Consider the following 245,557-nt stretch of genomic DNA (forward strand, 5'->3'; position numbering starts at 1 on the left):
TGTATTCGATGACATATTCGAAAATCGAATAAATATTAGTTCGTTACATATTGACATGAAAATCGGATTCGACCGAAATTGGTCATTTTGCATAATTAATGAGCCTGGAATTGTTCCGCATAAACCTGTGCCGACTTTAGCAATGCCAAACGTTGGATCTGATACGTATAGAAAACCTCTGTGCGACGCACATTTACGCGTTGGATATTCATCAATGCTATGCGGTGTTGCTTCTCCACTTTTGAGTAATTTACAATAAATTTGTGTAAATTCGTTTAAATTTATAAATGTTTTATATGAAAGCTCTGGAATGTTATTGTTAACTTTGGTATATAACTCTGAAACACGAGAAAGAATTGCTGCTGAAACTTGAATATGTGGAAGAACTGTCGACATAATTAGAATGTCTTCTGCTTTAGAGCGATGTTCAATAAAATCAAACCAAAACGAAAAAATTGAATCAATTGACGCTGCTGAATCTTTTAAAAAAATTGATGTCTGGAATAACCACTTAGTGATTTTATCTGATATTTCTGGTACATCCCAATTAGTAGAATGGTCATTTTCATGTAAAAAAGAACTTAACTTTGGAATTATATTTACAATTAATTGTGGCGTTTGCTTAAGTGTCGTTTCAATTAAAGGAACAAAAACATCACGCATGATATAAAATGGTGCTTTTAATTGAGGTGTCACAATATCTTCTATTTTAGGAAAAACAACTTCTTTTTGGATTAATGAAAAATGATAATATTCCTTAAGTTGCTCTCGGATTTTATCGAGTTCTTTCATTTCTTCAATGTCTTCATTTCGATCTTCTTCAACTACTCGGTCAACCATTGGAAATTCAGAGAGTAATTTTTCTCTGTCAAGAATATTAAAATCATCAATAAAAGATTGAATTGTGTCTCTTCCATATATCATTCCTGGTCCATATTTTGCATATAATTTTTGGAGAGTTGAATCTTCATTTTCCATGAATTTGTGGTGACCGTTAAAACAGAATCATTTTTTTTGACATTTAAAAAATAAAAATATTTCCAAATAAAATTGTTAAATTACATTATTTTATTCAAACATTAAATGGAGTTTATCATCGTGACGTATTTTTATATTTTGTTTCAAATGTCAATATTTGTTGAAGTACTTCTTCTGGGTTTCCTGTTTCTGCAACTTGAATCATCTCTGATGGAAAACGTTGCGGAATTTTCGGACTTTCTTCATCTTCAACAATTAATTGTGTGAAATCTATCGTACATTTATCTTTATCTAATATTATTAAATGATTTAATTGTGATTCTTCCCCGACTTTTTCTCATCATGTAACCAACCGCTGTTTCAACAACACTTTTTCGCGTTTCGTAATTACTTTGAATCCATTCTGTGGAATCTGTTGAAAATGATTCAAATGATTTTTGGATGACTTGAAGCTCATAACTTAACATTTCTGATATTTGTTCCAGAACTGTTATTAAATATGAATCATCATCTGATAGCGCACTAATAATTTCGTCTGTTCCATTTATTTTTGATAATATAAATGGATTCTTTTCTCTTATAAGTCTGTTTCGTGTGCGCGTTGAAATTGGTGTCGTCGTATGAACATATGTAAGTGATGCATCAGAAATATATTTTTTAATTCCTTCTATTTGCTCATAAAGTGGTGATTCAAATGTTTGCGTTTTGTCTTCTGTTTTAGGTTTGTTCGATCCGCTGATTCGAACTTTTTTGAAACCTTTTCGTTGACTTAAATGTGAAGGATCAACATAAAGATTTAATTTCTTTCGTGGAATTGGTGTAACTAAATCAGTGTTTGTAAGTATTTGATTTAAATCTGAAATTAATGAATTCGTTGATGTCCATCGATCAATTTCAGCTTGTGTTAAATATGTGAAACAGTTGTTTATAATTTCAAAAAGTGCTGTTCGCAATGGTATGTCAAATAGTTCCTTTTGCTTAATTTCTTCTTCTGATTTACGTTCGTTTTCGATTTGAATTAGTGAGTCATGAAGTGCATTTAAACGAATAAAACATTCGTCTTTAACTTTTTGAACTTTTCTCATTCCTCTTTCAACTTGACTACAATGCCATTGCTGAAAATCAAAAACAAGGCTTTGCGATGAACTTGGACGTAAAAGGAATTCGCGCATTTCATTTCGCGCATTTTGAAGATGTTTAATCAGTTTTAAATGTGTTGAGTTAATTACTGTAAATATATTTGAAACAGTGCTTTCATATGTTTGATGAATTGTGTTCCAATGTTCAACAAAAAATGTTTTGATTTCATCTGACAATGATTGAATTGGCTCCAAAAGTGTTTGAAACATTACATCTGTTGGATATGAAGGTTCAGTTGGCGTTTGAATATTTGAAACAAGTTCTTTTATTTTATTTATTAAATCGCCGTTTATTTCTCTTGTGTTTAATTCGATCTTATGATAAATGTTTGAAAATTTTTGTTGAATAATTTGGAAATTTGTTTTCATTGTGGATGTACGTAATGGAAATTGAATTATATCAAATTTTGGATCTGGAACATTTTCAAGTTTTACAATTTCTGATTCTGTGTTCAAATTAATGTTTCGAATATCATATTGTTCATTAGTTTCTGTGTTATATACTTGTGATAACACATCGCGTAAAATTATTTCATTCGAAATATCGAGTTCAATAATCATATCAAATGGATTCATAACTGAAGGATTCGGAAGAGGCAAAAGATTCGTGAGTTTATTCCCATTTGTTGGAACAGGACGAAACTTTTCTGAAAGAGAATTATATTCTTCAATAGTATGTGGAAAACCAAAAACAAAACAATCTTCTTCACATGCAATAAGTTCATTAAATAGCTCATCAATGCGATTTTCAAATTGATTTGCAAAAATGGGTTTAAAACCAACGCACTCGGAAATATGCGCTAAATCTTCATCAGTGAAAAGAAGAGGTTTAAAAAGAATACAAACAGAACGACAGCGACGACGTGCGAGTTCTGGCATTACAGAATTTGGATCACAACAATGTAAAAGCGTTGTGATTAGTTTATATGTGGAAGTGCGAAGTGCCTTAGAATAACTACGAACAGAAAATTCCGGTATAGAAATATGCTCAAAGTCAAATGAAATGCTTTTCTGTGTGAAAAATGTAACAATAGATGTATAAAACCGTGGGATGAATGATAAAATATCTGAGATACCAATGAGTTGAAGAGATGTTGTAGTGATTTGTTCAATTGTTTCTTTAACATATTCTTGTGTTAATGTATTTGATTGATTTTCAATGTTATTTTTCTTTTAATCACAAAGTTTAAGGTGATGTTGAACATTGAATTCATATTCTTCTTTAAGTTTTTGAATAAGTTGTTGAACACGCTTTTGTGAAATAGCAAAATCATATTTTCGTTGAATAATATATTCTTCATTTCTTGAAATTCGATTTTGAATAAAATCTTTTTTATTGGAATAAGATTTCTTAAGTTCTGCTTTTAATTCAATTTCTGGTTTAGATGGTTTGCATATTCGTTTATATAAATAACTTCCTAAAAAATTGTTCATATAATTATCAATTTCATTCGTACATTTAGATTGAAGGATTACTCTGTTTTTACTAAGGAGTTCTAAGCATTGTTCTTCTTCATGTCTTCTTGATTTCAATGAAGAAAGAATTTCATCATCCATTTGTACGTTACAAAATTCAATGTTTAAAAAGTCGGGGAGAACGTTTACTTCGGACCAATGATTATCAAGCAAGTTAAAACTACTGAAGAAATCAATGAACTCGCAAAGTTAGCTGACACAGTATGGCATGAGTATTTTCCTTGCATACTATCAAGTGAACAAATCGATTATATGGTCGAAAAGTTTCAATCTGTTCCTGCACTTACTGACCAATTAAATAACCAAGGTTATAGATACTTCTTCCTAGAACTAGATGGAACTAAAATTGGTTACACTGGTATCAAATCTGAAGACGGTAAGTTATTTTTAAGTAAAATTTATATTTTGAAACCTTATAGAGGCCATGGATATGCAAGCAATACTCTTCAATTTTTGGATGACCTTTGTAAAAAAGAAGGTCTTAAATCTATATGGCTCACTGTCAACAAGAATAACGAACCAACTATTGCTGTTTACAAGAAAAAAGGATTCCAAACAATCCGCACACAAGTGGCTGACATTGGAAATGGTTTTGTGATGGATGATTACATCATGGAAAAAACTGTTGCAGCATAAGTAGTTAAAGGCAAAAAATTAAGCGCACGGATCAACATAAAATAAATTTAAAGAAATGCGCAAAGATAATTTTTTTTTCAAAGTTTTTAATTGAATTTCAAATTTGTTGATTATTTTGATTATAAAATATATATTGATATGCTGTAAAATTTAGTATTCTTTTCATACTAAATAATGATTTTAGTGCTTTGAGAAATGATGAAGAATTTTTGTCTTAATAAAACTGTTTTGTAATAAAATGAACGATTATTTTCAATTCAATGTGAAATAAATTTTTTAATTTTTTGTTTGGAATAAAAAAAATGGAAAACAAGAGCAAAGGCTTTGATTTTCCAGCCAAAAAACATTTACTTCAATCACTAGAACGTATTATTTTTGGTTTAAATGAGACTAATTTTAAAGAGACAATACAATCTGTTATTGATTTGTATGATGATTCTTTTCCATATTCTTTTCAAACAATAATTAACAGACTAATTTACTCGTCCTTTTTATCTCAAAGGAAGGATGCAAAAATGTATTTTCTTTTTTTGAAAGAAATTGAGATGAAATTAAAAAATTTTAACCATGATTTTCCAAAATATTTTGATTCTTTTGTTTATTTTATAATGAATTTAACAACACAAGAATCATATTATCTTCTAGAAAAAATGATTGAAGAAAAATTAATTGAACCAAAATTAATTAAAAAATCAGAAGTTTATTTTTTACATCACATGTCAGAAGAAGAAATAAACAACACAAAAGATTCATGTGTTGCTATTCTTAGACGTAAAGGACAATTTGTACCAAATATTCAAGATCTTTCTAAAGACAATTGGAAAAATCATATAAAATGTATTCAAGAAGGAGTAAATCCAACGAAAATAACAATTGCACTTCGTAATGATGATCTAGAAATGTTACAAGATATTACATCACAAAATAATTTTAATTTTAATCAAAAAATTGAGCCATCATTATATGAAATGTGTTCTTTTGTTAATAATGTCGGTGTTTCACTTATAGATTATTCAGCATTTTTTGGATCAGTTAAATGTTTTAAATTTTTATTATTAAATGGATCTAATTCATTAAACACTGGAAGGTTTGCAGTTGCAGGTGGAAATCTCGAAATTATACATTTATGTGAACAAAATTCTTCATCATTTTCTAAAAGTTATGAAGCAGCAATAGAATTTCATCATAATAATATATTTTATTATCTTTATGATAACAAAATTATAAATATTAATAATAATGAATTAAATGAATTAGGAATAAAATGTATTCAATGTAATAACTTTGAAATACTTTCATTTTTAGAAGAAATCGGAATGAAAATCAATAATTCATTAATTAATGAATCTGCAAGAAATGGAAACATTTATCTTGTTAAACATTTTATAGAAATTGGACAAATTCCAAAGGATATTTTAATTGATTCTGTAAATTCTGGTAATATTGAACTTATTAAATATATTCTTTCACAAAAAGGAATTAATATCAATGCAAAAAATGTTTTATTAATGTTTTTAATATTTGTTTTTAAATTTTCTTGTTTTAATTTTTTATATTTAGTGTTTATTTAATTTGTTTTATACAGCTTTGATGCAAGCATGTAAAATTGGACGAAATGATATAATTAAATTACTTCTCGAACAAAAAGGAATTGATATAAATGCAAAAAATGTTTTTATGTTAAATTTAATATTAAATTCTTTTATTTTGGGTTTATTTTTCATATTTGGAATTTATTTTGATATTATCAAACAGCGCTTATTTGTGCATGTCAAAATAATATTGTGGATAATGTTAAATTACTTTTGTCTCATAAAGAAATTGATATGCATGCAAATGATATAAATTTAATATATTTAATGATTAATTTCTTTATATTGGATTTCAAAAATAAATTTGGCGTTTTTTCTAATGATTTTCTACAGCTTTAATGCACGCAACAAAAAAATCGTATAAAGAAATTGTTGATATTCTTCTTGAACAAGAAGGTATTGAAGTTGATAAATCAATTTCAAGATGTGATTCATAATTCAGTAAATGTAATTATAAACAATAATTATTATTTGATTTGGATATGTGAATTTTTATTAAAAAAAAATGAGTTCTTACAGTATAATTGGCTTTTAACAATTATTAAGCTTAATAAACTGTGGTAAAAATGATATAAGGTTTAAGCAAAAAACACGAATAATTGTTTCAATTATGTCTCAAGTCTCAACTGTTATTAGTGATTGCCATTTAAAGAATGAACGAGTTGTATTGCTGTAACTACAATTCATGTTGACATATTTTTGTGTTGTTGTTATTCAATTTACCATGTCTAAGTTTATGAATTTATATGCAGAAATATTTTAAATATTATTAATCAGATTATCTTCTTTAAAGTCCTTTGCAAAAGGATCTTCTTCAATATTAGTTTGGGTAAATCCGATTGAGAAATTACCACCTGCTTTGATATCATTAGCTTTTTCTTAAATAGCTTCTTCACTACTAATTTTATTATTACGACGATGAAGTCTAACTAATAAAACTATAAGCAATGTAATAATAATGATTACTACAATTACAACGTCAATAACAATATAAATAATCGTGTTATTTATTTCTATTTTTACACCATGTTGGAAAATTGTATAGAAATCTGAATAAAAATTAAAATATGTCAAATAAATAACAACTGTATATTCAAAATGAACAAATTCCGTATAAATATATGCGTTTATCGAATCAATAATTGAAAGCATATACGTATCCATTAAATATGTTCGTAAAAATGAGAATAATTCTATATTTGAAAAAGTATATGTTAAAATCATAGAATATGAAAAAGTTGAATCATAAATAAATGTTTCTTCAAATGCATTTGATTTTATAAATGTATCCAATTGTGTGAATGTATTTGATTTTGTAAACGTGAGTGTTGGTGGAAAGCATTCATCAATTGTTGTATTACTCACATTAAGTGTACCAAATGAGTATTCTAAATATGACGATGTAACCATAATTGTTTGTGTATTAATGTTAGAAAATGCATTCGTTACTAAAGTTGGTGAGTTCTCACAATAATAATTATACATGTTAAATTATAACATCGTAGAAATGCATTATTTCCAATTATTCCAAAATACCTTCAATAGTAATTGTTTCTAAACTTGTACATTCTGGGAATGCATAATTACCAATAGAAAAAACAGATCTGGGAACTGTTATATTTGTTAATGCTCTACAATTAAAAAATGTATAATCATTAATATCCATAAATTTCCACTGTTTCTAAACTTGTACATAACTGAAACACTGTTCTTCCAATTGAAATAGTTGATTTTGGAATTGTGAAATTTTTCAAATTTAAACATTTATTATTTGATCAATTTCCAAGTGTTTTCAATTTATCTCCAATAATTATCGTTTCCAAATTAGAACAATAACCAAATCCATAATAATCAATATTAAGATAAAACCTAATAAAATTGTTCTTGAGATGCTTGAATTTATGGGTTTTTTGTCGAATTCTACTACTGATTCCATCGATGAGAAATTTGGTAATACTTTTCAACAAAACCTCAAATCTCTGATAGTGGATAATTAGCTAGTGATTCAATGAAAAACCTTTTTTTTCCCGAATTTCCCTATTTTATCATGGTGATATGTAAAATTGATCATATCAGTTTCGATGGTTTCCAATTTATCTTTATTTTGCAACAACAAATTATCAACACTTGTGGCACTACTAATTGACACTAAAAGTATAAGACTAACTAATATATGATAAGTCATGACTTTGTAAAAAAAAAATTGGCCAGATATATCAAAAAGTTTTATTGCCAATTCAAAAATTCTATAGCTGCAGTATTAATTCAATGATTTATTTAATTTGTCACAGCATCATGTTAATATGAAAAAATCTTTTTTCTCTATTTTTTTTAAAGATTTGAATTAATTCATATTTTTGGAACTGAATATATGTTCAAATTTCAATTTACTAACAAAATATATAAAATTTTATGATTTATATAAAATTTTGTTGTTGGTCTACAGGTTTTTTTTATCTGTAAGTAATTTCGCTATTTCTATATTATTATTTTTAACTGCTATATGAAGTGCTGTCTCAAATTATTTAAACATATTCCAAATTATTAAAACATATATCAAATTATTAAAATGAATATTTTTTGCATTAACATCAATTCCTTTATCTAAAAGTAATTTTACTATTTCTATATTATTATTTCCAACTGCTATATGAAGTGCTGTCTCAAATTATTAAAACATATTCCAAATTATTAAAACATATTTCAAATTATTAAAACATATTTCAAATTATTAAAACATATCCAAAATTATTAAAACATATATAAAATTATTAAAATGAATATTTTTTGCATTAACATCAATTCCTTTATCTAAAAGTAATTTTACTATTTCTATATTATTATTTCTAACTGCTATATGAAGTGCTGTTTCAAATTATTATAACATATTTCAAATTATTAAAACATATTTCAAATTATTAAAACATATATAAAATTATTAAAACATATTATAAATTATTCAAATGAATATTTTTTGCATTAACATCAATTCCTTTATCTAAAAGTAATTTTACTATTTCTATATTATTATTTCTAACTGCTATATGAAGTGCTGTCTCAAATTATTAAAACATATATAAAATTATTAAAACATATTTCAAATTATTAAAACATATATAAAATTATTAAAATGAATATTTTTTGCATTAACATCAATTCCTTTATCTAAAAGTAATTTTACTATTTCTATATTATTATTTCTAACTGCTATATGAAGTGCTGTCTCAAATTATTAAAACATATTTCAAATTATTAAAACATATTTCAAATTATTAAAACATATATAAAATTATTCAAATGAATATTTTTTGCATTAACATCAATTCCTTCTTTATCTAAAAGTAATTTTACGATTTCTATATTATTATTTCTAACTGCTATATGAAGTGCTGTCTCAAATTATTAAAACATATTTCAAATTATTAAAACATATTTCAAATTATTAAAACATATCCAAAATTATTAAAAAATATATCAAATTATTCAAATGAATAGTTTTTGCATTAACATCAATTCCTTTGTCTAAAAGTAATTTTACTATTTCGATATTTCCTGATTTAACTGAATATGGTAAAATTGTATTTGGAATTTGTTGACTTTCTATATCACTTTCTATTACAAATGTATTTCCTTTTGATGCTATTTCTTCTATAATTTCATTATTCATTTTCATTCCTTCTTTTTCTAAAAACATGAAGATTTCATAATTATTAAACTTTATACATTTTTTCCCAAGATATACCAAATTTTCTTTACTTAAATTACATTTATCTTGATTTTCAATATCATTGGAAATTTTTCCAATTTTATTTTCATAAAGATAAATAAAAATTTCATTTCGATGAAATTCTATTGCTGTTTCATATGCGTTTTCAAATGATGAATTATTTTGTTCACATAAATGAATAATTTCTAAGTTTCCACCTGCAATTGCATATTTAGATGTATTTATGATATCCAAATTATTTAATAACAAATATTTAAAACATTTAATCGAACAAAAAAATGCACAATAATCAATTAATGAAACATTTTCAGTATTAACAAATGAACATCTTTCATAAAGTGATGGCTCAATTATTTGATTAAAGTCAAATTCATTATTTGATGATATTTCTTGAAGCTTTTCTAAATCATCATTTCGAAGTACTTTCGCAATTTCTAATGGATTAACTCATTCTTTTACATATTGCATATGAAATTTCCAATTATCTTTTGATAATTCATCAAGTGCTGAAATAAATTTTTCAAAGAATTGTGGTTTTGGATATTTGTTCTTTAATTCATTTATTTCTTCTTTTGTTTTATATTGAGAAAAATAAAATGTGTTCATGTTCTTTACTGAAGATGGTTCAATTATTTTTTCTTCTATCATCTTTTCAAGAAGAAAATATGATTCTTGCTTTTCTATTCTCAGTAAATGTTTACAAAATATGTTCACAAGATCAGCTTCAGTTTCAATTTTGTTTTTATTTTTTTCATCTTCTTTTTCTTTTAAAGTTAATAAATATTTAATATATATATTTTCATTATTTGTTTGGGAAACAAAAGCTGAATATATCAGTCTGGAAACAATATAGTTAAATGTATATGGCAGCCTACCTACAAATAAATTAATTGTTGCTTGAACTGACTTTTCGAAATTTTTTTCGTTTAGATTAAAGACAATGGATTCTAATGATTTCGAGAGTTCCATCAATAAAAGTGTCCAAAATATTTGTGAGAAAATACAATTGTCAGTACAAAAAAAATGACATCCGATAGGCATTGGAACCGATACCCCATCAACAAAATAATGTTGGTAAAATTTCTTTCAAATTATCATAAATCCATTATATTCATAAAATGATAAATGCAAACATATTTTTTTTTACATATCAAAATCAATTTTTCTCAAAATTATTAAGTAATTTTTGTTTATAACCTGATCTATGATTAATAATGAATTTTTCAATATATAATAAGTAAAATTTTTTTTAATTAAATTTCTGAAAATAAATTATATTTTATCATTGAAATTATGAAATATTATTAATATCTCCAAAAAAGAGGCTGAATCCTAACAAAACCACTAAAAAAGACATATTTAGATGATTCATATCAAACATTTTTTTTTGACACAATTTTTACTGATTGATCAAAATGGGAATTTATACGCAAAATGTTTTACATTTCACAATCTTCGCCAAAACATTCAATTAATTCTTTTTTATTATCACTCTTTATCAGGGAAGAAATATTTTTCATATTCGTCAGGTCCTGCGCTAATGTTTCTTGCCTCCTCATCCAAACCTGGCCATTCCTTAACTCTTGTTTGTGCTATTTCAAGTTTTGGTCGTTTGGTCAATGGGTTATTACACAAGTCGATAGTTTTAGCCTCGTCCATAGTTTCATCGCTGCACCAAGTTTCGCACCATAACCAATTCTGCGGCAGGGTATAAATTGGGATATGGTCTTGTGCATAGTTTGGTAAGTCTTGATCCAAGTTTGCGAGTGAGTTCGGGTCAGCCGACAATTGTTGGTAATGATATCTTAGCCAATCGCCAGCAGCCATTTGTCTAAACCTCGCCAAATCAATAGCGAACAATGCCGAGATATGATACTTCTTACCGTTCAAGTGATTTAGCCAATATCCTTGCTTCCAGAATCGATAAGGTTCAGTTTCCTTTCGACTATCGCACATTGGTGTGAATGCGTAAGGAGCTCCATTAAAGTCCATTCTCATTAATTCGATCAAATCAGTACGAACTATTTGATCAGAATCAATATATATTACACGTTCTAGGTCTAATGGGAATAACACATCTAAGAACAAGATTTTGTTACCCCATATGATTCGTTGCTTTTCGAATTGTGGACGTAACCAATTCGGCCATTTATATGATACTAATTGATATGAGAAGTTATACTTCTTCGCCATTATTGGTAACGTCGCTTTGAATTGTGGTGATAAGAACGCTTTAATGATCCAAAACTTAACATTATATTTCGAGTTTCGACGAATTGCTAACATCATAATCTTTAATAATCGTTCGTATAAATGTCCACTTGCTACAGAGAAGACATCGACATGTGTACTATTACTTGTATCTTTCGATGTAATGTTATATACTTTCATACCTTCCATACCTTCGTTAATGTTTAAGAATATTTTGTTTGACTTTTGTGCAAATGAAGAAACTATAATTTGTTTCGTGATCATTTCATATATCATTTTAGATCGTGAGCCACCTAAATCGATCTTAAAGATACCAGGGTTAGCTGAAAGTTGCCAATAACCTGACATCATTACAATCGTATCACTAATTTTATCATTATGATTATTATATAATGCTAATTCAGCACCGCCTGTATAATCACCATTATTATCTTCACATAAACCATCCGCTTTAATATTTGTTAATATATATTTACCTTCATGAATTGTAGATGTTAATTCTTTTAATAAGATATTATCTAAATCAACACTAGCTTTCATTGATTCATAAATCCATGAGTCTGGCATATCTGGCATTACTGAATATGTAGTCGTATCATTTAACATTGTAAAGATAACATTATTCTCAGTAATCGAATTCCGATAATATGTTAATATTGGTTCATGAATAGTTTGTTGTGGTATAACTATTAATCGAACATCAATGATATTATTCTTAGATACATAATATATTATATCTGAAACACGTTGGAAATCACGTGTAAATGGATCAAGGATTAAATCCCAATGAATTCCTTCATTATTATTATTATTGGTATATACTAATGGCGATTCAATTGTAAAGACTTTCGAATTAACAAATCGTCGATTAACATTATCATTACGCCAATCACAAATGATAAAACTTAAATACATTAATACTTCGTTACGTTTATATTTGATAATGTTTAAATTCTTTGAGATTCGATCATATATAAAATGTTTAATCCAAATTTCTATTAATAAAAGTTGATCATAATTAAATGATGTAAAGATTCGACCATTTGCGATTAATAATGTTTCATTATTATGATAATTGATTAAATTCTTGATTTTGTCAGTGATTTCGGGATTAATAACAAAGTTTGCTGGGACTGAATGGTTTTCTTTAGCAAATTTAATGAAATCATTGATTTCTGTTTCGTTTTCACTAAATAATATATAAAATGAACCAATTCGTCCTTCATCAGTATAATTCCATTCAATGTTCCTTAAATATTCTAATAACATTTGTTGTTGTGATAATGTTTTATGTGTGATATCAATACTTACAGGTTTATCAAATAATATTTTAGTATCAAATGTTGGTACTATAGCAAATTGATATGACATTATATCATAAAAATCAATTCCTTCAAATGTTTGTATATTATTTTGGCGGACAATTTGTTGAAGAAATGTTAATAATCGTTGTAATTCATATAATAATCCTTGAATTCCATAATTTAATAATGAAAATTCTCGGCCATTTATTAAACATGTCTCTGTTTCAATTCCAATTTTAAGTAAATAATTTTGTGTCGCTTCAATTAATTTCGTTTCTTTACTTTCATCATCATAAAGTTCATGTAATTCATCCCAACTTAAACATTTTTCATTTATTCTTTTGATAATATTGATATATGATGTTGCATAATGTTTTTCATTGACTTTGTTTAATAATCCTGTACTTTCATCAATACCACAATACTTAACAGTGTCAACTAAAAATTGAATGGCTAAACGGTCGCTCTTTTGGCTAAGATAATAAAATGCATATGCCACTTTTCGTGATAACCTATTGGATAAAGTGAAATGTGGTATGAAACCTAAGTGAACTGGGAATTTATCTTCAACTAAAAAGGTAAAGGTAAAGATTTGTGATAAACCACGATTAGTAGATGGATCAACAATTAATATTTCATTAAGTAAGTTCTTTCTGACTTCTGGAACTTGACTCTTTGATAAGATAAAATCTTTGACAGAGTTACTCCAACTTGAATATGTTGGATCTGTTTCTAAATCATTGTAATAATGTACATATTTGGAATCTAATCGTAAGACAAAGTTTCCTTTGTTACCTAATTTAATGTTTAAAAGTCGATCAATTTGTTCTGATGAAAGTTTATAACTACCTTCTAATATGTTTCGTATGTTTTTCTCTTCTGTGATAATATTTAATAGTGTAAAAATGTCTAATGTTCCTAACGGTACCGTGCGACCGTTAATAACAGAAATTGTTGTACCCGGCCGAATAAGCTCTGAAACTGGTGTATAACCGTTTCTATCGTCGGATGAATTTATAATTTCTCCCATAAATAATGGAAAGTTATTAGTAACATCACGAAGTGTTTCAATAAGATCATTTCCTTCTTGAAGTTGTTTACGGACAAAGCCAGAAAATCTGTTTCCAAAGTTTTTGATATCGGATGTATTAACATAAGAATTTGGAATGCCTTTAACTTTAGAAACTGTTTTATCATGTAAATCGGTGTTGTTGTTATTATTGACAGCATCTAAAACAATTGAATCTTTAACGCCATATTCCATTGAATACTTGAATGGCCTCATTTCAATTCCAAAACCACGAAGAGGAATTCCAAATTCATTGGTTTTTCCTATTGGTCGTAAGGCAAATGAAATATCTGAATTTATCATTTCAAGAATAAGTTTTGAAACAGTTTCATTGTGTAAGTTAGCGTAAACTGCTGTCTCTGGTTCTCCAAGTATAAGGTCAAAATCATAAAATTCTACCTTTTCATTAACAATTGGAATATTTAACAATTCTTTCCCAACTCCAAAAAGATCTGGATAAGAAGTTCCACACATGTCTTTCGCTGTTGCTATATAAAGTTCTGTTCTTGGTAAATAAAATCCAATGTCCATTTTGCCTTTAAATAATGCAAATTCATCTGGTGAAAGTAAAGATTGAGCTTTCTCCATAATGTATGTTTCATTTTCAATTGCGCCTGCTTCAATAACTTCTTTGATAAGTAATTTAGCAAAATCTTCTGAAACATCAGTAAAATATGATATTACTTGTTCAAAGTATGGAATGCCATACCAAGGAGCAACAACCCCTAAAGAAACTGCGTGATCTGGTCTAAATGTTGATTTTGTTAGAGCTAATAAAACCAGACAAAACATTTATTAAACGGTCGACTCAAAACATTTTTTCACAACCCAAAAAACTGGAATTCCTGAATATGTAACATCAAAAACACAAAACTAAAGTATTTGCTCCACTTATAAAAATTTGTAACACTTTTAAAACAAATGAATTTTTGAAAAATTTATTGAAATACAAATTTTTCCATATTGAAATACAAACCAATTCTTGAAATTACCTTGTCACAAAAATTAGGCTAAAGTAGAATCTTTTTTTTAAATTTATTGTTTCAAATGCTTTTATTGAACGATTGGTACGTAAACGGACATGTCAATTCCACAGTTTCCATCATAATTACGGATCATCTTGATGTATCCATCCAAACCCCAACTTGTTCCATATGAGTTTCTTACAAGCCAATAATCAGTTCCTTCTTCAGTTCCATAACCAACGATATCAATAGCATGATCTAAGCCCCATGGACTGCAATTGTCGTTCTTGTAGATACCACTAGTATAATATTCAAATTCAATATCTCCTGCTTCGATACAAGCTGAAAGAACTCCATATTCAGCGCACTTGACGGCCATATCAGTCTCATTGCACATGACGGCATAAAGAAGTCGTGTTGTTTGCGAAACGGCTTTTGATTCATCGTAATAACATTCTGAGCTATATTTGCCCTTGTATGGATAATCAGAATCAAGCATCCACTTTCCGCCTTGGTCACTGATGACTTGGTTTGTAGCTGCATCTGGCCATCCACCTTCACAATTTTCGCAATTCCACATGCAATCAACAAGATTTTGTTCGGATAAATGAAGGACTTCTCCTTTGACAAGTGCCCATTGGCTTTCTTGAGCAGCAACGGCTGAAAAGGCCCAGCAGCTGCCGCACATTCCTTGATCACGGATTTCTTGAACAATGCCCTTCTCACGCCAGTCAACCGATGCTGGGATTGACTTCAATTTTGGTTGGTAGAAGGTTTCTTCACGAGAATGTTGTTCATAATTTCTGGGCTTAACACCAAGAAGTGCTTGATACTCTTTGCGTGTATATGCTGCAAACTTGTTAACGCCAAGCTTGAATGTAGCATCGTTTTTAGCATTGAATTCTTCGATATAACGAACATTTGTAAGGAATACACTAAATCTAAAGTTATAATCATCACCGGTGTACATTTTGTTGTTTTCACGCATCCATTTGACAAAATGCTTCTCTTCATGTGGTTGATAGAAGAGAGATTGCGCAATTACGAAGAAGCAATACAACATTTGAACCGTTTTAACAGTTTTGTTGTTTCAAAATTTTGTGTTCTTAAAACATGTTTATTGTATTGTATTTAAATAATTTTAGTATTATATTTTGTTATTATATAACCATATTTTTGTGTGGTTTAAATTTATCAAAAATAATTAGTAATCTTTTTATATGGTGAAATATTTATCTTTTTATTTTTTTTAAACGGAATTCGTTCGGCTATTGAAATTTGAATGAAAAAAGTATTCAGACACAACAACAAAATGCAAATATTTCCTCTTATCATTAATTTATTTTAATTTTTCGAAAAAATTGAAGAAAACTTTTTCTAGTCATTGCTTAATTTAAGTTCATATTACTTTTCATGCAGATTTATGGAATTTACGACTAGAGCTTTATATAAAAAATAACGAAACCATTTAACATTTGCCAAGTTTATTTATGAAGATAATTCTAACTTAATGAATAAAATTATAAACGCTTAAACCAAAATATAGATAAATTCTTATATTCAATAATATAAGTGTTTCATCTTATATTTATGATAACAAAATTCATTTGAGAGAGAGGTGTAAAATTATTAACTCAAACTCCGAACGATTTCTTTTATCTGCTAAATTCTTTATCCACGAAAAATGTTCGAATAAACACATAAATTTTTTTTTAAGAAAGGATAAAATTCAAAAAGGGCAAAACATTGAAAGTTAATTGTTTATTTCTTTTCTATGAAAACTTCTAATTTATCTCTAAAAATTAACATCAAAATACGAGTGAATTCCTGCACCTATATGAGCCTACAATAACTTCTTGTGTTTTAGAAAACATTAATTCATAATCAATGTCATCAAAAGGATCATTAAACATAATTTCTGGATCTTTATCTTCCCAAATGTGAGGAACAATAGACATAAATGATTTAGCTTTAGGTGGGAATGATATAGCTAATGTTGATGCTCCTTTATAGAATAAGGAAGTTTTACATTTCCTAATTTCTTGAAAGCATCCATAATTCCCTTTCATAAATAACCTATAACAGACATCATATTCTTCACTGCCGATGTCATAACATCCACTACAAACTCGTTGTATGAGTATCATATGTGGTTTGAAGACTGTTATCGATTTATGGTACATAATGAACAAAGGTTGATTAACATCTAAAAAATTTAAGAAACTTGAGAATGCATGTGGGAGTTGACTAGTACGCTCTCCTTTTATTGTGAATGATTCGTAAGCCTTCAAATACATATGTTTTCGAAAAGTGAAATGATTTTACATAAAAATTTAGACAGATCGTCCATCGTAAATTTGATTCAATATCTTTGATGGGTAAACGGTTATTGCACTGAAAAACTAAATGAATTGTGTGGACGAAAGTTTCCTCAAGCCAACGCGAGGAAGTTCCCTTTTTTCTTGCTATCCAAAAGGAAAAACAACGGCATAAGCAAAATATAGCGGCGCCGCATTGGTCGCTTAATTGTATTCGAATAATAAGAAATTTTTAAATTATGTAATTTTGGAACTAATTTTGGAATCTAAAAATTTTTATATTCAAAAACGAGCGTGTCTACTTGATAAAGAGACTAAATTTAACACTTTGCTGACACAATGAATTTTGGAAAAAGTCAAGATATAACAAAAAAGAAGTAATTGCTCTATTTTACAAAGAAAATGATATCACCAACATATTGCTCGTTGGGATAACATTCGCTCATTTGGAAAAACGATTACTTTGTATGATTTCATTTTCATAAAATTATTATTTCATTTATAATATCATTTTGATAATCTTATAACCGTACTGACTTTGGCACTTATGAAAAGTATAAATAAACTTATCTTCCTTGGTAATTTCGATCGCTTGAAAGTGGATGCAAATATAAAATATTGAGATATTATTTGGCCGGCTGTTTATGCGTTCAAATGCGAATTTAACGTTCAAATTTTCCATGTCACTAAAAACAGTTGATGTTTGTGTTGTCTCTGATTTTTTATGCCCTTGGTGTTATGTTGGAGGAATACGACTTGATCGTGCAATTCAAGCTTTAAAGGAATCCGGTGTTCAAGCAAAAGTTACATGGCATACGTTCCTAATAGAAGATCGTATTCCACAAGGTGGTATGGATTTTGGAACCTACATGGATAAGCGTTGGGGTGCACCACATCCTTATTGGCTTAATGATGTAGAACAATCCGCAAGTGCTGATAACATGCCACTTCTTTGGAATGACATTGCCATTGATACGTTTGAAGCCCATTGTTGTTCTGAATATGTTGGAAAGCATTACCCTGAAAAACAACATGAATTTCACATTGCTCTCCTTCGTGCAAATTATGAACAAAATCTCAATATTTCAAAACGCGAAGTAATTGGTCAAGTAGCATCCAAATGCGGTCTAAATGGTGATGAAGTTGCTAACCAAAAAGAATTTACTCGACAAGATATCCCAAGACTATGCTTTGAATTTCCAAATGTACACGGAGTTCCAGATATAACATTCAGTCAGAACGGAAAGGTTCTTTTCCATTACTCAGGAGCTCAGACAACTCAATGGATATTGAAACAACTGAAGAATTGCAAAGTAATTTAATAAAAATTGACCAAATTATCACTATTACTACGAAAACAAAAAACATAATGAATTCTTTAATTTTTTGTTACACTTATAGTTAATCTATTTAATATGATCCTAAATATATTTAATTGATTTTATATATAACTTTTTTACTCTAAAAGAAATTATAAAACAAAAATACTTTAAAAGGTGAACGTTCAGAACAAGGAATGGTCTAACCAACTTGAAACAAAGTGTTGGAACGTTTCTTCAATTTGTCACTTTTATTTAGATAGCAAACGTCTTCAAAAATACATTTTGACAATGAAAAAAAATGAAACACTCCAAATGATAGAACACGTTTTAGAACAAAAAAGCGAAGAGAAAGTAATGGTTGATGGAACATTATTCCTTACCAAAGAAGGTGAATCTTTTTTTATTGGCTGGTATCCAATTGAGGAAAACCCAGCAAAGCATTTTGATCAAACTAAAATAGAAAGAGAAGAGAAATGGGATGAAGGATTACCTTTTAAATTTGATTGTGCAAAAATAAGGATATTTTCTTTGAAAGAAAAAGATAATGATTTAATATTATCCATTGAAAATGATTCATATGTTTTTGTTCGTCAGTTTTTCCTTCCAAAAGACTCTAATGGCTTTGCAATATCATCTTTAATCCAACAATTATTATCAAATGGAATTGCAGTTTTACACCATGATGATACCACAAATTATGAATTTACATTCTACCAAAACTATCATGGGAATTCAATATCATCAGTTCCATTTCTAGAGTATACCATTGATTCCAAAATAACAAGTTTAGCAGATTATTGGAATTCAATCACCAACTATTCTTATAACCTCATCAAAGAAATGAACGATGATGATTTAATTCCATCTGATATAAATTTCCCCTTTGGAATTGCTTCCCAATCAATTCATTATCTTGTGCTCCAAAAAATAGATACTTTTATTGAAGGCCTTCCTCACTACACCCCAGTTACAAGCTCCGATTTACCATCTCTCTTTGATGCAGACGGTAAAATTCAAAATTCCGAATTATTCAGAAAACGTTTATTCTTTGCTGGATGTGATTCCGATGTTCTCTTGCAACTCCTTCCATTTATTTTCAATGTATATCCTCTTGATAGCACTACAGCTGAGAGGAAATCTATTGATCAAACTCATCAAGCCATATATGACAGACTTGAATCTCAATTAGAATGCATTAGTGATTTACAACTCTCACACAACAAAAAGTTGGTAGTGTCATTTAAGGTCATTGTAAACGATGTAAATCGTACTGATCGTGTACTTCCAGCTTTTGCAGAGTCTGATAGTATTGGTTTACAAATCCTCAAAAAAGTACTTCAACTATACTGCTTATACCGTATGGATATTAGCTATCTTCAAGGCATGAATGACTTGTTTGTTCCTATTGTGTTAACTCATTATCCAAATTGGAATGAGAAAGGATTTCCAGTTGATGCTAATGGTGAAAGGATTGAAGTTGACAAGTCTACAATGTCTAGTATCTTTTGGTGTTTTGTTTCCATGGTTGAAAACATTGGTCACCAAGAGATCCTCGAGAATGTAACCGCCAAATGTTCTGAAATGGCAAAAATTGTCATTGATGTTATTTCAAAAGTGTCACCTATCGTTGCCCTATGGCTGAAAAAATATGTTTTGGAAAATTTAATTTGGATATATTCTGATTTTATTTTATTATATAAAAGAACGTTCCCCGATATATGGGGAATATGGACGCAATTTAATTGCGCACCTGACCCGAAACATTGGTTAATTTACTATGGCGCGGCGTCTTTATTATTATTATTCCCAAAGTTATCGCAAATTAAAGAAGTAAATATAACAGCAGTCATGTCTGTGTTCCCATCAGAAATCGAAAAGATTGATCCAAGAAAAATCGGAATGGTTGCATACTGGATTTATGAAAACGCAAAAATAGAAGTAAATGAGGAAGTAAAAGAAAGAGAAAGCACAAAAAAGAAATTCGAATTTTTTGAAACTGAATAAAGAATTTATGTTACAAAATATTATTTTATTTAACATATTGCATGAAAATTATTGTGGAAGTTTTTTCCAGATTAATAACAATTATTTATGAAGTTCATGGAGATGTGAAGTGATTTTTCAGTCAATTTTTGAATGAAACGATCATTTACGAATCAATTTACTATAGGTATCCCAATGTTGAATTTACTTCGAGAAAACATCAAAGCAAAAATTTAAAATCTATTTGCAAATAGGAGCATGTGTGTCAATTTTAATTTAACAATTTGGATCATTACCAAATGTTTAAATTATTTTTATGAAATTTTGCAAAATTGTATTAGGAATATAGCTTTGGTTGTAAACGTATCATTTGAAAACAATTAAGTTTTTTGTTTTGAATTTGAAGACGATTTTTGGACAGACACATGATGAACATTAACTTTTTTGTATTTAATCGTAGAAACATTTTGAGACTTCTTTTGAATTCTTCTGGGGCATGGTTCTCGTTCATCTTTGGAAGAAGATTTATCAAATTTCCACAAATTGATTTCTTTTTTCTCTGATGATTTTTTTTCAAACACTGCTGCAGATGATGGATACCAGCAGAATAATTCAAATATGCTTTCTTTATTTTCAAATTTAAAAACATAATCATTGCTTAAGATTTGATTGTTGTGTGATATTCGTATTTGGTCTTTTGGGAAGTTATAGTGTTCACATAAAAATTCTCGAATGTCCGCAATTGTTTCACCCTCATATGTTTGAATATAGTGAATGTGTCCTGTGGGTTCTCTGATTCGAAGCATTTTAACGGTTTCTATGGATTAGCCACTTCTGAAAGAAGATTTGCTTTTTATAAGGAGAAATTTGCAACACCATAAATCACAGAAATGACATTTGACAGATGTATTTTATTTTTATTTTAATTTTTTTTTGATCCAAATCATTACATTTGTTAATATGTAATTAATTCATGGAAAAAAATATCGATAGGAGAACTAATATCTTATTTCAACAAAAGCATACAAGAAAAGAAACTAACCATTTCTTGTGAAATAATTATACTATAATTCTTAATCATATTTTTTTGTATTTTAATTTTATACGATATACATTTAATTTGCCAACCAAATACAATGAAAACTCTTTTAAAACGTATTCTATTTATGAAATAATTAAAGTTCGAACATCAACATCTTCGTAGCGATTATTTGGTAGATATCTCCGAATAATAAGCGGACATCTAGACATAACAAGCTCTTTTTCGGCGATTACAAGTGGATCGCTTTCACCTTCTGCATCAACATGTATTGGGGCACCCATTGAAATCTGAATAGCTCTTGAGCCAATCACCCTAGCTTTTTCATATTTTGTAAGGTATGGTGTTGTTTTTATTGGTCTTAGAACTGGAATTTCATCTTCAGAAGTGAGAATTTCTTGGCTCATTTGTGGTCATAAAAAGTGACTGATAAAATAAACGTTTGTTTTTAATGTGGGTTGTTTTATTTTACTTGCATTCATTTATCCAGATATTATTTACTTTACTTTGCGACCTCCTCAAGCCTCTTTTTATGATTCTTAAGGATTTCCAAAACTTGATCAGGAGGAACATAAACCCATGAGAAAAATTGACGCCTCTGACCAACTGGAGGAAGTCCTCTTTGATATATAGGAGTGAATTCCTCACCAATGCCAGGTGGGTAATCAACGGCCGTGAAATATCGATTATATATTGGACCTTCTGCCTTTTTTCGCTTTAGTAGCTTTCTTCTAACTTCATCAGTCATTGGTGGAAGTGAGGCTAATCTCTCTTCACGTTCTGCTTCATATCTTTTTCTTTTTTCAATCATTTCTTCTGGTGTCTTTTCTTTTTCGGTTGCCCACTGGACTTCCATCTTGCGGTTATTTATTACCTTCTCATCTAAGTCTTTTACAGCTCGTTCAGCTGCGTGTATATCATTGTATTTGATATATGCAAAATTTAATCTCTTCTTTGTTTTATGGTCACGAGGAATGTGAATGTCAACAACCTCTCCATATTGAGAGAATAAGTCGCGGATAAAGAATTGACTTATGTGTGAGACAGGCTTAACATAGAGAGTAAATGTCATTTCTCAGCCCCCAACAATTTGTAACTTTTTGAATTCAAAAAATTGAACATATTTTAATCGGCACTCAATCAAAAAATATGTCATGTAATAGGTATTGTTATCAAAGATATCATTGGTTTAATGCTCGCTCTTTTCTCTTTAAGGTTGGTGCAGATTTCATAATGTTTAATACAGACGTCTTTAATAAGACAAATTCCTCATTTTTTGATGCAATTTGGCATACAGCAAACAATTCATTCCTGTTATACTTAGTTTCAGAGCCAAACTCTAGATTTGCCATAAGACAAGCAGCTGCCTCCTTTGTTCATTTTCATAGATTAATGAACAGTTCAACAACATCTTTAATGGATTATGCTTTATCACGTTTAGTCTCAGCAATAATGCCTAACACCAAAATGTTTTCATCTAATTCATCCAAAACACGAGCATTCAAAAGAATAATGCTTGCATTAAAGCGAAATGGAGGAGTCTACGAAGATATGTTTAATATAGCAAGTTCTTTTGCACGTCTTAATTTTAACTATTCAACTTTACTCAAGCAAAAGCCATTCAAAAAAACAAACGTATCTGATATCAGAACTATTTCCTCAGATAATGCCAAGAAGCTTATTTCAAAGGAACTTAATCTTGAAATTCCCGATTTTCCTAAGGAGCCAACAGAAGTTTCTGGACCTTTTTCAATGTATGATGTAAATCTTCCTGGAATTGGTCCAGTTACCATTTCAATTATTCCTGAAAAGGTAGCTCGAATGCGTAGGTTCGACTTGTTCCCATTTAAAGTCATTAGAACCGCACTTTCCCCATTCAGCTTCTTCCGCCCTGAAATGTCACTTTTTGACGCTCTTATTGATCGTCTTGATGTAACCGTCGAGAAGGAAGCCAAAGCGCGCTCTCAGCTTCTCTCTAAGCTCGGTGTTAATATGAGTCTTAAAGGCTCAAGACTTTTCACTCAAGCACGGAGAGCATCTCCTCATTTATATATACCAGCACCATTACCTGATTATGTATCAAAACATGTCATGGTAACTGATGTACAGTATCATAACAAATTACAGAAAACTAGTACCTCAATTACTTCAAATCTAATTCTCTTCACGACAAATTTAGCTCGAAGATTTAATACAATTCTTCCAGATCTATCATTTAGTAATATTCGGAAAGAAAACAACAAAATATCACTTGCTCAGTTCTCTTCGCTCACAGAACTAGAAGACAAACATTGCATATCTAATTTAGGTAAACTTTGCGCTGGAATATTAATGAATTCTGAAAGCGAAGTGATAAATTCCGCAAAAGAATTTGGAATAAAGAAGAAAAACGCAGTGAAAGCAATGAAAGACGCACATCCATTCTTGAATATGACAAGACAAATGATGCCAAAGAATGCCAAATTGGTCATCACAAGCGCAGAAACAATTGGAGCACTTTCGAGTCATGTCGCAGGAAGCACTGAGAAGACTAAAAGAGCTGCAATGAGCTTCGTTGAAAACGTTAACTCACTGTTCAGTAACCCATTGTTTAGATTCTTGAATGAATAAATTTTGCTTATTGTTTTTTCTATTTTAAATTCCACGAGTGAAATGTAGATGATCTAGAAGAAAGGGTTGAAGAAACCCATTTTTCAAAAAAGACGATGTTTACAATTTTTGTCAATGGAAAGGGGGTACAATTAATTGACGTCAAACCAACACACGTTAAAATTGACGCCAATTATTTTATAAATAACATTTTAATGAATATCGAAGGTTCTGAACTTATGAAGAAATCAAGAAATATGAAACACAAGCTCCTGGTGCACTACGATAATGCACCCTGTCATTCGGCGAAGACCGTTAAGGAGCATCTCAGACATTCGGGCCTCATTATTCTGTCTCATCCCCCATATTCACCCGATCTAGCTATATGCGATTTTGGCCTGTTCGGAACTATGAAGAATTCTTTTGCTGGAAATGAATTTGAAACAGAAGATGATCTAACAGAAGCCATTAAAGAATTTTTCGCCTCAAAAAGTGAAGATTTTTATAAATCTTTGTTTTTTGAATGGATACGTCGACTTGAAGCCTGTGTCGCTAATAATGGTAACTACATTCAATAAACAATAATTTTTTATTTATATACTTTTTTCGAAATTCAACACACATCAAAATTCCGGTTACTTATCGGCCACCCCATATAATAATTCCGAATACAGTTACATCAATTGGCTCATATGCATTTTATGAATGTTCTTCTCTTGAAATTATTACAATTGAAGCAAATTTAAACACGATTAACCCATATACATTTTATGGCACTGCATTAAAATATTTTGTAATTTCTTCTTCACTTACTTCTATTAGCACCACATCTGTATTTTCACAATGTAAAAGTCTTCAATTCATCAATGTATCTAATGATAATCCAAATTATGCTAATTTTGAAAACGATGGAATTCTTTATGATAAAGAAATCACAAAAATTATATATTATCCAGCAGCAAATCCAAATAAAATATATATAATACCAAATTCAGTTCAAACAATTGAAAGTTATGCATTTTCTTCAAGCCAAAATTTGGATACAGTTATTATTAATGATAATATAACAGCAATCAAAGGATTTTCAACCAGTTCAATAAAACATATCACAATACCAAATTCAACAACATCAATATCAGGTGGTGCATTTAACTCATGTTTGTCATTAATTAATGTAACAATTTCAAGTTTGGTTACTCGGATTTATTATATGACATTTCAGAATTGTATTTCATTAACTAATATCATATTGCCAAATTCAATTACTTATATTGACTATTATGCATTTTTTCAATGTAAATCATTAGAAAATATAATACTCCCAGAAAAATTAGAAACAATTAATTACAATGTATTTGAAGAATGTATTTCATTGAAAGAAATCAAAATACCAATTTATGTATCTTATATTGGAAGAGAAGCATTTCTTAAATGCACAAGTTTGGAAACGGTAATCATCGAAAGTGATGTTGAGCAGATTATATGTTTTGCATTTAACAACTGTCCCAATCTCAGATGTGTATATTATTATGGTAATTCGCAGCCATCATTTACATCAAATATCTTTTATAATTCTCCAGTGAAAATTGTTATGACAAATGAAACATATGACAGTTCAAGATTTGCAGAATTGGATGTTGTCAAAGGTGAAACCATTGATGAATGTCTTCCTAATTATACACAGACAAGTGTGCAACCAGATACGTATTATTACTCAAATACAAATGATCAAACAATTTCACATTATTTCTCTGATACACATTATCACACAAGTAATGTATACAGTTCATTACCTTCTGATGTAACTTTGTCGCATTCTTTTACATTGACACAACGTTTAATTGAAACAGAAACAATTTCTTTAAGCAGATTTGTTACATTCAGTCCTTTACTTTCCATATCTGAAGATGAATATACTTATATTGACACATCATTTATTTACTATTCATACATTGTGGTTCAATTCTCTTTTTATGAAACTTATTATTATGGATTTTATACACTGATATATCAAAATTATGAAAAGCAAAACAACAAAAATGGAATTATCATTGGTGTTTGTGTTGCTTTGGCTGTTGTTATTGTTATTTTGTTGGTTATTTTGTTAATTCGAATCAAAATACGTAAGCGAACAAACAGTGTAAACATCGAAGAAGCCGAAGAAGTCAAAGAATTTGGTGAAACAACGAACAAATTTTCGGCTGGTTTAAACGTAGCGAATGTTGACGAAGATCCATTTGCAGCAGATTTTAATGAAAGTAATGAATTTGTTAAAATATAAAAATAAATGAATAAATAAATAAATAAATAAATAAAGAAAATGAAAAATTTTTGTTTCTTTAGAAATCTATTTCGCGATCATAGAAAACTGCGAGAAGTAATTTCTCCATTTCTTCTTGTGTTGGTTGGCGTGGGTTAGAGCCTGTGCATGCATCACCGATTGCGTTAGTTGCAACTGCTGAAAGTTTATCAAGAAATTCCTTCTCGTCAATGATTCCGCCTTCGTATTCTTTGATGCACGTAGGAATTTCGAGTTCGACATTCATTTGGCGAATTTCTTTGATAAGTGAGTCGACAAGTTCTTCTGTGGTTGAGCCTGGAAGATGAATGAAGCGCGCAATTTCGGCATAACGTTCTGCGGCTTCTGCGTTCTTAGAGTTGTATTTGATAACTTTAGGAAGATACATAGCGTTAGCGCACCCGTGGATAATGTGACCGCCGCTGTATGCTGCACCTGTTTTATGTGCCATAGAATGAACAATACCAAGAAGTGCATTAGAGAATGCCATACCGGCAAGGCATTGCGCATCATGCATCGTCGCACGGCAATTCATGTCACCATTAAATGACTTAATAAGATTTTCATGAATAAGTTTGATGGCATGAAGTGCAAGACCATCTGTGTAATTGCAATGAAGTGTTGAGACATATGCTTCAATGGCATGTGTAAGTGCATCCATACCTGTGTGTGCTGTGAGTTTCTTGGGCATCGTCTCGGCAAGTTCAGGATCAACAATGGCAACATCGGGTGTGATGTTGAAATCTGCAAGTGGATACTTAATGCCTTTATGATAATCTGTGATAACAGCAAAGGCTGTAACTTCAGTGGCTGTGCCAGATGTGGATGGAATAGCACAGAACTTCGCTTTAGTACGAAGTTCGGGGAAGTTGAAAGGTTGAATAAGTGACTCAAAGGTGGTCTCTGGATATTCATAAAATGCCCACATGGCTTTGGCTGCATCAATTGGTGAACCACCACCAATAGCTACGATCCAATCTGGATTGAACTTGCGCATCGCTTCTGCTCCACGCATAACTGTTTCAACTGATGGATCTGCTTCAACCCCTTCAAAGGTTTCGACTTCCATACCTGCTTCTTTAAGATAATTAATGGTCTTTTGAAGAAAACCAAACTTTTGCATCGAGTGGCCGCCTGTAACAACAATTGCACGCTTACCTTTAAGGTTCTTTAAGTTAGCAAGTGCACCTTTGCCATGATAAAGATCACGTGGAAGTGTAAAACGTCCCATAGGAATGTTTTTTCCAAAGTGAAATGATTGCAGGCGACCAAAAAAGCGCTATCAATTCCTATCGAAGATACTGAAATGGCTATCGTCGTTTATCAAAGCCTATCTACCGGATTCAATTTTGCGTACAATTCAATATTTCACCACTTTTCACGCTTTCTGAAAACTCAAAGAAAAAAATTCAACTTTTTAATAGAAGTAGATTTTAACCTTCAATTTTCAATAAAAAATATTTTTACATACACTTGCAACAATTACCAAAGCGAAGAACCATTTCATAGAAATCCATTATTAATGCAAAGGTTTCTTGAAATTAATGGTTAAATGCAATATTTTGAAAAAATTAAGATAATCTTTTATTTTTGATTTACACTCAAAATTTTGAATTTAAAATTCACACTCACACCTACGTTTGGCTTCATATTCTCAATTTCCTATTTTTTTTTTTTTCTTTGTTGATATTGAAAAATTTGATATTTTTTTTTAATTGTTTTCTGAGTCCAAACTCTTTTGAGACCGGAACTTTGAAGTTCTTAATTTTCTTGCTCAAGTTTCTTTTATATAAATTTAGTTTTTTTTTTAATAAAATGAAAGTATTTAACGTCCTCCTGTCAGTTTTGGTCAAATAAACGCAAAATAAAATGACTATCTTTGTTCGATTTTCAAATGCCAATTTACTTCATTCATGTTGTTAGACTAAGTGATTCCCTCATCTTAACATCAACAATGGACGATGACTCAAATGCTTCATCGCTTAAAACTGAAGCTAAACGATTTTATTCACAAATTAACCAAAACTCACCACCGAAAAACAGTTTTAAAATGACCAATGGAACGATTTATATTTCTGTTTATGGAGAATTTTTCTCATCCTGTGTTACAGATCCTAATTTCCCACCTTCTACAGCTTTTCAAATGCTTGATGACGTTAACGCAAGCTTTAATAATGAATATGGTGAATCTGTTTCAGCAGCAGAACGTGAGTATGTTTTTATGGAATTTCATACAACACTTGATGCTTTACGAGCACAACATCTTAAAATCTCAGCTGACGCATCAATGGGTAAACTTCAAAGTGAACTCAATGATGTTCAAACGGCTATGGCGAACAATGTTAAGACAGCACTTATTCGTGAAGAAATGCTTAGTGACATCGGAGATCTTTCAGAGAAACTTGGGCAAGGCGCGAGCATGTTTGCATCTGACGCGACAAATTTAAACAGATATTACTATTGGAACACGTATGGAAGGCCTGCGACAGTTATTTCTGTTTCAGCGTTGATTTATTTCCTGGTTTCATTAGTGATCTAAACATAATTTATTTTTATATTTTTATAATTTTCTAAATTGTTATATGTTTTTATAATAGTTTTAGGAAAAGTTCTTTAAATATAAAAAATAATGTTTGAAAGTTTCATTAAATGTTCAGTACATTAATTAAATTAAAATATATTACTTAATTGTTTGAATAAATTTGCTGATTAAGTGATGAAAAAATGTTTTTTACATCTTCATGCTATTCAATGGTTTGGCATTTAGCACATCATATTATTATTTTATTTTTTTGATTTTGTCTGTTTTGTTTGGAAAAAATTCTGATATTAATTAATTCATTTTAAAAGGGCTACATGGTTAATGTAAATAATTAAGTACATTTCTTTATTAAAGATCCAATCTTTCAAGTTGTTCACAATTAAATATTATGTTGAACAAAGCCTCAACGATTGCAAATTAAACTCTTTGACAGAAAATTTTATAATCCTGGTTACTTTCTTCACAACTCAATCATTTTGCTAATAAATGTATTCTTAGTGATATTCGTTGTTCCAGTTCCATCATATAATGTAGGTGAATCACAAGGAAAAAAGTTATGTTGAACATGTGCATTAGCCTTTAATTTCCAGCTCAATCCAATCCTTCATCAAATCTATAAGAACCAAAGTCACATGTTAAATGCTGATTCTAGGAAGTATACTTCTATATCCTCATTAACTCAAAACGCTCAAAAATGGTTCATCAAAAGGCATAATTGTGGATAATGGCTCAGGTGTTAAGATGGAAGTAACATTATGTGATAATACGCACAATTTCCCAGAATAGCAAGGAACATGAATTAATTGTTAAATTTGGGTGAATTATTGTTTCCATGGCAAACAAATTATTGGCAATAATACAATTATTAAATATTCAAGTGATAATCTGATGTACTCCAATTGCAACAATGGTAAATTCACAATTCTGATTATATTAAACAATTTACAGTATCAGGCGATAGCGGCTTCTGGGTTCTGGTACAAGAAAAGAGATTGCTCATTTGTATAAAATAAGCAAGTTTAATTTTTTTGAAACAACAGAACCATTAAATAAGAATTGCTTATGATATCTAATAAAATATTATAATATACATAGGCATTTTCAGGAAGCAAATCGATTTGCTGAAGATATTAAGAAGAAAAATTAATAAATAAGATTTAAGGATAAAATAAACAATTTTAATCAGATCTGGTTTATAATAAATAAACATGAAACACAAAAGTGAAATCAAAAAATGGTTTGTGAAGTTAACTGTTAAAATCGTTATCAAAATCATGGTTTCTATGTAACAATAAAAGAATTTTCAATTAAAAGCGAAAAAACTGACATCAGACCTTATTATCATGCTATGTTTGTACTTATAATAACTAATCAAATCGAAATGAGTGCTATTTATTGGCTTAATGGGAAGAAAGTCTATTAGATCATTTATAGTTGTATTGATCTATTACTAATACCACTATAAAAAATGTCATGTAACTAAATTTAACGTTTTTTAACGATTAATAGCTATTCAAAACTTTGGTTCGTCCTTATGAAAATGTCATTTTTTTGGTTTGGCAAATGGATGACATTTGATATGAAAAATAAAAGTGACAACATTAAAAATGAAAATTTCGAAAATGAGCCCAACCCCATCTGCAAGTTATATTGAGGTTTCCATTCTGGATAAACTCATTAACAGTAATAGTAACGATCAACAAAAAATTGCCGACTATATGATTGATCTTCTACAATTATCTAAATTTCAATCATTACCACAAATTATGTCAATAATATTTTCCACCCTACAGGACAAAGAATTACCAGAAGGCAAACGAAAATCCATGGATTTTTATCTTATGTCAATTGTTACCGAATTCCAAGAATCATTTTTGTTTCGCTCAAAGATGATAGAATTTTTTAATTCATTAAAAAACCTTCCCATAGGTATACTTACCAGTGTTTCTTTATCCACAGGTATTATTCTTACTACCTTTGCCTTCTTTTCCAAAACATCACTCATTGCCAAACGATTTCTATCACAAAAGCTTTTACCAAATGTTACTCCCGAGGTTTTGTCGTTAATTAAGCCCAGTATTCTTGATGAAATTTCCACACTTCAATTAGATAATAATAATCCTGATGATAAACTTAAAGCCATTTCTTCATACATTCATAATCAAAAATCTAGTATTATATCCACTACATTGCCATCTTTAAAAACGCCATCGCTTTATGACATCGTGCTCGAAAGCGATTCTTTGACACTAACATCACAACAACGGCTTAAACGTCTTTTTGACTTTTTCCCAAATTTCAATGCGCGTCATGCGGCCTCATTTATTACAGCGATATCATCCAGTCAATGTTGTTTTAAAGATTATTTTGGGAAGAAACTTGAAGATACACAACGGAATCGAATCATTGATGTTTTTCGTAGTACATTTAATCAACTTAAAATTGATTTTTATCAAGTTATAGAGTCACTTGATCAAGAAGAAATAGACATTAATGAACCAGATGATTGTGGCTTTATATTAAACATATTAAATTCATTACAAAATGATAAAAGTATTTCTGTTAAGACATTTTTAACTGATTGGAAGAACCAAAAATTACAAATATATTATTTAATATATATATCACAAAACAAATTAACATATTTAAATTGGAATGATTTAACATTTGCTAAATTAGGCGATTATGAACCATCAGAAACATTAAATTCATGTTGGTTATGTTTAAACTTTGTTGAGCGCTTATTAAATTTATCGGAAACATATTTAACAGAAGTTACATATTTATTTAATCGAGCGTCAGATAATTATTCGATAAGTATATTAATTAGTTTTGGGCAAATTTATAATCAACAAAAATATAAAATACTTTTAGAATCATCAATGAGTTTTTTAACTAATATATTACATACATCACAAGCTCCAAAAGTAATACAAAATTTATGGGATTTAAGTCCGAAGTTTTGTCATTGGTTATTCCAAAATTATTATTCTAAAAACCCAACGAAACGTAATGTTATACTTGAATTAGTTGGTAATCATTTAGATGATTTATTAGATAATGGAGAAATTGATTTAATAATTCAAATTGGTTTTAATGCATCATTTAAAAATATGATTAAAATTGATGAATTTTTAGATAAATTATTAAAGAAATATTCACAAGATATAATTAATAATATATTTAAATATGTTAAATCAATTGTTTTAGATTCGATATATTCTGCTTCGATATTATCAAATATATTAAATTCAATGTTTGAATATTTTTGGAATCAATTTTCAACTTATCCAAATGAAATTAAATTATTAATAAGTACATTATATTCTATTTGTGATAGTTCTATTATAAATATAAAACAATTTTCATTTAATTCTTCTTTACCATCAGTTAAAACACCGAAAATCAAAAAAGTTGCATCGGAATATTTTTCACAATATTTCGAAGATAAAATTAGTTTATCGAAATTTGTTTTATTATTTCATCAAAACCAAATTAATAATTTAGTATTATTTCAATCAATGGAACATTATTTATTATTAGAATTAAAGTTTTTAGATAAACATACTCAAAAAATAGTTGAGAAACTTGGCGAATTAATTGGTACAATGATAAATGAGAATTTATTTAATGAGAAACAACTTAAATATATATTTTCATTCTTTATAAAATCATTTCAATTAAATTCATCATCAAATGAAATATTATTTTCTACAAAATCATTAATCATTTGTTATCAAAAATTAAAAGTATTACCACAATATGCATTTTCATTAATGAAAACGCCATTATTTAAAACAACGCAAACTAAATTATATGAAAAATTAAAAATTTTATGTTCGAAATTATCATCTACAGTACAAGTTACACAAATATCATCATTAACTATTCATCCAACCTTAAAACGATTTGAAGAATTACAATCACCACCACCACGAATATGTAAATATGCACAAACTATTATTAAAGATCCAACTATTTTAGAATCCAATTTTGAAACTTTAGAACCTTATATAGATTGGATAGCATTACATATAGTAACAACGATTCAAGATCATCCTAAACTTCTAAAAATTATTATACCACATTTAACTAAACCTTTAATTAAAGTTATCATTGAAGCATCAATCTTTGAATCGATACAACTAATTTCTAATCCAAAGTTTGTAGTATTTGAAGGAAATTTTATACGAAGAAGATTAATAATATTAGGAAGTTTAATTGGTAAATTAACATTAGGTCGAAATCAATATATTCCAGGTCGATTTTTAGATATAAAACATTTATTATTACATTCATTTTCACAAGGTAAATTATTAGGAGTAATATCATTTGTCCGATCAATATTATGTTGTACAACTCCATATTTATTTCCACCTAATCCATATATTTCAAGTATATTACAAATTTTAGCATCTATTCATTCAGTATCATTATTAAAGATTTATATTAAGAATCAAATCACAACAATTTTCACATATTTTAAAATTAATCCTAATCAATTAATTACAGTCGAATTAATACCTTATGTTAAAGATAATAATAATGATTTTATAGTTAAACCTTGTCCATTAAATTATTCTGTTTCATCAACAGATTTTAATCGATTTATACAATTAGATGAAACTACGATATTAACATATTCAACACAAAATATTATAATTTCAAAGCCCTTAAAAGAATCACAAAATGAATTAAAAGATAAATTACGGAATTTATTAGCTAAAGCAATTTATTTATTTTGTAAAAATGATATTTCTAATAATGCTAAAGTTGCAGCGTCAACAACATTTGAATTAATTACAAATGATTTTGTTTATAGTAATAACATTAAATTAATGCAAGAATCAGCTTCAATATTATCTAAACAATTAGCGTCAGGTTTATTATTATCTACAGTATCACAACGATTAAATCGACATTTATTAAGTAATATCATAAAAGAATTTACACAATCTGATATAGAATGGATTAATCAAACATTAATGTTAAATAATAATTGGATAATCCAATTCTTACAAGATATAATATCATTAATAGCACAAAAAATAGTTCAACAAAAAATTGATGATTATGAAGAAAAGAAAACTTTAAATTCACATTATCATGAATTATTAAAACAACATTCACAAATATTATTACCACAAATATTATCACCTACAGAACAAGGTTATTCCATTGAACATCAAAATATATTTCAAGAATTAAATGAAATACTTTTATCACCAACACAAATTACACATTCTGAAATATATTCAGATAAATCAATAAAAACTAATGAAGATTTCGAACGATATTTACGGAATTTATCGAAAATAATTGCTAATGAAATTCAACAAGAAAACTTAAAAGAAAGTTATCAAGAATATTCAGGCACTAATATGTTATTACAAACTTGTCCTAATATTGGTAATACATTTGAAGATTTTTTATCAATATTAAAATCAACCATAAAATATATGTCTAAAGTTACACATGTATTAAACAATGAAATATATTCAGAATTATTAAAATATATATTACGAATGTTCCCTTCAACATTTCCTACACGTGCACAAAGTCATGTAATTAATTGGTTACATAATAATATACCATCAGTTGAATTATTAATTGAACTTATCAAGAATTCATTAATTACTACGTTACAACTTGATAAATTATTTTTTGAAAGTTTAAATAAGAATCCATTTAATTATCGATTATTTGGATTTGCAATAAAATTCTTAAACACAGCTATATGTAAAGATAAAAGTATTTTACCCAGTGAAATGATTTCGACTTTAACATTTGTAGTTACAACACCACCGAATTTATTAGAACCAAATACAACACAAAGACAAACATTAATGAATGAATTAATTATAGTACATTCAGAAATGGATATCCCATTAACAGTATTAAGTCCTGAATCTAAACTTCAAACTATGTCTACATTTGATCCGATTGATGATATTAAAGAAGAAATTATTAATAACATTAAGAATTGGAAACTTTTAATTAATAATAATTCTAATGATGAAATAATACAACAAAACTTTAATAAGTTATTAAGTTATGGTATTGATACATTTATTAGTATATTTTTTTCGGAAGATTTAATTACTGTTAATGTCTTTTTACAATATTTAAAACATTATAATTTGTTTCATAATTATTGGGATAATATTGAACAAACTATCATTAAATTAATTGAAGGTAATTCATTAGTTATTAAGTTTGATATGCGGAAATATTATTCCATTTTAATCAATATATCAAATCATTGTATTAATGATAATGAATTATTAATAAAATATGGAAATTTATTACATAAAATTCGACCATTAATAATGCCTACATTTACATTTTCATGGATACAACTTATCACAGAGAAACATTTTATTTATTTATTAATTAATGAAAAGATTAATTGGAATTTAATGAAATTATTAATTTGTGATTATATTTCATCATTAGTATTCACAAGTGATTCTAATTTCTTAAATGTCTTTGATTTCATTTATAAATCATTTTTACGATTTCTTTTAATTCTAATTCATGATTTCCCTACATTTATAATATATATCACACCAGAAATTATTACATTTATACCATTTAATTTCACTCAATTACATAACTTATTATTAAGTACAAATCCATTAAATAAAAATATACCAAAACCTTCAATAAGTTTAATACCAAATCTTTTAAACATCGAAGGAATCAAAGATTTTAATCCATTAATTCAACCATTAAAACAATTAACGAAAGAGTTAAAGTTTTCTAATGTTAATTCTTCTACGTTTAAAGAAATTGCATCTAAACTTAATAAACAAAGTTCGAACGGATCAATTTCTGCGTTTATTATCTTTATAACGAATGCATTATTAAATGGCGTTAAAGCTGAGAAAATTATTAATGAACCAATCGAAACTTATTCATCAATACATTTATATTTCATGATCACAAGTTTGATCGATGAATTAAGTTATGATTCATTAATAGTTTTAATTAATGTGCTCATCGATCAGTTACGTTTTCCTTCATTAATTACATTGTTCTTCATGAAGACTTTAATGAATTTGTTTAACTATAAAACAAAAGATAAAATTTGTTTGGACGAAATGATATTGTTGACTGTAATGGAAAGAATAGCAACGTCATTGCCCCATCCGTGGGGACTGGAAATGTTGTTGTGCGGCATTCTGGTCGATAAGGAGATAAATATATGGGAAAGACAGTTCATAAAGGAAAACGAACACGTGAAAAAGATACTAAAAGCTGCGGAAGAAATGTTGTCAAAATAAATTAATCTATAAAATATGTTGAGTTTCAATAAATAAAATAAAATAAATTAATATTTGGAGTATTGGTAAAGGAGTATCGACTGCTCCTGCATTGTGAGCTATTTAATTGTTATCAAGTCAAACAAAATTTCATTTCATTACAAGAAGTTGTTACAATAAATCAAAAATTATAACATGATGTAAAAAAAGTAAGGTCATTGAATGAATGATTATTATAGGATAATAAATTATCTTTTCCTTATTAATAAATGATTTATTATTTAATGATAGATTATTGAATCATTGCTCGAGATGTATTTTTTTTTCTAGATGTTGACAAATTTAGATCAAGATATAATGATTTTTTGAGTTTTGATTTAAAACTCCTTAAATTCACTTGATAAACTTAAGATAAATGGTTTAAGAATTCACAAGTAATACAAAAAAAATTGAAAATGAATTTTGTAGTATATAATTAGTTGAATCTTGAATTTTGTCAAATTGATGATCTTCGAATAGTTCAAAAATGTTACTATCACTTAACATCGCTAACTCATTAGAAATGTGTTTTAATAAAATAACATATAATTAAAAACATAATTTTTATTTCATACATATAATAATTTTTTATTGAAAAATATCTATAAACTGGGCGTATTAGTTATATATTATCTTCGAATTGGGTTTTAAGGAAATTGGATAATTTTGATTTAACTTCATTTGCTATATTTTCTGGAAATGTATCACGTACTTTAGAAGAAATTTTTTGATAAAGAATGTCTGGCGTTACATTTTCAATTCCAATTTCTGTGATTAACTGACTACACATTTGATTAATTTGTTCTTTCCATTCTTGAACTTCTGGAGATTGGTTTAAATATGTCCTTATTCTTTTTGTTTCTCCTTGGCTTTCAAGAACAGCTTCAACCTCTGCTCGAACTTCAGAATCTGGAACATCTTCCCATTGAATTGCCATGATTTTTGCCACTTTTAAAGACATTTGATATGAAATATGAAATGCGTTTCTTTATTCATTAAATCACTTTTTCAACAATCCGAGAATCTCCTGGCTCTATTCCTTGGTCATACTCCCACCACCCGCTGTCATTACGTTGTTCCCATCTCGGTTTTTGCTCGTTAAATATTTCCTGTAATGAACAGTCAGCTGTGAATCCTTGGAAAATTGTGTCTGGATTAATCTTCTGTTGCAACTTGAGTAAGTGTCTTAAGTGTTTTCCGCGTGCCCATCGAGGAATCATTTTTCCATGAATTTCGATTGGGTTATCTTCATATATTTCGTCGTCATCTTGTGGTTCATCATCGTCATCTGACATTTGGTACGACTCTGGAATAGGTTCTTCTCTTTCAAACGCAAATATAGGTCCAGCAGGTTCTGGTATTTTGTCTGAATCTTTCTTATTTTGGAGCATTTCTTGCCATTTTTCTCTAAAGGAGCTTGCTGACTTCGAGAGTTCACTCATCTGATCACTGGGATCCAAGGTAAGTTTGCTTTCTTCTGTTTCGGTTTCTTCTGTATTACTTCCATAACATGAATAAGTTTCAAGTAAACAACAATCATCTACAAATTTGAAATTATCACCATCAGAGTCGAGGTTAGATCTGAGTGATGGATTAGATAAGCTTTTCCGAATACTATTTTGAGAAGATGATCTTCTTTTTTGATTTTCATTAATTCCTCCGAGAGATGACCTCCTTTGTTTATTGTCCTGATCCGTGTCCTGTTTAAGGGTACTAGGTTCATATTCTTTATCTGATGATTTTGGTGGACAGAAATTATCAAGTTGAGCATTAATTGTTTGAAGCCATTCGAAGTTCAATTTTTGTGACAAATCAAAAGTTTTCATTTCATTTGCAAGTGTTTCCAAGAGTTCATTGACCTTTTCGCATATTTTCGACATCTAATTATTCCCTTAACGTACAGTTTTTCTTATTCAATATAAAAATTAAATAACAGCTGAAATTGAGAGTAAATTGGTTATTTTTTTGAATTTCGCCACAACGAAACCAAACAAAGTTTGTTAAAAAAAGGAAATCACCAACTAAGATGTTTTTAATTTTTTTCATTAATTCGTTCGAAATTTTACAACAGAATTATGCTATTGGTTTGGAGCAAACAATAAGTGTTGGTTCATTAAGAAGTTATCATCGACCAATTCCTTATGATTATTCCTATAATGATGTTTTTTGTATGCCACAAGAAATTCAAGCAACAAAGAAAACAATTGGGGAGGTTATTACTGGTGAGAAAATTCAAACAACTCCATATAAATTTATTTTAGGTGAGAAGAAACCATATACCTTAATTTGCACTAAAAAATATGATGAAAATCAAAAAGCTTATTTAACAAAATTGATTGATGATGAGTATTACTTTAATTTTATTTTTGATAACATTTCTTGTTCATCAAAATCAACTCAAAATCAATTGATTCCAGGAATTAGCATTGGATATATTCAAGACAAAAAGCACTACGTTAACTCTGACCTTGCTTTTCTCATACATTTGTCTTCATTAACTGGTGAAACAACAATCAATGGTTTTGACGTTATTTCTGCAAAGCCAACAATAAATTCTAATACACCAGTTGCCCTTGAAGATGATCAAGAAATCAAATACAGATTTTCAATTACATTTGATGATGCCATTCAAACAACAGATATTATTAGAAATCAAAGATTTACACATCAAAGAATTTCACCCCGAATGTTCTTGCTGACACTTCTGTCCGTCATTATTTCCTTTTTTATTCCAGTTATAATAATTTCCTGGGTATCATATAGTGATAATTCTGAAATTGATATTGAATATGATGAGTATGAAGGATATGAGTGGAAACTTATTCATGGCGATGTGTTTCGTTCTCCGAATCGACCATCACGCCTTACAATGTTCTTTGGTTGGGGAATACAAATATTTTTATCAATAATGTTAACCATTATACAAGTTCTAATGAAGGTTGCAACCACACAGCTTGCCTCCATTTTAACAGCTTTTGTGAATTCCATGATTATTTCGGCCTTCTTTGGAGGATTTCTATCAATGAAGATGTTTAAGACAATTGGAACTAGTAAGTGGAAATCAGCTATGTTTAGCTCCTCATTCATCCCTATTGCTATTGCTGCAATTATCTTATTTGTCTTTTCTCTTCGAATGAAAAAACTTTCTTCCGTATCGTTTTCGGTTTCGACGGTTATTTTATATTTTGTACTTGATTCTGTATTATACTTTGCAGGTTCATTAGTTGGCCTTAAATCCAAACCTTTTGAACTTAAGCAGAAAGTGAATCAACTTCCACGTCAAATTCCACCATATAATACTGAAATTGTTCGAAATCTTCTAATGATTATTGGACCTATTTTTGTATTTTCATTAATATATATTTACATCACCATCTTTTTCCAATTAGTGTGGAGTTATAATGGTATTTCGATAAGTGGAACATGTGTTTTTCTCGGATTAATACTTTGTGTTTTGCAATCGGCCGATCTTGGCATAATTGTTACGTTCTTTTTGATCTCTAAAGAGGACTATCGATGGTGGTGGCCATCATTTGTTTGTGGCTCTTCTGTTGGATTATGTTTTATGATATATTCGATTTTATATGGTATTACAAATTATGTTCCAAAGGATGGAGATGCATTCTTTATATACTTTGGAACAAATGCAATTTTTAGTTGTATGTTGTCATTACTTTGCGGAGCATTCTCTTTCAGTGGTGCTTTCTTCTTCGTAAAGAGTATTTATAATTCTTTGAAAATGGAATAATGTAATTGCATATAGTAATCAATAAACATTTATATTTGTGTTAATATATTTTATTGATATTTATACGTAAATACAAATATGTTATGAATTACCTTCATGTCTGGATGGGATTAAAAATCAAAACAAATGAGTAATATTAAGATGATTATAAAAATTTTATGTATGAATTTCAAATTTATTAAAATTTGTTTAATCATATTTATGTATATGTAATAACAAAAAAACTATATGATGAAATAATGCATGTTTTATTCCTTGAAGATCATGTTCAAACAGTAATTTATAAAAAATTATTTTTTAGCTTACTTCAGTTAATAAGTAAACTGTTCATAATCTCCATATGCATCCCTTAATCAAAATTAATTGTAATAGGAAAATATTGGCATAATATCTCAAAGTTGTCTCCAAATCATATAAATGCTTTTTACAACTTCTCTCATTACTTGCGCTTTTGACAAATATATTCATTTTTTTATTAAAAAGACAACTTTCAGTTTAACTTTTGATGTGATTATGTTAGAATATTTTATTCTTTATTAAAACTTTGCTAATGCCTTTATCTTAAACAGTATACTTCTCAACTTCTCTATCGGTATCTGTAACATGTTCATTTCATCTTCTTCGATCATTTCAAACACATCGATACTTGCTGTACATATTTTTCCGTGTTTAATTTTGGGGTGCACCATCATTCTTTCCTGCGCTTCCAAAATTTTTTCTGCTGCAATTTCAGCATCTGCAACAATTGCAAAATCCTCATCTTGTTCAATAGCAGTTAAACACCCAACTTCGCCCATTAAAGTCACGTAATAAACAGATGGACTTAATGGCGAAGGTTTCAAGATTGATGTCACTGCTTCATTAACGTTAAACGAAGCTAATTTTATCATTAATGACGTTGTAGGCATGAACACACCTCTTTCGAGTGGTTGTGACATATTCCAAGGTGTACCAGCGATTACATCGTCAGGTAATTTTAAGAATGTAATCATTCCAAATTTATCCCCAACCACAATTATTTCCTCATTATATATTGCCAACGAAGTTAATTGTCGTTGCTCACAATCAATTGCTATTAAAGCAAGTCTCACAATCATTCCATCTTTTATTTTTGGCTCAAAGCAAAAAACCGATTGTAAACGGTCTCCTATCAAAAAGTACTTTCCCCAAATTTCAATGAAAGCGATTTGAGTGTGGAAAGAAGCTAACGAGTCCTTACCTGCACACCATTTCCCATCGGTATGCTTTAGGATATGTAAGCGCTTACCTACGCCCACTAAAATATAATCGTTATAACGAGCTAAAGAAAATGGAAGTTGAGGAAGTTCGATAGATTGTACACAATGAAGTGCTTCATCCAACAACATCAAAACGCCCAAATTATCATTTCGAATGAAACCTGCAATGATTTCATTCGGATGTATAATTTGCGCGGATAAAATCCCTAAATTTCCTTCGATTTTGTTATTACGAATAAATGATATAAAGTTATTGTTGATATGTGATCTACATAATGTATATATTTCATTATTCGATTTGATGACTTTTCGTGGCGTTGTTGGTAATGGCATCGAATTTATTACCAAATCAATGTCAATTCTTTCTAATGTTATTAACTTTAAATGATTAGTTTCATCAATGAGATAAAATGAATGATCTGAATTAACTGTAATTGCATTTATTTTTGGTATGTTTATTTGTAAAATAGAATTTCGATCAATAATAAATGTTTTATCAGAAGAAATTAATAAATTATCACCTATAGATGTAATAAGTGATGGACTATTATTTGAATAAACTATAACGCGCGTGTTTGGATAATTTGGCTCTGAAATATTCCATTTTAAGACATAACAATTTTGTAATGACGCATAAAGTTCATTTGTGTTTGGTAAAAACACTAACTCATTAATCGTTGATGTTAATTGGACTTCAATATCAGGCGGTATTAAATCAAAAGCATATAATGATAAGGCTGAATTGCCGCCATTAGTATTCTTTGTCGCAATTGCTACAAGATCACTACAAAGTTTAAGTTTATATGCATTCATAATTTCCCGATCAGTTATTACTACAAAGTCATAATTAAGAAGAATTACATGCATGCCCTTAGTGATTATTGCAATGCATTCATCATTAGCATCCGCTGATATGATATCATCATCAATCTTAAATACTTCTGTTGAATTAAGTTTCTTAATACCTCGTCGATGAACTTGAATAACATCATTAGCAAAAACAGTCGGACTTTCAGATAAATTCATATCATTATCATTAAATAGAACAAATGAACCATTTCCATTTGATACAATTAGAGCTTTATCGGTAACCGCAAAAAGCATTGAATTGTTCTCAAAATTTTCAATGCCGTCAAAATTTTCGACAGAATATGGTAACGAGTTTGTAACCCTTATCAAACGAGATAAATCATTAGTTCCACACGCTAAGATTAAATCATTATTATCAAAAATGGCATTTGTGACATGAGAGAAAAGGGGAAATGAAGTTTCTGAAGTTTCTGAAAAAACAAAACAATCACCAACTTCAGGTACACAAAAAATAAGTCCGCGAGGAAGAAAATGAACAGATGATATAAGAGGCCTACTTCCTTCCTCAATTAAATTACTATTATGAGGATAAAACCTACAAAGTTTACCATTGACTAATTGAATAAATGCATATTCGTTTGATGGATGAGGAGTGATAAGAGAAATTGGGCATTCTAATGGAATTTCTTTGTTGTCTTCGAAATAAATTTTTGTGTCTGAAATAATAAATAGTGAATTACTTATCATGATAATTTTGTTGGATTCTATTGGTACTGGCTTGCGGTTTATCTCGGATTGAGAAATAACATCAAAGTAAAGAAGAGATTTACTATGATCTGGAAGACTAACAAGAAATGCAAATATATTTGATGTTTCTGTTGGTGAAACAGAAAGAACAAGTATGTCTGTTAAATTAATAGATGTTACTGTAGGAAGAAAGTCTGAATTGAATTGAACTACAATAAGATTTTTGGTAAAACCAGAACAAATCAAATATTGCTTGTTTAAGCTCATAACACAATGTGAAATTGGAATTGAAGATGGAGCAAGACCTGGCCAAAGTAATCCAGTTCTTTCGCTTTTGAATGGAGGCGTTGCTTGGAGAACAAGTAAATGACATTCTGAAGTAATTGCAATTAATTTATCATCTACAGAAAAACACCACCTAATTGGAAGAGAGATTGGAAATTTTGCTATTGAATATAATTTTAAATTTTCTGGGTTATCATTTTGAACTTGGAATAATTGTGAATAATTTCGGAAAAATAGAAGAACTTCACTAAAACCACCTCCACTTGCTGGTAATACAACACTTGTATGAACTTTTTGCGATCTAATTATGGTTTGGTGAAGAAACTTCATTTTTTCAGGTCTCTCTTTTGAGCAAAAATAACGGCTTCCAGAAACCGTTAATACATTTCCTATCGTCCCTTGGATTGACTATGTATGTTTGAATTCCCAACCAAAATATCAATGCAGAGAAACACAGATGATGATGATCCAGTTGTTCAAGAAATTCCTATATTCAATTGCTCTGATATGGGAAGCAAAAGTTTTATTATGCAATTTCCATTAATTTCTCGAAAATCAACACTTCCAGGTGTTCAAATTGCTTCACATGATACTAACAAAGATACATATCATTTTATTGCTCTTCCAGAATCTGATATTTTTTCATCAAGTGAAGCCACCAAATATCTTATCGAAACACATAAAATTGTTATTAATCAACCTTATGCAGTAGGAATTCTTCATGAAAATCAACTCCATCTTACTCCTATCACTCAAATCCATCAAGCACGTCCATCACTTCAACCCAATAATAATCTTGATTCCATTCCTGGTGTTCCTATTGATTGGATGGAACTTGAGAATCCAAATGGCTTCATTTCATCAAGTCACGACGACATTTCATCCCCAATGTCAGCGACTATGTTTCATAGTCGAATCACCGATACTCATTCAAGCATGAATCCTGAAATGTTTGAAAATGTTCCAGACGCTGTTATTAGTTCTCGACCGCCGAACGAACAACTTTATCTTCGTATGATCAAAGACAAAACGATTTTCTTTGACGATGTTGTTAAGCAACTTAATCTCAAAGCGTACACATTCGAACTTCTTGATTCATTATTACAATACGGGTATTATGTTCAAGGAAGATGGACCATTAAACCCGAGAAACTTCCCGAATCAATTCTTCCACGCGAATTACGTACTCCGCGTGCGTTTATGATTGTTTTGTTTGCGCATTCGAAACAACTAAAAATTCAGCTTCTTCCAAAGTTCCTTCAAATATTCGGAATAACAAACGAAAGCTTGAAAAAGATTTTGGATGGAATAGGCATCAAGTTGAATGGCGGTAACTTGGTGGCGTTCAAATTTAAGCAAAGATTAACTTTCGAAGAAACATACCCAGAGATTGCTGAAAAGGCAAAAGCTGAAATATTGAAGCTGAAAGAAGCAATTTGCATGGCAAAGCATGACCAACACCTGTTTGATGAGTTCCTTAATTAATTAACTGTTCATTGATCAATAAAAATAATTATATTTTAATATAAGAAAATGATAACATTTCATGTCCAAGAAGAAAATCATATTTTGGAATTGAAATAAGTTTTAAATATTGCTGTGTAAAAAGAGGTACTAATACTACAAATCATGTTATATTTTTGAATAACATGTTTAGATTAAGAGTTTTATATGATGGAAATGACAAAAAAGTCATCACTATAGATTCCAAGTATTTCATCTTCTCATTTTAATATCTGGAATTAAGTCATGAATCTTAACTTCAAATCATATGTGCTTCTAATAATAAAATTTAGGACTTAAGAAATTATACAGCACAATTTATATTTATATTTGGAATATTAAATTTTTATCTTTTTTTTCAATGTTTAAAACTTTAATAACATTAAAATTATTATAATTAAAGAACTCAGCAAATTAGATACAATGTATATATTTATTAAATAGTAATATCATTGAAGTCAAAAGAGGAATCTGATAGGGAAAAAGAATATAGAGTCGTAACATTTCTCTCTTTTAGCTCATCATTAATTGCATGAGAGTTATTATCTATATTTTCTTCATCAAATGCTTTGCTAATATCAGGAAATACGACTGAAATAGGCATAAAGCCATCATTGGAATTGGCTTTTTGTATTAACAATGAAGTATCAATGATCTTTTTATCAAGCCATCTCCTCATAACATTGGATGGATAAGGACCATTGATATGATCCATTTGGTCTTTGTAATTCCAAAGTGTTGTCGTTCGCACATCCAAAACAGTGATTAAATTGTTTGGCAATGCCCCATTAGAACAAGTTGCAGAGCCTTCTTGCTGCTGTTTTTGTGAATGATTTTGAGTAATTATTGAATTAAATTTACCGATGAGTGATGAATAAGTCATTAATTCTGGTATTTGTGGGTTTCTTTCGAATATCATTATAATATCTGGAAGAGAATAATTAATGTTTGTTGATAATTTATAAAATTTGAGGAGTTCCTCAATAGAATATTGTGGCCCTGGCATGCTCATTTCATCATTAGAATAACTACTGGATTCATCATCTTCTGCGAGAACTGAAAACTTGCTCATTCTTTTGTCATTAACATTTTCTTTTAATTTGATTTGGCATAAAATTTACTGTTTATTGAAAAAACAAAATCAGCAACATTTGCTTTCATTCGGAACTGGAGCTGTTGTTTCGATAACAGGCGATAAGTGCTTTAAAGGAATTAATTCTGCAACAGTTTGAAATAGTTCATCAATTCCAATTCCATCCTTCGCAGAAACAAAGGTCATTTCTAAGTTATTCTCTCTTGCCCAAGAAAAGGCTTCATCACTATGAATTGCCATCGGCAAGTCGGATTTATTTCCAACAATAACAATCACACAATCATCAGGAACATTCTGTCTAACCTCATCTAACCACACCTTCATGCCGTCAAAACTGGTAGGATTAGATAAATCAAAAACAATAATTGCTGCTGAAGCATTTCTTGAATACATTGGCACTAAACTTCTATATTTTTCTTGTCCTGCTGTATCCCAAATGTTTATGTTGATTTTACCATTTTTTGTTGCAATTGATTTGGTAATAAAAGATGCGCCTACTGTAGCTTGGTGATCTGGAAAGAATGTATTCTTATGGTACCGCATAACAATGCTAGTCTTTCCAACAGACGAATCTCCTACAACGATTACTTTGCGCTCTGGGGATTTGCTCATTTTTTATATTTTTACTTTTTGAAGTAATAACCGATACAACCTCCTTTCTCACAATTCCAAATGAAACAGTTGAACAATTTGACACTGATATTTCAGACCTCATTTTGAGGCATCCGATATAGAATTCAATGGCTAGATGATCGTTTTCCACTGAAAAACTGCCATCGATATGTTGAAAGTTCCATCGCAAACAAAAGCATTGCTACAGACATTTTCGAAGAGTGAAATTCATAAACTATTATATAGGGTCGAAGAGTTTTTCGTTTATTTTTGTTATTTTTGATATCAAGTTATCTCAAAAACATTAAATCTTTTGATTTATAACGATCGTTTCATTTGTGCGTATTATGGTAAAGAAATTGGTGTAAAAGCTGAAGTAAAATGTGAATATAATAACAATATAGTCGTAGTATATGAAATGGTTTGCTATTCCCTGCAGATCTACATATGATTTGTGATATATTCTTATCATAAAGAACTCCATCATTTTCATAATAATAATTTATATTGTCTTTAGATACATTTATACTTTGAAGATTTGTGCAATCATAAAATACATTTGATCCATTTAAATGAAACTGATTTAGGAATAATAATATTTTGAAATGAAATACTTGAATAAAATGCAGAGATTCCTATTTCTTTAACACTATCTCCAATATTAACCTTTAACAAATCCAAACATGATTCAAATGCATTCTCTGAAATCTGATTGACGCTTTTAATGATGACATATTTAATTAAATTCCTATAACTCTTAACATATTTAAAAGCATAATCATTAGATATTGTAGATATAACAGAATCAAAGTTTTGGAAGGTGTATGTGAAAAATATTATAATAAAACATGTATACATATATTCATTCTTAGATTTGAATTTGAATGTATTTTTTGATTAAAAAATTGTTTATATAGTTTGATTAAAACATCCTTTGCTTCAACGAAATAGCAATAATTTTAAATAAAAGTAATATTGTTATATAGTTTAATTGTAAATAAGACAAAAAATTGGGAAATAATTCTAAATATTTACACTCAAAAAAGAGAAATACATTTTAATGCTGTTGTGGATAAAAAAAAATTAACTTTTATTTGATAAGTCAACAGGAAATATAAAAAGGATGAATATTGTGCAAATAACATAATTATTTGGAATATTTAAGTAATGATAATTATTATGGAAAGGATCGAAAGTCCAAATAAACGGCATCAAGTTATTCATATCTAAAAGAAAATTCCGATAATAAAGTTTGAAGGGTTTCTGTCAATTTATTTTTTTGATAAAATAAACCACTTAAAAATCAAACATTAGATTACCACAAATTTCAAAACCGAAAATTGTTCATTATGAACAAACCGCTGGAAAAACATTGATGGTTGTCGTTATAGGAACTTTCTCTGTTTCGACAAATATGCATATACATATATTTTTTGATTTTAATTTCTGCGTTGATGAATTATTTGGAAAGTCCTTGAAAACAGAACATTGAAATCTTGATTTACTAGAAAAAATTCCAAAATAATTTGAAACCAACGTGTATGCAACAATTCTAGTAAGACATCAATTAAGTTTGTGCATTGCATTTATCAGCTCGTAGTGAATGCGACTATAACCTATATAAGACATTAAGTTATATTTTTCTCAACATTTTTTTCTAAAATTTCCCCTTCTTTAATTCTTGTATCTTATGATAAATTTTTATGTATTATTATCTTTGAAGTAGCAGAACAAACAATAATTCAATGTAATGCACGTTTATTTTACACTTTTTTTACACCAAAAATAACGGACAAATGTCAGCACGCCCCCTTGAGCAATCTGCTCTATCATTAGAATGGGTTTTAGGGGCAAACACATCGATTATAAACGGGGTAATTGATCTAAAAGACGATCAAAGAGATTGTTTCTTTTATCCATGTGCACATACAGGTGTTCTATTTAATTGTGAAAATAATACACAAACTCTATTTTTAGGTCATCGCCATACAATAACAGCAGTTGCAGTTACACAAGACAAGAATTATATTGCAACTGGTGACACTGGCGATAATTCTGCATTAATAGTCTGGGATTCACATACAGCATGTCCATTATTCACAAAGTTTTCTCCTCATTCAAATGGTGTTTGTGCGTGTGCATTTTCACAGTCAGGTAAATATTTAGCTACACTCAGCAGCAATACAAATCCACAGATTTTTGCAATTTGGGATTGGAACTCCAATGCTTCTTCTGATCCTGAACCCGCTGTTATTGTTGAAATTCCCTTTCCAGAGCAGATGAAATGTGTGCAATTTAATCCACGAGATGAAACACAACTTATTACCAACGGATCACATTCAATTATATTTTGGCAATGGAATACGTCTAATGATAATATCACATATTATTCACCACCAGTTACATCACGAGATCTTAAAAAGCCAATTGGTAATCTTACATATTCTCGATATCTTCCAGAAAACGACGATGTTATCATTTCTACATCTGAAGGTTCTATCATTCAACTCATCCGTGATCCTTTTGCGCTGCATCAAGGATTAGAATCCGAGCATAAACCAGTCAAAATCATAAATCTTCACAAATCATCAATTCAAACGCTCGAAATTCATGAGAATTATATAGTGACAGGAGGATCTGATGGATTTGTGAAATTTTATGACTTTCAATTTCGTTTAATTGCGTGGTTTGAGGATATTAAAGCAGGACCGATTACATCGATTTCATTTGCGACTACATCACATTTAAATAATACAACAGATAAAAGCAAATTTGTTTGCCAACCATTTATAGTCGCCACGTCAAATGCGTCAGTCATCCGTATAACGGATGCAGTCTTTTATTCCGTATTAGGCACTGATCAACCAAAAGTTTTATTAATGAATCATACCGGAAATGTTAAAGCGATGGCAGTTAATCCGAATGATGGACGTATTGCGACTGGCAGTGATTTAGGAGAATTAATACAATGGGATATTGTTAATCATACGCCAATTAATCGTGCATGTTATGATAAAATGCAAATTTCTGCATTATGTTATGTACCAAGCGAAGACTTTTTAGCAATTGGTTTTACAAATGGTTCAATTTTTATAGTTACTACTGAAAACTTCGATGATGTATATCATCAACGAATCGCAAAAAATGTTCCGATTAGAAACATTCAATATTCAAGTGATTCATTATTTATGGCGATAACAATGGAAGATAATACATTAGCATTATTTCGATCATTAGATAAATTATCTCCAACAACACCAATGATGTCACAGCCACATGAAAATGATGATGTACAAATGACTACAATTCAACAAGAAATGAAGAAATGGGAATACGTTGGGCGTCATAAAGCGCATTGGGATAAAATCACCGGACTTTCATTCATTGGTAATGGATCAACAGAATCACCGCATCGATTATTTACCATTGGAAAAGATCGAAGAATTGTTGAATATGATTTTGCGAATTCCACATATTTGGATGGCGTTTTACTTAAGATGCAAACGCAAATTGAAATGACGGCGAAACCTGTTTCTTTTATCTGGATTCGACAAGATAATAGATGGTTCTTTATTGTCGCTAATACCGAAGGAAAGTTACGATTATGGAATGGAGCTACAATGATATGTAGCTCGACAACATTAGCGCCTTCTTTCGGAGGTGACTTGATACATATGATATTTGTTGATAATTCAAAACAAAAGTCAATAATATATTCAACAGATTCTTGTATATTAGGAATTGTTTTATATCCTTTAACAGGAAACCCCAATGAATCAATGGGATTAATAGCGCATCCTTTAAACATAGAAAATATTTTGATGTCAAGAGATCAAAGTAGAGTTTTAGTGTATAGTGGTGTCGATAATTATATCGGTATTTTTACTTCAAACCCTGAAAACCTTGAAGCGGCTGCATTGCTAGCTGCTAGAGATGGTGACCCGTTCATACAAATGCTTGAAGGCGGTGAAGATGGTCCACTTTATCAAGAAATCGTCGACTACTTTTATTCATCGCAATTAAGAGTGCAAGGAAAACTTACAGATAAGGCTCATGAAATCCCACAAGTTGTGCCGATTTCAGAAGTAGTCCCTTTAATGTGCGCTTTAGGGTTTTATCCAACCCAGTTCGAAGCTGATTTGATTAGAAATGAAATACAATATTCAAAGTTCTTGGAAACTAACGAAAAAACTGAAACTATTGACTTCCAGACTTTCCTGAGGTTGTTTTTGAATCACAGACCTGCAGTGCCTCCTTCTTTAGATGACATTGAAAAGGCGTTTAAGGTTTTGGGCGCTGATGAAAACGGTTTTTTGAGTACCGAAGAATTGATAAAGTTACTTCAATCGTCAGGTGAACCGATGTCATCGGAGGACATTGAAAAATGTTTTGAAATTCTTGTCGGTCAACAACTGCCATCTCAAATCAATTCTTCTGAATTCGTGGAGACCGTTTTGGGTTTGATGTCGGAAGAAGAAGAAGAAATGTTAGAGACAAAAAGAGATGATGAATCACAAACAGACATAGAATAATTGTCGTTACTATTATTTTTATTTTTTATTTTTTAATATATATTAAAAGACAATTAGATCATCACAATTTCCGCCTTTTTTATCAGCAATTGACGCTGCTTGGTTAAATTGATTTGAGGCTAATGTTGAGGCTGCTATCCTTTGCGCAAGTGCTTTCTTTTCATTATATTGTCGAATATTAAGTGCTTGCATTTCTTTTTTCTGCTGTTGTAAAAGTGAGACATATTCACTATCGTTTATGCCATAGTCGTCCGAATCAGAATCTTCAAGAGATAATATTGAATTATTACCCACCTGATTATCATTAATTGGTTCAAAGCTTGGACCACTTCGGGGTGGAGCTGCTTTGTATACCTGGGCCTCAATCATGGATTTAATGGCATTTGGATCTATGTCTGATATTGATAATGTTTCAATCAAATCTGCAACAACACTATCGATATCATCAAATTTCTTGCTAAATGGAAAGTCAACAGATAGCGTTTCATTTTCATGATTGATTGAGAGATGAACTTTGACAACAGAATCATCATTTGGCACCTCAGTCATCTCGGCCTGGAGAATAAGGGCGTCACTTTTTATTGGCATATGAAAAAAAAATTTAAACACGTTTTCATGATCAATTTTTATATTTTTCAAAAAGAGCTATTTTTAGCTTTCTTTAAAAATAATGCAATTTGTTTTGTGTAAAACATTGATCAAAAATCATTTTTTAGCAGTTACCACTAATTTTCTTTAAAACCAATTTCCTATCTACTTGAAGATTGTTAAAATTTTTATATCCTCAAAGAAATTTTTCTTATCAAAAACAATTCCAAAGAGAGATAAGATAAAGAAGAAACTTGAAGGTGAATAAAAATTTCAACGTATTAATTTTTGTTCATACATTTGTTATATAACTGAGCGATGACTTAAGCAAAATTTCTTGTTGCCTTAGTTGGAAATAATGCATTATCTTATTGAACTAATGTAGAAACAGTTATTTATGGTGAAAATATAAAAGAAATAGGAGGTAATTACCTTCATTTTTCAATTATACAAGTTTAATAAATATTACAATTCCAAGTTTAGTTACTTTAATTGGAAGTAATGCATTTTAGTTTAGAAACAGTTATTCTCTGAAAGTTTTAAAATAATTTCAAGTTATGCATTTTCAGATTTATATAATATTAAATGTTTGTATTTTTATGGAGTTCATCAACCAAGTCTCGAACTCATTTCATTTTTTAATGTTTCCTAAATGTAATGAAATATATTAATTATGCAGATGAAAAATTTTGTAATTTCGATAGAAATGAAACAGCTCAAGAATGTAATTCATTAACAACTCTGCATTTACTAGTTAAAAAGCATTTATTAGTTCAAATACTTTTACACCTCTAAAATTCTTTAATTTCATATTTTCTTGAATATTTTAGGAACAAAAAAAGATAAAATTTCAACAGGTGCTTTAATTAGAATTATTAGTGGTTCTATTGCTTTTGTGTTTAAATATCTTTTTAATTAACAAAAGAAAAAAATTTCAATTTGCAAATTCTTCCTCAGTAATAAACATGAAAATGTTCCAAATGAAGTTGGTGAATTAATATTCTTAATCAAGAAGATTATCAACGGCTTTAATAATAAAAATGTCAAGGTTCGACTCCGGACATTTAAATTTTTATCATCGAACTATCAAAAAAGTGACAACGATTCAGGCATATGCTTTCTTCGTTCAGCAGGCATGATGGGGGATTATTTGCTTCAAGGCTTTTCAAAACAGGGGTGAAATTAGGTAAACCATCCATGATTCCACACTGGGACGAAAAAAAGTGTCTTCAATGTTATTCATGCACAATAATCTGTCCACATGGCTCCATTCATCCCTTCTTCCTTTCACCAAAAGAAACTAAGCAAATTAAAACCGCAAAATCCAACGATAAAGAAATGAAGGATTACCAATTTCGAATCCAAGTATCACCAAACGATTGCATTGGATGCGGTGTGTGTACAAGGTCATGTCCAACAGGTTCACTGGAGATGATTCCTCGAAACTCAAGTATTGAAAATGAAGAAATCAAAAACTGGGAATACTTCATTTCAATTCTGGGAGAGATAGCAATCAAAACCAGAGATTCACCATAAAAAGAAAAGCGTTTCCAAACGCAAAGCTCCCGAATCTAAACCTCCGCTAGGAACGATGTCACTTTATACTGGCCATTGATCAGCGGAGGATTGTTCGAGATTTCCAAGCAAAAGTTGTACCCAATGATATTTTGAAGAAAGTCATTGAATCAGGACTCAAAGCACCTACACATGATCATTTAAGGAATTGGGAATTTGTCATTCTTCAAGATTCCAATGACAAGAAGAAGGCTCTTCAATTCATTGGAAAAGGAGTCAAACCTCAGCTGGAAATCCTTAAACGAGTTCTTGTTGACGGCACCGCCCAACAAAAAATGTATGCAGATGCGATGCCCAAACAATACACAATGCTTTATAATGCATCGCATCTTATATTGCCATTCTTTAAGACAGCTCCTGATCTCATGAAACCTACTTCTGTCAGCTCTTTTAATCCAATTTCTTCTATTTGGTGTGTAATTGAAAATATGTTTCTAGCTGCAACTGCAGAAGGATTGGCTTGTTCAATGAGAATACCTGTTGGTGATGAAGGATTAAAAGTAGCAAAAGAAGTTGGAGCACCAGATGATTATCTTTTGCCTTGCTACATCGGATTAGGATATCCTGCAGATGACAAAACTGTTGTAGAACAAGTCGAGTATAACGTTGACGAAAAAATGCATTTTGGTAAATGGTAATCTCTCTGAAATATCGCACAAGAGAAAATTGGAAAAGTATTATATGTATATTTTGTTTATTCGTGGAAAAAGCATTGTAACTGTTAGCAATGTTTCGTCAAAAAAATAAATGCATTTTAGTGAAGTGCGTAACGAATATATGAAATGCAACACTTAGTTCTACATACTTCATTAAATAAAAAACGTTCTGATTTATTTCATATCACATGTAGCAATTTTTATCGCTGAAGATATCCTTAAGGTCTCGAACCCACCAATTAATGCACTGAACATTTAATGAAACTTTAAAACATTATTCTTTGTGTTTAAATAACTTTTCCTAAAACTATTATAAAAACATATAACAATTTAGAAAATTATAAAAATATAAAAATAAATTATGTTTAGATCACTAATGAAACCAGGAAATAAATCAACGCTGAAATAGAAATAACTGTCGCAGGCCTTCCATACGTGTTCCAATAGTAATATCTGTTTAAATTTGTCGCGTCAGATGCAAACATGCTCGCGCCTTGCCCAAGTTTCTCTGAAAGATCTCCGATGTCACTAAGCATTTCTTCACGAATAAGTGCTGTCTTAACATTGTTCGCCATAGCTGTTTGAACATCATTGAGTTCACTTTGAAGTTTACCCATTGATGCGTCAGCTGAGATTTTAAGATGTTGTGCTCGTAAAGCATCAAGTGTTGTATGAAATTCCATAAAAAACATACTCACGTTCTGCTGCTGAAACAGATTCACCATATTCATTATTAAAGCTTGCGTTAACGTCATCAAGCATTTGAAAAGCTGTAGAAGGTGGGAAATTAGGATCTGTAACACAGGATGAGAAAAATTCTCCATAAACAGAAATATAAATCGTTCCATTGGTCATTTTAAAACTGTTTTTCGGTGGTGAGTTTTGGTTGATTTGTGAATAAAATCGTTTCGCTTCAGTTTTAAGCGATGAAGCATTTGAGTCATCGTCCATTGTTGATGTTAAGATGAGGGAATCACTTAGTCTAACAACATGAATGAAGTAAATTGGCATTTGAAAATCGAACAAAGATAGTCATTTTATTTTGCGTTTATTTGACCAAAACTGACAGGAGGACGTTAAATACTTTCATTTTATTAAAAAAAAAACTAAATTTATATAAAAGAAACTTGAGCAAGAAAATTAAGAACTTCAAAGTTCCAGTCTCAAAAGAGTTTGGACACAGAAAACAATTTTTTAAAAAAAGAAAAATTATCAATTATTAAATCTCAACAAAGAAAAAAAAAAAAAAATAGGAAATTGAGAATATGAAGCCAAACATAGATGAGAGTGTGAATTAAAATTCAAAATTTTGAGTTTAAATCAAAAATAAAAGATTATCTTAATTTTTTCAAAATATTGAATTTAACCATTAATTTCAAGAAACCTTTGCATTAATATTGGATTTCTATGAAATGATTCTTCGCTTTGGTAATTGTTGTAAGTTTCTGTAAAAATATTTTTTATTGAAAATTGAAGGTTAAAATCTTCTTCTATTAAAAAGTTGAATTTTTTTCTTTGAGTTTTCAGAAAGCGTGAAAAGTGGTGAAATATTGAATTGTACGCAAAATTGAATCCGGTAGATAGGCTTTGATAAACGACGATAGCCATTTCAGTATCTTCGATAGGAATTGATAGCGCTTTTTTGGTCGCCTGCAATCATTTCACTTTGGAAAAAACATTCCTATGGGACGTTTTACACTTCCACGTGATCTTTATCATGGCAAAGGTGCACTTGCTAACTTAAAGAACCTTAAAGGTAAGCGTGCAATTGTTGTTACAGGCGGCCACTCGATGCAAAAGTTTGGTTTTCTTCAAAAGACCATTAATTATCTTAAAGAAGCAGGTATGGAAGTCGAAACCTTTGAAGGGGTTGAAGCAGATCCATCAGTTGAAACAGTTATGCGTGGAGCAGAAGCGATGCGCAAGTTCAATCAGATTGGATCGTAGCTATTGGTGGTGGTTCACCAATTGATGCAGCCAAAGCCATGTGGGCATTTTATGAATATCCAGAGACCACCTTTGAGTCACTTATTCAACCTTTCAACTTCCCCGAACTTCGTACTAAAGCGAAGTTCTGTGCTATTCCATCCACATCTGGCACAGCCACCGAAGTTACAGCCTTTGCTGTTATCACAGATTATCATAAAGGCATTAAGTATCCACTTGCAGATTTCAACATCACACCCGATGTTGCCATTGTTGATCCTGAACTTGCCGAGACGATGCCCAAGAAACTCACAGCACACACAGGTATGGATGCACTTACACATGCCATTGAAGCATATGTCTCAACACTTCATTGCAATTACACAGATGGTCTTGCACTTCATGCCATCAAACTTATTCATGAAAATCTCATTAAGTCATTTAATGGTGACATGAATTGCCGTGCGACGATGCATGATGCGCAATGCCTTGCCGGTATGGCATTCTCTAATGCACTTCTTGGCATTGTTCATTCTATGGCACATAAAACAGGCGCAGCATACAGCGGCGGTCACATTATCCACGGGTGCGCTAACGCTATGTATCTTCCTAAAGTTATCAAATACAACTCTAAGAACGCAGAAGCCGCAGAACGTTATGCTGAAATTGCGCGCTTCATTCATCTTCCAGGCTCAACCACAGAAGAACTTGTCGACTCACTTATCAAAGAAATTCGCCAAATGAATGTCGAACTCGAAATTCCTACGTGCATCAAAGAATACGAAGGCGGAATCATCGACGAGAAGGAATTTCTTGATAAACTTTCAGCAGTTGCAACTAACGCAATCGGCGATGCATGCACAGGCTCTAACCCACGCCAACCAACACAAGAAGAAATGGAGAAATTACTTCTCGCAGTTTTCTATGATCGCGAAATAGATTTCTAAAGAAACAAAAATTTTTCATTTTCTTTATTTATTTATTTATTCATTTATTTTTATATTTTAACAAATTCATTACTTTCATTAAAATCTGCTGCAAATGGATCTTCGTCAACATTCGCTACGTTTAAACCAGCCGAAAATTTGTTCGTTGTTTCACCAAATTCTTTGACTTCTTCGGCTTCTTCGATGTTTACACTGTTTGTTCGCTTACGTATTTTGATTCGAATTAACAAAATAACCAACAAAATAACAATAACAACAGCCAAAGCAACACAAACACCAATGATAATTCCATTTTTGTTGTTTTGCTTTTCATAATTTTGATATATCAGTGTATAAAATCCATAATAATAAGTTTCATAAAAAGAGAATTGAACCACAATGTATGAATAGTAAACAAATGATGTGTCAATATAAGTATATTCACCTTCGGTTACGGAAAGTAAAGGACTGAATGTAACAAATCTGCTTTTATATTAAAATTAATGATGTATGTTAAACAATTAGTTAACATTGAGCAATCTCTATAAAAAGCACAGCAAAAATTTCAATTTACATAAAAATTTGGCCAATTTTGTTGATTTATTAATTAAGCTGGTGGTCTGCGGAAAACCATCTGTATTGTTGCTCCCTTTGGAATGTCGACAAACAATTGATTTAGATCGATGTCAGCATTCTTCTTGTTTTCTCGCTTCTCCATTGCTGCGTTCTTAAGTTCCATGTATTTTTGTTGAAGTTTGTCAGCTTGTTTTGTAATTTTTGCAATATTATCTGCCGTTTTCTTGTTAACATTATTAACTTTATCAATGTTTTCCTTCTGGAGCTTAACAAGATCATCAAGAAGAATACTTATAGCATTCTTTTGGATGTTACTTGTATTACTAACACGATGTTTATTTTGTCTTTCAGCCCGAATAGTACCACTTTCTTCTGTTAAAGCAGCACACTTATCTTTGTATTCTTCTAGTTGTTTTTCAAGTTCTTCAATTATGCTTAAATTGTTTTGAATTGTATCTCTTAATTTTTGAATCTTAGCGTCTTGCTTTGCTTTATCATTATTTAACTTTTCTATTTCTTGTTTAGCATCTTCAAATTCTTTCTGGAGCCTTTGAACCTTCTCTGCTATCTCTCCCATTTTTACTGTCAAAAAGTAAAAAACCGTTAAATGTTCACAAATTTTACCCTTTAAAATTACGCTATTTTTTGAATGAAAACGATCAAGTCGAACTCAATGTTTGATGGAAAGCAAAAGCACTTCCAAAGCTACACCATTATCCCAGATAATACATAATAAAAGCCTTGGTTATAAATACATCAGCATGGAAGTTCTTATTAAAATGCAAAAGGTCGTTTTCAAATTAAATGAAGATAATTTGAATTCTTCCATTCTAAAAATAATAAAATTATATGATTTAAATTTCCCATACACATTTAATATTGTAATTTGTAACTTGGTTTATTCCGCATTTTGTTCACAGAAGAATGTAAATGATATTTATTTAAATTATTTAGAAATAATTCAAACAAAAGAAGAAGAAATAAAAAGCAATCAAAAAATTTTTGAAATTTTTTATAATTTTTTATCTAAAATCAAAACGCAAGAAGCATATTATTTAATTTATCGGATGATTGAACGAAAATTTGTTGATTCAAATATAACTACAAGCTTTTTTAAAAAATATGAAGAACTTTCAAATGATGATTTTAAAATTCATAAGCAATTAATCAAAGAAGGAGTTAATCCAAGTAAAATTGCAAAAATAATTCGAAATGATGAAGTAGAAAAACTTCAAGAAATATCATCACAATCAAATTTTGATTTTAATCAAAAAATTGAATCATCACTTTATGAAAGATGTAATTTTATTAATAAAGAAAATGTTACATTAATTGATTATGCAGCATTTTTTTCATCAGTTAAATGCTTTAAATATTTACTTGTGAATGGTTCAAAAATAGATAATGCAGGTAAATATGCAGTTGCTGGCGGAAACGAAGAAATTATTTATTTATGTGAACAAAATCATTCATCATTTGAAGATGCATATAAAACAGCAATTCAATTCCATAAAAATAAAATTTTTCTTTATCTTTATGATAATAACTTTGAGAATATTGAACAAGATAAACTGATATGTTTTTGTATTAACAGTGGAAATTATGAAATTCTATCATTTTTGGAAAAAGAAGGTTTGGAAAGTGATGATGACTTAAGTGAATCTGCAAGAACCGGGAACTTATATCTTGTTGAACATTTTCTCCATAAAAAGAAATTTCCAAAAGATATAATATTTAAAACCGTAGAATCACAAAATTTAGAACTTATTCAATATATTCTTTTTCAACAAGGAATTGACATCAATGCTAAAGATAAAATTTGTTTTAATAATTTGGTATTTCAAAATAATATTTGGAAATTATTTAAATCATTTAATACAGCACTTATATGTGCATCTAAAAATGGTAATACAGAAATAGTTAAATTACTTCTTGTACAAAAAGGAATTGATATCAACATTAAAAATACTTATTTGTTATATTTAAATTTTATTTATATTATTTTATATTTTAAAATATTATTTGGAAACAATTTAAAATATTTACGATGGCACTTATGCAAGCATCTATGTTTGGTAAAACTGAAGTAGTTAAATTACTTCTTGAACAAAAAGGAATTGATGTTAATGCAAAAAATATTTGTATGTTTTACTTTATGATTATTTTAATATTTTAATATTTCAAAACAATATTTGGAAATTATTTAAATCATTTAATTCAGCACTTATGGCCGCATCTAAAAATGGTCATACAGAAATAGTTAAATTACTTCTTGAACAAAAAGGAATTGATGTTAATGCTAAAAATATTTGTATGTTTTACTTTATGATTATTTTAATATTTTAATATTTCAAAACAATATTCGGGAATTATTTAAATTATTTTGGACAGCACTTATGAAAGCGTCTAAAAATGGTCGTATAGAAGTAGTTAAATTACTTCTTGAACAAAAAGGAATTGATGTTAACATTAAAAGTATTTATTTTCATTATTTAAAATTTATTTTATTAATTTTCTATTTCAAAATAGTATTTGGAAATTATTGAAATTATTTTATACAGCACTTATAATAGCATCTAAAAAGGTTCGTATAGAAGTAGTTAAATTACTTCTTGAACAAAAAGGAATTGATGTTAATGCTAAAAAATATGTTTATTTGTTTTATTTGATGTTAATTTTTAAAATTTTATCCAATTTTGAAATAATATTTTGGATTTATTCAAACTATTTTATACAGCATTAATGTATGCATCTAAAAATGGCAATACAAAAATTGCTAAGTTACTTCTTGCTCATGAAGGAATTGATGTTAATTTTAAGGGTATTTATTTGTTTTATTTGATATTTATTTTAATAATTTTTGATTTCAAAATGATATTTGGAAATTATTTAAATTATTTGATACAGCACTTAAAATAGCATCTGAAAATGGTCGTACAGAAATAGTTAAATTACTTCTTAAACAAAAAGGAATTGATGTTAATGTTAAAGATATTTATTTGTTGTATTTAATGTTAATTTTACAAATTTTATATTTCGAAATAATATTTCGAAATTATTTAAATCATTTAGAACAGCACTAATGAGAGCATCTGATAATAATCAAATCGAAATTGTTGGATTACTTCTTGAACAAGAAGGAATTGATATTGATTATAATGATTTTTTCTTTTATTTGGATGGTTTTATAAAAAATTTATGTATCTAAAATAAATGTGGGAATTAATCAAATTACATAAAACAGCACTTACTTTAGCAGCCAGTAAAGGAAATAAAGAAATTGTCAAATTACTTCTCGAGCAAATTGAATTTGATATTTATCCAAATGGATTTTATTAATTTCTTATTATATTTACTTTAATAATTTAATATTTATAACTATATTTATTCTAATATCTTGAAACAGCACTTTTGTCAGCATCTCAAAAAGGTCATGTAGAAGTAGTAAAAATACTTCTTGAACAAGAAGGATTTGATATTAATGCTAAAGATATTTTTTAATTTTATTTTGGTATCATAAAAATAATTTAATATTTTAAAATAATATTTGGAATTTGTTTAACATATTTGATACGCCACTTATTAAAGCATCTGATAATGGTCATACAGAAATTGTTAAATTACTTCTTGAACAAGAAGAAATTGTTATTAATGCTAAAAATATTTATTTATTTTATTGAAAATTTGTTTTCACAATTTGATATTTCAAAATAGTACTTGGAAATTATTTAAATTATTTTGGACAGCACTTATGAAAGCATCTGAAAATGGTCAAATAGAAGTAGTAAAATTACTTCTAAATCATAAAGAAATTGATGTTAATAGTAAAAATATTTATATACTTTGTTTAATTTTCGTTTTAATAATTTAATATTTTATAACTATGATTGGAATTCATTTAAATTTCATCAAACTACAATTATTATTTTAGCATCGAAATATAATCACACAGAAATTGCAAAAGATCCACAAAAATTATCATTGGTTTCTAGCTACATCGAAATAATTAAGTTACTTCTTGGGCATGAAGAAATTGATATCAATACAAGAGATATTTATTACATTTGAATAAAGCGAATTTTAATAATATTTAAATTCAAAATAATATTTGGAATTTATTCAAAACAATTAAAACTGCACTTATTTTAGCTATAGAAAATGGTCTCATAGAAATCGTCAAATTATTTCTTGAACATAATGATATAGAAATCAATGCTACAGATGTTAATTTATTTTATTTAGTATTTCAATTGACAATATAACAATTCATAATAGTATTTGGAAATTATTTAAAATATTTAAAACAGCACTTATGTGGGCAGCCCAATATTGTAATATTGAAATCATGAAAATTCTACTTGTACATAAAAATAATGATATAAATGCTAAAGGAATTTATTTGTTATGCAAAATTATTATATAAATAATATTATGATTCAAAATAATATTTGGAAATTATTCATATTATTTAAAACAGTACTTATGGTAGCATCTCAAAATGGTTATACTAAAGCAGTTGAATTTCTAATTAAACAAGAAGGCATTGACATTAATGCAAAAGATGTTTAAATATTTTATTTAAAATTTGTTAGCATGAAACAGTATTTCATAAGAATATTTGGTGACTATTTGAATCATATAAAACAGCACTTATGTTGGCTTCTGAAAATGGCCATATCGAAATTGTAAAATTACTTCTCCAACGAAAAGATATTGTTATAAATGCTAAAAATATTAATTTGGTGTGTTTAGAATTAGTTTTTAAAATATTGTATTTCTAAATATTGTATGGAAATATCATTAATTATTTAAAACAGCAATTATGTGGGCATATGAAAATGGTCATACAGAAATATTCAAATTACTTCAAGAGAAAGGATCAATATATAAAAGAACCAAATAATTTTATAATAAACACTTATTATGTATAAATAACAAATATTTGTTAAAATTTTGAAATTTTATAAAAATCATTCTTCAAAAAAATTAAGAATTCATCAAAAATCATAAATTATTAAAATGAAAGAAAATTTTTTATCATATTTAAAAATTAAAAAATTCCACAAGTTAAATTCTTACCAAAATATTTTGATGCTTGAATCGCTGACGGAAAAATTTGTTCTACGCCATCACCTGTCTTTGCTGAACATAGAATGTAGCCAGCGAATTTTTGGGAAGCAACGAATTTTTCAATTTCTTTTTCAGAAACATGCTCTAGATGACCAGGCTCATATAAGTCAGATTTTGTTCCAACTAAAATTATGCAAGCCTTTTCACAAGACCGCTTGATTTCAGGAATCCACTTTTGGGTTAGATCACAAAATGATTGCCGAGAATCAAGTGCAAAGCAAAGAAGAACGACATCTGTTCCGTATAGCTTTAAGTCTAGGAATGGATCTTGGCTCAAATACATAACCTAAATGTTTCGTCTCCATAGTCATAAATTATCGTATATCCTTCAAATACGTTCGGGATATAACGCGTCGGAAAGGTTTAGTATCCAAAACAAATACAAGGCATGTTTTTCCAACACCATGACTTTTTCCAACAAGAGCGATTTTCAAGTCCCTTTCTAAACTATCCTCGTTTTTTTATGCACTTTTGGCAACATAAAGTGTGCAGCAACCTAGTTATTTTTTTTTTTTTTTTTGATAACGAACAATAGACTTCGTTTAGTGCACTGTAACGATAGAATTTTAAGATATTAGGGAAAAACTCAATAATTGCATTTGTTTTCGCTTCCCACACTACAAACTTATTTCAATCACTCGATTTAGTATTTTTTGGTGTATTTAAAAATATCATAAATCATCTCGATAATGAAATAGAAGAAAAAAAAAATAATTTGAATGCATAACCAAAATTCTAAAAGCATATGAGCAAACAGCAACCTCTTTTAATTCATATTTACATTAACTCTACCAAAAGACAGAATTATACATCTCTTTCATTAAAATAAGTTCGATATTTTATTTTTTTATCTATAAATCATTAACTAAATAAAATGAAAAACTTTTATTTAATTCGAAATTTTATTATAAATTTTTATTCAATGATTTCATAATTTTTTTAATGGAATGCAACAACACAAGTACATTGTTCTTAGCCGTAGCTATAGGAATTCTATGCGAAGATATTCCGACAAGAATCACGTCATAAGTGGACCAAAAGAAGTGTACAAATGTTCCGTCCTTAAGTTGCACTGATGCCGTCGGCTGCGAATTCCGCGCTTCCATTGCCGCAGCTGTTCCAACGAACATATCCACAGCATCGTGTGCAGCTGCAAATTGTTCTAAGTCAATCAGTGCCTCATCGAAGCCGAGAAAGAAGATGCGCGACTGCAAATCGACTAAAAATGCATGCGACAAACCTAATGAGTGAATAAAGTTATTCATTTCTTTCATAAGAAGTTCTTTCTTAGGAATAAGGCTTTCAACAAATCGACTGATATGAAGAAGTGCTGAACCATCTGTAATGGATGCATTATGAATTATCGAATTTGGGAGCTCGCTACTAATTTGGGATGTAATATTGCTCAGAATGCTTTCGCCGTTTTGAGGATCTAAAAGATCTACTTTATTAAGGAATACATGAACTTCAAGTGATGGAGATATTGAATCACGAATGTTATTAACAGACATAATTAGATCTATGGGGAGTTCATCAGTACAATCTAATACTAAAACAATCCCTTTACATCCAGAAAATATGGATAAAGGATTACTGGAAGCAAAGAAATCTGGACAATCAACAATTTGGAATTTAATCATAACATTTCGTATTTCTGCTTGAGTGCCTTGTGAGTCATTGGGTGATATTTTGAATTTATCTGTTAATTGACTAAGAATAGAATATTTCCCACTTCCTTGATTTCCCACGAATACAATTGGACCTAAGTCAATACAATTTGGGAATGACACCATGTTTATGTTTTCTTCAACAAAATGTGTATCGAAGTCACGATAAATTTCATTAAAATAGCTCATTTGTATGTCACTTTTTAAGAATGAACGTTAAGTCATAGCACGACCGTTAAGTAGACAAGTCAAATTGTTTTTATGCACTTCTTCTTCTTCTTCACATATTAAAATATTTTCTAAAGAATTACATGTAATTTAACATTTGATATTAGGTTAGACATCTTGTAACGCATTTTAGAGCCACATTCTTTTTGTTTGATCATTTTTTTCCATTTTTTACAAATCAAATAAAAAAAAGTCAGAAATAATTTCTAATTACTTTTAATATAATTTAAATCATTTGGCGTAAAACCAGAGTATTGTGTGGCGTAACCTTTTGCTGTTTCGATCATTTCCTTTTCTTCCATTGATGTATCCTTCATTTCATGACCGGGCATTGTTCTTATCAATGACTGCAATTTCTTTACGTTGAGCATTAATTCCTTATACGGACCTTGCAACAAATGCGGAACTCCGTTGTAGCATCCTTCCATTCTTTTTATTTGATTAAGTAAGCATTCGGTGCGATTAATTGTTTCTTTTAAGTTATCAAACTTGGAAAATTGGTTTGCTGAAATTGCATTATCAAGAAATTCATTAAGTTTCGAAAGGTTCAAAGGTTTTGGTAACTCATTAATCATTTCTTGTGTTACTTCATTATTATCTTCTTGTACATTGTTATCATTATAATTCATTTTATTAACTCGGAAATTAAATTCTTTTGAAAATTTGTTCCCATCAAAAAAATCCGAATAACCAAATTGATATGGAATAACTCGATTTTTATGAATGAAAAGAAGTTCATGCTCAGAAAGTTTAAGTATACAACGTAAATCTAAATTATTAAATTGATGAATTTTTGTTCGAATCAAACTGTTGTTGAAGACGTTAAGTTGGATGAAACCGTTAGTGACAAAAGTGTCATTTGATGGGAAATAAACTAAAGCGATATGCTGAACGGGCATGGAGACAATACAAGGCGAACTAGAGTTATTCCAAAATTTAGCTTGGCTTTGAATTTGATCATTTTTAGTATATTTATTAGTATCACTGTTATAAAGATAAAAAACATTTTCGGATGAAGAAAAGATTAGTGATAAATTGGGAGTAAGAAGGCAATGGTTTTGTGGAGTTTTTTCTTGAGGAATATTACCAAAATCATATTTGTAGTTAAGAGGTGGAAAGATATTCCAACCATTGGATTGTACTTTTGCAATAACTGGGAAATGGGAGTTGTATTGGTATATAGAATTATCTTCTGTAAGGACGTAAAATATATTTGGAAAATTATCGTCTGTTTCCAATTTGAGGATTTGTGAATTTTCTGGTACACTAAGAGATTTTACATGGGCAAGCTGCTTGTCGTATATGTCAATAATTGATTTTTTTTGTTTTGTTGAAACTGCAAGAAATTGATTCATAAAAGGATCAAAGAAGAAACACACCGATGCAACCCCTTTGATTTCTTGTTGTTTTGTTAATAGTTTTGAAGGAAAGAATGGATCAACATTTTTATCTAAGAAATCATTTTTTAGATTTTTAACTGAAACTAAACCAAGACGATCCTTTGTGAATAACGCAATTTTGTTTTTGTTGCATGATATAGCACCGCCCATATATTCGTCTGGGCCATGATTCTCCATTTTTCTGAAATGTGATGTGAAAAGAAAGCTTTTTTCTTGATTAAGTCAACCACTAATCAAATCAAAAATACACCATTTTTCATTCTCTATTATCAAATCGGTTCAATATTAAGTTATTTAAAAATAAAAATAAATAAATCCTTGATTTCTTTATAATAAAAAGGAACTATTTTGTCATTTACAAAATGATTCTTTGCGTATAAAAAAACCTTTTTGAATTACAATTAATGAACTTATTTTTTTAAGGATTTAACAAGCATATAATGTACGAAAAACATGGCGGTAAAATTCATGAAAAATGTATGAAATATATATGCAACCAATGAAAAAAAATTGAAACCTTTTCAAAGAGCCCAATATACTTCTGTCAAGATACACAATATCTGCTACAAATGTTAAAAGTTTTTCTAATTGTTTGAAAGTCATTCCAAAGAGATCAATTGATCTGACAGATGTTATTCCCAAAATAACTAATAAGATAATACAAATTAATGCTATCGCTGATTATATTTTATAGGAACTAGTTCTAACTTCATGAAGTTTGATTTCAAAAATACAACTTTAAAATCACTTCAGTAGAAAACTCTACAACAAAAAACAGTTTTCAAACGCATTTTTTACATAAATTTAATTAATTTTTTCGCTTAGTTCATTGAACATTTCCAAGAACTCAATTCCTGCAGCTTCGCATTCATCGTAATCGCAAACCAAATTTTCTATTTCATCCAAATCGTTATTCACCAAATCGAAAAATATTTTCAGATGTTCGTTATTCATAGCCACGCATTTTAACATTTGTAACAATTTGCACAAACAAATTAATGAAAAATCTCTCAAAACGACAAACTTAAGAACTTTTTGCAACATTTTCGGGTGAAATCTGTTGAAATCGAAATATAATAAAAGTGTTTTAAATATTTCGATTTCATCATAAAATGACGATTTGTCCATAATCGAAAGTAACCCCTCAATGAACTCGTCGTTCACAAATTGATGCCAAATTTCATATTTTACTCGAAACAAGTTCATAATCGATGGAATAATTTTGTAATGATTTTGTATTATTAATTGATATAATATTTCTATGCAACATGGAAAAGTAGGAATGATAGTGATCAGTTCAGCCAATTTAATGGTAATGCTGAACCTGTTATATCGAAGAAGTCGTATGAAATTTTCTTGGATGTAATCAATGTTAAACGGTTGAACATTTCGCTCAACAATTTCTTTGGTAATTTCAAGAACAGAAGTAATGATAAAACATTTGTCTGTGCGTTTGAAGAAGTTGGAAAAGATATAATTGATATCTAATAAAATATTAATATTGACATATGGACTAAAGATAAACTCCCGTAGGAAAAAAGGTGATCGTTGTGCCGAATATAAAAGGCTGTTATTGGAAAAATTATGAATAAAGTCTGTTGCAATTATGAGTTGACAAATTTCCGGGAAATGATGGCAAAGTGATTGAAAAAGTAAAAGGATATTTGAAAATACATACCTGTTTGTGGTGGTAGTAAGAATATGAAGAAAAAAATCGATTAATTGTGGAGAATTTTGAAAATGATTAAACTGAAAATTTGAAGCCTTTGATAAACGGGAAACAGTAGAAAGATATAAGTTAGCGTCTGGATTATTTGGATCTTCAATTATTTTTTGTAAAAAAAATGCATACGGAAAATCGATTTCTTGGAAATAATCATCTAAATGCTCGGAATTGTTCATAATTATTTTTTCTAAATGAGTAAGAGATGAGGTAACATCTTGACCATTGATAATTGAAGTAATTAAATTTTTAATTCTTGTGATTATTCCTATGCGTGTATTTCTGGATTCCTTTTGTGCTTCCCTTCTTGTGGTTTGATAATCTTCATTCTCCATTTGGTAATGAAAAATGGGAAATCACTTGCTGAAGGCGGCCGTTAATAATAATACTTTTGAAACCGTTAAAAAGTTTCATCCTTCACAAAAAGCCGTTTATTCATGAATACTGCCAATCATATGGTTCTTGTGAAACTCAACGCTTTATATAATGGAGGAAAATGGTACACTCTTTCAACCGGGGGCAATCGTGCCAAATTGCCATTTTCAAATGAAAGAGATCTCTTGCCTATCGGCCGTTTGCGATGTAAAGAAAAACCGTGGACGGTTACATTCAAAGGATAGATTCGGGGGGCCCAGAAGGGAACTTTTCTATGAAATTGAATCTTTGAGCCAACATCCAATTTATTTATTCCTTTTCCAAATGGTAGGCTTAAACATGGGTCCTTCAAAAATCCCATGCTTTGAGTTTCCTTGAAGTGTCACTTTTTAGAAAGAAATAATTTTAAATTTGATAAGAAATTTTATTAAATAATTAATAATTCTAATATTCAGCTTTATTTAAATTGTTAAGAATAAGAAATTTTTGTTTCAAAATAAGATGAAGTGACAAATTAAGGTGTGATTTTTTCTACTTTTTTTTTTTTTGATTTTTTTATGCAATGTTAAAATTATTATGAATTGCGCTGCATGACTAGAAATCTACTTTGCTATTACTTTAAAATGCCTAGTTATTTTTGTTAAAAGTTAAATGAGAAGATGAAAACAAACTCTTTTTCGATTTTTCATTATTTCTGATAAATTCTATGATAAATACTTTTTAAATCTGATTATATTAATACATTCAAGTAGGTAATATTGAATTTCATATCTTATTGAAATATATTGGCATAATCCAAAGATATTATCATTTTTAATTTTGTTGCGACAATAAGCGGTTATATGACCCACCCCCGTCTCTTCTTGTTTGCCGACCAATTAATGATAGAAATTAACGAGAAAAAAATAAATGAATTAATCTCAATTCTCTGTATATAAAATTGAGTACTTTCCTCGAAATAATATATTTCAGTTGATGTATGCCATATATATTTAATATATATAAAATTATATATATAAGTTTATCAATAGCATCTTCAAAAAAATTTAAATACGATACATAGAGATATCGTATTTATCAAAAAATCATCATATTCTGAGAATGAGTTCTCAAAATGCATCGTTCAATCAAGAAACACTCCAAAATATAGCACAAATGACATAAAATAATTTGATTGTGCTAATTATTATGTTTTAATTTTTATTGTTTATTGAAAAAAACAAATATTTTGAATATTACAGCATTTTTTGGATAATAAAATATTTTTATTTTCATTTTTCAATAAAATTTATAAAACAAGGATTCTAAGTTGTGCTAAAAATAAATATTTAAAATAAATCAGGTCGCCACTTTATATAATTTTTTCATCAATTAAAAAAAAAAATGGGAGAAAAAAATGAAAAATTTGAATGATTTTTTTCCTGGTGGGTTTAGGGTTCTCAAATCAATACAATATAAAATTCATCATAAATTAATCATGAATGACTGGAAAAAATAAATTTTTTTAAAAAAATCGATTAAAAAATATATTTCATGAGTTTAGGAAAAAAAAATCTGTTTTTTTGGGAGTTGAAGTACCTCTTTTCGAAACTGTCAAAACAATCGTTATAGCGATAGATTTCATTACAGTCTTTGTGTGTGCTTAAAACAAAAAAGAAGAATTAAATTCATAAAATACGAATAACAAAGTTTATTTGAGAAATATTTTTAATTCAATCATATTTTTTTAAATGTTTAACTTCCTACGTCTCCAATGACGACGCATTGGGTTTTGAACATGACGAACACCGGTCATTTGTCTAATGAACTGTGGCATTGGACGATTCTGCTTGATTTTTTTAGCAAGGATACGCTTCATTCTGAGGGTTTTGTGGGCTGTCATTACAGTAAAAGGTTCGACTTAACCGTTTTATTTTCGGTTGGTTATATCCCAGAAAAAAAACAAGAAATGACAAAAAAGCTTAACCAACAGTGCACAAAACTTAAAAAATACATTCAAGCAGAAGACTATACTAAAATTTCCAATCAGCTACCGCCTTTTATTGAGCTTCTAAATAATACAATTGATGAAAAGAGGAAGACAAACCAAACCATTTCACACTCATATTCAAGCGCAATAATATCCTCTTTTTCTGTAATAAAAATGCTTGTTAGAGCAAACAAAGTTTTCGATAAAATCCGTGTGTCAAGTGATTTTGCAAGAATTCCAAATAAAATCAGAGATATTGTTTTACATGCGCCATTGGTTATGAGTGATAGTGATTTTTATAACACAGTTTGGCAGAAGTCAGTTAAAATTGTAACATTTTTACTCGATTCTTCTAATGTTCATCTTTGGCATGATGCAATTCAACGCACGTTCTTAGCGTCACCATGCAATGTTAACATACTTCAAGAGCCACGTATATTATCTGATCGATTTCGTTTTCTATGTAATTACATTTTAAAGCGAAAGCCACAAATCATTACTGTTTGGTGGGAAGTCATTAGTTCTGTCATTCTTTCGCTTTTTATTCCATATCCAGTTATATCACTTGATGGTAATGTTATTCCCATGAATTGTTTAGATGGGCATTGTCCCAAATCAGTATTTGATGATGTTGTTCGTCTTTTTAAGAACGTTAATGCTCGAAATGCATGTCTTCTAAAGAAAGAATCACCTAATGATGCAATCTCATTAATATATCTTCTTCTTAATTTTAATGAATTTAGTAACGATTCGATGCTTGAATGGTTTGCAAAGTTATGGATTCCATTATCCAAAGATAATTTTGAGAATTGTGAACCATTTTCATTATTTAATATATTTGCAACACTTGCTCCAGAAATAATAACATCATTTATGCAATTGTTTGCGAAATATGTAACATTTAAATTACTTGATAAGCGTAATCGTAACCAAAAATCGATGCTTCGTTACTTTACAATATTACGTAACATTTGGCGAGGACCAATTCAAGTGTTAAAGATCGAAGAACATTATCCCGAAATTCTTCGAGCGATTTACAAAGAGATATCACAATATTATCCTGCTGCAGCGTTAATAATATATTTAACTTTTTGTTTTGATGCTAAAATTGTTGATGTTCGTGCATATAAATTCTTACTTCAAACAGAAAGTTTTGATAAAGAATGGAAAGCGATTTCATTAATATTTATTGCATTAATGGGCGTAGCTATTTCACCTTTATTATTTGAATTCGATGTTAATCAAGCTAAAGAATATTTCACTTTCTTATTAAGTAAGAAAAAGAGATTAAAAGAAGAAACTAAAGAAACAGAAATGTGTATGGAAATGTTTGATGATCCATATTCATTAATTAATGTATTACCAAATGATCAATTTGGAGAAACAAAAGTTAAAATCCAACAATTAATTGATAATAATTCGATTTGTTTATTAGAATTACATTGTGATTCTTGGAATTCTGAATTAGCAATTAGTTTTTCATGTATATTAATGAATTCATTTCCACAAGAATTCCAATTTGAAGTATATGAATGTTTTATATTTATATTATCATTTGTTCAAAACCTTTTATCATTAGATATCATTAAAAATAAATTCGTTGTATGGGTTCGATTTGTTACACCAATGTTAAATTATTTATTAACACAAAACTCAAGTATTAAAATTCTTTATTCATTAAACTTAGCAATAGAAAAATTAGGTTTTTATATCTCTGATGTTTCCAATTCGATTATATGGGTTGAAACTATAATGAAATATTTATGTTCGAAAAATAGTATCATTGCAAATTCAGCAGCGAATTTAGCATATCAATCAGTATTACAATGTCCACCAACATCATTTATATTAATACCATTTTTAACAATTATATTATCATTAAATATATCGAAAACTACCAAAAATTTAATGCATAACTTTAATGTTACTGCATATACTATATACTTTGAGAATTGTGATTTTCCAATACCTTCACAATTAGGTGATATTTATTCACAATGGGATGAGAATCAAATTGATTCTAACATGTTAACTAAATCATTGTTATTAATTGATCCTATTAATAAACATTTATTCCTTAAAGCAATACAATTAACAATCCAAAAATTACCGGATGGTTCATATCCAATCTATAATGTAATACCAATGTTCATTAAAGAATTATATGTCGATAAATTCTTTTTAACTGATTGGATAAAAGAATCAATTTTAAACATGAAAATTAATGAAAGTTCAATTAATAATTTCCGAATGATTTTATTTCTAAGTGATTTACAAGATTTAATATTACAAAAGTTCCCGAGTTTTTATAAGGAATTTATAATGAAAATAGTACCAAATCTCCAAGATCAAACATTTTTACGTTCTGCTTTTGATCTTATAGCTAATTTCAAAGAAGCTATCATTGAATTCTTCTTAATATTAAAACAACGGAAATTAACAAACATGTCAATTTTATTTGATTCAATACCTTTTACATTATATACTAAATATTTACCTTATACTATTGATCCAGAACAACTTGATTTACATTTTACAATTGAAAATAAGTATTTAGTATCAATTAAATTTAATAAAGAAGAATCATTTGATTTTTATACACATTCATTAAATTCTTCAATGCATTTCCATGTTGATCCATTTGAAACTAATGAAGAAAAATGGTATAATATAAATAATAATAAATTAATACCTATAACTGAATCAAAAACTTCAATTTCAAATGAAGAATTCCAAAAAGAAGAAAATCATCAACTTTTATTATGTCTTCAAGATGTATTTCCGATACCTCAAACAACAACAAATAATTATCCGACAAATATTAAACCAGCGGAAATACCAACAAATGTTATTGATGAAGAACAATTTTTCAACACATTTAAAGAATTAACAAATAATAATAATAATAACACAATTGAAAATTCATTTATTTCATTAACATGTTCAAATGAAGCTTCACGTTCTTTCTTTACTACATTTTGTGGTAATGATATACATTATATTCAACGAACGCCATTATTTAAAGTAAAGATTAACTCTGTTTTCTCTGCGCCACGTTATGAACAAATAAAAATCGGCGTTTTATATGTCGGTCCTGATCAATTTGATCAAAAGAGTATCTTAGCAAACACCGAAAAGAATTGTTCACAACGATTTAAAGATTTTTTGTTTTCATTAGGTTGTTTTATAGACATAAGTACACATAAAGGTTATAATGGTAAACTTTCCGGTAATGGTAAATCTGTTTATTATTGTAATCGACAAATGGAAGTAATGTTTCATGTGTCAACATTATTACCTGATGACCCTAATGATGAACAAAAGATCGACAAAAAAAGACATATCGGTAATGATCATGTTCATATAGTATGGTGCGAAAATACTTTGGGTTATGATACTTCTGTAATTTCTTCCCAATTTAATGACGCTCATATTATTGTGTTCCCTTATCCAAATGGTTTATATAGAGTTATCGCGAAAAGGAAAAATCAAGAATTGAACTTCTTCCCATTGCCACCGGATTCAATTGTAGGGCCGAAAGAACTTGGATACTTCGTAAGAACAACAGCTGTAATCGCGGATAGAGTGGTAAGAAAAGAAAATGAAATGAAGCCTCACGAATACTTCGAAAAAGTTTTCGCTACATTGGTATCTGATGTATGAAATAATTTGTTATATGATTCGAGGAATTAATTAATAATAATAAATTTTCTTGCGCTGGATTTATTTTGTTTTTAAAATATTTTAAGAATTATTTTTTGTTTTTACAAATGAATAAAATTTCGAACAAACAAAATCAACTGAATTAAATAAATTTATATATAAGCTCGAATTTGAACTCTTTACATTACTAATTTTGTTTGTTTTACATAGCGGTTAAAACAATATCTTTGTTCTTCATACAAATATTGTCACATATCTTCATTTATGGAATCCAATAGGATCACCGAATTACAAAAACTTATACAACTCGAACAAATTATATTTAATTTATCCATAAAAAACCTTGATGATTCAGTTCAACAAACAATCTGTTTACTTGATAAATTTTACATTTATTCAAGCTGTGATATTATTTGCTCACTTATTAATTTTGCATTTTCATCTCTTATGCAGGAACACGAAATATATCTTAAATATTTACAATTAATTCAAGAAAATTTAAATGAGATTAATGATGTTAATATTATAAAAAAGTTTATTCGAATAAACTTTGGAATTAACTCACAAGAATCATATTATCTTATAGGTAAAATAATTGAATCCGATTTAATTGATTCTTTATCTGCCAATAATTTAAGTACAAAATATTTTTCACACTACAATTCAGACCCAATGCTTCCAGAATTTTATAAAGAAAATTATGAAGAACTTAAAAAGAATAATTTTGAACTTCATAAGAAATTGATTAAAGAAGGAGTTAATCCAAATGAAATTGCAAAAATAATTCGAAATGATGATATAGAAAAGCTTCAAGAAATATCATCTCATCCTAAATTTAGATTTAATCAAATTATTAAACCTTCTCTCTATGAAAGGTGTTCTTATATTAATCAATCTAACACTTTATTAATTGATTATGCTGCATACTTTGGATCGATTAAATGTTTTAAATATTTACTTATGAATGGCGCAATAGTAAATAACACAGGTAGATATGCAATTGCAGATGGAAACTTAGAGATAATTCATTTATGTTTACAATATCATTCAATATTTTCGTACGCATTTGAAACAGCAATTAAATTTCATCGTAATGATATCTTTAAATATTTTTATGAAAACCAATTTGAACGGTTACAAAATAATAAAAATATGTATAAAGGTTTGGTAGAAATTTGTTTAAAATATAATAACTTTGTGATTATTCAGTTTTTGATTGAAAAAGGAATGAATATAGATGAAAATATTATTAATCTATTTGCATCATCAGGAAATTTATTCCTTGTGAAACACTTTCTTGATATTTACCCAATTCCAACAAATATTTTGTCATTTGCTTCTAATTCCGGAAATTGTGATCTTGTTAATTTAATACTTGATTATGAGGGAATAGACATCAATAATATTTATTTGAAAATTTTGGTGTTTTAAAATAATAATTGGAAATTATTTAAATTATTCGATAAAGCGTTTTTGCTTGCATGCACCAAAGGTCATGATTATATTTTTCAAAAACTTCTGAGACAAAAATCAATTAATATAAATGCTAAAGATATTTATTTCTTTTGTTTAAAATTCGTTTATATAGTTTTATGTTTCAAATTAATTTTTGGAATCTATTTATATTATTTAGAACAGGTCTTTTGTTGGCATGTCAATATGGCAATTTTGATATTTTTGAAAAACTTCTTAAACTACAAGGAATTGATGTTAATGCTATGGACTTTTATTTGTTTCATTTATTATTAATTTTAATATTTTAAGATTTAAAAATGATATTTGGAATATATAGAAAATATTTAATACAGTTCTTACACTATCCCTAAAGAGTTCAATCAGAATATTTAAATTACTTCTTAAACATGAAAAAATTGATGTAAATGTTAAAGATATTCATATATTTTAATTAAAATTTTTTTAGATTTTTTAATATTTCAAAATAAAATTTGGAAATTATTTAAATAATGTGATACAGCACTTTTAATCGCAGTTGGAAATGTGTTATGCCCTTTAACCAAATTACTTCTTAAACATGAAAGAATTGATATTAATGCTAAAAATATTTTTAGATTTTATATAATTTTTTTTTTCGTTTATTTAATATTTTTAAAAAATATTTGGAAATTATTTAAATAATATGAAACAGCACTTATTATAGCTACTAAAAATGCTCGTGTAAAAATTGTTAAATCTCTTCTAGAGCATAAAGGAATTGATATCAATGCTAATGATAAAATTTATATGTTTAATATGATGTTATAAATTAGTGTTTGGAAATTATTAAGAATATTTTGTACAGCACTTATTTATGCATCTAATAAAAGTTGTTATGAAATAGTAAAATTACTTCTTAAACAAGAAGGCATTGATGTCAATGCTAAAGATATTTATTTGTTTCATTTAACATTTATTTTAATAATTTGGTATTTCACAATAACATTTGGAAATTATTTAAATTATTTAAAACAGCACTTATGAAAGCATCTGAAAACGGTAATACAGAAATAGTTAAATTACTTCTTAAGCAAAAAGGTATTGATATTAATGCTAAAACAAATGAATATTATAATAATTCAATTTTTTAAAAAAGTATTTGGAAATTTTTCAAATTGTTTAGTACAGCACTTATTTTAGCATCTGTGAGTGATTACATAGAGATTTGCAAATTACTTCTTGAACAAGAAGGAATTGATATTAATGCTGAAGATATTAATTTATTTTATTCAAAATTAATATTAATAATTTTATATTTCAAAATAATATTTGGAAATTATTTTAATTATTTAATACTGCACTTATTTTAGCATCTGCAAGTAATCAGATAGAAAATGTTAAATTACTACTTGAACAAAAAGGAATTGATATCAATGCTAAAGATAATTTTTTTCCCAATCACTTAAAGATTCAAAATAAATTTTGGAAATTATTTAAAATATTTCTAAATCCGCTTATGCGTGCATGTTGTGGTGGTTTTTTAAAGATGGTTAAATTACTTCTTGAACGAAATGATATTGATATTAATGCTAAAGCAAATAATAACTTTAATTGTTTAATATTTCAATATAACATTTGGAAATTATTTAAATTATTTGGTACAGCACTTGAGTGTGCAACTTTCAATGGCAATGTAGAAATAGTTAAATTACTTCTTGAACAAAAGGGTATTGATATTAATCCTAAAAATATTTATTTGATTTACACCTAAAAATTTTAATTATTTTATATTTTAAAACGATAAATGGAATTGATACAATTTACTTAAGACACCACTTTTTTATGCTGTCAATAATAGTAAAACAGAAATAGTTAAATTACTTCTTGAACAAAAAGGAATTGATATTAATGCTAAAGATATTTTTTTTTCCAATTTCTTCATGATTCAAAAAAAAATCTGGAAAATATTAATATTATTTTTATCAGTACTTATAACCGCTTCAGCAAAAAGTAATAACGAAATAGTAAAATTGCTTCTTGAACAAGAAGGGATTGATATCAATGCAAAAGACAATATTAATAGCAAAAATTTTGGATTTCAAAATAGTATTTGGAAATTATTCAATTTATTTCGAACAGCACTTATTCGCGCCGCAGCAAACGGTCAAACAGAAATAGTTAAATTACTTCTTGAACAAGAAGGAATTGAAATTAATGTGCAAAATATTATTTATAATAAATATTTAATATTGCATAAAAATATTTGGAAAATATACTATGTATTTAGTACAGCACTTATAGCAGCATCCACAAAAGGTAATTTTGATATAGTTAAATTACTTCTTGAACAAAAAGGAATTGATATTAATACTAAAGATATTAATTTATCAAATTTAATGTATGTTTTAATTTCTTTATATTTCAAACTGTTGTTTAATTTTTATCCTTATTATTTATGACAGCATTAACTTATGCTTGCGATAGAGGTCATAAAGATATTGTAAAATTATTTATTAACCAAGAAGGAATTGATACTAATATTAAAGAAATTAATTTGCTTCATATGAAATTTGTTTTGATAACATGGTACAAAATAATATTTGGAAATTAATTAAATTATATAAAACAGCAATAATGTATGCATATAAAAATGGTCATAATGAAATCGTTGAATTGATTAAAGAAATAATATAAAAAATAAACACAGGTTTAGCAGTGGCACACCCACCCATTTAAACCTTAAAACAGTTTTTGGAGAGCAAAACAGTAAAAAATACAATTGTATATTAATATATTCACTTCATTCTAATCATAAAGTTCAAAGAGTTGCACAATTCGAAAGAATAATGCATCAAAAGATTCAACAAAAACGAAATATTTCACGTAAAAAGAATTTTAAAACAGATAATAAGTTACAACAACAAGAATAAAAGCCTCAACAACAATACACACAAATACCAGTATGGAACAACATCGTTTTTCCTAAAAGTATTGATACACAACAGCAACAAAACAAAATTGTGCCATTAACAAATCCAAATAATATTACGCCGATTAAAAAAAGAAGATTTAATACAAATCAACAACAAAATAAAAGTCAATTAAATAAGCAAGCGCAAATTAGAGCTTCACAAGAAGCTGCAAGAAAAATGACAGATGAGTTCTTACGAACTTTACCACATAGAGCTGAGCCTTTAAAACAACAAAACGTTTTGAGGTAAATGTTGGGATAAAAAGTATTAAAAGTAATTTGTCTCCTGATATTCCATTGCCTTTAAAAAAGAAACTTTACGTAAAGTGATGTTTGTGTTGTGATTAAAAAATTTTAGTTTATTTTGTTATTTTTAAATGTTTTGTTTTATGTTTAAACAATTTTAATGGAAAAAGTAAATAATAAAATAACATTTGTCGTTGTATGCAATTGGTTTTTTATCATTTATTGGTTCTATTCGAATCGAACATCTGTTGTGCATTGGTGTTGTGTGGTATTTAAAAAGTAAGACCGATATAATCCAAATTTCCATATAAACCATAAAAAATTATAATATGATAATTTTGCGAAACATTATGTTACGATTCCTTAGATATGAATTTTTTTTATCATATATGGCATGTAGATTATGAATTTAAATTTGCTAAGAGATCTATTGGGCTGATTTTTTTGTTAGTGAAAATTTTCACTAAAGTAATCAAAAAGTTTCTTGATAATTTTTCATGGAAAATTATCTCATTTACATACTGAATTTGAATGATCGAACTTCAGAATCATGGAATTTGAGAACCAAAATCGGTTAATTACCATATTATTCTCCCCAATATGTTTGCACACTGGACTATTCTTACAATGCTTGAAATTTGCTCTTGCACTTATTATGAAGATAAGCAAATAACTTCGAAGTGTACACCCGATTTTTTTCTTGTATCAGCAAGAGATTCTAATGTTTTGTCTTCATTTATCAAAATTGATAATGTTTTAGTAATTTCAATTATGTTTTTTGCTGCTTTATTATTTTTCAAAAAGAGTTATTTTAAAAAAAAATTACATTTAAAATCTTATGAAAATATCACCAATAAATTTCTTCTATTGATATTCATTCTATATTTTATACATTCAAGTGAAGCTTTTTCAGAAGAAACATTCACAATCACGACCTTAGATGACTACAATAATCGATCTTCATATAAAGATTTGACTAAATATCTTATAATTGAAAGTGGAGTCACAACAATTGATAATTTTGCATTTCAATCATGGAAATCTTTGATATCAGTTGTAATTGGAAGTTCTGTTACAGCAATTAATCTTCAAGCTTTTGATTCTTGTTCAAATTTGGAATCAATAATTTTAGGAGAAAATGTTGAAACCATTGGCGGGATTGCATTTCAGGGTACTGCATTGAGTGGCATAACAATTCCAGCTTCAGTTACTTCAATTGGAGATTCTGCTTTTAATCTTTGCGCTAAAATAGCATATTATAAAGTTGCACCAAATAATAAAAATTATTGTAATTTAAATAATGATGATGTTCTTTATGATAAAAATGTACAAACAATAATTTATTATCCTCCAACAAAAACAGGTTCTGTGTATGAGATTCCATCAACTGTTACTGCTATAAAAAAGGGCGCATTCTATCATGCTACCAATTTGGAAGAGATTATTAATTGTGAAAAAATTAATAGTTTTGAAATGTTTGCATTTTTTGTATGTTCCAATCTAAAAACTTTCACCATTTCTAATGAAGTATCAGAAATTCCAACTAGCTTATTTTCATCATGTTCTAGTTTAACTACAATATATATCGGCAAAAATGTAAAATCAATAGGAACTAATGCGTTTCGCGCTTGTAATTCACTGAAATGTTTTTATTTTTATGGAGAAACTGAACCAGAAATTAACGAAGATGCTTTTAGTAGTTGCACAATCAGTATCGATATTATGGTATTAAATTCATATCAAGGGAGTACATTTGGAGGATTTAATGCAATTACGACTGCAGCTTCTGGTTGCTCTATAATGTCAACACTTCAATTTACACCGACAGAATTATATCCATTTACAAAATCAAATACATTTTCACAATCAAATACATATTCACAATCAAATACATATTCTCAATCTAATACATATTCTCAATCAAATACATATTCTCAATCAAATACATTTTCACAATCAAATACATATTCTCAATCAAATACATATTCTCAATCAAATACATATTCTCAATCAAATACATTTTCACAATCAAATACATTTTCACAATCAAATACATTTTCACAATCAAATACATTTTCACAATCAAATACATATTCTCAATCAAATACATATTCTCAATCAAATACATTTTCACAATCAAATACATATTCTCAATCAAATACATATTCTCAATCAAATACATATTCTCAATCAAATACATTTTCACAATCAAATACATTTTCACAATCAAATACATATTCTCAATCAAATACATATTCTCAATCAAATACATATTCTCAATCAAATACATATTCTCAATCAAATACATATTCTCAATCAAATACATTTTCACAATCAAATACATTTTCACAATCAAATACATTTTCACAATCAAATACATATTCTCAATCAAATACATATTCTCAATCAAATACATATTCTCAATCAAATACATTTTCACAATCAAATACATATTCTCAATCAAATACATATTCTCAATCAAATACATATTCTCAATCAAATACATTTTCACAATCAAATACATTTTCACAATCAAATACATATTCTCAATCAAATACATTTATAAGTGATATATTAGAATTTTATACAACAATATCGCATTCATTAACAATGAAATATTCTTTATCTTATGTTAATACTATTATTAATTATTCATTTGTAACAAATACATATGTCATTTCAATGATATCATCATCATTTACATATCTAATCACAGAATTCATTTGTTATAATTATACATTTGTTCAATATTCGACATATTTTTATTTTTATTCAGATTTTTATACAATTATCAAACAAAATGAACAAAATAATAATGAAAATCAATTTAATAATAATATTATCATTATAATTATTGTATGTGTTTTAGTTGTTATAATTTTAATTATTGTATTCGTTGTTGTTTTTGTTATTCGTTCTCATAACAAAAATAAAAACGAAAGTGTTGTTAGTTATGAAGTGAATGAAAATAAAAGTATTGGCACATTTTCAATGGGTAATATGAATGTTATTGATGAAGACCCATTTGCAGAAGATTTCAAAGAAGAACGTTTTGTTAATATTTAAATAAATATAAATGATTTCGAGTTTAATTTTATTTAATTTTTAATTTGTGTCTGTTTTCACATAAACAGTACATATCTGAGAATTAATTTATATATTTCGAATTAAGTTATGATATATTATCTGGATCGAAATTTGATGGTGATTTTTATTTGGGAAACCCCCTTTGCAAAACAATTTAGTAATACAAATTTTGGGTTTTAAATACAGTACTGTATTTGACAGTACTGTTCATTCAACTTTTTGATGAATTTCCTAATATTAGAAATATATTATAAGAATTTTCAAGCAAGATTTATTTTGCAAGTAAAGTGAATGAAATTTCCACTTTTTCCGAATTATAATTTTTTTGTAAATATATGAAAAAGTGATTCACATCCGATGGAAGCAAAGCAGAAAGTGAAAATACTTTTACAGCAGTCATCCAAGATATTGTACCAGATAAAACACCCCCAACAAGGGGCTCTAATTTAAATTTAAAAATTTCATCACTTGATAATGAAAGGGATAAAGATGCAATATATTTCATATCATTTTTACTTCAGCATCCAACGATTTCATGTTCTTAGAGGCCCATCAGCAAGGTACCAAATAAAAATCAACGAAATTCCAGAAAATTTACCTGACATTTTCTTTTCTAACCTTTTTCCTTATTTTCAAAAATTATTCAAAATAAACCCGAAGCACTTTGTAAAAGTCATGTGTACCTGTTCATTATTTCTTCCACTAAGGATTTTACCACATTTTATTTCCTTTCTTATTGATTTTCATCTTCAAAACAATGTTCCCATATATTAAATTCTTCTTTCTCGCGATCCAAATCTTATAGAAATGGCGTAAACAAATACCAATTCCGAACTTGTTTTGAATTCGTTACTTTTATTACAACAACTTCAATTTCCCTAAGAAATTATACGCAAAATTTCACTTCTTTTTTTCACGGGAAAAGCGCCAATCAAAAATTCGTTGTTTATTCCTTTTGTCTTTTATATTTTCCGATATTATTTTGAGTTTGATGAGACGCAACTTTCAGGTGCGAAATTATTGCGAACATTTTTCACGAATTATATCCAAATGTTTCCGACATTTAAAGAGAATTTTTTTGAGCGAGTTATCACTACAATTGATGAATATCCACTTCCATATTTAAAGGTACAAATAATTTTTGATAAAATGAATTTTAATTTGTTTCAACGATTATTTATTACATTATTAACTAAAAATGGGACAATTGAAACGTTTTATATAATATCACGTAAAAGTAATATCGAAAACATTAAATATTTATATTCATATTCATTTTGTTTATTCTTATGTCAATATAAACCAAATAATCGAACGAATGAAAACTTAATAATTAAAGCATTTCAATCGATTCCTTATTTATATAATGAATTAAAAATCTGTAAATTTATGATTTCTCTTTTTTGTCAAAGGAAAAATCATAATTATATATTTAAAGTTTTGGAAATATCACAAAACTATTCGCAAACATCAAATGTAACCAAAATATTATTAAACTTAATTAAAACTAACAAAAAACCAAATTCAAATAATATTTTATCATCTTTTGATGTTTCTTCTGTATTAACTTCTTTTTATTTGATATATAAATCGCAATTAATGTTATCTGAAAAGGTCAAAACGTTATATAAATCAATTGTTAAGTTAATAATTCCAAAATTAAATTTAAACAACTTCGAAATCAAATGTAAAATGCCAAAAACATTTCAAACGATTTTACTTAAACAGGAAAAGTTAACACATAAAAAAGTTTTATCATTTTTGACAACATTTTCTAAAAAAGATTTTGTAATAAAACCTATAAATTTAAATAAAAAAATCGAACAAATTAAACACTTTAAAGAAAATGAAAATATTCCGGGCGCATTAGAATTAATAAATTATAACGCATTAACGCCAATAAGACAAAACCCAACACAAAGATCACGAAGAGGTTACACATTAAAAGCGACTTCAACAGATATATTTCGAATGCCACAAAAAGATATTAATAATAATTCAAATGAGATAAAAACTTTTCCGGAAAATAATGAACAAATACAAATAAAAAATGAATTAAAAAAAAAAGAAATCGGTCAAAAGAAAAACGTTTTGACAACGTCAAAAACTTTAAACATCGAAAAGAAACAAAAGAATTTCTTCGATTTCGAATTAAGTTCGGATTGCTAAAAGTTACCGAAACCGGAAATTAAGAAAATGCCAAAAGAAATCTCAAGTTCGCAATCGTCGGATTCAGACTCCGATTTTTTGGATGACGAATCAATCGATTGATTATTTCGCAAATTTGATAGGAGCAATAAAGAAATAAATGTTATAATTTGTAAAGTATTTAGTAAACGGCTTTAATTTATAAATTTCATTTCCGATTAATTAAAAATTTTGTTACTGGCACTTTAAAATTCAGGTCAAAAGACGAAGCGTTATTTGTTCATTGAACTTATAAAATCAAAATCAATATATCTCAATTTGAGTTTGTATAACTTTTTTTTAGGTCTTTATTTATTTTTATGGATAATAAATTATATTTAATGCTTTGTTCTTCTTTTCCCCTTCAAATCTCAAGGATTTAACAAAGGAATAACAGTGTTGATATTACTTTTAAATAGAATAGATGTCAACAAATGACAATGAAATAAAAAGAAATATTACCTAAATTTTTACATTAATTTTTTTATCTTACGTAAAAATGTGCCCTCCAAAAAGACGTTAATTCACTTTTGAAGCAATTAGAAGATATTAAGTTGCAAGGAAAACCCTCATTGAATCAAAGAACAACAACACCACAAGAAAATTTAACAAGAAGAACCCCAAATCCTTCAATTGCCAATTCAGCTCCATAACAATCATTAGAAAAAATTATATTTGAGTTAAAAGAGGATAATATTGAAACATCTTCTAAATCTGCAATGAAGTTTTTTGGAGCAATTAAATGTTTTCGATTTTTACTTATGAATAGTTAGACAATCAATAGCACAATAAAGTATACAATTGCAGGTGGAAATCTAGAAATTACATAATTATGTGAAAAAATATTTTATCAATTGAAGAAGTATATAATTTTTAATACAGCACTTCTGTTTTCATCATCAAGAGGACATACTGAAATTGTCAAATTACTTCATGCACAAGAAGGAATTGATATTAATTCTAAAAATATGTATTTCTTTTATTTGAAATTTATTTTAAAATGAATGATTAAAAAATTTGAAAATAAAATGCAAATGTTTAAATATTTGCCGAAATATTGCATAAATTTAAATATTTTAATATTTTTATTAAACACAATCAAATGTTTCTATCAAAAAGTTTCATTTTTTGATATAATTTTATTCTCTCAAAAATGCGTGCTTTCCACACAAATGTTTGAAGGTTAAATAAATTATACAGTATAACTTAAAGAGATGGAAGAGTTTGAGAAATTCTTTTGGATATAAAACAATGTTACACTCATCGTCTTCAAAAAATTAGGTCTTATGTCCAAAGCTTCGAATATTGAAAAATGGCTTCCAAAAGATATAAAAAAATAAAATCTATTTAATATTTAACATTTATTACAAAGAATATGTTTTAATTTTTTTGAATAAAACATGTAATACATGAATATTCATGATGGTATGTGAAATTTTAAATATTTTGAGCAAAATTTCTGAAAATTTGTGTTTAAAAAGTGATAGTAATTCTTTTGATCTTAAGGACAAAAACAAGTAAGCATGCAAACAACAGCAAAAGTACCACTAAGAAATATGAGAAAATTAAAAATTTCTATTGATGAAAAATTGTCAGAAAGATAAGGAATATTTTCGGAAACATGACCAAATCTAATAATCATTTCTTTGAAAAAACTTGGAAATGAAAATGATTCTCCATCAGAAGCAGAAGAAATTGAAGATAATAAAAAAAATGCGATCAGTGATACCAACAAAACAGATATGATGTATCTAAGTGCCCCCCAGTTTTTGAAGGATAGTTTAGGATTATCATTTTGTTGTTGTGCACCTTCTTTCATTTTATTGATAATTTTTTTTGACAAAGAAATTTCAATAAAAAATAAAATGTCAGATGGTATGCACATTCTCGCCAGAAATTGGTAAATAATTAAGAAATTTACAAAAATAAGTATCAAATCTATGAAATGTTAAAATAAAAATCAAAGCTTACTTAAATTAACATGAATTGAATGATTTTGAAGATTTTACCATATTCAAAGATAATACTCCATTGACAACACAACAAAATACAAATTAACCGTGTCTTTATTTAAATTATTGGCGGCAAGTGTCTTGATTATTATTTTCAAAAATTGTTTTTGTTTCTTCTAATTTCCCATTTTCGCCAATGATAATTCCTCTTTGATTATTTTTTATAATACAATTCCTAAGTTGCACATTCCCCATTACTTGAATTGCTGCTTGTTCATTATCAAAGAACTCACAATTTTCGAAAACAGAATCAGAACCAACATGACAAAACACGCCTAATCCACCACATTTTGATATCTTTGATAACTTTGCATTAACATGTCCACCGTCAAAGACAAATATACCAACTTTACCTTGATCTGAAATAGATGAATTTTCCATAAATAATTCACCACCGTGGTGCACTTGGACGCAAATTCCAAGAAGTGTTTTACCCAAAATACATTCATTTAATAAAATCTTACCATTATCTCTTGATTCACAATGAGATTTAAGTGAGTTATTAAATTCACATCCAATACAATTTATTGTTGCTTCTTCTAAACACATAATAGATAATGATTTTGTATGATCCAAAATTTTACTTCCGATTATATCGATTTTAGTATTTTTTGAGCGTGCTTGAATACCAATGTTTCCACCATCATGAATATTACATTCAGTTAATGTCGATTGACTTCCTTCATCAAATATTAACGCTGCTATTTTATTTCCTGAAAATTCACATTTTTCTAATATCGGATTTCCACCTTCTGATGATAAACCTGCTTCTCCATTATTAATGAATGTACATTCAGTAAATTTTGGTTGTGAATTATCTAAAATATCAGCACCGACAAAACTATTTGTGTTTAACTTACATTTTATAAATTGGTTTTTACTTTGATCTTGGATTTGTACTCCATATTTATTTTCCATGAAATTACATTGAACTAATGTTACATCTGATCCTTCAATAAAGACTGCTCCGCGTGTCTGATTCTCATTAAAATCACAATTTTCAATCAAGAAATTTTGTACATTTGTACATTCCATTCCACATTCATTACTATTAAGAAAACCTGAATTTTTAATAAATCCTTCAGAACTGGAATTTGCAATAATAATGCCTGTTTGCTTAGTAAAACATACTTGGATATTATTCGCTTCGATTGTCCCTTCATTTACTTGAATTCCAAGTTTTTCTATGTTTTTAAGTTTTGTATTGTTTAGTTTTAGAATTCCGTTTTTAAAACATGTTATTCCAGATCCTACAATATTAACAATAGATACATCATTGCATTCAATAACTCCATTTTCCGATGCTGCTAATCCAAATATACATTTTCCTTCAATAGTATCTTGATTCATATTACAAATGCTTTTCTCCATCGAATGAATCATACAGTTTTCTAATGAATCAATATATTTATTATTTTTTGAAAAAAAGTTGGCTTCTTCTTTCAAAAACACAGATTTTAATGAATTATTTCTTAAAATTGAGTTTGTTAAAGTTGTTGTTGATTTTCCTTTGACAATTATGCCTATTTCTTTATTATCATGAATATTACAATTGTTAATTTTTATTTGATTTATCGAATAAATTGTTATTCCATAATGATTATTATTCATTATTTCACTTTTTTCAACTATTAATGAAGAATTATTTTCAACAAAAATCCCGCTAATTTCATTCCCATGGATTTTACAATTAGTAATTTTACATTCTGATTTATTATAAAGACTTATACCACTTGTTTTAGAATCAGAAAACTCGGAATTATATAAACTTGCTGTTGCATCATTTGATATCATTAAAGAAGGATTTTCTGATTTAGAAACAATTGAATTTACAATGTCAATATGTGCATCATTTGCAATGACAATTGCTGAAATACATTCACTTGAAACTTTACAATGATTAATAACTAAATATCCACCAACAAGATTAATGCCTCCACCAAATTTTGTATTTCCTTGTTGAATTATAATATTTTCAAGAATTGCATGCTCTGAGTTTATTGTAAATGCATTATTATCTCCTGTGCTTTTAAATATAACATTACCATCGCCTTTTATATGTATTGGTTTATTAATGACAATATCTTCTTGATATGATCCACTGGGTATTTTTAGTAAGGTATAAGCTGGAATTGTGTTGATTAATTCTTGAATCGTTTTGTGTTTGGACTTGTTAAATTTTTCTTTAAGCTTTGGTGTGAAGGTTTTCTTTTTCAGTTGGAATTCACTGCTTTTGCTTCTCATGCTTATAATAAAATGGTGTCCGATTGCGTGTATGTATTAATTTTGTGGTTAAATTTATTACACATTTTCAAAGAGAAAAAAATTTGGGATAAAAACGATATCATATATCAAAATACTTTCATTTATGAAATAATTATGTCCTTAGTTTTAGATTCTTTATACACAAAACCTTTCTAATTTACTTAGCATTTTATACTTGATTTGTTTTTTGGATTAGCAGGAAGCATCCGCCCATATAATTGAAATAATATATAAAAAAAATTTCCTTTGACATAATTTTCGAAAATGAATATTTAATATTTTAATATGCAAAAATTATATTTTCGTTGAATAATGGAACGAAAAAAGTTTATTAGCCATGATGTAAGGAATGCGTAACATTTAAGAGATAATGCACATATAGGTGCTGGGAAATTATATTTGAATAGTATATCACCTCAATTTCAAGTTTGTTTGGAAAACTTGAAGTTTTTTGTTTTCTGATTTTTAATTTCAAATCAGGTCTAAACAAATTAAGAATTATAATTTTCTTTTTACCAAAATATCATTCAATTTTATTTCTAGAAAGAGATTTCGAGAGCTCCCATAGCTTAGTCGGTTAGAGTATCGTGCTTATGACGCGAAGGTCCTGGGTTCGAATCCCAGTGGGTGCATTTTTTTATTAGAATTTTGAACGTACAAAAGAAAGATATTAACATACACTTGAGTTTTTTTATGAAAATTGAAAAGAATGCCCAACCAACAACATTGGATGTTTTTGTTGATTTAATAGATCTTAAGAAACACTCATGAATCTTATTATTTTTCCGAGAAAATGATTGAAAATGATTTTATTGAGCTCTCGAATTAGAAACATTGAAATTATTCATTTATGTGAACAGAATCATTCATCATTTGAAGGTGCATATGAAACAGCAATTGAATTTCATCGAAATGATATCTTTATATATATTTATGATAACAAATAAAAAATATTAATAATTTAGAAGAATTTGGAGGAAAATGTATTCTGTATTGTAATTATGAAATTTTGTTATTTTTGATTGAAGAAAAAATGGAAATCAATGATGATATTATTAACGAAGCTGCAGAAATTGGAAATATATTTCTTATTAAATATTTTTTCCAAGAAAAATATTTTGATTTATTCAATAAAATCGGAAAATATACATCTTGTTAAATATGTTTTAGAACAAAAAGAAATTGATGTTAATGCTAAAGATAATATTTACAAAAATATTTTGATATCAAATTACTATTTGAGAATTCTCAAATAATAATGCAACATTTAATACAGCACTCATTCTATACAAAAATAGTTAAATAACTTTTCTAAAAGAAGGAATTGATATTGGTGCTAAAAATTTTTTCATTTTGGTTTTATTTCTATTATATTGTAAATGTTAATGGTTACACTAAAATTATAGAATTACTTGATCAAGAATGATTCAAAAGCAATACTTACACAGAATTTTAATGTTACAAAATAAAATTATCCGAAATGATTTTGTCCAGTGATAAAATGGTTGTGATATTTCGCACATTATAAAGTATTCAAATCCTATAAAAATTATTCTGATGAAGTGATCTTCACCATTCATAAATAATGTGTAAACTATTTAATATATAACTTTTTAATAACGACGATAAAATATTTCAGGCAACATTATTAATAAACCAATTGGATAAATTTTTCCAAGATTAATCTTGAGTTTTAATAAGTTAAAAATTAAATATATAACTCTGTGATATGGTTTCATAATTTTTCCATGTATTCTTTTTTTTCTATAAAGGACCATCATTTTTTATGACGACAGGCAAAGAAATAAATACTTTTGAGAAACGATTCAATAAAATTATAATTTCTCACAAATTAATTTTTCCAATTGAATTCATTTCACCTGAACGTAATTTCAATAAAATTATTTTACACAAGAAAAGCCAGAAAAAAATCTGCCGAATATGGAAAATGTTTTCACTCCTCGGGTTGTTACAAAAATCCACCATCCAAATGACAAGCGATCCGAGACACCATTATGTCAAACAACTTACACTTATCAAAGTTTTTATTTAAATCTTAAAGGTTTTCATACAATATTGCACAATCTATATCATATGTACTTTGAAAGTTGTAGAAGTAAATACACTGACAAAGATCTACCAATTTATTTACAGATTGAAGACTTAATGAAAAATATCATTGATTGTTCATATGGAGAATTATTCATTATATCAAATTCTGCTATTGAAATTTTGAAGCAGTTCCAACAAGATACATTACTATCAAATAACTTAAGAGATCTCTCCACAAAGATAATCCATGGAATATCCGGTCTTACAAAACTTCTAGCATCTCTTCAACTTGACTGGAAGAACCCTGTATTGCCATCCAATAAAATCCAACAGAAAACCAAGAAAATACAATTTACTTCTAATGAATATGTCATATGTCGGATTTGCGATCATCAAGTTCCTGTTGAGTTATTTCAAGAGCACAACAAGTATTGTGGTATTGCATGTGAAAATGAATCCAAAATCAATAGTATTCATAATAAGTTAATCTCATTACAGAACCAAATTTGCGAAAATGTTCTCAACTCTGAGTGGCCTGGTGATCCTGACGATGTTGTTACTCTTATTCCTATGCTTCGTGCCTCTCTTCTTATTGAAATGGTATTTCATGCTAAATCAAATGAACCAAACACTTTAGGCGAAATAGAAAGATCTATTAACATTGTGTCATCTCTTCTACTTGAAATTCCAGAACTTCGTAATGAGTCATATTTAATTCAGGCAAAATCATTATTCATGAAAAAACGTCAATCAATCATATCATTGCAAGAAGCGCAAGAATACCTTCATCGGACAACAGTTTCTTATGATAAAAATGTCGAAACTCAGCATCAAGTCAAAATATCTGATTTCATTTTTATCAAAAAAATATCATCTGGCGCAAATGCTCGTGTTTATTTGGCTCGTAAGAAAGTCACAAACGACGTTTATGCCATTAAAGTTCTTCCTAAGAATGATATCATTCTTAAGAATCAAGTCAAACGCGTTCTTGTTGAACGTGACATTCTTCTTCAGTATAACAACAATCCATACATTGTAAATTTCTGTATGTTTTTATGATTCTTGCAAGAAAATTACGTCATTTCAAAAAAGTTCGTTTGTTTGAACGATAAATTTTAATTCAAATTTCAGAGATGAATGTTCTGTTTATTCAGAGCATAACCGCACATCTTTTATTGAATTTTCTATCGTACGGTCAATTGAATTTTTGAGTGTATCGTAAATTTTCAGCAAGAATTTTTTTTTGGCATTAACACATAGACTATTCAATTGTTGGAACTAAAATGTTATATCTTGTAACTGAATATCTTCCTGGTGGGGATTTATTTTCGTTACTTGAGAATGTTGGATCACTTAGTGAATCTAATGTTAAAGTATATGTATATCAAATAGCGAAAGCCATCACATTTCTTCATTCATGTGGTATAATTCATCGTGACATTAAGCCCGAGAATATTCTTGTTTCTAAAGATGGATCATTAAAACTTACTGATTTCGGATTATCGAATGTTGGATTTTATGGCCGCCAAATGAATAAAGAAAATGATAATTCCACTGAAAATCTAAATAATACTGTTGTTGGTACACCTGATTATATTGCTCCTGAAATCGTCAAGAACCAACGATATTCGTTTTCATCTGATTGGTGGTCATTAGGCATAGTTACGTATGAATTACTTGTTGGCGTACCACCTTTTCATGATGATAATGAAACGAAAGTATTTACGAATATACTTTCAGGTAAATATATATATCCGAACTATGTACAAATATCTGATGCCGCGAAAGATTTCGTTAAGAAATTATTAATTTTAAATCCCGAAAATCGTCTTGGAACTAAAGATACAAATGATATATTTAAACATCCATTTTTAGCGGACACAAATGAAAACAATTTAATTCCGCCATTTGTACCTAATTTGAAATCGAATGAAGATACAACTTATTTCATAGATAGATATAAAATGTTAAATAATAATGAAGAAATAGATGAAGATATTTTGTCCGATATTACAATGTCTAAAAAAGGTTGCACTCAAGTTAGAGCAAGATCAATGACTGTGATATCTCCAAATTATGAATCGAATATGTTGGACCAAATGAACGCGTTTCCATCTGTTTCAATAAAAATGTTACAAAACGCTAATAACGACGCTTTGAAAAGAACAAAAAGTTCAGAAACACCTGAAAAAATACCTTTAGATATACATAAGGAAATAGAGAAATATAGAAGAAAAAGAAGAGCAACTTTCGCAGTGAGATCAAGAGATGACTCGTTCTTGCCACAGAGTAATTAATTTTGTGTTGTTTTATAAAGGATTTTTGTGTGTGTTTAGTGAAATTATTTATTATATGCTAATAGCAAAATGAGTCATTTTATATTTAAAGGAAAATGTGGTACTTTTTTAGTTTTCTTTTATATATGGATTTTCTTTCAAAATGCTTAATTATTAAAATGTGTATTCAACTCGTTTCGCAAATTTCGCCGTAGCTATACTGGACAGAATAATATTAGAAATAGACATTAAGAATATTATATTTGTATATGATTGATGTTATGTTGTTTAACTCTAAATAATATTCTGGATTTTGATGAAATTCAAACAACATCACTTAACTCAGAGATTTAAGATCAAATAAATATAATAAGTTTTTTAGAAATATGTTAATTCTCGAATTATACAGATTTATTAAAAGAAAAATATCTTTTAGATGAAATTAATCATTTTTCTCATTTTGCATCTTTAAATTCTAAGAAACAATTTTACGTACTTTTATTCTTCTGGGATACTTGTCTTATTACAAGTTTATAATAATTTATCTATATACAAATGAGTCATCATGAACAAAACGCCTTAAATTATGTCTCGATTTAACTGGGAAATATCGTATTAAAATAGAAAGATGACATAAAAAAACAATTTAAATGACTTAATGCACAAAATGGTATTTTGGAATCAAAGAATTTTAAATATTTCACAATTTACAAAAACAAAAATAATTCAATTTCTTTTACGAAACAAATTTTAAAATTTCTTTCTTCGAAGTGCATTATCTCGTTGAACCATTCTTCCTTTCTGACTCACGTATTTCTGCACATAGAGCACATGCCCGTCAACGCGCTTCCCGTGAAGTCCATTTATTGCTGCGACAGCGCTTTCGTGGTCGGCCATGTTACAGAATCCGAATCCGTTTTTCTTAATTTTCGGCGAAGCAACAGTTCCAAATTTGGAAAATAATTTACGTAAATCTTCATCTGTTTTTATGGATTTTGGTAAGTTTTTGATGTATAAATTTGTGAATTCTGTGTCATGCAATTTGGCTTTGATTTCGTTTCCATTAATTTTGCAGCCATTCAGTTTCAAAATCGCGTTTTTGGCATCTTCGGAATGTAAAAATCGAACGTATCCATAGCCACTATTGATCGGTTTGTTATCGGGGCCAATTCTCATGGAAATTTTACATGAAATAACTTCGCAATTAAGAAGACGCGATATAAATAAATGCAATTTGCGCTCAGTAAACGAATTATCAATCCCTTCGATGAAAATATTATTATCGCTACTGGAAATTGAATCACGCGTTTCAGCGCTATAATGTGAGATATAAAGTGTGTGGCCTGCAATTGTAGAATAATTGAAATTATGAACTGCAAGATCGGCCATTTCATAATTGGAAAAGGTAACAAACGCATAAGAAGGACTTGAATTGTATATACGAATACCGTCTTCAACAATTGTTCCTACTGATTTGAAGAGATTGACAAGCATGGATTCAGTGACTAGAGAATAACCTAATTCATCAACTGGAATATTTCTAATAGTAATGGTTGAAGGTTCGTTGGAGTGTTGGCAAGAAGACATTTAGAATTTTAAATCTATGCCATGCAAAAAACAAAATTTGCAAATTACGCCACACATTTTAACGATAATTATTCATTGAAAAAATTGAATCAAGATTTTATGATATAAAGTTTAGAAATTATTAAATTTGCATTCGCAGTGCAAGTTCTTACATCTTTTATTAATTTCCAAAATTTTAGCTCCAAATGTATCTTATATTTTATTTAATCGTAAAAACTATTCAAAATGTTGGAAATAATTTACATATGTTCGAATATATATCATTAAAATTCTATAAAAATTTTTAACATTAATATTATTATCTTTATATAATTTAAATAACGAGTGAAACATTAACTAACTCATTAAAATAATGTCTGTTATCAATTTTCATAAATTGTTGCATTTTGTACGATCTATATTACGATCATAAAGATATTTATTTAGGACTATACTCATGTTATTAAAATAAAGATTTTGCCTATCATAATCGAATCATTCAAAGGAATTCCAAAAACAAAGCTTTAAAGCAAATTTATTTACATCAATCACGAAAAAGAGATCAAATGTATATACAATATATCTAAGAATGCAAAGCGAACATATTCATTTTTTTTTTCCAACCAATCTTGGTGTAAATAGAAAAGCCAATATATAAATATTTAAAGATAATATCTTTACATTTTTTGAAGAATAACAATGTATTCAATCTTATTCATATATATAAGATCGTTTGAGAATAGAAAAATTTTATACAATAATGAAACAATATAAAATATTGAAAGTTCAAACAAATCAAAAGCAAAAACATGGAAACAATTTTTATAAAACAAAATAGTTTGTGCATCATATTCCAATTTTGTTGTCTTCCTTAAAATCGACAGCGAACGGATCCTCTTCAGCATGTGTCACTGACATTCCTATTGCAAAGTTATCGGTAGTTCCATCAGCATCAACATTATACGCATTATCCACTTCGTAATCAGCAGAACTTTCTTTCTTATTTCTGATTCTAATTACCTAAATAATTAACAATGAAATAACTAAAACACCAATAATTCCAACGCAAATTCCAATAATTAAATTTGTTTTTGGGTTTTCATTAAATTCATTTTCATTTTGTTCCATATATAAAAACAAATTGGAATAATATGATAAATAAGTTAAATATCTTATAAATTGTATAATCATAAACAACTAACACAGTATTAATATAAGTTTGTATCATATTAATTAAAGAAAATGAAACAGTATTTATTGTAAATAATGTTTTTGTAAAAGAATATTGATAAGTAAATGCATTAGTTAACGTTAATGAAATTGTAATTTCTTTTTCATAATGAAATGTGTCAGTAAAAGTATTTGAACTTATTATTGAATATGTATTAGTTTTCGTTTTCTCTGGAAATGTAAAGAAAAAGTAATAACTATAATATGAAATATAATTAATGATATTAGTAAAAAGATATATATGTGCGACAATATAGGTGTCAATATACGTATATGAAGAATCAATCATAGATATCGTGAAAGAGTACGATGTTAATGATAATATGCTGATTGATTGTGAGTTATAACTTGTGTATGTAATACTTATAGTTCCTACTAACTCAGCACCATATGGAAATGAACTTGTAAGCGTATTCGATTGTGTAAATGTATTTGATTGTGAAAATGTGATAGATGATGTAAAAGTAGAAGTTGGCCAAGGTTCACATCCTTCAATAGTTGTTCCTTTTATTACATCATAAGATCCAAATTTATCGCTGTTATATGAATCTAATGTCATAACAGTAATTGTTGGAACACCTGAAAAAGCACTTATTCCAAATTCTGGTTCATTTTCTCCATAAAAATATATACATTTAAGTTTTGCACAATTAAAAAATGCAAATTGAGATATCGTTATAACATTAAAACCAATATAAACTGTTTCTAAGCTGTCGCATTGTGAAAATGTCATTGATTGAATATTTTTCATTGAATTTGATAATTTAACACTTACTAATGATAAACATGATTGGAATATTAAAAGACCAGTAACTGTTACAGAGTCAGTAAATATGAAATTTTCTAACGAATTACAAAATGCAAATGCATAAATTTCGATACTAATAACTGAATTTGGAATATCAATAGATTTAAAAGAACATCCGGAAAATGCATTTTCTAAAATCAAAGTAACTGAATTTGGAATATTAATTGTTTCACATAAAGAATTTTCAAATGCATAAGCACCAATTGTTTTAACATTTTCTCCAATATTTATTATTGGAAGGACGCATGAAGTAAAAGAATAATTACCAACATAAGTTATTGTACTTAAAAAATTATATTCTGTTGTCATTCCAGCAGGGAAACATATGATAGATGTGAAATTTTTATTATAAAGTATTCCATCAGAATTATAATTCGAATAATTTAAGTTTTCTGAAGATACTTCAATAAATTTAAGTTTCGGACAAGAAGAAATAGGATTATATCCAATTGAAGTAACTGATTTCGGTATCATAATATTTTCTAATAAAATACAATTTTTAAATGCTCCATTACCAATTGTTTTAACATTATTTCCAAAAATAACAGACTCTAAACTTGTACATGAAGTAAATGATTATTTAGTTATCGTTGTTACTGAATCAGGAATACAAATACTTTTTAATGAAGAACATCCTGAAAAAGACCCATCCCCAATTGTTATAAGACCATTACCGAAATTAACTAATAATAATGATATGCATGAGAGGAATGCATCTGTTCCAATATATGTGACTGAATCTGGAATTGTAATATTTGCTAGTTTAGAACATTCATAAAATGCATAGCGTTCAATTGCTTCGACTGTATTAGGTATTTTTACTGTAATTAAGGATGAGCATTGTTGAAACGCATATGATGTAATGTTGGGTACTCCTTCTTCGATTATAGCATGAAGAACTAAGTCTCTAATGTCTGATGAAGGAAAATCAGTTTTATCAGTGACTACAAGTATTCCTGTATCTGAATAAAGCTTGGAATGAAAATATAAGAAAATAAGGAATAATCTTGAAACAAATGGGATTTTTTGGTGTTTTATTAAGAGATTTGTTAGGGAACGCAAAATTTAATCCAATAAAAAGAATAAAATAAAATAAAAAGCAAATAATCCAAATTAATATATTCATGATGTGAAAGTTGTTTTGTTTATTTGTAAAAAATTCTGAGATTCAAATTCCGATTGATTACGAAACAAAAAATCTGATAAAATTCGTAAATTAAAATCAGGCATTAATTTATCGCTTGCAGGAGTGTGCTGGATAAAACAAATTGTATGCAGTGTTTAAAAATCATGTGCTCCATACAGAAAAAATGATTTTGGAATCATGAAGTAAACTTATCAAAAGTGTTTCCAACAATGAAGAAAATTGAATGCATCCAAACTTTTTCAAAAAAGTTCGGTTAATGGCATATCCATTTTTGCACAAAACAATAAAAATTTTTTTGTTGTTATACTGATGATCTGATTTCAATATTCATCCTCATTAAGAAAATACATGAATTTGTTCTTACTAACAATAATCATAAGAAAGATATAAAAATACATTAAATATTGTAGAATTCAGCCAATATAAAAACGGTAATAATTAATCAAACTATGACAGATGGACTATGAAATTAATGGTAATATGATTATCAAATATCATGGGCATGAGCATTGATGAAATAAATTATAATTTTTTAATATTTGTAGAATTATCCTTCAAAGATTTCATTAACTTTTCAAAAATAGCCCAAAGTAGATTGTTTTTAATGATTATAAAAAGACTTTGGGAAAAAGAAATAAACTTTTGAAATCAAGAGAACGTTAATTCATCAAAAAACGGTTTTGGTCCGACCTTACTATGTCAGGCAAAGCAGAAGCCGCAGCAAAAGCAGCCGAACAAGGCCAAAAAAAGCAAATCAAGAAGACAAGGAATTTCAAGAAGTTCCAAAAGCCAAAGGCCACAATCCCAGCAAAGAAGCCACAATATGAACATAAGGCTGTTCAACCAGTATCCTTGAAGCGCAACGACTACAAGATCATCAAGGGCCCAGTTACATCTGATAAAGCATCACGCAAGCTTGAAGATGAAAACACAATGACCTTCTATGTTGATATCCGTGCCAAGAAACCAGAAATTGCAGCAGCCATCAACCGCCTTTATCATGTCAAGCCAGTCAGTGTTAAAACACTTATCACCCCTAAGTTCCTTAAGAAGGCCTATGTTCGACTTCCAGAAGAAGTTGAAGCAATGAACCTTGCAAACGAAATGGCATAAACTTTTAACAATATACTTTATTTTTCGATCTATTTCCAAGTGAAGAAATTCATTTTCATGTTATTGTGAAAGAAAACAATTTTTTATGAATAAACGTTCGTTTATTAACGGAATGATAATTAAAAGTAAAAACGAATCAAATTTTCCAAACAACCGTCTCCTTAACGGTTTCATTGAACAAAAATCAGAATGTCTTTCAACTTTGATAATGATGATCTCGGGTTTGGTTGGGATAATTCCTCACCGTTTGGGATGGAAAATACATTTAATTCGAATGACAATTTTGCTTTTAATACCGATTTAAATTCTCCGTTTAATTTTGAAAATGATTTGGATCAAAATACGAACGATATCGATGATTTCCCCCAATTCCCAACTAATGAAGAACCACTACCAACATTACAACCACCACCACAAACAGAACAACAATCTACACCACAATTTCATCATCGAAGAACACCTTCTCAACCTACTCCTACGCCACAAGTGAACATCATGAACTTGTTCACGCAAGTACAAATAGCCAAAATCATTAAAGCTAGTCAAAACATTCGACAGAAATCATTACCAGTTCCCCAAATACAGAGCATCATGTCCACAGCTGATCAAGAGTTCAAAGCCATTTGCTCTGATCCCGAAGTCAAGTTCAACCCTCATGCTCTTGGTTTTATTCCACGCTCCTATTGGCCCGATAAAGATTTTACATTTGGAGAACTTGTTACTGATTTCTTCCAAAGGAAGAACAATGCCAATAGTCGCTTTTACCACAAGCTTTACAATGCCCTTAAGATCATTGATGACGATCCATTTTATATTGATTTCATTGGAATCGAATGGGTTAATGATAAGGTTCTAAAAGTCGACAAAAACGTATTTGCTCGCCTTTTAGGCATCAAAACTATCGATGGGTCACTGTTTCATCAACAAGGCAACTTCCCATCTCACGGATTTGTTGAACTCGGTTCAAAGGATTGTTTGCAATACGTCACCGAAAGTGATTTGGAGGGCGTAGACTTCGATAAAGTTCGTTTGCTCGTGCACCAAAGCGGCGTGTTCACAAGAGGATGCACTGAGAGCACAATCGAACAATGTAAATGGATAAGCTCAAGAAAGAGATGAGCAATTGCATTTAACAGTAATAAAATGCGGTTTCCTATGCAAAATTATCTCTAAAAAAATGTTCTCTTTTTTCGTTTTATGGCGAAATTATTCCAATCTTACAATTCATTCATTTTTTTAAAGTTATTACAATAGAAGAAGAAAGAATGTGCCTATGAAAATATCAAACAATATTTGGTTATGTTCGAGCTCCGTTATTCGAAATCAGCTTTTTTTGAGTGCATTCACATGTTTTTCCAGTGTTTCGTAAAACCTAGAACGAAAAAACGTCGGTTTGTTTTTTAACCGCCATAATGGCGATCGTTTATATGTGTTCTTAGATTTTCCCAAACACTTCAGTTTTTGAATATAAATCCGATGATTTTTCATTCATTCGATCCTATCGTTGAGAACTTATGAAATGTATCGTGTTTCAACAATCAATTATAATTAAATGTTTCCCTTATAATCTATCATATTATTAGAAACATTTCATTTAAATATATTAAATAGACAATGAGAAACTTTTATTTTTATTTATTTTATATTGAATGTGTTATTTGGTCAAATTAACAAAGTGGTTCCCTCATTTCCCATTTTTTCAATGAAATGAACAAAACTACATGAATCCTAAAGATATTTATATATTTTTCATAAAATCGTTTATCAATGATTATTTAAAAAAAATTATTTTGTTAAAATACCGCCTTAAGCTTCAAAGAGCTGACGAAAGAGAAAAAGTGTATGTGTAAATCATTAAATTACAATTAGATGATATGTTAAAAACACGAATTTTGAAACAAAAAAATCGTTTTTTATTAAAGGTAAATACTTTTTTCTAATTATTTCAAAATCACAATATAACTGTGATTGTGTCTATATATATATATATATATATATATATATATTTAGGAAACCACTTTTTATTTTATATAATATATATTGCAACAAATGTTAGTTTATTAAAAGTTTTAACATAGAAAAATCAGGTTGATAAAAGCTTAAGAGCAATTTAAATATTGCCTAAATAATCTGCACTTTAAGTACTATTCTTTTATTTTACACATTCCCTAAGTAATGCAAATAAAAGACGAGTTTTTACTGTATTAAATCTATTGAAAATTTTTATGAGGAATAACTTTTTTGTATTTGAAAATTAATATATTTCCAATATACAATTAAAGTAAGCATTATAATGCTCTAAACTAAACATTAATATATTTAAGAACAAACATCATTAGCAAAATATTCCATAAATCAAATGATAAAGTTAATTTCAAGAAATATTAACGCACCAAATTTAATCAATATATAAACATTCACTTTCTGCAAGATATTTATTTATTAGTTATCATTTTATCAAAAAACGAAACGTTTCAAACATTATATTATTCCAAAACTAATTACATATATTGTATTATTGAATATAACACAAATATCAACACAAGCATTAAAAATTGGAAATTAAACGAAGATATATATGACTTAACGAATATTATCAAAGGATATTTTTCTTCCAGTTTCGTATCACACAAATATTTCAAGGTAAAGCAAAACAATTTTGGCATATAATTATCAATAATTAAGTTAGGATTATTTTTCTTAACACAATCGCACAACACATTTTTTGTCTCATCGAAATTACAAGGGTCCACGTTACTGAAATTTTGGAGAATTTTATTATATTCTTCCTGAGCATTTTGATCATTTGGATATTTGGACAATTGTTTAAAGTAATTTGTTAATTGGAAGTAACTAATTTCGTGTTTATCAAATGACTTGAGATATAATCGACTATATTTTCTTAAAGATGAAGCTAAAACATTTTTTGCAGCATTTGTATAACAAGACAATTTCTTTAACTCAGCGTATGATTCCTTAATAAAACTAATTTTTAAATTAAACCTTTGTTCTATTTCATAATCTTTATATTCAGGTATGTCTTTATATTCAAATTTAATAGATGTCAAATCATATTTCCCTATGATAAAAGCTTGTTCATAAAAATCGAATTGTATTTTAGGTATACATTTTTTGTTTCTATTTACCAAAATTTTAAAAATCTCAATGTCGACTGTGGTCAACGATAATTGGAATTTACATATACCAAAATATACCCTGCTGAAAGAAGGATATGTCATTCCGTCCTCGTTTTTTAATATATCATAGATTTTATCAGAGAAGTTATTCTTAATATGTAAATAAAGTTTAGAAAAAACTGATGAAAGAGAAAAAGATTTTTTGAAAAATGGCGTTTTCATTTTAAGAAGTTTTAATGTAAGTGATTCATCAATTAGTGGATCATATGACATAAGATCTATAATAGGTTTCAAGAAATAATCAAAAATTGATTCTGATAAAAGTTCTGAAAGTTGTTTATTTTGGATGTAATGTATAATTTTAAGATGACAATCAGATAAAATACGTGCATTCTTTTCAAAATGCGTAATAAATATTTTGGAAAGATTGTCAAGTGTTAATGGTTGAGAAAGAGCTGAAATGTCGTTCAAGAAACATTGAGTTAAATGATCTCGAAAATAATATGATGACCTAAGGTAACTCCCAACCAACCCAGATGCTATGTCATTATTGTTATCTATGAAAGTTTTTATGAAATTGTATGCATATTCCAAAAATTCCTGAAAAACGAAATTTCCAAAAATAGATGGGAAAGTTGAATTTATAAAATAAATAACGAGGGTCGAGTGTGGTATGTTAAACAAATTTTTGGTTGCATAAGAAATATTAAAATATTCAAGAGAATACTTTTTATAAAAATCTGAAAACTGAATTTTGGATACGGATGTATGAGAGTCTTTTACAGAAAACATTAAATGTAGTTGTTGGTCACATTGACTTGATAAAAGAAAATCAAGAAACCCATTTATTTTACACGTGCTATTAAAGCGTCTGGAAACTCTCAATGCTTTATTTTTGTAATCATTGTGCAACTTGCATAGTGTTTGGGCAACTGCTTGTTCTGATTTATTCATGCGCCGAAGAAACGTTTCTTTTGACTCAATTTTTCAATGAAGGATAAAAAGAATTGGAATAAAGCAATCAAAAAGTTGGTGATGATCAAAAATTTAAACACAGGTGTCTCGTTGTGGGAGTAATTTAATAAAAATATACTATAGTATTATTAGATTCTTTATAAGTAAATTATATTTTTAGAATTAAAAGGAGAAAATATCAATGAGAGATATCATTTCAATCACATGAACGATTTAGAATCAATCTTCTATATAACTTAATGATTATAAATTTATTAATTTAATGGATGAATGATTGAGCAAAACTTTCAAAATATAATTGTTGTCCGAAAATTTTGTCGGAAAAAGTCCGTAAACATATTGAAACGTTCGCTAACGCTTTTCAATTGAAAAATCCGGGTAAAATATTATCAAAAAGTCGTTATAATCCTTTAAAAAATTGAATTATTATCAGAAAATATTCAATGGTATAAATATTAGAACTCATTCATGTTCAACAAAGGAAAGAGAGGAGATACAAATCATAATCAACCAGTTAGCACAGCATTACCAAAAAACAATCAACAATCAATTGAACACGAAAAAGATTTAATAACCCAAACACTTGGAAAATCAACAGATCAATTATCACGAAAAGAATTGAAATTATTAAATGAAATAATCCTAATCACTAAATCAACAGCAGAAGTACTAAAGGAAAGAGAAAGGTTTCAAAATGATTTCAAAGATTGGCTCCAAGAAAGAAAGAAATTGATTTTAGAAACAAAAAGAGAATTTCTTCTCTTACTGAATCCAAACATGAACTGTGGTTCGGTGTTTGATTCGACAGAATTTTAAAATCAATTTAAAATTAGAATTTTAGCTTATAATAAATTAAAGAATTTAATTTTTATGCTTTGGTATCTTAAAATATAGTTGTTTATTCATCTTTTTTCTTGAGTTTTCCTTCATTATTCAATTCATCTATCCTATTTTCCACATCTTTTTTCGAAATTCCTGGAAACTTTTTTTTAAGATTATTTAGAAATGTGTTAGAGTGGATATCAAGACTTGTACGTGAAACAGATTTTATTATTATATCATCAATTTCCTTTTGCGTTAAAGAAACCGGTTTCTTTTCTTTCTTTAAGGATTCCTTCTTTTTAGGGCTTTTATCTGTTGTAACTTTTTTTTCTAATTTTTTATTTTCAATTGGAATAATATAAATTTGATTTCCTGTAACAGTGCTCAAAACTGACGAATAATCAAAAACAATATCTGATGCCTTTTGGAGATATTCGTCAAATAAAGAGCCCAATGATGCTGTCATTCCAGTGAATTCACCGCCAAAACCGTTTATAAAAATAAACGGGCGAAATATAGGTTAATGACCAAATAACAATAGAAATGAAATTCATTATTAAGCTCAATAACCTTTAATCAATTCTACTATTTCTATATAACAATTCTGTTTAGCAGATATAAGCGCTGTTTGAAATAATTTAAATAATTTCCTAATATATTTTTGAAATACGAAATCATTAGTATAAATTTTTTACAAAATTAAGTAAAGTTACTATCATTAATATCAATTCCTTCTTGTTCAAGAAGTAATTTAACTATATCTATATGACCTTTTGAAGATGCTAAAATAAGTGCCGTGTTAAATATTTAATATAATTTCCAAATATTATTTTGAAATATTAAATTGTGAAAATAAATTTTCAATAGAACAAATAAATATCTTTAGCATTAATATCAATTCCTTCTTGTTCAAGAAGTAATTTAACTATTTCTGTATGACCTTTTGAAGATGCTTTTATAAATGCTGTTTTAAATATTTTAAATAGTTTCCAAATATTATTTTGAAATTAAGAATTATTTAAATAAATTTTGAATAAAATAAATAATTATTTTGAGTATTAATATCAATACATTCTTGTTCAAGAAGTAATTTAGCAATATCTTTTTGATCATTCGAAGATGCTAAAATAAGTGCTGTATTAAATGTTTGAGATAATTTCCAAATATTATTTTGAAATATTAAATTGTGAAAATAAATTTTCAATAGAACAAATAAATATCTTTAGCATTAATATCAATTACTTCTTGTTCAAGAAGTAATTTAACTATTTCTGTATGACCTTTTGAAGATGCTTTTATAAATGCTGTTTTAAATATTTTAAATAGTTTCCAAATATTATTTTGAAATTAAGAATTATTTAAATAAATTTTGAATAAAATAAATAATTATTTTGAGTATTAATATCAATACATTCTTGTTCAAGAAGTAATTTAGCAATATCTTTTTGATCATTCGAAGATGCTAAAATAAATGCTGTATTAAATGTTTGAGATAATTTCCAAATATTATTTTGAATTATAAAATTATTAAAATAAATTTTAAATAAAATGAATAAATATTTTTAGCATTAATATCAATTCCTTCTTGTTCAAGAAGTAATTTAACTATATCTATATGACCTTTTGAAGATGCCTTCATAAGTGCTGTATTAAATGTTCAAAATAATTTCCATATATTATTTTGAAATAAAAAGTTATTAAAACAAATATTAAACAAAACAAATAAATATCTTTAGCATTGATATCAGATATATCTTTTCTTAAAATGTATTTAAAGCACTCAAAATTTTCTGATTTAGCTGAAAAAACTAAAATATTTTTTGGAACGTGATTTTCTTGCAAAAAATATTTAATAAGAAATATATTTCCAATTTCTGCAGCTTCTTTAATAATATCATCATTGATTTCCATTCCTTCTTCAATCAAAAATAACAAAATTTCATAATTACAATACAAAATACATTTTTCTCCAAATTCTTCTAAATTATTAATTTCAGCAATTTTATTCTCATAAAGATATTTAAAGATATCGTTTCGATGAAATTCAATTGCTGTTTCATATGCATCTTCAAATGATGAATGATTCTGTTCACATAAATGAATAATTTCAATGTTTCCACTTGCAATTGCATATTTACCTGCGTTATTTAATATTGCACCATTCATAAGTAAATATTTAAAACATTTAATTGAAGAAAAAAATGCTGCATAATCAATTAAAGAAACATTTTTTACATTAATAAATGAAAATCTTTCATAAAGTGATGGTTCAATAAATTGATTAAAATCAAAATTATTTTGTGATGATATTTCTTGAAGTTTTTCGATTTCATCATTTCGAATTATTTTCGCAATTTTATCAGGATTATGTCCTTCTTCAATCAACTTTTTATGAAGTTCAAAATCATTCTCTGAAAGTTTTTTATAATTGTCAATAAAAGTATCTTCAAAGGGTTCACCATTTAGTTCATTGTTTTCCTTTTCTGTTTTATAATGTGCGAAATATTTTGATTTCTTATTTTTTATTATATCTTCGTGAACTAAATTTTGTTCAATCATTTCAGCAATTAGAAAATATGTTTCTTGTGATTCAATTTTGGAGATGTAATTAATAAAAAACTCAAATATCTTATAATTGTTTTTGGTAATTTCTTCTTCTTTCTCCTGAAGTGATTTTAAATAATTGATATAAATAGTGCTTCCTTTATTTTGAGACACAAAAGCAAAATAAATTAATTTACTTATAACAAAATTAAATGAATATAAAAATTTTGAATCAATTAACTTCGATGTTTGTTGTACTGATAATTCAATATTTTCTTTACTTAAATTAAATATTATATGTTCAAGTGAAAGAAGAGATTCTAGCAGAATGCTTTGGCTTTTAGTTTTTTTATTTTCTTTTGTAAAATCTATATTTGTAACTGTCGGCCCCTGGTAGATTTTATCAAGCATCTTCAGGGAGTGTCACTTTTATGTAATGTTCCCTAATATTGAGTGAGAAACAAAAGTGCTATTTTTAATTCAAAAAATTGAGAATGTGTGTCTGATTAAAAATGTTTCCAATTTTTATTTCTTGCTGTTTCTCAGCAAAAGCATTTATTTCAAATAAGCGAAGTTTTGACTCCCTCATCAACAAGAATCCATATTCATTAGTTTTATTCCAAACGAGTAATTGCCTTGAATGTAAAAGAGGCTTGGAAATACTTGACCATCTAACAGATAAATACTTATCATCAATATCAATGATAGGTGTTGACACAGATGTTTCACCAGAAATTCAACAAAAATATAACGTTAAAAAAATACCATCTATTGCAATTTTTGCAAGACAAAAATTATTATATTTTTACAAAGGGGACTGGTCAGAAAAAGGAATCAACGAATTATGTGAAAGCCTTCTTTCACATAAAGTTACAGTTTTAGAAGATATATTCGATATCGTTCAATTTCAGCAAACCAAAGTTCCATGCAATCTTGTTATTTCCGATATTTCAGAAATAGAAACAGCCAAATATCTTTTAAATAATTTTATTGGCACTGTTCACGTTGCAATTTGCCGTAATAAATCAGATTCACAACAGCTTGGAATTAATGTTGCTCAACTAACACGTCCATATGATGGCTTTGTGATGAATCTTACTGATTTAAACATTTCGACCATTTCTGAGAATTCCAAAAATTTGATTAACAGAATTAACAACCAAGAAGAATTTGGACAAGAAACATCACCAAATACTCTTGTTGCTTTTGTTGATGAACATGATCCATACCATCTCTACCAAATGCGAATTCTCTTCAATCAAATTGCGTCACTTTTCCCATCAAATCTATCGTTCCAATTTTGTGATTTTTATAAATGCACAAATGTCGCCAAACAACTAGGAATTACCAATTATGGTAATGTTCTTTATGTTCTTAGTACTCGTTCAACTACAAATCCACAACTTAGTTTATTTTCACATGGAACTTCCACATTTGAAAACATCAAAATTTTCCTTGAAGAAAAAATTCTTGGAATAAAAACAGAGACATCTGAAATCCCAACACTTTATGCACGAAACTTTGCGAAAGTTGTCATGCGAGAAAACAAAGATATAATTCTTCTGATAGCTGTTCCAGGAATGGAAAGTTATCAAGAGTCGAAAGAAAAAGTAATGAAAATGATAAGTATTTTTAAGGAATATGATAACATTGAGTTTTATGAGTTTAACCCGAAGTCGCAATACGTCCCCGGATTACAAGTGCCAAATGCTGATGAGCCGATAATTGCAATTTGGCCAAATTCTCCATCCGCTTCTGGTGCTTCTTTTAGGGCAAATATTCCTCTTTCGACTCTTGTAAAAAATATTATGCGAAATATAAAAACAAAAATCTCACCAGCGCATGTTAAACACATAATAGCTCAGGCTGAAAAAAGCGAATAATTAAAATTGTTTTTGTTGAATCAGAATTATACACTCATTTTTTTAATAAAATTTAGAATATCCTTTTTAAAAATAAATTGAATTTCTTCGAAGTGTTGTTTTTTATATTCAATCGGATGAATAAATTACTGTTTCAACGATGAAACAAATTTGTTCTCAAGAGACACAAGGAAGACAGTTTTGATCGGTCTCGTCAGAATCGCATTTAAAAAGTTGGTACGATAAGGCCACGTTTACTTTTTGAGCACAATATTTTCTTGGCAAACATTTGATTGAGAACTTTACCAAAGTCCCTATAAAAAACCGATACGTTTAATTTCATTCAATTTTCGGTTATTTGTTACGATTTTTCCCTGTAAACTTTTAATTTATTTTGTTGTTTGTTCTCAATTCTGCCTATCGTCGTTTGGTCCATTTGATCATCCAATGGTTTTTGAGGCGGTAAAAAAGATTAAGAGATGACGTTGCGTTTATTGTGTTCTTATTTTGGTTCGCTTAAACTTTTTAGCTATATGAGCTATCACCGTATGAATCAGTGTAGTCATCGGTGTATGATCCATAAGAGGATGTGTAATAATCACTATCGCTTCCTGTTGAGGTATCAGGGGTAGGGTTTGATGGGGCTGGTGTTGGTTCTGGAGGTGGTGCTGGTGTTGGTTCTGGAGCTGGGGCTGGGGCTGGTTCCGGAGCTGGAGCAGGTGTTGGAGCTGGAGCTGGAGGAGATGAATGATGAGAAGATGAAGAAGAAGAGGAGGAAGAAGTTGAAGGTTCTTCTTTAGTTGGTTCTGTGGGTGGTTGAGCGGGTTCAGGTGGTTCAGCTGGCTGAGGTTGTTCAGCTGGTTTAGGTGTTTCGGCTGGCTGAGGTGGTGGGGCTGGCTTCTCCTTCTTTGTTTCCTTCTTTGGCTGTTCGTCGACTTCCTTGCACATTGGGATTGTGATGGGTGGCCATTTCAATAATTGAATGCACTTGTGAAAAAGCAGGTTTTCTGTTTTTAAATGAAGATTCAGAAAAAATTGTACGTTAACATTGAAACTTTATTCTTGGCTTCTGTAAACGGTCTCCAAAAAGAGGATGTTCGATAAAACTTTAATATTCGTCATCCTAAAAAATAAATTTATCCTTTTGAACAATGAATGATAGATATAATTTGGAAAATGAGAAAAAGATATGTTTTTTTCGGAAAAATATTAATATAAGAATAAACTCATTTGAATGATTCTTAAATCTTCGAAATTATTAAACTTGATATCTGCTATTTATCTTGATTTTCTACAACGATGAAAAAGTGTTTTTTATTTACAATTCCTTTGAAAAATATAATTGGTAAATTATATAATTTTATATCGAAAACATATAATTGGTTATCAAAACAAAAAAAGCATGGGGTTGGCATAACAAGACCAAATTTTATTGAACTTTTATGTATAAAGATGGAAAAATGCCTAAATAGCTACCAGAAAAAACGGTTTTAACGACTGTATTGAAAAATTATCAAACAATTTTTGGCGGGCTTTCATCAAATTTATGAAGCCACTTTTTTATACCAAAGTTGTTAATTACACAATAATAACCGTCAAGCAAGTTCTTGTCAAAATTGAATGAACGCTACTTTTTGACCAATCACTGACTCAAAAAGTCGAAATTGTTCTGTTTCTCCACAGCTAACAAAATATTTTTCACAACCACTTTAGTTCATGGGATTTGCTGATAAAAAAATTGGATGCCTTTCAATGAGAAACTTTATTATCCTTTGCGTTTCTGCAGTTATTGTGGTTGTTCTCGTAGTTACTCTGTCTGTAACTTTATCAACAAAAGATCCTGAAGGTGTAACGCCTTCATTGTGTGGTGTTGGAAATCACAATTGTAGAGGTGGATGGTTTTATCACTCATCTTATAATGATGCAGAACATAATGCCAATTATGCAAAATCAAAAGGTTGGAACTTTGTTTTTATCTCAATGCGCACAAGCATTGCAGCAGCAAATATCAAAGCTTTTCATGATAAAGGAATAAGTGTTCATTGGATGACACTTGAAGGTACACAATATGTCACTGATGTTGATGCATCCAAAAAAAAAATTACAGAAATTCTTGATTTCTTACGCGATAACAATCTGACTGTTGAAGGAATTCATCTTGATGCTGAACCACATGCACTCGACGAATGGAAAAATGGAGACGATAATACGCAAATCTCTATAATTGATAAGTTCCTTGTCGTACTTGAAGAGGTTCGAAAACTCGTTTCGAATTATTCAGAAAATTGTTTGTTATCATCGGCCATTGCATATTGGTTTCCCAATAGAGCAAATTCAGGCCGATTCCCTAACACTCATGGGTATGACTTCGTGAACTCAAAACGCCTTCACATGGTTGCACCAATGATATATAGCGGAACTGGCGAAACTGCCGAAGTCGTAATCAAAAATGCGCAGGGATATCTAAACGACAAAGTACCAACTGTGGTAGGAATGGGGGTCCTAGAATATCCGAATGAAAATGCGCTCAACGAAAACATCTTGCTCGTTTTCAACGAGTTCCAAAATGATGTGAACAAGTCAAGTTATTTCTATGGGGTTTCTATTTTCGCAAATACAAAATACACTGATTGGACAGATTAACTTGGATCATAAAAATTATGTGAAATGACTTTTATTTTAAAAAGTGAATTGAATATAAAACGATCACAATTCAGCGAAATTTTATCAACAATTTTTATTCCAAAATTCTAAAATAAAATCTCAATACGAAAAACTATTTTGTTTTAATTAGTAACATGAAATTGTTGTTTGGTTACTATGGCGTGGTATATGATTCAGTGGTGTTAATTTATTGATTTAAATAAAAATTGTTCAAAAAAAAATTTAAAAAAATGCAAAGTTGAAATGTGCGTTTATGTAATTTTAATCGAAGAGATCATCAAATCCACCTGCCAATTCAACAACTTCTTCTTCCTCCTTCTTTTCTTCTTCCTTAACTTCTGTTGTTGCAGCAGCGGCTGGAGCTGCAGCACCACCTCCAACAACGGCGAGTTTAGAAGAACCTTCCTTGATAAGTTCTTCAATGTTTTTACCATTTAATTTTTCAAGAAGGGCATCAATTGCTTTAGCATCAACTTGGATACCAACACTTTCGAGGATTGCTGTAATCTTTTCTTTGGATGGGGAGGCGTCGCCACCAGCTTGGGCAAGAAGATATGCAGCGATGTATTTCATGCTGATTAAGGCCAGCCATAACCGTTAAAAAGTACTTTTTAATAATGTCACTTTTTAATTAATTACTTGCAAAAGATTACGTTTGCATCTCTCACCCACAGGAGTCATGAAAACATCGTTCCGATAATGACTTAAATCCGTGACTGCTATTTACTTACATGCAATCGTAGCATAAATAAGAATATCACTTATGTTGCAATCATTCAATAATATACATAATTAGGTTGTAGATTGAGCTCACCAAATAATGCAAACCATGTTTTAATATGTAATAATATAAAGAAAATGAAGTCAAACACCAAAAAGACTAAATTAATTAAAATCAAATGTAATCAGGTATTATCTTTAAGGTTACAAAAAAATGTGTTACCACTTCAACTTCCAAAGATTAAAAAATTTTTTTCCCCAAATAATCAATAATTTTAAATTAACAAATTCAACAAAAAGAAAGTGATAAGGTTTCAAAAAATGATACAAGCTTGTCAGATGGAATTTTGTTTTCAATGTTCTAGCATGATACAAATTAAATTATTGGAAATAATTTTGTAACACAATTTCTTCAATTACGCGATAAGCTTTTAACAAATTCCCCGATTTCGGATTAGTTATCATATGAAACCACAAAAGAAATCATTCATTTAAATTCAAATCAAATTTATTTTTCAATAAAAAACGATTATATCGTAATATAAACCAGTCAATAGCATATGAATACTTTACAAATTTATGCAAGAGCAAATTGCTGAAACTGATGGATTGGTTCAGGAAACTGCTGAAGACCTCGAAACAAAAGTTTTGGAATATGCTCATTTTGAAGAATTGGTTCACCACCTTTCGTCTTCAAATTTTGAAGAAGCAAAATCACTTATTCACAAGCTTGATAAGTTATGGGTTCAAAAATTAATCCGGTGTACAATAACTTCTCAATTTATTTATCTTAACCTCAAGCTATATGGTGATTTATTTGAACTCACAGGATTCTCTCATTGATTTTTATCCAACTGAAGCTTCTTATTACTTTTATGCACGCGGCCTTATTGGAGACAACAACTTTGATCCAAACAAAATCAAGTCGGTTGAAGAATATGAAAAAGACCCTATTCAAGAAAACTCAATTTGGCATTTCATTCGAAATGATGATCTTGATGGGTTTCTTGATTTTTCCAGTTCGAGACCTAACATCAGCTCCTCAATAACGTTGTACAACTACATTTTTAATATGCCTGTCTTTGCAGCATTTTGTGGTTCGATGAAAATTTTAAATTACTTTGAGCAAAATCATTGCTTTCTTGGAAGTGAAGCTAAGGTTGTGGCGGTTGAGGGTGGTAACCTTGAAGCGGTTCAATTGCTTTCTAATAGGCACGACCTCAGCTCTAATATTGGCGTTGCGATTCAGTGCCACAACAATAAAGTTGTGAAATTTTCTATCGTAGGGCACCCCAAATGTATAGTAATGGTACATTAGATTTTACTCTCTCGAATGCAAGCCGATTTTTCAACACTAATTTAATTCTTAAATGTTAGACGAACTTAATTTCGACGTAAATCAACAAGATTGTTGTGTAAGCACATGCCTTCATTATGCTGCCAAAAATTCGAATTTTCCTTTAGTAAAATATTTGTTGAGCAAAGGCGCAAATAAAAATTTGAAAGATTCCTTAAATAAAAGGCCAGTAGACTATGCTGATACTGAAGAAACAATTACTGTAATCGCTAGTACATAGCGCCGGTGCTAAATGCGCGTTCTGCTAAGTAGCCACTTAAAGTGAATTTTTTATGGTTAAAAGTAAAAAACTTTTTCGACACACTTTTAAAGAATGGTTATAATTTGTTAATTGTAAAAATAAGTTAATTATTTTACGGAATAAGTGACTTTTTTTGAAATTTTTTTAGAAAAATAAGAATAATATACGAAACATTATGTAATAAAATTTTATTATTATCTAAGTTTATCAATATTATAAAGGGTAAATCTTTTGACTTATTCTATTATTGTTTTTTGTATATTGATTAAAAAATTAACTACAAAATAACTCAAACTTATAACCTTATTAAGGACTTAACTTGGTAATTATTTATTTTACATAATTAAGGTAATCAAATAATAATTTTTTATGAAAAATATTCGTTTTGATATTTTTTAGGATTTTATAAGGTGTGGAACATTGTCTAATTTTCATGAAAAGTTACATATTATTTTTAAAACAATGCATTGGAAAAATAGATCAAGGTCAAAGATAAGACAATCTTAATCATATTAAAAACAATATTAGAAAACCATTTGTAGACATGATTTTTATATTTGTGAATTCACTTGTTGTTAATTTAATTAATTTGTAACAAATGGCAATTTTTCTTTATCATGCAAAATTTTGCTTTGTTAAAATATGCTTTAGTGTGTGTATATATTAAAATTGAGCTGAATTATAATGCATTGTTTGTTAGTTTGAAGATATTGATCTAATGTCTAAAAGTTTTTATGAATTTTAAATTGTTCCATTAAACTTTTGATATTTTTAGATTATATAGTGCTTGTTTTTTATGACATGATTCTTTCTCTGTGATTATTGATTGATCTCCGATTTAAATGAATAGATAGGTATGGTAAGATAACTTTTGTAATTCTCTATTCAAATACTCATAATTTCAAAAACTTGTTTATTGATACATAAATCCATTAAAAAAAAATATAAAAGAAACAGTTTGTTTAATAACATTATTTTCGAAATTCATTCATTCATTTCATTTCGAAAATCACATATTTTCTTAATCGTTTTCCGAATCTGATGAAGTCTCTTGCAAATTAACTTTATGCTTCACTTCCTGAATGAACTCATCGCTTATAATTTTTTGTCTCATTTCGTCTATAAAAGGAGGACTTAAAAGTTCTTTTCGTATTAGGTTCATCATGTTGCCATTAATGTATTTATTTTTATCTGTTTCATTTGTCTGTTTTTGGTTAACATTTTTTAAGTTTGCATTTGTTTTTACTTCTTTTCCTTCAGCATCTGCGTTTGTCATGTTTCGCGAATTTGCTTTATTTGCGAATGATTTCTCATCAATTTTTGTTTGCGTTTTATCATATGAAACTTTATCTTTATCTTCTGGCGAATTTGTTTTTTTGGTTTGAGTTGGACTTGTTTTTGGTGAATTTTGCTTATTTGAAGTTATTTTCGGTGATGTTTTATTATTAGTTTCATCATCTGAACTAAAGTTATCATTTATGTTTTTTACTTTTTCTTTTGGTGAATTTATATTTTTTCTATTATTTTGTTTGTTAATATTTACAATTTCTTTATTTAAAGTTCGTTTTGATGCTTTTGTGCTATTATCGATATTTTCTGGTTCGTTTTTTAAACTTGTTGGATTTTTGTTGTTTTGTTTTTCTTTGTCTTCTGTTGATGAATTTACTTTTTTGTTTGCATTTTGTTTAGTTTGTGTTGGACTTGTTTTTGGTGAATTTTGCTTATTTGAAGTTCTTTTTACCGAATTTGGAGATGTTTTACTGTTATCTTCTTTCTTTGGACTTGACTTCTTAGTGATTTCGTTTGCTTTTGTGGGTGATGCAAATCTGTTCTTATTTCGCGTTGTTATCTTTTGAGGACTTTGATTATCTTTCTTTTTATATTGCTCATATACTTTTTTGATAACATTTTCTCGATCTCCTTTTTTCTCTTCTGTAATTTGTTTTGATTTAATATTTTTGTTTTCATTGCTTGAAATTGTTTTACTTTTTATTGATTTGTTTTCGATTTTAATATTTTTAGTGTCATTATCATCTTTCGTTGGTGAATTTGTAATTTCTTTAGTTTGATTACTTTTATTATTATTTTTATCATCATTAGAAGTTATTGATTTGTTATATGTTACTGAAGAATTTGTAACTTCTTTTGTCTGATCAGTTTTTTTAACTTTTATATCATTATCTGAACTTGCACTAGCCATTGGACTTTTCGTTGATTTGTTATCTGTTACTGAAACTTTATCATCTTTAGAAGAATTTGTAACTTCTTTCGGTTGATTAACTTTTTTATCTTTTATTTCATTATCTGAACTTGCACTAACCATTTGACTTTTCGTTGATTTGTTATCTGTTACTGATACTTTATCATTATCAGATGAGTTTGCAATTTCTTTTGTTTGATCAACTTTTTTATTTTTTATTATTTTATTATCTGTAATTAATGATTCCCAAATTTTATCATTCTTTATTTTGTTTTGTCTTCTTTGTTCATCTTCACTTGAAATAGCTTCGTCATTACTTGAGTTACTACTTAAATCAATTGGTTCAAACATCTTTTTGATACTTGGTGATGTTTGACTTCTGTGTCGAGTGAAAAATGATCTTTTCCCTACAACTGGAGCAGGTTTCTTTTTATATTGTTCATAAACTTTTTTAAGGACATTTCCTTTGACTTCTTCTTTGATGAGTTCAATGTTCTTAGTTTTGATATTAAAACTCGACGACCGTTTTCTTGTTCGAATTCTGATTTCTTCTTGACCTGTAAATTTAAAGACATTCTCTGTTTTGTTGTTCTCATTTTCTTCATCTGATTTGATATAATTTTCGCAGAGAATTGAATTGGGTACCAAACCAAAACTTTCGGTTGGTATGATAACGTTTTTCTTTTCTCTTCGTGGCTTTTTCTCAATTCGTGGTTCGATATTAGTTGTTGGAGAACTATCTGAATTAATTTCTTTTTTGACATTTTCAATAATTTTGTTGGGTTCATCGTTTTTGACTGTGGTTTTCTCGGTATTCTCATTGTTTGTTTTGTTAATTATTTGAGTTTCTTTAAGGGATGATGTTTCGTTATCTATTGATTCTTGATTTAAATTCTTTTGATTAGATTCACTCGTGCTTGGTTTGTCGTCTGTGGGGTTAACAGTTTTTTCTTTGTTTGTTTTTGCGTTTGTTAAATTTTCTTGATTTATATGAACTCTTGGTTGAATGGAAAAAGAAATCTGAGGATACTTTTCTTTCTTTTTTTGAGGTGAGTGTCCTGTATCTAACTTTTCCCTAACTGGTTTGTTAACAGTAATTTGGGATTGTGTAATAAATTCTGTTTTCTTTAAATAATCATTAATTTCATCCATGAACTCTTTCCGCATTTTTTCGAATTCACGCCGCATTTTGTAGCTGTTTTTATGGGGTGAATCGAGGTTCATTTTCTGTTATGTCTATCGGTAGCACTTTTTATATATACTGTAATCAAAATTGGCGGGAAAAAATGTCGCATCCAAATCACCAAATTTCATTGTTCTGATTTTAAAAATCGTTATTACCATCAATTTTTAAATTCAAAATAATGCGCTGTTATAGAAAGTATTTGTTATTTGAATGATTTTTATTACACAAAGGATTTAAAATGAGTTTAAAAAAAATCATTTTATGGTTAATTTAAGAATACACCTAAAGGACATTTACAAATCATTTTGATTTTTATTTAAATTAACCCCCACATTAAATTGCTAAATTTTTCATCACACGACAAATGATCATCAAAAATGAAAAAACCGATTTCCGGTATTGAATATTTCAGATAAGTCTTTACAAAAAGTTTTCATTTTCAACATTTATTTTTCTGGTTAAAAAACACAAATCAAGACCATTGATCCGGGAACACCACCTTTTCGAGTGAATGTTCCCACTGCATAGCTCTAAACCTTGTTAATTCCTTTTCGGTGGGTGATGAAATTTCGAGCACTGCAGCCTCTCTGTATAACTTCGAATAGTATGGAGTTGAGAACACGGTCATTACTAAGTCATCGTGGCATATTGCGAACCCGCCATCCTTTTTTTCATGCCCACGAATGATTAGCGACAGTTTATTTTCGTGAAGAAAATGATGTGAAATATCGGAGCCCCAGAGATAGCCTGCTTGACGAGGCGAGATTGAGTAGCCGAGACCTTCATATGGATCACTCCATAGGATATCAGAGATGACACCGGCCATTGTTGTCATTGCAACAAATCGCTCGGCTTTTTCGATATCTGATACTGATTTCAAAAGTGGACAAAGACCGCCGTGAACACAAAAATATTGTGAATCTATAACAGCGGCAAGTGGAAGATACTTGAATACTTCAATAAAGCATTGCCATATGGAATAATTAGAATAGCGTCGCATAATTTCTGTATAAAAACCAAATGTAATGGTAAGTGTGGGTGACTCATGATTACCACGAATAAGATATACGTCATCGGGGTATTTGATTTTAAGACATAGGAGAAGAAGAATGGTTTCAACTGAATTATCACCTCTATCTACATAATCTCCTAAAAACAAATATCGCCCGTCAGGTGGACGTTCGAAAATATCGAAGATTTCCCTGAGGTTTTTGAAATCGCCATGAACATCCCCACAAACGATTAATGGAGAATTAACATAAAGAACATTTTTCTCTGATTGAAGAACCTCAATGGCAATATCACAGACAAAAAATATTTCTTCCGGTTGGATAAATTCGAAGTTATAAAGTCTTTCTATGATTTCATCCAAATCCATTCGTCTGAAATCTGCCGTCAAAACTCAGTCAAAACTAAATCATTTTCTTTTCACCAAAAAACTCTTAAATAACTTTATTATCTTTAATGGCACTTCTTAAAACCCAAATCAACGTTTATATTTCTTACTGAAAAGCTCATCAAACACAGAATTTGAAATAAATGATTAATCTTCATCATTCAAAATTTCACAAAAAACACATTAGAATTGATTTTAATTTAGTATTATCGAAGTCATTGTTTACACATATTTAAATGAAGAAATAAAACAACAAAACTCCTCACAGCCACAGACAAATAAAGTGCTCATTTTTGTATGAACACACAAATTTCAATGATGAACCAGATTTACAGAAACATTCACTTTCTTTACTTTTCCTGTTCCGCGTAATATTTTTCTAAGTGCTCCAGGAAGAGTGTATGTATATGATTTATTGCGTCTGCCCCACTACAGTCTATTACATATTCCTTTGGGAACAATTTTATCATTTCGTCTTGTACGGCCAATGCGTAATTCACAATTGCGGGCACATCCAATTTCATTTGTCTTTTCTCGGTCGACCCGAATATCGATGACCGTATCGAATTGGATATGTCAGCGCGTTGACGTGTAAGAAGAATTGGTAAAATAAATCCTTGTTTCCCGCGCGGCTGTCTTCCGAAAAGTTCTTTGTTGAACCCGTCGAGTGGATTCAACGCGTTTTGTCCGCAAAGATGAAGAAACAAATTCGGATTAAGATGAATACCTTCGACAATGAGAGGTTTTCCATCCGTTAATGTTTTAAATATGTCACCTTCGATGCCATCGGTGGCGACTTTGCATTGTTGATGATAAAGATCCATGAACTCATCAACTGATTTGTGGGAGGTATACCAAAGTGCTCGCCCAAGATGATCTCCGGAATTACTGGTGAGTGCACAAACAATATCGGTCTGAAGAATGGTAGAAACATTAAGACGCTCTCCAAGCTGAAAGGCTAAATTGGATTTACCAACAAAGCCTGTGCCTGATATAAAAATGATTAATGGAATTCGCTCTAAATTGAAGTTTTGAATAAGATGGAATCGCTTTTGTGTAAGTGGTGAGTTATCAAAGGTAGAAATAAGTTCAAATACTCGTTGTGTAAGTTCATCTTGAGTGATTTCAAACTTTTTTTGATCAACAAATTCTTCTTTGATTTTACGTGAAATATCTACGGCTTGTGAGGGTGGAACCATGCATGCCATAAGATAACGAGAAAGACTGAATCGACTAAATACATATTCATATTGTTCGATTTTAACACGAATTGAGATATAATCATACTTTGATCGAATGTTTCTCCTTCTATGCTCTTGATGGATCTGAGATGGGTCAACCAGATCTTTATTGACAAAACTCGTCAACAAATTCCAGTTCATCTTTGACACTTTTGTATCTGCACCCAACAGAGTGAATTGTTATGTGAAAAATAAAAAGAATAAAACCATTCTGCATGTTATTTTCTAATAAAAAAAAATTATTTTTATTTAATAAGATAAACCTGATTCAGAAAATGTGTGGTGTAGTATATGATGATTTTTATTTTTTTAATTTTTGCTTTTTTGAATTCATTTCTGACCGTTAACCCGTCAAACAGAAAAAGTTTATCAAATTGAACGACTTTGTTCGAATCAGATGCTCTGAAAAGTGTCAGATTACCAATCTTTATGTCTGTGGCTTACAGCTTCAAGTTTATTCTAATCGGATCAAGTGGAGTTGGTAAAACAGCAATCTTAAAGCGTCTTGTTGAAGATACATTTATAAGTGAATCACAATCTACAATTGGTGTAGAATTTGATTCAAAAACAATTATTGTTGAAGGTCAAGAGATTAAATTACAAATTTGGGATACAGCAGGCCAAGAAAGATTTAGGTCAATTGCAAAGGCATATTTTAGAAATGCTGTTGGCGTTATTCTTGTATATGATATAACAGAAAAAAAGACATTCGAAGAAATAAACTTGTGGTTGGGAGATGTCCACTCATTATGTGATCCGTCAGCCTCCATAATTTTAATTGGTAACAAATGTGACCTTGAAGATAAACGCGTAATTACACTTGCAGAAGCAGAAAACTTCGCTAAAAATCATCAGTTAATGTACCTTGAAACGTCAGCTTTAAATGGTAAAAATGTCACTGAAGCATTTATGACAGTAGCTACTAACATTTATCGTAAAGGAGTCAAATCTCTACCAAAGCCTAAAAAATTACCAGAAGAAAAAAGCGAAGAATCATCATGCTGTGGATGAACAACTAAAAAAAGTTTTAATGCCTTCTTTTGATTTTTAGACCGTTTATTTTGGCATGTTTAACCGTTTAACCGTTTTTTAAAGTCAGATGAAAGTCATAAAGTTAAAATTGAATTATTTTGACTTAATATTTGAGGTAACTGACATAATGCTTCCAGAATAGTTTTCTTTCTCCTTGTTGGTAAAAAAATACTTTGAGGAAACTTAAATTATAAATTGATGAGTGAATAACAATGCATGTATAAAAAATACTTGTTATAAGGGGTAATATATTAGGTAATATAGTAATGAGTATTTCTAAATAATTGTCATCAACACCAATAAATTATGATTTAAGAAAGAAGCAAAAAATGGAATATTAATAAGAAGAATACATTTAATGCTTCAATCCAAATATTTAGAATGGAACCCAATGAAATGAAATTTCTTCTTTTTTAGATCATTAACGTTACGGAGATAAAGTAACTTAGCTAAATCAAATTATAAACTCATCTTCAATGGAAAAATCATTAATAATATTTATTCTATTTAATGTTAATTTCTTTGTTTTTATTATTTTATCAAAAATCATTCAAATAAAACAAAATATTTTTAAGTAAAAATAATAATAAATTACAAATTTACATAATAAATTACAAAACAATTGGACGTTCTTCTTCTTTTTTGTAGTACCTTAAGTTGCATGAAGGTCCATTTGGTTGGAAAACGGGAAAAGCTCCATACGGCCTTGACAATCCATCCGGCGTGGGATACGCGTCGAATTTTTGTCGTTTATTTTTATTATTTTCGTTTTCATTTTCATCGTCTGAGTTCAGCACAGATTTTCTCTTTAATGCCTGCGCCGTTTTAATATCTCTTTTTTGTACCCTTAACATTCTTTCTGCCTTTTCGTCATATGTTTCACCTCGCGCAGTTCTACTGTCCGCTTCTTTCATTTTTTGCTTTAAATCCAATTTTTGCTCTTGAAGTATATCACTTTGCACTTGATAAATTGACATTTCCGAAATCGCCGCCATTTTCTTTCTTCTTAAAGCGATCGATTGTACTTTATCATTATTATATTTTTCGAAATTATTTGTTTTATTATTGTTATTATTAAGTTTCGTTGATATGTTTTCGATTTTTTTGTTTAAGTCATTTAATATAATTTCTTTTTCATATTTTTGAAGTTCTTTTTCTTTAATACGAACTTCATAAAATGAAATTTTATCATTAATTTCTTTATCAGTGAAATCTTTTCCACATAAATTTGTTTTTCGTTCATTTTTTTCAGGTTTTTCAAGTTTTATAGTTAACTTATCGACGTTTTCTTGTTCGACTTTAATTTGATTTTTTAATTCATTAAATTTATTTTCGAGTTCTTTTAACTTTGGAATTTTATTTTGATATATTTCAATTTGATGAATAAAATCATTTAATTTTACATTTAATAATTTTATTTCTTCTTCTTTCTTTCGAAGTTCTTTTTCACCTTTTTTCATAATTTCATCATGACGATTATATTGTTCATATATTAAACATAATTCATCTTGTTTATCTATTACCATTCTTTTAATATTTGCGAAATTATTTACTTGCAAATTATAATTATTTTGTTGATTAATAATTTGTTTTTCGATTCTTTGAAGTATTAAATTTAATCGATTTTTCTCATTGATTTGTATATCGATTTTGTTTTGTAATTCATTATATTCTTTTTGTGATTTCATTAAATCAGATTTCAAAATTTCTTTTTTGTTTATTTCCGTTTTAAGTTCATTTTTCTGTAATTTTAATAATGTTTCCGAATTTAAATATTCGTTTTTTAATGAGTCAATTTCATTTTGCAATATTTTGATTTTATCTTTATATTCACTAATTAATTGATTCGACGTTTTAATGATATCAATATAATGATTACGTTCGATTCGCGTATGTTCATAAAGTATTGATATATCCGAAATTTTTTGATTCATAATTTCAAGTTTTCGAGAAATATTTAAAAAAATTAAATTCTTTTCATTAGCTTCAACTTTAAAATCGGATGTTTTCTTCTTCATTAATATCATTTCACGCGCTTTTCGATTACGTATAAAAGTTTCTTCTTTAAATTGTTGTATAAATTCTTGTTCTTTTTTAATTAATGAGTTATAATGAATTTGTTTTTCATTTTTATCTTTTATAGTTTCTTTTATATTATTTAAAATTTCTTTTTGCACTTTCTCTATTGTTAAAATTGACTTCAAATTGTTTTCTTTTGATTGATTTATATTTGATAATTCTTCTTTTAATTTTAAGTTTTGTTGTTTCTCAAAATTAATATCTTTTTTGATTGATGTTATTTGACTTTCATATGCTGTTTTTTCAAGTTTTACTTTATTGATTACATCTTTAAATTTCTTAAACGTTTGTTTACGTTTTTCAATTTCTTTGTTATTTATTATAATTTGATTATTTAATTCAGTGATCATTAAATCGGATTCTGTTATCATTTTATTTATTGATTTTTGTTCCAAATTTTTTTGTAATTTAAATTCGTTTTGCTGAATAATTTGCGATTTAATTTCATCACTTTGTTTCCGGATTTTATTCGATTCGAAATATAATGTATCTGTTTCTTGTTGAATTCGTTGATATTCAGTTTCAGTTTTTGTACATTTATTACTTAAATTGGTCATTTTTACGTCTAACGCTGATAATTGTTCAAATGTTTTCTTCTCATCTTCAAGAAGTTTATTAAGAACATTTTGAAGTGTTAAAGTTTTATGTTTTAATTTGATTGGAATTGAACTGATTTCATTAAGTTTTTGATTAGATGCTTTCTTCTTTTCATTAACATCATTCATATTTTCATCCAATTTTAAAAGTCGTTCATTGATATTTGATTGTTCAGATGTAAGTTTGGCAATTTTGTTTTTTCTTTCTTTTATTAAATCTTCAAGACTTGAGTTTGCTTTTTGTATTTGGAGTCTTTGTGGTGTGCAATTTTGCTCTTGATCTTCTTGAAGTTTTAATACTTTAGATTGAAGTTTTTGATATTCTTTATTTTTTAAAGTTGTGTTGGTAACTGTGCTCTTAATTTGATCTTGTGTGGTTTCTAATTCAACTTGAACATTTGTAACTGATTGTCGTAAAGAATTTAATTCTGTTCGATGATTTTGTTGTTCAATCGCAAAATTTTCAATTTTCATTATTTGTTCTTTTAATTCTTTATTAAGTTCATTTGCTCGTCTCATTAATTGTTGTTCAGCATCACACGATTGTTTAAATGCTAAAATTAATTTTGTAAACTTATAATTTAATGATCTTTCATCATCTTCACTGATTTGATGTGAATTTAAAAGATCTTTGAGCAAAATGATTGCAGGATAATCATTTACGTTTTGATCTATATCATTCATTATGAAATTTTAACGTATGCATTATTTTTAAACGTTAATTTATCAGTGACATTATACGATCAAAAAACACATAAAAAGTCATCACATCCACGGTTAATTCCATGAAAAAGTAAAAATATTTTGACACATTCAGATCATTTTTGATTCAAAATCAATGTAAACAACAGAAAAATTGATATTATGTTCATCATCGTTCCAGGCCCTGTTTTTTGTAAATTCTTATCAAAAATGCGGTTAAAGGGTTGTCGTTTTGAAGGAGACGTTAAAAAACCAACAATCAAAAACAACAAATGAATTCTCCAATAAAACCAAAATCTAAAGTAATTAAGATAGCATTAATTGGTCCTCAGAAAGTTGGGAAGACATCTCTTATAAATAAATTCCATTTTGATACATTTGATACAAATACAATAGCAACTATTGGAGCGTCGTTCATTGTTCATAAATTTTATGTAAACGGTGAAGAGAAAAATGTACAGATATGGGATACTGCTGGTCAAGAAAGATATAGATGCTTAGGTCCAATTTATTATCGAGATGCTTCTGCTGCAATTGCTGTATTTGATGTAACCAGTGAAAGTTCGTTTGATGAAATGAAAAGCTTTATTGAAGAATTTAAACAGAATTGTAGTGATTTTGAGCATATTGCACTTGTAGGAAATAAAACAGATTTAATCGAACAATCAAACATTGATATACCAAAAATAAAGACTTGGGCGAAAACTCAAGGGTATTCATTCCATCTTACATCTTGTTTAACAGGAGAAGGAATCGATAAATTATTTCAAGATGTCGCTACAGTTATTATTAAAAACAAAATGGAAACAAATGATACCGAAAAAATTGAACTCGATCAAAGCCATGATAAAGACAGATGTAAATGCTAATATAACTATAAGAAGATAAATTTTTTTGCGAATAAAATAATAAATATTATAATTTTTTTTAAGAATTTCTTTTTGTTTTATGAAAAAATAGTTAAATACTTAAATTATGATATCATAATTTTGATATCAAAATTTTATAAATTTAATAATCAAAACAGATTTCTTGATTTGAGGTATTATCTTAATTAATAAAAAAACTAAACTTTCCAAATATGCTCAGATCCACAATTGTCAGAAAGTGTGTTTATGATATATAGATAAATTTATTGCTTCCTTCAAAAAGTGGATGTTTATGACACTAAAATTTCAGAACAGTTCTATACAAAAAGTTGATTTAACGTTATCTAATTAATCACATTTGTAAATTTCAATTATTTTTTTAATGGGAAATAATGAAAGTAATGCGCCTCAAATTATATGCAACTAAGAGACCAGACAACTAACATGTAAAAATCCAGAATATATTCAAATATTATTATGCATTGAATATTATCTCCATAATTTAAATGAAGATAACTTTGAAGAAAATCTATGCAAAATTCTAGCTTATTTTGATCCTAGCTTTTGTTATTCTTGGTCCAATGTTATTTTACAAGTTATTTTTATGTGTTTTCTTTCGAACCATGCAAATGATTTCAAGAGGTATGTAAGCATAATCACAAGTCTTACAGAAAAAATCAGTGTAAATTTACAAATGATGGATCGTTTCACACAAATGCTTAAAGAGATATTCACTAAACAAGAAGCAAAATATTTTCTTGAGATGCTAATTGAAAGTAATTTCATCAAACCAGAAAAAGTTTCAAACATAAGAACAACATTATATTTCTCTCATTATTGGACAGAAGCCAATGTTAAAAATAGCGACAAAAAGATACCTTTTTATGATCATTTCTTTAAATCATTTGATGCACTTAAGAAAAATAATTGGGAACTTCAGAAGAAACTTGTTCATGATGGAGTTAATCCATCTGAAATAGCTATCGCAATTCGCGAAGATAATGTCGAAAAGCTTCAAGAAATATCAGCACAAACCAATTTCGACTTTAACCAAAAAATTGTTCCTTCTCTTTATGAACGATGCACTATTGTTAATGAAAATAATGTTTCTCTTATTAATTATGCAGCCTTTTTCTGTTCCATTAAATGTTTTAAGTTTTTATTATTAAACGATTGTAATACAACTAATACAACAAAATTTGCTGTTGCAGGAGGTAACTTCGAAATCTTTCAACTTTGTGAACAATATCATTTATCATTCGAAAATACATTAGAAATAGCTATTGAATATCATCGAAATCAAATAATTAAATATCTTTATGAAAATCAAATTGTTAAAAATAATGACCTTACTCAATTAGGTCTTTTATGTGTTATCCATAAGAATTTTGAAATTCTTGCATTTTTAGAATCTTATGGAATGTGTATTAATGATAAAATGGTTAATACAGCAGCTGAAGATGGGAATTTTTATCTAGTAAAACATTTTGTTGAAGGAAATACATTACCAAATAATATTTTCCCTTATGCTGCTGCTTCAAGGAATATTGAACTTGTAAGATATGTTCTTACATTTGAAGGTGTTAATTTAAATGCATTTAATATTTTTTTGTTTTCTATGAAATTTGTTTTAATGATTTTGGATTTCAAATTATTATTTGGAATTTATTCAAATAATTTTATCCTGCATTAATAAGAGCTCTACGGAAATATAATAAAGATGTTTTTGCTTTACTTCTTGATCAATATACAATCGATATTAATATTAAAGATATATTTTTCTATTATAAAAAATTTGTTTTGTTAATATGATGGAAATTATTCATTTTATTTTTTACACCACTTATTTGTGCTGCTGCTAATGGTCTTGTTGATGCTGTAAAATTACTTCTTGCAAATGAAAATGTTGATATTAATGCAGTGAATGTATATTTAGATATATTAATATTTAATTTTTGAATTTTTTTTTTCATTTTATATTTTGGAATTTCTTCATTTTATTAAATTCAGCACTTTTAATTGCATGTGTAAATGGGCAATCCGAAGTTGTAAAATTACTTCTTAATGAAAGTAAAATCAACACAAAAGTTAAAAATATTTCAAATCTTTTATTTAGTATATCTTTATATAATTACAAATTAGTAATTAATATTTGGGATTTATTATATTGACTTAAAAACGCAATTTTTATTGCTGCTGAATCCGGTTGGTATGAAGTTCTTGAAGTTCTTGTTCAACATGGAGGATTCGATCTAAATTGCTATGATATATTTTGGATTTATTAAATGTTTAATTTCATGGGTTGAAATTTCAAGGAAATATTTGGAATTTTTTTGAATTATTTTATTATCCACTTTATCACCCAGCTAAAAAAGGATTCATCAATACTACCAAAATACTTGTATCTCAAAAGGGAATTAAAATCAATGCAAAAGATATTTATATGTTTCATTCAAAGTTTATTTCTAAATCATAAATTATTTAATTAATGTTTTTAGGAAATTATTCAAATTATTTAATACACCTTTAATGATTGCAGCTGATAATGGTTATTTAGAAGTTGTTAAAATACTTCTTGAACAAAAAGGAATTGATATTAATGCTCGAAATATTTATTTTGATTTATATCATGTTTTTTATAGAATTTTATTGTTTAAATAAAATATAATATGTTTATTACTTTTGTATATGACAGCACTGATGTATGCAACCCATAAAGGATATACAAATATTGTCAAAATACTTCTAGAATGTAAAGGGTTTGATATAAATGCTAAAATTTCATAATATGATTTGATATTTCATGCAAAATTATATGGCTTAAATGTTATACAAACTGTTTATTTAAGATATATGATACATCATTAACTATTGCAGCTGGAAAAGGTTACATTGATATAGTTAAATTACTTCTTGACCAAAAAGGAATTAATATTAAAAAAAGAAATGTTTGTTTACTTTATTTATTATTTATTTTAATGATTTTGTATTTTATAAAATTATTTGATATTTATTCATATTATTTAATACAGCATTTTTAGCTGCAATTCAATCTAAACATATCGAAATAGTTAAATTGTTTCTTGAAAAATTTGATATAAATATTAATGAAACAGGAATTTTAATACTTCATTTGATATTAATTAAAATAATTTCATATATCAAAATAATATTTAATTTTTTTAATAATTATTTCAAACAGCACTTATAATGGCTACAACTACGACTTATGAAATGGTGGATTTAATTCTTAAACAAAAAGGAGTTAAAATTAATGTTAAAGATGTTTGATGATTTTATTCAAAATTCAAAAAAAATATTTGAAGGAATTTTTTCATTTTTTTCAAAACTGCATTACATGTTGCGCTTGAATATAACCACATTAAGATAGCTAATTTACTTCTTCAGCAAGAGGGTATTGAAGTAAATATTAAAAATGTTAATAAGTTTTATTCGATATTTGATTAATTAATTTGATATTTCAAAATAATTATTGGAATTTGTTTAAAATATTTTTTACTCCTCTAATGGTGGCTGCCAATTTCGGAGAAATTGAGATAATTGAACCACTTCTTGATAAAGGTGCTGATAAATATATTAAAAATTTTTGTTTTTTCTATACAAAGATTCCTTTAATTGTTTAAAATTTCTAAAAAATTTTTGGTATTTCTTTAGCGTTTTTGAAACAGCAATTGACATAGCTTACAATAGGGGACATAATGACGTTGCTGAACTAATTAAAAATCATTAAATAAAAATTCATAAAATTTTGATTTTTAATATTTATTTGTTTAACAAATTTTATCTTATTTTGCTATAGGTGAATTCAATTATTTGACAATCTGTTTCCCCAGAAAAATATTTTGAAAATCGTTGTTTACTACAAAGTCATTAAAAAGGAAATCTATAGCTTGGTCAATATTGTTTTGGATGCTACTTAAAACAAGTTCAACAACTTTTTCTCGAATTATTTCCTTAAGTTCTGATGTAATTTCGATTATGAAAAGCGAAAGATTTTACTTTTCCTACATATAAAACTTCGTTTTCATCAAATGATAATTTCATATTTTCCATTTATATTTGTGATTCTTTTTGTTTATTTTCTATAATTTTATTCATTTCGTTTTTAATTTCTTTCAATAAGAATTCTTTGCTTCTTCAATAACAGTTCATATTTAATACATTTCGCTTTTGTTTTATTTTTGAATTTATTGAGCCAAGAATAATTTTGAAATTCATTTTTTTGCTTCTATTTCATTTTCCACAATTGTATACGCTGTCTTTTTATATCCTTTGATTTGTTGTTCACATTTTTTTGTGATATTTCTTTAATTTTTTGTTTATTTTAATTTATAATTAGGGAAATTTGACTTTTATAATGCTTTATTCAATTTTATTTATGCTAAGTTTTATAATAATTAACAAATTTTATTAAAGCATTATAAAAGTTTCATTTGAACGATTTTCTTGTTTTGAACAATTAATTATTTGAACATAAATCGAAAGGATTTTTTGTTGATGGAGTCGACTCCAAATGATTTATGAACATTGTCGAAAGTTTACGGGTGCTCATGTTCGAAAACATTGTCTTTCATGGCGGATATACGCAATACTGCGGACTGTTTGAGAGAGCTGATAAGGAACTAAAAAAGAAAAATAGTGGAAAAAATAAAATAAAAATAATTGGATGCGATTTTGGTGGTGTTTTCGGCCCATTGTCGGTCGCATCGATTTTGGCTGCGCTGAATATTTATCCTCGTGGTTGTGTCAAAATATGAATATGAAGATAAAGAACTTTCGTTTGTATTAACTAAATGTTGCAATATCTTACTTAATATAATATTTGTTATAGGTATAGAAAATTGAAATCATTGTGCATTTATAAAATATATTTGCTAATTAACCAATAATTATAATTATCTGAATTTATAAGTTAATTCAATATCATCAGATTTCGTAGTTTAAATAAACGAACCAATCGGTTTAACTAATGTTTTTGAAATACATATTGGATTTTCTTACAAATATCAATAAGTATTATAAAAAACATGAAGAAATTGTAATTTTTTTGAGAACGTTAAAATCAGTGAACGTTAATTTTATGAACATAATACATCATTTTCATTACCAATCTGAATGGCCAATATTATATCTAATCATGTTAATGAGCTCTGTTGTTCTTTGGCAAGCAATGAATCACAGCTTAAAAAAACATAAATTAAAAAACTATCAAATTTGGTTGATTTGTCAATTACTTTTCGATTTAACCGAATTATTTGTTTTAGTCAAAACTGTGCGGAATGAAGAAATAAGATACTTTGGTTTCTGGATTGCAATATTTATCCCAACTTTATTATTTTATTTTTCTATTGGATTCGTTGTCTACTGTTTCCGTCTGTTCTTTACTAAGAAGTGGCGCATAAATCAGTTTAAAAATTATTTTGTTAATTATAAAATTTCAATCTCATTAGTTGGAATATCAATATCATTGGCATACTCTTCGTTGATAGGAATACTGTTGGCGTTCGTTACGTTTTTGTTAATGGGCTATGAGAAGTGTAAACAAAGAAAAAAGAAAACTTACACAAGATATACCAGAATCCCAGAAAACATTAAGTAAACATTTGTAACTTTTCTTTTAGTTATCTTCTAGTGTGTGGATTTATCTACTAAAAACAAATATTGTGATGAATCAATAGTTGAAATAAACTCATAATTTTTATTATTGAAAAAATAATGACCAAATTCAATACGCTTATTTTCATTCAAGAAATGAATTTTTTTTTGATTCCAAATAAGTTTATTATAATCTGAAGAGTTCAGTCAATCGTTAATGTTGAAAATTCATTTCAAATATGTACACATATTTCTCCATTTGAATTTTCATAACATTACACCAAAATTGTTAGGTTTATATAGGTGTAATGGTTTAACGTGTCCAAAATATTTTGATAATACTTCAAATATCATATAGGAAATTGCTATTTTACAAATAAACACCAAAAATTATATGAAAATATTGTCTTTCGCATTTATATCCACTCCTTTTGTATTCATTAAAATTTTCACAATTTCCTTATTTGAACTTCTAGTTGCTATCATTAGTGATGTAAAGAATAATTCAACTAAACATATTTTATTCAGAACAAATATTAAATAATTAAAATAAATCCCTCATAAAAAAAGCAAATATCTCGAGCATTAAGATTTATATCTTTTTGTTTAATAAGTAAGCAAACGATTTCTATGCAGTTATTTTGTGATGCCCACATAAGTGGTTAAAAATGATTTAAATAAATTCCAAATTTTATTAAAATATCATAATATTAAAATAATCATTAATGTCAATAAACAAAAACCTTTTGCATTAATATCGATTTCATTTTGCTTAAGAATGTAATTAATAAGCTCAATGTTTTTAGATATTGTTGAATATACTAGAAGATCTTTCGGAATTGGATTTCCTTCAAGATAATACTTTACAAAGGAATAAATTCCCGATTTTTGCTGAATAATTAATAACATATTTCGTTTTCATTCCTTCTTTTTCAAAAATGATAAAATCTCGTAATTATGATATAATACACATATCTTTCCTAATTCTGATAAATTTTTTTTATTAACTTTGTTGGGATAAAAGTAATGAAAAATATCATTTCGATGAAATTCAATTGCTATTTCATATGCATCTTCAAGTGATGAATGATTTTGTTCACAGATATGAAATATCTCTAAGTGTCCACCTGCAATTGCATATTTTCCAGTGTTATTTATATCTGATTTGTTTAATAATAAATGATTTAAAACATTTAATTGATCCAAAAAATGCTGCATATTCAATTAATGAAACTTTTTTTTTGATTCACAAATGAACATCTTTCATAAAGTGATGGAATCAAACATGTTGATTAAAATCAAAATTTGTTTGTGATGATATTTCTTGAAGTTTTTCGATTTCATCATTTCGAATTATTTTAGCAATTTCATTTGGATTATGTCCTTCTTCAATATTGAAGCGCAAAATCATTCTTTGAAAGTTCTTCATAAGCAATATTTTCTTGTTTAAAAAAATATTTATATCTAACTATTTTATCTTGATTAATATGAACAAAAAATGGTTTACATATATTTTGGATGATTTTTGATTCAAGTAAATTATGCTTAATTATGTAATTTAGTAAATGAAATGATTCTTGTGTGTTTTCTTTAAGTAGAAATTGAGAAAATAAATATATTATTTTTGTGTTGATTTTATTATTTTCTTCATATTTTTCAATTTCTTGTAATAATCTCAAATATATATCAAAATTATTACTATTAATTAGAAGAGATGTATATATCATTCGGGTGATTATGATATCATAAGATATTGGATATTCATTACAAAATTTGCTGATAATAAAATTTGATGATCGAGCAAAATTATCTATATTTAAACCAAAGACTATGTTTTTGAGCGTTGTAAGTGTTTCCCATTCGTTTTGAGATTTCTGACTTGTTGTTGCTGTTTGCTTTTGGTTCATCTTGAACTAATAAACTACTCATTAACTTAGTATTGAATTTTGTGAACATTCGCTTTTTCTAAATTTTACTTGATCGGTTTCAATTCAAAAAGTGGAAATCGTACCAATAACCGCTGGAAAGTGTGTAAACAGTTTGATTGCGCTTTTCTATAAAATGAATCAAGTCGAAGAACTTACCCACAAACAAAATCAAGTGCTCATGAGTATCTATTTCTGAAGGACGAATTTTGTTATTTTTAACATAAATCTGATAAAACTTCATAAGGTTGACAAGACTTGTCTCAAATCAAATGAACTAAGTCGAAGAACTTATCAAATCAAGAGTTTTATGTTTACAAAATATTTGGACTTATTTAAGGAATTGATAATAATGTTATAGATTTCTTCCCCAAAAAAAATACCAAAAAAATAAATTGAAGCAAACTTTTACTTTCAAACCAAATTAGTTTGATATTAAAATGAGTGTCTATGTGCTTTTGGCATGAATCTTGTTGCATCTTCTATTCCACTATTTGCAGCATTTTGGAAATACTTTTGTGATTCCTCTTTATTTGCTTCCATTCCGATTCCAAAGTTCAGCATTACTCCATAATTATAATTTGCTATTGGTAATTTGCCTTCGTTAACAGCATGTTTCATATACCTAACAGCCTGTTGCAGATTTTGCTTTGCGTCTTTACCATGGACAAGTGCAACGGCCAAGTTGTTCATTGCAATTGCATTTCCTTGATCGGCGGCAACTTTATAAAGCTTAAGAGCTCCACGTTTGTTTTGTTCGACTCCGTTACCGAATGTTAACAGCGTTGCATAGTTAGCAAGTGCTTCGTTGCAACCTTTTTCGGCAGATGCCTTAATAATACTTCCGCCCTTAGTACTATTCTTAGCAATGACAGACCCTTCGACAAGAGCTATTCCATAATTGTTCATAGCTGCAGCATTTCCAAGTGTTGCAGCCTTTTCCCAATTAGCTATTGCTTCTCTTGGGTTATTCTTATGAACGCCCAAATTGAACAACGCCGCAGCGTTACCATGTTCGGCAGCCTTTGTATAAAGCTTAAGTGATTCTTGTAAATCTTTTCTGATGTCGATACCATTTTCCATTTTATATGCCAAGTTATTCATAGCCTTTGGATGTCCTTGTTCAGCAGCCATTTGCAGATACTTATTCGCTTCAATTGAGTCCTTAGCAATACCTTTTCCTTGTTCTAATAATATCGCGAAGTTGGACTGAGCCGCTGCGCAGCCGTTATCGGCGGCGGTTTTGAACAAATTTGCAGCTTTAACCGCGTTTTGGGACACCCCGCGGCCCGTTAAGTACATTGCGGCCAAGTTATTCATCGAAGCGTAATGTTCATTCTCGACGGCCAACTCATAGTTTTGAGCGGCGATATGATAATTTTGGGTTGTACCCATTCCACGTTCATAAAGTCTCGCCAAAGAGAAGTAACCTTCTGGATCACCAAGATCAGCAGCCATTTGATAATGAGCCAAAGCGTTTGATATATTCTTCAAAGTACCATGTCCATACTCAGCTTTTAGACCTTCTATGATATTTTTAGCAGATTTCAATTTCTTCTTATTTGCCTTATATTTCTCTTCACTTTGTTTTAGTGATTGACTCTTCAGTTCTTCCATCATTTTCTTTAACTCGTCAATTTCTTTCTCCTTTAACGCTTTATAATTCTTATGTTTGTTCTTCTTATTTAATAATAATTGTTGTTGTTGCTTTAATTGTTCAAGTTGTTCATTAATTTGTTCATTTAATTTTTGGATTTCTTCTTTCTGTTTCTCTTGAGTTTGTTCCAAAGTTTTCATTTCTTCACGCATTTGATTAATTTGTTCTTCGTTTTGTTGTTTGTTTTGTTTCAGTTGTAATATCTCTGATAAGTTTTCGCCGATTTGTGATTGAAGTTTTTCAAGTTCCATATCTTTAGCTGTTGCGTCGGATTTGTTAAATGATATTTGCTGCTTCAGTCCATCAATTGTTGCGTCTTTAATTTTGAGGTCATTTTCACATTTGGAATAATTCGATTTTAAGTCATCGATTTGTTGTTGCATTTTGTTTTTTGTTTCTTTTAATTCATTTTTCATTTGTTCTGATTCATTAACTTTATCTTTTAATTCTTTCTCTAATTTCTCAAGTTTTAATTTCTGTTCTTCTTTCTCTTGTTTAAGTTTCTTTAACTTTTGTTTCTTGGCTTCGAGTTTATTTTGTTGCTCTTTTAATTGTCGTTCATTCTCTTCTTTGAGTTGTGAGATTTCGTCGTTCTTCACCGATAATAATGAATTGATCTTGTTAAGTTGCGCACGTAATTCCATCATTTCTTGTTTATATCGTTCGGAGTTCTCTTGCGCTTCTTTGAGTTCGGTTGGTGATGGACATTTCTTTAACATTTCATAGAAGACACATAAAGCAGTAAATAATTGTTCGCATAATGAACAATATTTTTGGTTGTTCGCTAAAAACGGATGAAGTTTATCGCGCATCGTAATTAAGGTGCTTTGGATTTCACCAGTGCTCTCTTTGATCATCTTTTCGATCATTTCATTGATCGATTGTGTTCGAAAGAGTCGAAATCGTGCTGCATTCATTAATGACTCATCTGTCAAAAATCGGAAAAGTTCTGCTACTTGTGTAATAATCGACTTTTCATCAGGTTCTTCAACACCTACAAGATCACTTGGCTCTAAAAAGACTGAAATTCCGAGGTTTTTACATGCTTCTAATGCTGTATTAACATTATCGAATTGATTGTTGGGATCAAGTGAGTTGTAATCAAGAACTTGTGGCACATATTTGTTAATAAGTGCACAAAATGCGAGGCCTGATGACCATGAAGTGGTAAAATCGTTGATAGATACATTTGGATATCCTTGTGTGGACTCTTTACACCACTTAAGAAGTGCATCACGTGAACTTTGACCTTTATCTCTGTGTCCTTCCATAATAGAATCTAAATGACATTTAGAAATTACTGACCATAACATACCTAACGTTAATTTTAGATTCTTATCAACAATATCAAGACCACCTACACCAACAAGCTTGATTCCCATTTCGGATTGAATGAAATTAACAGCTAAATTACAATTTTCGATCATTTGAATACGCATTGTAGGCTTATGATGGAACTTTGATTTAATTTCCTTTTTAGATACGATTTCCAACAGGTCAATTAGCTTAACTCCGTCGGAAAATTCGAATAAATCATTAATATGATTGTTTCTTTTTTTAAGGTTGGCATTAACCCACTTTGTAAAAACAGAGATCTGGGTTTGCTCCCATGTACGAGGTAATAATCCTTTGTTGTCCTTTGACATGAGATTCTATTCCTTACTAACTTTTGGCATCGTTTTTGATTCAAAATTGTTATCAAAAGTTGCAGAAATTGAGAACGGACAAAAAAAAAAGAATAAAAAATTGAAACACCTTTTTTAACAACCACATTTTTTGTCTCTGCCATTTTCATCTTGAAGAACAGGGGTACAATCATTGTTATCAGTCGATGTATCTCTAGCTAATAGTTTAGATGCAATATCCTCTATAACTTCTTTAATATTTTGTCCATTACGTGCACTTACTTCAAAATACAAAGCACTCATACTATCTGCTTTTGCCACAGCTTCTTCAATTGATATTGTTCGTTCAGGAAGATCAGACTTGTTTCCTAGTAAATAAAAAAGATATTGATCATCAACACTTTTTTTAACTTCTTCGTACCAAGCTTGTGCTTCGTTAAATGATTCTCTTGAATTTAAGGCAAAAACAATTAAACAGGCTTGTGAGCCTTGATAATACATTGGTGCTAATGACCGAAATCGTTCTTGTCCTGCTGTATCCCATATACGAAGAGTAATTATACCTTGCTCTTTTTCAATTACTTTTGAAGTATAAGAAGCACCAATAGTTGGATCATGATTTGGATTAAAAGTCCCTGAAGAAATACGTGCGATTATGCTAGTTTTACCAACGCCAGACATTCCAATAAATACAATTTTGGCTTCAGATATTTTTACCATTGTTTATGGGTGTCTAGAGATTTTTTTAACTGAGCGTGTGAATTTATACAATTAATTTGAAGGTGTTATGGCTATGTCTGGCAAAATTTGACTTTCAAAAAGTGGTGGTTTCCATGTTTTATTTTTTATAAACTGTAGAAATAGAACGGTTTGTTTTAAATTTTGAATTGTCTAAAAAGGGTTAAAAAACTGTTTGTACAATGTAGGAAAGTTGCTAAAAATTGAACTTTCATCATCTAAGTCTCAAAACTCATTTTTAACAACAACTATTCGTTTCTTCTTCTTTGTCTTGCAAATACATTTCCTTTCCCGTTGTCAATGAGGTGATTTCACCTTGAAGATATTTGTGAAGAGTATCAGTTCCAAGTTTGATGAATAACTCAGAAATTTTTGTATTCTCAAGAGCAGATGTTTCCATATACATAAGATTATGTGTGTTAGCAAACTCCTCTGCTTCATGTAAAGAAACAGCTCTATCTGCAACAAGATCAATCTTGTTCCCAACAAGAATAAATGAACAATGTGGATCAACTTCAATAGACGCATCTTTCAACCACTTTGGTAATTGTTCGAATGAGTTTCTATCCGTAATATCAAAAACTAATACGCACCCAACAGCAGCTCGATAATATGATTTAACAATGGTATAAAATCTTTCTTGACCTGCTGTATCCCAAAGCATCATTCTTACCGGGTGACTCTCTATTGTGGTATTGTAAATATAATAATCAATTCCAATGGTGCTTTGCGTTTCAGGATAAAACTTTCCATCAGAAAGCATCTTAAGAATGGAAGTCTTACCACCACCGCTTGCGCCAATGATAATGATTTTAAATTGGAGTGTTTCTTTCATTATTTAATAATTTAAAAGAATTGATTTTATAAATTTTATTATACTCTTTGGTTTTAATAAAATGTTTCTTTAGGATTTGTCTTTATTGAAAAGATTAATCAATATTTAATATTGTCTGTTCAAAACATAATAAAATATTCCAAGAGTTTATCATATGTTTGAAGTTTATATATTATCATATATATAAGGGAGGGAAAATTATTCTCTCTTAATCATAAAATCTAAAATTTCCCATGAGGACAGAGAATAAAAATGATTTTGAATTTCCTGGAGTGATAGTTCTTATTGGCATTGTTCAAAATCAAAACATTAAAAATTAACAAACTAATATGTATATCATTGCAACCAACTAAAATCATATTAAATACATTTACTTACAAACAATTTACATTTGCTTTTCCTTGTTTCTCTCCATCAACTAATACATTGTCTGCATCCTTTGTACATAAATTTGCAATTTTGTTGAAATTTGTCTCATAAAACATAAAGCACGTTTTACATTTTTGGTTTACATAAAAGTGCCAATTTAAGCGGTTTTCAATTCAATCTGTTTCATGTTTGAGTCGAACAAAGCTGCTGGAACAGCGGTCAATTTCTGATATAAATTACTAGCATCTTCAAACAACCCAGGAATAACCTCACCGCAATCACACTTACCATTTTTCATATGGAATTTAGCCGAAAACCAATCACGTTCAATCAAAATTTTTCCACAATTTGGACATTTCGTCACTTTAATATCAGGGTTATCCACGTTTATAATGTAGACATACTTAAGACCCGAATCATGTCCAATTTTAACGCCTTTTTCTAATGTTTCCAATGGAGTGATCCCATGATTTTGGAATTTATAGTCATCGTGATAAGCGGAAAGATGCCAAACAATGTTTTCATCAATCGAAGCAATAAATTCAGCACATTTTCGAAGTTCTTCATCACTATCATTTACACCCGGGATTACAAGTGTTGTAATTTCTGTATGAATTCCCATGGCTATACAGCGTTTTATTGTTTTGCATACGCCGTTAAGATCTGCTCCACATATCTTTTTATAAAATGATGTATTAAATGATTTGAGGTCGATATTTATGACATCCATATATGGCCCAATATAATTTAATGTTTCGATACTTTCGAATCCATTAGAAACATATATTGTATATAATCCTTTAGATTTTGCTAATTTAAATACTTCATATGAAAATTCTGTTGAGACTGCTGGTTCATTATATGTCGATGTAATGGATTTGCACCCAAATTTAATTGCATTTTCAACAATTTCTTCGGGGGTATATTGATCAAGATCGATAAAATCTGTTTTGTGGATGCATTTTATATCTTCTATATCTAAATCCCACATGCTTAAACCCGGGTTTTGACAGAATTGACAGCTAAAGTTACATCCAACAGTTCCATATGAATAAACTTTGCTTCCAGGAAGAAAGTGATAATGTGGGTTCTTTTCAATGGGGTCAATTGATGTGATATAACAACCCCATATTGGTGAATATGGTTTTCCATCAAGATTACCTCGAACTCTACAATGACCAAGTTTACCTGGAGGGATAACACATTTGTGTTGGCAACAAAGGCATTCTATTTCGTTGTCTGGAAGCTTGTTAAATAATGGAGAGTCTTCAAATTTGTGCATCCAAGAAAATTTTTGATTTGTGTCATAACGGTCGTTCATCACTTCATTTTGCCCCAAAATTTCAATGCGTTACATAAATGAAATTTTAATTCATTGAATTCATTCAATTTTTCATACAAATATTGAACAGCTGTTTCGCTTTTTTGTGTCAATTTTCTTGGAAATTATCTGTGTCAACTGAAACATTCAAAAATAAATCGGTTTTACTATTGAATTAACGGCAGTTTGAAATCCCAATAAAAAAAATGTATAATCATATTTCTTCATTTTTTGTTTTAATATCTTTAGTGGGCATTGTCAAATAATACACTTGAGCAAGGTATTTTTAGTATACAAAATTCGTGTCACACGAATTGATTATATAACTTTTTTTTTGTTAAATGTTTTAAATATTTACTTATGAATAGTGCAGATTAACACACTTAAATATGAAGTTGCAGGTGAAATGAAGAATTCATTTGTTTGTGTGAACTAAATCATTCATCATTAATAAATTCTCATGAAGTCTTTGAATAACTTTATGAAAAGAAATTCGAAATATGGATGAAACAATTTGAATGTTTTTGTATCATATGTGGGAATTATGAAAATATATTAAAACAAAATAACAAATATATTTTCAATATGTCAGCAAAAATCAGGAATTTATATATCTTATTTAATAATTTTCCATAATAATTAAATACCGAAAGATATCTTAATATTCTCGTATAAATCAGAAAATATTGAAGTTAAATTTATACTTGAACATGAAGGAATTGATATTAATGTAAATGATATTTTGTTTTATTTAGAAATTTATATATTATTCTAAAATAATATTTTGAATTTATTTATATTATTTAAAACAATAGTGTCCTATCTTTAGAAACACTTTTTCAAATATTAGTTATCATTTTATTAACCATAAAATCAAAATGATACTTAAATATAAGCATAAGAAACTTTTTTATAATTATTGTAAATTCAAATGAAATAGAACACAAAATAAAATAAAATAAAAAACACAATTTTTAAAAATGGGTTTATGAAAGCCCTTTCACGATCGTGCTTGCAGATGTGATGATAAAGTTAATCAATTACATGTGACTCATATTCACGACCTGTTCGTTTTTATCAAAATATTTTCAAATTTGAATTTGTTCTCATTGATAAATAATGCTTTAACATATTTAAATACACAAAATCATATTATAAAACACAACATTTATTGATTTTTTGTGGTTTTCGTGATTTTAAGCTTTGATCTCACCTTGTCTTTTGCACTTATCTCTTTTTCATCAATTAAAACAAGGTTTGGAAGAATAACGATAACAGATTCAATACATTCGTTCTCATCTTTGACAACAGGATTTCCATCAATCATGATATTAAATAGCGTTGGAAGTTTTGCTAATGATGTAAATGTTTCTGATGAAGAAATTAAATTATTTCTTAAATCACAAAACCAAACAAATGGAAGTGAATCTTCATCAAATGATTCTATGGATGTAATGGAATTGTTAGATGCATCAAGAGTTCTTAAAGAAGGAAGTTTTGGCAATGATAAATATGATAATGAATTGTTTGAAATTTTTAAATGTTGAAGCATTGGAAATGATGGAAGCTTTAAATCTGTTATTTCGTTTTGTGATAAATTGAGATTTCTAAGAAGAGGAAGTGTGGGAAATGATGTTAATGATTTAATGTGATTTTTTGATAAATCAAGAGAAACAAGCGACTCACAAAGAGGAAATTTCTCGACTGTTTCAACTATGTTTGATGATAAATTTAAATATGTGAGGAATTGAAGTTTTCCAAAAATTTCAAGTTCATCCGTGATTTGATTTTCAGAAGCATCAACTTCTATTAAACTTGGGTAGAAAACTAAAAAGTCAAGTGATGTAATTTTATTTTTTGAAAAAATAATTGACCTAATATCTTTCATAGAATCATCACACTGAATGGTAGTAAGTCCTTTGTTATTAAGATCAAGAAGAAATTGACATATTTTTTTCCCATCAATTGATGCTGTTTTTTGCTCTTGCGCAAGCATTCTAACGTATAATTAACGGTCACTGGATTGCAAAACGAATTTTAAGTTTTATTAATATTCAACAGAAAGGAAATTAATTTACCTTATAAAAGTATTTGGGATTAAGTGGAAAATATAGAAAATATTTTAATTTTTTTTATTTTCTCCCCAAAAACTAATTTCATAAGTTGGGACCTCCTATCCAAAACAAATAGGATGGAATATAAAAATATCTTATGGAATAAAAATGTTAATTTATGGTTTTTTGTCTTAGAATGAACCATTCATTAAGTTTTTTTCTTATAAAAAGATCATTGAAAAATATGTTTTCTATATTTTACTAAAAGAAATATAGTACTAACATTATGTATGTTTGCAGAAGAACAATTTTATAAAAAAAGGAAAATTTGCATAAGGTATTGTATTCACTATATTATAGTTTAGATGGAATTTTCCACTATTTTAACATATTTAAATCCATTTATCAGCTTCATTTAATGCATAATTTTTGAATTCTTTATCAATGATTTCTATTTGTTCATTTGTTTCATTATTCACTGATACATTTTTTGATGATTTTTGAGGGGTTTGATTACTTCTTCTGATTACAAAAACTATAATTCCGATAATTAAGAAAATTATAACAAATGAACAACATACAACACTAGTAACCTCTTTTGTTGTCATTTTATCATACATAATGTCATAAGGTTCATCATCATTTAATAATGTCAACAAATCAGTATAAATTTCATAATAAGTCGAATAAACAACTTCAATATATTCATAAGTAATAAATTCAGTAATAGAGAAAGAAAATGAGGGATTAATATTATGGATAATAAATGAACTTATTCTATGTGGATTATATAATGAAATTGACTTCGTAATAGATAAAATATTAGTCAAAATAAAAGAATGTGTTAAATATGAACTGGACAAAATTATAACTGAGATAGTAAATATGTTTATTTTAGATGATGTTTTTGAATTCGAAAATGAATATAAAAAAGTATATGATTTAGTAAATGTATTTTTTTTGGTAATTGTATATTTTTTAGTAATTGTGTTTTTTTTGGTAATTGTATATTTTTTAGTATTTGTATTTGATTCAGTATATGCTTGTGTTGGAAGAATACTTTCATCTATTATTTTTCCTTTTGATACATTTAAATCTCCAAATTTGTCACTTTGATAATTTTCATTTACCATAACAGTAGTTGCTAAAATATTACGAAAACAATTTTTTTCGAAATATGGAGAAGTTTCGCCATAAAAATAAATATATTTAAGTGAAATACATTCAGAGAATGAAAGATGATGAATATATTTCACATTTTCTCCGATGATAATTTTCTCTAAATTTTTACATAAATAAAAAGCACTTGATTGAATAACAATAACTGAGTTTGGAATTGTAATACTTTTAAATGAACATCCATAAAATGCTGAACTTTTTATTATATTTACACAACCAAAAGAAATTGATAGCAAATTAGTTGCTGAAGAAAATGCATAAGGTTCAATTGAAACTACCGAATCAGGAATTTTGAATGTTTTAGATGCATTTCCGATTGGATAACAAATAATTTTAGTGAAAATTTTATCATATAAAACTCCATCATCATTAAAATTAGAAAAACATGCATTTTCTTTTGGGATTTTTATGAATTGAAGACTATTACAAGTAAGAAATGGATTATATAAAATTGAAGAAACTGTACTTGGGATTGTAATATTTTGAAGACTATAACAATTCTGAAACATAATAGGTCCAATTGTTTGAATACCATCATATAAAAATACAGATTCAAGAATAGTACATTCTAGAAATACATTTGATCCAATTTTTGTAAGAGGACTTTTAATCTTGAGAATTTGTAATGAAGTACAGTATGAAAATGCATTTGATCCAATAAAAGTTACTGAGTTACCAATTTCAACAGTAACTAATAATGTCCATCTAGAAAAAGTACATGGAGGAATTTGAGATATTTTATTTGTAACGAAAACATGTTTTGTTTGGTTTTTATATTCATTTGAAAAATCATTTGAATCCATTATGGTTAATGTTTCTGTTCGTTTATCAAATTTTTGTGTTGAATGAGAAAATAAGAAAATAAATATTATAAATATAATTTTTATGTTTGTTTTCTCATTTATTTGAAAAGCAACCTTGATTTTGTTTGCAAAATATCTTCTTTTAATAAACAATAATGAAAACACTAAAAACAATAAGCAAGTAGAAATACAAGATTTTGAATTTCTAAATAAAAAACTAGGAATGACAGAATAATATGAAACAAAAGAAAAAAAGAATATGTTATTTTGATTAGAAGTTGAAATTGGAACTATATAAAAAAAATTTAAAATCCTATTGATAATAGTATCAATTTTAGTCAACAGATCAATTAAAAAATTATATGGAAAGAATAAGTTGAAATTTAACTTTAAATTTATTGGTAATATGATGATGCAATGAAGAAAATATTTGATTGTTATTAATTTAGCAGTGTCAATTAGCACATGCATAACCAAAGTTGGCTTTAAATAAATGATTTTGTCTAAAAAACCAAAAAATACCCAAGAAAAGATGGAAGTAACTTTTTCAATAATGAAAATTCAATTTGTCCAGCCGTTATTTCACTTGAAACAACCATTAAAAAGTTTTATAATACTGGCAATAAACTATTGAAAATTCTTGCAAGAAAAATCGATTAACGGTCGCTTCCCCATGGGTTTGTAAGTATTATTAAACCGCCAGTCATTTTCAAAAAGTCGATTTTTCTTGTGTTTCGTTTACGGTTATTTTTGAAATCCCGCGCGCTGCAAACCCAATTTCAAGAGTAAATTACAGTATTAACACAATCTTTGACCTTTTACAGTCTTATCGACTTTAAAAAGAAACATATAATGAAATTTTAACTTTGAAATATTTGTAATTATATCATCAATTGATAATTTTTCATTGACTAACAATAAACCTTTATATGCTAATCTTTGTTTATGTTTTGCTTGCTTCCTAATTTCTTTTTTCTCTTTAGATATGATATTTCCATTTGTTTTATTTTAACCTTTTACTCACAAAATTGAAAGAACAAATTTACGTTTTATTCAAAATTGATAAGTTTACTTCACCAGCACGGATTATTTCCATATGGAAACAAAGGACGTGCCTTCCCAAATCCTTGAACCATTTAAGAAATATATTGATCCTGAATTTGAAGGTTTTGAACCTGATCTGCAATTTGAAAAATTCCCTGTTTTTGATATTAATCTCCTCAATCAACTTTGTTTACAATCCATTGAAGTAATGAAAAACAACAGCTGTCTATCTGAAATCCCAGCTCCTGTTACAATAGTTGGTGATCTCCATGGGAGTTTAATTGACTTATTGAAGATTCTTCGTATCTTTGAAATTCCCCCACAAACCAAATATTTATTTCTTGGTGATTTTGTTGATCGTGGTCCAGAGTCTCTCAATGTCATCAGCATTATATTATCTTTTATGTGTTTATATCCTCAACATATCTTTTTAATCCGAGGAAATCATGAATTTTCTCACATCAACCATGTCTATGGCTTCCATCAAGAGATCAACCAAAAGTATAATAGTGAAGAACTTTGGACCCAATTTCAACAAGTATTTAATTGGCTTCCACTTGCTTCTATTGTCCAAAATTCTGTTTTTTGTGTTCACGGTGGTCTTTCTCCCCTTCTCCAAGACGTCCAACAGCTTCGTGAGCTTCAGCTTCCGATCCCGAATTATTTTCAAAATTCGATGATCTCCGATTTAGTTTGGTCTGATCCAGTTGACAGTGTCAAAGGATTTCTTTTAAATCGCCGAGGCTCCGGGCAAATCTTTGGTGCCGATGCCGTTGAAAATTTTCTTAAGACGAACAACTTGAAGTTATTAATTCGCGCGCACCAGTGTACACTTTATGGGTTCCGAGCGTTTGATAACTTCCAAGGGATCACATTGTTCTCGTGCAGCAATTACTGCCAAACGATCCAGAACAAGTGCGGAGTGATCACGTTCAAAGACGAGCGCGAAATATCGTTCTATAGTTTGGATGAGGACTCCGATGTCGACACATTACCGCGCGCGATAATGTCGCTGCCGAATGACGGAATCGGGCTGAGGAGAATGGTGCGAACTGCGTCACGGCCGAACTTGTACTTGCCGGATAACAACGACGAGACAAGAGATAAGCCAAAAACTATGAGCAGATCAATGTCTGTTTGCGCAGACTTGACGATTTGATTGTGAGTTTTGTGAGTTGGATAAGAAATTATTAAATAAATAAAAAATAGTTTAAATGAATAAAATTTACTTTTTACATAAATTGTCTTTGGATGTTGAAGAAATGGAATATCTGTGTTTACAGTGAACGACAATAATATCGAAACGTTTGCTGTCAAATTAAACACAGATCGGTTTCAAATGAATTGTTTTACAAAAAGTTTTATCGTACTTATTGCAGAAACATAATTATGTTTATAAAAAATAATAAATATAATATCATCAAAGACAAATTTGATTATTATTATTTCTTCAGATTCGATATTTTACTTCAAAAAAGGATCTTTATTGCAAAAATAAAAGATGAAGAGTTAAAAGTCAGCAAAATTTTGCACTGAAACGCATAGAATTTTTTGAGTGACTTCGATTGGTCAATTGAAAATTGAATACGTTCCACGGCTATATAGCCGCTGTATTTGAATACTTTAAGTTGCCAACCCCCTTTTCTGGCAAACCAATGGAAAAGAAAGATATCATTAGCATATTACATTTTACTCAACAAACCGTATCTAAATTAAATGAAGATAATATTGCGAATGGAGTCAAATCAATAATGACGAACTTTGAAACAATTGATATTACATATTCTTATAAACTTCTTCTAAGCCAATTAATTTACACATCATTTATATACCAATTTATTGACATTAACATTTGTCTAAATTTTTTGAAAAGCATTGATGATTAAGTAGAAAGTAAATATAATATCTTCGAAATTTTTAGTCAATTTCTCCTTAGACAACACTCACAAGAGTCATATTTCATACTTGAAAATATGATACAACGTAACTTAATTGATTCCAAATTAATAAAAAATAGAAATTTATTGTATTTTGTTCATTATGATTCAGATATATATATCATTGAAGAAGAGGAAGAAGATCCTTTTATGGAGTTTTACATGAACAATGAAGAAACACTTAAAAAAAATGATTGGGAACTTCATAAGAAATATGTTAAGGAAGGAGTTAATCTAAATGAAGTTGCAAAAATAATTCAAAATGATGAAATAGAAAAACTTCAAGAAATATCAGCTCAAAAAGATTTTGATTATAATCAAATCATCAAACCATCAATTTATGAAAGGTGTTCATTTATTAATGAAGAAAACGTTTCATTAATTGATTATGCAGCATATTTTTCTGCTATTAAATGTTTTAAATATTTGCTTATGAATAATGCAAAAGTAAATAACACAGGAAAATATGCAATTGCAGGTGGAAATTTAGAAATTGTTCATTTATGTGAACAAAATCATTCATCGTTTGAAAATGCATATGAAACAGCAATTGAATTCCATCGAAATGATATTTTCCATTATTTCTATGATAATAAAATTATTGAAGTTCAAAACATAGAAAAATTGGGGAAGAAGTGTATTGTATGTCATAATTATGAAATATTTTCTTTCTTAATTAAAGAAGGACTTAAGATTCGTGAAGACATTATTAATGTTACAGCAAAAATTGGTAATTTATACCTTGTTAAATATTTCCTTCAAAATAATCAAATTCCAAATAATATTTTGTTATTCTCTTCAGAATCAGGGAACTTCGAACTTGTTCAATATATTCTTGAGCAAAAAGGAATTGATATCAACGCTAAGGATATTAATATGTAATCCTTAAATTTTCTTAAATTGATTTAAGAATTCAAAATAAAATTTAAAAATAAAATAAATTATTTAATACATCGCTTATTAAATCATCTTCTAAAGGATATACGGAAATAGTTAAATTACTTCTTAACCAGAAAGAAATTAATATCAATGCTAAAGATATTTATTTGCTATGCATAAGATTATTAAAACCAATTTTATACTTCAAAATGTTATTTGGAAATCATAAGAAATATTTTGGTCAGCACTTATGAAGGCAACTTTGAAGGGGCATGTAGAAATAGTTAAATTATTACTTGAACAAAAAGGAATTGATATCAATGCTCATGATTTTCATATATTTTATTTGATATTTATTTTTATAACTTGATGTTTTAAAATTTTATTTGGAAATTATTTAAATTGTTTTCGTCAGCATTTATTTATGCATGTTCCAGAGATCAAATAAAAATTGTCGAATTGTTTCTTGAACATGATGAAACAAATATTAATGATAAAAATATTTATTTACTAAGTTTGATGTATGTTAGAATAATTACATATTTACATGTTTAATTTGAAGATTTTCCGAAATATTTTGGACAGTGCTAATGATAGCATCTCAAAGTGACAAGCCAGAAATAGTTAAATTACTTCTTGATAAAGAAATTGATTTTAATGCTAAAGATAAATTTTTTTAAAGTGATTTAAAGTATAATAACATTTTTTGGAAATTATTAACAATTTTTAATACAGCTCTTATTTGGGCAACCGAATATAATAATGCAGAAATTGTTAAGTTACTTCTTGGAAAAGAGGGAATTGATATCAATGCTGCTAACGTCTATTTGTTTTATTTAAAATTTATTTTAATAAAATGATATTTTAAAATAAGATTTGGTAATAATTTAAAACATTTGAAACAGCATTAATGATTGCATCGGAAAACAAATACACAAAAATTATCAAATTACTTCAAGAGCATAAATGATGTTTCATATATTTTTGCTTTCATTTAATGGTTAATAAATGAAAACCATTCTTCTTGATTTTTTTTTCATTTTGTATTTGGAAAAGTGCCAATTCATTTCCAGGGCGCCCCACAGCAACCGTTAATCAAACAAGAATATGGAAGTTGATGATGAAGCGCAAAAAAGGTATAAAGCTCTTCTATTAAGTTTTAGAATTGCAAACACACTCGAACTAAGCGATGGAAGATGCGCTTGCATATCATGTCAAAAATTATTTCGATCAATGAAATACCTTAACATGCATTTTGAAAGAATACATGCTCTTGAACTACAAGAGTTAGAGAACAGATCAAAAATTGCAACTGGTTCAAAGCAAAATCTTTATATTCCTCATCATCAAAAACTCAGTTATAAACATGATTCAAAGCGTGAAGTTATTCTAGGTGAGGAACCGCAAGGAGAAATGACTGCCACACAAAGAGCAGAACGTCAAGTTTATCTTGATCTTGATAGTACCCAAAATGAAGATTGATTTGAATTCCTGTTTTATATTGTTTTTATACACTAAGTCGCCATAAGAAATACATTATTTTTAAAAATTCATATTAATAATTTATTTTAATAATTAATAAATATACATATGAACTTCGAAAATCTTTATTGTTCTTCAATAAAATAAAGTATATTATATAAAGAGCATATGAAAAGAGTTTAATATCTATTTTTTGATTCTGGGGTTTTCCGTTTATTGTTCGTCGGAACGATGTAAAAATTTTCCACAGAAAATATTTTGAGAGCAACAACAACTTGAAATTTGAAATTCACATTCAATTTCCAACCGCAGTTCGGAAAATTGAATTGGCACAAATTTGAGTATTCAATTCACAAAATGCTTTCGCTTCTCTTAGGCGCAGCTTTGTGCGACAAGTGGGCTGTTATTTACACAGGATCCCGCTCATGGTCAAACTACCGTCACACAGCCGATTCATTCTATCAATACCACATTCTTATCGAAAATGGCTTTGACAAGAATAAGATCATCCTTATGAACTATGACGATATTGCTACAGCTTCAAGAAACCCATACCAAGGTCAAATCTTCCGTACACTTTCACACGATCCAAATGTTTACCCAGGTGCTGAAAACATCAAGTACACTGGTAACACAGTCACTGCTAAAAACTTCTACAACGTTTTACTCGGTGACACAACAAACGGTCCAGCTCTTGCTTCAACAGAAAACGATAACGTATTTGTTTTCTTCGATGATCATGGTGGTAGCGGTATCCTCGGTGTTCCAGATGGCTGCGGTGCTTACATCTATGCTGATGATCTCCAAAAGACCTTCGAACAAATGGCCGAAAAGAAGATGTTCAAGTATCTCTTCTTCGCAATCACAGCCTGCTATGCTGGTTCAGTTGCTAACCACTTAGAAAACATTCCAAACATGTACACAATGACAGCTTCCAACGATCACGAATCATCTTGGGGTGCTCTCTATGATTCAACCCTCGGAACATGCCTTACATCAGAATACTCCCTCATCAAGGATCAATTCATGGAACAATACCCAGATGGCACACTCGCCGAAATGTACACATACTGCGTTGATGGTGTCAAGCAATCCAACGTTTGCGAATTCGGTGATAAGACATTAAAGTCCTTAAAGATTTCCGACTTTGTTGGTAAGGCTAACAAGCAACGCAAGGTTACAAGACTCAATGGTCCAATCATCAAAGTCAAGAACACACGTGCAATCCTTGGCCAAGCAGAACTTTCACACAACGAAGAATTAGTTGCCGCTGAACTCGCTGCCGAAAAGCGTGTTGACCAAATCATCGATGTTCTTAAGAACAAATTCGTTGCAGATGCAGATGAAGACTTCACAGCATACACACCAATCAAGGATTGGGCTGCATACAAGAAGGTCCTTGGTGCCATGCAAACATATGTTAAGAATCTTGGCGAATCATTCTATGAAAAGACATTCTTCTTCTCACACCTTATCAAGTTCGCTGATGCTGATAAGATTGTTGAAACAATCAAGAACCTTTGCTAAACGATTCAAGAATTTTGAATATGATTTTAAGCCATATGGCACTTTTTAGTTTACAGTCAATTCTTTTAACGTTTTCCAATATGAAAAAGGCGCGGCTCAGTCAGAAGCAGTATTTGGAGCTACAGGACGCATTTGAGATAGATGAGACAAAATGTGTCGACTCTGAATTAGTTTCGTCGGTGATTGAACAGCTGTCAAAGCAAAAGCAAATTGTGTTCGGAATGAATTCTGTTAATAAATCTTTGAAGAAAGATCAGATTCAAATTATGATATTACCTTCAGATATTGCAAGAATTACTGTTGCTCAAATGATTTATTCTATGGCTTTTATTAAAGAGATTCCAATTGTTTTGACTTCTATGACTTCAAAAGAACTTGGCGAAAAAATTAATGTAAAGGTTGCAAGTGTTATCGGTGTTTTAAAATCTGCAGCAGAAGAAACTATAACCGAAATTTCACATTTTTCATCGTTTGTTCAGAAGAAAACATCACTTCCAAACTTGCATATCAAGACAGATTTTTTCTATCCAAGTGTATCTTCCAAATCTAAGCGAAAATAATTTTGTTAATAAGATATAGATATCTATACAAATTTGTAATTTAAAATATATATTATTTTTTTAAATATTTCTTATTTATTTGTTTTAAATTTTCATTTAATGCAGGTATCCGATTTATTAAATATTGGATTAAGATTTTTGATAAAATCAATTTGACAATTTTTGTTCCTTGAATTATAAATTCTGGTATTTCATTGAAAAATATATTTGTAGATAATTATGATTATTTCTAAAAAAAATTTGAAATATTTTTTTAAGGAAGATGCAATCGGTCGGTTTTAATTCAAAGCGGTTATTTGAATTCAATGGCATTTCGACATGTAACAACAAAATGTTAAGTGACAAAACCGATTTTATTTCCATTCAAATATTGACTGGAACGTATTCAAAAAAGCGGCTGGCATTCGAAACAAGTCATTAATTGCCTCGAGATAACTTTTTCAATGATATAGATTCAGAGTTCTTTCAAATTGGTTTTGAGTTCACTTGAATCAATGTTGAACCAAAATCAAAATGATGATTTCCCATCTTATTGGAACCTTTTAACAACAAAAGACAAAGATAACTATATCAATCTGAAAAAGGAAATAGAGCCATTTTTATATCGAGCGACCAAAGAAAAATTGAAGAATCAATTTCGAATTATTCTTGATAAGATCAAACAATATGTTTTCCAACATGATGGAAATGACTCTATACGTTCATTGATTTGTGGTGTAATATGGATATCAGATGGTATAGCAGTATGTAACAGAAATTTATCTAAGTTAATTGCTAAATGCAAATCATCTATCAACAGCGGACTTCTAAATCTTGGCTATAAAAACTCATCAATCACGCCAGAACATGCAACAGAATTAGCAAAACTATTTCCTTTTATGAAAGGAAATTGTTGTGAAATGAGACAATGGACAAGTAGAATTAATGAAGCTGAAGCATGTAATTGTAAAATGTTATTCGAGTCATACTTCGAATATGGATACATGCAAAAAACAGTCGAAAATACTCATGATACAAATTACCTCTTATTCCAAACAGATGATGAATTTTCTTTCAATGGTGATGAAAACTTTTCAGATTTTAATATTGAACTTGATTTTTTAGATGTTTGATATATTTTAATAAATATTTTCTTTCTGATTTTATGAGAAAAATTGTTTTGCATGAAAGATTTATAATGCTTTAAAAGTAGACTTAACGAATCTCAAAATATATAAAAATTGATTTTGAAATAATGAAAATGAAAAATGTGTTTTGTAATGTTGCATAAAACCAATTTTTTATTGACTTCTCCTGTATAAAAAATATTTTTAACTTGAAATATTATATGATTTTAAGTAACTTTTAGGTTTATTAAATGTTTATTTTGAATCGCATATCATTAAGTATTGGATTTTTTGTTCTAAGGAATTCAATTAAAAATTACAATGAAGTATAGGATAACCTATCACACGTATATGAGACAAACAAGTTTCGAATAATATAATGAATCAAAGAATGATTTCAATAGGTTTGATCATAATGATGTTTTTATAACTCAGATCAAAAATTTATAAATGAATTGAGTTATTAGATCGACTAAAAAAAATTATAAATGCTGAGGTCACAAATCTGTGTAATATTTTTTGAATCTTTACAGAAGGAATTGAATTTTCAATGCGGTAGTTCTCATATTGAAAAAAAAAGTTAAGTGAAGTTTTGCAAAAGTTTACGATTAAATATGATTCAATAATTTTGGCCTGTGCATTCAAAATACAAATAAACCGTTCAAACAGTTGGACACAACTTTTAAAAGCCGTCTAATCATTAGCTAGATTCATGTTTGACAGTGAATATAAATGCATTAAAAAAACCATCGTAAACATATTTATGGCCACTCTTTACTTTGTTGGATTGGGATGGTGCTTGATTGTTACACAGAGACACAAAAATATGTAAAAGACTGTTCACTTGCTTACAATTTAGAAATTGCATTCTTTCCAGTGGAAGCTTTCTTCGCACTGTTGACATTGACCGTTTACAATTGCCGCCAATGCGGAAGATGCGGCAAATGTAGCCTCAAAGTTCTCACTTGGATAACAGCAGTTTCTAGCCTTGGAACTATTTTTAATTATGTATTTGCTTTTTATTCAACAAATCCATCAAAATGTGCAATCTTTTTGGACTTTACAAAACAATTAAGGGAAAAAGCTGTTAACTCTTGTTTAAAGCCTCATAGTAAAATTGCTGGTTTCTTGGTGTACTTTGTCATTACTCATGTATTAATGTTATTATACATGATGATGATAAACTATGGAGTCTACGAGAATCCTATGCGAAACCAATATGAGCAAATGGATGATGAGGCTTCAATGGCCTCTTTCAATATGTAAATTCCAATTATTCTGATTTAACGTATTTTATTTTTGCAATAAAACCGTTAATTTATATACACTTTTTTGTTTACATGATAGTTTCAAGTGCGATAGTTAAAATAATTGAATGCAACAATGAATTGAATGGTTTATTAAACACTGGAGTTAACCATTCAATTAAACCGTCCAGTTAACAGCATATTTTTTAATGGATCCCGAGTTTTCATATACCTGCAAGAAATCTACAATCATAAACATAGCTCTGGTTATCCTCTACTCCTCGAGTTTGCTATGGTCTTTGGTTATTTCATTTATATGGATTTCTCACGAAACAGACGTATATTATCAATTCTACGATGAAGAAGGAATTTATCAATACTATTCAGTGCACTTATTTGGTTATCCATTCGCAATGGTTATTATGGTTCTGATAGAACTTTTATTTGCTATTATCGCTTTTATTATTCATTGTCGTTGCGATAACAAATGCAGCAGGATCGCCTTTAAGATTTTCATGTGGCTGTCAGCAATAATGAGCGCTGGAACAATCATCGATATTGCTCTTGGAATTGCTGCAACTAAGGCCACAGAATGTACAATATTTTTAGAATTTACAGAGGACCTCAAGGAGGAAATTATTGATGCTTGCTTTAAACCTCATTCAAACATATCTGCCTTATTACCATTTTATATATTGTCACATGTGTTCATACTCTTGCACTTGCTCACTTCAAACTATGGATTCCCCAAAGAAGATGTTCTCTCTGACACAATGAATGATAATAATGAACCGATTTATGTTCAAGCTCCTGCTCCAGTGCCACCACCGCAGCCTGCAAACTACAACAAGTTTTACTAAAAATTTAAGTAAAGTAACTCATATATTTATTTCCATTTTTATGTTCTTTATTTAAAGAATCAGTTGCATAAATTACATTATATCTTTTATACGTGTGATGTTATAGGAAACTTATTAAAATATAAGAAATTGGGAAATTCTTATTTCATAAAGAACAGGCAGTAATGTTGTATTGGAAAGTCAATCTTTTGAATTGGTTTTAATACTGAATTAAATCTTCAATATACAAATAAGTTGCGCCATATGGGAATAAATTTACCTTGACAAAAGAAAAATTCTCACTATATCAACGGAAAGATGCAGAAATCAAAAAATCAAACAGATTGCGAGTCTGATATAATAACGGACGTTTAAATGCCACTTTTTAATACGACAAACATTTCACATCACATTTCCCTAAAATGCGCCCACACACTTTTTGTACAACAAATTACCAACATTTGTTTCTTAAATTTGCTGCTAACAAATTCATCATCAGGTTTTGTTACTTCCTTTTTACTGAAGTTTAGTCATCGTATGTGATTTCAACGACTGGCTTGATTAAGTCAGCTGGTTTGTTCTTCATGAGCATTAAAGCATCTTCGACCTTTTCGAGTCCATGGAAGTGGTGGGTGATAAGCTTTAATGGATCGAGTTTTCCGAATTTAATTAATGAAGCCAATTTCTCCATTCTAACTCTGCCACCTGGTGTCAAACCACCATGGATGTGCTTGTGGCTCATACCAACACCCCATTCAACACGTGGGATCTTAACATTTTCACCTTCACCAAGATAATTAACTGATCCGATAACACCACCAGCTTTAACCATCTTAACAGCTTCGCCGAATTGATCGCTTTCACCACCAGCAATGATAACCTTATCAACTCCCTTACCATTAGTAAGTTTCATAACTTGTTCAACGATTGGACCATTCTTGTAGTTGACAATATCAGTTGCACCGTATTGGCGTGCGATATCGCAGCAGTGCTTACGTGAACCGACAGCTAAGATACGAGATGCACCCATTAAATTAGCACCAGCAACTGACATTAAACCAACTGGGCCAATGCCAATGACACAAACAATATCACCAAACTTAATGTTGGCAAGTTCTGCTCCATGGAATCCGGTTGTGATCATATCACTGAGCATGACTGCTTGAACTGGTGTAATTCCTTCTGGGATTAAGGCGATGTTGCTATCAGCTTCGTTGACGTGGAAATATTCGGCAAATACACCATCTTTGAAGTTTGAGAATTTCCATCCGCCAAGCATGCCGCCTGAGTGTTGTGGGAATCCTTCTTGTGCAGCCTTGCTACCCCAGTCTGGTGTAATTGCTGGAACAATAACCTTATCACCTGGTTTGAAATCTTTAACAAGTTCACCAACCTTAACAACTTGTCCGACGGCTTCGTGACCAAGAATCATATTGTGGCGATCACCGAGTGCTCCAGCCCAAACTGTATGAACATCTGATGAACATGGGGCTAATGCAAGTGGACGAAGAATGGCATCTAATGGTCCACACTTTGGAACTTCTTTGGTGATCCAGCCTGTCTTGCCAATGCTAAGCATGGCAAAGCCTTTCATTGTCTTTGGGAGTTCTTTCTTCATCAGAATAAAGTGAAATGAAAGTTTGTCAATTGTTTTCAATGCAACGATATTTTTGAATACAATTCAAATTTGATAAAAAATTTACTTTTGTGAGCGTTATCGACCTATTCATTTGTTTGATGGTGTTTTCAAAAACAACTTTTTTTACTAAATCGCTACCAGCGTTAAAATTTTTTGAAAACGTTTCAAATTAACTGGAAAATGAATAAATCTCAAGTTTGAAGCTTTTTCTTCTTATGTTTCCCTCATTATTGCTTAATGTTCTTCATATTTCAAAGCTTTTGTAAATATCAGATAAAAATATTAAAACCAGCAATGTTTTCGATAAATTTTTTGATTTTCGGTAGATAGTTGTTTCGGATAAATTTTGGAATTCGTATTCAATTTTTGAATGTGATTGGTCACTTTTCTTCGTCTGTGAACAGAACAGAAAAATTTTTTTCGAGAAAAACCCTCTAGAGGCGAATCAAGTAATAACATTTAAAAATATATACATTCCATCCGATTAAAGCTTTTTTAACAAGGCGACTTAAAAATATTGAATTTATACCCAATTGTTACTTTCAATCATTTCATTTAATAATTCTTCCAGAAAAAAATTTTTAGACTTCAAAGAGTTTAATCAGAATAGGGTGGCCACTCAAGTGCTTTTATTTTTGGAATTGTATCCGCCTGCGAAAAGGATGGGATCAGTTTGGTATTCTCTGATAAAATTCATTATTATATAATGTAGAATATAATTAATAAAATATTTTTAATTTGAGTATATTGGCTTAAAATGAGTATTTGTAAAAATATTTACGAATTCTTTTAAATTGATTCAATCTGAATTGATCGGTCGGTTTTAATATTGAATGCTTCACAAAATAATCGTTTAAAGAAAATGTCACATTACAAAATAATAATAAACCTGATCAGTTCGATCTTACTATATTTTATTGCATCAAATTAAAATGTTTTTAGTTGCACCAAAAAACCTTTAAAACGAAATTTCACTAACTTCTTGAATTATAATCTTGTAATCAGAAAATAGGTTTTTACATTTTATTAAAGATGGGAAGGATAACATCTTAATCTCCTACAACATGAATCCTTTCTAACTGGACAAAATGCAATGGGGAAAGTGTGAATATCATTCCTAGGAAAGTGCCTGCTTTTCATGTTAGAGTTTAAGTTGTTAGTTACGCGCGATCGAGGGAACAGATATATATGTATATCTTAACATATAAATTTCAGATCTTCAAAACTTTCATTTCCGAACCTAAGTTGCTTCGTTTCGCAAGAAAAAAGGGATTTTAAAAGAGAACCAACAACTTGCTTATCCAACGAGAGTACCCAAAAATCCATCATTCAATCTCAAGAGGCACCAAAACCCAAAACATTTTCACTCAAAAACTGGAATAACCGCCTGTAATCTATAGAATTCAAAAAAATTATTTTTTAAATCGGCACAAAGTACATTTGAAAATTGAATCAATTATTTAAAAAAATGCCACTGAAGGTTAAAAAATGCAGTGCACGAGAAGAGAGAAACGAGAAGAGAGAAAGGATGGAACTTTGGAAACCCAAAGGTTCATACCAATGCCTTCAGAATTCAGAAAGGCGGTAAGTAACGCAGAAGGAAAACAAATTGTTTTCGTCACAATTTTCGGATCATATCAAACAGGCAAATCATCAACTTTAAAAAAACTTACAGGTGATTCTAATATTGAAGTTGGTGATGGGTGTGATGAAAAAACCATCGGCGCTTTTGTATATGGTCCATATTCAAACAATTTAATTCGAAAAAGATTTCATATGGATGAGATAAAAGAAGATGAAACGCAAATTTTCTTTGTCGATACGGAGGGATGTAATGGCTTTGAGGCAGGAGGCGGAAACTCAGAAGCTTGTACTTATCTTCTCAGTCAACTTATTGCTCCATATGCAACACTTTCCTGTGTAATTATTTCATTGACAAAACCAGCTATTACCAATGGAGAAGTTAACACCATGAAGAAAATTCTTGAGATTACAGATTTAGTTGGCAAAGTTGCAAATAATTGTAATACGAGTCAAAACTTGATTAATCTTTTTACAAATACATCTAATTATATACCTAGCCAAAACAAGTTTCAGAAATTTCAAAAAAAAGTTACCAAATCTTTTTCCCAAAAAATTGGTGGTTGCTTTAATCCTGGAGAATGTATTCCTTTACCAATGTATGATATTAACAAAGACGTGTTAAAGCAAAGCGAAGAATTCAACAAAGGTTTTGAGATATTTGCGCAGCTTCTTCTTAAGCGTGTTGAAGATTACATCAAACAGTTTTCAATGGTTTACGACCCAAAAAGTGCCTATGAAATGTTCAATATGTTAATTAAGACCAAAGAAATGAAAGAATTAGAAAAAAACATAGAACAAGCATTTATTGAAGGACGAAGGTCAACTATTGACAAGCATTTTTCACCTTTTGTTGAAGGTATTATTAATGAACAAATCATTATATTAAACAACAAAATTTCACAAATACAAAATGAAATTCAAAACGAACCAATTGCACATATGGAAACTATCGATGCAAGACAAATTTGTGATAACCTCATAAATATTCTTGATGCTAAACTACCGAAATCAATTAAGACAAAAGATATTGATACATATAATCAATTCAAGAACAAAATTATCAATTCTATTAGTGACAAAATGAAAGAATTTTATGAATTAATACCAAAAATCAAAGAAAAACAAATTCAATTTCTTAAAAAGAAAATTAATAATCTTATTCATCAATATGAACAAACTATCGAAAATGAAATATATTTTCAGAAAAGTAATATAAATGATTTCAAGCAACTCGAACAAATATGTTCATTTGAAACAACTAAACAAAACATTAATAACGAAATCGTAAAAATATATAATGATATCAAAGTCACTAATGACGTACAAGATCAAATCAATGATTATTTAAATGAAAAAATGTTAAATGTAAAGAACAAAATCCAAAACGAATCACGAGAAATCATCAAATCGAACAAAAATAATATCGAACAAAACGTCGATAAAATTATCGATGTCATGATATATGAATTAGAGAACAAATTTAAGTTGTTACCAATTCAAACGATATATTCATTTGATGATCAAAGTTTAATGAATTATGTAATCAAAGAATGTGAAAATTCAATCGAATGTATATACAAAAGACAAATTCCTACAAATATAACACAAAAGATTTTAATGAATTTAACTCAAATTGAGTTAATATTAACTAAAGTTAAAGGAGAACATATTGACCTTCTTAAGCATAAAGTCGACTATTTTCTAAAAGAAAAAGAACAAAATATTGAAAATAAGATAAATAACAGCAAATCAACATCGTTCTATGACATAATGTTATATTTGGATGTTGATAATATTCACAAAGAATGTAACAATTTGATACAAAATGAAATTGGGAAAGATTTATATCAAAAACTTAATGAATTACAACTGTATATAAATAATAAAATATTAATATTAAAAAATAAGATAAATAAATTAGCTGACGATACAGCTAAAAGTAATAATAATAAATATCTTCAAAACAAAAAGAGAAAAGTCGATAATGTGTTTAATCAGAATGTTGGAGAATTAAAAACAAAAATTTATTCCAAAGAAGTTACAAATGTGAATATAATTACCAAAAATAATTTCGAAGAAAATTGTAAAAAAGAAATTAACTTCGACCAAATAAAAGAAAGTGATCAAGTGGAAATAGATAATTATATAACTGAATCTTATTATAATCATATAAATCAAATTAATAACAGAGAAACAATTGAAACAATTTTGAATAACAAAGAGGAGTTGCTATCAAAATTGAAAGAAACCGTGGATAACGTTGTCAATAAATACGTTTCGAAAATGAAAGCAACAAAAGTAATATTTAGTACAACTTTTAGCGCATTTCCAGCTGAAGTTATACAGAAGATGACATTAGAATGCAATAATAAATTGTATAAAATTTATGAAGATTTTAAAGTAAGTGATGAAATTCAAAGGGAAATCAACGCTTATGAATTCGAGAAAATAGATAAGTTTAGAGTGAAAAGGTTCTCGCCATTCGGCTTCTTTAGGTTTAATAGAAAATAATGATTTTCTGTGAATAAATATTTCATTTCAATCTTTCTTCTGAATATTTGATGAGTTTTCTTGTTTACAATCGACGTTTTATTTACACATTAGGAATCGCTATTTTTGCAATTGATGGTGAATTATAATGCAAAATATGAATATTATCACCATATTTATTGATTTAGTGAAATTTTACAAATTTTTGACGAAAAGTTAAGATTTCTTGGTCATTCCTTAGTATTACAATAATTAATTAACTTTTTTATGAATAGCGAAATAGTGCGCATATAATGAATATGTTTAAAGTGATTCTTTCTTCAAAATTATTATCAAATTTCTTATAAATGAAATTTTTTCCATTCAAGCACAGCTATTTAATAGATTACCCAAAAAGAAACTTATCTATATCAAAAAAGGAAAGCAAAACAACTCAGATATCAAGTTATGGTTGATTTTATGAAGATTTATGAACTCTACTTTTTGCTTTAATTTTTTGTTTAAACCAATAATCATGCATGATGTGCACATTAATCATTCGATAGAAACCTTTCGAAGTTAAACGATATGATTTGTACGATATCATTTTCATTCTTTCATTTTTTTGTCTTCAACAATTTAAATGAGGAACTTTCTGTCACTTTTCATAAAAATCATCATGTTTCAGCTTTGTGAACATCTTCCTATTGCAAAAACAATAAAACGCGTTTCAGTAAAAGTTTTACAAATGAACTGACGAAAAGAAGTCGGTCGAAGCTCTTTGTATAGTTTGACTGATTTATTAGCAAGTTTCTCAAGTTTTCGCATGAATATGTTATTTCATCTTGGCTTTTGCCATATACTTCTTTGCTTATTACAAGCCTCACCAAAAAACTTAGGCTCAAAGATTTTTAGTGATCAATTATTTATTACAAACCTCACCATAAATATCAAATTATATGCAAAAGGAAATTGCAAACCAATTTCACCACTTTCATTTTCAGCATCACATGCATTCAGTAACACATATTCTCAAATACATTCACTGGATAGTTTCAAAGCGTTTTAACATTTTCGTTTTCATTAACATACACATTGACAATTGCTTATTCATTTACATATTATGAGACGCAAACATTATCATCATCCATATTTAATTCAACGTTTTCTTATATCGAAACGTAATTTCTTTATTATGATTACACAGTTATTATTTATTCAACACATTACAATTATTATTCAAATTTCATTACAATGTTTCGCACGAATATGCTGAATATTGTTTTGATGTAACATTCTAAATCATATTATTCATTTACAAAATGATTTGTAGTTTACTATAGAAATATTTCGTTAAGTATTAGATGTTAAATGTAAATGATATGAATCATAAAAACATTGGAAAAATAAATTATATACATGAAAAGCATTCACACATCAAAATATTATATACAAAGATAAATAGAATCAAGCAATTTAGAATCACCATTAATTTAGAAGTAACAAGATATGGAGTTTGTGATATGACTTCATTTACTATATATTAGCATACAATAATATGTTTTTCTTTTCAATATATCACTTAATTATACATAATATCTCTAATATATTTTAGGATGTGTTTAATTTATTCATATAATTTGTATCACACAAAATAAATTAACATAAAAAGAAATAAACGCATATCTCATCAAAATAATGAAATTTAACAATATAAAAAGTGCTTTTATACAACAAAGATATATCGTTTTAATCAGCAAACTCAACTCTAACACATCCATTCATTATATTATTTAAAAGTGTCTTTGCAAGCATTAAATGTATTATCTTTTCTTGATGTCTTTAAATATTGAAACAAACAAAATTTAGGTTATATTGAAAAACTTCAATTTAACAACAAATTTTTTACATATTAACCGTGTGATTTTTAACTTTTGTATTGGCCGATGTGTATTTGGTAAAGGCCTTCAACTATATAAGATCCTGAAGCATGAAAATTCTTCATTTGCTGTTCATTTCGGGCGTAACAAAGCAATTTACAACCGATATAATACCAGGAATTCCATTTTTTACAACTACAAAAATATCAAATATGAAAAAGAACCTAAGCAAAGAAGGGCTCACTCACACACACAATGTACAAGTCCCAGTCTTTAGAATTAAGTATGATAATTCTGATATATTTAACAATATTTCTACTTTCTTTAAAACAAGTATATTTTTAAATTTCTTGACTGACAGTGGCTGTACACCAGAAATACTTCAATTCTTTTATGACAAAATAAAATTCCAAGCATCATATTTTACAATTACACAAAATGAATTCTTTATAACTAGTATGCTTATTGAAAACAACATAACAACACAACCTTTGGATGTGCATTATGGGAATATCTCTTTAAACCAGTACGAATTTCTTTGTTTTTCATTGATGCAAAACGATAAAACAGACCGACCATTTAAATTCAATGTTCACGTTCGTTTAACCGCTGTTTTTTCAATGATGATTGTGGTGGTTTATATCAATTTTTTTCAGAAAAAGTTACTGTTTCTACAGAAATTTTTATTGACCAACTACGAATTGAAAACAAACGAAAAGAAAAAACATAAAAATGTTTTAATTTTTGTTATATTTTTCATAAATTCTTTTCAATTATTTTATGATAGTTCAACATTAACAATAACAAACTCAAATGATTTTAGTGAAATTGATCAATATAAAAACATCACGAAATTTATAAATATTAGTAAAGGAATTTATTTCATTCCAGGCGGTTCATTTACAGAATGGCCATCAGTTGTTTCAGTTAATTTTGGTAATTCTATTTCAGATATTGGGAATTATGCGTTTTCATTATGTTCTAATTTAGAAACGATTATTTTTGGAGAAAATGTTACAGCAATTGGCGGTTCAGCATTTTCAGCATGTTCATCAATCAAAAACATTACAATTCCAAATTCAGTCGCATCGATTGGTAATTCAGCATTTTCATCATGTTCTAATTTAATAATGTTAACACTTGGCTATGGAATAAAAGAAATTGGAGGTTCAGCATTTGGTAATTGTGATGCACTTGAATGCATTTATTATTATGGCGACACAGAACCAGATATTGGAGAAAATGCATTTTTTAATGTTGCAACAACAGTTATAACATATCCAACATATATAAAAAGTAACTTTGGCGCATTAAATGTTATCAAATCAGCAGAAGGAAATTGCAAACCAATTCCAACACTTTCATTTTCAGCTTCACATACATATTCTCAGTCAAATACATTCAGTCGAAGTAATACATATTCTCAGTCAAATGCATTCAGTTGTAGTAATACATATTCAAAGTCGAATGCATTTACTGAATCATTTCAAAATGATATAACGAAATCTTTTTCATATTTATTAACAGCCACATTATCATTTACATATTCATTTTCTTATTATGAAATACAAACAAAATCACTTTCACTATTTACAATTAATTCGTCGAATATTTATATTGAAACAGAATTTATATATTATGATTACACAGTTATTATTTATTCAACTTATTATATTTATTATTCGAACTTCTTTACATTTATTTATAACAATGAATTTCAAACAAATGATAATAAAACAACAATTATCATAATAATCGTTTGCGTTATTGTTGCTGTTATTATTATAATTTCATTACTTATTATATTATTGATACGAATTAAAAATAAAAAAGAAGAAATTGATGAAAATGAAATTTCAGAACAACAAAATGATAATAACCAAACAACAAACACATTCACAACAGGAATATCTATATCAAATATTGAAGAAGACCCATTTGCAGATGACTTCAAAGAAGACAAATTCATTGTGCAAATGTAATTAAGATAAATAAATAATAATATAATATGTTCTAAATGTTAATCATTTTTAGTATGGTTGGTAAAACGCCTTATTTTCTACCAAAATTGATGTTTAGTATTGCGTTTTTTTGTTTTTGCAAAACTTTTTAAATAATTTTATTGTTATGTTGCTTGCTATATGTCTATTCGATGTCTTTAAAAAATGTTTCGAATTTACTTCTTCTAAATTTAAAAATCACTTTATTTATTCTTTGAAAAAAATTCATTTTATTTTGATATGTATAAAGTGAATAATGTAAAAATATTTTATTTGAGAAATTTCTTTTGTTACATATATAAATTAACAATTTGTAAATTATTTTGTTTTTAATTTTGCTTATTATTCTTTTTATAAAAGTTATTTAATTTAGATAAAAATGAAAGGAATTTCAAAATATTTTTGATTTAGGTGATTATATTTTTTGTTAATACTAAGCAATCATATGATGCAGGTACAAGAACTCTCACAATATCTGCTTTAGATAATTTTTCAAAAAATTATATGAATGTTACAGAGCGTGTGATAATTATTAATTTTGGATAACTTGAAAATAGTGCATTCAGTAATTGGCCTTTATTAACATTAGATGCATCCCAGCTCATATTTACACACGTAACTTTAGTTGAGGAAGATGCGTGTAGTTGCATATAGCTGTTCCAGCATGCAACAACTAATTACATTAATAAGTAAAATGGCATTCATTCTTGAAATCGCGTTATAACATTTTTGAAAACATATTCAATTTCGTTATTTATTTTACAACGATGGCTATCGTATACGATATTTTGAAATTTATGTCATTGAATTAATTTTTTGGGGCGCCCCTTTGTGATCCATTCAAAAAGCCGACCCGTTATGAATTAATTCAATGCTCTCAGCAGAAAATCCTTCAAATATCATATCGTTTGGATTTCATTCATTCAATTACCTCATTGAAATAATTCAACTGGTTATTTGTTCAGATCACTTTTCAAAATGTCACAGCATTGGTTGTGGGCTAACAAAACTCAAGTTGCCTTTGGCACCGGTTGCGTCAAGGAATACATGCCAAAGTTCGTCAAGCCAAAGAGCAAGATTCTTTGCACATTTGGTGGCGGTTCTATTGATCTCAATGGATGCCGCGCTGATGTTACAGAAGCTCTTGCAGCCCTCGAATGTGAAGTTCGTTGGGAAGGTGGAATCCCAGCCAATCCAGAATATGACAGATTAATCGAAATCGCAAATGTTGTCAAAGAATACAAACCAGATCTTATTCTTTCTGTTGGTGGTGGCTCTTGCCTCGATGGTACAAAATACATTGCTCTTGTTGCCAAGCTTGAAGATGGAAAAGATCCATGGGAAATCCTCACAAAGCAAGAATATCCACCTGAAGCTTATCCTGTCGCCTCAGTTATGACATTACCAGCCACCGGTAGTGAATGGAATAACAACTTTGTTATTTCACGTCGTTCATTGAAAGCCAAACTTGCAGGAGGAAATAACAACACATACCCAGTTTTCTCTCTCTTAGAGCCCAAGTATACAATGACACTTCCACCACGTCAATTACGTAATGGTGTTTATGATGCCATTTGTCATTGCATTGATCAATTCTTAACACCACAAGAACTCCCAATGATGGATAACTTCTGGATGTCAGTTCTTAAGGAACTTGTTGACATTGGTCCAGATGTTGTTAAGGAAGGATCATCACTTGAACTTCATGAAAGATTAATCATTGCTGCAACATTTGCTTTGAACCTTATCTTTACCTTAGGAAAGGAAACATGTTGGGGAATTCATATGATCGGCCACCAACTCACAGCTAAATATGGAATTGATCATGGTGCAACATTAGCAATTGTTACTCCATTCTTCCTTGAAAGCCAATTCGAATCAAGAAAGCCACTCTTAGCTAAGGCAGCTGAATTCGTTTTCGGTTGCAAGGGAACTGAAGAAGAGAAAGCACGCGGATTTATTTCTGAGATCAGGAAGTTCATTGTCAAGATAGGCCAACCAACAAAGGTTTCTGAATGGCCTAACACAAAGGTCGAGGAAGGAGATCTTGACACAGTTACAAAGATGGTTATGGACTCAGTTGGAGGCAAACCATACGGCTTCAGGAAGTCAATCGACGAAAAGACAACACATGATATCCTTGAAAAGGTATTGATTTAAATATCAAAAGTTTGATTTAACTTTTTGTTTTGAAAATAGCATTCAAATTTTGCCCTTTTATTTGCCCTCTCTTTAATTTTGAATGATATCGTTTATGGAATTGAAGAAATTCGTTTTGATCACATTGATAACAGTAATTGTATTGTTTTTGTTGGTGCTGTGTCTGATTTCTTAGATTCTGTGTTTAGATAGTTATTATATGTTCTCTATAATGATCAACAGAAAGGTTTTGGTTACTTCACATGTGAAGTAATGTAGGGCACCCCGATATAACTTTTGACGGCACTGAATAAATCGAAAACTCAAATTCTTTTCACAATTTTGAAAGGCAGCTGCCCAAGGCCTTGGGAAAATTTTCCATTCAAAATTGTGGCATAATTTAAAGGTGCCAGCAATCCGTTCATTAGAGAAGATGTTCAGTCAACTTCATTCTAATGTAAATGGGTACCAGCTATCTCGCATGTGTTGGAGCTCCAACAGTTCTTATACATACGTTGCAACAAAGAATCAAAAGAAGTATTTAATGAAATTTATTTCTATGACACAAGAAAACATTAGAAAAGTTGACTTCGAGAATCAACTGCAATCAGAAATTCAACATCCATACATAATGCCTATTTTGGAACAATTTAATTATGAAAAATACAGAGTTCTTGTTATGCCATACACACCAAGCGAAACGCTAATCGAACTCCAGAGAATCCCTGATCTTTCAATCCGCTTTATTTCTATTAGTATGTATAGAATTGCTGTTGCTCTTTCAACATTACATAGCAACAACATCCTTCTTAGAAACATCAAGCCACTCGACATATTTATAGATGATATCGAAAGTGAAGAGCCTAAACCACAAATTAATAACTTTGAAAATTCTGTCAAATTAGTTGACAATGATTCAATTTCATTTTCCTCTGATGTTCTGAGTTATGGTTTCACATTTTTATTCTTAATTCATAATAATATTGAAAAAATGTTTGAACAATATCCAGATCTGAAGGATTTAATCCAAAAAACGCTTGAAACAGATCCAAAAAAGCGCATAAATACATTTGAGATCACAGAGCATCCGTTCTTTGTGAACGTTCTTGGTAAAGATTGGATTCAATATGAAAACGAATCTCTTTATTCAAGGATAAGGCCGTTGTTCTATGTTGAAGAGGCAGAAGAATATGATGACCTAATAGGAATATAATGGAAATTGTGTTTAATAAATGTGTGAAATAATTTTGATTTTTAATAAATCTGAGAAAGCAGAAAAATTCGAAATGTGATCCATTATACAGCACAAGCACCAAAAAGATTACTTCGAAAGTTCCATGTCAACAATCTGATTAAATTACAATTTACATTGAAATGGTTTTAATACCGCCAACCAAAAGCACTATATATTATTCATTTTGTCCATGTGGATGAAGTAATATATTTCTTTAACGAAATCAATTTTTATAAAAGTGAATTTATGATTCCAAATTCTGGATACAGAACATAGAATTTCACATGAAAAACCTTTTCAGTAGTGATGTTTTTTTGTAAATAAAAAACAAAATTAAAAAAATCTGATTTCTGAATTCAAAAAAAAATTGGTGAAATGCAATGATTACAAGTCATTGACCAAAGAAATAGAAGTGAAGGAATTGTTTATTGAATTTACTCAGCAATCACATCCTGATTCTTTCTTTTCTGGCTTGTTATCCAAACCAACAACGGTTTGCGGGATGACAAAGTCATCCTTTGGTGCTTTTTCTAATGCCTTCTTGACAATTGATTCAAATGCAGTTTGAACATTATCTGCTGTCTTAGCTGAAACTTCGAAGAATTGCATGTCGCCATTCATTTGAGCAAATTCACGAGCTGCTGATGGTTGGATGACTTTTTCAGGAAGATCGGATTTATTTCCAAGAATAAGGAATGGGAAGTCATCTGCATTTGTAAGGTCAAGCTGTACGCAAAATTCGTTCTTCCATTTCTTAATATTTTCGAATGATGTTTGCTTTGTAACATCATATACAAGAATGCAGCAGTCGGTACCACGATAGAAGGTTGGACCAAGAGATTGGAAACGTTCCTGACCTGCTGTATCCCAGATTTGAAGGGTTACATACTTTCCGTCAATCTCAATTTGCTTTGATGAGAAATCAGAACCAATTGTAGCCTTGTATTGTTGTGTAAACTCTCTGTTGACAAATTGGTTGAGAAGTGAGGTCTTGCCAACACCTGCATCTCCGAGGAGGAGAAGCTTGAGCATTTGCCTTCCGCGAGAAGCCATAAACGATGTGGAAAAGTGTCGAGGTCAAGCACACCATTCAATTTTGAGGTAAACTGATTTACATTCAAAATTTGAATTAATTGGTTTTCAATCGATAAAAGTGGGAAATGATGAAAACGTTCAATTTAAGCTGTAAATTTCGGTTATTAATGTTAACGGGTGTTTTGGGCATGTATTGGAGTACTAATTTTTTTCTATTCAATATCAAAAATTTGTACTTGATTTGAAAAATATGAACAGCGTAATATGAGAAATAATATTTATAATCGAAATCTGTTGAATATACTTTTTCTGATGTTTTTCATCTTAAGAAGATATCTGCCCACAAAGACACGTCAGTTTTGCGGTGTTGTGACTTTTTTCCATGACATTATAAAACAAATATTCATGCTTTTCAACGAATGGTAATTATTTTTACATGTGACTATTATCAGTTAATATGTCCGAATTTCGAAATGAATGGATTCTATTTCAATCGCTTATTAAAAAGTAATGATGTAATTCAATCAAATCTTTTTTGAATGATTTATCGATTATTACCAAATCAAGTGAAATAACTCGAAGTTTCGATATATTCAACCCCAAAATGAAAAACATCAATTTTTCCTGGCAATATTTATGTTTTTTATCCCCCTGTGTACAGGTATAAAGACATGGTTACATCATCATATTCATTTTGATTTCGTTAAAAGCTTTCACTATGTTATGAAGATAAATATAAATAAGTTGGCAATCTTGTGCTTTATATTTTATACAGAACTTGTGAATAAAATGTTTTAATATCAAGAAGATTTTGAGGCGCCCTAAAACCGTTATGTGGTCAAAAAAACGTTATAATTCATGTCGGGGCAAAATCAACAAGCAGAACTCCAGAGAAAAGTTAAAGAAGCACAATCTGCACGCGACGAAGCTAAATCTGCTGTTGAAAAAGCCACGTCTGATTCAGTCCCAGTTCGACGAGAGCGTGTTTTTCATTTAGTAGAATCTCAACAATTACGCACGCAAATTGAAGTATGCATGCAAAAAATCAAAGAACTGAGACTTCAAATCACCGCTAAAGAACGAGAAGCCGAAGAAATTGAAGATCAAACACGCACTGAAATCCAAGTATATAAGCAGAAAGTAAAACATTTAATGCATACACATCGTAAAGACCTTGATTCTATTAACGAAGATAAAAACTCCACACTTGAACAACAAAAGAATGAGCATTTAGATTATCTCAAGCGTCTTGAAACTGATGCGCAACGCCTAAACGGTGAATTTACTACACTTCAGGGCCATCATGCCATGCAACAGAAGCAACTTAAAGAAGAATATGATCGATTTTCACAGCACATCAAAGATCAATATCTCCAAAATCTCAAAGATATCCAAGAAGAGAACCAAAAAAACATCGAATCTCTTCATGAAGATTATGAGCTTCAACGTATTAACGAAATTCATGAGATTCAAGAACGTAAAGATTATCACATTCGCGGTCTTATGGAAAATCATGACGCCAAATTCCGGGAGATGAAAGATTTCTACAATAAGATCACGCAGGACCATTTATCCCAAATATCACAGTATGAATCCGAACTCGAAAATATTGATAATCGATATGCAGAATATGAACAACGAAAAAAGAATTACGAAAAAGAAATTTATGAACTCAACAAAAAGTTACAAGAAAAGAAGCGCGAAAATAACTTATTACATAAAGCCCTTTCGACATATGAAACAGATAAGATGTCATTAGCAAATTCTCGAGCAAGGATCCAAAGCTTAGAAATGGAGATAGAGTCGCTGAAACGAAGAAGAAAGACAAAGGAAGAGAAGTTCAAAAACATGGAAAAGGAAAGAGATATGTTAATTGAGAAATTTGAAGCGACGATTCATGACGTGAAACAAAAAACTGAGTTTAGGGCACTATTGCTGCAGAAAAGAGTGGAAGTTTTGGATGACGTTTTGCAGAAAAAAGAAAGTCAATTGGATGAGATGCTTGAAAAGGCAGATTTGCCCGAAGAACAAATCGAAGATATTTCTAATCGAGTTGATGACTTATTACAAGCTAAGAACAACGTTATTGAAAACTTAGAGTTTGAGTTAGCTAAGGCAACGAAAGCTCATAACGATTTAATAGCGATCTATCAAGCAAAGATGAGTAGTGCAGGAGTTCCTTTGGATGAAATAATGTTCGAACCTTTGCCTTCAAATACAACAACGGCACCAGCGCCGAGTCTTTTTAAATAAAATTTTTCATGTGGCACAATTTGCAAACGCTGTTTTTGAAAGGTTTACGAAAAATTACATGGCATTCAAATAGGAAAACGGTGCACAATTGAAACGATTCGACGGTTTTTGTCAATTTAATAATCAGACCAACAAAACAAATTTAATGTCAACAGCATCTGAAGTGGTTACAATTCTCCAAAGAGTAGTACAAAGAGTTGATAAAGGATCAGATAATTATAATGTGGCTCTTCGTATGGTTCAAGCACGTATTGAAGTTGAAGAAAAATATCAATCAATGCTTAAACAAATTATCCCTCAACAATTCGATGACAAAGATCCAATAACAAAGAATTTCATTACAGAACTTCAAAATGAAATTGACCAACATGCTACATTTTCAAAAGAACTTAAAGATGTTATATATAAGAGTGCTAGTACATACTCTCAAACAATGAAAGATAAGAGAGATCGTATCCATAAAGCCATTAAGCAACAACTCTCCGCTTTACAAAAGGTTATATCTGATAGAGAAAAAGCAGCAAATGAAGTCGAACAACTTAAAGCCAAACTCCCACAAATGCAAGGATCGAATGTTGAAAAGCAAAACAACAAAATCAACAAAGCCAATATCGAATTATCCAAGAAAATTAAAGCTGAAAATGACACCACTATGAAGCTTGCTTCCTCAAGTATTCCAACTATACATCGTGATTTTACTGACTTTGATTCTACACGTCTTACCAAATTCCAAAAAATGACTGTCGATTTCGAAAAAGCTAAACTTAAGCTTAACACCGAAATTAACAAAGGACTCGATGTCTTTATCCATAAGATGAACAACTTTGATGCCAAAGATCGTAGCAAACGTTACATCGAACGAGTATTTGATCCATCAGCAGAACTCGTCGAAGAAGAAGATCAAGATCTTATGGCTGTTGCTATCTCTGATTACCGCTCTGATGAGCCAACTGATCTTCAATTTGAACGTGGTGATCAGATACATATTCTTGTTCAACATTCATCCGGCTGGTGGGAAGGAGAGGCCAATGGCAAGCGCGGCTACTTCCCTAAGACCTTTGTACAGCTTCCTGGTGAGCACAACTCAGGAAAAGATCCAATTGGAGCCGTTTTCTTATGCATCAAGGATTATCAACAAGATAAAAGATTGGGCGACATCGAGTTGCTCTCAGGTGATTTGGTGTATGTGGACTTCGTCCAGAAAGGTAAATGTTCGGGTACAAATCTTAGAATTAAGAAGAGAGGATACTTCCCACTGGCAAACCTCGAGCAAAGGATTTGATCAAATAAACGCCAAAGTAACAATTATTCAGTTGTATTAATGAGAAATTATTTGTGACAAAAAATTTCAACCGTTTAATATTTGAACAAACTCAGTCAAATTCACGTCATTGAATTTTGGGACATTCAGCAACCTCTTTAGCAAATAAAAAATATTGAGATGCAATATGGTTTTGTGTACAATTTTACTGATCATTTTTTATGGCAAAAAATTTGGAATTTCTTAATTTGAAAATTGATATGAAAACAATGATTAAGAGAACTAAACAAGAGTATGCTATGAAATTGATTTATTCAATCCACTGAACCTTTGCCTTTAATTCTTTGGGTTGGGGCTCCCAATCTTCTGCAGCATATCCAAGAGCAACTGCTAAAACAGTTGTTTCGTTTGGAAGACCTAAAATTTCTTTTGCTTCTGCAGCTGGTGCGTTTTGGGCAAAACCAATAATAACCGAATCAATTCCTTTACACTTAGCTGCTAAGCAAATGTTTTGGCATATAATACCAAGATCATATGGGGCACAGTCAACTCTTTCTTTCCTTGCTGGAACTATGTATATAACTGCTGGTGCCTTATAAAATATTCTTTCTGGACCAACATTGCCCATCTTTTCTTTCATTTCTGGTGGAATGTTATCAACAACACATTGAGCGAACCTATCATTTACTTCTTCTTTAGTAACAACATATAAATCATTTGATTGAGCATCAACACCAGTTGGAGAACTTAAAGCCATATCAACAATCAATTTGAGCGTGTCGTGGTCAATCTTTTTTGTTGTATCAAACTTACGGCAGCTGCGTCTAGCTTCAATTGCTGAAATCATCCAAGATCAAAAAGTGGCGTGTCAAATGGAAAAAACGTAAAGTTCAGAAATCTCGAGATGGGGTGCCCCGAACATAATGGCGCTGTTATCAAAATAAACGGTTTTCATTGAAGATGGTTACGCGCCAACATCAGATCAATGTTAAGCAAACAGAACACACCAGGACAACTTAAACTCGATTTCTTCTTTTCAGGGAAACCGAAGGAAGGGATGTATAATTTTGAAGATCAAAAGAAAGATTCAAATCAATTTTTAAATGAAAATTTTGATAATAATTCTATAAATCATGAAATTGTAAACTCTTCACCTGTTATTACTAGTGATGATTATGCAGCTTTTGATTATGATTCAACTGATGAACAAACAGATTCATCTTCAGAGTTTTTCGAACCATCCACAAACAAAGAAGAACCTAAGAGTGAAATTAAACCTCGAAGTAATTATGATTCGTCAAGGCAATATGAGCCAAAACCTGTTTTAACACCAAATTGGGATAAACCAGAGACAAATGAAGAAGAAACCCATAATCCTACTATCAGTGAATGTATATATGATCATATTACTGATATTCATTACCAACTTGAAATTATAGAACATCGAATTCAAATGGGAAAAGATGAGAAACACGATCATCCAGCCATGTCCTTACAAGTTCTTGAGACCGAAGGTTTACCCAATGTCACCAAAAAGGAAAAAGAACGAAAAAGTCGATATATGCTAATTGAAGAAGAACATTATCTTCCGCGATTTTGGGAGCCACGATCATATGACTCACAGTATAAACCACTTTCCAAGGAAGACAATGAATCGCTGGAAGAAATGATCAGGTTATCGCTTGTTGATGATGGGAAAACATCAACCATCAAAACAAGGCAAAGAACGTGGAATCCGCACGAAGTGAAAGCTCCGTACGAAAGCGCACAGTACTCGATGCCTACGGTCAAAGACACATTTGTTCAAAAGAAGAAACATCAGAATGAAAATAGTGAGAAATTAAAAGTTAAGGAAAAGAAAATAAGGAAAAAGAAGAGCAAAGTTTTGGTGGGGTCACATGCAATGATTTGTGTTCCATCAATGCTGTTCGATACAGATCTGTCTGATGACACTGACTTTAGTGATTTTTAGGGCGTTTTATAGATAATTTTTTATTTATCTGGAAATAAAAAATGTTTTTTGTATTGTTTCGAAGAAAGTTATTGAAATTGTAATTAACAATGCGTAAATGTATAACTTGAAGCAATAAATGTATTTATTAATGTGTTCGATAAATACGTGTTAACAATTAATGTCTGCGTAACAGAATAAAAATTAATTAATGAAATTGAAATTGAAATATTTGGAATGAAAGAAATTGTAAATGTGTTTGAATTAGTAAATGAAATACTTGAAGTAAATGAACTCGATTGTGAAAATGTATCTGAATTAGTAAATGTATTTGAATTTGTAAATGTATCTGAATTAGTAAATGAATTTAAATTTGTAAATGTATTCGAATTAGTAAATGTATTCGAATATGTATCACTTCCTGTGAATGTAAGTGTTGCCCAGAAATATATATCACATTCTGGTTCCAATTTATATGAAACTTCAAGTGTTCCAAATGTCCCATTTTCATATAAATATGATGTCATAACATATTTAGTACCGATATTAGAAAATGCTTTCGAACTTATACCTGTTGGTGTTTCAAAACCTTTGTAATAAATACATTTGAGATTGATGCATGATCGAAATGCATAATCGCCAATCGTTTCTAAATTTTCACCAATAATAACTGTTGTTAAATTACTACATGATTCAAATGCTGAATCGTCAATAGTTGTAACTGAATTCGGAATTGTAATATTCGTTAATGATGAACAATATTGAAATGTATTAATACAAATTATTTCGATATTTTCTGATATGTTAACTGTTTCTAAATTACGACATGAATAAAATGCATAACTTCCAATCGTTGTGACTGATTTTGGTATTATAATATTCGTTAATGATGAACATATTCGAAATGCTGAATCGCCAATCGTTGTGACTGAATTTGGAATTATAATATTCTTTAATGATGAACATGATTCAAATGCTGAATCGCCAATCGTTGTGACTGAATTTGGAATTATAATATTCGTTAATGATGAACATGTTCGAAATGTATTAATACAAATTATTTAGAAGATATTTTCTGATATGTTAACTGTTCTTAATAAATATATAACATTATTAAATTTCAAATTAAAAATAATATGTAGGCAAAATGACATGCTGATGGTAAATTTTAACCATATATATAAAATCAAAATAAGGAAATTATCATCATTTCCAAATGTTATTTTCAATAATTAATAATTTATTTGACTCTATTATTGATAAGCTTATATGTAAATATTATTCAACAAGTAAAACAAAAACATTTTTAACATAATTTATAATTTTTAATATATAATTGTTATTTTGTCTTTGAATAAACCCACAGCAACCCTTGCTTGCACAGAGCAAATTCGGCCACAAATGCTGGGTCATCGAACGACATTGGTTTCCCTTCATTATTCCTCAATCTTTTCAAATTTCCATTTGCTGTATATACCATCAAAACTGAATATGAAGGTAGCCTCTCCAAAACATTTCCTAAAATTCTGTTGTATTCAGCAGCTGCTTCTTTCTCGCTTTCTTCTGTGAGTTCACACCGTGATAAACTATAGAAATAAGAATACGTTAACCGCGGCGGATCATTTTCGATTGAATTTATGAGCTCAACCGCAATTTCAGCGTTGGTGTCTTTCACAGTGCAGTGAACCTTTGGCTCAATGTTCTCATATGGACAAGCAAACGCAGGAGCAAATACATTGATCGCTGCAACGCTTGGTAGTAAGTCTGTGAACAATTGTGGAAGCTTGGCATCAACTTTGATTTCATGAACTGCATAATTAAGAGCATTTTTGGCAAGCTCAAGAGCTGCGCGTGCATCTTCAGCACTATCATGACCTTCACCACTTTCCCTGAATGGTTTTTTAATGTACTTTTGGTATAATTTTGCAAGCCCTGGTTTCGTTGGATATTTTGTATCTGAGTTATATACAAGAGCTGTGTCAATAACTTTGTCGTGTATTATTTTCATTGCGCGAAGATCATTTTCCAATGAATGTCCAATTATAATTGTATGCGAATCTGCTTTTTTTGAAAGAATTGATAATAAATCTGTAGACTTAAGTGTTACTGATTGTAATGTTTCTTTTGAAATCCCAGAAAATTGTGTCCTATAATCAATTACTTCGCCAACTGGCTGAAAATATTCATCAATAACAATTTCTCCATTTTCATCAACGCATGAAATACGAGCAAGTTCTTCTCCACACGTTGTTTTGATCATTTCACAATCAATCCCTATAACTGGAAGTGCTCCTTCTGTTTCATCAGGCAAGGTATCAAAAAGTGCCAATTCTTCGTTTGTCAAAACCGCCATTCCAAAGTAGGAGCACCTCAAAGTTCTGTTCAAATTTGGTTGACAGCCCGGTTTGATAGGGTAGCCGTTATCGTATCGTTCTTCCAACGATAGACACATTTCTTCTAAGGAATTAAACTTTTCTTTTTTCTTGGAGTGTGAAGAATATCCTAAAACAGAATTAATTGCAGGAACTATCAACCGATTTTTTTCTCTTGCAAGAACCATAACAGGGAAACCATTTTCTGAAATTGAATGAAATGCTGATAAATCATCCTTAAATATATTGTAACGAGAATTATCTAAACCATCGAAAACGAGAAAGAAAAGATGATGACAAAGTCCAGTATGACTTATTTCAATCCAATTTGGTCGTTTTGTATCAATTAAATAATGCTTAATAATATTTGCAACATCAAACGGAGTAATTTCAAACTCTTGATTATCTTCTTTAGGTTTTACAGATGCGCTAAGTTTTGCATCTGGGAAAATATCGAAATAACTTAAAGACATTGTTCACAATGTGAAATGTTATGTGAAATCTCAAATGGCTTCAGAAAAAATCAAAAAAATCGTCATCACAAACAAACATTTACAGTTATTGAATGTTTTCTACACAGAATCTGAATCGCGCTTCTAGTTGTTCCAATGCCTTCGATTTTATTTCGTTAAATGACATAATGTAAAATTGACTCAATTGGGTTTCAAATTTACGATATAAGTCATTAACTCTCTTTGACACATCTCTAAGCTCTTTTGCTTTCTCTCCGAAAACATTATTTTTGGCAAAAATTTTGCTTTTCTTCATCATTTGTACAATTGAATCATAAATAGCTTCAACTTCATCGACAACATCAGAAAATTCACTTATCACGTTAAGCATTTGTGTCAACATCTTTAATCGCACTGACATTGCAGGTGTTTGTAATGCTCCTTCCATTATTCTTTCCAAATATATCCGATGAGATTTTATCATATTATCCAAATCTTTCGCGTTTTCAAGTTCGTTACTCAATTCTTCCCAACCACATAATATTATATCAGTTGTTAAATATTCCAAAACAGTTCTTACAACAAATCCCATTAAATTTCTAAGTAAGCACATATTACGTAATTTAAACCCTAATTGACTTAAGTTTTGTAGTCTCTTCATTAAGCTCCAATTATTGCCAAGTTTAAATTCACAACATTTTAGCTTCCAAACTAATGAACCAATTAATTCATAATTCAACAAAACGTTTTTTCCGAGAAAAGTGTCAATAGGGGGGTTGACGAGATAAACCAGTGAAATTTCGTCGGGCGGCGGTTGAACCGTCCATTTCTTTTTCAAATCGATTCTATCGGTCAAAATTTCTTTTGTCATTTGATTTGTATAATTCTTTGTCAAAGCTACTTGATTAATTGATTGAAGGAGTAATGTTGGTGGATCTTCATCAATGTTATCATTAAAGTTTTGATATAAAGCACTTGCAAAGTCTCCTCTTGCAAATAATATAAAATCTTGTATCGTTTTGAGGTGCCCCGGAATCCAAACCGTTTGTTTGATCATGTACATCAGCGATTTCATCGAATCCTCAGCAAATTTAGGAACCATGGAGAGTTCAAATGATGGGCCTGACCATGCAATCTCTGGTTTGACTTCTTTCATTTTCGGTTGTTGATAATTTACAGCAAAAGGTGCTGATGACCCAAAATTATCAACAAAATTACTTGAAAAACAATCCCGGTGCTTCCGCATAAACAGTATGGATTTGCCAGAGACAAGTATTTGATGAATGACATTATTTTCAATGAGAAAATTGGGAACAAGGGATTCAACAAGCTCGTATTTGGTGCTCCACCAAAGCTCGCTATCAACTTTGCCAACATGTTTTTTGATAAAAAATTCATTGTCTGGATCATTTAATACTCCATAAACTGTCCAGTTCCGAATGAAAGTCAGAAGCACACTAATGGATGAATCGATCATTTTTGATGTGATTGAGCTGACTTGATGAATTCCATATGGAGAAATCGAAAGAATTCTATTGATGAGCGATGGAAGTTTTCCACTTGAAATCGAGTTACAAACTATGGTAGAAGCAATGATTCGTTCTTTTATGGGTCCTGAGAGATAGGAATAAAGTTTAATGAGAGTGAGATTTTCAATAGGAATATTAGAAATCTCTTTCGTGATTGAATCATACTCTTTGTCAATTATAACTCGCACAGTGCTACCAATGGTTCCTTTGAAGGCGTTCCGCGTTTCGCGGATGAACGCTAAGCATGATGACAATTTTAAAATTCTATTGAGTAAAGAAAAATGTGAAAGCGAAATATTTTCTTCTGTATGATACTTATAATCTTTGGACATCATAAAAAGTTTGCTTTTTCCATGGCGCAGTAAATTTAGTAAATCTTGAATAATTTGATCTTCAGTTAATGTTATTGTGACCTTATTTACATTTGATGTTTCATTGCCTTGCTGATTTGGTGATGGATATGTTATTTTTGAAGTTTTTAATGCATCGAAAAGAGTATAAATTGGATTTTCTTTTTTTGATGCTTTTTTAATTAATTGATTTAATGCATTAACCTGTTCTAATCTGATGGAATTTTTCCATTTTTTCGCCCAATATTCTAAATTGTGCGGTGGATTTGATTTTGTTGGAGTTTGAATCAGAAAATATGCAAATGTGCGCCACCTATCAATAACATCGCTATCATCAGTTTCCAAAATTAATGCCAAGAGATCATTTAATAGCTCTCTCTTCTGGCGAGGAATCATTTTACCAAAACTTCCGTTTAAAAATTTTTTATATAAAAAAATGCATGCGCTGGGAATCGAACCAAATGCCCAAAAAAAAATTAATTTTTGTTCATTAAACATTTAAAATTACTCTTTTCACTCATTATTTAAACCAAAAATAATTCGATATCATATTTTTACTCTAATTTTTGTTACAAAGAGGAAAATTTTACAAATTAAATTCAGGACCAATTTTGATTTCGATTGAGTTCCCATCATTTTCACTAATCAATTCCTGTTGCTTTGCTATCTTATCGAATATGTCAGGATCTGAGTCGATCACTTCCACAATTTTCTGTGATACAATCATCATTGACATTGTTCGATCATTTGACCTTCCAATATATGGCAATTGTACACCATTTATTGAAACAAATGTATACCATATGTCATTATCAAACCATAAATTATATTCAGGAGGCTTATGAAGATGTTTTTGTATATGTAATACTAAATCACTTTTCCGATCGCGACTCGGATCGTCAGGACGGTTTTTAAACGTCTTCCCGATAACGTTCTCCTTCACAAATTCAAATGCGTAAAACAAACCTTGCGACATCGTTACAGCAGCAGTGACGGACTCAAAGAAGTCACCGTATGCTTTGTTCAATGCAACGTCTTGGTTCTTAGCATCTTCTTCATCTAAATTAAGGATTTCTTTCATTGAATCTGCAAAATATGCAATTTTTGGTATTCCCATTTGAAGTGAAACACGACCAAGTTGGTCATTAGACTTATAAAAAGAGGTAGAAATTGTTAAACCAGATTCATCAGCAAGTGGAAATGAAAAATAAGAATGAACACCAGTACTAAATTTAACAACAATATCACCGATAAACTCAAGACGATTATAGTTATATTCAAGTGAAGTTGAAGGGTGAGTTAAGGCGAGTTGAAATAGTCGAAAACATTCTTCATCATCAGCTATCGGAACGTGAATCATCCCATCATCGTTAACGTCCTCCAGCGGTTTTGTTTTCTGAGAAATTGTGAGGTTTAGCTGATTTTCAATGTCTTCGGCGGTTATCGGGTGGTTTTCAATGATCGGCGCGTGACAATAAATCCTTCCATATGAATCAGGAGATAATTTTTCAATGAAATCGAGTGTGGACTTTGTTAGCTCTTGCTTACGAAGTAATTTATCAAAAAGATCTCTATGATTGATAACTAATAGTTGATAAACTCGAAAACATTCATGTAAAGTTGAATCTAAAAAAATTGCACCAAAGATTGCTTCAACAACATCAGCTAATGGTTTTGATGATTCAGTATAATTAGCTTGATATTGCGTGATTACAAATTGATCTATTTTTAGTTCTTTTCCAATATGAGCGAAAGTTTTGTTTGAGACAATAGCGTGCTTCATTAATGTCATTGGGCCTTCTTCAGCTTCTTCATTTGCGTTAAAAATAGAAAATGTTGTAACAACATCTAACACGCAATCGCCCAAGTATTCCATTCTTTGGTATGATTGTACATACTGAGATGGTAAATAAGGATAACTTGGATCTGTTAATGCTGTTCTTAAAAAATCTGTATTTTTGAATTTGTGATCCATAACTTTTTCAATGTGCTCGGCAGCTTTTTCAATGTTCATAGAAATGTTCGGTTTTGACGGCGAAATCGGATTGAGCTGATCGGCGAGGTGGTTCATGAAGAAGAATGTTACTGATATTATCCTCGGGAAGTATACTACTTTGAAGGGCTCCATGGGAAACATCTTTAAATTTGTGTCAAGATTTGTATTGTCGGGGATTCTTTTTATAATCTCTTGAATTAACTTCTTGTTTTTTAATGCTTCGTATATTCGTTGATGCTCTTTCGAGTGACAATGTGGGAATTCACTTACTGCATTGTAAAGAGTACCAACTGTATCATATTTGACTTTGAGTGATGAAACAGAAATTAAAGGATTACTATCATCATATTTGTCGATTCCAAACAATTTCTCTGACTTAGCAGCATATGTAAGGTCACGTTTAGAATCAGGAATAACTTCATTAGCATGATGATCAGGACATATAAGTTCTAAAATATGATACTTACGCTTTGCGTCTTCATTTGCATGATATCCTTGAGCAGATTTTGCAACAAGAAAATTAGAAAGAAGGATCTCATTAAATGTAAGAATTGAAATAATGGCAACTTGTTCTTGTTTGGACAAAACATTATCGTTTATAGGAGGTGTGTTTTTGATAAATTCTTCTAGTGGAACATCAATCGATGATATGAACATTAAAAATTTGGAAATGAGTTCTCCATTGTTTCGACAAAACTCTTTGAGCATTTGACCTTTATTTTTTTGATCAAATTTGGTGAGGCAGCGTCTAAATGTTGTAGGTAGTGATATTGTTGGATTTAAAAATGATTCGGCCCATTCAAGAGTTGCACTCCAATCATCCTTACCTTGCAGGTGCATAAGAGGTAGAATGCACATGTTATTTTCAAGTAATGTTTTTGTGTTGGACATATAAGAAAATCCATTGTTTATTTCTTTGAATGCTTGATCAATGTTGTCTAATTGAGATTCGCTTAAATAAGTTGTAAAAGGGTGCGTAATATGAACACGAATTTTAAAATCAAATAAATGCTTTGGTACATCAAAATCAACAAATTGATGTTTTTTTTTGGATATCAAAAAAAAATCTCCATAGCAACGATACTTATGGCCTGTTGTTACAACTGATTGAGGAATCCTGGGGATAAAAATAACAGGATATACATATCTTTTCATTGGCGCTGCTAAATTAGTTTCATTCAAATTATTATGTCATTTTTATTTTTGTGGGATTTAGTGCACTATCAATTGATAAAAAACGAACTTTGTTCTTCTGGCTATTTTCTAATGAACTAACTAATAATCAGTAACCAGGATTGTTTCAATGATATTTTTAGCACAAAATTTCTTTTTGGATTAAAATTATTATTTTAACGATTATTCGCTGGCAAAAATTGAAAATAAATTTATAGGGAAAATATTATCAATACACATAATTTTACAAATAGTATAAAATAATCTTTGTAATAATGATTTACTGTTAAAAAAAATTATCAAATATTAAATTTAAATTTTCCAAGTAATTTAAAAATTTATTGTTATATTGACTATTAAGTTTCTATTATGAATAATAATAATAAAAAATTCATTAAAATTTATTAAGAAAAATTTTAAAAGGAACTTTAAATTGGCTCAATATTGAACCTGCTCACAAGAAGTGGAATTGTTGGGAGCTGTTTTCCAAAAATTCTTTGATCGCCCTCTTGAAGATCATAAAATGGAACTGCGTGAAGTTTATATTTTGGAGGAATTCCAAAGAACCCTTTTTCAGGAAGAAGTACAAGGTACCATCGCTCGACTTCCTTTGGGATAGTTATGTGTACTGGGAGATAGGGAAACAAGTGTTCAGTAAATTGAGGTCGATACCAAGTTGCGATCAGTTCACTTATTTCATACGAGCCTTCAATAAGATTCATCTTCTTTGAGAGAAGGCGTTGTAAACCTGTTTCATCATCTTCCCCTGGTGTTAAAATTCCACCTGGAATAATTTTTGAGTTATCACTGTTTTTTTCAAGAAGAAGAACATGTGGATGATTGTGGATATGAGCTAAAACAATTGCTCGTACAGATCGAACAGTACCTCCTGCGGAAAAAATTGATCTAATTCTTTCGATTTTTGTAAATTTTTCATGCTCCTGTTCCTCTATTTCATTTGAACTTGTCCCAAAAGTAAAATGATCAAGATCTGGAATTTGAATAATAGCTGAAGCAGCCATTGGTCTGAATAAGCCGTTTAGACTGAAGACGTTAATTTATTCTGAACTTTATATTAACGATAGAACCTAGAAAGGGATGCAGAACCCAGGGCAACAATCACTAGCAACAGGTTTTTCACTCCTGAAAAATCTTGGACTTGGTGACGGCCCAATTGATACTTCTACAGCCGAACTAAAAGTTCGTCCAAAAAATGCTGGTTTGTCAGAGGAAATTGATGGAATCAAAGGGGAAACGCCAATACTTAAACCAGTAGGTGCTTGGAGAATTAATGGCCCACCAATGCCCCCTCTTAATAATCCTCAAATTATTAATTCCCAAAATAAATTTTGTGAAAGTTCAACATTCCCAATTTTACAATCTGCATTATGTGCATTTCATGAAAACATTGTACAACGCAAAGTTATATCGCAATCACAACAGCTCATAGATAAAGCGAACTTACTTCAGCAAAAAATTAAAGAATTAAAAATGCGTAAAAAACAAATGATTCAAAATATTCAAGCAAAAAACAATTTAAAAGATTTGATACAGAGTGTTAAGGATGATCCCATGAATTATTCTAACACTTTCCAACTTATTTTTGAAATTGCAAAAAATCCACAACTCATTTCTTCACCAATGCCGAAAACATACAAATACCAAAAGGAACAAAAGAATCCGTTTGAGGTTCCCAGGCTTACAATCACAGTTGCAGAATCTTTTTCAAATAATTTAATTGAAAGTGGTATCTTTAATACCGAAAATGTCAGCGAATGGATGAGGCTTAGAAATTGGATGTTTGATGTTCAAACTGCATTTTCTCCAAATTCAGCAATTGATAAGTTATGGGTAAAATTTCTGGAAAAAACGCTTTTCCCGAAGGCTTCTGTAGCTTTACTCATCGAATCTTCCGATGAGTGTACAAAATGGGCGAATTTATGGCTTGAAAAAGGACTTTTGTCTCCATCGACTCTTTCGATATTCTTCACCAATGTTGCAAAACCATTTCTAGTTGACACCCTTCAATTCCTTTGTGATAATATGAAAGTTCACACATGGATTGAACTTGCTGATGCAGCAAATCTATCGTCACAATTTGCAGTAATCGTGAGACTTCATGCAGATAAAGTCCTAATTAATTGGCAACCACCTTCACCTCTTGCTGAGCGTATGCTTCGTCAATGGCCAAATGTTCTTGGTCGATCTCTTGATTTTATGTATCGAACAATTGGGCCCAAACTTGCGACAGCATTAACTCTTGGGAAAATTGATGTTATTAAGCCATGGATAGGAATACTTCCAATATCACTTTCTGCATCTCTTATTGCCGATCACTTCATTCAGCCAAAAATATTGGAAATGGATTCCCTCATTTCGGAAAATTTGACACTGGCGGCTAAATTTTACGTTCACTTCAAAAGTGAAATCCCTGAGGAGGTTATAGGGACCCCCAGAATTGTGAGCAGTTTGATCGACGCACTCAATCGACTAAAGTCAAAAAGCCCAATTTTAAAGGGATTAACTGTCGAGAAAGAAGCAGAGCCTGCATCTATTGGGGATTTGCTCGAAAATATTGCTTTTAGATGCGGTAAAAATTTCGCTCCAAAAGGAACAATCGAAGGAAAAATTGCATATGAAATCGGTGATAAAACATTTGGAGTTCATGGTGGAGTGATATATATACTTAATGACAAAAGTTGGGTACCAATTTTTGTGAAAGAAATATTTGCTTTGTTCTCTTGATAAATTTGTTTTTAATTTAGATCTTATTTTAATTTTTTATAAAAATTTGTTAATAAATAAGGGTTTTTATCATGACATATATTGCATATTTGTGTTTTTTTAAATGTTTTTTTAACTTTATAAAGACTTAAAATGTTTTTGTTTTGCAACTATACCACTTTTTGAATAACGTATAAAAAAAGATGTAAAAAAGTTTGTTGCTAACGGCCAGTTCAAGGCTCAATTTTTATGATATAAACTGAAACTTTTTTCTTCGAAACTGAAATTTTTATCTCTCAAAAACTCTTAACGTCTTTACAGAAAAAGCCTTGTAAGCGCTCTCAATTTAACTGTTGACAAAAGTGTCGATTTTGTTTAGCAAAAGTGCGGATTGATTGAATGGTTCAATTTATAATGTATGGTTTATTGCGTAAAATATTCAAAATTGAATGCACTTGTAAACAAACTCTATTTCGGAAATCACAGAATGTCGAAAGACATGAAGCTTGTCGTCGTAGGGGATGGTGCTGTCGGTAAGACGTGCCTCCTTGTTGTCTATGCTAACGGTACTTTTCCAACAGATTATGTTCCAACAGTTTTTGAAAATTATAAAGCTAAAGTCAAAGTCAATAACGTCGAATATAGCATACAATTATGGGATACAGCAGGTCAAGAAGAATTGGAGAATATTAGGACTCTCTCATATGCAAATACAAATATATTTTTGCTTTGTTTTTCAGTTGTTGATAGATCTTCATTTGAAAATATCAAAAACAGATGGATAGAAGAGGTTAAACTTCATTCTTCCAAACAACCTGTTATTTTACTCGTTGGAACAAAGACAGATTTAAGAAGTTCAACATCACCTGATCAATGTGTTACATATGAAGAAGGTGTTATGATGGGAAAGCAGATACAAGCATTTGAATATGTGGAATGTTCTGCACGTGAAAATGATGGTGTTAAAGATGTTTTTGATAAAGCAATAGTAAGATCAATATCAACAAAACAAGGCGGTGGTGGATGTTGCACTATCGCATAACATCATTAAATTTCAAATCTTGGATTTTTTTTTTTTTGCTCACAGTTGCACCAACCAAAAAACCGCTTAGCCAAATAATATCATTCAATTTTTGATAAACGCTTTTGAGCCTATTAACGTTTATCATTGAATCACCTCTCTCAAAACTTTCTACGTTTTTTATCGAGGATTCCAATGTTGTTTGCATATAAAAATGAATTTCTTCCTTCATATTTCATAAATAAAGTTTCTTAACAAATATCATTTTAACAGCTTTCTTTAATAAGCTATTGAATGAATGCTCAAATTCAAATTGAATTTAACCAATTTTCTGTTTAGCGAACTAGAATTTCAATTTGTATATGTGCTATATTAAATTTCTTGTTCTTATCAATTGAAATGCATTTCTTGGAATAATATCATAAGATTATTTTGGGATTTTTGTACACTAACCGTAGGAAATTCTCATAAATTTAATTTTGATGTAAACTATTCAATCACATTCCAACCCACCCCTGTGGTTATGATCGTATTCAACTGAAAAAGCTCGATTTTTTCAGTGAAATACGATCATAACCGCTCATGAGTTTGCCGCATAAAAAAATTGTTGTTGAGTTGTATACTCGTTTTACCTCATTTGAAACAAATGGATTAATGAACCCATCAAATTTTTGTGTGGGAGATATTGATGTATTCTATATAACACCTTTATTGTAGTTTTCATGTGCTGATGTATAGAAAATGTATCCGTCACTTTCCTATCGCTTTAACGACGATAGATTATCTCTCATTGTTCACTTTTTGAATAAAATTTGAGATTTACAGACAAAGTTTTGGGGTGCCCACAATTAACGGCTGACCATTGGTCGATGCTGATTCTTGCGGAAACTCCTGTCGGATATACACTTTGGAGAGTTAACAACGAAGCCGCATTACATGACACAAACTTATGTCAATCGTATCCAACACCAGATGACGCACTTTCAGTGTTATCCTTACATCAATTTTCGTTGTTTGAAAATGGCTCAGAAGCAGTCGAATCTCTAACAGCAATTGCAAATTCCGAAATGTGTAAATCACTTTCAGATTTTTTAACAGAGAATGTAATTAATACAGGAATCAAAGAACAGATCCAAGTTGCTGATTCAAAACTTGCTCGTGAAATTGAAAAGCTTGGTATCAAAACAGTTGCTCCATCTGGTACTGATGTTCCAGAGATCTTTCGTCTCATCCGAGAAAATATCACAAATCTTCTCCCAGGTGTCACAGAAGATACATTCCGAACTCTCGAACTCGGCGTTGCTCATGGAATGGCAACAAAGACACTCAAATTCTCACCTTCAAAAGTCGATTCGATGATTGTAAATTCTGTTAATCTTCTTGAAGAACTTGACAAAGAAATCAACAATTATGGCATGCGTGTTCGCGAATGGTACGGATGGCATTTCCCAGAACTTCGCAATCTCACCTCCGATAATTTATTATTTTCAAAAATTGTCTTAGCTATGGGCCGTAAAGAGAATTGCGAAAATGTAAATCTTGAAAGCCTTCTTACTCAGCCTATGATCGAAGATATGAAAAAACTTGCGCATACATCAATTGGTACAGAACTTAGCGATGGAGATCTTGAGTGTATTCAAGCCCTTGCCACACAAGTTGTCGAGTTAATTGAGTTTCGTAACCAAATTAATGAATATGTTCGACAACGAATGCGCGCAATTGCGCCAAACTTGAGTGAGCTTGTTGGCGAAAGTGTTGGCGCAAGACTTATAGCACATGCTGGCTCATTAAATCAACTTGCAAAAGCTGCCGGTTCAACGATACAAGTCTTTGGTGCGGAAAAAGCTCTTTTCCGAGCAAAGAAAGAAGGAAAGAATACTCCAAAATATGGCCTTATTTATCATGCACAAATTGTTTCACATGCAGATCAAAAATTGAAAGGAAAGATCTCAAGAGGATTAGCAGCAAAAATTGCTATATCTACAAGAGTAGATGCATACAACGATGAAACTGATGGACACATCGGAGCATCAGATTTCGAAAGATTGGAAACAAGAGTCAGACAGATGGAGGGCCAAAAGGTGAAATTCACCGAATCAAGAGCGGCCGTTAAGGTGGCCCCACCCAAAATTGTAGTAGAAGAAACACCAAACTATAAACAGGACCAAGACTTCCAACTTGAGGAAGAACAGCCAAAGAAAAAGAGGAGGAGACATCATCACAAGAAAGAAGAAACAACTGAAAATAATGAGTAAAAAAAGATAAATGATTAAACATCAAATTATTAAAAAAGTAATATGTCATCAAAGGAAATAGAGAAGAATAATGATTTACATATCGGATTTTTAAAGATCTTCTTTGTAATCAGGCGTATAATAGCGATTTGTGTATACTTGAGTATACTGATGTTCAACAGTATGAATTTCTGGTGCTTCAGGAGGTGGATATAGGTAATCTTCTGCATATGGAGCTTCCTCTGTTTCAGGATTTTGATGATTTGGTTCCTCATTAAATTTGGTATCTACAATATGCTGAGGATGAGGCGCTTGTGTTGAAAGATAAGATATGATGTTAAACAAATAAACAAGAAGCATTTGCTTTCCGGTGTTTTTTAAACGGTTATAAATTCGCCAAATTATTTTCTCACAAAAATTGAAAGAAAAAGATTATGTCAGTTGGTGACCAATTAAGATGATTGGGAGAAAATTTAATTTCTCCCTTAAGATTGTAGTTGTTGGAGACTCAGGAGTAGGTAAAACTTGCTACCTTCTCAGATATGTTCGGAATCAGTATGATCCAGCAATGCAACCAACTCTTGGAGTTGAATTTTTAACCAAAATTATCGAAACATCTCAAAACAAAATTCAGTTACAACTCTGGGATACAGCAGGACAAGAGCTTTTCAGATCTGTTACAAAAGGATATTATCGTGGATCTTCAGGTGCATTTCTTGTATTTGATATTACTAAGCAAGATTCATTCAAAAACATAGAAAGATGGCTCTTTGATGTGAAAGAAGTTGCGAGACCTGATGTAGTTACTATTTTAATTGGAAATAAATCAGATTTAGAAGAAAAAAGAAAAGTCACACGAGAAGAAGCTGAAGCCTTCGCAAAGTTACATCAAATGCCTTACTTTGAGACGTCAGCAAAGGAAGGTGATAATATTGATGAACCAATGAAAAAGTGTGTCGAGATGATCGAAAAATATGTTACAGAAGGTGTCTACGACCCAACTCCAGAGAGCGAAGTGAGCCAAGTTTTACATACAGAACCTGATGATTCATGCCCTTGTTGATTTTTTTTCTTTCTTTCTTTAAAAACGGATATTATTTAAGTCAAATGCAATGGTATATTTTTAACGACATTGTTATGTGCAGCTCTTCAAAAATTCTTCAGCCAATTTGATTCATATGTTAAATTTAAATCATTCAAAATATTGTGTAAACCTTTCAAATAAATTGTTTTTTCTTTGCAAGGATTTAAATTTAAATTTAAATTTGTTGTGGGAGAAAAATGAACTCTTTAAGTGTTTAAAGATGTTTCTTACATGGCCTGTTGTTTTTGAATAATATGGTTTTCATTTGTAACAAAAAATATTTAATTATTTTTAATTTCTGTTTGATTCGGTTATTGTATTTTTTTCTTTGTCTGAGGTCATTTATATGAAGATAGAAAATTTTTGTTACCAAACAAGCAAATGATTCATGAACATTTTTTGAAAAATGGTGTTACACTATCACCAAATTCAATTCATTATTATGTTATAACAGTACGAATTTCATCAATAAGCATAGTAACAACTTGTTTATCTGCATATAACATCGAGCCACGTTGAAAGACCATGGAATGTTTGACTCTCTGACTTAATTGTACCATCATATCGGTAATAAGAACTGCTACCCGCAACTTTAATTTTACAAATTATAACTGTTTCTTTCGTTTTTTCATCTGATTTTGATCTTGCTTTATTATCCTTAATTATATTGATTTCCTTTTATATTATAATATAAAGTACAACTGTTGTTTGAATATAATCATCATAAATTCGAGATATTTTTATGATATTTGAAATATAAATTTAATCTCATTTTTATACAGTATTCAAAATTGAACTGTTTTATGATTTTTTGTGGTAAATACATTTTTTTCAGTTTTTGAATATTAGTTTTACAGTATTGGAATATCAACTTACATTCACATACACATACATTAATGATGAATGAATATCGAAACAACTTTTATGTGTAATGAAAATTTTTCTGATTTATCATCATTTAATTTCTCACTGTTTGATCTAAATGTAATTTTTTTTACAATAAATATTTTCAAAATAATGTATATAAAAAAACATACTCAAAAAATTTATATCTGATCAGAAAATATCAAATGTAAAATAAAGGGAAAACCAAATTTGTGGAACATTCAATATATGTGATGCATTTTTTTGTACAAAACCATTTTTTATTTATTCACAGAAAATTGGACACATTTTATTGAAAAAAATTTATATGTATTCATCCATCCAAAATTGAACATTAAACAAAAGTTAGTTTTTATTTTATAAAATTATTTTTAATGAATTCAAAATATGCAAGAATTGATATTCTTATTGATCTTGGAGTTTCGTATGTTGAAGGATTCATTACATTAAATGAAAAGGAAATCGAAAATCTTCGAGATATTTTTAGTAAATATCTTTACGGAAAAATTACAGAAGAAGAATGTCGAAAAATATTAATCGAAACTGTTGGTAGAGATGATTATTTATCTCGGATAAATGACATCATTAATATTGAAGAAGAACCAATACCTTACAATGAGACTGAAGAAACGGAGGATGATATTACAAGTTTAAGGAAAAAAACAAGAACATGGACAGTAACAGAAGATAAAAGATTACTTGCAGGTGTTGTAAGGTTTGGTCTTGAAAATTGGAACACGATTGCAGCATTTATTGGGAATGGAAGAAGTCGTTCCCAATGTTCTCAAAGGTGGTGTCGAGGGCTAAATCCGAAAATATCAAAAAAAAGCTGGACTTATGAAGAAGATGCATTTTTACTGAAACAAATTAAAATTCATGGAGAAAAATCATGGACAAAAATCGCTTCAATTTTTAAAAATCGTACTGACGTACAATGTAGATATAGATATAAACAATTGTCGATAGAGAATATGACATTTGCTGATCCATCATTGGATATATGTAAAGGAAGAATTTCAAAAAATGTTTGCAATGATCAATTTAACAACAATAATTTTGTACCAGCCTCGAATTCTCCTGTTTATTGGTCCTCGCCAAGTAAAATGATAAGTCCAAGCAAACAATTATGTCAAGCTAAAGAAGTTCTTCTATCATCAAATTTAAATGGAAACAAATGGGGTATTTGTGGTAGCAGCTCAAGGGAACTTGAAATTTTTCTATCTCATTTTAGAATGTGATTAAATGTTTTTTAAATGAAATTTTTTAAAATCATAAGTTTACACGTATCGTTGTAAATCTGTACGTTAAGATTAAAATGGAAAACAGAGGAAAAATAAGAAGCTTTAGTCTTGAAGAACTTCAAAAATTGGGAACACACGAAGAAAGTGGATATATATTTGATTTATCTAAGATCTCATTTGCAAAATATAAAAGTTTTCTTAAATCACTGAATAGTTCATTTAATAAATTCAATACAATTGGATTTAGTCTCGATTTGCTTATCAAAACAAGAGCAAGAAACAAGCAAGCAATCAAAAAAGGTGCTTCAACTAAGAAATTAGGATTGATGGCACCAGCTGCACTTAATGCATCCATATTTTCGAAAAACAACAATGCCATACATGAAGTTTACTCTCTGTTATCTTCTTTATTACCAAAAGCTCAAAATTTACAATGTCTGATTATTCGTTCAATAATTCCAATACCATTTTCTGACTTTGACATCCTCTCACAAGGTATATATCAATGTCAATCTCTCACAACATTACGATTTAACAATGTTCCAATTGGAGATGAGGGATTTGAAAGACTTGCACGTGCACTTCGCAGACCTGGCATCATTGAATTACAATGTAGGCGCTGCAGTCTAACAGATGCATCAGGTCCAGTGCTTTCTGCTCTTCTTGCATACCAAGTATTTATACAATCAGAAGCAGATTGGAGAGAATCTCTTTCAGGAGCAGCACGTTCACCTACCATCCATATAGACATTCTTGATTTACGAGACAATGAGTTTACTTACCGTTTTATTAATGATATTTATTATGATGTGATTGACTTAAATTTGAAACAAATAGACCTTCGTGGAAATGTTGGAATTGCACCATCAACAGTTGAAATGTTATCAAGATACGCTAAAAACACAAAAATATTGGTCGGATTAGGAAAAGACATTCCACCGAAAAAAGCAAACACTGAAAATATTAAAAAACTTCAAGAAGAAAACAAAATACTAAGAACAGCAATTAAGTTTACTCAAAACAATCCTGATTCTGAGATTGTATTGGAGGATGGATTATCAATCATAGGTCCAAAGGCTGAAACATTAATACGCTATTTGAAAAACATTGATCCTCTTCTATACAAAATTTCTGATGCACCAAACCAATTTTTTAAGAAAAGGAACAGAACAATGTACGATGTTAGAGATGAAGATGATATTTAAAGTATTAACAATAGAACCAAAATCAAAGCTTGGTTGTATAATTTTAAGTACCATCGATTATTCAAAAAAATATTTCAATTGTTTCACTTAATGAATAAAATGTTTGAATCATATTTTGAGTACTCAAAAAGTTGTGTAATGAAGGGTGCAAACAATTCACCCTTTTTGGTATCTCAAAGTTTTTCATCAGATTTTTCTTGAGCCTTTGCGCAGTTAATATATAGCTTAAGTTATGCATATATAACCCAAAAAAAGTGTAAGTTGTGTCGGCATTTGAAGTGTGTCGCCTATACCGATTTTAGCAGTTAACGATTTCAACGAGAACTTCATTTAATTGTGTTTCTTCATGAACAATCAAAATAAAAATATGAATGGGAAATTCTTCAGTTGATTTATCAAGTAATGTTTATTTTAAATATGGAAGATTTTTTTGATATTTGAAACGCTTCATAAAGAATACATCGTAAGCATGCCTTGAAGCTATTATTTCGATTAAAACTCCCATAATTTTTTACAAAAAATAATTGAAGATCCAAATAAATCATACGCTAAATTATATCTTTCTACTGTTCCCCGTTTATCAAATTTTCAGTTTAATCTTTTTCAAAATTCTCCACAATTAATCGATTTTTTTCTTCATATTCTTACTACCACCACGAACAGGTGCGTATCTTCAAATATTCTTTTACTTTCACATCAGTTCCCGGAAATTTATCAACTCATAATTGCAACAGACTTTATTCATGATTTTTCCAATAACAGCCTTTTAATATTCAACGATCACCTTTTTTCCTACTGAAGTTTATCTTTAGTCCATATGTCAATATTAATATTTTATTAGATGTCTTTTCCAACTTCTTCAAACGCACAGATAAATGTTTTATTATTACCAAAGAAATTGTTGAGCGAAATGTTCAACCGTTTAACATTGATTACATCCAAGAAAATTTAATACGACTTCTTCGATATAACAGGTTCAGCATTACCATTAAATTGGCTGAACTGATCACTATCATTCCTACGTTTCCATGTTGCATAGAAATATTATTTCAATTAATAATACAAAATCATTACAAAATTATTCCATCGATTATGAACTTGTTTCGAGTGAAATATGAAATTTGGCATCAATTTGTGAACGACGAGTTCATTGAGGGATTACTTTTAATTATGGACAAATCGTCATTTTATGATGAAATCGAAATATTTAAAACACTTTTATTATATTTCGATTTCAACAGATTTCACCCGAAAATGTTGCAAAAAGTTCTTAAGTTTGTCGTTTTGAGAGATTTTTCATTAATTTGTTTGTGCAAATTGTTACAAATGTTAAAGTGTGTGGCTATGAACAACAACATCTGAAAATATTTTTCGATTTGGATGAAATAGAAAATTTGGTTTGCGATTACGATGAATGCGAAGCTGCAAAAATTGAGTTCTTGGACATGTTCAATGAACTAAGCGAAAAAATTAATTAAATTTATGTAAAAAATCCGTTTGAAAACTGTTTTTTTGTTGTAGAGTTTTCTACTGAAGTGCGTTTATTGTTGTATTTTTGAAATCAAACTTCATGAAGTTAGAACTAGTTCCTATAGAATATAATCAGCGATAGCATTAATTTGTATTACCTTCTTAGTTATTTTGGGAATAACATCTGTCAGATCAATTTCTTTTTGGGATGACTATCAAATAATTAGAAAAACTTTTAACATTTGTATCAGATATTTTGGAAGAATCCATAATATTAATTAGAGTTGACAATCAATAAAAAAAGTTTCGGTAATTAATAAACTGATCGATCAGTTTCCAAATTTGGAAATACAATTATTGAAAACCTCATAAACAATCTCTATCACAAATAATTTTACAACAAAACAATGAGCTATTCAATTAACACAATGTTTTGAAATAATTATTTTGCTTATAATAACAACAAAATATCTTGTAATGATAAATTTTTATTCGAATCATTCTTTTGGCTTCAGGAAGCCTTTTATATTATCTAATTAATATTACGATTAATTCTGGTTATAATACTAAATTATTACATGGATGAAGTGGTATCCGATACCCAATTACAACATAACATTATTTGAAAAAGTTATAGTGTAATTCAATTATTTCAATACTTATATGATAGAAATGCATTTCTTCGGCTTAAGCACACAATGTTATTGTTTTATTTTTTTGCTTGGTGTTTAGGGAACATTATTCTTAATGCTTCTTTTGCTGATATAAAACAAGGAGTTAAACTTCAATGGGAAATGAGTGAATCGAGCGAAAATATTTATTATAAAATTTTTCAAAAAAATGTTAATAACGAATGGGAAACAATCAGTACTCATGAACAAGGAAAACCAATTAGTGTCCTTAATATTTACCCATCACCTTCTAATATGGGTGTTTTATCAAGTTTCGGTGAGTATGAAATACCGATTGTACCAATGCAATTCAGTGACTCACGCGAACACAGTATATACAAATCAGCTTCTTTGAAAGTGTGGATGGAAGGTGGTTCTATAAGTGGAGTTGAATCGATACCATATGGAGCAAATCCTGAAACTAATGAGCAGACAATGAATATAACACTCAAATCAATCGATGAATTTGAAACAGCAATTGCGAGTGATAATGAATGGATATATCAATTCGATGTTATTGTTTTCGGTTTTTGGGATGCGAGTGGCGGATATTCTTTATCAACTAATAGTTGCGATACAGTTATTAGAGAATACATCAATGAAGGATATGGATTTCTTGCTGGCCATGATACAATTTGTTATATTTTTACTCGAAATAATGGAAATGATGAGTACATTCCTTTAGGTTTGAATTCGATTCGAGATATGTTTGGTGTTAAAGAGACATATTATCTTGATGGTAATTCATTTAGCGAAGTTTATACATATTTAATGACACTAACCAAAAAAGGATTAATACTTCAATATCCATGGACATTAGATATTGATTTTGGGATAAATTACTCGACAAAACAAACGCATACGACAAGTCAAGAAGCAGTAGGTGATATATGGTTTGAAATTCCATCTATAGCATCAGGGAAAAACAATTTTTATCTTACAACACATGGGAATACTGCATTAATACAAACAGGACATGCGAATTGTGAAGCAGAAGAAATGGAGATAAAACTTCTTGCGAATACTATTTTGTACTTAAAGCAAAGAACAATAGATAATCATTTCGATGATCATTATTATGCACATTGTAATACTAATCCACAAATAACAAATATTATAATTGATCCAAATAATTATTTACTTTCGTTTGAAGCAAATGATAATGGAATTGAATATGATTATAAAGTTATAGCTTATGATTACAATAGAAATGCTATCTCTGAATCGAATCATGTTAATGTTTATGTTACAAAAGGTATACAAAAATTTAAATATGTAATTGATAATAAAATGGAATGTGATGAAACAGAATTAATATATGAAACAACAAATAATTATATTAAGCTGAAAACAGAGCATATCGTAAATCAAATGTATTTCCATATTGCAATTATCGATAAATCCAATAATGCTGGCGAAATAGAAACATATAAAATTCCATCTATATCTACAAAATCATTTACAGAATCAAATACATTTACAAAGTCAAACACTTTTTCAAATACATTTACCAAATCAAATACATTTACATCATCAAAATCATTTACAGAATCAAATACATTTACTATTTCGAATACATTTACGAAATCAAATTCATGTACACAATCGAATATATTCACTAAATCGAATTCTTTTACAAATTCGAATACATTTACGGAGTTATATTATTTAAGAACGACATATTGGCATTCATATTCATTAACATTTTCTATTACGTTTATGACATCGTTTGTTATTAATAATTCATTTATCACGAATACGCGAATATTTACAATGATTGATTCAGTTCAAAGTTTTTTTATTACGCAAATTATTTATTACGAATATACAATTGTCATATATAAATCATATTTCGAATATTATTCCGATTTTTTCACTAATATCCAATATCAAGAAACGCAAACTGAAAACAAATCATCGACAGTAACGATAGTTATAGTTATAGTTATTTGTATTATTGTAATAATAATTATTTTTGTATTAATTTTTTTATATGTAATTCGCCGACATAATAACAATAAAATAAGTGACAGTGAATGTGAATCGAATGAAGAATATAAACACCAAACAGAAATTAGCAGCAATTTTAAAAATTATACTGCAAATAATATTGACGAAGACCCATTTGCAAATGATTTTGATGAAGATAATCATATAATAAACATATAAATAGATTCGAATTTTCTTTCGAACTTAATTTTGTTAATAAACGAAATAATACGTCAAAATGTTTTTTATTTGAAATAAATTACATAATTAATACACAAGAATTTTATCAAGATAAATGTGTTGAGAATGAATCATTAAGAAAAATATATGGATAACAATACTTTGCAAAGTAAAATGAAATTCCGAAATGGATTAAAATTTATGTTAAATGTTTATATGAGAGGAACATATGTATTTTTAATTGTACTATGTATAATATGTTTTTCCATATGGAAAAATGGAATAATTAAAAATGCGAAGAATTTTTAATGGAATAATCAGAGCGAGTGACAAACAAATATACATATATAGCGTAATTTCTGAACGGTCACTACTAAAGTATACGATATTATCGATTTTTTAATTAGAAACAGTTAACATATCAGAAAATATCGAAATAATTTGTATTAATACATTTCAATATTGTTCATCATTAACGAATATTACAATTCCGAATTCAGTTACAACTATTGACGATTCAGCATTTGAATCATGTAGTAATTTAACAACAGTTATTATTGGTGAAAATTTAGAAACGATTGGCGATTATGCATTTTCGATCATGCATCAATCTCAAATGTATTTATTACAAAGGTTTTGAAACACCAACAGGTATAAGTTCGAAAGCATTTTCTAATATCGGTACTAAATATGTTATGACATCATATTTATATGAAAATGGGACATTTGGAACACTTGAAGTTTCATATAAATTGGAACCAGAATGTGATATATATTTCTGGGCAACACTTACATTCACAGGAAGTGATACATATTCGAATACATTTACTAATTCGAATACATTTACAAATTTAAATTCATTTACTAATTCAGATACATTTACAAATTCAAATACATTCTCACAATCGAGTTCATTTACTTCAAGTATTTCATTTACTAATTCAAACACATTTACAATTTCTTTCATTCCAAATATTTCAATTTCATTTTCATTAATTAATTTTTATTCTGTTACGCAGACATTAATTGTTAACACGTATTTATAGAACACATTAATAAATACATTTATTGCTTCAAGTTATACATTTACGCATTCACAAGTCATTTATTATAATTATACAATTCATCAATACACTTCGCAATATAATATTTACACCAGATTTTACACAATAATTATGGAAAATGAGACAAATAATGTGAAAATTATTCCTACAAATGTATTAATTGGTATAATATGCGGCGCAATTCTAATTGTTCTTTTGATTGTCGGAATTGTTATTTTTGTTGTTAAAAAAGGCAATAAACGAAATTCAATTTCAAAATCAGAAAAATCTTTTTTATCAAATTGTGATAATAACGATCAAACTGAATTCGTTGGCGGTGGTTTTAACGAATATATTCATGAAGAAAACGACCAATGGAAATAATAATTCATAATGAATATGAATTTCTATACTTTCAAACAAAATATATGAAAATTTTCAAATATTTTTAAATTTAAATAAAAACTTTTTTTAAAAAATAATCGTTTTTCTTTTCACGTTCATATGCATTTTTATATATAAAACTTCTTTGATGGAAAAGGATTCAATTTGTATTTTTTCTTGGTGAATCACAACACTAATTAAAATCATTTAAATTGATCGATTTATTTTTGTTTCTACTTATTAACAAACTAATTTTATTTATGTCGTAAATTCCATTGTAATTAAATTAGAAATAATGTGCTCAAGATAAATATAGATATTTAATCATTCGCAAAAGATTGAGAAATCATATATACATTATTAATTAAATTTACATCATTATATTTTAATATTTTAAATTCTTCTCTGAATTATTGAACTTCTTTCCATCTGTTCATATAAAAATAAAATAACAATATGTGAAATTAAATTGTTTATTATATAAGTTTTAAAGCACTTAAAGGAAAATAATACAAAATTATTAATCAAATGTAAAAACGTTTTCGATTTTTTTTACGAAAATAATTTTCAATAAAAAAAATCAAATTTTATTTTTACGCAAATAACCAAAAATCTCTTTATAAATCTTTAATAACTTTAATATGATAAAATATTTGCCAATTCCTGTGACTCTTTTATGGAATCATTTTTTGGCTCCACGCAAAATGAGTACAAATCCACGAGCATTGTATCACTAAACCTTATACCCTTTTTACATATTTCACAAAGCATCCCACAAAACAACGATATTCTTTTTGTATAATTTTGTTGGTTACTCATCGATTGTAACGTTGTTATTGAGTTTCTCACAAACTGCTCTAACTGCTCCGATGGGAGGTCGGGGCGCTCCAAAACAAAACCGATAACCTCCGCAATTGAATTTGTGATCGGAGTTTTTGAGAGGAAATCAAGGATTTTGGGGTCCTTCTTGATCGCGAGGTACTCCACGACTTCCTTAGCTACGCTCGGGTTAAGTTCTATCATGGATTCTATCCTGTCATATGGTAAATTGGCTTCGCTAATTAATTCAGGCGATTTCTTAAACTCTAAAATTAATGAATCAGACTCTGCTGGTTTTAACTTGCTCTCAGTGGACCGGTTTATCATGGAAAGAGCAGCGGTCTTGGAATTAATTGAAACACATTCATCAAATAAAAAGGGTGACGAATCAAACGAGGAAATAAAAGTGTGACTAAGCTCATCAGAGGAAATGGGTAATAAATCAGGAACTGGGCGGATTGGTAATGGTTCAAAGTCGTCTAAAAGTGAATTGGATAAAAGTAAATCCATAAGAATTTGCTTTTGATCTTGTGGCTGCACTTGGGGATATTGCTTGGATTCACTGAGAACTAAAGGAACCTTATGTTGGTATGGCTTAACGTCGGGAATGTTTGATGAAGGTTTGTTGTCAACTGAAAATTTGGACGAAAAAATGGTTTTAACTGACATTGATCCGACGTATTCGTAATCCTTCTTTTCGAGGACAAGTCCTAAAATATCATACATTTGTGGTGGGCACATGTTTGGATTTGTCAATCTTTGATTAAATAAATACACAAAAATTGGGAGTAAAGGATGATCATTAATAGACACTTCAGGAAACTCTTTGAGCGTAATCCATAATGCTACTATTTGTTGAGAATGATCTAGTAATCCATCTGATAATAGCATCGAGAGTGTTGTAATAGCAGTCATTCTGTTTCGAAATCGAAATGCATCTACAAACTTAGAGCGAATTGTAGATAAAGAATCGTTTGTTTCAGAAAGCAAAGAAACTAAAGATTCGACTTCTTCTTTATTCATTTGTTTCAATTTTACATAACCGCCTTAACAGTTATGCAAATATGTGAACATGTTGACCGTTATGTATATGGGGCGCCCCATTTCACAATTCGAATTCGTTTATTCAAATGAATCAGCACTCAAAATAGATAAAAATCATATACCAAAATGAATTTTTTTTTAAAAAAAAGTTATGATATTTTCAATACTGAATATATTCGAAGCTGATTTCTCACATTCAACAAATAGACTTTTCGACAAACAAACCAAATCAAATCAATCGCTTCTTTGGTTCTCAAGATATGTGTTTGGTTCAATTAAACATTAAATATTTTAAGATAAAATTATTATTATTTTTTTATTCATGTTATTAATTGAAAATGATTTACAATGACTTTAACTTTCAACCATATTGTAAATCATTGGATGTTTTATTTATTTTTTAGAGATCTACAATGTCATCTTCATCGAAATGTTGATTATTAAATGCGTCTTGATTATTTTGTTTGGATTTTCTTTTATATAATACTATAGCAATAACAACGACAGCGATAATTACAACAGCAACAACCACGCAAATAACTATGATTAGCGTTGTATCATCATCATTATCATTTTGGCCATCTGTGTTTTTATATAAATTTGTATAATATTCAGATAACGAATAATACTGACTAACATCATATTCATAATATATAGAATCTGTATAAGAAACAACAAATGTTGAATGATATGGCGAATATATTACTGAATTCGTAATGAACGAATTGTTTATCACAACAGTTTCAGTAATTTTGTATGTTATCACTAAAGAATATGTTTCGTCAACATTTGTTGGATTAGATTGTGAAACAGTATTTTCAGAATGAGAAATTGTTAATGCATGTGATTCAGTTGCTTTTGATTCTGTTAATGTATTCGTTCCTGTTAATGTATTTGATTCAGTTAATGTATTCGATCGTGCTAATGTGTTTGATCGTGTAAATGTATTATTTATAGGGTTTGACAAAGTAAATGTATTCGATTTTGTAAATGTTGGTGTTGCTGGTATACATTCACTCAATGTTCCAAAATGAACAGTGAAACGATAAAATGTGTCGCTTTGATAATCATTTAAACACTGAACTATTGATGTTATTAGATTTGAAAATGCTTCTGTACCAAAAGTTGGCGCTTCTGTACCATAATAAAATAAACACCTGACTGCTGTACACATGTAAAATGCGTAATCGCCAATAGTTTTAAGATTTGATCCCAAATAAAGAACAGACAAATAATCGCAAGAATGAAATGCATGAGCTTTAATGGTTTCAATTGAATTAGGAAGTGTTATATTGATGAATTGTGCACTATAAAATGCATATTCTTCAATCGTTTTCAATGATACACCGCCTGCAAATTGTGTTATTCCTTTGTTTCCTTGACATGCATATTGTTTAATCGTTGTAACTGTATCTGGAATATAACATATTCCTAATTTTGATCCTGGATACGATATAATTTCTGATTTATTATAATTGTAAAGAACGCCGTCATTATTATAATTGCAATAATATTCATTTCCTTCATCAACATCAATTGATTTTAATGATTGTGTATTTGCAAATGCATAATATTCAATTGTAGTTGTTGTACTTGGAATATGAATGGTTACTAAGCTTGTGCAATCTTGAAATGCCCTCTCTTCAATTATTTGAAGTTTATTACCAATTGTGCATGTTACCAATGATGAACAGTATGAAAATGCACTTTCTTCTATAGTTTCAACATTTGTGAGATCAATTGATGTCAATTCGATGCAGCTAGAAAATGCATTACGGCCAACAGATTGAATGCTTTGGCTAACATTAATTGTTATAAGTCCTGCTGATCTAAATGCACTATTTCCAATTGTTATAACTTTTGGTAATGAAATTTCTTTCAGTGCACTACAACCAGAAAATGAATAAGCTCCGACTTCAGTTATTGTGTCAATTAAAGTGACTGAAGATAAATTTTGGCAGTTTTGGAACAAGTTTATCGAAATTTGATTTATATTTCCAATATTGGCAGTTGTTAAATATAAACAGGATTCAAACACAGAATCACCAAGTGTATTAACAGATAATGGTAATTGAATTTCGGTTATTGCCGTATACGCCAATGCACTATCTGCAATTGTTGTTAAATTACTTCCATTAAACGTGAATTTTGTAAGTTTTACACAGTAATAGAATGCTTCAACAGCGATTATTTGTGTATTTGAGGGAATTACAACTGATGTTATTCCGCTATATTCAAATGCACCACGAGAAATTGTCATAATTCCTGATCCAAGTGTAACATTTGATAATGAAGAACAATAATTAAAAGCATTTCGACTGATTGTTTTAACTGAACCAGGTATATTAATGGATATCAGGTTTACACAACCTTCGAAACAATAATTCGGAATTGTCGTAATATTAATGTCTTCTTCAAAAGTAATATTCCTTAGATTAGTGCAACTACTATAAGCGCTTTCCCCTAATAATAAAAGATTTTTAGGAATAGTTACTTCAGTTATTGAAATACATTGATCAAATGCTTGGGAGCCAATTGTAAGTTGAGTTTCAACTGGAAACGTAATGGATTGAAGAGTTTCGCACGCTTGAAATGCACAGTTTGAAATGTTGCTTAGCCCTCTCCCAAACTTTACAGTAATTAATTTTTTGCATTGGCGAAAAGCATTGTCTTGAATTGTTATAACAGAGTCAGATAAAGTAACAGTTTCGATTGATTCTGCAGCATCGAACTGATTGCTTGGAATATAAGTAACACTATCACCAGTGATTTCTAGTTCAACTATCTGATTTTTATTGGACAAAATTTCTTCAAAATCAAGTTGGTCATTAAGTGTAAGTTTTCCTGATTCAATGGTCCACTCTTGGAAAGAGTTTTGTATTAACATGAAGATAAAAGAGAAAAACATTGTTCCCAGGGAACAAACAAAAAAAATGTTGTTTTTTGTGTGTCAAATTGCACAACGAAAACCCCTCGATTTGAGAGAAATAACCGCTTGCACACCACAATTCCTCAGAAAAAAGATTTACCCAGTTAAAAGTTAACGTTTTTTTTATGGACTTGACTTTTTCATTCTAAACGCTAATTGTAATTGAAATTTTAAAAATGAATATTTTTCATAATATGATATACATTCAGAATCAGTACAATGCGTTGTTGTTTGTGTTACTTTTTCTAAGTTCAAATGTTTTGAAGATTTTAATTATAAGCAAAATTAATCAAAAACATTTATTCAAGAATATCTTAATATGTGAGCAAAACACAAAGGAATTATGAAATATCATTGAATAAAACATTGTTAATACAATTTTCTATTTCATAATATAATTTGATCGATTTTCTCAAATGGTTGACGCCATTTATTCAAACAATACGTAGAGCTAGTGTGCGTTTCTTTTTATTTTGATATAATATAATTTCACATGAATAATTAATCAATAATAATAATTATTATACTAAAAAATGTATTAATATACAAGATATATATATCGAAATTTCATTGGTAAGTGAGGTGATCATAAAATTTTCAGTTCATTTTTTTTAAATAGCCTGAAATTGAATATTCAAAAAGTGTCCACAAAATTGCATCAATTATCATGTAGATTATATGTATACATATTGATTCATATAATCATATTTAAAGTACATAACCAATTTTTGTTATTTTGAATTCAAAAAGCTAATTTCAGAAGCATAGTTAGAAGATAGAAAAAGTATTTCAAATTTATGTGTATGTAAGTATGCATTTTTCATAAATATATCATGTATTATTGCTCATCTGTTAAAATAAAAATGTATAAAAATTGATTTAAAATTTCTGCACATATACATATTTTTATTTTACGTTATATGTTTGGAGAAATTTCGATTATGAATTTTTTTTAACTGCACCTCTACGCTTCCATTAAATATTTTTTGCTTAACAAAATGTTCACAGTTTAAGTTTAGATGGCTTAACTAGAAATCATTTTTCATGAATATGTTCGTAACAAACAAAGAATTGGTTTTACCAAATTTTGTTGTAAATTTTAAATGAAAGCAAAATAAATTTGAAAATATCCTCTATAAGATCACAATAATCTTATTTGTATATTAAAGATCACCATCAATTTAAAACATAAATCCCTATGAATTAAATCAACAAATTCTTCATTTCATATGTATACCTCAAAAAAATGAAAAATTAAAAATCCGGTTCTTTATTAATTAACATGACTAAAAATATATACAAATGTTATTAATTCACTGCACCTTTATCACAAAGTAAATGAACAATTTCACTACAATAATATCTCGAAGCGCACGTAAGTGCCGTATCAAATGAAATGAATAAATTCCAAATATATTTTTTAAGCATCAAATTATTTATTTAAAAATCGTATAAAACAAATTAATATTTTTCGCATTAATATCAATTCCTTTTTGATCAAGAAATAATTGAACAATTTCCACACGAAAAGTTTCAGCGGCCCAAATTAATGCAGTGTTAAATGATATCAACAAATTCCAAATATTATTCCAAAACATTAAATATTTAAAGAAAACATTTTATAAGACAAATAAATATCTTTAGCATTAATATCAATTCCTTCTTGTTCAAGAAGTAATTTAATTGTTTCTATATATAAATTTTTAGTTGCTAACATTAATGCAGTAAAAAATGATTTAAATAATTTCCAAATATTATAATGAAACGAAAAATTAGTATAAAAAATATTATAAATTACAAATTAATATCTTTATCATTTAAATTAATTCCTTTTTGTTCAAGAAGTATTTTAACTATTTCACTATGACCATTTTCTGCTGCATACATAAGTGCTGCACGAAATCATTTGCCAAAATTCCAAATATAACTATAAAACATTAAATAATATTAAAAAACTTTAAATTTTATATACAAATAGCTTTTATATTAATATTAATTCCATTTTGCTCAAGAAGTAATTTAACTATTTCCGTATGTCCATAAAAAGAAGCATATGAAAGTCCAGTAAAAAATAATTTGAATAATTCCCAAACATTATTTTAAAACATAAAATTATTTAAATAAACTTTAAAATTCTCAAAAAAATAGTTTTAATATTAATATCAATTCCTTCTTGTTCAAGAAGTAATTTGACGATTTCAATTCGATTACTTCCAATCGCTTTCATTAGTGGCGTTTCAAATAATTTGAATAAATTTTAAATATTATTTTGTTATATTAAATCATTAAAAAGAATTTTAAATATATTAAATGATCAGTTTTAGCGTTAATGTTAATTCCTTTTTGTTCAAGAAGTAATTTTATTATTTCCATACGGCCTTTTTCACATGCAATCATAAGAGGAGTTTCAAATAATTTGAATCAATTCCAAATATTTTTTGGGAATATCAAATTATTGAAATAAATTCTAAAACAAAAAAAGAAATGTCTGCAGAATTAATGTCAATTCCTTTTTTTGCAAGAAGTAATTTAACTATTTTTATGTAACCATATCCAGATGCTGATAGAAGAGCTGTACTAAATAATTTGAATAATTTCCAAATATTTTAATGTTATCCAAAATCATTCAAAAAAACATTAAATAAAATGAATTAATATCTTTAATATTAACATCAATTCCTTCTTTTTGAAGAAATAATTTAACTATTTTAGTTTGATTAAACTCAGCTGCCAAAATAAGTGCTGTTTTAAATGTTTTATATTAATTCCAAATATTATTTTGAAATATCAAATTATTAAAATAAAAATTATAAATAATTAATTTAATATTATCAGTATTAACATCAATATCTTTTTGGTCAAGAAGTAATTTAACTATTTCTATATTACCAATTTCAGATGCAATAGTTAGTGCTGTTTCAAACAATTTAAATAATTTCCAAATATTAATTATAATCATCAAATTATAACAACAAATTATAAATCAAAAATTTTAATATTTTTATCATTAATATCAATTAATCCTTGTTCAAGAATTAATTTAAATATTTCTGCTTGATCTTTTTGAGCCGCTCTATTAAGCGCTGTATTAAATACTTTTAATAATTTCCAAATATTATTATGAAACATTAAAAAATTAAAACAAATTTTAAACAAAACAAAAAAATATCTTTAGCATTTATATCGATTTCTTTTTGTTCAACAATATATTTCACAAGTTCAATATTTCCTGATGTTATTGCCTTAAACAAAACATTTTTTGGTAATTGATTATTATGTAAAAAATATTTAACAAGATATAAATTTCCAGTTTTTGCTGATTCATTAATAATATTCTCATTTACTAACATTTCTTTTTCCAAAAATGAAAGAATTTCATAATTTCCACTATCGATACAAACGATTATTAAATTATTTATATTTATTTGTTCATTTCCTAATGTTATTTGTTGATTATTTTCTTTTAATTTCTCAAATTTGTTTTCATATATATATTTAAAGATATCATTTTGATGAAACATAATTGCTGTTTCATATGATTTTTTAAATGATGAATGATTCTGTTCACATAAATGAATGATTTCAATGTTTCCACCTGCAACAGCATATTTACCTGTTTTTATTATATTTGCATTGTTCATAAGTAAATATTTAAAACATTTTATCGAAGAAAAAAATGCTGCATAATCAATTAATGTAACATTATCTTCGTTAATAAAAGAATATCTTTCATAAAGTGATGGCTTAATTATTTGATTAAAATTAAAGTCTTTTTGTGATGATATTTCTTGAAGTTTTTCGATTTCATCATTTCGAATTATTTTCGAGATTTCATTTGGATTAACTGCATCTTTAATTAATTGCTTATGAAGTTCCCAATTATCTTTTGATAGTTCTTTATAATTTTTATTAAATGTCTTTTCTATTGGATCAGAACTATATCTTTTGTTTCTTTTTTGGAATGTATAATGTGCAAAATACTTCGAACGAATTTTTTTTGTTACATTTTCATTAATTATATTTCTTTCAATCATTTTTTCAATTAAATAATATGACTCTTGTGTGTTCATCTTTAATAAATAATTAATAAATGCTTTTATGATTTTCGGAAAGTTTTCGTCCATTTCTTCTTCTTTTGTTTGAATTGTTTCTAAATAATGTAAATATATATCGACTGTGTTCCTTCGTGATAAAAATGCATAGTAAACTAAAGAAATAACAATTACATTAAATGAATATGGATAACTAGCATCAAAGAAATTTATTGTCTTTTGAACTGAAAATTCAAAATTTTCTTCTGTTAAGTTGTAAATGACTTGTTCAAGTGGGATAAGGAATTCTATGTATGAAGATAAACTCCTAGAACCTTCTTTTTCCCCTACTGGAGAATCTCCTGTGCAAGAGGGATCAAGTTTCTGTTCGTTGCTGAACATTTTACTGAATAATTATTCGAAAGCAGTCTCTGTATTTTAATGACCGTTTATAAATGTATAGAAAAGGTTTGACTGAAAATTTTAATTGTGAGCTCATTTTGACACATGAGATTTATTGTTTAAAAAAGACATTATTCACAAAAAAAATTAAATAAATATAAAACTGAGATTTTTAACATCTAAATATCATTCTTATGACGGAGATGTTATCATCAACCAATGATTTTCATACAATTTGATGTCTCACAAGAATCATATTTTATTCTCGAAAACATATCGAAATAGCTAAATTACTTATTAACAAATAGGAATTTATATCAATGTTAAAGATATTTATTTCTTTTATTCAAAATTTTTTTAAACAATTTTTATAATTCAAAATAATATTTGGAAATTATTCAAATTATTTAAAACAGAACTTATATTTGCATCTAAAAATGGTCATACAGAAATAGTTAAATTACTTTGATTATGGGTTTGAAAAAAAATCAATTTATGCATAATTTTGTTTAAAAACTATTTTTAAGCTTTGTTTTTGGGTGCTTTTTTCTTTGAGCTTGTGGAACTCCTTCTTTTTTTGTGTTTTTTCTTTGTGCGATTTGGTGTATCAGTTTCTTTTGTTTCCTCTTTAGTGTCTTCTTTGTTCACATTACTTGTAGCTTCGGATGGTTGTTGCTTTAGTCTTGCTTCAATATCTTTCCTGAAAGAATCTTCATTTGTTTGTAAATAATTTTGCATATTTTTAAACCACTCATCGCATAGTGAGCCTAACGGATCATCTTTGCTCTTTATTTTGAGTTCTTTTTCAATTGTTCTTGTTTGAATTTGAGGGTTAATTTGATTTTTTGTTTCAGCACTAATACATCGTAAAGTATTAGTCATACCTTTGCGCCTAAGATAATCAATGACAAATTCTGTTGCTAATTGATGATCAATATCTGTTTTGACTGTTTTTCGCATTTTAAAATTATCAATATCTGTTTCTTGTATTAGTTCTGCAACATCAGCCAGCATTTCTGCTCCTATGTAATTATTAAATCCATTGTTTTGGATTGTTTGCATTACTGCAAAATCCAATTTTTTCTTTTCCATATTTTTATGCACGTTTAAAATAAATCAAAACGTAAAAAAATTCACTTAACATGTCGAAAAATTAGCACTTTTTTATTAACACATGTTGTGTATATAACCTTATTTATACGTATTGTAGGAACGAGTAAATAGAATTTTATATGTGATAATACTTGTTTCAAAATAAAAGTAAAATTTAATTTTGTTGAAATATAACTCTTGTTCATGAACAAATTATTTTTATATGTGTAAACACATGAATATGAACATTATAGAAATTTCATAACATCTTTTGCTATTGCTGTATGACACAGTAAAAAAGTTTTGTTAAGCTGAAATTTGATGATTTTTGTATTAGAATACTAAAACGATTTTCTCTTCATAAATCTTTTAGTCTTGTTGAACTCGAATGTCTTACACACATTTATTAATGGACTTGACCAAAATTAAGAAAAAAAAAATTAATTAATTTTATTAAAAATTAATTTCAAACTAATGGAATTTCTTTCCATCATTAAATTAATGGAAAAGACGATGAAGACGAAGTTTAAACAGTTCTTCCTCTCTTCTTATTTCTTCTTGCTTCATTTTGTTTTTAGAGTTATGTTATCTATTTCAATCTTCTCGAAGTGGTTATACGAGTATGCGATTATCTTGAAAATTAACTCATCGATTCCTCCGTTTTTACAATTTGGAGTATCTTTCACATCAGTACCAAAATTATATATACAATATCTCGATCTATTCACCACAATATTTTGCGTTTCATTTTGATGATAAAACGTATGATAATGTTCAGGTCCGAATTTTTCTCTTAAATCTTTATAAGGATATAAAAGCGATTCCAAACCATACGGACCATTTCCATATTCGACAATCACTGAACATGCGCTGTACTTTGAATCTGAAACAAATATTGCGAAGGAATCATCATCATGAATAAATTTAACATAATCTTCAACATGTTTTCCAATATATTCTTTTCCTAATATTATTAATTTAGTTCCATCTTTGATTGTATCAATGTATTTTGATTTCATAAACTTTTGTCTTTCTAATGATTGTTTAGCCCAAATTTCGTGATATTTATTTTCTTCTTCTAATAATACTTCTTTGTTTGCCTTCAAATGTTGCATAATATTTTGATATATCTTTTTAACAATATCATTATGAAGTTTTACATATCTTTCAAGATTACGCATGAAATTAGGACCATCATCTGATATAATTTTATTTGTATATTTTTCATGGAATTTTAATACTAATCCAAGTAAATCTTCATGAGTCTTATTAAGGAAATTATATAATACTTGATAATATGGTTCAAATACTTCATCTTCTTTATAAAAGGTCATAACATTTACCATTTTCTGGAAAACTTTTCGATAAACTGTACAAAACCTAAGTAAATCAGTCCAATAATATTTCTTCAAATTATATATTTCCGAAATTAATGTTTGGAATGGATTTATATCTTTAGCATTAAATTCATAACTATTAAGCTGACATTCATTAGATGTATCAATTCCACTTAGAGATGGTTTTTCTTTTCGGTATTTGATCGAATATTACTTGGAAATTATCAATCGCTTCTGAAAATCGTTTAATATATAATGGAGAAATTATACAGAAGAAATTAAATATATTCATTGTATAAAAGTCAAATTTATGACTAGAATATAAAACTCTAAAATCAGATTTATCATAAAGTAAATAAACTATATCTAAATTATTAGAAAATGATCTTTCTGCTTGTTTTTACCCAAATGTTGACATCGCTTCACTAAGATATGACTTCTTAAGTATAACTAATCGATCATACCATTTGATTCGATGGAGCCAATAATAATAATGGATTTAAATATGCCGGATGTATAAAACCATTTTCATTTCTTCTAATTTCTATTTTAAGATCAATTAAATTCATTAAACATTCGGCAAATTTACCTGCGTTCTTTAGATAATAATCCATTGTTTTAGTTTCTTGTGGATAACTTCTCCGAAGTCTTGCACCTGGTTCAAGATAATAATCACAATCAAACATTGGCTCAATAATCATTTGTCGAAGAGGATCATCTTTAGAATATATATAAGTTGTTGGAGTAATTTCACTATATGGAATTCTTCCTATTTTTTCATATGAATTTTTGATTATTTTAACACAGCCATTTCGAATTTTTTCATCAAATGAATAATTTCGCCACAAACCTGGAATTATCTTTAGTGAAAGTAATGGATCTGTTTCAAGATAAGATTCTGCTTCTTTAAGTATTCTAAATTGATTTTGATTAACTTTTATTGTTTCGTTTTCTTTTGATAATTGTATAAAGTCATTTGATATATCGACACCTCCATCTAAAACAATATTAAGTAATGATACATTTGATATATAATATGATATTAAATTTGTTACTAATTCTACTTTGTTGAAATTCTTGAAAAAGTCAGTAGAAGCAAAAGTTGATTTCGGTGGTAAATTTATTATAGCAATCATTGTTTTTGCTTTGTTTAATTCTTTTGTTAATTTTGGTTTAATTCCTGTTTTAATCTCATTTTTAACACTTTCAAAGAATTCATGAATTTCATTATAATATTTTTGATATTCAGGTACACTTTTAGTTGTTGCTATAACTCCATTAATTAATGATAAGAGTTTGAAATAATTCATTTCAGGGAATTTCGAATCTGTTTTCATAGTTTGATAAAATTCTTTGACTTCGCTTATTGCTCGTTCAATATCTTCTTCATATGAACTATTTGATTCAACTTTTGGAAATACAAGTTTTACTTCATTTCCTTTTGGCTTTGTAATTGGATTAAGTTTTTGTTTTAGTTCTTTTGCTTCATCTTTAAGGAATATATTAATAATATCAATAATTTCTTGACATCCATTATAATATCATTTGAAGCTTTTGGTAAATAATCATTAAATTCTTTCCTTAAATCAGGATAATGCATAGATTTAAACATTTCGATAATATTCTTGAACTCATTTTCATTTTTGTTGTAATCATTAATATTAAATTCACCTGTTGCATATGCAGATTGAAGTATTAAGTCTTGTTTCTTTAAATATTCTTGATATTTTTTCTCAAGTTTTTCAGGTGAATCATTTGCATTATTATTTCTTCGTTTCGGTCGACTACGCATTAGAGCATTATAAGCTGATGCTCTTGGAGTATAATGTTTCTCCCTAAAATGATCATGAATTCTCCTTATTTCGAATAACCCGTCCAAACTATTATAACTACAATTGCCAATATGCTCATGTGCTCGCTCACAGTCTTCGATAAAACTTAATAAATAATTTTCCTTTTCTTCATTTGTTAATTGAATACTAGTATTTATATTTGAAATTGGTGCAGAATTTGTTGTTGTTGCTGGAATTCTATTAGTAGAAGCATTTTTTTGAGCTTCTTTTTGTGGTGGACTGGCAGATGTTTCTTTGCGATTAAGAACTTTGTCATCAAATTCAACTGCAATCTTTTGACATTCAAGTACTTCTTGTAATTTATCTTGTGGATAATATGTTAAATCATCGAATTTATCATTATATTGCAATAAAATTTGAAGTTGCGTTTGAATGCGATATAGTGTCGATGAATCAATATCATTATGTTCTGGATCTGCTATGGCTTTTTCCATGATTTCTTTGTTCCTTGAAACTATTGATATTTTAGTTGCAAATGTGGAAAGTTTTTTATATCTTGGTAACGCTTCTTTAATTTGTGCGCGATTTTCATATATACTTTTAACTGTATTAAAATCTTTGTCATTTATTTGTGTCGGATCTAAAAGTTCTTGTTGCGTAAAAATGTCAACGTTTGAAAGTTGTTTTTCGATATTTGAAATTTCTTGTTTAAATCTGGCTTCATCTGCGTAAGTTATAGCTTTCGATATTGTCGATCTTCGAATTGCGTTAAACACGCTTGTGATTTTTGATTTTAGAACTGGCGGTGCTTTGGAGGCATTGGTTTTAAGTGATACGATGAAATTTTTATGAGGTTATTTTCAAACTTTTTGAAATACATCCTGTTGAAGTGACCACACAAATCGAAATGTCACCATCGAAATTTCAATGGTGGTTTGCACTTTTTTTTGAATTTGAAAAATGAAATTTTTTTTGTCTGGATATTCAAATTCCAAGGAATCCACACTAATCCATCGTGTTGCTCGATGTATTTTTAGTATATATGAGAAACATTAAAAATTTGATCGTTTAATGTTTAGCATTCACTAATTTGATTAAATTTTTTAAAATGCAACCAACAAGATAGAAATTGTCCACACAAACAAAGCTCCTTAACAGCACGCATTTTATAGAGTAAATATTTTTGTTATAAAATATTATAAGCAAATTTATTCAATTAATTTTGTTTGAATATTTAAGTTTTACATAACATAAAAACAATTCCTTTTATTCAAAACAATTATTCTGTATATCCAGTTAACTTTTGGTATCTTTCAAGAACATTTTGATATAATACACGAACTGAATTAATGAAGTCATTCGTGTCGGACCTAAACGCAATTGGCCTGAACATTGACAGCGCTCTTTGATATTTTGTAGCTGCAAAAGGATCGCATTTTTTCTCCAAATCAGCCCCCTCTCTTGTATATTGGAGGCCTTTGTCATAAAGAAACTGGAAGGCACTTTCCTTTGGAGAGTAAAGTTTTCCTTTCGAAATAATTAATCCTTCTTCTGCAAAATTTTTCATGTTATCAATAACTTCTCTTTCCAGATTTAATTTCCGATCAGTCGCTGTATGTCTATATTCGGACAAGAAGTCCAGCATTAACGAAGAAATAATGGTTATTAATTCAAAATGTTGATAAACATCTGACATCTGACATTCTGTAAAATGAGCCTCAATAACCTTTGCTGATTCAAGGGCTTCTTTAAGAAACAGCTCAGCTTTGTTTCCAATGACGTTTCCGAGTTGAAGAAAAGAGAATTGCCAAATTCGATCTTGAGAAGACGATAAGTGACACTTTTCTGGTTTGAACTGCTTTTTTGAAGTCGATTGTTCATTGAAAAAAGGATGGACTATAACGTCATTTATGCAGATACGTTTTTTCGGGTCTATCGTCAATAATTTGGAAACTAAATCTCGAAATGATGGCGAAGCTTTAACTCCGTTAGGAATCATGTATGGTTCTGAAGAATGTTCTTCTAGCTCTCTTTCAAGTGCTACAATTGTTGTAGCATTTGGTGAAAATGGTGGAGTGCCAACACATAATTCATATAAAATTACTCCAAGCGACCACATGTCTGCATTAGCAGAATATTGGCTTCCAAATTGTATTTCTGGAGCCATATAAATTGGTGACCCACAAATTGTTGTTGCAAGATCACAAGGTTTTAAAAGCTTAGCAAATCCAAAATCTGCAATTTTTAATTCTTTGTTTTCTGATATTAAAATGTTATGTGGTTTTAAGTCTCTGTGAATAATTTGTTTTGAATTTAAAAATGATAATCCGCTTACAATTTGTTTTGCAAATTCTCTAATTGTTGGTTCATCAAAGCTTCCTTTATTTTTATGTAAAGCATGCATTAAATCACCGCCACTACAATATTCCATAACTAAAAAATAATATGATTTTGTTTTTTCAACATTATATAATTTAACAATATTTGGATGATCAATCATCTTCATTAGTTGGATTTCATTTTCAAGACGTTCATACTCTTGCTGTGATGATATTCTTGTGGTAGGAATTGATTTGATTGCAACATGATCACCTTTTTTTAGAGGAGGATCATCAACTACCATTAAGGCAAGATATACGTCTGCATAAGATCCCTTTCCAATAAGTTGCTCGAACTTAAACTTTCCAGCAACGATTGTCATGAGACTTCCACTTTTTGATGTGAAAACAATCGTCTTACTGAAAACGTGGCAAATGAATAGTTTACAATGATATCAACTCTTTGTGATTCTTTTGATATTATAGCTAATATCTATTTCACATTTTCATTCATTTGTATATTGTCTTTTGTTTATCACAGACAAATAATAATTTCCATTTATACTATGATGTATTTTTTATGTTTTCATCGATTTGTAAATTTTTTCTTTCTGATGAAAGGAATAAAAGAAGTTGAAATGGATTTCTTTAGCCAAATAAAATCTTTAAGAATCTAACTAACAAGTTACACTAACAAATGAATCACCTACTCTTACATTGAGAAATTCCAAAATTCCAATCATTACAATCAGTTCCTTTGGTACATTTAATGGTTATTTAATGAACTCAACAAATAACAAAATGCGTGGGTGAAAATTTTATTATTAAATGGAAATAATTCATCTATTGCCACTAAGTAAATGGCGGAAATTTGTTAAATTTCTAAGATCGCGCAATCGCGAATATCTTTGACACATACTCCTTGTTTCAAAGAAACCATGTTATAAACCTTAGACGGAATCGCCCCTGCTGGATCAGCATGGCATATGAATGAGACTTTTGTGTTTTGTCCACTTGGTTCAAGTACTATTGCATTGCATAACATTTTTGCTCTAACCAAATTCTTTGAGACCGGACGAACTTGGTCATCGTCGATTGATACGCATATGTAATAATGTATTCCATCTTTTTGGAAGTATTTACGAATCATAACAAAATCTCTATCGCTAACTATTTTTGTCCCAGATTCAATTGCAAGGTATACGAAGCCATCATTATGTGGATTAGGTTCAGGAAATTTAAATAATCTCCTTTCAATTGAACCTGTTCTTATCTCAGCTGGCATATCTGGTGTTACTTCTCTGAAACGAGAAGAAAAAGTTATCATATCGTCAAGTGGGCGAGGGACTATTGTTGTACTTTTAATCATTTTAAAGTTACTCCCTTTAACTTTTCTTGTAAAATATTCCACACCATCTTCTTTTTTCGATTTCTTCCAATCCGAAGAGTTGAGAATCCTGCTAACATTTTCCAAGCAAGCCTTAGCCGGCTGTTCAGCAGCAGCAATTCTCTCAGGAGCTATGTTTTCCATTCTGGACAATTTTTTGCTGACAGCGACTTTTGACACATTCAGAAAATTGCTAAAACCTCAGCATTCAATTCCAACGTTTTGCAATTGAAAAGTAAAAATTTCAGAGTCATCAAACCGTTAAATTTACTAAACCGTTAAATTTTGTATGTGATCGTACAACTTTACTCCTTCCATCTGCTTAATAGTGTTCGTTAATGAATTTTGTATTTGTTAATAAAAGGTTCAAGTCCAATTCTTTTTTCATCTGATTATACCAAATTAAGAATTCTTCGGCATTCAAAGGATTCATTTTTGTTAACTTTGGGACTAAGGACATTAACAACGAAATTATAAAACATCTTAAAAACTCAAAACAATTATCAAATGTTAATGATGAGACCCATAATCGAATTATATCTTTGAAACATGATAAGAACCATGTCTTACAATCATCAATCAAAAAGTCGAAACAAAAAACATATTTTTGATTTAAAAGTTGAAGTAATTCGGGAAAATTATTCTTTAAATCATTTCCAATTCGGACAAACAATTGTCTTAAAAATGATTTCTGTGTTAATTTGATCAGTTCTAAAATTCGGTTTTTCTTATAAAATTTTATAAATATATTAAAAATATCAGCTTCAACTTCTTCAGTTGTAATATTTTCATTACTTGGCTTTGTTATAGTTTGTTCTTGATGAACTTCCTTAATAAAATACGTAAGAAATGGAAAGATATACGAAATGGTTCCTTCAAAGTATTGGCAATTATCATGGTCATAGATTGACATTGTTAAGAAGACATTAAAAACAATTTTTTGGACAACTTTTGGATTATTAAAACTTGAAAATAATTCCGAATGCTTCTTAATGTCAGTTTCTAATGTTTGTACTAAGCTTTGGAAATAAGGATTATTAATCCATTGTTTTTTGGTTGTAGTTCTCCATTGATTTTTGACAACTTTGTAAATGTGTCTTCTTTGATCATCTTTTTGTTGTCGTTCTTCATTGGTGAATGTTGGGTATTTCGAATATAAAAGCATTCGTAATACTTTCTCCATACATTGTGGATCAATTTCAGCATTAAAAAAATTGTGCAAAAAACCTTTAGAGTCTGTCACTTTTCCTGTTGTATCGAAAAGTGACAAAAATGATTCGTTGGAAAAAAACGGTGGATCTGAAATAGGCGATTCGAAAAGAATTCCATATTTTTGGAGATCATTGAGCGTAATGTTATCTTTCCTTGGAATTTTAGGAAGAATTGGTATTAAAAATGTAGATGTTTCTTCATTTATTGGTTTGATTAAAAATACATATGTATTTGAACTTGAATGTTCTAATTGGATTTTATGGCTGATATAATCTAAAAACAATGAAAGATCATTTTCATTTTTAAATATGATGGTTATTTTGAAATTTACAGATGCTAGTGATATTTCTAATGAATTATTAGGGTCAATTTCAAGCTTTAAAAAATCGCTTAATTGATAAATTTTCTCTGGTATATGAGCCACTCTTTTTTGTTCTTGATTTCCAATCATAACAGTTTGGTCTGGGAAAAATGAAATAATTACATTACCATCATTACGTTGTACCTTAATGTTACCAGTCTTTTCTTCTGGTGAGCCATCAAATAATGTAATTGGTATTGTTGGATCCAAAAGAGTCATCACAACTACCTTAACGTCCGAAAAGTGCCATAAAAGAAAAAAAAAAATTAAAATTTTTAATACAAAAAAACTTTTTTCTTATGATTCTTGTGCAATTTTTTCAGGTAAATTACCTTCAACCGGTGGAAGGTATTCTATTTTTGCCGGTATTTCATCACTGCTAACAAGTTTTAACACGTTTTTATTCGGTGCTGGACACATCACAGAGTTTCTGTTTATTAACTCTTTCCATCGATTGTATTGATGTATTAACACTGGCGCCTTTTGCGAATTATTACCATATATTACACCAGTAGTCCAATTACATTTCGCCTTTTTACAGCAGAAATGCATTGTCAAATATGGAGAATTGCAATCCATCGATAATATTTCGATTCCGTTTTTCTCGAATTCGCCCGTGTAAAGTAAATAGTTATGATGCGCTTGATCGTATGAATGACCAAAGCATTGATTCCAGACCGGCGTGTTAATTAATAAATCAATATATTTTAAAAATGTTTTAGCACCGCCTGCTGTGACACCGCTACATGATACGGGCGAACGAGCATATTGATTAAAGAATTGGATCCCATAGCAAGTGGTGATCCAAGATCCTGTCCATCGTGAATGGTATAAGTCGGTTGGCTCAAAGGTGAAATATAACTTGTCATTAGGTATTATATCTAAAAATGGATCTGATTGAAATATTACATCGAATGTATCAGTATGTAAAACTCGATCAACTTCATCAATATGACGTTCAAGCCATTGTTTGTAAAAATAATAGCGTGAAAGCTTGGGCGCGTCATGAAGAACTTGACTGGTATAATTGACATAAACTGGTTCGATATCACATGAAGAGAAAAATCGTAACCAATCATCAGAAGCTGCCGTAGAACTATCTAAAAATAAAATAACACGAGCTCTGCTTCCTGTTGTACGAAGAGTTCGAAGAAAATATTCTACACGTTTAAAACCAGTAAGAGCTGCTGCTAAAACAACATCACGGCGGGTAGATGTAGGTGGGTATAATGGTGTAAAATTACAGATAGGACATCTCGTGGATGATTTAATAACTTCATTTTCATTTGTTTCTAGTGATGAAAATGTAGGGATCAGAACATCACTAGAATAGCCAAAGTGTTGAATAATCGAAATTATAAATAATGTAATGCATAAAATAATTAATATAACTGGAAATGTTTTCCTTGCCTTTGGCTTCATTTATTTGTAATTTTTCGTTAACTTTTGAAATTATTAACGTTCGTGCAAAAAATGCGCAATATTTAACGGTCAATAGATCCATGAATTGTTTATCTCTTTATGTTTCAGAAGTTCTTGTTATTCTTTCAAGCTGTATTTTTGTAGTAATGGCAATTTTGACAGGCGTTATTAGTGTGACATCAATGACTACAATTAGAAACAATTCAGATCAAAATGAATATAACTTAATTACTTATCCTCTCTCTAAATTTATTGTAAACGAAAATTTTGATACCTTGTTTATGTCATGTGAAAACAAAAAACAAGAAGTATTATACCCAATTTATTCATTAATCTATTCATCATTCCGTAATGAAATGATTACTCAAAATCATATTAAAAGCACTGACTTTACTTTGTTGTTGGATCCCAGTGAAAAACTTGAAAAGTATTTTAATCAAATTGAATATGATAACATAACTTCATTTTCTAATGTATATTATGACTTCTTTTCCTCAATTAAAGGCAAAGATGAAATCTTTTCTTGTGATGAAAACAAATTTATTTTTAAAGATATTAATTTTCTTAATGATATTGATAGAATTAAAAGATATATTTCGAAATATCAAAGTCCCATTTTATTAACCATTCCAAAATATCTTAAGTCTGTTGAGAACAATGGAATTATTCAAACGATGGATTTTAATTATAATGAATCACAAGGATTTTTAATATATGGATGGAACGATGATTTTATCACAAAAGCAAATCACTTGTTAGGTTATGAAGATACGTATGTTGGTGGTTTTATTATTAGGCAACATCAATCACTACAAACAGGACATTCAATATCTTATTTAAATGGGGACATTGACATGTTCCAAGAAAAAAGCATATGCTCAAATCCAAAAAACCCATATTCTTTCCCACTAATAAGAAATGAAAGTAAAATTGACATCGAGGCAAAACTGACATGCATCAATAGCACTTTTTGTAACAAAAAAGCAAGTTATTACCTTCTATCGTCCGAAACCGATGAGGAGAAGCCGTTTATTCGGGCGAACGAAGAAAACAACACAATTACTGTAAAGGTTCTTGTAATGCAAAACAATAATATCTCTGTTGAAGAAATTGAATTGGATTCATTTGGAAGCTTAGGTAATTATTTTGAGGTATATTTTAAAAATTATGACCATTGCCAATTTTGGTTTCTACCTTATGCTATATTCAAAGAATTGGCAACATGCTACCAATGCTTCACTCAAAGTCTTCTTGCTGTTGGTACAGATTTGACATGGGAAATTAAAAATACATTATATGTATTTGCAACCATTAGCCATAGACCTAAGCCTATATTTGACCAAACGTAGTCATTACAGATACCCATGGCTCATAGCTTCTTTGTTTTTTCATTGTGCATAATAATCAAATACGAAATTTGCAAAAACAAAAAACTGAGGTATTTACTTTGGATGGCCTTCACATATGTTGACCATGCAAGGCTCTCAATTTAAGTTTTGGAATGAATTTTTCAAAATCAAATTACTTAATATTCGATATATTTAATATATGCTAATTTTATCAAATGTTCAAAGCAAATTTAGTTTCGGAACTTAATCAAAAATATATTCGCAAATGTGTTCTAATATAATTTTTACTTAAAAATTTATGTAAACGGTTTTGGCGGTTATTTCATTTTTTTTGAAATTTAAGAGATTAGAAATTGATAAGGGAATTCGACAGGTATTGGAGGATTGTCTTGAGGCCTTGCTTGCTGATTTTGAATTTGTTGCATATAAATATCAAATTGTTTTGTATCGTGAATTAGTTTTGCCTGTTGATCTTGGGACTCTATCAATTCTTTGACTTTCTCTTGAGTATCTTGTAAAATTTGTGTCTTTTTTTCTTGTATTGATGATTCATTAGAATCACTTACAAAATGTATTGGCAAATTTTGTTCATGTGCAATTTGAGTTGTGGCCATTTTGAATGGGGAGATTCTGTTTTCATCTGCATTTTGACAAATTTCACTAATTATTTTTTCTTGAAATGACTTTAAAATTTTGTGGTGTTCTTTTCTGGAATTAACAAGAAAATTTCTCTTTTGATTATGATACTCAAGGTCTGCCGCGGCGTCTTTTTGTAAATATGGATATGAAGCTGGAAATGAAGGAAATGGTTTCAAATGATCAACATGAGGAAATTGTGTTACTGTTTCTATATCTTTTTTGAAATCAATAAAGTGCGGGTCGCAAAATAGTAATTCCAAGTTTTCATCAATTTTATTTGCACATTTCATTGGTGCTTCATCTACATCTATTTTATAATTTAAAAACGATGCCTTAATTTCGTCAATTACTTCACGTACTCTTTTGGATGCTTTTTTATTTACAAACACCAATTGGATATCATTATCATCAAACCCTTTTTCCATTTCCAAAAATTTTTGCATTGAATAATTTATTTGAAAAGTTATATCAACAAAAATTACAAAGTTTATTCAAAAGTGAATTATTTGTGAAAGATCTTTTTAATAATCTTTTTTATATTGTACGACATTAACGACCATAAGGAAGAGCAGTAACAATTTCTTGTGAGTTTAAAAATGAAGAATTGCAATTAAAAATTAAAATTACAAACAAACAAATTTTTATTTTACAAATATTTAAACAACTGTTCCTTGAAAACATCAAACAACAAAAAATACGTTGACGTTTCATTATGTAGCCACAAACTATTTTGCATATTATTTAAAATTTTGAATTTCTTTAATGCCTTATTTGAAAACATTATTGATTTTGGGTTTGTCAAATAAGCGTTTTTTATCATTGTCTTTATTGCTTTACCATTTATACTTAAATAAGGCTCATTTTTAGTTTCGACAATTAATTCAATTTCTTTAAAATAATCAATATAAGCCGAAACAATACAACTTTCCAAATCTCTATCAGTGATTAATTTATAAATTAATATTAAAGCATCATAATGGAAGTCCTTTTTTGTGATAAAATATATCATTTTCCCGTCAAAACGAATTATTTCAATGCTGCTGAAATTGAATAGTTTACCGCAAAGTGTATGGAAAAACCGTTTAAACTGTTTTGAATCGGTTTTTATAATTATAATACAACAATTTAAATAAGTAAAAATATTTTGGAAATCTTTTTTAAACTTTAAAGCAAAATTCTTTGGCATATAACTCACTAAGTTTAACTTACTATCAATTTTAGGTGCATTTTCGATTTTAGGAATTAACGTGATATAATTTAATTCTAAATTATTTTTAGAATTTGATTGGAAATTTTGTTTTTTATAATAAAATTCTTTATGTAATGCATCAAATTGATATGAAACAACTTCGAAATTATCATCGGAATAAACAATTTGAAAAATGTTAAAAAACTTTTTACCAATTAAATCAAAATAATCAGCGTTAATTAATTTCTTACAATTTTTAGATATTGAATAAATTTTATCATTCTTTTTAAGAGTTTTAATTACCAAAATATTTGATGGCAGTTTTGACTTTTTGTGTAATTTATTTCTATCGACTTTTTGAGTGTATTTCTGGTAATGAAAAAGTGAATTTATTCCGATATAAAAATTATAAGCGAAAAATATACCTAAAAAGAAAATTAAAATATTTTCGATTATAATACATAGATAATATGTTGGTAAAATATTAAAATTCATTGATAATATTTCATTAATTGATGGCAAATAAAACTTTATAAAAGAATCATATGAAAACTTAAATAAAACAAATAAAATTTCGGAAATCGAATTTTGATAATTTTCGTTCATTAAATCATTGATAACATCGAATGGTGTTAAACAATGATTAGGTCTAAGTGTCAAACAAATTTCAGTGAAAAATAATGACGAAATACTTGATGAAACATTTTGATAAGTTTCAATTGTTTCATTATATATTTCGTAAGGAATTTCATTGTTTATTAATTGATTTAAAACATTTTGTATTAATATTAATGTTATTTCAGTATGATTCTTTATAATTACATTCTCATAATTCTCAAATTTGTTAATACTTAAATTATTAAGATTTAACATGAAAAATATCAAATTAATTATTAATAAAAAAAATGGTATAATAATAAAAAATATAAATAATAAAAATCCTTCGAATTTTTGATTATAAATTGTTTTCTTAAATTGTTTCTCGGCTATACTTGATTCACCTAGAATTATATCAGTATTTAATGATTCATAAGAAGAATGATTTGATGTCACTTTTTTGTAAAATATAGAATCCCAAATACTTTTTTGTGGATTATTTAAAAATTCTTGAATTCTTTTAACAGAAGAATTTTCATCAATTATTCTTTGTTTATATATATGAATTGTAATTAAGTTTATGAATAAGTATATAAAATACAAAAGGAAATATATGAAAAATATCAATAAAATTAATAAAAATGGATTTCTTAAAGATTTTTCTTTAAATAACATTTTTAAATTATTAATAATTTCATTAAAAGGTTTATAAAAATTGTTCAATTTCTTTGATAAATTCGAAATAGTTTGATTTGAATCGTTATGAATATTTTGTAACATATAATATAAAGAATCACAAATATTATTATTGTTAATTTTAAAAGCCTCAAAAAAATGATCATATAAATAATTTAACATATTATTCGATAAATTTAAAAATGAAGAATCATTATAAAAGTTATTAATTAAAATCGGAAAATTATTATAATAATCATTACAAAATGCATCGTTATTAAAACTTTCATTATTTAACACAAAAGTAGCAGAAATATTCGAAATTATTAATGAATAATAATCAGGAAATAATTTTATATCATTTTTTAAATGATCTTGGTAATATAAAATTTCATTTTCATATTTATTTATATAATTTATATATATAAAAATTAAAATTAATGGAATTAAATATGAAAAAATAGTAAAAAGTGGAAAAATTTTATTTGAATTTATAATTTTCAAATTCAAATTTTTCTTTTCTTTTTTCTTTTCTTTATAATTTATAATATTTTCATTAAAATTCTTGTTCCCATTTTTTACATAATTTATAATGCCTGGATGTATTAAATTATTATAAAAATATAATGAATCAGGTATTAGTTTCGGGTTTTCCTCAATAAATTTTATTTTCTTTTCTAAGTTCTTAGAAGAAATATAATTCCCTAAATTCAAAAACAAAAAATTCGAATAAAATTGTAATACAGTTATATCGAAAGGAAAATATTTTAAAAGATATTTCAACTCAAAATATAAATTCATGTTTGTAATACTACAAGAAATTGCTTCGATAAAAGATTTAAAATATTTTTTATTCTTTCGTGAATCCCAATATAAATAAAAATGGATATTATAATGTGATAAAAGGATCTCATATTTCGAAAAATATATTTCTTTATATTCGGTTGTATACATTTTAATAACATTAAGTAAATTTAATATCACAAAATGATTAAATAATGATTTCTTAGATTTCATTGATAATAAAATTAAAGTTTTTTTCATGTCATGTCTAAATTGTGGATAAATCAATAAAATTCGAATTAACTCAATTAAATTACTCGATTTTAATGGATGATGAATTAAAAAATAATGGAAAATGTTCGGTCGTATAGCTTTTCGACTTGCGATTCTAATTAAAGATGTAAAACTTCCACTACAACTTATTGGATTATTCGAAAACAATCCTAAAGCTGAGTTAATTTTACGATTATAATAAATGTTTATTAATAGTATGAAAACAATATGTAAAAAAATTAAAAAAATAAAAGTTATGGAGATATTACGAATGAAAATCTGGAAAATCAACACAAAGGGCATACAAAAGATTGGACATAATTCAATATATTGTCCAATTAAACTAATATGCACAAATGATGTTATTCGTTTATAACATAAAAAAAGTATAAAAACAAAAATTATTATCATTATTACGTTTTGTATTATTATTTGGTTAATTGTTTTAAAGAAAAATAATAAAATTGTTAATATCACTTGAGTTATCGATAAATGTAAAAATGTTTTACCATCATAGACATCTAAAAGTGTATTATATTTGATGTCAATTGGATTTATGAATAAATTATTTAAAAACTGAAAATAAATTATGAAAAAGATATTAACTAATTGAAATATTAAACTGATTAATAAGTAATAATTATAGCCACTTTGAATCATAATGGCCATCATAATACTTAAGCGATAAACTGTTGGAAATAATATTATCGGATAAAGAAATTGAAAAATGATTCGATGTATGTATAAAAATAAATATGGTATTTGGATATACTTTCGTGTCAAGTTGGATATAACCTCAATGGAAATTAATAAGATAACATTAAATAGAAAAAATAATACGGACTGTGTAAGATGATCCATTTCTTGATCTTCATTAAAAACAAATGAATGAAAACAAAGAAAGCATTGTAAATACCGAATTAATGAGGGCACTTCTACATTGTATAAGTCATTAGGAATTTTGATTGATGGCATTAACGTAAATTGAAAAAAAATAAATAATGATGATATCCATTGTAATATGGGAGGAAAAAATGATTTGCAGCGAACCAGCATGTAAAATGGATTATATCTGTTGAAAAATGTTATTTTTAAATTTTTAGACTTAGGTGAAAAATTTGAAATATTGAACTCTGTTTCTGGTGTGGCTTGCCATAATAAATATCCCGTGTCTATCTCGAAAGATGATTCAGAGTTGTATAAAAGCTCTGAATCCTTTGGTTCCATTGAGGCTTTTTTGATAACAGTTCATAAAATTGATTAAGTTTGTTCGATTAAAAAATTCCCAAAAGTGATTTGAATACTAAAACCGTTCGATTGGGTGGACAAAAATCGGAAACACACAAACCCCCTGAAAAATTGAATGAGACGTTGGGTTGTAAAGCCATCATGAATTGTATTTTTCGTGCCAAAACATCTTTACTTTGGAATTTATTACATAGAAAATATTGAACACAACATTATTATGTATGGGTGCGTTTCGTGCATTGCGCACAGAATGTATTTTAAATGTAGCTACATTGATATCATTATGAAACAAGATAGAAGAGTTTATTATAAAACATTTCATTTTCAGTTCGAAAAAGAATTTGTGTATGTATCAATTATTTCTGTCGACAATTCGCCTTGCTCCATAACAACATATCTAACTTCAAAGCCATAAAATAATTCAATGATTTATTTGACTTTTTAATCAGTTTACTACCCAAAAATCCATTAAACTATTGAATTTCTGTCAAAAGCAGCAAGTACAACTTTCTAGGAAAATAAACGTCCTATACTTTTTGTGTTCTTTTAAAATTAACTGATGCTGAAACAACAGTATTAAAGCACATATAAATGAATTGGGAGCACTCCAATTTATTTGGAAAACAATTTCCTCCCTAAATAAAAAGAATTTTACTTAGGCAGTTCTTTCAATAAAAATGATATATCATACTTTTTTGAGTACATAAGATTATTAGATCTAAAAAAATAGAAACTCTTTCTAGTGAAAAAAAGAAAAAATTGTTTTTTTTTATTGATTCTTTAAATTATTAAGTGGAATTTATACATCAAAGATAAGCAATTTTTAGCAATATTTAGGTATTAAAAATATATTTTTATTATTCCAAACAAAAGTAAATTAGTTTACCTCTCTTTCATACAGAAGTACGTATGCAGTTGCGGTTGGTTCACTTGGCAAAAATCCGTTTCCAAAGAATTTATGATATTCTTCATGATTTAAAGGCCGCATATTTTCATCGTCTGCGTAAACCCATCTGAAGTTAACTGCATAAAAGCAAACGTAGTGACCCGTATACATCGTATGTCCAATGTGAACAATAATCGATTTCAAATTGTACTTAGTTCCCGAAATTGTTATAGTAAAAAGTGGGCGCAAATTCATTTGTTTTCTTAATGTTCCACTTGAAAAAACAGGAGATTGAATCAAAAGAATTTGTGGAAATTTCAAAATTTTGCGTTGAATAATAATGTTCCTGTAGTGCTCTTGAATGTCTTCACCACGTTTCCATTTTTCTAAACCTAATTCTATGTCACTTGCGAATATTGAAAGATATGTGAATTTTTCTGATTCAAAAGAAAAAGGAAAATTGGGGAGTGCACAGAAAGCAGTTTCGTACGTACCAGTAAACAAGGAGCTAAAAAGAGGAAGGCAATCATCTTTGTGAATAATTTCATTAATTTTTAAAATATCTTGATCAAATGAGTTTAAAATGAATAGAATGAATTCGTGTGAATCTGACTGTTCACCCCTACGAAAAGGCGAGTCGTCTGTAAAAATAGAATCTAGAAAATACGTTGGTTCATAAAGTACTTCATTTTGTGGTGCATTTTGCGAATCAATATAGATTTTTACAAATAAATAAAGTCTTGTTTTCTCTGTTAAGCTTTGAAGTTGTGGATATTTTTTTTGTATATTGTCATATTGGAAACAAAAGTAATTTATTGTATCAATTGCAAAAAAACTTTGTAAAACTGCATTAATAAAACATGTAGATCCCATGTTCCTAAGTTGAATGAATGTGTACTCTTGTGGTAATTCTGGGCCCATGTTTGAATGAATCATTTTTATAAAAATGTCTGTTACATTGCCAAATTTGGCAAATTTTTGAAAGAACATGCTCAGATCGATTTTTCCTATAATTTCTAATTATTTTAAGAAATTATAATATACATAAATAGTTATATTTTTTAATAGCATATATTAGTTAATAAATTAATTTTTTAAAAAGGTATTTCTGTTTTATTTTCGAAAAAAAATCAGTATATTTCAATCGTATCCACATAAAGTATTTAAATAAAAATACTTTTTCAAGATTTTTAACAGTCCACTCTATTGTCTGGTTCATGACAGTTATTGATTAATTCAAGCTTGTGTCCAAAACAAGACCGGTCTTTTTTTATATTACCATTGTGGCCATTTTCGAGTGCTTGTTTGAGTAAGAAGGAAGTAAAGATGGTTCGAAATCATTAACAATTGATCGAATTCTTCAAAGAGGATAACTCATAAGTTGCTTGCTGCTGCCTGTTAAAGAAGATGGATGAGGAGTTCTTCTGGGAGTTTTCCATTCATTGACGATGGTGTGAGATTATTAATAATCTCACATAAAATTGCATCAACTAATGAACATTGATTGTGCTATGCTTGTTTCCACGCCTCAAACAATGTCAACAAATGATTTAAGAAAATCAATTGATTTGTACAAACGATATAAAATCCCAATTCTCGGCTGCGTTAAGAACTTCTCTGGTTTTCAGTGTGGTTTTTGCAAAACAAAAACAGAAATTTTCAAATCTCCAGAATTCGATAACATATTAAAATCCCAAAATATCCCACTTCTTGCATCAATTCCAATCGATCAAACGATATCGCTGCCAGGTGATGAGGGTTATCCAATTGTTGTACGTGAACCTGACCATGAAATATCCAAAAAGTTTTATCTCATTGCGGATGAAATCGAGAAAAAGTTTCCAAAGAAAGGAACATAATTCCCTTTTAGTTTGCTTCGGTATACAGAATAAATTATTAAAGAAATTTTATATTATTCTAATTAAATAAAATATAAAAATCATTTTTCTCAGTATATATCAAAAATTATCCTCAAAGCCAAATTCTTGAAGGCATAACAATAAAAAATCAATTTTAAATAATATTTGTTACAAGTCGAAATCTTGCAGAGCTAAAAGATTCTCATATTTCCAGAAAATATCATCATGTACGTAACATAATAAGGAAAGTTAGCAATTCAAATTTATTTGATTTGAATAAATTTAACCATGAAATTTTTCTTAAAAAAAAAAATATTTGGTGTGTAAAAAAGTGCATCTATCCCTATAATAATCATAAAATTTATATAATTTTGATGATGCAAGATGTGATAATAGTAAATTATATACTGTCACTGCATTTTAGGTTGGAGCTCTTTAAGGGTAATTTTCATTCAAAATTCAATCAAACCATTCCAACCTAAAGTAAAGTTACTGTATCATTCGAATAACAATCGTGACATTTGCTGACTTCGATTATATCTAAACACTTTTGAAAAAAAAAGATTATTAAAGACAGCCCTTAAGAAAAATTGGTAAAAAGTTACAAATTTTTTCCCCTATTCTAAAAGTAATTTAACAATTTCATTGTGACCTCTCTTATTTGCAGATGTAATTGCTGTATAAAATAATTTAAATATTTCCCAAATATTATTTTGAAATATAAAATTGTTAAAATAAAAATTATCTTTAGCATTAATATCAATTCCTTTTTGTTCAAGAAGTAATTTAACTATTTCTATATGACCATATAAAGATGCCCAAACAAGTGCTGTATTTCAGATTCCAATCTAAATGGGGTTATCCAATCCAAATGGGTTTAACCGTTTTCATGAAAAAGTGGTGGAAACTCAAAATAAAATAAAAATATCTTCATTAATAAGCAATATTTTTTAAAAGTTATAACTTAAAAGTTATGAATATATTCATTATGCAAATAGATATATAATTTTATATTAAAATATTATCTATAAAATTTAAAGAGAGAATCAAAAAATTAGAAAAATTGTTTATTTATGAATCCAAACTCTTTCCTTCTTGCTCCAGGGAAATTGCTTTGAAATTCTTCCTCTGATATTAAGTTAAGTCCCTCTATCTTTTCCTTAATTTGATTTTCGTTTATCATGATTTTATAGGGATTAGTATGCTTTAAAACGCCAAAAGTGACTAAATCAATCATTTGGAAAATATGGGAGGCATGTAGCGGGAACGTGATCATTTTAATTTTGTTCAGATCCAATATTGTTTTCACCTTATCTGATAGATGCGAACTACATCCATCAAGAAATAAAATTGCCTCTTCATTCTGTAAATTTAAGGAATTTCTTGTGTCATTCACAAAAGTGACAAAAAAATGTTCAATCCATTCCTCAAAGATTAACGAATTAATATACCCAGATTCTGAATACCTCAGAATAACGTCGGTTCCTTCCCTTAAACCTTTTGCATATAATTCATTGACTACTGTTTTCCTTGAATGGATCAAAACAGGTGTTAATACATCACCTGCAGCTGAAATGCATCCTAACATTGTTTGCAATTTTGTAGATCTTTTAACTTTGTGAGTAATACGTACGTCTTCACCATGACATGGCACAATGACATTTCGTATTTTTTTGTCTATCCATTCAGATGAACCCGTTTCATCATCATTAAATACTATTTCGGCGAATTTTCCATTCACTTCATTTTTTAAGATGTATAGATAATAATAACAATGTTCTTTTGTTATTCATAAACGCTTATCTTATTGGGGGTATGAAACAGCCCTCTGAATTCGATTATAATGTCGCTTTATAAATTTTTGAAGCCACCCATCTGTTAATTCTATTTTGAGTTGTTTCAAACAAAAATCTAGAATTTCTTTTGAAGAGAGAGGCATGTGGTCATTGCACTTAGCACAAATATGCTGAATTACTGTTTCTTCTTGTTCATCAGTTAATTTTTTCTTATTACCTATTGGATTTCTATGTTTACTAAATTTCTTTAGTGCTTTTGTAATAATCTGAGGCTTTAAATTACAAATGTCACCTAGCTTTATACATGTCACAGGCCTAAGATCATCTAGCTCGATTGTCATCTTCAAATATCCAATTTGCTGGTAACGCATTTTATAATTGAATCCTGCGAGTACTCTGATATTATGTCTTGATGTTGTTGGAGAATAAAATTTGAGTAATCCTTTCATTAAATCTCCAGTGGGAATTGGTTTTGATAACTCTTTTATGGATTTAGATGAGTTTGATTTCATTAAAAAATGGCGGGGAAAAAACGGTTAAACCCATTTGGATTGGATAACCTCATTTAGATTGGAATCTGTAGATAATTTAAAGAATTTCCAAATATTATTTTGAAATACAAAATTATTAAAATAAATTTCAAATAAGTCAAATAAATATCTTTAGCATAATATCAATTCCTTTTTGCTTTAAAATGTATGTAACAAGTTCAATATTTCCTGATTATGAAGCAAAAACTAAAATATTTTCTGGAAGTTGATTATTTTTATGGAAATATTTTACAAGAAAAATTTTTCCAATTTTTGCTGCTTCATTAATGATATTTTCATAATTTTCATTCCTTCTTTTTCTAAATTTGTAAAAATTTCATTATTAAAATATGAAATACATTTTTCTCTTAATTCGTCTAATTGACTAATATCTTCAAATTTATTATCATAAAGATATTTAAAGATATCATTTTGATGAAACATAATTGCAGTTTTATATGCACCTTCAAATGATGAATGATTTTGTTCACATAAATAAATGATTTCTTTATTTCCACTTGTAACTGGATATTTACCTGTATCAATTTTATTTGCATTGTTCATAAGTAAATATTTAAAACATTTTATTGCAGAAAAAATTACTGCGTAATCAATTAATGTAATATTTTCTGTATTAATAAATGAACATCTTTCATAAAGTGATGGTTCAATTATTTGGTTAAAATCAAAATTTGTTTGTGATGATATTTCTTGAAGTTTTTCGATTTCATCATTTCGAATTATTTTTGCAATTTCATTCGGATTATGTCCTTCTTCAATTAATTGCTTATGAAGTGCAAAATCATTTTGTGAAAGTTCTTCATAAGCAATATTTTCTTGATCAAATGAATATTTATATTCATCTGATTTATCTTGATTAACATGAACAAAAAATGGTTCACATATATTTTGAATGATTTTTGATTCAAGTAAATTATACTTAATCATGTAATTAAGTAAATATAATTTTTCATTTGTGTTTTTTTTAAGTAGAAATTGAGAAAATAAATTTATTATTTTTGAGTTGATTTTATTATTTTCTTCATATTTTTCAATTTCTTGTAATAATCTCAAATATATATCAAAATTATTATTACTAATCAGAAGAGATGTATATATCATTCGGATTATAATCTTTTTTTCAGAATGATATCATAAGATATTGGATATTTTTTACAAAATATGCTGATAATAAAATTTGATGATTGAGCAAAATTATCTATATTTAAACCAAAGATTATGTTTTTGAGCGCTGAAAGTGTTTCCCATTCGTTTTGAGATTTCTGACTTGTTGTTGCTGCTTGCTTTTGGTTCATCTTGAAATAATACAACACGGTCGAAGTGGAGCTCAAAAAGTGTCTCATTATAAACAATCAGTTCTTTGAAAAGAAAACAATAATAACAAATATCAAAAATTCCAACTAAAGTATAAAAAGCGCTTATTTTTTAGCTTTTACTTTATCATATTTTTATTAAGCAAATTCGCTATTTGGTAAAATGCACATTTTCAGCTTGTTGTACATACTTCTTTTGTATTCTTACTTTTTTGCTCTTTCTTTGGCTCTTTCTTTGGCTCTTTTTTCCATTTTTGATACACCATTTCAGCAACTGTACAAAAAGATTCTTTGATGTTTATGTTATTTAATGCTGATGTTTCAAAGAAAGGAACATTTAATCGTGCTGCAAGATCTCTTCCTTCGGTTTCACTTACAACACGTTTATTTGTAAGATCAGATTTGTTTCCACATATGGCTATTGGAATAGACTCGTTTTCTAAAGGGTTTTTGATGCTGATGATTTTTTTGTAACACATTTCAACAAGTTCGAAAGAATAACGGCTGTCAATACTATAAACAATGAGAAATCCTCTTGATGTCAATACCATGGAGCGAGTAAGAGCAATAAAATCATCATCATCATCAACCCAAAAAGATTTATAAACAGGTTCAAACACAACATCATTGCCTTCTAATTCAAAACGATAGTAAAAATCATCTCTCAATCCTGATGGATATGAATCCTCTGGAAATTCCTTTTCTACTAGCTGTATAGCCATTGATGCTTTACCTACGCCAGAGGCCCCTATTACACATAGATCAAAATTTAATTTTCCTGGGATCACTTGATTTGTAATAGACGATAGGAATTGAAAGGAGCATATGATATCATAACTTGTTGCAAGAGAAAAAGCGCCTGACTTCACTTTCTCCACTTTTTGAATGAACTCATAGAATTGTTTGTATGAGATGATTCAAAAAGTGGATTTTACAACGAGTAAAAGAAAATTTCATATGAGATTTATCAAAAAGTGAACTTTGTACTATATTTTTAATTCCCTTCACTTTTTGATGGAACTCATAGAATTGTTTGTATATGAGGATTCAAAAGTTCATTCCGTCACTTTCTTGTTGTTTATATGAGGGGGTGCCCCATTGTATCGTTTCCACTTTTTCAATGGTTTATTTTCCAATGAAGAAGAACTCAAGTAACGACGATCCGAGAAATGGCATCGATATCCAAGCATTCCGTCAATCAATTAATGACAATGGAGTCGAAGATACACGGAAAATATTCCATATCAGTCGAGAGAAGATCCATGCAATTTGCAAACTCGAGGGGGGATAGCAATTCCTAGCCGAGGGAGACCGTCAAAGGAAATCAAAGAAGAGGAAGTTAATTTTTGCCTCGACTACAAAGACAAATACCATGTTGGCTACCAACGAACTGCTGAGTCTGCTAAGCGACATAACATTGCAACTACTGAGTGGTCAGTTAGGAAGATATTTACTGAACAGAAACTGCTTTGTTACAAGAAACCTGAAAAGCTCCCCAAAAAACATCTCCGTCTTTTCGTTGCAAAATATGCTAATCAGTTATGGCATGCAGATATTCACTATGTTACCATTGAAGGAGAACAATTTTATCTCCTTGGATTCATTGATGATCGTTCTCGCTTCCTGATCTATTATGAAGTCCTATCAAGTAAGACTTCTGAAGCTTGTGCCACTGCGCTTATTAAAGCTCTAGGTTCTGTTGTACATCGACCTAAAATGCTGACTATTGATAATGGGGGAGAATTTACCGGCAATCCATTTCAATTTATACTCCAGCTTTATGGTATTGAAGATTACCGTACTCACCCCTATACTCCAGAGGAGAATGGTAAGATAGAACGTTTTTGGTTGACGATTGAACGTGCCAAAGGACCAAATGTTGCATGGAGCATTCCTAAGATTAATAGCATAATTCATGAATATAATTATTTTTGGACGCATCGAAGTTTGAGAAAAACTCACTCACCAATCCTTAACACCCTATGAAGCATGGCGCAGAATGGATAGGTATACAGGTCAAGCTGATGCTTGCATTTAAATGATTATTTTTATTATTTTTTATGTTTACTTATATTATATAAGCCTAGTACTGATATGAACAACGATTGCTTAATTTTCATGTGCTTAATCGAACTGGATGCATCCAGCTAGCTTGTGCTACTATATATTAATATATTGGTATTTTTTCTTCTATTATCAATATATGCCGATACCACTTTTTGAATAAAACATTCAAAAAGTGGTATCGGCATGTTTTGTAAACGATTCAATTTTTAAATTTCAATGCACACATATAATATATTCGCTTAGTATCATTAAAAAGTTGCGACTACAAGCAGGATTAATAGTCGTTCACAGGCACGGACGGGCCGATACCACTTTTTGAGGGAACTCAAAAAGTGGTATCGGCGATCATTTCGGGGCCCCCTGTCGTAAATGCAATTCAAAAAGTTCGTATGATATTTTTTTCTATTAACAAATAGAATTTATTCTATGAGATCATTCAAAAAGTGGAGAAAGTGAAGTCAGGCGCTTTTTCTCTTACCACAATCACAGAAAAACTACAATACCTACAATAAATATTGTTTTGACTTTTTCTTGAGTCTTGAAACCATTAGCTAAAGAAGTCGCAAGATATGCCTGTGGTACATCTGTGTTATTTGAAATAGTAAACGATGAATTATGGAAATTAACAAAATCATTCATTGCGTCCATTTGTATATTTATGCCAATGTCAATGTAAACTAAATCACCAGTGATAAAAAGTGGTGCTTCTTCTGTTTTGCAATCATCTCCAATTCCAGTGATGTTTGTTATTATAGATTAATAAGGGCACAACACTTTATAATATTCATTTGATGTTTGCGTTTCTGATAAATCAAAACCTAGTTCATTAAATTTAGATAATCAACTGATGTATAACTTTTTTTGCTAGTATAACTTTTTTTGCTAGTATAACTCGAACAATATTATTATCAACAATTGACAAATTAATATTATATTTAAACATGTTATGGATAATTCTAAATGAATAAGAAGAATCACTTTGAATTAAATTAATTTTTGCTAAATCCAAAGCAAAGTTATTTATAGAGTGATTGATTAGTTTGATTAGTGATTATATACGTATTATTATTTTCTTGTGACATAGTTAAAGGAATTGAAACCAAGGATCCAATGTTTTGACCAGTAAAATCATCATTAGACCAGAAAACAGCCCCAACTATTGTAACAATTAAGGAGCAAATGCCCAATATCATAGCTTGCAAACAAGGATAACACCAGGGATCCCAGCCGCACATAAAAGACAAGCAAAAAACGGTTTTGTTATTCAAAAATTTTGAAAAAAACCAACAACAATTTTATGCGATAGAACTTTTTGAAAGCATAACTTTTTCAGTTTGAGGCTAAACCAGAATCAAATTTTAATTCAAAATTGAATATTCGAACGGAAATATTTTTTTACAAATTCAATTTCCCACAAATTTTGGATTATGATAACGATAGAAATTGATAATGATGGGTTACAATGTGTTATATTTTGAGAAACCAAGCACTGAAAGTATGGTTTATGGATTTTTATAATAATAAATAAAATGCAGAATAAAATCATGTAATTTATTTCCAAATATATAATAATGTTATTCATTATGTCGAATGATTTGATTAATGAATAATTTCGAAATGTTTTAAATAAATCATTTATAGCTCATCACCATATATTAAAAATATGTTTAAATTTCAATCTAAAAATTCATTGGGTTTTTCTGGAAATCGAAGATAATCTATTGAATTTATTTGTACACAAATAAGCGTTTTGAGAATAAAACAATAGGTGTAATACCTAATCAACACTTGATCAAAACATTGCATTTATGTTAAAGCATTACTACTCACAAAGAGAATGACAACGAAATGGCATACGAATTGATAACAATCAGCAAACAAAACAGAATTGAAATATATTTTTTATGATTCAAAAAAATAGATTTATATTGGAAACAACTGTCAACCAACTTTATCTCTTATAAATTTTTTTTTAATTTTAAAATTATTTGTAATGCATTTAATACATATCAGATTTTAACATATAAGAATAGTAGACAAATTTTTATGAAGATATATTAATTTTTTTAATATTTCCTTTGAATTTAGACTAAATTCAACTTTCCTTTAAATTTGTATACAATACAATACACAAACGGTCATCTAAGCAAAGACTGGATGTACCGATTAACCACATCTAAACCAGTATATACAAGTATTGTTGAAAAAATGTTTACAACATTTTTATCTTCTGTTTAATTTTGTGATTCTTTTTTGTGAGTATCGCTCACTCGTGGAGGAACGAATCTTGATGGATTTGTAACCGCAAAATTAATTCAAAAAGTTATTTTTTCTTCTTTGTCGAGAGCCTCCAATAATGAATAAATTGTTTCAAGAATTATCCTATATATAGAACAAATAAATTATAAAAAATTGCAAAGACAGATTTTTGAATTTTTGCTCTGATCTATAGATATTGAAAATCTTGTATAGCTTAAAAACAGAATGAAAACTATAGAAAAATTATATAAATTATGATTGACTATTATTAGTTCTATATATTTATTGAATTTGAACTTTTGTATTTAATTCGAAAGCTCAAAAAAGCATTTTGAAATTTTGGAGATTGCTCATAAAAAAATAAGATAACAAAATTTGGTTAAGATAATTTTATTGAATAGAATGTGTATAATTATTTATGTTTTTTAAATTTAGTTCAGTGGAAAATGAAAAAAATTGATTTTCTGATTTGAAACGACCGTTTATTTTGTTGACAGCGTCTTATCAGCACACTGAAAAAACTACAACCTTTTAAAGAACCATCTAAGAAATATATTTTTGGTGAATAATTTAGATTTCTCAAACATGTTTGAATATTATTTTGGAAACAAAATATAAATATTCTGAAGCATTTCAATTTCAGTTTAAAATTTCCTGATTTTTAATATAAATCATAATATACTTACAAACTTTGATATGTTTAATGTCATAGCGTTCATAAAAATAATATTTATGTTCCAATAATTTGGGATATCTCAACAAAGAAGAAAAACTTAACCGAACGTTAAAAGTTATTAGTAAACGGTTTTATATAAAATGGGGGAAGAGCAAATTTCATCTCAGATTGTAATACATTCGCCAATAATGGAAGAATCATATGCAACATTTTCATCTATTAAAAAGATGGAAATGCTTTTTCTGCGAGAACAAAATGATATCGATTTTACACAATTTCATTCGGAAATAAAAGGGATTTTCAAAAAAGTACAAACTTTATATTCAAATGTTTCAATAAAGACAATCAGAGATGAGCTAGGTATTCAAGACAAAGCATTTATTCCAGTATCTTTAGATTCATTTCACTCATTTCCAGAAAGCGAGGTTGAAAATACAATAAAGCCAATAGCGAGGCATTCTTTCCCTATATCCCGCTTCAATTCTACTGTTGATTTACCAGTAAAAATGATAAATTATCCAATTAAGTCAGTTCAATTTTCTTTAATTGATGAACAACCACAACTCGCACAGTTAGTTTCAAAAATTTCGACGCAGAAAGAAATTGGCCTTTTAGTAATATGCCATCCACAACCTTTTACCCTTTGTGCCATTTGTATTTCTCTTCGTGAATGCGAGTATCTTATAGACGTAACTGAAATTCCATCTTGTATTCAAGATATCAACCCAATTCTAGCAGATCCAAGAATTGTTAAAGTTGTTCATAATTCAGCCAAAACGTGTCACTTTTTGCATTTATTTGGGGCGGGCCCTATTTTAAACGTATTCTGTATTTCATCGGCTTCGTTTGAACTTGATTTAAATCCATCTCTTAAACTATTAACAGAAGACATCAGAGAAAGCTTAGATGAAAATTGGATTTCAAATGACCCTAAAATAATTTCAAGTCCAAGAATTGCACAAAATAAATCTGAAACACAATTAAGAAATGAGATCAAATATTCCGAATCAAATGCAAAACCTGATTGGAGGTGTAGGCCATTTTCACTTTCCCAGATGCATATTGCAAAACAAGAAATTCATTATTTATTATATTTGTATGACTCATTTAGGTTAAAATTCAAGCGATTAAATGATGACGGAGCCACACTAAAGAGGGTTTTGTTAATTTCTCACCAGAAATCATCAATTGATTGGTCGAAATATCATTTCAATATCAAATATCCAAACTCAATGATTCTTTCTTCATTATTTAATCAACCTCTTCCTAATCCAAATCTTCTTAAAAGTTTATATAACCTCAAGTTCAAAGAACCCAAAATTTTGACGGATGCAACAATTCTCTGGATGTCACTTGAAATTCCTCGCACACCAGAAGAATTAACAAATGTCCTCAATCGTTCACATCCACCTCGTCAACAAATGTTTTATCGACCACCTCTTTCTCTTCCTGATTCAATACAATATTCAATTCTTTCCATTACAAATGACAAAAGCATCACAGGCGACATTCCTAAGCCAGACCCACACCTTAAAAAACAAGAAGGAACTCCCAGAACAGCAAGAGAAGTTGTACAAAAACTTGGGTGGCTATCGGAGAACGATACAAAACCGAAGCCGATACAAACGTTCTCCTCTGAAAATGCGGCATCACCACAGCTGAGAATTGAGCCCACAAACTCTCCCAGTTCTCTTCTAAACCTTTGTGACCCAGACCAGCCCACATCAGTTTCACTTCAGATTCCAGAAATTCCTCGAACTGAGGAAGTGATTTACATTATTGCAAATAAAGTTCGAATGATTCAAAAGATCGAAGGTAAAAGTAAAGCCAAACTAATGCCAAACAAAGAGGATACTAACGTTAGTGTAATAGACCAAACAGATGATCCTCTTTCGAATCTTGTAAATACCGGATATATTAGTGGAGAAGAAGCACAACAAATAAGGCTAAAGGTCAACAAAACAAAGGTTTTGAGGCCAACTCCACAAAAGAGGTCACGATCTGCTGATTCATCAAAAACATCTCAAAGAAAACATGGAAATCAATTCAAGCGAAATCACTAAATAACATCGGCTCAAGTGGTTTTGTTGTATAGAGATGTTTTAGCAAATTTTTTCAATTGTTTGAAAACAATGAAATGTTTGTTCAGTAAATTAAATTTCATTTTATATTTTGATATAGGATTGAAGTGTTTTAAAATTTGTCCAAGAATATCTTTATCCACTTAAAGAAGCTTATCTTTAAATCTGATCACTTGGAGAAAATTATGATTATTTCTGTGTACTTTTAGCATTTAGACTTAGAGGTGGCAAACCAGTAATTTACACATATCACAAAGAGAAAATATAAGTAAATGTTAAAGTTAATATCAAAGGTGATTTTACATATCCGAAATATAATGCTGAAACAGGTTGGAATGTGAGCATGAATGGCAAACAAAGTTAATAAACTCTAATGAATATGATCGTTTGTTTCGGGAATGTTTGTTTAATGATAATGAATTTAAGTTTGAAGGAATTGTTGTGTTAAAAGAAGACGTGGAGAAGTTTTTGGAAGAGAAGTTATATTATTTGGGACTGAGGGGTAAAAAAATGATAAGTTTCATTCAGTTTTGGTCTTAATCTCTTAATTAAGAGCACAAATACAAAGAAGTAATAGCTATTATGAGTAAAATTAGCTCAAAAGGGCATTTTTTCATGGAAAAACGAAATCACCGTGGAACAATGGGTTTAGTTCGTAAGGCTCATAACCTTAAGGTTGGAAGTTCGAGTCTTCCCGGTGGTCTTTTTTTCTGTTCACAAAACAGTTTCGAGCCTGCTTGGCAATTTTTTGTTGAATTTTATGTACAATGTTAATTTCATTTACTCCTTTTTTATTTTTTATTGTTTTAGCTAATCTCACTAAAAAAGCTCATTTTTCATATTTTTTTCTTTGTTTTGCCATGATGTCATCATGAAAATTTGTAAAAACAGAAAAAAAATTTAATAAAAACAAATGACTCATTTTAATTTGTAAATATCATAAATTTATTTAACATGTTAAATGAATGAATGCATGGAGTGTAAAGAACATTAAGTGTAATGGAAGAAGTAATAAAAAGAACAATGATGGATTTGGATGAAATATAAGTTGTCTGGAAGCGGAAAAATGGTGTTAATCCAGTCGGACCATAACAAAGACCTTCCGAAGGACTAGGGAAATGTGGTTCTGGATATGTAAAGAATTTTATTTTTGTTCTGATTGCATTATTCGCATTTGGTAAATAAAATGAATAGTTATACTCTGATTAATAAGTTCTTCTTCTATTATAGAAGGATCTTTTTCGCATTCAACAAGAAGTTTTACTTTTGTATTATGGTTCTCTGGGGTTAATGGTACTTTAGCAGTTCCTTTATCCTTTTGAAAAACATAATGATCATAAATTTATAATGTCAAACCTTCAGTATAAAAATAAGGATCTAAGAAATTCTGTTTTTTGATTTCTATTTTTGCACCAGTATTGATGGGGTTAATGTTTATTTGTATGTTTTTGTTCAGATTCTTTATGAAAACTACAAAGAAATGATTTGAGAAACCGTTTAAACTATTACTTCATAAAAAAAATTTTAATGATTTAATACAGAAAAATAAAATGGTTATAAAATAAACATATATAATCAATGACATAAATATTTTTTTAAAGTTATAAATTTTGTTGTTTCATAGGCAACCACCATTGAGTCAAAGTATTGCTTTGAGAGAAAATATGCTAATGTTTTTCATTTATTAAGATAAAATTAATTCTGAAGTAATTTAATTATTTCTGTATGACCATATAAAGATGCCCAAACATGTGCTGTTTCAAATAATTTAAGTAATTTCTATGTATTATTTTGAAATATAAAATTATTCAAATAAATTTTATTTTTAGCATTAATTTTAATTCCTTCTTGTTCAAGAAGCAATTTAACTATTTCTGTATAACCATTCCAAGATGCTTTCAGAAGTGCTGTATCGAATAATTCAAGTAATTTCCATGTATTATTTTAAAATATCAAATTATTCAAATAAATTTTATTTTTAGCATTAATTTTAATTCCTTTTTGTTCAAGAAGTAATTGAACTATTTCTGTATGACCATTTTCAGATGCAATCATAAGTGCTGTATTCAATAATTTAAAGAATTTCCAAATATTATTTTGAAATATAAAATTATTAAAATAAAAATTATCTTTAGCATTAATATCAATTTCTTCTTGTTCAAGAAGTAATTTAATTATTTCTGTATGACCATATCTAGATGCAAATATAAGTGCTGTATTCAATAATTTAAATAATTTTCAAATATTATTTTGAAATATAAAATTATTCAAATAAATTTTATTTTTAGCATTAATTTTAATTCCTTTTTGTTCAAGAAGCAATTTGACTATTTCTTCATTACCATATTCAGATGCATATATAAGTGCTGTATCAAATAATTTAAATTATCATTGTTTTGAAACTTTGAAATATTATAATATTTATTAAATAAAACAAATAAATATTTTTAGCATTAATATCAATTCCTTTTTGTTCAACAAGTAATTTAATGATTTCTAAATGTTTATTTTCAGATGCTAGAAACAAAGCTGTGTCAAAAAACTTAAATATTCACCAAATACTCTTATGAAACATAAACAATTTCCCAATTTTTCAAAGAGACATTACTTACATTAACATCAATTTTTCTAAGAAGAAAATATTTAACAAGTTCAATATTTCCTGAGCTTGCACAAGAAACAAATATATCATTTGGTAATTGATATTCTTCAAAAAAACATTTTATTAGATATAAATTTCCAGTTGATGACAATTCATATATGAAAGCTTCTAATTTCAATCCTTCTTTATCAAGCAAATATGAAAAAATTTCATATGAATTATTTACAATACATTTTTTATATAAAAAATTTAAATGCACAGTTTTAACAATTTTATTTTCGTAAAGAAATTTAAAGATATCATACCGATGAAATTCAATTGCTGCTTCATATGAATCATAAAATGATGAATGATGTTGTTCACATAAATGAATAATTTCTATATTTCCACTAGCAATCGCATATTTACCTGTGTTTTCTAATTTTGCGCCATTCATAAGTAAATATTTAAAACATTTAACTGATCCGAAAAATGCTGCATAATCAATTAATGTAACATTTTGTGTATTAATAAATGAACATCTTTCATAAAGTGATGGTTCAATTCTTTGATTAAAATTAAAATCAGTTTGTGTTGATGTTTCTTGAAGTTTTTCTATCTCATCATTTCGAATTATTTTCGCAATTTCATTTGGATTAACTCCTTCTTTGATTAATTGCTTATGAAGTGTCCAATTGTTTTTTGAAAGTTCTTCATAATTTTTTAAAAAAGATTCATTAAACTGATTAGATTTAATATCATCTTTATTGTCCCAATCAATAGTTAATGAGTTGATTTCATTTTTTTTCATATGTTGTGCGAAATATAAACAACTTTTTTTGGTTAATTCTGATTCCTCAATCATTCCTTGATCAAACATTTTTTCTAAAAGGTAATATGATTCTTGAGAAGTTAGAGAAAAAAGATATCTTGAAAAAATATCCATCATTTTATAATTACATATTTCCTCATATATTTTCTCCAAGAATCTTAAAAAATCAAAATAAATATTAAAATCTTTCATTTGGGAAACAAAAGATGAATACACTAATCGACATGTTATCAAAAAAACTGTATATGGATAATTTTTGTCATATAAATCATATATTAAATGTGCTGATTCCTCAATGTTTTCAAATTTTAAATTGAAAACAATGCCTTTAAGAGTAATTATCTTTGAGATACAATCTCTTATTTGATTTGATATATTACTTTTTTGCGTTTCACTAAATTCCATGTAAATTTTTTGTAGTTTTATGGTTACCTTGAAGAAAATATAGGATTATACAAATATTTTGAGTAAATTTTAATCGTTTTGTGTTTGATATAACGGTTCGTGAATAACGTGTTTTAAACGGTTCCAATCTTCTTCTTCGAATCAGACCAGATATGCATTGAAAATATCATAATAAAAATGCTGAAATAAAATTATTAATTTATTTTGCAGATGAAAAAGAAAATTTATTTTTTATTATCTGATCTGATCATGTGTTTAATTCGATTGAATTAGTCATGTATTTTTATCAAATGATGACGCTGGTCATATTTCTATTCTATGTTCAGGCATGCTAAAGGGCATGAAAATTCATGCACGAAATTTAAGGATGTTTTTCTCACAAGGTAATCATGTTACATGATGGCAAAGCGCTATCGAGAGACTGCACAAAAAAAGGTAAATGTGTACCATTTACAGAGAAAGTATAAAATAATCCAAACATAAATATTCGATTTCATGATTCATAGGATAAGAATCGTACTGCAGCTTATCAAGAGTCTCAAAAAATTTACTTTAAATGTATTGAAATATGTCGATGAATTTATACCAATATTTGCAGAAAAGTTTAATGATTTTGATTCAGGTCCGTCATTAATTTGTTTATTATCATGTTTATACAAAGAAATTATTCCGAAGTACAAAGAGAATTTAATTTCATTTTATATCTCAGAAAAAATATTTCTTATAAATACGAATAAAAAAATGAATTCTTTTTTGAAAATCCTTTTGGAAATTTAAAAGTTATATACCGAATGAGAAATTAAAGAATTTGATTTTATTTGTCGAGAACTATTAATTGGTTCGATAAGATTAAATCTTGATTATGTTCATAATAAGTCAAGCATATTAACATCTGTATATGATTCTTATCAAAACGCATGTTATCCAGAATATCATGAAAAAAATTTTATGGCTTGGAATGCTAATTGGCCTTTTGCTTGTTCTGATGATATTGTTGTGAATTCAACAAATCAATTAATATTAATTGGTTCTGTTAATAATTTAAAAAATCCAGGACAAAAAATTGATACTTATGCTACCTGTGATGAACAAATACTTAAGTATGCTAAAGAAGATTATGATTTAGAAGTTGCAAAATTAGATTTATTGATGGTGCAACATGTACAGTATTATTTGAATGTTATCATCCACAAACAAGAAAAGAATCAATACAAAATTGTTTTAATCTTTTACAATATTTCCATGAAAATGAACATGGAAAACTTGTTGTTTTAAGTAAAGATTGTAGAGATCTAGCAATTCCTTATTGTAATTATTTTTTATAGAATTTTGTACAAATGCAGTGGAATATTTAAGTGAAGCTTCTGTAGCACAAACACGAGTTATGACTAATGAAAGCATAAGCGTGCCTTTATTCCAACTTGTTTTTCATGATTGTGTTATATCTTTTTGGAGTGGTAACGATTATAATTCTAGATATATTCCTTTATACGATTTATGAAATATATTACATGGTACCCCTCCAGCTTATGTTATAACACAAAATAATTGAATCAATTTGTTTTGAAGACAAACAAGATATTTTCTTTTTGTGTGTGTTACTACATATTTTAATTCTTCATTCTTTATAAAATTATATTTCAAAATGTTTAATCAATTATTGATGACATATTCATATGCAATGTAAATATTTTTTATCACTTTTCTATATTAAATTCAAAATAAGAGAATAAATTGGTTTTTACTTAGATATATACTATAATCTTTCCTTGAAAAGCGCCACAACTATGTGGAGTTTTTATTAAATATGTTGAAAGTGAAAATATTTAAATTCTATTTTATAAATGCATAGAACGCATGGAAAGCATTTTCATTCATGAAGCAATGAAAAAGTTCTATTGGTTTATTGAGCCTTAGGTCGCTGAGTAAAAAAACCTATTCAAAAGTGTTATTACAAAATATCAAATATGCATAAAAATTGTATTTCTATTGATATTTATTTTAAATTTGTTCAATAAATTTTTCTTCTTGAAAATCTTCAGCAAATGGATCTTCTTCAATATTTATGTTACTTATTCCAGTAGTAAATGTATTTGTCGTTTCGTTTTCATTTTGTTCTGATTTATCATTTTCATAAATTTCTTCTTTTTTATTTCGAATATGTTTCAAAAATATAATTAATAATGTGATAATAACTATTACTATAACAATTACACAAACTGAAATGATAATGATTGTTGTTTTATTATCATTATTTTGATTATTATTATTATCATTTGAATAAAACATTGTAAAGAAATTGGAATAATAATTACAATAAGTCGAATATATAACAATTGTGTAACTGTAATAAATAAATTCTGTTTCAATATATGAAAATGTCGAATTGTTTATATATAATGAAAATGATTTCGTTTTTGTTTCATAAATAGTTAATGAATGTGTAATTGATAATGTAATTGTTAATGTATATGAAAATGATAATGAAATATCACTTTGAAGTGATTCAGTAAATGTATTCGAATTAGAAAATGTATTCGATTGACTAAATGAACATAATTCTGAGAATGATCTTGAATCTGACTGTGCATATGTATTCGAATTAGAAAATGTATTCGATTGACTAAATGAATGTGTTGGAAGTGGTTCGCATATTCCTTCTGTGAATTCGCTAACAACATCTAAATTTCCAAATTTACTTCCAACGTATGTTGGATATGTGATAACACTTGTAAAAACATTATAAAATGCACCTTCGCCAATTTTTGGTTCTGAATCCCCATAATAATATATACATCGAAGTTTATTACAATTCCCAAATGCTGAACCTCCAATTTCTCTTATTCCATAGCCAAGTGTTAATGTCGTTAAATTAGAACATAATGCAAATGCTGAACTTCCAATTGTTGTAACTGAATTTGGAATTGTAATGTTTTTGATTGATGAACACAATGAAAATGCTGAACCTCCAATTTCTCTTATTCCATATCCAAGGATTAATATGATTAAATTAGAACATGATGAAAATGCTGAACCTCCAATTGTTGTAACTGAATTTGGAATTGTAATGTTTTTGATTGATGAACACAATGAAAATGCTGAACCTCCAATTTCTGTAACACTTTCTCCAATTATAATCGTAACCAAATTAGAACATGACGAAAACACATAACTTCCAATATTTGATACTGAGTTACCAAAATTAACTGAAACAACTGAATGCCATCCTGAAAATGAACCACCTGGAATTGAATAAATATTTTCACTGATAATTATAAATTTTGTGCTATTTTGATACTGATCAATATCAATAAAATCATTTGAATTTGTGATTGAAAGTGTTGAATTATTTTCATAAAATATTTGATGAGAACTTATGAAAAATATAACAAAAATAAAAACATTTTTCTGTTTTTTCTTTCCATTTGTTTTCAATGTATATTTGGTCGTTAATATTTTCTGAACTAAAATTGTGTTTTTCTGATAAAATTTGATATATATAACCGAAAATGTCATTGAAAAAATGAAGGTTAAAATAAGTAAAACATTGAAAATATTCGGTCCTTCTTCGTTGTCGTTTCGCATCATAAAAAAATGTGAAAATTCACGTTTTATAGAAGATATATCTTCATAACATTTGTTTAAAGCTTCCTCAGGTATGCCGTTATTGACAAATATCTTGATATCAAAGTCTTTTTTCAAAATGCTTGAAAAATATGTTCTTTGAAAATTTTGTTTGTTATTAAAATCATGATGTGTCATTGCTGTAGATTTGTTGTTAAGCCTTGAATTTAAGTATAAGTTTCTGATCAAAACTTTATAATAATTATTGTTAAATCTTTTAAATTTTTTGTTCATAATTTCATTATTTAGAACTTCTCTATCACATTGGTAAGTCATTCCTTCCTTGCTTTTGTCTTTTTGTATTTGTAATATTTCTTTTTGAATGATATAGGGTGTAATAAGCTTTATATCGTTTCTAAATCGCTTCTTCATGAGCAGAATGCTGAACAAAATAAAGATTCTCATGCTTCAGCTTGTAATATACTTCTAGGCCTTCACCAAATATACATCGGCTTTCTCAAAAGTTTAAAATCTCACGGTTAAACGTTAGAACCCCTGTTGTATAATTATAGTTTTTCACATCAACTTAGAAATATTTGAATTGACATTTTAGAATGACAATCAAAGGAAGGGCTTTAATACATTATGAAGACACTTTTGAATAACATGATGAATGTATGTTATAGAGCTGTATTTGTGCTTTAGTTTGATGTGTCTTTTGTCTGTTTATATCGTTTTTATCATCATGAAAATTCATTCTTTTATAATACATTGGTTATTCGTTTATTATTAGATTTTGAGTCTATTATTTTATAAAAAAAGTTTGATGCACATAATCCTTTAATGTATCTACAAATTAAAAAATATATTCTGATTTTATGATATAACAATCCAAGTAAAACTCATCAAATTTCATTCAAAAAGTGCTAACATTTAATGTAAATGTAATCATAATTCAAATCTAATCGGTGTTCAAACAATATTACCTTGTTATATTTAAAGACAGTTATACATCTTCAAAATTCAAAATTTCTTATTAAAACAATTTAATGAAAAACATTAAAAAGTCAAAATGATAATATCTTTAATATGATTTCATTTTATTTTATGTAACAACAAAATAATTTTGTATTAGTTCATAAAAAATGTTCATTATGACACATTTTATTCATAGCCAATTGTCTTCATCTTCTTTCACAATATCTTCAACTAAACTATTTACTTCTTCGATTTGCTTTGTACTTGATGTTGTCGTGTCCTTAAATTGTAACTTTGAATCCGATTTTTCTTTCTTATTATTACTTTTCACTAAAAATATAACAATTCCAACAATGATCAAAACAAATGCAAATGACCCGCAAATAATTCCAATCAAAGCATTTGTCGTAATTCCATTTGGTGAATTTTCATCGGAAGTATGAAACATTGTAAAGAAATTGGAATAATAATTATAATAAGTAGGATAAATAACAATCGTGTAACTGTAATAAATAAATTCTGTTTCAATATATGAAAATGTCGAATTGTTTATATATAATGAAAATGATTTCGTTTTTGTTTCATAAATAGTTAATGAATGTGTAATTGATAATGTAATTGTTAATGTATATGAAAATGATAATGAAATATCACTTTGAAGTGATGCAGTAAATGTATTCGAATTAGAAAATGAATGTGTTGGAAGTGGTTCGCATGTTCCTTCTGTGTTGTCTTTATCAACATCTAAATTTCCAAATTTACTTCCAACGTATGTTGGATATGTGATAACACTTGTAAAAACATTATAAAATGCACCTTCGCCAATTTTTGGTTCTGAATCCCCATAATAATATATACATCGAAGTTTATTACAATTCCCAAATGCTGAACCTCCAATTTCTCTTATTCCATAGCCAAGTGTTAATGTCGTTAAATTAGAACATAATGCAAATGCTGAACTTCCAATTGTTGTAACTGAATTTGGAATTGTAATGTTTTTGATTGATGAACACAATGAAAATGCTGAACCTCCAATTTCTCTTATTCCATATCCAAGGATTAATATGATTAAATTAGAACATGATGAAAATGCTGAACCTCCAATTGTTGTAACTGAATTTGGAATTGTAATGTTTTT

The 245,557-nt window shown here is 28.7% G+C and overlaps 73 protein-coding genes across 73 annotated transcripts; 33 read left to right on the forward strand and 40 right to left on the reverse strand.

Moving 5' to 3' along the window:
* Positions 1-1,265: 1,265 nt before the first annotated feature.
* On the reverse strand, positions 1,266-2,996 carry GO595_004290 (sperm flagellar protein 2; the record flags this gene model as incomplete). Its single annotated transcript, XM_067917405.1, has 1 exon — positions 1,266-2,996. The coding sequence occupies one exon, from the start codon at positions 2,994-2,996 to the stop codon at positions 1,266-1,268; it is 1,731 nt and encodes a 576-aa protein (XP_067775414.1).
* Positions 2,997-3,731: 735 nt separating this feature from the next.
* GO595_004291 (GNAT family N-acetyltransferase) lies at positions 3,732-4,229 on the forward strand (the record flags this gene model as incomplete). The annotated part of the gene is made up of 1 exon (XM_067917406.1): positions 3,732-4,229. The coding sequence occupies one exon, from the start codon at positions 3,732-3,734 to the stop codon at positions 4,227-4,229; it is 498 nt and encodes a 165-aa protein (XP_067775415.1).
* A 6,807-nt stretch (positions 4,230-11,036) lies between these two features.
* Positions 11,037-14,924, reverse strand: GO595_004292 (UDP-glucose:glycoprotein glucosyltransferase; the record flags this gene model as incomplete). Its single annotated transcript, XM_067917407.1, has 1 exon — positions 11,037-14,924. One exon carries the CDS (start codon positions 14,922-14,924, stop codon positions 11,037-11,039), a length of 3,888 nt encoding a protein of 1,295 aa, XP_067775416.1.
* Positions 14,925-15,185: 261 nt separating this feature from the next.
* GO595_004293 (Clan CA, family C1, cathepsin L-like cysteine peptidase) lies at positions 15,186-16,160 on the reverse strand (the record flags this gene model as incomplete). Its single annotated transcript, XM_067917408.1, has 1 exon — positions 15,186-16,160. One exon carries the CDS (start codon positions 16,158-16,160, stop codon positions 15,186-15,188), a length of 975 nt encoding a protein of 324 aa, XP_067775417.1.
* Positions 16,161-18,095: 1,935 nt separating this feature from the next.
* On the forward strand, positions 18,096-18,737 carry GO595_004294 (DsbA family oxidoreductase; the record flags this gene model as incomplete). The annotated part of the gene is made up of 1 exon (XM_067917409.1): positions 18,096-18,737. One exon carries the CDS (start codon positions 18,096-18,098, stop codon positions 18,735-18,737), a length of 642 nt encoding a protein of 213 aa, XP_067775418.1.
* Positions 18,738-19,025: 288 nt separating this feature from the next.
* GO595_004295 (TBC1 domain family member 15-like) lies at positions 19,026-20,741 on the forward strand (the record flags this gene model as incomplete). The annotated part of the gene is made up of 1 exon (XM_067917410.1): positions 19,026-20,741. One exon carries the CDS (start codon positions 19,026-19,028, stop codon positions 20,739-20,741), a length of 1,716 nt encoding a protein of 571 aa, XP_067775419.1.
* Positions 20,742-21,884: 1,143 nt separating this feature from the next.
* On the reverse strand, positions 21,885-22,166 carry GO595_004296 (DNA-directed RNA polymerases II, IV and V subunit 6A; the record flags this gene model as incomplete). Its single annotated transcript, XM_067917413.1, has 1 exon — positions 21,885-22,166. The coding sequence occupies one exon, from the start codon at positions 22,164-22,166 to the stop codon at positions 21,885-21,887; it is 282 nt and encodes a 93-aa protein (XP_067775420.1).
* Positions 22,167-22,261: 95 nt separating this feature from the next.
* GO595_004297 (serine/arginine-rich splicing factor 10-like) lies at positions 22,262-22,831 on the reverse strand (the record flags this gene model as incomplete). Its single annotated transcript, XM_067917414.1, has 1 exon — positions 22,262-22,831. The coding sequence occupies one exon, from the start codon at positions 22,829-22,831 to the stop codon at positions 22,262-22,264; it is 570 nt and encodes a 189-aa protein (XP_067775421.1).
* A 77-nt stretch (positions 22,832-22,908) lies between these two features.
* On the forward strand, positions 22,909-24,369 carry GO595_004298 (uncharacterized protein; the record flags this gene model as incomplete). The annotated part of the gene is made up of 1 exon (XM_067917415.1): positions 22,909-24,369. One exon carries the CDS (start codon positions 22,909-22,911, stop codon positions 24,367-24,369), a length of 1,461 nt encoding a protein of 486 aa, XP_067775422.1.
* A 2,318-nt stretch (positions 24,370-26,687) lies between these two features.
* GO595_004299 (iron-containing alcohol dehydrogenase) lies at positions 26,688-27,878 on the reverse strand (the record flags this gene model as incomplete). Its single annotated transcript, XM_067917416.1, has 1 exon — positions 26,688-27,878. The coding sequence occupies one exon, from the start codon at positions 27,876-27,878 to the stop codon at positions 26,688-26,690; it is 1,191 nt and encodes a 396-aa protein (XP_067775423.1).
* A 663-nt stretch (positions 27,879-28,541) lies between these two features.
* Positions 28,542-29,186, forward strand: GO595_004300 (Synaptobrevin family protein; the record flags this gene model as incomplete). Its single annotated transcript, XM_067917417.1, has 1 exon — positions 28,542-29,186. The coding sequence occupies one exon, from the start codon at positions 28,542-28,544 to the stop codon at positions 29,184-29,186; it is 645 nt and encodes a 214-aa protein (XP_067775424.1).
* Positions 29,187-37,115: 7,929 nt separating this feature from the next.
* Positions 37,116-37,454, reverse strand: GO595_004301 (transcription and mRNA export factor ENY2; the record flags this gene model as incomplete). Its single annotated transcript, XM_067917418.1, has 1 exon — positions 37,116-37,454. The coding sequence occupies one exon, from the start codon at positions 37,452-37,454 to the stop codon at positions 37,116-37,118; it is 339 nt and encodes a 112-aa protein (XP_067775425.1).
* Positions 37,455-37,488: 34 nt separating this feature from the next.
* GO595_004302 (DNA binding / methyl-CpG binding protein) lies at positions 37,489-38,319 on the reverse strand (the record flags this gene model as incomplete). Its single annotated transcript, XM_067917419.1, has 1 exon — positions 37,489-38,319. The coding sequence occupies one exon, from the start codon at positions 38,317-38,319 to the stop codon at positions 37,489-37,491; it is 831 nt and encodes a 276-aa protein (XP_067775426.1).
* A 2,458-nt stretch (positions 38,320-40,777) lies between these two features.
* On the reverse strand, positions 40,778-43,651 carry GO595_004303 (Splicing factor 3B subunit 3; the record flags this gene model as incomplete). The annotated part of the gene is made up of 1 exon (XM_067917420.1): positions 40,778-43,651. The coding sequence occupies one exon, from the start codon at positions 43,649-43,651 to the stop codon at positions 40,778-40,780; it is 2,874 nt and encodes a 957-aa protein (XP_067775427.1).
* An 84-nt stretch (positions 43,652-43,735) lies between these two features.
* On the forward strand, positions 43,736-44,806 carry GO595_004304 (DNA-directed RNA polymerase III subunit RPC5-like protein; the record flags this gene model as incomplete). The annotated part of the gene is made up of 1 exon (XM_067917421.1): positions 43,736-44,806. The coding sequence occupies one exon, from the start codon at positions 43,736-43,738 to the stop codon at positions 44,804-44,806; it is 1,071 nt and encodes a 356-aa protein (XP_067775428.1).
* A 1,159-nt stretch (positions 44,807-45,965) lies between these two features.
* On the reverse strand, positions 45,966-46,529 carry GO595_004305 (ras-related protein Rab-5C; the record flags this gene model as incomplete). The annotated part of the gene is made up of 1 exon (XM_067917422.1): positions 45,966-46,529. The coding sequence occupies one exon, from the start codon at positions 46,527-46,529 to the stop codon at positions 45,966-45,968; it is 564 nt and encodes a 187-aa protein (XP_067775429.1).
* A 1,796-nt stretch (positions 46,530-48,325) lies between these two features.
* GO595_004306 (wd repeat-containing protein 66-like protein) lies at positions 48,326-51,061 on the forward strand (the record flags this gene model as incomplete). The annotated part of the gene is made up of 1 exon (XM_067917424.1): positions 48,326-51,061. One exon carries the CDS (start codon positions 48,326-48,328, stop codon positions 51,059-51,061), a length of 2,736 nt encoding a protein of 911 aa, XP_067775430.1.
* A 42-nt stretch (positions 51,062-51,103) lies between these two features.
* Positions 51,104-51,649, reverse strand: GO595_004307 (uncharacterized protein; the record flags this gene model as incomplete). Its single annotated transcript, XM_067917425.1, has 1 exon — positions 51,104-51,649. One exon carries the CDS (start codon positions 51,647-51,649, stop codon positions 51,104-51,106), a length of 546 nt encoding a protein of 181 aa, XP_067775431.1.
* A 1,850-nt stretch (positions 51,650-53,499) lies between these two features.
* On the forward strand, positions 53,500-53,862 carry GO595_004308 (nitroreductase family protein; the record flags this gene model as incomplete). The annotated part of the gene is made up of 1 exon (XM_067917426.1): positions 53,500-53,862. The coding sequence occupies one exon, from the start codon at positions 53,500-53,502 to the stop codon at positions 53,860-53,862; it is 363 nt and encodes a 120-aa protein (XP_067775432.1).
* A 383-nt stretch (positions 53,863-54,245) lies between these two features.
* Positions 54,246-54,563, reverse strand: GO595_004309 (Synaptobrevin family protein; the record flags this gene model as incomplete). The annotated part of the gene is made up of 1 exon (XM_067917427.1): positions 54,246-54,563. The coding sequence occupies one exon, from the start codon at positions 54,561-54,563 to the stop codon at positions 54,246-54,248; it is 318 nt and encodes a 105-aa protein (XP_067775433.1).
* A 1,000-nt stretch (positions 54,564-55,563) lies between these two features.
* GO595_004310 (iron-containing alcohol dehydrogenase) lies at positions 55,564-55,827 on the forward strand (the record flags this gene model as incomplete). Its single annotated transcript, XM_067917428.1, has 1 exon — positions 55,564-55,827. The coding sequence occupies one exon, from the start codon at positions 55,564-55,566 to the stop codon at positions 55,825-55,827; it is 264 nt and encodes an 87-aa protein (XP_067775434.1).
* Positions 55,828-55,865: 38 nt separating this feature from the next.
* GO595_004311 (iron-containing alcohol dehydrogenase) lies at positions 55,866-56,753 on the forward strand (the record flags this gene model as incomplete). The annotated part of the gene is made up of 1 exon (XM_067917429.1): positions 55,866-56,753. The coding sequence occupies one exon, from the start codon at positions 55,866-55,868 to the stop codon at positions 56,751-56,753; it is 888 nt and encodes a 295-aa protein (XP_067775435.1).
* Positions 56,754-57,339: 586 nt separating this feature from the next.
* GO595_004312 (uncharacterized protein) lies at positions 57,340-57,885 on the reverse strand (the record flags this gene model as incomplete). The annotated part of the gene is made up of 1 exon (XM_067917430.1): positions 57,340-57,885. One exon carries the CDS (start codon positions 57,883-57,885, stop codon positions 57,340-57,342), a length of 546 nt encoding a protein of 181 aa, XP_067775436.1.
* Positions 57,886-63,343: 5,458 nt separating this feature from the next.
* Positions 63,344-64,231, reverse strand: GO595_004313 (Ras-related GTP-binding protein D; the record flags this gene model as incomplete). Its single annotated transcript, XM_067917431.1, has 1 exon — positions 63,344-64,231. The coding sequence occupies one exon, from the start codon at positions 64,229-64,231 to the stop codon at positions 63,344-63,346; it is 888 nt and encodes a 295-aa protein (XP_067775437.1).
* Positions 64,232-64,539: 308 nt separating this feature from the next.
* GO595_004314 (uncharacterized protein) lies at positions 64,540-65,910 on the reverse strand (the record flags this gene model as incomplete). Its single annotated transcript, XM_067917432.1, has 1 exon — positions 64,540-65,910. The coding sequence occupies one exon, from the start codon at positions 65,908-65,910 to the stop codon at positions 64,540-64,542; it is 1,371 nt and encodes a 456-aa protein (XP_067775438.1).
* Positions 65,911-89,759: 23,849 nt separating this feature from the next.
* On the forward strand, positions 89,760-92,014 carry GO595_004315 (AGC family protein kinase; the record flags this gene model as incomplete). The annotated part of the gene is made up of 2 exons (XM_067917433.1): positions 89,760-90,730; positions 91,075-92,014. The coding sequence occupies 2 exons, from the start codon at positions 89,760-89,762 to the stop codon at positions 92,012-92,014; spliced, it is 1,911 nt and encodes a 636-aa protein (XP_067775439.1).
* A 729-nt stretch (positions 92,015-92,743) lies between these two features.
* Positions 92,744-93,580, reverse strand: GO595_004316 (putative polyadenylate binding protein; the record flags this gene model as incomplete). Its single annotated transcript, XM_067917435.1, has 1 exon — positions 92,744-93,580. The coding sequence occupies one exon, from the start codon at positions 93,578-93,580 to the stop codon at positions 92,744-92,746; it is 837 nt and encodes a 278-aa protein (XP_067775440.1).
* A 3,860-nt stretch (positions 93,581-97,440) lies between these two features.
* GO595_004317 (ribosomal protein L23) lies at positions 97,441-97,857 on the forward strand (the record flags this gene model as incomplete). The annotated part of the gene is made up of 1 exon (XM_067917436.1): positions 97,441-97,857. The coding sequence occupies one exon, from the start codon at positions 97,441-97,443 to the stop codon at positions 97,855-97,857; it is 417 nt and encodes a 138-aa protein (XP_067775441.1).
* Positions 97,858-98,109: 252 nt separating this feature from the next.
* On the forward strand, positions 98,110-98,976 carry GO595_004318 (uncharacterized protein; the record flags this gene model as incomplete). The annotated part of the gene is made up of 1 exon (XM_067917437.1): positions 98,110-98,976. One exon carries the CDS (start codon positions 98,110-98,112, stop codon positions 98,974-98,976), a length of 867 nt encoding a protein of 288 aa, XP_067775442.1.
* Positions 98,977-102,867: 3,891 nt separating this feature from the next.
* GO595_004319 (uncharacterized protein) lies at positions 102,868-103,257 on the reverse strand (the record flags this gene model as incomplete). Its single annotated transcript, XM_067917438.1, has 1 exon — positions 102,868-103,257. One exon carries the CDS (start codon positions 103,255-103,257, stop codon positions 102,868-102,870), a length of 390 nt encoding a protein of 129 aa, XP_067775443.1.
* A 2,590-nt stretch (positions 103,258-105,847) lies between these two features.
* GO595_004320 (thioredoxin) lies at positions 105,848-107,218 on the forward strand (the record flags this gene model as incomplete). Its single annotated transcript, XM_067917439.1, has 1 exon — positions 105,848-107,218. The coding sequence occupies one exon, from the start codon at positions 105,848-105,850 to the stop codon at positions 107,216-107,218; it is 1,371 nt and encodes a 456-aa protein (XP_067775444.1).
* Positions 107,219-107,722: 504 nt separating this feature from the next.
* Positions 107,723-108,145, reverse strand: GO595_004321 (uncharacterized protein; the record flags this gene model as incomplete). Its single annotated transcript, XM_067917440.1, has 1 exon — positions 107,723-108,145. The coding sequence occupies one exon, from the start codon at positions 108,143-108,145 to the stop codon at positions 107,723-107,725; it is 423 nt and encodes a 140-aa protein (XP_067775445.1).
* A 768-nt stretch (positions 108,146-108,913) lies between these two features.
* GO595_004322 (uncharacterized protein) lies at positions 108,914-109,840 on the forward strand (the record flags this gene model as incomplete). Its single annotated transcript, XM_067917441.1, has 1 exon — positions 108,914-109,840. The coding sequence occupies one exon, from the start codon at positions 108,914-108,916 to the stop codon at positions 109,838-109,840; it is 927 nt and encodes a 308-aa protein (XP_067775446.1).
* A 282-nt stretch (positions 109,841-110,122) lies between these two features.
* On the reverse strand, positions 110,123-110,434 carry GO595_004323 (60S acidic ribosomal protein P2; the record flags this gene model as incomplete). Its single annotated transcript, XM_067917442.1, has 1 exon — positions 110,123-110,434. One exon carries the CDS (start codon positions 110,432-110,434, stop codon positions 110,123-110,125), a length of 312 nt encoding a protein of 103 aa, XP_067775447.1.
* A 5,603-nt stretch (positions 110,435-116,037) lies between these two features.
* Positions 116,038-116,943, reverse strand: GO595_004324 (serine/threonine-protein phosphatase 2A catalytic subunit alpha isoform; the record flags this gene model as incomplete). The annotated part of the gene is made up of 1 exon (XM_067917443.1): positions 116,038-116,943. The coding sequence occupies one exon, from the start codon at positions 116,941-116,943 to the stop codon at positions 116,038-116,040; it is 906 nt and encodes a 301-aa protein (XP_067775448.1).
* A 368-nt stretch (positions 116,944-117,311) lies between these two features.
* Positions 117,312-118,343, reverse strand: GO595_004325 (ATP/GTP nucleotide-binding protein; the record flags this gene model as incomplete). The annotated part of the gene is made up of 1 exon (XM_067917444.1): positions 117,312-118,343. The coding sequence occupies one exon, from the start codon at positions 118,341-118,343 to the stop codon at positions 117,312-117,314; it is 1,032 nt and encodes a 343-aa protein (XP_067775449.1).
* Positions 118,344-118,631: 288 nt separating this feature from the next.
* Positions 118,632-119,213, forward strand: GO595_004326 (small GTP-binding protein; the record flags this gene model as incomplete). Its single annotated transcript, XM_067917446.1, has 1 exon — positions 118,632-119,213. The coding sequence occupies one exon, from the start codon at positions 118,632-118,634 to the stop codon at positions 119,211-119,213; it is 582 nt and encodes a 193-aa protein (XP_067775450.1).
* A 632-nt stretch (positions 119,214-119,845) lies between these two features.
* Positions 119,846-120,148, reverse strand: GO595_004327 (uncharacterized protein; the record flags this gene model as incomplete). Its single annotated transcript, XM_067917447.1, has 1 exon — positions 119,846-120,148. One exon carries the CDS (start codon positions 120,146-120,148, stop codon positions 119,846-119,848), a length of 303 nt encoding a protein of 100 aa, XP_067775451.1.
* Positions 120,149-131,456: 11,308 nt separating this feature from the next.
* Positions 131,457-134,324, reverse strand: GO595_004328 (putative alpha-actinin; the record flags this gene model as incomplete). Its single annotated transcript, XM_067917448.1, has 1 exon — positions 131,457-134,324. The coding sequence occupies one exon, from the start codon at positions 134,322-134,324 to the stop codon at positions 131,457-131,459; it is 2,868 nt and encodes a 955-aa protein (XP_067775452.1).
* A 114-nt stretch (positions 134,325-134,438) lies between these two features.
* On the reverse strand, positions 134,439-135,023 carry GO595_004329 (small GTP-binding protein; the record flags this gene model as incomplete). Its single annotated transcript, XM_067917449.1, has 1 exon — positions 134,439-135,023. The coding sequence occupies one exon, from the start codon at positions 135,021-135,023 to the stop codon at positions 134,439-134,441; it is 585 nt and encodes a 194-aa protein (XP_067775453.1).
* A 256-nt stretch (positions 135,024-135,279) lies between these two features.
* Positions 135,280-135,876, reverse strand: GO595_004330 (Ras family protein; the record flags this gene model as incomplete). The annotated part of the gene is made up of 1 exon (XM_067917450.1): positions 135,280-135,876. One exon carries the CDS (start codon positions 135,874-135,876, stop codon positions 135,280-135,282), a length of 597 nt encoding a protein of 198 aa, XP_067775454.1.
* Positions 135,877-136,402: 526 nt separating this feature from the next.
* On the reverse strand, positions 136,403-137,527 carry GO595_004331 (AmmeMemoRadiSam system radical SAM enzyme; the record flags this gene model as incomplete). The annotated part of the gene is made up of 1 exon (XM_067917451.1): positions 136,403-137,527. One exon carries the CDS (start codon positions 137,525-137,527, stop codon positions 136,403-136,405), a length of 1,125 nt encoding a protein of 374 aa, XP_067775455.1.
* Positions 137,528-142,698: 5,171 nt separating this feature from the next.
* On the forward strand, positions 142,699-143,805 carry GO595_004332 (Ser/Thr protein phosphatase; the record flags this gene model as incomplete). Its single annotated transcript, XM_067917452.1, has 1 exon — positions 142,699-143,805. One exon carries the CDS (start codon positions 142,699-142,701, stop codon positions 143,803-143,805), a length of 1,107 nt encoding a protein of 368 aa, XP_067775456.1.
* A 3,496-nt stretch (positions 143,806-147,301) lies between these two features.
* GO595_004333 (Clan CD, family C13, asparaginyl endopeptidase-like cysteine peptidase) lies at positions 147,302-148,471 on the forward strand (the record flags this gene model as incomplete). The annotated part of the gene is made up of 1 exon (XM_067917453.1): positions 147,302-148,471. The coding sequence occupies one exon, from the start codon at positions 147,302-147,304 to the stop codon at positions 148,469-148,471; it is 1,170 nt and encodes a 389-aa protein (XP_067775457.1).
* Positions 148,472-150,929: 2,458 nt separating this feature from the next.
* On the forward strand, positions 150,930-151,403 carry GO595_004334 (uncharacterized protein; the record flags this gene model as incomplete). The annotated part of the gene is made up of 1 exon (XM_067917454.1): positions 150,930-151,403. One exon carries the CDS (start codon positions 150,930-150,932, stop codon positions 151,401-151,403), a length of 474 nt encoding a protein of 157 aa, XP_067775458.1.
* Positions 151,404-151,899: 496 nt separating this feature from the next.
* Positions 151,900-152,244, forward strand: GO595_004335 (uncharacterized protein; the record flags this gene model as incomplete). The annotated part of the gene is made up of 1 exon (XM_067917455.1): positions 151,900-152,244. One exon carries the CDS (start codon positions 151,900-151,902, stop codon positions 152,242-152,244), a length of 345 nt encoding a protein of 114 aa, XP_067775459.1.
* Positions 152,245-152,749: 505 nt separating this feature from the next.
* On the reverse strand, positions 152,750-153,841 carry GO595_004336 (NADP-dependent alcohol dehydrogenase; the record flags this gene model as incomplete). The annotated part of the gene is made up of 1 exon (XM_067917457.1): positions 152,750-153,841. One exon carries the CDS (start codon positions 153,839-153,841, stop codon positions 152,750-152,752), a length of 1,092 nt encoding a protein of 363 aa, XP_067775460.1.
* An 8,932-nt stretch (positions 153,842-162,773) lies between these two features.
* On the forward strand, positions 162,774-163,955 carry GO595_004337 (alcohol dehydrogenase, iron-containing family protein; the record flags this gene model as incomplete). The annotated part of the gene is made up of 1 exon (XM_067917458.1): positions 162,774-163,955. One exon carries the CDS (start codon positions 162,774-162,776, stop codon positions 163,953-163,955), a length of 1,182 nt encoding a protein of 393 aa, XP_067775461.1.
* Positions 163,956-164,415: 460 nt separating this feature from the next.
* Positions 164,416-165,147, forward strand: GO595_004338 (AGC family protein kinase; the record flags this gene model as incomplete). The annotated part of the gene is made up of 1 exon (XM_067917459.1): positions 164,416-165,147. One exon carries the CDS (start codon positions 164,416-164,418, stop codon positions 165,145-165,147), a length of 732 nt encoding a protein of 243 aa, XP_067775462.1.
* A 459-nt stretch (positions 165,148-165,606) lies between these two features.
* Positions 165,607-166,221, reverse strand: GO595_004339 (ras-related protein Rab7; the record flags this gene model as incomplete). Its single annotated transcript, XM_067917460.1, has 1 exon — positions 165,607-166,221. One exon carries the CDS (start codon positions 166,219-166,221, stop codon positions 165,607-165,609), a length of 615 nt encoding a protein of 204 aa, XP_067775463.1.
* Positions 166,222-167,061: 840 nt separating this feature from the next.
* On the forward strand, positions 167,062-168,456 carry GO595_004340 (growth arrest-specific protein 8-like; the record flags this gene model as incomplete). The annotated part of the gene is made up of 1 exon (XM_067917461.1): positions 167,062-168,456. One exon carries the CDS (start codon positions 167,062-167,064, stop codon positions 168,454-168,456), a length of 1,395 nt encoding a protein of 464 aa, XP_067775464.1.
* A 145-nt stretch (positions 168,457-168,601) lies between these two features.
* GO595_004341 (Variant SH3 domain containing protein) lies at positions 168,602-169,738 on the forward strand (the record flags this gene model as incomplete). The annotated part of the gene is made up of 1 exon (XM_067917462.1): positions 168,602-169,738. The coding sequence occupies one exon, from the start codon at positions 168,602-168,604 to the stop codon at positions 169,736-169,738; it is 1,137 nt and encodes a 378-aa protein (XP_067775465.1).
* A 289-nt stretch (positions 169,739-170,027) lies between these two features.
* On the reverse strand, positions 170,028-170,564 carry GO595_004342 (nitroreductase family protein; the record flags this gene model as incomplete). The annotated part of the gene is made up of 1 exon (XM_067917463.1): positions 170,028-170,564. One exon carries the CDS (start codon positions 170,562-170,564, stop codon positions 170,028-170,030), a length of 537 nt encoding a protein of 178 aa, XP_067775466.1.
* A 138-nt stretch (positions 170,565-170,702) lies between these two features.
* On the forward strand, positions 170,703-171,689 carry GO595_004343 (uncharacterized protein; the record flags this gene model as incomplete). Its single annotated transcript, XM_067917464.1, has 1 exon — positions 170,703-171,689. One exon carries the CDS (start codon positions 170,703-170,705, stop codon positions 171,687-171,689), a length of 987 nt encoding a protein of 328 aa, XP_067775467.1.
* Positions 171,690-173,007: 1,318 nt separating this feature from the next.
* On the reverse strand, positions 173,008-174,120 carry GO595_004344 (exonuclease family protein; the record flags this gene model as incomplete). Its single annotated transcript, XM_067917465.1, has 1 exon — positions 173,008-174,120. One exon carries the CDS (start codon positions 174,118-174,120, stop codon positions 173,008-173,010), a length of 1,113 nt encoding a protein of 370 aa, XP_067775468.1.
* A 478-nt stretch (positions 174,121-174,598) lies between these two features.
* Positions 174,599-176,356, reverse strand: GO595_004345 (Gamma-tubulin complex component 3; the record flags this gene model as incomplete). The annotated part of the gene is made up of 1 exon (XM_067917466.1): positions 174,599-176,356. The coding sequence occupies one exon, from the start codon at positions 176,354-176,356 to the stop codon at positions 174,599-174,601; it is 1,758 nt and encodes a 585-aa protein (XP_067775469.1).
* Positions 176,357-176,957: 601 nt separating this feature from the next.
* GO595_004346 (ribonuclease III) lies at positions 176,958-179,225 on the reverse strand (the record flags this gene model as incomplete). The annotated part of the gene is made up of 1 exon (XM_067917468.1): positions 176,958-179,225. One exon carries the CDS (start codon positions 179,223-179,225, stop codon positions 176,958-176,960), a length of 2,268 nt encoding a protein of 755 aa, XP_067775470.1.
* Positions 179,226-179,968: 743 nt separating this feature from the next.
* On the reverse strand, positions 179,969-180,562 carry GO595_004347 (pre-mRNA cleavage factor Im 25 kDa subunit 2; the record flags this gene model as incomplete). Its single annotated transcript, XM_067917469.1, has 1 exon — positions 179,969-180,562. The coding sequence occupies one exon, from the start codon at positions 180,560-180,562 to the stop codon at positions 179,969-179,971; it is 594 nt and encodes a 197-aa protein (XP_067775471.1).
* Positions 180,563-180,638: 76 nt separating this feature from the next.
* Positions 180,639-182,285, forward strand: GO595_004348 (septin-interacting protein 1; the record flags this gene model as incomplete). Its single annotated transcript, XM_067917470.1, has 1 exon — positions 180,639-182,285. The coding sequence occupies one exon, from the start codon at positions 180,639-180,641 to the stop codon at positions 182,283-182,285; it is 1,647 nt and encodes a 548-aa protein (XP_067775472.1).
* A 466-nt stretch (positions 182,286-182,751) lies between these two features.
* GO595_004349 (rho-related GTP-binding protein RhoG-like) lies at positions 182,752-183,306 on the forward strand (the record flags this gene model as incomplete). Its single annotated transcript, XM_067917471.1, has 1 exon — positions 182,752-183,306. The coding sequence occupies one exon, from the start codon at positions 182,752-182,754 to the stop codon at positions 183,304-183,306; it is 555 nt and encodes a 184-aa protein (XP_067775473.1).
* Positions 183,307-184,154: 848 nt separating this feature from the next.
* Positions 184,155-185,540, forward strand: GO595_004350 (SnoRNA binding domain containing protein; the record flags this gene model as incomplete). The annotated part of the gene is made up of 1 exon (XM_067917472.1): positions 184,155-185,540. One exon carries the CDS (start codon positions 184,155-184,157, stop codon positions 185,538-185,540), a length of 1,386 nt encoding a protein of 461 aa, XP_067775474.1.
* Positions 185,541-185,630: 90 nt separating this feature from the next.
* Positions 185,631-185,879, reverse strand: GO595_004351 (uncharacterized protein; the record flags this gene model as incomplete). The annotated part of the gene is made up of 1 exon (XM_067917473.1): positions 185,631-185,879. One exon carries the CDS (start codon positions 185,877-185,879, stop codon positions 185,631-185,633), a length of 249 nt encoding a protein of 82 aa, XP_067775475.1.
* A 97-nt stretch (positions 185,880-185,976) lies between these two features.
* GO595_004352 (small GTP-binding protein) lies at positions 185,977-186,582 on the forward strand (the record flags this gene model as incomplete). Its single annotated transcript, XM_067917474.1, has 1 exon — positions 185,977-186,582. One exon carries the CDS (start codon positions 185,977-185,979, stop codon positions 186,580-186,582), a length of 606 nt encoding a protein of 201 aa, XP_067775476.1.
* A 2,473-nt stretch (positions 186,583-189,055) lies between these two features.
* On the forward strand, positions 189,056-189,934 carry GO595_004353 (uncharacterized protein; the record flags this gene model as incomplete). The annotated part of the gene is made up of 1 exon (XM_067917475.1): positions 189,056-189,934. One exon carries the CDS (start codon positions 189,056-189,058, stop codon positions 189,932-189,934), a length of 879 nt encoding a protein of 292 aa, XP_067775477.1.
* Positions 189,935-196,307: 6,373 nt separating this feature from the next.
* Positions 196,308-197,513, reverse strand: GO595_004354 (CCR4-NOT transcription complex subunit 11; the record flags this gene model as incomplete). The annotated part of the gene is made up of 1 exon (XM_067917476.1): positions 196,308-197,513. The coding sequence occupies one exon, from the start codon at positions 197,511-197,513 to the stop codon at positions 196,308-196,310; it is 1,206 nt and encodes a 401-aa protein (XP_067775478.1).
* Positions 197,514-197,934: 421 nt separating this feature from the next.
* GO595_004355 (leucine-rich repeat protein) lies at positions 197,935-200,421 on the reverse strand (the record flags this gene model as incomplete). Its single annotated transcript, XM_067917477.1, has 1 exon — positions 197,935-200,421. The coding sequence occupies one exon, from the start codon at positions 200,419-200,421 to the stop codon at positions 197,935-197,937; it is 2,487 nt and encodes an 828-aa protein (XP_067775479.1).
* A 9,976-nt stretch (positions 200,422-210,397) lies between these two features.
* Positions 210,398-211,819, reverse strand: GO595_004356 (CAMK family protein kinase; the record flags this gene model as incomplete). Its single annotated transcript, XM_067917479.1, has 1 exon — positions 210,398-211,819. One exon carries the CDS (start codon positions 211,817-211,819, stop codon positions 210,398-210,400), a length of 1,422 nt encoding a protein of 473 aa, XP_067775480.1.
* Positions 211,820-212,310: 491 nt separating this feature from the next.
* GO595_004357 (PCTP-like protein) lies at positions 212,311-212,967 on the reverse strand (the record flags this gene model as incomplete). Its single annotated transcript, XM_067917480.1, has 1 exon — positions 212,311-212,967. The coding sequence occupies one exon, from the start codon at positions 212,965-212,967 to the stop codon at positions 212,311-212,313; it is 657 nt and encodes a 218-aa protein (XP_067775481.1).
* Positions 212,968-214,693: 1,726 nt separating this feature from the next.
* Positions 214,694-215,818, reverse strand: GO595_004358 (uncharacterized protein; the record flags this gene model as incomplete). The annotated part of the gene is made up of 1 exon (XM_067917481.1): positions 214,694-215,818. One exon carries the CDS (start codon positions 215,816-215,818, stop codon positions 214,694-214,696), a length of 1,125 nt encoding a protein of 374 aa, XP_067775482.1.
* Positions 215,819-224,950: 9,132 nt separating this feature from the next.
* GO595_004359 (ATP-binding protein) lies at positions 224,951-225,316 on the forward strand (the record flags this gene model as incomplete). Its single annotated transcript, XM_067917482.1, has 1 exon — positions 224,951-225,316. The coding sequence occupies one exon, from the start codon at positions 224,951-224,953 to the stop codon at positions 225,314-225,316; it is 366 nt and encodes a 121-aa protein (XP_067775483.1).
* Positions 225,317-229,149: 3,833 nt separating this feature from the next.
* On the reverse strand, positions 229,150-229,698 carry GO595_004360 (small GTP-binding protein domain; the record flags this gene model as incomplete). Its single annotated transcript, XM_067917483.1, has 1 exon — positions 229,150-229,698. One exon carries the CDS (start codon positions 229,696-229,698, stop codon positions 229,150-229,152), a length of 549 nt encoding a protein of 182 aa, XP_067775484.1.
* A 398-nt stretch (positions 229,699-230,096) lies between these two features.
* Positions 230,097-230,962, forward strand: GO595_004361 (IS3 family transposase; the record flags this gene model as incomplete). Its single annotated transcript, XM_067917484.1, has 2 exons — positions 230,097-230,223; positions 230,283-230,962. The coding sequence occupies 2 exons, from the start codon at positions 230,097-230,099 to the stop codon at positions 230,960-230,962; spliced, it is 807 nt and encodes a 268-aa protein (XP_067775485.1).
* Positions 230,963-235,324: 4,362 nt separating this feature from the next.
* On the forward strand, positions 235,325-236,041 carry GO595_004362 (3'-5' exonuclease family protein; the record flags this gene model as incomplete). The annotated part of the gene is made up of 1 exon (XM_067917485.1): positions 235,325-236,041. One exon carries the CDS (start codon positions 235,325-235,327, stop codon positions 236,039-236,041), a length of 717 nt encoding a protein of 238 aa, XP_067775486.1.
* Between the last annotated feature and the right edge of the window lie 9,516 nt (positions 236,042-245,557).

Source organism: Histomonas meleagridis (assembly GCF_020186115.1).
Source record: "Histomonas meleagridis strain 2922-C6/04-10x chromosome Unknown contig_26, whole genome shotgun sequence".
Classification (NCBI taxonomy): Eukaryota; Parabasalia; order Tritrichomonadida; family Dientamoebidae; genus Histomonas; species Histomonas meleagridis.